Source organism: Staurois parvus, unplaced genomic scaffold, assembly GCF_062004578.1.
Source record: "Staurois parvus isolate SC_StPar_1 unplaced genomic scaffold, SC_StPar_1.0 ptg000814l, whole genome shotgun sequence".
NCBI lineage: Eukaryota > Metazoa > Chordata > Amphibia > Anura > Ranidae > Staurois > Staurois parvus.
In genome coordinates this window covers 1,232,003-1,520,360 of record NW_028318610.1, presented here as the reverse complement: position 1 = coordinate 1,520,360, position 288,358 = coordinate 1,232,003, and the positions used below count along the sequence as shown (strand labels likewise).

The window sequence follows — 288,358 nt, the reverse complement described above, 5'->3', positions numbered from 1 at the left end:
TCATTGGTGTCAGTGGGAGGAATAATGCCCCATCATTAGTATCAGTGACACCAATGATGGGGCACTATTCCTCCCACTGACAGCAATGACACTTAACTAGCCGACCCCTATTCCAGCATGGTGCTGCTGCAGCCAGCATACCTGGTTGCAGCAGTACAATCTGCACGGCACACTTACCGGGCGGTCAGCTGTCCTCCTTCCTTCACTCCAGCCTCTCCCTCCCTTGATTTTCGCGGGGCCGCTCGGCTCCGCCTCCTCGCCGGTGATTGGCCGCCTGTGTGCCTTTCCTGAGCTACAGTACTGGCGCCCAATCACCAGTGAGGAGGCGGAGCCGAGCGGCAGCGCGGACACGAGTGAGGGAGTGGCCAGAGTGAAGGACCAGTGCATCCTGGACTGGATCGTCGTGGGACTGGGACCGGAGCCAGGTAAGAGACAGCAGCCCCCTGCCCGCCCCTGTACTTAGTGTCCCCTGCCGGCGGGCCAGATGAAGGTGGCCCGCGGGCCGTAGTTTGAGGACCCTTGACATGGTGGCTAGTAGCACACAGGAAGAAACACTGGAAAATAAAGAGAAATGTAAATGTACCCAAATTTGTCCGTTTATAACTACATTCTCCACTCAACATAGAGCTATCAATAGAATTATCAACAATAATTGGGGAGTATTTAAAACCGATCCAGTCCTCTCTAAGATACTGCCGGACAAGAAAGAAATCATTTTTTCGCAAGGCCACAGCCTTATGTGAATATTTAGCTCCTAATGTGATTAACCCCCCAAAAAACATTTCTCTCTTTGCTGACCTTAAAGGTTTCTACCCATGTAATAAGTGTATTATATGCACCTGTAACAACAGTAGAAAACACAAAGTGACTTCATTTAACTCACAAAAAACTGGGAAAACGTTCAATATTGACAAATGTATCACCTGTAATAGTAGATACGTAGTATATTTATTGGAATGTCCCTGCCAATTACAGTACATTGGGCGAACTACTAGACGGCTTAGGGACAGGCTACGGGAACATGTGAATAACATTAAACGTGGCTACAAAGAACATTCCCTATCAGATCATTACAGGCGTGTCCACAACAACGATCCTACATCACTAAAATTTGTGGGAATTGATTTAGTCACACCAGATTGGAGAGGAACTCACAAAAGGAGAGCCGTTGCCCAGCTTGAAACAAAATGGATACACTTACTTCGTACTATACATCCTAACGGTCTTAATGTGGAAATAGACATTAATTGCTTTATTGATAACAGTTGATGCTAATTATCTGCACATATCCTTTCTGCACCTTTATACATATTTTATGACCGTTTCATACCTATCTGATTCTATAAATACATTCATTTAGATAGGTCCAATTTTACATGGAATTTCTCATTAGACAGTTTTTAATATATCAATAATGGACTTTTTTCATCCACCACCAGTCATCTGATCCCATTTTTTCTGTTTTTCCCTTTTGCCATATATTTAATATATTTTATTATTTTTATTCTGAATTTTAGTAGATGATTTATCATTTGCTTTTACTTATATGGTCTTGCGAATCAGTAATATTCCTACTACTATTTTATCATATATTATTACATATTCTAATCAATTTTTTGAATATTGAATTTAATTCATTTATTATTATTATAGAATATTATAATATTTACATTATTCATATATTATCCTGAATTGTTTTTTTACCGATTCAGATTTTTATTGTTTTTTTCCCTGAATTTTATAATGTACTTTAACATTTTGTATATATATTATTTTATTTCCACTTATTAATATCTGTATATCCTCAATGGTTTGAGGTTCTAACCGTCCTTTTCCCATGTCCTATTCATTTTTATTTTTACTATAACTAAGATTTTTGAGATTTTATTAATTATATATATATTCGATGTTTTATATATAATCCGTTCCTCATTATTTTACCAACCCTCTGTTTATTAGTGGCCAGGCATATAATATTATTAATTTCCGCTAAGTATTGGTCATTTATTTTTTAGTAAGCGATTAGCATCGATAATTATCCTTTTAATACTGGCTACATGTTGCCATGGGAAAATGGAGCTCGCTCCTATACAGGCACACTCGTTTCTAGCCTCCAACAAAATGGCGCTGACTTCACACGCATGTGCTGTCCCCTATTTAAGTTGACGGCGCGCGACACGGCGGAATTGGCAGTCCCCTCTGAAGACGTGCTGGTGCACGAAATGCGTAAGGAAGAGCCAATTACGCCATGAAGGAAGAGCAACGTGGAGCTCCGGAGGCCATCTTTACTCGTGGATGGTTAGTCCAGCATTTGATACTTTGTACATGTCTCACTATTTGGATGCATCTTTTTAACCCCTAATAAATAATTTAATATACTACACTATGGGCATGTTTCTATCTTGACTCCCTTGTGGATTACTGATTCCCCAGATGCCCTGCGCCAAGCTCAAGCCTCCAGAGAGGGAGCCTCCTGTTATTCCTTGAGAGCTGCACCCACCTATGCCCTAAGGGGAACTCTGGACACCCCTGGATCATCACTTAAAGCCACAGGATCCATCTACCCTGAGGAGGAAGCCATTTCTACACCTGACCTGGCCCTGATGATCCTCTGATGACACCAGGATATATTATATAACGCGCATTATAATTGCGCGTCCGGTGAGTGCGCATTTCTTCCATATATGAAAGCACAAGCACCGACTAGATCAATCAGGATTATACGAGCACAACTAAGTCACCTATATGAACTATATGTGTTATAAGGTTTAATCACCCTTTCTACTCATTTATTATTTGGACTTTGCACTTATTTATTATTATCAATTTTAAGCGCTGCACTTGTTTATACTTAGTGGCCTGAACTCTTGAAGGATCCTGGCCAATCCCCAACAGCAGGCTTGTAAAGGGTCTAGGACAACCTTTAAGAGTATCTGAGCATGCTCATCTGCAAAAGGGTTAGAGAAGCAGGAGGAGGAAGAGAGTTCAGGAGGAAGAGGCAGAGAAGGATGTGATGCTGAAGGCTGGAGCCAATAAGGGGGCCAAGATTGAGAGGGGCTCACCTGCAGGCAGAGGACCTTAGAAGGTGGAAAACGTAGGACTTCCATGACCCCCTGTTGGAGGACCAAATGTGTGGCAGGGAAGGAGTGGCCGAGCTAGAAGGCCTGGTAGCAGCCACAGACCTACCAGCAGCACAGGAGATGGACCAAATTAATAAACCTGTACCCCCTGGGCCAGTAAAGGGAAAGGAGCACTCTAGTGGGAAACTGGATTTGCTATCTCACCCGGGACTGTTTCACACTGCAGTGGCAGACACTGGATCCCCTGCCTAGGGATTCACCCAGTACAGCTAGATGAGGAGAGGAGTCATCTGGGGTCTGGGGTGGTACTACAGGAGATGCTGGCTAGCTCTCCAGAAGAGAAACTTTGCTGTAAAGATTTGTACATAGTTGCTAAGAAGTTTTGTCCTGCCATACACCCCTTACCCCATCCAAGTTCCAAATTGCCTGATAAAACGTCAAAACAAAGCTCAAGGACTGGTTACTGTCTCATATTGCAAGTCTGAGTAAAGGAAATGCTTGTTACCTGGCTGTGCAGGAGTAGAGGGGGTCCCAAAATCTTTGCAACTTCTCAGGGGGTAATGCTACATAAATATTTTGTGCAAAAGTCTACAAACTATAGTATATATACACTGGTATTTATGCAGTTATAGACTCTATACTGTAAGTGCGGTGATCAACGGCTTGTAGTGGGACTGTGATAGGGTGGCAGACAATCTGGCTCTAACAGACACTATCTGGCAGGGTCACTAACTGACACTGACGTCACTGGTGACACTAATACAGTGATCTGTGATAATACTGTACATTGACACTATACTAATGACACTAGCTGGGAAGGGGTTAACATCTGGGGTAATCAAGGGGTTAACTGTGTGCCTAACAATGTGTAATGTGTGTAATATGTGCTGCTTTTACTTTCTGATCTGGCTGTTTTTTATCCCTGCTTTGCAGGGAGAAGAAACAACCAGATCGCCGTTCATTGCACATAGATTTGTGTGTTATTGGACACAGCCGATCAGCTGATTTCAGCCAGAATCATCATCTGCTGCCAAACTCATGCTATGTCTAAAGCATGCACATGCCCCAAACTCGTAAGGCATATCCATGGAGGGACGCACAGACCTCTACAGGCTAGACAATGGCACCCTGACTATCATTAGGTATTGGGAAGAAATCCTTGGACCCTTTGTCAGACCCTACGCTGGTGCAGTGGGTCCTGGGTTCCTCCTGGTGCACAACAATGCCCGGTCTCATGTGGCGAGAGTATGCAGGCAGTTCCTGAAGGATAAAGGAATTGATACCATTGAATGGTACCCACGCTCACCTGACCTACATCCAATAGAACACCTCTGGGATATCATATTTTGGTCCATCCGACGCCACCAGGTTGCACCTCAGACTGTCCAGGAGCTCAGTGATGCCCTGGTCCACATCTGGGAGGAAATACCCCAGGACACCATCTGTCGTCTCATTAGGAGCATGCCCCAACATAGTCAGGCATGCATACAAGCACGTGAGGACCATACAAACGACTGAGTACCATTTTGAGTTGCTGTAATGAAATCTCAGCAAAATGGACTAGCCCAGTGGTCGGCAAGCCGCGGCTCGCGAGCCACATGCGGCTCTTTACACACTTTAATGCGGCTCTTCAGTGTGCCGGGCGCCCGCTCCCCTCCCTCCTCTCGGGCGGCCGCCCCAAAAGTCAGGACTCTGCAGCTAGCCCAGCAATGGGCAAACTACGGCCCGGCGGACCTTTTAATCCGGCCCGCGGAGCGTGATCCAAAAAAAAAACAGCCAGGGCAGCGCGCTCAAATGCAATGATTGGCCAGTCTCGCTGCCACTCACATCCTGATAGCCAGTGATTGGCTGTCAGGATGTGTGTAGGCGGGGCAGCGTGACGAACGTGAGAGGAGCTAGGCTCCTCTCTCAGTCCGCCCTGAAGACCGGAACGGCGCGGGAGCACGGCGAGAAGAACGCGCGGAGCAAAGGTAAGTGAATTGACACAGGGGGGACTTGGCTTACTACTTGCTACTTACTTACTACTACTATATGAGGGATGAATTAATATGGGGGATGAATTACTATAGGGGGGATGAATTACTATATGGGGGATGAATTACTATATGGGGGATGAATTACTATAGGGGGGATGAATTACTATGGGGGATGAATTACTATGGGGGATGAATTACTATATGGGGGATGAATTACTATATGGGGGATGAATTACTATGGGGGATGAATTACTATGGGGGATGAATTACTATATGGGGGATGAATTACTATATGGGGGATGAATTACTATGGGGGATGAATTACTATAAAAACTTATTGAAACTAAAAACAGTGTACCATCCTATGTATTTTCAGTTTTAAAAATGTGGCTCTCAAAATAAATTTCAATCGTGGTTTTGGCGAGATTTGGCTCAGTTGAAAAAAAAGGTTGCCCCCCACTGGACTAGCCTGCTGCATAACTTTTTCACTTTGATTTTCGGGGTGTCTTTGAATTCACTCCTCTGTAGGTTGATAAATTTAATTTCCATCAAACAATGGGGCATCCTTACATTCCTCACACCCAGTCCATATCTGTATACAGTAAATATCCAGCATGATATTTTTCCCCATTGAGATCTGACGTGTTTTCAGTGTTCCTTTAATTTCTTTGAGCAGTGTATTTGGAAATATGGTATATTATTTTCAGCAACTTAAAATAAAAAACCCATAAAAGAAATAAAAACCCCAAAATACTACACCTGAAACACCAACTTTTTTTTTATACAAGGCCTTGCAAACAAAAAAAAATCAGTTTAGCCTGAAATAAAAGATCTATCAACATGAAATAAAAAACAATTTATCCCAAATAAATGAAAACCTCGAAATACAACCCCGAAACAAAAGCCAATTTATTTCTTAAATGGAAGCCTTGCAACAAGAAAAAAAAGTTTGCTATGGACATGCTAACAGCTGGAAGCGACTGCTCGCCTTCAACAAATCACAAAATAAAATGAAACAGAAAGAACAAAAAAGGCAGCAAAGTGGTTGATTGACCAAAGAGCCAGCAATTAGGAGTAACCACTTGAGTACCAGTCTGTAGAAGCCCCATTAGCAGGCCATTTTTTAGTTTTCAGTGCTGTTTGACTGACAGTTACTCAGTTAGGCGACACTGTATCCTAATAATGTTATATCCTTTGTTAGACAGATTTCTTTTGGTGGTATTAGTAACCACTGGGATTTTTTATTTTTCATTATGTATAGGAAACAAGACCAAAAATTTAAAAAATAAACCTGTTTCTCTTGCTTTTTGTTAAAATAAAAATGACTAGGACATTAAAATACCCCCATTAAGCCTGGGTTCACACTGATGCGTTGCGGAATTCACAACAGTTTCTGTGCAATTTCTGCACCGCATTATAATCTCCCTCCTCACTGGCCTGCCTCGCCACAGGCTATGCCCGCTTCAGTCGATCCTGAATACGGCTGCCAGACTCATTCACCTTTCCAGCCGCTCCATCTCCGCCACCCCCCTCTGCCAATCCCTCCACTGGCGTCCAATTGCGCAACAGATCAAATTCAAACACTGACGTACAAAGCTGTCCACCATACTGCCCCGAACTACATCACCGACCTAATATCCAAGTACCGCCCAACACGCACACTCCGCTCCTCACAAGACCTCCTTCTCTCTAGTTCCCTGGTCTCCTCCTCCCATGCCCGCCTCCAGGACTTCTCCAGGGTGTCACCCATCCTCTGGAACTCCCTACCCCAACCCATCAGATTATCACCTACTCTCCTCTCATTTAGGCGCACCCTGAAAACCCATCTCTTCAGGGAAGCCTACCCCACCCCCTGCTAACTTGCCGACGACCCCCACTCTTCCTACCACTCCATCCCCCACAGCTTTCTCCTCCTGTGCCACCATCCCCTCCCTCCTAGATTGTAAGCTCGAAAGAGCAGGGCCCTCGATCCCCTCATGTTTTGCATTGTATTGTTATTGTTCTGTCACATGTTCTGTCCCCCTTTGTAATGTACAGCGCTGAGCGAACTGTTGGCGCTTTATAAATACTGTATAATAATAATAATAATCGCACCCTGTTTTTACGTACCACTGTGGATGTGTATCATAAGTTAACGACACCCCAAAATCAGTTCCCAAACCGTGGTGTGATGTGCAGAATCGGATCGCATGGGTGTGAACACCCATGTGATCTGATTCTGGTGCGGACTAAAATAAAGGGTCCTGTACTTTTTTGGTGTGGATGCGGTGCGATTTGTGCCATGCAAAATGTATGGCTCAAATTGCACCGCACAGAATGCGGTGAGTTTCCTGTGCGAATCACATGCTTTGTGCCGCACTGCATCAGTGTTAACCCAGGCTGAGACCCCTTTTTGAAAAGTAGACACTTCGAGGTGATCTAATGTTTGCCACAATGCTTTAGAACTCAGGAACCACGCTGGTATTGAGGTGGTTAAAGCTTGCTAATAGAGTGTGGAGGATGAAGATGAAAGTGTTAAAGTGCAGATGTGCAGGGTAAGGGAGGTAAAGATTTAAAGCAGTATTAACCGCAAAAACAAAAATATAATATATTGCAGGTTATTAATCCTTAAATGTTTTGGATGCCTTTTCCTTTTTCAGGCTTTTTTCTTTTATCCTACCAGTAGCAGATTTTCTGTGTTAGGGCTCATTCACATTAGGTTGCATTGTGGTGAAGGAGTATTTACAGAGTTAAAACAAGCGGGGAGGCGGCAAAATATCATCTCCTCAACTCTTCTGAAACACCTCTGAGAAGCAATCCACTGCAGATCACTTTCCAGAGAGGCAGCATGGGCTGCTGTACATATGAACAAACCTGTACTGTGTTTTCACTCTGGATGGTGGAGGAAGGGAGACACCTTTGGACAGCAGCAATCTAGAGAGATGGTAGCATTAGATATACTAGCAGATTTAGATGGACTTGACTAACAAATTAAAGTTGATCTCCAGCTAACATTTTTTAGGCAGTTATGGCTCATTTGCTTCAGCTTTAAACACATATTAAAGCACCTACCACTTCAACATGTTATTTGTTGTTTGTGTGTGATGGTGTGTGTATTATCTTCTTTTTTTCTTAACTACCCTCATTCAGCAGATGCCCTGCTCAGTAGTAACCCCCAACTCTGCTGATCCCCCACTCAGCAATACCCCCAGCTCTGCTGATCCCCCACTCAGCAATACCCCCAGCTCTGCTGATCCCCCACTCAGCAATACCCCCAGCTCTGCTGATCCCCCACTCAGTAGTAACCCCCAACTCTGCTGATCCCCCACTCAGCAATACCCCCAACTCTGCTGATCCCCCACTCAGCAATACCCCCCAGCTCTGCTGATCCCCCACTCAGCAAATCCCCCAACTCTGCTGATCCCCCACTCAGTAGTAACCCCCAACTCTGCTGATCCCCCACTCAGCAATACCCCCAGCTCTGCTGATCCCCCACTCAGCAATACCCCCAACTCTGCTGATCCCCCACTCAGAAATACCCCCAACTCTGCTGATCCCACACTCAGCAATACCCCCAGCTCTGCTGATCCCCCACTCAGCAATACCCCCCAGCTCTGCTGATCCCCCACTCAGCAATACCCCCAGCTCTGCTGATCCCCCACTCAGTAGTAACCCCCAACTCTGCTGATCCCCCACTCAGCAATACCCCCAGCTCTGCTGATCCCCCACTCAGCAATACCCCAAGCTCTGCTCATCCCCCACTCAGCAATACCCCCCAGCTCTGCTGATCCCCCACTCAGCAATACCCCCAGCTCTACTGATCCCCCACTCAGTAGTAACCCCCAACTCTGCTGATCCCCCACTCAGCAATACCCCCAACTCTGCTGATCCCCCACTCAGCAATACCCCAAGCTCTGCTCATCCCCCACTCAGCAATACCCCCCAGCTCTGCTGATCCCCCACTCAGCAATACCCCCAGCTCTGCTGATCCCCCACTCAGCAATACCCCCCAGCTCTGCTGATCCCCCACTCAGCAATACCCCCAGCTCTGCAGATCCCCCACTCAGTAGTAACCCCCAACTCTGCTGATCCCCCACTCAGCAATACCCCCAGCTCTGCTGATCCCCCACTCAGCAATACCCCCATCTCTGCTGATCCCCCACTGAGCAATACCCCCCAGCTCTGCTGATCCCCCACTCAGCAATACCCCCAGCTCTGCTGATCCCCCACTCAGCAATACCCCCAGCTCTGCTGATCCCCCATTCAGTAGTAAGCTCCAGCTCTGCTGATCTCCCACTCAGCAATACCCCCAGCTCTGCTGATCCCCCACTAAGTAGTAAGCTCCAGCTCTGCTGATCCTCTGGTTTGCTGATTCTCCTCTCTCTCTGGTCCCCATTCAAATCCAACTATATTTTTCTCATGCTGCACATGTGATGTTGCTAGTTTCTCCTGCTCAGGCCTGCCAGCTCTGATGATCCTTCACTGCTCAGTCCTCTTTTTTATGTCCCTGCTCACATTCTGCTATAGATTTCCCATTTTGCACACCATGTGTGCTATCTGCTATTTGCGCCACTCCAGTCCGGACCCTAATCACCTTCCTGCTGCTCCACGCTGCACACCAGATGTGATGTCTGCATCAGACACTACCAGAGTATATACACATGAACCGGAAGTGACTGCTGATTACGTCTTTCTGGTTTGCCTGTTGGTTTCCCAGTGCATCCTAGGATATCTCATACCTACACCTCCAAAACAAAACTAATGCTGCAAGTTCAGTAAGGGAGCTTTGTCAGAGACTTCTATGGAGACTTTGAGGACGCTTTAAAGTCCCATAAAAGCGGCATGGGGTATAATTTTTGAAGCAAAGCAAAGTAAAGCAAACACAACGTGTGAACAGGACTGAAAGCTAACCATTTTATTTAGTGACAGTGGCTTTGATTGGCAATCAGAGTGCTTTAATAAAAAACCATATCCAATGCCACATTTCAAAGCAAGTGTAAACCAGCCCTTGCAGCCACAGTTTTTAAATAATTGGATAAAATCTTACCACTGTAAGAACGCCTATTATTATTATACAGTATTTATATAGCGCCAAAGGGTGTGCTCAGCGCTGTACAATAGCAGGGGGACAGATCAAGAGACAAAACAGTAACAATACAATACACGAGGGGTTCGAGGGCCCTGCTCTTTCGAGCTTACAATCTAGGAGGGAGGGGATAGTGGTACAGGAGGAAGTGGCTGTAGGGGATGGAGTGGTGGGAGGAGTGGAGGAGATCGGTTGTTAGGTGAGGGTGGGGTAGGCTTCCCTGAAGAGATGGGTTTTCAGGGTGCGCCTGAAGGTGAGGAGGGTAGGTGACAGTCTGATGGATTGGGGTAGGGAGTTCCAGAGGATGGGGGAAGTCCTGGAGAAGTCCTGGAGTCGGGCGTGGGAGGAGGAGACCAGGGAGCTAGAGAGTAGGAGGTCCTGTGAGGAACGAAGGGCACAAGTAGGGTGGTATTTGGGTATCAGGTCAGTTAGGTAGTTTGGGGCGGCATTGTGAATGGCTTTGTAGGTCAGAGTTAGTAATTTGAATTTGATGCGTTGGGCAATCGGGAGCCAGTGAAGGGATTGGCAGAGGGGGGTGGCAGATGTGGAGCAGTTGGTGAGTCTCGCCGCTGAGTTCAGGATAGACTGGAGTGGGGATAGCGTTTGTTTGGGTAGGCCAGTGAGGAGGGAGTTGCAGTAGTCCAGGCGTGAGATGATGAGGGAGTGTACGAGTTGTTTAGTAGTGTCTGGGGTGAGGAATGTACGTATCTTGAAGATGTTGCGGAGGTGGAGCCTGCATGACTTTGATAGTGATTGGACATGAGGTTGGAAGGAAAGGTTTGAGTCCAGGGTGACACCCAGGACTGGCGGGTGGGGTGGGAATGATGGTGGCATTGCTAGTAGTGATGGAGAGGATGGGGGGGGGCACAGGCTGGGGGGAAAACCAGGAGCTCGGTTTTGGACAGGTTTAACTTGAGGAAATGGAGCGACATCCAGTCTGATATGTCGTTCAGGAGGTGGGCGATGCGGGCGGAGAGTGAGGGGGTGAGGTGGGGGGTGGAGAGGTAAATTTGTGTGTCGTCGGCATAGAGGTGGTAATTGAAGCCGTGGGAGTGTATTAGTTTGCCAAGGGAGGAGGTGTAGATGGAGAAGAGGAGGGGTCCGAGGACAGAGGCTTGGGGGACCCCTACAGAGAGAGGGAGGGAGGGGGAGGTGGCAGTGTTATAGGTGACGCTGAAGGAGCGTTGGGATAGGTAGGAGGAGAACCAGGAGAGAGCAGCGTCCCTGATGCCAAGGGAGTGCAGTTTAGTAAGGAGGAGGAGGTGGTCGACTGTGTCGAAGGCCGCGGAGAGGTCAAGGAGCAGGAGGACTGAGTAATGGCCATTACCTTTGGCGGTTAGCAGGTCGTTAGTGATACAACAGAACTAGATCTGTCAATTTAACAGTTTTAAATAAAGTTAAATTTCTGGCACATGACAGGAATGTAATGGTCACATTTGCTTGTGCTCTCAACCAAGCTGTCAAACCATCAAATGGCTGGTGTCATAACTGATCACATATACAGCACCAAGGCATGAAGATCGGCTAAGATGGCAACTTCCTTGGCTGAAAACGATAGGAGGGTTTAGTTTCACTTTAAATGCTTTAACTCTACCATGTAACTGCCACTTTTACCAGACAGCTTGATCTGTTAAAAATCAACTCTGGGAAATGTAGAAACAACCCTTTCAGGGGGACTGCACCTGCTCTGCAAAGGTTCAACTGCTTGCTTCTGTCCAGGACAGGGGCGGACTGACCATTTGGAAACTCGGGCACTGCCCGAGGGCCCGGGGTCAGTAGGGGGCCCCATGAGATGTCCCTGGTACCTTTTTCATAGGCTTTTTTTGAGTTTGGGCAAGGACACAGGGGCCCCATGATCCCCTATTGCCCGGGGGCCCCATGAGTTGTCAGTCCGCCCCTGGTCCAGGATATGCATAAAACACTTTAACTTACCTGATCCTTGCTCCCCTGGCAGACAGCACTCCCCTATGTGCTTCTAATGGGTTGTTTCTCTGCATCTTTAAATCCAATGCTGGTATATGGTCCCTGCAACAGTCCTGATGATGTCAAGGGAAACAGTTGTTCATTGTTTCTTTTGACCATATAAATGTGTCTCTTTCCTTCTGTTTTTGGGAGTGTGTGAAAAATCTTCACTGAAAACAAGTACTCAGCTGGTAGAATACACACACAGGCTCTCTTGCTTTTCTCCTATTTGCAGCGATGACTGCTATTACGAAATCAGTTCTATTAGTATTTACATATACACATAAATGTTGAAACAACAGATGTCTGGACTTGGTAGATTCAACTACTAATATTGTGAAAATAAATTACAGACCGCTATGTGACTTAAAGTGTACTATGTTCTGTATTTTTATTTTAGTTTTCTGGTTCATCCCCAGATGAAGCCCACAAAATATCCTGCCCTATAGATGGTGACTTTGTGTTCATTTCCATCCCTTACCAGTTATAACAGTGTGCTTCTTATATGTCACTCCCCCTAGTGGTCAACTGCTTTCATACATTATATGGTTGGTCCTTAACCCCTTCCTGTCCGGACACTTTTACCCCCTTCCTGTCCGGACACTTTCCCCCCCTTCCAGTCCGGACACTTTCCCCCCCTTCCAGTCCGGACACTTTTACCCCCTTCCTGTCCAGGGCAATTTTCAGCTTTCAGCGCTATCACACTTTGAATGACAATTGCGCGGTCATGCAACAATGTACTTAAATTAATTTTTTACCATTTTTTTGAGACAGATAAAGCTTTATTTTGGTGGTATTTATTCACCGCTGGGATTTTTATTTTTTTTGCTATGTAAATGAAAATGTCCAAAAATTTTGAACAAAAGTGTTTTTTTTATAAAATTTTGCAAATAAATAATATTTCATCATAAATCTTTGCCAAAATATATTCCGTTATCTTTTTAGTACAAAAAAAAAAATTAGTTTATAACCAAAAATTATAATTTTTAAACATTTTTTTTACATTTTTATTTTTTTTTTATATTACTATTTTTTATTTATTTTATTTTTTTTACATACTGTCACCCTAGCAGTACAGTGTCACCATGGTGACACTGTACTACTTGTGGGGGGTGATGAAGATTTTTTTTTTTTTTTTTTTTTTTTTTTACAATGATTGCTTTTACACCCATATAGGGTGTAAAAGCAATCATTTCTCTTTCTCTCTGTCTGCATTCTTGCACTCATTGAGAAGTACTGAGTGAGCTGTGATTGGTCACAGCTTGTCACATGGTACAAGGCTGTTATGAATAGCCTTGTACCATGTGACCTCTGTGATCATTCACAGATTTCACACGTAGTAAGCAATGATGTCACAAGTGACATCTTGCTTACTACTTTGCATGTGATCACTGATTGGCCAATCAGTGATCACATGATCAGGACCTCGTACAGAGGTCCCGTCCGACGATCGGTGTTTCACTGTGTCCGGAGGACACAGCGGGCACCAGATCGCGGTGCTGCGCGCTCCGAGGGAGTGCGCACAAGCAGGGTGCGGGGAGGCTGTTCATAAACGGCCACCCGACCCTGCACTGCCACCGTCCGGCCGTTTATATGCAACGGCCGGTCGGGAAGTGGTCAAAGGATAAGTTCACCATTGGAATATGTTACATGTTCCACCTGTTTTTATAGTAGAACATGTAACATATTCCCATAGCTGCAATTGCACCCGCCACGCCCCCGCCCCCCTCCCTGTGATAGTACGGGGAGAATTTTCCCTGTACTATCTGTCCCACATGGCCGCGTCATTTATTTACAGACTTCTGTGAATGAATAAGCTGCAAGTCCCGACAGCCTTAGCGGCTGTGGGCTTGTAGTTTTCAATACTGTGGAGTGCCATGGTAGTTAATTGAAGCTTCCTGTTAGAATATCGGCTTGCTTGTATATTCCGTACGGCTATCAGATATTCTGACAGGTCTGCAGGAGACGTGCATGGCACCAGCAACCAGTGACCATGAGCTTATAGCAGAATTGTTCAGCAGACTCTGCTAACAAAACAATGGCTCTGATCAGCGGATGACAATCTGCTGATCAGTGCATTCACCCAAAATGTGAACCCCCCTCAGCTGCTGCCGCTTCTTGCCTCTCACCTACTGCTCTTTGTCCCTGCACATCCCCTGCTACTGGCCACTAAGGAGCCCCCAACCCTTCTCATGGCCCCTGCCTCTGACACTGGTCCCCTCTCCCAGCACCTTTTTCACCCTCAGTACCAGCCCCCCCCCACCAGCACTGATCGCCGACTCCCTGTGGCTTGATGTGATTGTCGGCTTCCCACGCTGCCTCTCCCGCCAGCAGTTGCATCCAGCCACAGTGCACAATCACTGAAAATAATACCCCCACTGGCACTCTCTCCTCTTCAGTCCTCACCAGTCCCCTGCAGTCCCGTCCATGCAGCTCTGCTGGCCAGCTTTCCCTCCACCCCCTCCGACTGCAGCTGATGCCTGGGAGATCTGTGACTGTCAGGTTGGAGATGTTTACCAGCCCTATTTCTTTCCAGAATGAGCACAGCGATTGGTACAGATTTTTTCTGTTTATTCATCACAGTGTATTTACTATACTGCAGTTTTGTGAATGAGTAGGAGTCTCTATACAACCTTTATTCCTCTTCTTCTTCATCCTCTTCTTCTTCTTCTTCTTCTTCATCCTCTTCTTCTTCTTTCTCTTCTTCAGCTTCTTCATCCTCTTCTTCATCCTCTTCTTCATCCTCTTCTTCTTCTTCCTCTTCTTCATCCTCTTCTTCTTCTTCTTCCTCTTCTTCCTCTTCTTCTTCATCCTCTTCTTCTTCATCCTCTTCTTCTTCTTCTTCATCCTCTTCTTCTTTTTGTCTTCCTCTTGCAGGTCACTGCTCATGCGCAGATTTTTTGATCGGTAAAAAGATTGGCCGATTTGCCCATAATTGCCGCGAAAATCGGCCGTTCGGCAAAATCGGCCGATTTTTTTCCAACTTTACCGATAAAAAAAATCTGCCAAAATACCAAAAAACGGCCGAACAATTAGCCCACTAACGATCCGAAAATCAGCCGATTTTATTTTAGGCCAATAAATCAGCCGATTTGCGACCCATCTATGGCCTGCATTACCTTGCCTGCATTAACAAAATACATTTACTGACTTATTAATGAATGTATTTTATGAATATCTGGAATTTTACTTTATGAAACCTGTACTGTATATATAAGCTATAAAATAACTGGAAATGAACTGTATCTGAGCACCATAAACTGAAAACGCTATTAAATTCATTTTTAATATTCAAAGCAAAATCAACCATCCACCCATGTCGCTGTGTTTTATTTTGATGAGAAACCACTTTGAACCCCCCCCCCCCAGCATTTCTAGCCATTGCCATCTTAACTTCTTGCCAACCGCAGATAGCCGAATGATGGCTACACTGCGGCCGGCCAGTTCTGGGAGGGCATCATATGACGTCCTCCCAGAACGCGCTCTCCTGCGCACCCCCGGGGGCGCGAACCCGGCGATCTCCCAGCTGATCACGTGATGTGGTAAAAGGCCAATCACAGCGGCCTTTTACCACGTGATCAGCCGTGTCCAATGACACGCTGATCACCGGGAAATGCAATTGCCGGTTCTCGGCTGCACTTTCCTCATGCTGTAAGAGCGCGAGGAAAGTACTGCCGAGAATCGGCAGTTGTCAGAGCGGGGATCGGCACCGATCATCAGGGCACTGATGATCAGTGCCCTGATGATCGGTGCCCAGCAGTGCCACCCACCAGTTCCGCCCACCTGTGCCCAGCAGTGCCACCCACCAGTGCCCAGCATAGCCACCCACCAGTGCCCAGCAGTGCCACACATCAGTGCACCTACCTGTGCCCAGCAGTGCCACCTACTTGTGCCCAGAAGTGCCACCCACATGTGCCCACCCACCTGTGCCCACCAGTGCCACCCACTTGTGCTCACCAGTGCCACCCACCAGTGCCCATCAATGCAGTGCTGCCAGTCAGTGCCACCAGTCAGTGCCCAACGGTTGTGCCAGTCAGTGTCCAGCAGTTGCGCCAGTCAATGTCTAGCAGTGCTGTCAGTCAGTGCCTAGCAGTGATGCCAATCAGTGCCGCCTATGAGTGCTGTCTATGAGTACCCATCATCATTGCCACCTATTAGTGCCACCTATCAGTGCCGCCTATCCATGACACCTAATTAGTGCTGCCTATCAGTGCTGCCTATCCGTGCCACCTCATTAGTGCTGCCTATCAGTGCCTCCTATCAGTGCCCTTCAGTGCTGCCTAGCAGTGTCCATCAGTGCTGCCTATCAGTGCCCATCAGTGCTGCCTCATCAACGCACATCAGTGAAGGAGAAACATTACCTGTTTGAAAAATTTTATATAGAAACAAAGAAAAAAAATTTTTTTTCAAATTTTTTTGCAATTTTTTGGTTTATAGCGCAAAAAGTAAAGCACCCAGCGGTGATTAAATACCACCAAAAGAAAGCTCTATTTCTGAGAAAAAAATGATAAAAATTTCATATGGGTACAAACTTGCATGACCGTGCAATTGTCAATCAAAGTGCGACAGCGCTGAAAGCTGACAATTGGCCCGGTAAAGAAGGGGGTATAAGTGCCCGGTAGGCAAGTGGTTAAGTAAGGGAAGATGATTTATGTAGTATTTACTCTCTGGAATCCATCTGACTTTAGCTCAAGCATGGAGGCAAGAATGTGTACTTAGCTGAGAAAACTCCTCCTCCCCTGCTCCCCCAGGACGTTTGTTACACTTTTAGAAAACACGCCAAAAATCCCCAAACTAATAGAAGTCTATGGGAAAATACAAGTAACTAACATGAAAACCGTAGGTACGCTTTGCAGCACTGGTTTGGCCACAGCATACCAGTGTGAAAGTGGCCCATGAGTGCAGTGATTATTATATTATTATTATACATGATTTATATATACAATATAAGGGAGACAGTACAATCACAATACATTTCAGTACAGAAGGAATAGGAGGGCTCGGCTCGTGGAGCTTACAATCTAAAGGAAGGGGGAGGTGATACAAAAGGTGATAGCTGCGGAGGATGATCTGGTGAAAGTGATTCAAGTACAGTTCTTAGGTGGAGGTCGCACTTGTGTTCCATTAATAAATCTTTAAATGCTCCTTCTTCTAAAAGCTTGTAAAAGCATACATGGGCACATAGGGGTTGATTTACTAACTTTGGATCATGCAAAATCTGGTGCAGCTTCCATTTTTTGGTTTTGCCAAAGCTTAATTGAACAAGCTGGATTGGCTACCATGCGCAGCTGCACCAGATTTTGCACTCTTCAATTTTAGTAAATCAATCCCATAGGCTAACATGGAGGGGTGTTTAGAGGCAGAGAAAAAAAAATCAAGAGCTTGTGAAACAGATGATTTTGAGTTGCGATATGCATGAGGCCTAAAAGTAAAACAACAAGCTTTCAGGAGGTGGCAGCAGACCCTCCTGAACACTTGTCAGCTGCTGCCCTGCCAGCCTTTGAAAAGTAATTTGCCGCAATACTGCTACGTGAAAGAGCTGTAACTGTGTTGGAAAAAAGCATGCAACAATTGAAGCCTAAGTGCATCCAAAATTAAAAACAGAAAAAGCATCATAAAAGGACTTAATATACAGTCAGTAGGATGCAGGGGCGGACTGACCATTTGGAAACTCGGGCACTGCCAGAGGGGCCAGGGTCAGTAGGGGGCCCCATGAGATGCCCCTGGTACCTTTTTCATAGGCTTTTTTGAGTTTGGGCAAGGACACAGGGGCCCATGATCCCCTATTGCCCGGGGGCCCCATGAGTTGTCAGTCCGCCCCTGGTAGGATGTGTCCCTCATGCTGATGCTTCTTCTTTTAGATGAAATCCTCCTCTGTCCATGCCCCCACACCACGTCCGTAATCTTCCGGTACAGCGGGGGTTAAAACAACTAAGGGGCTGTCACAGGCTCTCATCGGGATAGCCCAGCTATACCTGCCCTTTTTGCCCAGCTACTCCATTCATAGAAGCTGTATTACAGCTTTCGTAGAATATACATGATCTATAAATGGAGCCTCAATCATCTGTCTACCCACATTCATAGATGGGACAAAATGTATGTGAAATGCATTGAAACAGCAATTTAAAAATTTCAAATTTCCCGCCGGTTCCTGAACACGGAAGCCGGATGCCGGCATCGGCCGGAGGAGATAGCCGGGGACACTGCAGGGGACACATTGCGGGAGCGAAGGACAAGGTAAGCGCTGCAGGGACCCCCTGAGCAGCGCCGCATGGAAAGCCCGAGTGTAGCTCGGGGTTACCGCTCTTGGTATAGAAATTTTACCACGAGCTACACTCGGGAACACCGCTAAGGAGGTTAATAGTGATCTCTGATCAAAAAAAAAGAGGATCACAACCAGGGAACTAGGATCTGCAGAAGAGGTAAGTAATGACTGCTCTATATTTTCTTAAGGACAGGTCTCCTTTAACTAGCACATTATTGGGAGGAACAGGAACAAAGCATTTTGTACCAGGTCAACTGAGGAACATAGGCTTTGTGAGTTATCACACTGTGCGGATCAGTACTAAATGTAACAAAGGTAGTTTTCAGCTGTCAAAATACACAACCTTACAAAGAAAATAAATTAACAAGCAAACAGACCAAAATAAACAAAACGCTACTGCAGTATTAGTTTAAAAGCTTTATAGCAAACAGAGCGTAATTCTTTCTGATATCTATAATATTAAAACCCCATCTGTGTAGCTCAAAAGTTTTTCCCACACCTTTTGTGTGACTAGTCATGTCCATGTAAAAAGCCTACTTATAGAATCCATATAAACACATATTTGTAAACTTTACTGTAAGATGTAGATTAATTGATTTGCAATTGTAATATTTCTAAAATGTACAACTTGATGAATGATTGTTAATGTAAAACTAGATAAATTAAAGTGATATTAAGGCCTAAAGAGTACGCCTGTGGAGGGCCGTGTTTACCCGCACAGGTGTTCCATGCATCCCCATGAAGGCAGTCCCATTGATGTCATTTGGGACATAGCAATTTGACATTTGTGTGGGTGCGGGTGCCTGTACCTGTATGCACCTTGTGGAGGGCATTTGTGTGCACTTCACACATGCATACACTGCTACACATTGCAGTAAAAGCCTAAAGTGGCAAACCTCTCATCCACCCCCATAGTCCAGTGTGCATGACTCTCTGATGGAATCTGAGGTATGCAAATAATTGCCTGTGTAAAGACTTTTTTCTTTAAATATAAACCTTGCTTCTATACTTCAATGTCTCTTCAAGTCTTTCTTTAGCCTAGGTTCAAATACTGTATATGCAGGTCGGGAACAAATGTATAAATAAAGTTCAGGAGGGCAGTATTTTCAATATGAAGCCATGATCAAGAACAAAGGGACATGACTTCAAACTAGCAGGAGGAAAGTTCAAAACTAATCTTAGAAAGTATTTACCAAAAGGGTAATTGATGCTTGGAATAGACTTCCAGTAGAGGTTAGTGAGTTGGTCAAAAGTAAGTGGATTCAATTTGATAAATAAATTATGTTGTGCTACTTATTTGCATACATCAACTTATTTAACCATTTGCCACCCGCAAATGTCATCAGCGTTCTGGGTGGATGCCATATGGCGTCCTCCCGCACATGTGCAGATTGCGCTCCTGCAGAGCGGCGCAGCGGCGCGATCTGTCACAGGCCGTGTACCTCGGACACGGCCGATGACAGATCTGACAGATCGGCCCCGTTGCTGTACCATGTGACCTGCTGTGACCAATCACAGCAGGTCACATGACAGTTGTATACAATGCATGGCATCCATTGTATACTAGTGTCTAGCTGTGAATGGTCACAGCTAATCACATGCACATGTCATGTGATTAGCATTGGCCAAATCACAGCTAAGCACAAAAAAAAAAAAAACCCTGAATGAATCGATGTCATTCAGGTAAATGCTTGCTTATAGCAAAGTAATTCTTTGCTATAAGCAAATTGTGTAAAAAGCAAAAAAACAAATACTGATCACTTCCCCAAAGTAGTACAATGTTACTATGGTAACATTGTACTACTTTGGTCATAGTGAAATATGAAAAAAAATCTTAAAAAAAGAAAATAAATTTAATAAAAAATAAAAAAAATAAAAATAAATAAAAAAAAAATATATATATTTTTTTCATACTGTCACCAGTCAGTGTCTGACTGATCACTGCCATGCCAGTTATATGATGACGCTGTACTGCACTGTTGACAATATGTAAAAAAAAATAGTGAAACTAATTTTTTTAATTTATTCATTTTCTGAAAAATTATGACAAAAAAAATACAACTTCAAAAAACTCGCCATGCCTCTTATGAAGTACGTCGGACTGTCTACTTTGCAAAAAGGGGTCATTTGGGGGATATCTGTACTGTTCTGACATTCTTGGACCTCAAGAAATTAGATTGGCCGTCAGTACTTCAGGATTGATCAATATTCAGATCTATACCATAGTTTGTGAACTCTATAACTTTCCTACAAACTAAAAAATACATCCTAATTTGGGTTATTTTCACCAAAGACATGTAGCAGAATACATCTCGGCCTAAATTTATGAAGAACAATTATTTATTTGCAAACTTTTATAACAGAAACAAAGAAAAACTTTTTTTTTTCAAAATTTGTGGTCTTTTTTTTGTTAATTTAGCAAAAAATAAAAACCCCAGCGGTGATTAAATACCACCAAAAGAAAGCTCTAGTTATGTGAAGAAAATTATAAAATTTTAGTTTGGGTACAATGTTGTATGACCGCGCAATTGTCATTCAAAGTGTGAGAGCGCTGAAACGTGAAAAATGGCCTGGGCAGGAAGGTGTAAAATTGCACGGTATTGAACTGGTTAATACATAGGAAGCAAAAAAAATATGTATATGAAATACAAGCAGAAACAACCTCTTGATTAAATCAATAACTAGTACCATTCAGTGTAAACCATACCTTTTGTGAATATCAACCACAAAAATCCCAAAAAGCATATTTTATAATGTATGAAAACAGAAAACTGTCCCTTGTGGTTAAACGTTTAGTGCTCCATGTGAAAATGAATATTTGGAATAGTGCTCCATATGAAAAATGATATTTGGATTTGTGCTCCACCACCAATAGGATTGGACCTATATAAATTAATATACAGGTCATAGAGCACTCTCACTGATCATCTGCGGGTACATCCATCCATCAGCTCCCAAGGGCAATACTGCAACAAGTACTCTTGAATAGAAGCAGCAGGTCCCCTTTAAATAAAAGGTATCATTCCATCCACTCTGCAGATAACTTATAAAAGGAAGAAGAGGAGGCCTCCCACAGTGTAGTAATCTTTAATAATGTTACAAGCGCACAAACCACAGTTTAAAACATACTCATAATCAGGGGCGGACTGACCATTTGGAAACTCGGGCACTGCCCGAGGGCCCGGGGCCAGTAGGGGGCCCCATGAGATGCCCCTGGTACCTTTTTCATAGGCTTTTTTGAGTTTGGGCAAGGACACAGGGGCCCCATGATCCCCTATTGCCCGGGGGCCCCATGAGTTGTCAGTCCGCCCCTGCTCATAATATGTATATGAGTCACAGACTGTTTACCAGCATTGAAAACATGAACTTTGGGTTTTTGGCTCTGGACTGGAAGTGAAAAAACGTTTGCTCTGCTCTAATTGTTACGCCAATAACCCATGTGGTTTCATCAGGGTTTTAATTAGGGATGAACCGATATCTGTTTTTTTACTGGCAAGTAAGAGTACCAATATTTGGTACTGCACTACAAAGAATAGCATACGATTTGAACAGGAATGTGGTCTATTCCTGTCCAAATCGCATGCAGTTTCTCTTACCGCTCCTGTGTGAACCCAGGCTGAAGTTACAATGACAAGCCTCAGTTCACACAGGAGCGGTGCAGAAAACTGCATGCGATTTGGATAGGAATTGCACCTCATTCCTGTTCAAATCGCATGCTATTCTTTGCAGTGTCATTTGAGCCCAATCATTTTGTATGGGCACAAATTCCACAGAAAAGGTATTGGTTTTATGTATCAGAGCATTTGCATGAGTACAAGTATTTGTGCAAATGCTTGGCATACCGGTATCGATAACGGTGCAATCCTAGATTTAAGATGTTATAAAGTATACTTTTTGGAACTTTTTTAGTTTCTATTCACAAAAGGTTTGGCTTACACTGAACTGTACTAGTTATTGATTTAATCAAGAGGTCATATTCTGCTTACAGTATATTTTATTTACAACTATATTTCCTGCCACCAGAGATGTACTTCTGGTCCAACAAAGCCGCTCTAGTGTCCCCATCTTCCTCCACTCTCACCCTCTAGGGAGCATGGATCTTGCCATATTATACCTTCTGGTCAGGTTGTTTGTGAGAGTGAACCTCAGACAAGAGTCCCACCGTGGTTTAGTTATGCTTTTCATCCACTCCATATCATGGAAACCAGTGTAAGCACTATTTATGATTGTTGTTTTCATATGGATATCACTTACTCACTGTGGACTTTGTTTTTAACCTCTTATTGACACAATAAAGTGTCTATTGGATTTTATATGAATTTGGTATCTGGACTCATTAACCACTTGAGCTCCAGAGGATTTACCCCCCTTAATGACCAGGCCTCTTTTTGCTACTCAGCGCTGCACTAATTCAACTGATAATTGCGCGGTCATGCAATGCTGCACCCAAACGAAATCTACGTCCTTTTTTTCACACAAATAGAGCTTTCTTTTGGTGTAATTTGATCACCCGTGCGCTTTTTATTTTTCACGCTATAAACAAAAAAAGGCCAAACATTTTGAAGAAAAACAATATTTTTTAATTTCAGCTATAAAAAATATATAGTAAACTCAAAGTTGGTTATAAATTTAGGCCAAAATGTATTCTACTCCATGTTTTTGGTAAAAAAAATCCCAATAAGTGTATATTGATTGCTTTGTGTGGAAGTTATAGCGTCTACAAACTATGGTATAAATACTGCAATTTATGCCATTTTTCTGCTATACAGTGCTGCGCTAGTTTAATGGACAATTGCGCGGTCATGCAATACGGTACATAAATGAAATTTACATCCTTTTTTTTCCCACAAATTGAGCTTTCTTTCGGTGGTATTTGATCGCCTGTGCGGTTTTTATTTTTTGCGCTATAAAAAAAAAGTCTGACAATTTTGAGGAAAAAAAAACAATATTTTGGACTTTTTGCTATAAAACATGTCCAGTAAAAAAAAAAAATGCAAAAATCAAATTTAGTCATAAATTTCTGCCAAAATGCATTCTGCGACATGTCTTTGCTAAAAACAAAACCCAATACGTGTAAATGAACTGGTTTACGTGAAAGTTATAGCGTTTACAAATGGCGGGAAAGATACTGGGAGTTTTTTTTATACTAATAATGGCGGCGATCAGCGAATTATGGCAGCGATCAGGGACTTCTGGCAGTGACCAGCGACTTATAACGGGACTGCGGTGGACATTCTGACATTGGGGGGTACTGACTTGGGGTCAGTGACATCCCCAAAAACACTAATACAGTGATCAGTGCATAAAAAAACACTGACACTGTACTAATGGCAATGGGGAGGAAGGGGTTAACTTTATTTTGCAGGGAAGGGTTATAGGAGTGAGGGGAGTGTTTTACTAGGGGGCGGGGGTGTGTACTGGGCGGGACAAGGCTGATCGAGAAAGAGAAACTGTTCTTTCTCGATCAGCTCATCCTCGAGCTGACAGGGAAGTGACAGACAGCACAGCTACTGCAGCTGTGCTGTCTGTCACTGTTTGCCGCCGATCGCTGGGAAACAGCCGCTAAGGAACGGCTGTGACCCGGTGACTCACATCTGCGGCGGTGATCCGCAGGACAGATAGGGCGGCGGCGCGTCTCGTGCGCGCCCCCTTTTTGTTTACAAAACACGCGTTTTAAAACGTGGTTTTGCCTGTGAGTACCGCCGTATATATACAGTAGCTGGGCGGAAAGTGGTTAATTCAACACCACCATAAGAGTATCAATTAATTTTAAGGAAGGAACCCTAATGAAAGAAGGTAACTTCTTTCCTCCACCTCCACCCATCATCATTAAAATTTTGACAACGTTGTCAATTTAAAATCAAGACTAAACATGATGTAGGAGCGATGTCTGACCATCAGCAATTCTATGTCTTAAACTTCATAAACCTCGGCTCAAACCTGAGCATAAAAGGTTGAACAATGTATCCACTAGAAAGGAGGTAATTGACCAGACATGATGCTGAAGGTGGCAACTCCTTTGTAACACTGTATTAACCTAAATCTAATTAATGCAAAACAACTTATGTAATGTATCCAAACAACAGTGATAGTGCAAAAGGAAAGTTTGAGAATGGCAGCAGCAGGATTGGAAGCTGAGTGAATGTTCTTGACAAACTGCTGCTTTCTATTTATTAAATAAATTGATGAACTCACATTATTGATGTAATAAATTGATGTACGCCACCCCCCTCTGCCAATCCCTCCACTGGCTTCCGATTGCGCAACGGATCAAATTCAAAATCCTAACACTGACGTACAAAGCTGTCCACCACACTGCCCCGAACTACATCACTGACCTAATATCCAAGTACCGCCCAGCACACACACTCCGCTCCTCACAAGACCTCCTTCTCTCTAGTTCCCTGGTCTCCTCCTCCCATGCCCGCCTCCAGGACTTCTCCAGGGTGTCACCCATCCTCTGGAACTCCCTGCCCCAACCCATCAGATTATCACCTACTCTCCTCTCCTTTAGGCGCACCCTGAAAACCCATCTCTTCAGGGAAGCCTACCCCACCCCCTGCTAACTTGCCGACCTCCTCCACTCTTCCTACCACTCCATCCCCCACAGCTTTCTCCTCCTATGCCACCATCCCCTCCCTCCTAGATTGTAAGATCGAAAGAGCAGGGCCCTCAATCCCCTCATGTTTTGCATTGTATTGGTATTTTTCTGTCACATGTTCTGTCCCCCTTTGTAATGTACAGCGCTGAGCGAACTATTGGCGCTTTATAAATACTGTATAATAATAATAATAATAATTATTGAGTAGCGCAACACAATTGTTTATCATATTGGTGTGGGAACACATTGGAATGGATTTACTAACAGCAAATAGACTGTGCACAAGTGCAGTTGTACTCATTTTCACACAGCTCAGTAAATGAGGTAAAGTTTCACTTTGTGAAGAATACCCAATCATGTGCAAGGAAAATAAAAAAAAAAACAGCATTTTTTCTTGCACGTTTGGATGATGGAAATCAGAAGAACTTTACTAAGCTCTGGGGAAATAAAAGGCAACAGGACAGTAATGGGGTCACTGAGGACAGTAATGGAGGAAGGACTGTGGGCAGTAATGGGGGGGGTTTAATACAGTAATATGGGGGTCCGAGTACAGTAATGTGGAAAGGAGTGAATGTGATGTGAAGGGGGACTGAGAATGCTTCTGTAAGTCCGGGATTGTGATATAAGGCTCGGTTCAGGTTTGTGCATGCGCACTTTCAGCATGCGCACTTGGGTCTGGCAGCCCATTCATTTCAATGGGATGCCCCACCTGCGAGAAACACAGGGAAAGAAGTCACAACCCTTTTTTTAAAAAAATGTGCCACACAAAGCTGCATGTTGCTGCAGCACCATGTGGTTTGGCATGCAAATAAAATGTGCCGTAGGTGCTGATGTGTGGGGGTGATATTAAGAGGTCAATGTGTGACCGCTCCAGGCCACACAGAATCTATGAGTCAGTCAGTCACTCTGTGGAGGGTCACTGATGTAAGGAGGGACACTGATATAAAGGTTCCCCCTTACATCAAAATCCCAAATATCATGCTGCATATCTATACTGATATGTACTGGGTAATGTGTTAGGAACGTAAGAATGCCCCATCATTTGATGGAAATGAAAATTATCAACCTACAGAGGACAGAATTCAAAGACACCCCAAGATTCATAGTGAAAAAAAAAATGCAGGCTAGTACATTTTTCTGAAATTTCATTACAGCGACTCAAAATGTATGACCCCCACATGCTTATAGGCTTGCCTTACAACGTCGGGCATGCTCCTAATGAGACAATGGATGGTGTCCTGGGGTATTTCCTTCCAGATGTGGACCAGGGTATCAATGAGCTCTTGGACAGTCTGAGGTGCAACCTGGCTTCGTTGGATGGACTGAAACATGATATCCCAGAGGTGTGGTTGGATTTAGGTCAGGCGAGCATGGGGGCCATTCAATAGTATCAATCCCTTCATCCTCCAGGAACTACCTGCATACTCTCACCACATGAGGCCAGGCATTGTCGTGCACCAGGAGGAACCCAGGATCCACTGCACCAGCGTAGGGTATGACAATGGGTCCAAGGATTTCATCCCTATACCTAATGGCAGTCAGGGTGCCATTTTCTAGCCTGTAGAGGTCTGTGTGTTCCTCCATGGATATGGCTCCCCAGACCATCACTGACCCACCACCAAAACGTTCATGCTGAATGATGTTACAGGCAGCATAACATTCTCCATGGCTTCTCCAGACCCTTTCACGTCTGTCACATGTTCTCAGGGTGAATCTGCTCTCATCTGTGAAAAGCACAGGGCGCCAGTGGCGGACCTGCCAATTCTGGTGTTCAATGGCAAATGCCAATCGAGCTCTATGGTACTGGGCAGTGAGCACAGGGCCCATTAGAGAACGTTGGGCCCTCAGGCCATCCTCATGAAGTCTGTTTCTGATTGTTTGATCAGAGACATTCACACCAGTGGCCTGCTGGGGGTCATTTTGTAAGGCTCTGGCAGTGCTCATCCTTTTCCTGCTTGCACAAAGGAGCAGATACCGGTCCTGTTGATAGGTTAAGGACCTTCTACGGACCTGTCCAGCTCTCCTAGAGTAACTGCCTTTCTCCTGTAATCTCCTCCATGCTCTTGAGACTGTGCTGGGAGACACAGCAAACCTTCTGGCAATGGCACGTATTGATGTGCCATCCTGGAGGAGTTGGACTACCTGTGCAACCTCTGTAGGGTCCAGGTATCGCCTCATGCTACCAGTAATGGCACTGACCCTAGCCAAAGGCAAAACTAGTGAAAAACAGTCATAAAAGATGAATAGTGAAAAAATATCAGTGGCCTCCACCTGTAAAACCATTCCTGTTTTGGGGTCGTCTCATGGTTGCCCATCTAGTGCACCTGCTGTTAGTTTCATTAACACCAAAGTAGCTGAGACCGATTACCAACCCCCTCTGCTACTTAACTGACCAGATCAATATCACAGGAGTTTAATTGACTTGATGCTATACTCTGATTAAAAAGTGTTCCTTTCATTTTTTTGAGCAGTGTGTATTAACATTGATGAAAGACATTATAAGGGGAAGGGTTAAAATGATGTAAAGCTTAATTTGTTTTTTATAAAAATAATAAAAATGTTGTACTTTACCGGTCTGTGCCATGGTGTTGCAGCCAGTGCTCTGGGCACCTCCCCTTCTTGGTGTGCCACCATAGGAAGCCACTACCTATGGTGGTGCAACTGTGGGCTTGATTCCCGAGCCAGGCTCTGTCCATCTATTGACACACACAGTGTGCCTCAGCCCTGATCTGACCCCCCCCCCCCCCCGCTCTCTGCTCACCGGATTTGACTGATAGCTGCAGAAGCCAATGGTTCCCACTGCTGCTTCTGTGAGCAGAGAAAGAGGAAACACCCTCTACAGTAGGACACAAAGGTTGATCAACATTGGGCTCAGGTAAGTATAAAGGTGCTTAGGTCTGTCTGGTGTTTCATGGACTGCAGTTTTGATTTCTCCTCCTGCCTTCTAGAACTCACTGGATGGTTCTGGAAGATAGGTGTGGAGTAAGGCAAATGAACAGTATGAATATTTATACTGTCTCAGCCAATCATTGTAGAAAGATTGCACAGAGGGCTTCTGGGAAAGTGCATAAATATTTTGAGACCTGGAACAGAATGATCTTGTCTTTGCAAAGGAGAAGACACTAATTGCCCCCCAGGCCACCTGCGACATGTTTGCTGATCATCGCGGTCCCAGCTGGGTGAGCTGGGGGGCTGGGTTTTTGTTAGAAATTCTATATATAGCCCTACACAACAGAAAATGCAAAGTCCACGTGTTTTTCTTCTTCGCTACAACAAGAAAGCAAGAAACTTAATTCAGAGAAAAGACATGAGGTAAATTTACAAAAACTGGTGCACTCAGAAATCTGGTGCAGCTGTGCATGGTATCCAGGTCAGCTTCTAACTTCAGCTTGTTCAATTAAGCTTTGGCAATAAAACCTGGAAGTTGATTGGCTTCTATGCAGAGCTCCACCAAATTTTGCACTCTCTAGTTATAGTAAATAAACTCCAGCGAGTTTCCCATAGTATACCACCAGCTACAAACTTATAATCGCTGCCATTTACTGGTCAAAGAATATATCTCTACTGAACACCAATGTCATTGTTGCACAAAATACACGAACACTGTATTTCAACACCCCCATTCAACAACTATTCCTTATATTAGTCCCATTTCAGATCTCAGTTCTATAACACTGTTCAACAAATTTTTATTTTTTGCCAGTTTTGGAAACAAAAGGATCCATTTCTTAATGAATTTCACATTCTGAGTTCAAATATAACAATGAAATTTGTCAATTGGCTCTAGTTTTTCTGTAAACGGAAAGTTTTCTACTATAGGCGTAATGACTACATAATGCACAATAATTATATAGATAGATGTCTTTCCACAAATATAAAGCAAGTGATATTGACTACATAACAAAGCCTAAATGGCATAATATATTGCATAGGATTACCAAGAAAAATTATAGCCATAAGCTAAGTTGAATCATTTTAATACTTAGGATTCTCACTAGTTTTGTCTTCAGTTTGTGTCGGTTTTGCTTCTCTTGGCTTTTCTCTTGTATTCGAGGAAAGGGCTATCTCTTACAACTGCACGTGACTACACGCTTCAGGTTCTTCCTCACTTGACTCAACCACAAAGGATTCTGGTGCTTTAGGAATTGGTAGCCCCTCTCCATGAGGAACTGGACGTATTGCCGATGGAATATTTGGATAGTGCACAGATAACTTTTTCTTCTTATTTAGCCCTTTTACAATTGGAGGCACCATACAAAAGTAACAATTACTAACATGATCTGTTGGCTCTCTCCAAATCATTGGCACAGCGAAAGGCATAGATGCCTTTTTTCCATTCAACCATTGCTCCAGTGCCGTCCCACAAGAATTGCAGCATATATGTGGTGCCCAGCTCTTGTCCTGGTCTCCTATCTTGCAGCCAAAATACAAGTTGTAGGCTTTCTTAATCATTCCTGTTATCCTCCTTTTTTGTGAGATAAAAGTTATTTCACCGCAGATATAGCAGAAATTATCTGCTTTATTCACACAAGTTCGAGGCATTACTGAGTAACCTATATAAGCATAAAACGAAATGTAAAGACGCTGTCCAACTACAATCAGCTACAGATACTGCAGCTTTTATGGAGTGAAGTGATGCAATTAAAGGCTAATATTGCATCATCTCAGTATACATGCAATTTTCTATTGGTCACCAGTATCAATTGCGCAATATGCAGCTGAAGTTGCATCATAATTTTGAATGGCTTACGTCATTAGATGGGTGAATATATCATGGAAACTAGAGCCAATCAACATTTTTTAGGGTCATTTTCGTTTTCAGCACCCCAAAATTATGTAAGATTAGCTAATTTTATGCCCAAAACTTTTTACCTGTTGAACAGTGTAAATGTTTCTTGTAAGGGGTTTTGTCAAAGCATCTGATCCACTTTTGTTTCTCATGGGTTTACATCTCATCCCATGAATCTGGCTCTGGTTTTAATGCTACGTGAGCAACATAGGACAGATGTTTGGTCGTGTTGCCTTTATTGCTTCTGGTGGGTTTCCTGATTGAAGCCTCTTGTGGGCTGGTTTCCTCTTTTACAGTATTCGGATTATCTGCTTTAATTTCTTTGTGTCACTTTGTTGCTTATCTTCATGTGACACGCATGTGGAATTTCCCTCAGTATGAAGTATTTGTATCAGTTCATGAAATTTTGAACACACTGAAGTTTCAATGACAATTACACTTCTACTACAGGTTACCTTGTTTGTGTCTTGGTGTAGAAATCTGTATCCCTTTTGAAATTCATTGTACCCCACAAGTACACCTTCCTTTGTGTAAATATCTAATTTTGTATGTTTTTCTTTTGGGATGCGCACATAGGCTTTGCTTTAAAATTTTTTTTAGATGGTTCAAATTTGGTGGCTTTTCCATGACACAGTTCATATGGAGTTTTCTCAGTTGATTTTCCTGGTAGTCGATGATGGAATATATCATACAGTTATAATTGCCTCCCCTGGTCTGTGGTTGGTATATCTGCAGAAAACAGCATGGTTCTTCCACTCTCATATAGGAGTACAGTTATGGTACAGTAGATTTCTGAGAATCGCCTGTGTATTATCACCTGAATATTGAGTTCCATGTGCCTGTGCCCAATATACTCGGCATTTTGAAAATGTGGTGCTTACTTGAGCTAAACACTGTTCAAGTTTCTCTGGTATTTCACTTTGCTGTGCAATAGATATAGCATAGTATACCTAGAGTAATCATCTATAAAAGTGAGAAAATACCCGTTCTTTCCTTGAGTTAATTTTTCCATTGGACTGCAGATATCTGAATGAATTAACGCCAGAGTTTTTAGCTCTGCTGTTAGTTTGCTGTTGAAATGCTTTTCTTGTCATTTTTCCTTTTATACAGCTGGTGCATTTCATTGTTTGATCACATGGAATAATTTGTATTCCACTTGCATAGTCATTCTCATTTAATTTCTTTATTATCTCAAGACTTCTGTGCCATGTGTGTGTAACGCCCTCCAGGTTAGCTAGATAGCTGTTTGTTGTTTTCTTTTTAGGCAGAGGCTGAGTGGCAGCCTGGGATGGGTCAGTCTGTGAGTGAGGCAGGAGATCATCTCAAGACAGGCTAGGGAGGTTCTGTTGGTCAGAGCTTCTGGAGCCCTCCCCTCTCTTTCTGGAGGAGTGGCAGAGGAGGGGAAGAGGCTCAGACCTGCATGCTTGAGGGACTTTGGCCAATCCCCTGGCAGAAGGCTTGGCATGGTGACCAAGGCAACCCTTAAGTATCACAGAGCGTGGGAGGAGTGAGGGCAGTGTCGGGTTGAAGATGGACCGAGAGTAAGGCTGGATTGAGGAGCTTGGGAGGGGAGCCCACCTGAAGGCATGACTCTGGAAGGATCTGCTCTGCCCCATCATCTCCTTGGGAGAATGGCCTGTGAAGCAGGGAAGGAGCCAGCCCAGCATAAGGCCTGAAGGCAGCCACCAAGCAAACAGGGAAAGACAGAGTGAGTACTCCTACACCACCTGGGCCAGATAGGGGGAGAGGGTGGTCAAGTGCAATACGCAACTAGTCTTCATCCAGGACTGTTCTCAATCTACAGTTCTTGGGCCCCTTGCCCAGGGAACACCCTCAGGCAGCTGGGTGAAGAAGAGGATTAAATCGGGGGTCTGAAGAGGTACACCAGAGAGCATTGGATGCCCTTAGAGCAGAGACTATTTTTGTCCACATTTTTGTACATAGTTGCTCTAAGTTGTCCTCAAGTTACAGTTTCCTTGGGCATCCCATATACCCCTAGACCCCATCCAAGTTGTGAACCCCTTAATAAAACAAAATCAAGCTCAAGGACTGTTTACTGTCTCCAGTGTGCAAAGTGTGGAAGAAAATGTGTATTGCCAGGCTGTGGAGAGCTTTAGGGGGGACCCGAAACTCAGCGACTCCTAAGGAGGTAGGATAGTGCTACATGTTAATGCAGTTTGAATGTTTTTCCTCCTTGGCAGTATTAACCACATCATTGCAAATCCTAGATTGTAAGCTCGAAAGAGCAGGGCCCTCAATCCCCTCATGTTTTGAATTGTATTGTTATTGTTCTGTCACATGTTCTGTCCCCCTCTGTAATGTACAGCGCTGAGCGAACTATTGGCGCTTTTTAAATACTGTATAATATTAATAATAATAATTGCAGTTCAGATGATACAGTTCATCTATAATTTTAGCCTTTGCAAGTAGGACATCCCCTTTTGTGATGGCACAACTGTCACCTTGGAAGGTCGCTACATTGCCTTGTGTTGTGATCTTCTCACTGACAAAAGATTAGTTTCAAGTCAGGGACATACAGGACATTTTTCACAGGTATCTTTCTTGTGACACTCTCCTATATCTCTGATTACATTATTTGCCCATTAGCTGTGGTGATTCTTTTTGTTTTACTCTGGTCAAGGTGAATAAAGAAATTTCTGTCATTTGTTATGCGACTCCTGAATCAACACACCATGCCTGCAAAGAGGAGGTCAAACTTTTGGATTGAAAAACATATAGTATTCATTATGTGAAGAAAAATCAGTTTCTTCCTTCACACTTTTGGCCGTTTGTAGTTTAGTTAATTTTTGCATTCTAGCTTTCTAGTTTCTGCAGTCTACTTTTAAATGGCCTTGCTTCTTGCACACAAAACATTCATGTGTTTATTGTTGCATGTTATGGTTTTTATTCCTATTTTCGTCTTTAAAGCAGCCTCTGCTTTCTGTTTTACACTTACATTTATCCATAAGCTTGCCCTTTACATAATCCAATGTCAGTTCATCATCTGGACATGCATCAAATTCTGTGACAAGCATTTCATAACTTTCTGGTAAACCACTAAGTAATACTGCTGCGACATGAAAATCTTATTTCTTCTCCTAGACCTCTTAGGCATTCAACCATTTCCAAGGTGTGCCTTATGTTATCCTGCATATCCTGGCCTTTCATCAGCTTGGTTTGGTATAACTTTTTAATCAAATACAGTTTATTGCTGAGATTAACTCTTTCATGCACCTTTTGTAATCCTTCCCACATTTCTTTAGCAGTTTCACACCTACATATATGCATTATTTGATCGTCCTCTATGGTAAGAGACTGTCATGGATCACCGTGACGCATGAGTCTGCACATGCGTAGGTGTCCGACAAGACATGCAGGCAGACGGGCACTAGGACCCAGGCGCACCTGTCACCTATGACGGCGCTGGCAGGCACTAGGACCCAGGCGCACCTGTCAGCGCCAGGCGGGCTATTTAAACCAGCCCTGCACAGACACAAGTTGCCGTTTGGTCTTATTGTCCTGTTCCTGTATTCTGATCCTGTGAAGCTTCCTGTTGCCGACCTCTGAATTTGATCCTGACCCTGCTGATTATCTCCTGCTTGACCCCTGGCTTGACCCGACCATTCTTCTGCCTGATCCTCTGTACCACGCTGCCCGTTAGTTGCTGAACCCGGCTCGTGACCCTGACCATTCTCTGCCTGCTCCTCTGGTACCTCGCTGCCCGCACGTTGCTGACCTGGCCTGCCTGACTACTCCTTACGCTACCCTGACGATCCATCCATCCATCCTGCACGGATCTGTCCCTGTTACCAGGCCTGCCAGCCTCTTCACGTCAGGCTCTATTTCTCACACACCCCTGACGGTGCTCTCTACCACTGCCGGACGTACTCGGGGGTTGCGACCTGGTCTCAGTCTGCTCCAAGTCCATCCCCACCATCAGGGGCCCTGGTGAATAAGCAGATTGGGACTTAGACCCCGCGCCCTGAGGAACCCCGCGTTGTGGGTTGCTACAGACTCCGCCAGGCGGTGCATGACAGAGGCATTGTGGTCTGAGCTTTGTAATCTTTCTCTATCAACTCATCTGAAGGGTGTTCTGACTAGATTCCATTTATGCATTTCCATGTACATTCTTTTATTAACAGCATTTTCATCTTGAATTTCCAAGACTGGTAGTTCTGGTTAGCCAGATTTACAGATGAAAGCTTTGTTGTAGCTGTGTTACTGGCCATTTTCTTTTATTCTGTTGCAGTCTTCTTTCTGTTGATGTATCTTGCACTTATTTGCTGCAGCTGGCTATGACTAGGCCCATAACCTGTTAGGAATTCTATATACTGTATAGCACTACAGAACAGGCAGTGCACAGTCCACATTTGTTTTTCTGCTTTACTGCAACAAGGAAACAGGAAACATATAACGCTACAAACTTATAAACACTGCCATTGCCTGGTTGAAGAATAGCTCTATTGAATACTGATGTAGTTGTTGCACAAAATACATGAACAGTGTATTCTAACACTTTTGCTGGAAGTTGCTGGAGCTGACTGAGGGGCCTGTCATTTGTAGATCTAGTCTGGTATCACAGGGAAAAAGTGTCTTGAAGGCACTGGAAGGAGGCAGCCAATCCTCTGAAGATATTTAAGAGTACAGACAGCTGTGAGAGATTCTAGAGACAAGGGGCAGACTGACAACTCATGGGGCCCCCGGGCAATAGGGGATCATGGGGCCCCTGTGTCCTTGCCCAAACTCAAAAAAGCCTATGAAAAAGGTACCAGGGGCATCTCATGGGGCCCCTACTGACCCTGGGCCTTCGGGCAGTGCCCGAGTTTCCAAATGGTCAGTCCGCCCCTGCTAGAGACTGTGTGCAGTTGCCACCCCCCTGGTGTTAGAGAGTCAGCTGTGTGTTTAAAGGGAACATAGCATCCAGTATCCTGAAGAGCCCAGTCTAATTCATGGTGAAAGGACTTTGCTTGGACTGTCTAGAGAAGATGATTGATCTCCTCAAGCTACCGCTACAATACTTTGTCCTTTTCCTTATTTATGCAAGAACTCATAGTGTCCTCTCATCTGTACATAGTTCTGGAGTATCCCACTCAATTCCCTATCCCCATCCAAGTTACCCAAAAATAAAAACACCAAAAAGAATACCCCTGGACTGTTCATTGAGCCAAAGAGTGGCTGTGACCGCGTGCCTGGTTGCGGGGCATCTAAGAAGAAAACCTTGGGCATCTTTCCAGTGGCTCCTACAAGGGTAGCATTACCATCTCAAACAAATAATCATAATTTTTCTTTTTTATATAAGAAAGTTATCAGTTAACACACTTGACATTGTGAGTCTAGAAATATCAAGTAAAAGGAACCATTGGAAACAAAATTAAAGTAATTATTTTTTTTAAAACATAGAGGTTGTATTTACCTATGGGATCTTCCCATTTATGTCTCACCTTGCATGTATCCAAACGCATTAGACATCTGATGCACTCTTTATTACATCTGTGAAAAAAATCCACGTGTGTTATTCATACTGTTGTAATAATAGTGCGACTGTTGGGCATTTGGGTCAGTCAACTGATGACTCTCCACTTTGTAGACACTTCAGAAATGAATGATCAGACCCCTACAAGACCCGCTGACATCTCACCTGATATGCACATCAATTATTCTACACATGCTGAGTAATTCATTTCTATTATTGCCTATTGGTATTAATGGTTTGCATAAGGTTATATCCAATCAGCTCTACTTAACCTCCCTAGCGGTATGATTATTTCAGATTTTTGGTGCTGAAAGCGGTACCATTATTTTGCATGGAAATATGTCGTTTTTTTATTGTAGGCTGTAATATTTAGGAATAACTCACTGAAATCTGTCTGAACAAGAGTCTATTAAACATCCCAGATATGATAAAACTTGAAACACGAAATCATAAATTATAATTTAATAAATAATCATAAAAAATAATAATATAATAATACATTTAATTCAATAATATAATCAAACCGAAAACACTGAAATTTGAAATATAGCGCCAAGTTCGTACATTGCTGGGCAAAGTCGCAGAATTGTTTTCAGTGTCTGATGAGGAATTTCCCCCACGAATCATTATCACTCAATTCTGCAAGTGGTTCTGATTTACTATCGCTGTTCTCTAGCCGGTCTAAAACCGCTTTTGACCTAAAGGGACGCTTTTTGGACGCCATGGACTTTTCTCAGTTTCCAGGCAGAAAGAACAGACAAAATGCAGGCAGGGCACAGGACAAAGCAGTAGGGACAATATGTATGTGAAATGGGTTGAAACAGCAATGTTTTACTATGAAAAATTTGTTTTGAAAAAAATGAAATTTTTTAAAATTTCCCGCCGCCGCCCGTACGTCCCGACGTCACAGGGACCGAAACACAGAAGCCGGATGCCGGCATCGGCCGGAGGAGATGGCCGGGGACGCTGCAGGGGACACATTGCGGGAACGAAGGACAAGGTAAGCTCTGCAGGAAATCCCTATGCAGCACCGCATGGTATTCCCGAGTGTAGCTCGGGGTTACCGCTTTTGGTACTGAAACTTTACCCCGAGCGACACTCGGGAATACCGCCAGGGAGGTTAATCAGCAGGGGTAACATGGGGTGTTACATGGATTTGTTTGCCTTACATGTGGATATTATCATAACAGAAACAGAAATATCCACGCTGTCTGTGTACAATCTCATCAGTGGATGGTTTGCATTAGAGCCAGAGGAACTCTTGAAAACACTTTCAGGAGAATTGGTGTCAGGGGTTACTTTTCTGAGAGTCAGAAATTGCTCATTGCTCAAGGAAGCCTTGGGGACCTCTGTACAAACCCTCGATGAGAAAGGCTGTTTTAAAAGATCAATAGTCAGATCTTATTCAAGTTAATATCCAGTTTTATAAATCAGACTTTCAAATCTGTTTGCTTTTTTTTTGCGTTTTAAGGATAGAAGGCAATGTGAAATTTCACATTTAAAAATTGTAGTTAGGAGCTCAATGGATGCAACATTAACTACTTCCCGTCTGGCCCGTTGTATATAAACGACCAAAAGGGAGCAGTGCAGGGGCGGGTGGCCCGCCCCCTGCTTGTGCGCGCTCCCTGGGAGCACGCAACACCGCGATCCGGTGCCCGCTGTGTCCTATGGACACAGTGGAACACCAATCATTGTACAGGACCTCTGTGCGAGGCCCTGATCATGTGATCACTGATTGGCCTATTAGTGATCACATGAAGAGTAGTAAGGAAGATGTCACTTCTGACATCATTGCTTACTACGTGTGAAATCTGTGAATGATCACGGAGGCCACATGGTACAAGGCTATTCACAACAGCCTTGTACCATGTGTCAAGCTGTGACCAATCACAGCTCACACAGTATTTCTCAATTGCTGCAAGAATGCAGCCTGAGAGAAGGAGAAATGATTGCTTTTACAGCCTTTATGGGTGTAAAAGCAATCAGTGTAAAAAAAATAAATAAAAAAATCTTCATCACCCCCCACAAGTAGTACAGTGTCACCATGGTTTGTAGATGCTAAAACTTTCACATGAACCAATTACTATACACGTGCTGAGATTTTGTTTTTGCCAAAGACATGTAGCCCAATACATTTTGGCTTAAATTTATGACTAACTTTGAGTTTACTGTATATTTTTTATAACCGAAAGTTGAAAATATCGGGGTTTTTTTCAAAATGTTTGGTCGTTTTTTATTTTTATCACAAAAAACCCAGTGGTGCTAAAATAACACCAAACGAAATCTCGATTTGTGTAAAAAAGGACATACATTTCGTTTTGTACAGCACTGCATGACCGCGTAATTACCAGTTGAAATAGCGCAACGCCGAATAGCAAAAAATGGCCTGGTCATGAAGGGGGGAAATCTTCCAGAGCTGATGTGGTTAACAGATTAAAATAAACAAGTGACATAGGTAAACTCCTTATTTTTCATTTAGTTGCATAACAATTCTGCACACTAATAGTTGCCAAATAATTGTGTACACATAGATATTCTCCTAAGAAAGCCAAAACCTCACTTTTACTTTCCTAACTATTCAGGTTTGAGGTTTATTAACATTTTGGATTGACTGAGAGCACTGTAGTTGTTCAATAATGAAATTAATCCTCAAAAAATCTCAGGGAGCTTTTTTCCCGTCTCCTGGATCACGGTGTTCGGAGCAACTGCATTACATATCTCATAAATATTACAAGCAGGACAACAAATGTGGTCGGATGTTGGCCAAAACTCTTCGGAAGCGGTGTGCTTATACTTACGCGCATAAACTTCAAGCCCCCATTGGGGAAACTGTTTCCCACTCCTCCAAAATCATTTTGCTGTTCCATGATTACTATGCCTATATGTATAAAGCTTGACTCTAAGCGTACCCTGGGCACTAAGGCCTCTAAACTGACCAGAATTCATGACAATCTGACCTCTGCCAGTCTCCCCTCTCTGATTCTTGACCAGCGGATGGACCTGGAGTCTCCCATCACTAACCCCTATGACATACAGGCTACGGTAAAGTCTATCCCCAGTGGAAAAAGTAATGGCCTAGATGGCTATACAAAAGCATACTACGCTAAGTTTCTTCCCCTTTAGCTATGCCCCCTACTTTAATTCCAATGCTAGGGGTAGCCTATTCCCTTAGGAGGCATTGTTGGCCTATATCACTGTGCTCCACAAGGAGGGTAAACATCATACCTTACCACAAAATTATAGCCCGATATCACTGCTTAATGCAGACAAACATTTTTGCTAAGATCCTGGAGAATCGCTTGCAACATCATCTGCCATCTATTGTCCACGAGGACCAAATGGGTTTCATAACTGGCCGAGATAACTCGCTCCAAGCTATTCAGCTTATCCACTGTGCTCATACCCACCGGGAGCCTATGCCTTATCTTATTTTAGCAACCGAGACAGAAAAAGCATTTGACTGTGTAGACCAGTGTTTCACAACCTTTTTTCAGTCAAGGCACCCTTTAAAATTATGGGCAGTCCTGAGGCACCCTTTACAATTATGGACAGTCCCGAGGCACCCTATAAAATTATGGGCAGTCCTGAGGCACCCTTTACAATTATGGACAGTCCTGAGGCACCCTTTAAAATTATGGGCAGTCCTGAGGCACCCTTTACAACTATGGACAGTCCCGAGGCACCCTTTAAAATTATGGGCAGTCCTGAGGCACCCTTTACAACTATGGACAGTCCCGAGGCACCCTTTAAAATTATGAACAATCTTGAGACACCCCATTCTAAAATGTGAAAAACTATTCTAATAGTTTTATATAATGCAGCAAAATTCATCCAACATTAGAGGTGATTTATTCTTCCAAAGAAAATACACTTTTGCACACTGGTACTGAGTAGTATTCCACGGTTTCTCTTCTCCCCCAGTTTTTTCTCCATCAGTGAGCTAATGTGACCCCAGCACTGATGGAGAGGGGCGGGGGAGGGTCAAACTAGGATGCTATGCAGTCAACTGAGATCCTCATCAACTGATGCTGTCATTGGTTGTCAGGACATTGGCGGCTAGAAGGTCGTAATGGTGCACAATGAAAACCTGTGGCTTTGTGTAACTAAAAGGCAGGTTTGTTGCACCCACTGGCTTGTATACAAGTTTTGAGCAATTTTTAGACATTTTGCCAAGGCACCCCTGAAGAAACCTCAAGGCACCCTGGTTGAGAAAGGCTGGTGTAGACTGGTCTAATCTTAGGTTGGTTCTGGAGACTCTATGACTGGGACTAACTGGTATGTTACATTGGATCACAACCCTGTATAATACACCTAGCACCCGAGTCAAGGTCTACTTTTCTCTGGGTTCCCGAAACAGAACAGTATGAGACAGGGTGCACCCTTTCACCCGTTCTCTTTACTCTGGCACTGGAGTAATTTCTCCGGTATGTTAGAGTGAATCCGGATATACAGGGGATAAAGGTGGGGAATACAGAACACAAGCTTACGATGCCTGATCTCGCTGCCCAAAAGGGGAAGTTCAGTTTAAGGACTGCTCCCCCGCTCCCCATTAAGGATTGGTACCTTTGGGTGGCGGGGGGAGCGGGTACCCAAATTTGACAGCTACCCGCTCCCACCTCCGGTCCAATCACCTAGGCGATCGGAAGCAGAAGGTGTCCTCCCTCCCTGTAGTCTTTTGGGACACGTGACAGGTCCCAGAAGACTACAGGACCATTCATGAAGCGCAGCGCTACTCAAGCATGCTTAGTGGGTACCTGGCTGTGAAGTCCCAAGCTATCACAGCCGGATGCCCACACTGAAGATGCCAGCCTCCTGGAATACAGGACAGCCAGTGAAACGGGCTTCAGCGGACACACCGCGGAACCAAGGCACAGGTAAGTGGCTGTTTTTTAAAAGTCAGCAGCTACAGTAGCTGCTGACTTTTATTTTTTACAACAGCATGAGTGGAACTCCGCTTTAAGCTTTTTAGTACAATTTCTAACTTTAAGATCAATTATGCTAAATCTGAAGTTTTGCCCATTACGTTTCCCTCAACTTTAGCAACCAATTTATAGGCGGCCTTTCCCTTCACCTGGGCTAAATCTTCATTAAAGTATCTGGGAATACACCTTATGGATCACTTTGAAACATTGTATACTAGCAATTACCCCTTCCTGTTAAATGCTGTGCACCTGGATTTATCGACCTGGTCTAAGATGGCTTTTACCTGGTTGGACTGAATAAATATTCTTAAGATGAACATTCTCCCATGAGTACTTTTTTTACTGCAGATGGTGCCTGTGCCCTTGCCTAGAGTTTTGCTTTCTGCAGCTCACAATAATGCTTTTTGGGGTTGTGTGAAATGCACAAATAGCTATGAAGGTGCTGAAGTGTTCTAAAAAAGCAGGGGGCTTGGATATTCCTGATATTCAGTGGTATTACAGAGCTATCTCTCTCCAGTGGGTTTTGAACTGGCATTTCCATGCTCAGACCAAGCTTTGGGTCCCCTGGGGAAATGTATGGTGGGGCGTAATTTATCCTATGCCCCATGGCTGCCCCGGGAACACAGAGGTTTGTCAGAAGCAACTTCTCCTTTGACAACTCATGCTCTTTGAGTTTGGGATCATGTTAATCATTTATTCTCCCTGGCTCCCTCTGTGTCCCATGTGGGGGGGGGCTATATGTGTTTCCCCCTGGGGAAAGTATGGCATTTTTTGGACCATGTGCCATCAATGGCAATGCTAGTTGTGACAAATTCCTGGAGAACAGTAAGCTACTTCCACTAGATACCCTCATGGAATTCTTTGGTAGTTTCCCCATGGACTTCTGGCGGTATAAGCAACTTCATCACTTTTTTACTACCCATGATTGCTCATGCAGGGTTGTGTCTACGCTTACCCTAATTGGGCGTCTTTTTTTATAGCTGTGGAGCCTATATCCCACATGGTCTCAGAACTTTATAAACTGTTGAGCTTCACTTCCACCGCTACAAAACCTACCTATATTCAGGAGTGGGAATGAGACTTTGGGCTGAAGTTTCCCACCTATATCAGTTGACTCATTCCAGTTCCATAGACTCCAAAACTCAAGAAACTATAAAATATTGGCATGTTAGTATCTTGTTCCCACATCTTTATTGCGCATTTACCCCTCTACTTCTGACCTCTGTTACTGAGGTTGTGGCCAGCATGGTACGCTCTTACATTTGTGGTGGGAATGCAATTAGACCCTGCTGGGCCAATGTTAAAGCCCATATAAAGGAAATACTTGACTTGGACATTCCTCTCTCCCTGGTCCACTTCCTACTGCATGTACCCACCCTCCACTTAGACAATATAAGTGCTGTGCCCTACCACATCTTTTAAATGCTGCTAGGCAATCACTCCCCGTTTACTGGAAGCAGGCTCAAGTTGCTAGCAGTGAGGAAGGGATTAGGAAGGTGAACAAGATTATGGATGCCGAGGAGTGGGTGGCGACATGCAGGGACACGCGAGAGCACTTCAATAGTATTTGGGCGTTGTGGCAGGATTACTCCACTGACCCTGACCAAGCTCCATCCAGTTTGGACGTGGCTCTGTTAGAGCTTGCAGAACCCTCACTCAGACTGAGCCACCAATTTGCTGTTTTTTATGCTTCCGAACCACCACTCCCCTCCTATTTTTTTTCCAGCACTGCATGCTGGTGTTGGCGATTACAGTCATGGTGACAGTTCAGGTATACGTCCATTTCTCTTTTTATGACAATACTATTGTACTTTTAGTTTATTTTTCTGCACTTTTTCAACAGCTGCTATGTACACTGTTTGGGTATAACATGATGCATGTAGATCATACAGAGCATTTCCCCACTTTCGGTAACACCCATTCATACTTTAAAATGTTGGTACTAACAGATTGTACGTAGTACAAAGTTTTCTAATTGCATAGTAATGTTATTACCTTTAGCCTTCTATTGGCCTTAACCTCCCTAGCGGTCTGATTATGTCCATATTTCTGTGCTCAAAGCGGTACATTTTTTTGCATGGAAATATGTAGTTTTTTTATTGTAGGCCTGTAATTTTTCGGAATAACTCACTGAAATCTGTCCGAACAAGAGTCTAGTAAACATCCCGGGTAGGATAAAGCTTGAAACACCAAATCATAAATTATAATTTAATAAATAATCATAAAAAATAATAATATAATAATAATACATTTAATTTAATAATATAATCAAACCAAAAACACTAAAATTTGAAATATAGCGCCAAGTTCGCACATCGCAGAGCAAAGTCGCAAAATCGTTTTCAGTGTCTGATGAGGAATTTCCCCACAAATCATTATCACTCAATTCTGCAAGTGGTTCTGATTTACTATCGCTGTTCTCTAGCCGGTCTAAAACTGATTTTGACCTAAAGGGACACTTTTTGGACGCCATGGACATTTCTCAGTTTCCAGGCAGAAAGAAGAGTAAAAATGCAGGCAGGGCGCAGGACAAAGCACTCGGGACAAACTGTATGTGAAATGGTTTGATACAGGAATGTTTTACTATGTGATTTTAGTGAATGTCACTTTTTGTCATTTTCAAATTTCCCGCCGTTCCGTCCCCCGTACGTCCCAACGCTCGCAGGGGACGGAACCCAGAAGACAGATGCCGGCATCCGCCTGGGGACACTGCAGGAGGGACATCGCGGGAGCGCAGGACAAGGTAAGTGATCGAGGGATCACGGAGCAGCGCTGCATGGTAAGCCCGAGTGTAGCTCGGGGGGGTTACCGCTTGTGGTACTGAAACTTTACCCCCAGCTCCACTCAGGAATACCATCAGGGAGGTTAATTTGACCTTCTTGGCGTCCCTTCCAACTGATGGGTCAAATAATTATGAAGTACCAGTATGCCACACTTTGGGTGCCCGGGCCTGCCCATATGTCAGCCTTGCTTGGTAAATTTCCTTTTTTTTGGTTACTTATTATATGTACCATGTGGGCAGTGCCTGTCTGTTCCTGGATCTTAGCACTACTACTTTGTCGTTTGTATTTGTTTTTTATTTAGGACAAAATGGCTATATTTCTGCTGGATTGTTTTTTCTTAAATAAAGATTACATTAAAAAAAAAACAGTTTATTGATTATAATTATTTATTTTTGCTCTGTATTCCAAAGGCTTTTTTTTTTCTATTTTGAATATGTGACCAGCTGCAGAGTACTAGAAGCTCCTCCTGCCACTGTTTCCCTGCAGACAGGCTGGGAAAGAGCTGGGTCATGTGACAGCTTTATATGGATTAGGAAAAATGTCCTTTTTTTTATTTATTAAAACGATTACAGTGCAATAATCTACATACAGAGAGATAAGGGATAATGTAAATAATTAAACAGTGTGTGTTTTGTATCACTTTATGATTAAGATGGGGATGGTAACATTCTGAGATGGTATTATTTATAATCATTCTGAGCAGATAGGCTTGTGCTGAGATATAGATACAGTAAGGACTATTTCACAAAAGTGATTTCACTAAGTGATCGACTTTTTGCATCATTTGCAGCTATCCATAGAATCTCCAGGTTCAGTAGCTGCTCATGTTATCAAATGCAGCTACTAATGGGGAAATCACACCATTTATTTATAGCCACATAAAAAGCAATGTAGGCAATACAAATAAACATACAAATAATTAAAAAGATTTGTAGCAGCTGTAAGCCTCTCTTATAACTAGCCTTGTGACTTGACCCTAATCTTCCAATACTGTGCAGAGCTACAAAGCAAGAAGTTAAACATGCATACACGGCTGGCATTTGGGGTGTGCGACACAGCCAGTGCATGTGTACAGTGAGCACGGCACCTACCCATTTCGCACATTTCAACTGTGCAGGGGTTGTAAATTGTGTTGTCCACAGCTCTGTAGGATTGCAGGCACAGAGTTAATATGTTGGGGATTATTGACTTTAGGGGAGGAAGATGAGGTATGTTGTGACTATACAGTGGGGAAGGTGAATATGGTGGTTAAACTGTGATTTTATATATATATATATATATATATATATATATATATATATATATATATATATACATACATACAGTGAGGAACAAAAGTATTTGAACACCCTGCGATTTTGCAAGTTCTCCCACTTAGAAATCATGGAGGGGTCTGGAATTCACATTGTAGGTGCATTCCCACTCAGAGAGACAGAATTAAAAAAAAAATTCAGGAAATCGCATTGTAGGATTTTTAAAGAATGTATTTGTCTTGCACTGCTGAACAGAAGTATTTGAACACCTGAGAAGATCAGTGTTAATATTTGGTACAGAAGCCTTTGTTTGCAATTACAGAGGTCAGACGTTTCCTGTAGTCCTTGGCCAGGTTTGCACTGCAACAGGGATTTTAGCCCACTTCTCCACACAGATCTCCTCTAGATCTGTCAGGTTTCGGGGCTGTCTCTGAGAAACACAGAGTTTCAGCTCCCTCCAAAGATGTTCTATTGGATTTAGGTGTGGAGACTGGCTAGGCCACTCCAGAACCTTGATATGCTTCTTATGGAGCCACTCCTTGGTTATCCTGGCTGTGTGCTTCGGGCCGTTGTCATGTTGGAAGACCCAGCCATGACCCATCTTCAATGCTCTGATTGAGGGAAGAAGGTTGTTGCTCAAAATCTCAAAATAAATAGCCCCATTCATCCTCTCCTTAATACAGTGCAGTCATCCTGTCCCCTTCACAGAAAAGCACCCCCAAAGCATGATGTTACCACCCCCATGCTTCACAGTAGGGATGGTGTTCTTGGGATGCAACTCATCCTTCTTTTTCCTCCAAACACGACGAGTGAAGTTTAGACCAAAAAGTTCTACTTTGGTCTCATCTGACCACATGACTTTCTCCCATGCCTCCTCTGGATCATCTAGATGGTCATTGGCAAACTTCAGACGGGCCTGGACATGTGATGACTTGAGCAGGGGAACCTTCCGTGCAATGCATGATTGGAAACCATGACGGAGTAGTGTTCTACCGACAGTGACCTTTGAAACTGTGTTCCCAGCTCTCTTCATGTCATTGACCAGCTCCTCCCTTGTAGTTCTGGGCTGATTCCTCACCTTTCTTATCATCAGTGATACCCCACGGGGTGAGATCTTGCATGGAGCCCCAGTCCGAGGGAGACTGACAGTCGTCTTTAGCCTCTTCCATTTTCTAACAATTGCTCCAATGGTTGATATATTTTCACCAAGCTGCTTGGAAATTGCCCCGTAGCCCTTTCCAGCCTTGTGGAGGTCCACAATTTTGTCTCTGGTGTCTTTTGACAGCTCTTTGGTCTTGCCCATGGTAGTAGTTGGCGTCTGGCTGACTGTGGGGTGGACAGGTGTCTTTAAAGAGCTCAGACAGGTGCTGATAAATTAGATTAATGAGTGGAGTAGAGGTGGACTTTTTAAAGGCACAGTAACAGGTCTTTGAGAGACAGAATTCTTGCTGTTTCTTAGGTGTTCAAATACTTATGTTCAGCAGTGCAAGACAAATAAATTCTTTAAAAATCATACAATGTGATTTCCTGAATTTTTTTTTAAATTATGTCTCTCAGAGTGGGAATGCACCTACAATGTGAATTTCAGACCCCTCCATGATTTCTAAGTGGGAGAACTTGCAAAATTGCAGGGTGTTCAAATACTTCTATTCCTCACTGTATATATATATATATATATATATATACATACATACATACACAGTGCCTTAAAAAAGTATTCACACCCCTCGAAGTTTTCCACATTTTGTCATGTTACAACCAAAAAACGTAAATGTATTTTACTGGGATTTTATGTGATAGACCAACACAAAGTGGCACATAATTGTGAGATGGAAGGAAATTGATAAACGGTTTTCAAATTTTTTTTTCACAAATAAATATCTGAAAAGTGTGGCGTGCATTTGTATTCAGCCCCCTTTACTCGGATACCCCTAACTAAAATCTAGTGGAACCAATTGCCTTCAGAAGTCACCTAATTAGTAAATAGAGTCCTCCTGTGTGTGTCATTTAACCTCAGTCTAAATACAGCTGTACGGTGAAGCCCGCAGAGGCTTGTTAGAGAACACTGGTGAACAAACAGCATCATAAAGGGTAAGGAACACACCAGACAGGTTACGATGAGACCAGCCCCCCCTTTTACAGCTAGCTGTGGATCTTCTAACCCCCCCCCCAGCTAAAAAACCCGCTTGGCTGCGTCATTCATTCACAGTCCTCTGTGAATGAGAGACTACAAGTCCCAGCAGTGTTAGTGGTGGTCAGCTTGTAGTCCTCAATGAACTACAAGGGTGCTGTGGAGCACTGTGCTAGTTCATTGATTCTTCCTGTCAGTATACATTCTTGTTTGTACATCCTGTATGGACAAGCAGATATACAGAATGATCTGCAGTAAACCTGCATGGCACTAACAATCTGCTGATCGATGGTGCAATGCTTTACAGGCTCCTGCAGAAAAAAATAAATGCACATTTTTTACTTTTAAGAAAATGTGAGTGTATTATTTTTTAGTAAAAGGCGAACTTATAGTTTAAAGCTGAATTCCATGCAAGCAGATAAATACACAGTTAAAATATACATTTACAATTCCCGTTTCCTTTGCAATGGCAGTGAGCTGTACACAGTCTTGCCAGAGAGGTTAGAGACCTCACTTCTCTCTACTGGGTTTGAGCAATGCAGGTGGTTACCTTCTCTGACCCTCGCTGTGACCGGACAGTAAAGGAGCATAGAACACGGATGCGTTTATCTTTCTCTTGCTGACACCAGGTTCATTGTCAACATGCATACAGCCAGGGGTGGACTGACCATTTGGAAACTCGGGCACTGCCTGAGGGCCCGGGGTCAGTAGGGGGCCCCATGAGATGCCCCTGGTACCTACTATGGTAAGAAATCTTATGTTCTGTAAGCACCATCAATTCAGACCTTTGAAAAAACGGGGCAGATATTCCCAACCTTAATCTAGCAAATAGGAAATGAAATACCAGAAGATGTCCCTGCAAGAATGTTACATGCCTGTTGATTATTTCACAGGGAATGACAATGTAAAAGGAAACAAATATGATGTTTACCAAAAGCAAAAAAGATTAGTTATGGGGTCAACCAGAATCTGGTGGGTTTATATAATAATCATATACGTGTTAAATATATGTGGCCACCATTTTTTGCAAACAACACCACCATAAACATACAAAACCAGGGGTGGACTGACCATTTGGAAACTCGGGCACTGCCTGAGGGCCAGGGGACAGTAGGGGGCCCCATGAGATGCCCCTGGTACCTTTTTCATAGGCTTTTTTGAGTTTGGGCAAGGACACAGGGGCCCCATGATCCCCTATTGCCCGGGGGCCCCATGAGTTGTCAGTCCACCCCTGCATACAGCAGAGCTTGACTGGCTAAGAGTGTTGAGCCTTACTCTCCCAGCCACTCTTCACAGGAGACGGATAGATGCAGGTGCTTATTTTTCCATACATTTAAAAACCTTTTTGGCTCTACTTCTCCTATGGACCACAGGAGTATAGTCTGTTCTGCACTCCTGTGACCCGTTTTCAGCTGGCAGCAGGCTTAAGCCCGTTGTTGGCTGATGTCGCTCAGCTGGTCCAGGCTCAGGAAAGATCCCAGACTTCACAGTTGGGATCCACCCAGATGCCTGGACTACTGATGCGAGCTGGTGAGAGCCTGAATTAGAAGCTCCTGAGCCCTCCACTGTCTGGCACTCCAATGAGCACTGGAGGGCAGAGCAGAGAGCGGGAGACTGACAGTCACAACTCTCTGCTTAGACCAATGCTGCATCCACCTAGGTTTTTTCCAGCCCTCCTATACTTCTCTTTTAATATGTTTTAGTGAATATACTGTATGACGTCACTAAATTGAATATTTTCGATATTTGTCTGGCTTTCTGCCTTTTTATTTTATACACATTCTGCCTTTTTTAATTTATACACAGTACATGTCATGTTTCACATGACTGTCATATGCCTTTAAGAGTTTTCTATATCTTGTCTCTGCTCTTCCCTTTCCTTTAGTTTAGTTAATGCTGTATAGATAGCCCTCCCCCTTTCCCAGAGATACATTGCAGCAAGCCTCATGGCAAGAAGCAGAAACATTATGATCTTTTGACTTATGGAATGTTCATTGTTGTAATATTCTCTCAGTTTATGGAATAAACTTCACAAGATCTACAAGATGTCATTCTCATTGAGTCACTGACTTTGGTATCCAACTGAGGTTGAAGTTATCACTATCTCATCACAACCGTAAATTACAGGGATCACACTATCAATGCTTAGATTGGAGAGACAGAACAGTACATCTGTCATGAAAGATTACATGAAACATGCAATTTCCCAAGCATGCTATTAACAGCAGCAATTTCATAGCTTGCTCGATCAGCTGTTTCAGATGTACTACTCCTTTACCCAAGCATGAAGCCCAAGCAAATTAAACACCATTTTCACAGATATGCAGATTTAGACTTCTGTCAAAAATGAGCAGCTAAACCTTCACTTACATCTCAAATCATTCCCTCGGTTGCTGGTGCACGCAGAGATCATCAGTACATGACTGTCACAGGAATACAAGGTGTCTGATATAAGGACTGTAATGGTTTAAAATCACCTTCTCTATGTCATAGAAAAACAAGATGGTGGCACCCAGCAGGGGAAAAAACTGGTCTTGAGAAAGATTACAGCAGAGTTTTTGCACACTGATTATGCACTACTGAGTTGTTCTAAGCTAAAACCTGGCAGATGTTTCACATTTGGTACAAGTTTCTGAAAACATCAGAAAGGGATTCAATTGTAGCCCCCTGGAGGTGTGCTCACATACTTGAAGCAGTCTCCAAATCCTAGCCATTATGATCGAATTCTCTGTAAGTTTGGACAGGCAAAGCTTCTGCAATACTGACGAAAGTGTAATCACCCCTTCCAGTTTGCTGCATATTTCTACTGGTCTCTGAGCCAGCCCATCATAGTGATGGATCAATAGGAATGTGTGAGATGCAAGGGGTAGTGCCAAGCTATGATACTATCCAGAACTTTGTCTCTCAGAACTCATTTAGATATATTCACAATATTTTATATAGAAAGTATAACAATGCAAATTAAAAAAAAAAGTAAAATATTTAATTTGGTTACCATTTATTAATGATCTGTTAAAATAGTCCTGTAAAAGAAAAGGACAATATTCTTATCTTTGCAGCAGTTCAAGTGTTGTACGGCGCTGTTTTGTTACTTCCCAGCAGCTCTATGTATTTTACAGTTTTGGGTATAAGTAATACCCATTCCACCACACATGCTGTAGTTCCTCTAGGCTGCATTCACAATTGAGCGTTTTGTAGCTTGAAGCTCGAAGCTGCAATAACGCTCACACTTAAAAAATCAATTGTTCTCTATGGTGCCTGTTCACATAGAGAGTTGGAGAAGAAAAAGGGAGAGGTTTTCAGTAGAATGGATGAATTACGATATCATGAATTGAAATATTTCTTTGGGAGTCTCCCAAAACCTGTGAGAACTAAAAAAGAGTGGAATGTATTTGAGAGATTATTAGAAACACGGGGAGATGGGAGACACGGAGTTGCAAAAATTTATAGAACATTAACGGGATTAGACACGGGCACAAAATTAATATTTATAGAGAAATGGGAAAAAGATATGGGAAGGGAAATAGATGAGGAGCAGCAGAGGAAAATGTTTAGATTAATTCACGAAAATATTAGTATTTGGGAAATGGAGTTGAACTATAAGTGTTTAGTAAGATGGCACATCACACCAAATGTGGAGCACAAATTGAATGGGGAGATTTCACCATTGTGTTGGAGAGGGTGTGGTGAAGTGGGTACGTTATATCATATATGGTGGAATTGTTTAAAGATACAGGTGTTTTGGAGGAAAATTGTCTATATAGTAAGGAAAATTACTGAGATTGATATTAGATTGGATCCAGAGTTATGTCTTCTCCATGTCACAGAGCTCTCAGGGAGATCATATAAGGATTCAGGAATATGGCATTTCATGAGCGCAGCTAAGAGTCTTATACCTAGGTTCTGGAAAAAAAGGGAGGTGCCAACAGAGGAAGATTGGATAATTAGAATGAATCAGATTTGTGGGACGGAAAGATTGTATTATATGCATACAGATATGATGGAGAAGTATTATATAAAGAGGAAAAAATGGGAAGAATATAGAGAAAAAGTGAAATATATGATGATGATTTATACCCCTTGAAATAAAAACGGTTTTTAGAAATGGTTTTTAGAGAAGAGAAATGCAGAATGGGAGGGGGGGGGGGAGATTGAAGGAGTTGGGGGGGTTGGCGGAAAGGGAGGGCAGGGGAAGTGGGATATAGATAAATTATGTCAATTAGAATATATTGATTTGGTGTCTTTTTTTATATAGAAGACTGTGATTGTCATTTGTATTTGGATGAAAATTAATAAATATTTAAAATAAAAAAAAAAAAAGGAAGGGATTCAATTGTAGCAGTTTCCAAATCCTAGCCATTTCACATTTGGTACAAGTTTCTGAAAACATCAGAAAGGGATTCAATTGTAGCCCCCTGGAGGTGTGCTCACATACTTGAAGCAGTCTCCAAATCCTAGCCATTATGATCGAATTCTCTGTAAGTTTGGACAGGCAAAGCTTCTGCAATACTGACGAAAGTGTAATCACCCCTTCCAGTTTGCTGCATATTTCTACTGGTCTCTGAGCCAGCCCATCATAGTGATGGATCAATAGGAATGTGTGAGATGCAAGGGGTAGTGCCAAGCTATGATACTATCCAGAGCTTTGTCAGAACTCATTTAGATATATTCACAATATTTTATATAGAAAGTATAATAATACAAATTAAAAAAAAAAGTAAAATAATTAATTTGGTTACCGGTTATTAATGATCTGTTAAAATAGTCCTGTAAAAGAAAAGGACAATATTCTTATCTTTGCAGCAGTTCAAGTGTTGTACGGCGCTGTTTTGTTACTTCCCAGCAGCTCTATGTATTTTACAGTTTTGGGTATAAGTAATACCCATTCCACCACACATGCTGTAGTTCCTCTAGGCTGCATTCACACTTGAGCGTTTTGTATCTTGAAGCTCGAAGCTGCAATAACGCTCACACTTAAAAAATCAATTGTTCTCTATGGTGCCTGTTCGCATGATCAAGCACCATAAAGAACAATTGATTTTTTAAGTCAGCAAAAAGAATAATTAACGAGCGCTTGGAGATGGATGGTAAGCAGCTAGCATGAAAGGCACAAACCTCAAACCTTCACACTATAGTAACAACACATGCAGCGCTACAGATAGTCAATGTAAAAATATAAAAATACATACAGTCATGGCCGAAATTGTTGGCACCCTTGATATTTTTCCTGAAAATCAAGTATTTCACACAAAAAAGGTATTGCATTAACACATGTTTTGCTATACACATGTTTATTCCCTTTGTATGTATTGGAACAAATATAAAACAGAGGCAGAAAAGCAAATATGACATAATGTCACACAAAACCCCAAAAATGGGCTGGACAAAAGTATTGGCACCCTTAACTTAATATTTGGTTGCACACCCTTTGGAAAACATAACTGAAATCAGTCGCTTCCTATAACCATCAATAAGCTTCTGACACCTCTCACCCGGAATTTTGGACCACTCTTCCTTTGCAAACAGCTCCAGGTCTCTCTTATTGGAAGGACACCTTTTCCCAACAGCAATTTTAAGATCTCTCCACAGGTGTTCAATGGGATTTAGATCTGGGCTCATTGCTGGCCACTTCAGAACTCTCCAGCGCTTCTTTGCCATCCATTTCTGAGTGCTTTTTGACGTATGTTTGGGGTCATTGTCCTGCTGGAAGACCCAGGATCTTGGACGCAAACCCAGCTTTCTGACACTGGGCCCTACAGTGCGACCCAAAATCCTTTGGTAATCCTCAGATTTCATGATGCCTTGCACACAGTCAAGGCACCCAGTGCCAGAGGCAGCAAAACAACCCCAAAACATCATTGAACCTCCACCATATTTTACCGTAGGTACTGTGTTTTGTTCTTTGTAGGCCTCATTCCGTTTTCGGTAAACAGTAGAATGATGTGCTTTACCGAAAAGCTCTATCTTGGTCTCATCTGTCCACAAGACGTTTTCCCAGAAGGCTTTTGGCTTACTCAAGTACATTTTGGCAAACTGTAGTCTTGCTTTTTTATGTCTCTGTGTCAGCAGTGGGGTCCTCCTGGGTCTCCTGCCATAGCGTTTCATTTCATTTAAATGTCGACGGATAGTTCGCGCTGACACTGATGCTCCCTGAGCCTGCAGGACAGCTTGAATGTCTTTGGAACATGTTTGGGGCTGCTTATCCACCATCCGGACTATTCTGCGTTGCAATCTTTCATCAATTTTCCTCATCCGTCCACGACCAGGGAGATTAGCTACAGTGCCATGGGTTGCAAACTTCTTGATAATGTTGCGCACTGTGGACAAAGGCAAATCTAGTTCTCTGGAGATGGACTTGTAACCTTGAGATTGTTGATATTTTGCCACAATTTTGGTTCTCAGGTCCTCAGACAGTTCTCGTCTCCTCTTTCTGTTGTCCATGCTTAGTGTGGCACAGACAGACACACAATGCAAAGGTTAAGTGAACGTCTCTCCTTTTTATCTGCTTTCAGGTGTGATTTCTATATTGCCCACACCTGTTACTTGCCCCAGGTGAGTTTACAGGAGCATCACATGCTTGTAACATTCTTATTTATCCGCAGTTGTGAAAGGGTGCCAATACTTTTGTCCAGCCCATTTTTGGAGGTTTGTGTGACATTATGTCGAATTTGCTTTCTTTCCTCCCTTTTTTTGTTTTGTCCCAATACACACAAAGGGAATAAACATGTGTATAGCAAAACATGTGTTAATGCAATACGTTTCGTGAGAAATACATGATTTCCTGGAGAAATATCAAGGGTGCCAACAATTTCGGCCATGACTGTATAAAGTGATAAGTGATGGGCTATTGGTGCTTAATAATATTTGATAAGTGTCCTCATATCATGATAAAATAGTCTCAATAAGCCGTGCAAAGGTGGTTGACTCCGTGCTGAAAGGTGTCAAATATTATGCACTCACCAGAAAGCGCATAATATGCGCATTTGAGTTGTCAGACCACTCCTGGTCCTAGAAAGCTGAACCTGTGTGGATCATCTGGCAAGCTGTCACTCTGATGGGGATAAACTTTTCCTTGGCCAGCAGGGGGATTCCAGACATCCAGAGACCCTTTATAGCACTGATCCAGATTCCTCACCCAGGGCACTCATATGAGGTATCCACCTAAAGAGAGGGGGGGGGGCTTAACCAAAAAAAGCCCACCCCAAGAAACACGGATAGTGTAGTACGTTTCAAAAAGAGATCCTTTATTGCAGAGTAAAAACAGACAGGTCACTCACAGGGTTTCCCAGATTCAAAGATGGCCGCCGGCCTCCACGAGGTACGGAACGGCGTGACGTCACCGGCTAGGCTCCATCTGACGCGTTTCGTGCGGACGAGCACGTTATCAAAGGAGTGACAGCTTGCCAGATGATCCACACAGGTTCAGCTTTCTAGGACCAGGAGTGGTCTGACAACTCAAATGCGCATATTATGCGCTTTCTGGTGAGTGCATAATATTTGACACCTTTCAGCACGGAGTCAACCACCTTTGCACGGCTTATTGGGACTATTTTATCATGATATGAGGACACTTATCAAATATTATTAAGCACCAATAGCCCATCACTTATCACTTTATATGTATTTTTATATTTTTACATTGACTATCTGTAGCGCTGCATGTGTTGTTACAATTGATTTTTTAAGTTTGAGCTTTTTTTGGAGCTTCAAGATACAAAAGCTCAAGTGTGAATGCAGCCTTATGCAGGCCATAGATGGTTCGAAAATCGGCTGATTTTTCGGCCGAAAAAAAATCGACCGATTTTCGGATCGTTAGTGGGTTAGTTGTTCGGCCGTTTTTCGGTATTTTGGCAGATTTTTTTTATCGGTAAAGTTGGAAAAAGATCAGCCGATTTTGCTGATCGGCCGATTTTCGTGGCAATTACCGATAAAATATCTGCGCATGAGCAGTGACCTGCAAGAGGAAGACAAAAAGAGGAAGAAGAGGATGATGAAGAAGAAGAGGATGAAGAAGAAGAAGAAAAAGCGGATGAAGAAGAAGAAGAGGATGAAGAAGAAGAAGAGGATGAAGAGGAAGAAGAGGATGATGAAGAAGAAGAGGAAGAAGAAGAAGAGGATGAAGAAGAAGAAGAAAAAGCGGATGAAGAAGAAGAAGAGGATGAAGAATAAGAAGAAGAGGAAGAAGAAGAGGATGATGAAGAAGAGGATGAAGAAGAAGAAGAAGAGGATGAAGAAGAAGAAGAGGATGAAGAAGAAGAAGAAGAGAAAGAAAAAGAGGAAGAAGAGGATGAAGAAGAGGATGAAGAAGATGAAGAAGAGGATGAAGAAGAAGAAGATGAAGAAGAGGAAGAAGAAGAGGATGAAGAAGAGGAAGAAGAAGCAGAAGAAGAAGAAGAAGAAGAGGAAGAGGAGGATGATGAAGAAGAGGAAGAAGAAGAAGAGGATGAAGAGGATGAAGAAGAGAGAAGAAGAAGAAGAAGAAGAGGATGAAGAAGATGAAGAAGAGAGAAGAGGAAGAAGAAGAATTCCAGTCCAGCAAAAAGTGTCCCTGCAGAGAGCTCCACTATTTCTTTGACAGTTCTTTGACATTTATTGCGGTTGCAACAATGTATCTATTTGTTTCTGAATAAAAACATCTGTATTCAAAATGGATACAAATAGATACAATGTTGCAGCCGCTATAAATGTCAAGGAACTGTCAAAGAAATAGCGGAGCTCTCTGCAGGGACACTTTTTGCCGGCTGTAGACGGGATGAAAATCGGCCAATTTTTTTACCATTTCTGGTAACGTCGGCCGTTTGAACGACCGATTTTTTATTTTTTTAAAGAAAAATCAGCCGGTTTTCTCCCCATCTATGGCCTGCATTAGTGAGCTTGTACAACACTACAGGGTATACTATCTGGCAGAACAGAACACAATATGGCTGGGGGAGCAGATATTCATCACACCTGAAAGGTCAAACACCCGCAGAGGCTGGGGAGCAGCGAAGCGGTGGCAGTTTAAGACACAGGCTGCTGAAAAGAAAAGCTGGTTATTGCATACAAGTGACCCTTTGGTGGGTGATTCTAAATGTTCTTTCTTTTATGTCTTACTGCATCCCCTTGTGCACAGAATTGTGGCTTAATGGACCTGGCTTTCTGGTCTGGGATTGCTGCATTTCAGTGCACAACAACATTACTCTAAGATTTGTATGCAAGGGGGAATGCACTAGACACCTTGGGGTTGCTTTCCTAAAACTGGGGTGTGCAAAATCTGGTGCAGCTGTGCATGGTAGCCAATCAGCTTCTAACTTCAGCTTGTCCATTAACCTTTGACAATAAAAACTGGAAGATGCTTGGTTTCTATGCAGAACTGCACCAGATTTTGCACACCCCAGAAATCAACCACAATATGTGAAGTCTAGAAAACAATATATATAGTAACAAGGATCTACTCCGGAAGTTGAATAGGCAAGCTGCTTATGTTGGTTTCTGGAGCAGATACTTGTCACTTTTCATTACAGAAATTACTCTGCAGGACCACTCTACGTTTATCAGTCCAGTACATAGTGACATGTTGTCATCTGCCAAGCCTTAATGAAGATGACCTTTGAGCCCTTGAAATGTGTTGGCTTTAAATGAATGTGATTTTAATAAATAGGACTTCTGGACTTCCTTTCTCCTTGCACATGAGTCTATCCAAAGCACATGCCGTCTTACAGCAGTTACTCTTTTTCCTACCTAAAAAGGAAAATACTCTACTATACCAGATAAGTTCCAAATGAAAAAAAACTACTAGAGCAAACAATCTACTGCCCCACAGTTCCACTGTGGTCACAAAATGTCAACCGATTTGGGGGCAGTCATGTTGTTGTGGTTGAGTTGAACAGCAGCTGGTATTCCTTCTGTTGCAGAGCTGTTAAAGACTACAATCTTTGTACCCAAGATTCCAGCAAAGCTCAGCAATGTCATTTCATGTTCATTATTATTATTTCTATCATTGTCACTCACATCGAGTGCTGACCTCTCTTTGTCCTGCTATCCTGGTTTGTACTTCTCAACTGTCGTTTTTATACAATTTTCATGAAAAAACAATAAAGTTTATATAATGCTGCTTTGTGCGCAAGCATGCCACTATGGCAGTGTTTCTCAACTCCAGTCCTCATGGACCCCCAACAGGTCATGTTTTCAGGATTTCCATTATTTTGCACAGGTGATTTGATCAGTTTCACTGCCTTAGTAATTACCACAGCTGTTTCATCTGAGGGAAATCCTGACAACATGACCTGTTGGGGGTCCATGAGGACTGGAGTTGAGAAACACTGCACTATGGTATCAACACTCAACCCAGGGTGACAACAGTAAACCTTCGCAGTCTCACACAAAGACAGCTTTGCCACACTAGTAAAATACATTTCTGGGAAGGCTGATACTGGCAGGATCACCGAGTAGAAATGGGAAAAAGAAAACCCTTGAATAGATATGTTCAAGACATGTTGAACATTCAGCACTTGTTTACGTACATTTTAACAAAAACAAAAAATAGATAATCGGGGGGATTTACAAGAGTGAATTCTGTTCTTTTTCAGTGTAAATATTGGGGGAAAATCAGCAATGCCAGTTCACAAGCCACTTTTAATGTTGTAGGAAGCACAAATTAAGCAGACAAAAAAATTGGTGCATTTTTTGGCAATCACTGGTCTCTCTTAATCCTCCCAATGTTTCCATGTCATTGCAGGCAGGAATATGGTTATGAATCATTATTAGTTAGTTTCTGAAGTATGCTTTACAACCAGGTGTGCCAAACAGAAAAACTAGCATTAACTCTGAGCTACAGTATGTCAATGTTTTACAATATTTTCGGCAACTACAGGTGAAACTCAAAAAATTTGAATATCGTGCAAAAGTTCATTTATTTCAGTAATGCAACTTAAAAGGTGAAACTAATATATGAGATCAAGAAGAAGATCGACACAATTCGTGATGAGATCTCCAGTGTCAAGCTTCCTCCTCTAACCAACATACCAGGCCCAACAACAAACTCAACACTCTCCTCCTTCGACCCTGTTACCACCAAGGAAGTTACCGATCTCCTTTCCAAGGCCCACTTCACCACCTGTCCCCTGGATCCTGTCCCCTCACGACTGTTGCAGCCTCCTTCCTGCTCTATCCTAAACTCTCTAACCCACATCTTCAACCTCTCACTCTCCATAGGCACCTTTCCCTCCTTACTCAAACATGCACTGGTTACCCCCATTCTCAAAAAACCCTCTCTGGACCCCACCTGTTTGAACAACTTAAGACCCATCTCCCTGCTCCCGTTTTCCACCAAGCTTCTCGAGCGCCTTGTTCACAACCGTATGAACTGCTACCTCACCAACAAAAATCTTCTTAATCCCTGACAGTCTGGCTTCCGCCGACAACATTCCACAGAAACTACCCTACTAAAACTCACTAGTGACCTACTAACTGCTAAAACCAACGGCCCTTACTCCATACTCATACTCCTTGACCTTTCTGCTGCCTTTGACACAGTCGACCACCTGCTCCTCCTCAGTCAACTCCACTCCGTCGGCCTCCATGACTCTGCTCTCTCCTGGTTCTCCTCTTACCTTTCTCAGCGTACTTTCAGTGTCACTTACAACTCCTCCTCCTCTGCTCCGCTTCCCCTTTCTGTTGGGATACCCCAAGGTTCTGTTCTTGGGCCCCTCCTTTTCTCTCTCTATACCCCCTCCCTGGGCCAACTGATAACCTCCCATGTCTTCCAATACCACCTCTATGCTGATGACACCCAGATCTATCTCTCCACTCCCCAGCTCACCCCCTCAATCTCCTCACATATCACAAATCTACTAAGCGACATATCAGCATGGATGTCACTTCACTACCTCAAACTCAATCTTTCAAAAACTGAGCTTGTAATATTTCCTCCCCCCCCGATCCCCCACTCACGACTTTACCATTAAGATCAACAGCACAACCATTGGTCCTTCCCCTCATGCCAGGGTGCTAGGCGTAATCCTAGACTCTGACCTCTCCTTTGGGCCCCACATCCACTCACTGGCTAAATCCTGCTGCCTCAACCTCCGGAACATTTCCAAAATCCGCCCCTTCCTGACCAATGACACCACAAAACAACTTATCCACGCCTTGGTTATATCTCGCCTCGATTACTGCAACTCCCTCCTCACTGGTTTACACAGGCTATCCCCCCTTCAGTCTATTATGAATGCTGCTGCTAGACTCATACACCTTACCAACCGATCAGTGACTGCTGCCCCTCCAAAGCCATCCACAACATTTCCCCTGGCTACATCACCAACCTCATCCACAGATACCGCCCAAATCGCCCACTCCGCTCCTCCTATGATATCCTCCTCTCTAGCTCCTCCCACTCTCGCCTCTGGGACTTCTCCAGAGCCTCTCCCATCCTCTGGAACTCCCTACCACAGCATGTCCGGTCAGCCCCCACCCTGTCTGCCTTTAGGCGATCTTTGAAAACTCACTTCTTCAGGGAAGCCTACCCCACCTCCACCTAAGAACTGTACTTGAATCACCTCCACCAGATCATCCCCCGCAGCTATCCTTTAGATTGTAAGCTCCAAGAGCAGACCTCTCACATTCCTTCTGTACTGAAATGTATTGTAATTGTACTTTCTCCCCTATATTGTAAAGCACTGCGCAAACTGTTGGCGCTATATAAATCCTGTATTATTATAATAATAATAATAATATTATGAGATAGACTCATTACATTCAAAGCAAGATAGTTCAAGCCGTGATTTGTCATCATTGTGATGATTATGGTTTACAGCTCATGAAAACCCCAAATCCACAATCTCAGAAAATTAGAATATTGTGAAAAGGTGCAATATTCTCCGCTCAAAGTGTCCCACTCTAATCAGATAATTAAGCCATAACACCTGCAAAGGGTTCCTGAGCCTTTAAATGGTCTCTCAGTCTGGTTCAGTAGGAATCACAATCATGGGAAAGACTGCTGACCTGACAGTTGTGCAGAAAACCATCATTGACACCCTCCATAAGGAGGGAAAGCCTCAAAAGGTAATTGCAAAAGAAGTTGGATGTTCCCAAAGTGCTGTATCAAAGCACATTGATAGAAAGTTATGTGGAAGGGAAAAGTGTGGAAGAAAAAGGTGTACAAGCAGCAGGGATGACCGCAGCCTGGAGAGGATTGTCAGGAAAAGGCCATTCAAAAGTGTTGGGGACTTTCAAAAGGAGTGGACTGAGGCTGGAGTCAGTGCATCAAGAGCCACCACACACAGACGGATCCTGGACATGGGCTTCAAATGTCGTGTTCCTCTTGTCAAGCCGCTCCTGAACAACAAACAACGTCAGAAGCATCTTACCTGTGCTAAAGAAAAACAGACCTGGTCTGTTGCTCAGTGGTCCAAAGTCCTCTTTTCTGATGAGAGCAACTTTTGCATCTTATTTGGAAACCAAGGACCCCGAGTATGGAGGAAGAATGGAGAGGCCCAAGGACCCCGAGTATGGAGGAAGAATGGAGAGGCCCAAGGACCCCGAGTATGGAGGAAGAATGGAGAGGCCCAAGGACCCCGAGTACGGAGGAAGAATGGAGAGGCACCCACTGCAAGATGCTTGAAGTCCAGTGTGAGGTTTCCACAGTCTGTGTTGATTTGGGGAGCCATGTCATCTGCTGGTGTTGGCCCACTGTGCTTCATTAAGTCCAGGGTCAACGCAACCGTCTACCAGGAGATTTTGGAGCACTTCATGCTTCCTTCCGCAGACAAGCTTTATGGGGATGCTGACTTCATTTTCCAGCAGAACTTGGCACCTGCCCACACTGCCAAAAGCACCAAAACCTGGTTCAATGACCGTGCGATTACTGTGCTTGATTGGCCAGCAAACTCGCCTGACCTGAACCCCATAGAGAATCTATGGGGCATTGCCAAGAGAAAGATGAGAGACATGAGACCAAACAATGCAGAAGAGCTGAAGGCCGCTATTGAAGCATCCTGGTCTTCCTTAACACCTCAGCAGTGCCACAGGCTGATAGCTTCCATGCTACGCCGCATTGAAGCAGTAATTGCTGCAAAAGGGGCCCAAACCAAGTACTGAGTACATATGCATGCTTATACTTTACAGAGGTCCGATATTGTTCTGTGTACAATCCGTGTTGTATTGATTGCATGGAATATTCTAATTTTCTGAGATTGTGGATTTGGGGTTTTCATGAGCTGTAAGCCAGAATCATCACAATGATGACAAATCACTGCTTGAACTATCTTGCTTTGCATGTAATGAGTCTATCTCTCATATTAGTTTTACCTTTTTATGTTGCATTACTGAAATAAATGAACTTTTGCAACATATTCAAATTTTTCGAGTTTCACCTGTACAGTAATAACCCAGACAATTATTATTATACAGTATTTATAAAGCGCCACTAGTTCGCTCAGCGCTGTACATTACAAAATAAAAATAATCTCATATATATACATCTGATTGTTTCAAGTGTCACTAAACGATACTAGTTAAATCAACGTCTCACACTCCAGCATACAGTATCATCTCCTCAGCTCTGCCAAAAACCTTCACATACTGGTTTAACATGAAAGAAATGTAATTTCCCCCAAGAAGGCTCTGTTCCATTCACTTGCTACCTGTGGGTGTGAGCAATGCATGTGCACTGCAATCATGTGCACACTCAAACTACAAATCCCAGATGCCTTTGTGTCTGCAGAATAAAATATGTATGGGTCCCCCTTAATTTACTTCTATCTGGTCACTCCCACCAGGGGCCAGCATAAAATGTGAGTCAGGCTGGAGCCCGTGGATGGTGCTGTGAAGGTAGTGTTGTTCTGGTTTTTATGATTATGAGTTTTCACTGTTTTTTTTAGGCCCACGGTGGGTCAGCAAAAAATAAACACCATGTGAACTAGAAAAGTGTGCTTAGGGTGTGTCTCTGGTCCCTTTCCGAGGAGGAAGAACCCCTCCCTGACCCCAAGGCCCCTGACAAGGGTAAGGCACACTCTGGTCCACCAAGCCAAAATAAGTGCAAAATGACCCACATGCGGAGAGCGAAATAAATAAAAATGCAAAAAAAAAAGTGCCAGTGCAGGTGCATTGGCTAGGCCTTGTAGCCTGGTAACAAGAAATGCTTGGACCTCAGCTTAAACGCCTAGCCCATAGGCCGTACTGCTGAAGGAAAGCAAAAGTGTTTGGGGTCCCAAACCCATAGCACCAATTCCAGGGGGCACTTGACACCACAGGATTCTTTGCTTTCCTATCTCCTGACCAGACCAGGTAGCACCGCTCAAAGCAGAGGGCACTAGGCTCCTCAGGACCCTCCATGCTAGGGAATTACTCCCGAACCACACCTTACTTGGTGCAAGCTTAATTTGGTTTCTTTCCCATTGGAAAATTCCCCAAGACCCCATCATACCCACAGGGGCACTATACAGCCTACCATACCAGCCAAGGCCAGAATAACGATGGTGCACTGCCCTACTCGACACCAATAAGAACAGGTAAAAACCACGTTTTAAAACGTGTGTTTTCAAAACAGGTAGGGGGCGTGCGCGAAGCGCGCCACCGCCCTACCTGTCCCGCTGATCACGGCCGTGGATGTCAGTCGCCGGGTAACAGCCGGTCGTTACTGGCTGTGTCCCGGCGATTAGCGGCAATCACTGACAGAGAGCACAGCTGCAGTAGCTCTGCTCTCTGTCAGTTCTCTGACAGCTCCTGACATGCTGAGCTGGATAGAAGAGTTTATATGTCCCGATCATCTGTCCCCAGTGCAGTACACCCCCCCACCCCCTAGTAAAACTCTCCCCTCACACAGTTAACCCTTTCACTGAATAATAAACTTAACCCCTTCCTCCCCAGTGCCATTAGTACAGTGTCAGTGTTTTTTTTTTTTGCACTGATCACTGTATTGGTGTCACTGGGGATGTCAGTGACCCCAAGTCAGTTCCCCCCCAGTGTCAGAATGTCCGCCGCAGTCCCGCCATAAGTCGCTGATCGCCGCCATTATTAGTATAAAAAAAACCTAAAAATCCCAGTATCTTTCCCGCCATTTGTAAACGCTATAACTTTCACGTAAACCAATTAATTTACACGTATTGGGTTTTTTTTTAGCAAAGACATGTTGCAGAATGCATTTTGGCAGAAATTTATGACTAAATTTGATTTTTACATTTTTTTTTACTGGACATGTTTTATAGCAAAAAGTCCAAAATATTGTTTTTTTTCCTCAAAATTGTCAGCCTTTTTTTTTATAGTGCAAAAAATAAAAAATGTACAGGCGATCAAATACCACCAAAAGAAAGCTCAATTTGTGGGAAAAAAGGATGTAAATTTCATTTATGTACCGTATTGCATGACCGCGCAATTGTCCGTTAAACTAGCGCAGCGCTGTATGGCAAAAAAATGGTGTAAATTGCAGTATCTATACCATAGTTTGTAGACGCTATAACTTCCACACAAAGCAATCAATATACACTTATTGGGATTTTTTTTACCAAAAACATGGAGCAGAATACATTTTGGCCTAAATTTATAACCAACTTTGAGTTTACTAAATATTTTTTATAGCTGAAAGTAAAAAATATTGTTTTTCTTCAACATTTTTGGCCTTTTTTTGTGTATAGCGTGAAAAATAAAAAGCGCACAGGTGATCAAATACCACCGAAAGAAAGCTCTATTTGTGTGAAAAAAAAGGACATAAATTTTGTTTGGGTGCAGCATTGCATGACCGCGCAATTATCAGTTGAATTAGTGCAGCGCCGAGTAGCAAAAAGAGGCGTGGTCATTAAGGGGGGTAAATCCTCAGGAGGGCAACTGGTTAAACGATGCTCAAATGGTACTAAGGGGCCCAAATTGTGCCAATAAATATCCCCCACACCATTATACCTCCACCAGCCTGAACCGGTGATATAGATCCATGCTTTCATGTTGTTTACACCAAATTCTGACCCTACCATCTGAATGTCACAGCTGAAATCAAGGCTCATCAGACCAGGAAATGTTTTTCCAATCTTCTGCTGTCAAATTTTGGTGAGCCTGTGTAGGATTGTAGCCTCCGTTTCCTGTTCTTAGCTGACAGGACAGGCACCTTGTGTAGTCTTCTGCTTCTGTAGCCCATCTGCTTCAAGGTTCAATGTGTTGCATGTTCAGAGATGTATTCTGCATTCCTTGGTTGTAACAAGTGCTTATTAACCATTCCAATACCGGGCAATTTTCCCCCTTCCTGCCCAGGCCATTTTTCAGGTTTCAGCGCTCTCACACTTTGAATGACAATTGCGCGGTCATACAACATTGTACCCAAACTAAAATTTTATAATTTTCTTCACACAACTAGAGCTTTCTTTTGGTGGTATTTAATCACCGCTGGGGTTTTTTATTTTTTGCTAAATTAACAAAAAAAGACCAAAAATTTTGAAAAAAAAAACACATTTTTCTTTGTTTCTGTTATAAAAGTTTACAGGTAAATAATTGTTCTTCATAAATTAGGCCGAGATGTATTCTGCTACATGTCTTTGGTGAAAATAACCCAAATTAGGATGTATTATTTAGTTTGTAGGAAAGTTATAGAGTTCACAAACTATGGTATAGATCTGAATATTGATCAATCCTGAAGTACTGACAGCCAATCTAATTTCTTGAGGTCCAAGAATGTCAGAATAGTACAGATATCCCCCAAATGTCAGGACGGTACAGATATCCCCCAAATGTCAGAACAGTACAGATATCCCCCAAATGTCAGAATAGTACAGATATCCCCCAAATGTCAGGACAGTACAGATATCCCCCAAATGTCAGGACAGTACAGATATCCCCCAAATGTCAGAATAGTACAGATATCCCCCAAATGTCAGGACAGTACAGATATCCCCCAAATGTCAGAACAGTACAGATATCCCCCAAATGACCCCTTTGTGCAGAGTAGACAGTCCGACGTACTTCATAAGAGGCATGGCGAGTTTTTTGAAGTTGTATTTTTTTTGTCATAATTTTTTGGAAATTGAAAAAAATTATTTTCACTATTTTTTTTTTTACATACTGTCACCAGTGCAGTACAGCGTCATCATATAACTGGCATGGCGGTGATCAGGGACACTGACTGGTGACAGTATGAAAAAAAATATATATATATTTTTTTATTATTTTTTATTAAATTTTTTTTAATTTTTAAGATTTTTTTCATATTTTACTATGACCAAAGTAGTACAATGTTACCATAGTAACATTGTACTACTTTGGGGAAGTGATCAGTATTTTTTTTTTTTTTACACAATTTGCTTATAGCAAAGAATTACTTTGCTATAAGCAAGCATTTACCTGAATGAAATCGATTCATTCAGGTTTTTTTTTTTTTTTTTTGTGCTTAGCTGTGATTTGGCTACAGCTAATCACATGACATGTGCATGTGACCTGCTGTGACCATTCACAGCTAGACACTAGTATACAATGGATGGCATGAATGAAGCCATCCATTGTATACAACTGTCATGTGACCTGCTGTGATTGGTCACAGCAGGTCACATGGTACCAGCAACGGGGCCGATACTCAGATCTGTCATCGGCCGTGTCCGAGGTACACGGCCGGTGACAGATCGCGCCGCTGCGCGCCTCTGCAACTGCGCAAACTGCGCATGTGCGGGAGGACGCCAAATGGCGTGCACCCGGAAAGCTGAAGCATTTTTGCAGCCGCCAAACGGCTATAGGCCGGGTGGCTAATAGTTAAGTGTTGTTGCATGGCGACCACTTTCTGTTATCTCACATATACATTCTTATTCTAGCCAAATTTACCACCCTAACTCCTCCCACAGTTTTTACACTACATAGACAGTAATATACCGAAACGTGCGGATTGTTCCCGATTGGTGTGCTATTACTTTGTGGAACATTTCGCCCAATAGTTCACGAAATATCGGCGTTTTTGTGGTGAAATTCGTCCCATAGGAATGAATGGCAGAAAGTTCAAAACTAGAATGGGAGCTGACAAAAGCTAGAGTGTGAGCTGAAAAATCAGGACATGATTTCTAAACTGCCACCTCTCCCTCATTTTCAAGCCCACCTACACAAATCTTATATCAAAACGTTCAGCTATCCCTGCTGCCACTAAAAATGTCCACGGCTAAGCCATAGTCCTGATAGTTTTCACAATATAACCATTTGTTTGCAACTCACGCCACCCATTGACATTCATTGAAACTCCACTCTAGCCACCTCAAATTTGAATGGAAATTTCTAAACTGCGACTGTGCCTTCATTTTTAATATTTCAGAGACATACTATGCATCAAAATGTAGGTCTGGGTCTTGTGATTCTCACAATATAAAGCTCTTCGCTGTAGGATTTATAGTTTTTAAAACTACGACTGTTTGAAGACGCCGGTGAAGTGAGCAAGTTGGAGCAGTATGTTTTTAACCGCTCTTCTCTGCCCTATTTGAAATCTAATTTTGAATTCGTGACAGTTTGGCCGGCTTCTGGTTAAAGGTTTGGAAATAGGTTTTCTACAGTAGAGAGTATTTGAGGTGTTTCAACGCCCACTCCAGTTGTAGACTACTGGTGGAGGCAAGAACACTTCACATAATTTTCCCAGAAATTGTAGCTTTTCTAGTTACTGTTCCCTTTCTATCATCTTGAACCAGCCTGCCCATTCTCCTATGACCTCTGACATCAACAAAGCATTTTTCACACCACAACTGCTGCTCACGGGATATTTTCTCTTTTTCGGACCATTCTTTGTAAATCCTAGAGATGGCTGTGCAAAATCCCAGTAGATCAGCAGTTTTTGAAATACTCAGACCAGCCCATCTGGCACCAACAACCATGCCACGTTCAAAGTCACTAAACTCCCCTTTCTTCCCCACTCTGTTTGGTTTGAACTTCAGCAAGTCATCTTCATCACATCTAGATGCCTAAGGGCCAGTTCACACCACATTGCAGTCCAGTACACTTTTGTTCCTGTATAAAAAAATGCATTGATAATAGTTTACATGGTTTCCAATGGCATAGTTCACACCAGCACCAGAACATGCTGTATTTTTTCTGCACTGAACTGTACTAGAACGCAGTAGAACGCTTAAAAAAATGCACCATAAATGCACCGAAACGCAGCAAAAAACACACAGCGGAATTCATATGTCCTTATTTAAATTGGAGAAGAAGAAAGAGAGGTGAAAAATAATGACCTGGAACCAGGGGCGGACTGACCATTTGGAAACTCAGGCACTGCCCGAGGGCCCGGGGTCAGTAGGGGGCCCCATGAGATGCCTCTGGTACCTTTTTCATAGGCTTTTTTGAGTTTGGGCAAGGACACAGGGGCCCCATGATCCCCTATTGCCCAGGGGCCCCATGAGTTGTCAGTCCGCCCCTGCCTGGAACACATCAAAAACACTCGTACAGAAACGCATGTGTACTGCATTTCTATGGTGTGAACAGGCCCTAAATGCACGGAGTTGCTGCACATGTGATTGGCTGATTAGCAATTTGTGTTACCAAGCAATTGAACAGATGTACTGAATACAGAGGCTGGTGAGTGGAAATCAAAATCAGGAATATTTTTTTTGTCTTAAAGTAGAACTACAGGCAACACTTTTTTTTAAAAATTTTGGATAGAGCAAAGGAGGGTTATGATCCCATCAGATTTATTCGCCATCTGTGTCCCATTGCAGATATTTCCCTTCACTTCCTGTCCCATAGCCAAACAAGAAGTGAGAGGAAATCCCTGCAAATTAAGGGAATTCCTTGGGGCCCCCCGGGGGCACTGGAACTAGTGTCCTTAGTGGGAAATTTCTCATCTATTACTTTTCTGGGGAAAACCCAAAATGTGGGATTGTCTTTTACTTTCAATAATGGTAAACAGGAGAAATAGAATAAATCTCCCAAATGACAGCAATAAAGACTGACGTATTTTAATCACTCTCCAGTCTATCCAAAACTAAAAAAGAAAACATTTTGCCTTTAGTTAACCATTTCAATACCGGGCAATTTTACACCTTCCTGCCCAGGCCAGTTTTCAGGTTTCAGCGCTCTCACACTTTGAATGACAATTGCGCGGTCATACAACATTGTACCCAAACTAAAATTTTATCATTTTCTTCACACAACTAGAGCTTTCTTTTGGTGGTATTTAATCACCGCCGGGGTTTTTATTTTTTGCTAAATTAACTAAAAAAGACCAAAAATTTTGAAAAAAAAACACATTTTTCTTTGTTTCTGTTATAAAAGTTTACAGATAAATAATTGTTCTTCATAAATTTAGGCCGAGATGTATTCTGCTACATGTCTTTGGTGAAAATAACCCAAATTAGGATGTATTATTTAGTTTGTAGGAAAGTTATAGAGTTCACAAACTATGGTATAGATCTGAATATTGATCAATCCTGAAGTACTGACAGCCAATCTAATTTCTTGAGGTCCAAGAATGTCAGAACAGTACAGATATCCCCAAATGTCAGGACAGTACAGATATCCCCCAAATGTCAGAACAGTACAGATATCCCCCAAATGTCAGGACGGTACAGATATCCCCCAAATGTCAGAACAGTACAGATATCCCCCAAATGTCAAGACGGTACAGATATCCCCCAAATGTCAGGACAGGACAGATATCCCCAAATGTCAGGACGGTACAGATATCCCCCAAATGTCAGGATAGTACAGATATCCCCCAAATGTCAGGACAGTACAGATATCCCCAAATGACCCCTTTTTGCAGAGTAGACAGTCCGACGTACTTCATAAGAGGCATGGCGAGTTTTTTGAAGATGTATTTTTTTTGTCATATTTTTCGGAAAATGAAAAAATGAAAAATATTAGTTTCACTATTTTTTTTTTACATACTGCCACCAGTGCAGTACAGCGTCATCATATAACTGGCATGACAGTGATCAGGGACACTGACTGGTGACAGTATGAAAAAAAAAATATATATATATATTTTTTTTATTTTTAATTTTTTATTACATTTTGTTTTATTTTTTTAAAGATTTTTTTTTCATATTTTACTATGACCAAAGTAGTACAATGTTACCATAGTAACATTGTACTACTTTGGGGAAGTGATCTTTATTTTTTTTTTTTTTTCTTACACAATTTGCTTATAGAAAAGAATTACTTTGCTATAAGCAAGCATTTACCTGAATGACATCGATTCATTCAGGTTTTTTTTTTTTTTTTGTGCTTAGCTGTGATTTGGCCACAGCTAATCACATGACATGTGACCTGCTGTGACCATTCACAGCTAGGCAGTAGTATACAATGGATATGAAAGCCATCCATTGTATACAACTGTCATGTGACCTGCTGTGATTGGTCACAGCAGGTCACATGGTATCCGCAACAGGGGCCGATACTCAGATCTGTCATCGGTCGTGTAAGAGGTACACGGCCGGTGACGGCTCTGCAACCGCGCATGTGCGGGAGGACGCCAAATGGCATACACCCTGGAAAGCTACAGCATTTTTGCGGCCGCCAAACGGCTATAGGCCGGGCGGCTAATGGTTAAACTTTAAGATCTACCTTACATCACATTGCTAATTGCATATTGTACTTGTTTGTAGCCTAAATACGGAAATCTGCGCTTAATTGTTTAACTTTTGGAAAAACTTGGCTGTGTCAGTAAAATTTGGGAGCAGTGTCAGTGAATTTCAATCAGATAAATTGTGGACACTGGGGGAGAGACGGATAATAAAGGTAACGGGGGACTTGTCTGTTAATTATTTATTTCAGGTACTTATATAGCGCCGTCAATAGCGCAGCGCTTTACATACTGTATATATTGTACATTCACATCAGTCCCTAACCCTCAAGGGGCGTACAGTCTACACCAGGAGCAGACTGACCATTTGGAAACTCAGGCACCGCCTGAGGGCCCGGGGTCAGTAGGGGGCCCCATGAGATGCCCCTGGTACCTTTTTCATAGGCTTTTTTGAGTTTGGGCAAGGACACAGGGGCCCCATGATCCCCTATTGCCCGGTGGCCCCATGAGTTGTCAGTCCGCCCCTGGTCTACATATTCACGGGAAAATTTAGACCGGAGCCAATTAACCCTACCAGCAGGTCTTTGGAGTGTGGGAGGCAACTGGAGTACCTGCAGGAAACCCATGCAAGCACAGGGAGAACATGCAAACTCCAGGCAGGAGGCGCCATGGTCGGGAATTGAACCCATGACCCATTTACTGCAAGGCAGACGTGCTAGCCACTGTGGGGGGGGGGGGAGAGAGAGACAGACACTTTACTGACATCCTAGCTAAGTAATTAGTTTTAAATAAAACTTTTAAACTATGTTACCTATATTGAATAAATAAATCCGGTGAATTAACAGACAAGTACCCCATAACCTTTATTAGGGGCAGCACAGTGGCTAAATGGTTAGCACATCCTCCTGGCAGTACTAGCGTCGTTGGTTCGAATCCCAGCCATGGCACCACCTGTCTGGAGTTTGCATGTTCTCCCTGTGCCTGCGTGGGTTTCCTCTGGGTACTCCAGTTTCCTCCCGCACTCCAAAGACATGCTGGTAGGTTAATTGGCTCCTGTCTAAATTGTCCCTAGTATGTGTATGTATGAATGTGAGTTAGGGACCTTAGATTGTACGCCCCTTGAGGGTTAGGGACCTTAGATTGTACGCCCCTTGAGGGTTAGGGACCTTAGATTGTACGCCCCTTGAGGGTTAGGGACCTTAGATTGTACACCCCTTGAGGGTTAGGGACCTTAGATTGTACACCCCTTGAGGGTTAGGGACCTTAGATTGTACGCCCCTTGAGGGTTAGGGACTGATGTGAATGTACAATATATATGTAAAGCGCTGCGTAAATTGACGGCGCTATATAAGTACCTGAAATAAATACATTATCCGTCTCTCCCCCAGTGTCGACAATTTATCTGATTAAAATTTACTGCAACAACCAATTAAATATTTTTTATATATATATAGACCCACTTTACTGACATCCTGGCGAAGTAATTAGTTTGAAATAAAACTTTTAAACTCTGTTACCTATGTTGAATAAATAAATGCGGTGAATTAACAGACAAGTACCGGTAAGGGATCTGATTTTATTTTAGACCTGGGTTTCGTGTCACTTTAAATTTTGGGAGTTTTGACCGTTTGAGTTGTCACTGTAGGAGTTGTCACTGATCACTTGTGTTCACTTGTATTGGGTGTCGGGTAACTGTGACACCTCTGTCCCGGTGACGCGCTGCCCATGTGTCAGGCTGTCTGCAGTCCTGGATCCCCCCATGTGTAGTAAGTAGTAGGCTGTGTTCTCCTCGTGCTGGCAGCCCTCTGCCCTTCCTGTCTTGTGCACTCTGACGTGCCCACCCCTTTGCTCGCTCCCGATTTAGTAGTGAGCTGAGAGAGGGGAGGGTTTAAAAGGCCTGGGGCTGAGCGCAGGGGGAGGCAGCGGCATTGCATCCTGAGCACAGGAGTCAGCTGAGTCTCGCAGTGTATGAGGATCCTGCAGCCTGGCACAGCCTTAGGAATCCATAGAACCGCTGAGCCCTCCGGAGACAACTCAGCCTCTCCCTCCCGGCTCTCTGCAGCTTCTCTCCTGGAGGATTTGTTGGCCCCGCGGATGGTTTGTGTGGCTGATTGGAGCTGAGAAGGAAAAGTGCCGAGAAGTAGAGAAGTGGCCGATCGCCTTGTGCTCTCTGGGAATATTGGCCAGCAAGGCCCATTGGACACAGGACACCTTACAGGTACTGGGGGGATGGCAACTTGGAGGGTTGGCTGTGCTGCTGAGTCAGGCAGGATCACCATTGGGGGGGGGGGGTCAGAGAGGAAATGTGGGGGGGGGCTGAGTTGGGGAGAGGAAATGTGGGGGGGGGGGGGGCAGAGGAAGTGTGGAGGGGGGGGGCTGAGTTGGGGAGAGGAAATGTGAGGGGGAGGAAATTTGGGAAGAGGTAGTGGAGGAGAGGAAATGTGGGGGAGAGGAAATGTGTGGAAGGGGGGGGGGGGGGTTGAGTTGGGCAGAGGAAATGTTGGGGAGAGGAAGTGGGGGGGGGGGGGCTGAGTTGGGGAGAGGAAGTGGGGGGGGGGGGGCTGAGTTGGGGAGAGGAAGTGTGTGTGGGGGGGGGGGGCTGAGTTGGGGAGAGGAAGTGTGTGGGGGTGGGGGCTGAGTTGGGGAGAGGAAATGTAGGGGGTCAGAGGAAATGTGTGGGGGGGCTGAGTTGGGGAGAGGAAGTGTGGGGGGGCTGAGTTGGGGGGGGCTGAGTTGGGGAGAGGAAGTGTGAGGGGTCAGAGGAAATGTGTGGGGGGGGGGCTGAGTTGGGGAGAGGAAGTGTGGGGGGGCTGAGTTGGGGGGGCGGGCTGAGTTGGGGCGAGGAAGTGTGGGGGGGCTGAGTTGGGGAGAGGAAGTGTGGGGGGGCTGATTTTGGGGGGTTTGAGTTGGGGGGGGGGAGGACTTTCCAGCCCCTAACTCATCCTCAGGCGTGGGGGGGGGGGGGGGTTCCTTGCGCTCCAGTGATCCCTGCATAGGCCGGTGCAGGCTTTGCAGACGAATGGGACGTGCTGGGCTCACCCTGCCCCCCCCCCCCCTCCCCGGTGCTCCGTCCATTCACACATCGTAGGTCGTCACCCGGACCCAACACTCCTTTCATCGTCCGATCTCCCCGCTCACAATGCGGCCACACACTCCTCCCAGGAGGCTTCCCCTAGACAGCGCCTCGGACCTGCCAACTCATGATCTTTATTTGTGAAGCCGATCGATGCGTGGATGGGGCGGCAGATGGCCGGTCCTGGGCTCATCTCCTCCTCCACGTGTGAGGTCCGGGCGGCAGTCGTAGGAGAAGCCCGGCTCCGGGTCGCAGCGCTCACAGTATTGCGCTCACAGTATTGCGCTCACAGTATTGCGCTCAGGCTGGTGCAGCAACATGTGTTCTCGCTACTTGTAACACAAGCGGTGTTGGTCTAAATTCCCGGAGCTGCCCCCCCCATCTGCAATGTGAGACTGAGGAATGGGGAGGAGGAGGGGGGAGCTCAGGCTTTTGGCTGTGTCACTAGACTTTGGGGGTGGAGGAGAGAGTGAACTTCACTTGTTTACACTCTTCTGGTGGCTCTTGCTGACCCACCAACTCGATGGGGGGATTAGAAGGGCAGAACGGGGGGCTGGTGGGGTGGGGGCCAGACTCCACAGGGGATTTTTTTTGATTTTTTTTAAAGTTTAGCACTTCCTTTTGTAGCTTTGCAAGTTTAGAGGATGGTGCAGGGATGGCCTCTTAAGCCTTCCTTCAGGATTCTAACACTGTAATGAACAATGGGGGGTGCGCACTTTCCTCCTATCTGGGACGCGTTTTCTGCGTTGTCTGCCATCGTTGCGTGCGTAAAATGCAATCCCTTCCTAAGCGCCGATTCAAACTGTGCTCCAAATCCTTCAGGAATGTTTAAAAGGCCCTCGGTCAAGGTGATTGCAGTCGTATTAGTGAACCCTCAACCACACAATTCAGACCGTTCGTGATGTTTATGTAAATTTACAATAATTGTTTCAGCCTTTCAGAGGATATCCTCCTTTTTTTTTTTTTTTTTTTTTGCGTTTTGGACTTTAGAAGAAGGGGATGCACTAAAAACCCCCATGTCAGAAGCCAGCCCAATGCTGCGTACGTTGGCTGTGATGACCACACTAAAATGGGGTAGGGGGGAATGTAGACCGTCCAGAGGCCCATGGTACGATGAATCCACCAACTCCTCTTCATGTTGTTACATTTTCCTCCCAACCTTCAGTTCAGATGTGGGCTGGGACTTGGCGATTGGGCTTTCTGCCCTCATCAAGAATTTTATTTGGGGGGGGAGGAAAACAAATGGGAGTCTCCTTGATCCCACCGACTGGTTTATTTTAAGCAAATTCAATGACTGTGCCAATTTCCAAGTCTTCTCCAGCACCCCTGGAGAGGGGAGGAGTGAGAGGAGGGTACTGGCAGCCGTGAGCTGATACGATAAAAAATACAAACCCACGTGAAAGGAGAGGCTCAAAACAAACGTGGCTTGCTGGTTGCATGGACAGAACCCCCTACGTTTATCTTCGCGTCGCCTGATCAGCTGTACGCTAGCAGTGTTTCTTGGCTCTAGGCCACGTTTTTACCTACTGGGACATGTTTTCCAGAATTCCTTTACCTTTGTACAGGTGATTCAAAGCCTGTGCTTTCCAGGTCTGCGTCCAGCTGACGCTTTCAGGGAGACGTTCCCTAATTACTCCTACTTTTCAGTCCAGGATGGATGCTTTGTAAATGATAGTTTAATAGCAGAAAGTATTGCCCCACGTAGTGGCCATGTATAAGGCATCAAACCTTTTCTGCAATACCCTATTCTTTCTGTAAATGTCCAAAGTGGGCACCTTGGACTAGATTTGTTGTGGGCACCTTGGACTAGATTTGTTGTGGGCACCTTGGACTAGGTTTGTTGTGGGCACCTTGGACTAGATTTGTTGTGGGCACCTTGGACTAGGTTTGTTGTGGGCACCTTGGACTAGGTTTGTTGTGGGCACCTTGGACTAGGTTTGTTGTGGGCACCTTGGACTAGGTTTGTTGTGGGCACCTTGGACTAGGTTTGTTGTGGGCACCTTGGACTAGGTTTGTTGTGGGCACCTTGGACTAGGTTTGTTGTGGGCACCTTGGACTAGGTTTGTTGTGGGCACCTTGGACTAGGTTTGTTGTGGGCACCTTGGACTAGGTTTGTTGTGGGCACCTTGGACTAGGTTTGTTGTGGGCACCTTGGACTAGGTTTGTTGTGGGCACCTTGGACTAGGTTTGTTGTGGGCACCTTGGACTAGGTTTGTTGTGGGCACCTTGGACTAGGTTTGTTGTGGGCACCTTGGACTAGGTTTGTTGTGGGCACCTTGGACTAGGTTTGTTGTGGGCACCTTGGACTAGGTTTGTTGTGGGCACCTTGGACTTAATCTTTCTGTAAATGTCCAAGGTGTCCGCAACCAGTGTAAATGTCCAAGGTGTCAACAACAAATAGTCAAGTGGACACTTTGGACATTTATAGAAAGATTAATAGGGTATTGCATGCAGGTTTTGTAGAAAAGGTTTTTGATGTTTGCACTTTCAAGGGTGAAAGGTTGACTTTTTTCTTTGGGTGATTACACTTCGATTTGTTTGTCGTGTATAAGGTATATACAGTATAAAGGACATGGAGCTGTGGAAAAGTTGATCCTTTTTTGCTCATTTGTGGGCCATGTGGTAGAGGTGGGTCCTTTCCTTTATGTTGGGCTAAATGGGATTGTTTTCTTAGAAAACTGGAAGTATGACACTAGGCCAAGTTTAGAAGCCACCATAAGCTGCCTTGGCTGGAATCCGTTGCCAGTTCTGGGGAATAACCAATACTTTTTTTGTAGGTCAGTGTGCTGGTCCAAGTCCTGTCCCATGAGGCAGGGAAGAACTTGCTGAACCTTGTTCAGAAGGACATTTCTGGGCAATATAGGAGTGAGCAGAAGGTAGGAACAAACTGCCTGCTACCTGCAGTACAAGAAGCCTGCTACTCAGGTTGGCCTGGGGAAAGTACAGGGTTGTTCAACTTGGCTGTACACATTGGGGCAGATGGAATCGGGAGCACCTGTACATGGTAACCAATCAGCTTATATCGTCAGCTTGTTCAGTTAACCACTTCCTTGCCCGGACACTTTCACCCCCCCCCCTCCCTTTCCTGTCCAGGGCAATTTTCAGCTTTCAGCGCTATCACACTTTGCATGACAATTGCGCGGTCATGCAACACTGTACCCATATGAATTTTTTACCTTTTTTTTTGAGACAGTTAAAGCTTTATTTTGTGGTATGTATTCACCGCTGGGATTTTTATTTTTTTTGCTATTTAAATGAAAGTCCAAAAATTTTGAAAAGTGGTGTTCTTATAAAATTTTGCAAATCTTTCATCATAAATCTTGTCCAATGTATTCCGTTATCTTTTTAGTAAAAAAAAGCCAAATTAGCTTATAGCAAAAAATTATAATTTTTAAACGTTTTACTTTTTTTTTTAGATTTATGGGTTTTTACATATTGTCACCCTAGCAGTATAGTGTCACCATGGTGACACTGTACTACTTGTGGGGGGGGGTGATAGTTTTTTTTTTTTACACTGATTGCTTTTACACCCTCAAAGGGTTAAAGGCCTGGATTCTTTCCTAGATATACAGAATATAACTGGATACTAACATTTTATAGGTAAAATTGATCCAGGAAATATCCAATTGCCTCATGGGGGATCAGGAAGGAAACATTTTTTTTTTGCTTTCCCCTGTAGGAACAAATTGCATCATGCTTTGCTGGGGGGGGGGTTGCCTTCCTCTGGATCAACTGTGTGTAGCATTATTGCGTTTTTTTGCTTTCCCCTGTAGGAACAAACTGCATCATGCTTTGCTGGGGGGGTTGCCTTCCTCTGGATCAACTGGGTGTAGCATTATAGCGTTTTTTGCTTTCCCCTGTAGGAACAAATTGCATCATGCTTTGCTGGGCGGGGGGTTGCCTTCCTCTGGATCAACTGGGTGTAGCATTATAGCGTTTTTTGCTTTCCCCTGTAGGAACAAATTGCATCATGCTTTGCTGGGGGGGGGTTGCCTTCCTCTGGATCAACTGTGTGTAGCATTATTGCGTTTTTTTGCTTTCCCCTGTAGGAACAAATTGCATCATGCTTTGCTAAGGGGGGGTTGCCTTCCTCTGGATCAACTGTGTAGCATAGCATTTTTGCTTTCCCCTGTAGGAACAAATTGCATCATGCTTTGCTGGGGGGGTTGCCTTCCTCTGGATCAACTGGGTGTAGCATAGCGTTTTTTGCTTTCCCCTGTAGGAACAAATTGCATCATGCTTTGCTAAGGGGGGGGTTGCCTTCCTCTGGATCAACTGGGTGTAGCATTATAGCGTTTTTTGCTTTCCCCTGTAGGAACAAATTGCATCATGCTTTGCTGGGCGGGGGGTTGCCTTCCTCTGGATCAACTGGGTGTAGCATTATAGCTTTTTTTTTTTTTTTTTTCCCCCCCAGACTATGTATTCTGATCACATAATACAAGTCATTTTTTATTTGGAATCTAGTCCTGTGTGCATTTAGTGGAAGTGACTGATGTGGATAGTGGGAGCTTTGTGTGCTGTAATTAAAGGTCTTTATTCGTGGCTTAATATAGCCACATCCAGCAACTTGCTCTATGCATAACGGGTTTGATTTGTAGAATGTGTTGGAAACCTGCATGGGACTGCGCAGGCCACCCCTCTATCCCACACAACTATACCAGCTCAATACACAATGCCATTCTGCGGCTCTTTATTGGGGATGAAGTAGAAGGAAAGACTAAATCAATATGATGCCTCTCCATTGCTGCATACATTTTAGCACACGTTACAATGTAAACTTTTATTTTTATTTTTCCCCTAATGCAGTCCTATAACTGCAAAGCTCTGACATTTGTGTAAGTCCTGCTTTTACACAGGCAGCAGTAAAAATGAGTAGCTGAGCTGTGATTTATCACTCCTCTTCCCCCCCCCCCCCCCCCCACCACCAAGCAAAAAATGAACATGTATGCGCTGCTGCAGTTGTGATGAAGCAATAGTTGTTCCGGTAGTTTGCAAGCAGCTGCGCAGACATGGCTGTAGGTTGGGGTTTGGGACGGATGAAACGATCTTGGTGTGTCTGAGTGCACTCATTTTTGCACATTCCCACACGGTAAGAAGCCCATTGAAATGTGCAAAAAGTACAGCGGGTGCAACTGTTAAAATTGTGCCTGACACCAACGGCCTGGTACAGCATTTATTAGTTGCTTGTATAGCGCACTCAATTTATGCAGCACTTTACATATATATTGTACAGTCGCATCAGTCCCTAAGGGGTGATGTGAACATATTGGGGTGTACAATTGAAGGTCCCTAACTTACATTCATACATACTAAGACCAATTTAGACACAATCCAATTAACCACTTGCAGTCCGGACACTTTTACCCCCTTCCTGTCCAGGGCAATTTTCAACTTTCAGCGCTATTACAATTTGAATGACTATTGTGCAGTCATGCAACACTGTACCCATATGAATTTTTCCTTTTTTTTGTTAGGCCGATAACTATTTTGGTATTTATTCACCGCTGGAATTATCTTTTTTTGCTATCGAAAATGTCCAAAAATTTTGAAGTGTTTTTTTTTTTTTTATAAAATTTTGCAAATCTTTCATCCAAATCTTGGCCAAAATTTATTTTTATCTTTTTAGTAAAAGCCAAATTAGTTTATAACCAAAAATAATTTAAATTTTTTTTTCAAATTTTATTTTATAGTTATATTTTACATACTGTCACCCTAGCAGTACAGTGTCACTATGGTGACACTGTACTACTTTTGGGGGCTGAAGATTTTTTTTTTTTTACACTGATTGCTTTTACACCCATATAGGATGTAAAAGCAATCACTTTTCTGTCTGCATTCATGCAGCCATTGAGAACTACTGAGTGAGCTGTGATTGGTCACAGCTTGTCACATGGTACAAGGCTGTTGTGAATAGCCTTGTACCATGTGACCTCTGTGATCATTCAGATTTCACACGTAGTAAGCAATGTCACATGACATCTTGCTTACTACTTTGCATGTGATCACTGATTGGCCAATCAGTGATCATATGATCAGGACCTGGTACAGAGGTCCCGTCTGATCTGTTTCACTGTGTCCGGAGGAAACAGCGGGCACCGGATCGCGGTGCTGTGCGCTCCCTGGGAGCGCGCACAAGCAGAGTGCAGGGAGGCAGTTTTTAAACGGCCACTCGACCCTGCAGTGCCACCGTCTGGCCATTTATATACAACGGCCGGTCAGGAAGTGGTTAACCTACCAGCATGTCTTTGGAGTGTAGGAGGAAACCAGAGTACCCAGAGGAAACTCACGCAGGCACAGGGAGAACCTGCAAACTCCAGGCAGGTGGTGCTGTGGTTGGGATTTGAACAGACGGTCCTAGTACTGCCAGGAGGAAATGCTAACCATATAGCGGATATAAAGAAAACAGAGGTGCAGCCTATTGCATTACCTTTAAAAAAAAAAAAAAAAGCAATAAAAATAGGTATTGTACTCACAAGGACTGTCTAAGGCACATGAAAGAACAGCACTGACTAATTCGCACGGTCTGTCCACAATGGGAACCCTGGACTTCCAGCAGGCTAATGCGTTTTGAGGACTTGCCTCTTCTTCAGCCACTAAGCATTTAGCCACTGTGCTGCCCATCACCACACATTTTGGTGCCATGAGTGCGCCCATTTCCAAGATGCGTGGAGGTGCCACGAAGCGTACATGCCTGCAGACTGCGGTGCATTCCTGTGTAGTGCAGGGAGTTGCGTTCTGTATGCGTTCCTGCCCCGTAGTTTGTGTGACGCAGGAGCTGGTGTGGGGGCCGCAAACGCAGACCTTCTATATGCAATTGATGCCACAATGTATGTGGCCAGAAGACTTTTTGAAGTCTGTTTATGGTTTTCCTTCTAATTTACATAAAACTGATAAATAGCCAATTTTAAGGGTGTTTTTTTTTTTTATTTAGAAGCCTAATCCAAAGGCTTGGCCTAAATTCTGAGCCCCCAAACTATTTAAACCGGCATCAAAGTTAAAGTAAAACTATAGGTAACTTATTTTGGATAGAGCAAGGGCAGGTCAGAACACAGATTTGTGGTCCCCCCCCCCCCCCCCCATCTTTGTCCTATTGCAGAGATTTACCTTCACTGCCTGTCCCATAGACAAAACAGGAAGTGGGAAGAAATCCTCGCAAATTAAAGAACCCCTTGGGGGGGGGGGCGCAGGTCACCAGAAATAGTGTCACCATTGGAAGGTTTCCCCTCTAATTACTATTCCGTGGACAACTCAAAATTTTGGGTTTTTACTTTAATGCTGAACAGGACAAATGGAGGATGAATCTCCCTAACGGGCCCAGATGGCAACCAGATGAGGGGCTCTGATCATCTCCACTCTAAAACTAAACGTTTTGCCTTTCGTTCTACTTTAATAAGCCACCTGATTGGCTTACCTTGAATATTACCGGGACCACGTTGGGGGGGCAGTGATGCTCCCCAGAGTGATAGAGCTGAGGTAAAAAGTCTATATAATTGGAGTCCTTTTACCACAAAAACATGGTGACCAATGACAGCTCAGCAGAGTCTGCACTTTTCCTCAGATGGCTTGTCCCTTAGTTCTGCCCAGCAACACTCTGCAGCTGCCAATAGAAACCCAGGTAGAGAAGCCATACACAGCCAGGTACCTCATGGGCAGGCATAGGAGGAGAGGAGTTCCTCCTACTCCACGGGGCCCCCTTGTTCCACACCCCTCACTCAGCGGAGGGTTTGCTTGAATGCAGATTAGAGAAATGGTTTTCTCACCAAATACAGTGACTACTTTGACCGCCTATTCTAAGTGAGTATGTGGACTAAAATCCTCTAAACTATGCCAGTGGTATGCTGAGATATATATTCTATACATCTTCTATTCTATACATATAGCTTCTATTCTCTCTTTGCTTCTGTTCTATACATCTTCTATTCTATACATATCTTTTCTCTAGTCTATGGTGTCCACCGTCTATGGTGTCCACCGTCTATGGTGTCCACCGTCTATGGTGTCCACCGTCTATGGCAGCAATGGGCAAACTACGGCCCGCAGGCCGTATACGGCCCAGCGGACCTTTTAATCCGGCCCGCGGAGCTAGGCTCCTCTCACAGTCCGCCCTGAAGACCGGTGTAGCATGAAAATCTGTCTCCTATGAGGATCTGTCCCCCTCGACGTATCTGCGCATGTGCCGGAGATCGCCGATCGGCTGCTTATGCCTGAAACTGGCACATGCGCAGATACGTCGAGGGGGACAGATCCTCATAGGAGACAGATTTTCATGCTACACCGGAACGGCGCGGGAACACGGCGAGAGGAACGTGCGGAGCAAAGGTAAGTGAATTGACACAGGGGGGACTTGGGGACTTAATATGGGGGATGAATTGCTATAGGGGGGATGAATTGCTATAGGGGGGATGAATTGCTATAGGGGGGATGAATTGCTATAGGGGGGATGAATTGCTATAGGGGGGATTATTACTATGCTTACTATGGGGGAATATTACTATACTTACTATGGATGACACATACACATCATTCATCTACTCTTGGTCCGGCCCCCGGGTCCAATATATGAACCCATTGCGGCCCTCAAGTCAAAGTTTGCCCACCCCTGGTCTATGGTGTCCACCGTCTATGGTGTCCACCGTCTATGGTGTCCACCGTCTATGGTGTCCACCGTCTATGGTGTCCACCGTCTATGGTGTCCACCGTCTATGGTGTCCACCGTCTATGGTGTCCACCGTCTATGGTGTCCACCGTCTATGGTGTCCACCGTCTATGGTGTCCACCGTCTATGGTGTCCACCGTCTATGGTGTCCACCGTCTATGGTGTCCACCGTCTATGGTGTCCACCGTCTATGGTGTCCACCGTCTATGGTGTCCACCGTCTATGGTGTCCACCGTCTATGGTGTCCACCGTCTATGGTGTCCACCGTCTATGGTGTCCACCGTCTATGGTGTCCACCGTCTATGGTGTCCACCGTCTATGGTGTCCACCGTCTATGGTGTCCACCGTCTATGGTGTCCACCGTCTATGGTGTCCACCGTCTATGGTGTCCACCGTCTATGGTGTCCACCGTCTATACATAACACCGGTATATCTTTTAGAATAGCCAGATGACATTTTGCATTCTATGCGGTCACTTTCATTGTGCTTTTCATAAAGCAGGCAAACTGCGAATTACTGTAGGTAGACCTAGTTCTAGAGATGTATCTAATCCTCTACTGCTTCCAGAATTGCCTCACCAACCGTACAGGTGACATCAGGTCATCTGAACAGCCTAAAGATTGGTTCACATCAGTGCGTTTTTGGTGATTTTTGCAGAAACGCACTAGAGTCAATTTAACATGGTTTCCTATAGGACATGTTCACATCTGGGGGGGGGGGGGGGGGTTCTGCCATCTGCTGAGTTTTTGGAAAGGGTCTGGGACTTTGAAATGTTTTTGGTTCCATAGACTTCAGTCTAGACACAGCAGAAAAGCATGTGGTGCATTTTTTTTTTTTTTTTTGAAACAACAAATTGGCCTAAAGTGTGAAATGTATTGCAGCCAGCAGGTGAAAAGTAAACTGCATAGGTGTGAACCAAAGGGCTAATTCGCACCAGAATGTGGTGTAGAAAACCTTTGTTCCCACGCAGTTTAAAATGCAGTGGGTGTGCGATCCGCTGTCTATTCCTAATGGCCCGTACACACTATACAAAAATCGGACGAACGTATTAGTTCGAACAATCGTGTAATTTTCTGACAGTGTGTACGTCATTTTCAACAGACTATTCCGATCCTACGAACGAAAATGAACTATGGTGTCGTTTGTCAACAGAACGAACAATTTTTGTTTAATATGTACACTTATCATACGGAAAGAATTGGATACAAATGACCGCGCATGATCGGAAGCTTCTTCTGTTGCCTGTGTATGGCCATTATTCCTAAACCCATAATGGCAATTGCAGTATGTTTGGAAAATTTGGATACGGTAACCATACTGGTCCAAAAATTTGTCACGAACAATCCCTTGCTGTGGGAAAACCAATATGGCACTGAAAGGCGTGGCTACAGGGTCACATGTACATTATATCCTTTCCGCAGCTACGCTTCGACAGTCGTATGAAATGCCTTTATAGCGTACAATATTCTCATGCATAAAAGCACGTTGCTTTCGACCAGCAGCGAGCGATCGATGATAACCGGACGGTCGTTTGCCGATTTTTGTATAGTGTGTACAGTGCATTACACTCCGAACGCAGATTGCATAGTACCTCAGTATCCTGTAATCTGGTCCAGTGGTTTTTAAAAGTCTGCGCTACTTTTGTTGCAATTTTCAGCCTATTCAAGTGAATTCAATATGGTGACCAACACACAAAGCGTGACGCGGACTGCACGCAAATTGGTGGCCTCACAGAAGTGGCTTTTATTCCATGGGGCTGCTAATTTGCATACCTGTCTTTCACTGGAAGCGCTCAGCACAACGCACTCCCAGCAAGACAAGGGTGTCACTGAGAGCCCTGGGTCCCAGTCTAACAATCGGGACCTGGAACTCCCGATTTCCAGGTCACCTGATCGCTTTGATGGCCTCTGGCTACCGCAGTGATCACACTGTGAACCCCACCCCTTGTTTCCTCCCTGAATGGATACATTGTATCTCTGTCCTTGCAGAAATTAATTGTTTTAAAATAATACCTAGATCAAGGTCTGTGCCGGGTTTAGTGTTTGGGTCAAGCGTCAGGTACTTTCTTGGGTCAGTGGCAGGATAAAAGCAAATTACACACTATTTTGGGCTGTACTATGGGTACAAACTACTCGCACACATGGTATGGCTGCAATTGTAAGGAGCAGGAGAAATTTATATGGGGGGGGGGGGGGGGGGTTCTTAGGTTATGGTAGTAGCAAGACGGTTACACTTTGGTTTTGGGTTGTGTGTTTGGTTTTGGGTTGTGTGTTTGGTTTTGGGTTGTGTGTTTGGTTTTGGGTTGTGTGTTTGGTTTTGGGTTGTGTGTTTGGTTTTGGGTTGTGTGTCTGGTTTTGGGTTGTGTGTCTGGTTTTGGGTTGTGTGTCTGGTTTTGGGTTGTGTGTTTGGTTTTGGGTTGTCCGTCTGGTTTTGGGTTGTCCGTTGTCCGTTGTGTGGTTTTTTTTTTTTTTTTTTTTTTTTTTTTTTTTTTTTGGTTTTCCTTTAGTAATAAAAAAACAAAACTGGAGATCCATTACCATTTACCACCAAATGAGAGCCCAATTTTTGTCCTGGAAAAAGGTATAATCCACTTGGATGTATAAAGTATTTGTGACATGTACGGTTTTGCTAACGTGTCAAAATTGCAAAATCGTGTTTAGGCATTAAGATTTGTTTTACCCTTAGGCACAAAGGGGTTAAAGCAGAACTAAAACTCTCAATCATCAAAGCAGAGCTCCACCCAAAAGGGAAGTTCTGCTTTAAAGACTGGTCCCCTGCTCCCTATTAAAGATTGGCACCTTTAAGGAGCAGGTACCTGAAATTGACAGGTACCCGCTCCCACTTCCACGGTGAGCAGAAGTTGTCCTCCCTCCCCGTAGTCTTCTGGGACACATGACGGGTCCCAGAAGACTATGGGACTATTCAGGAATCGCAGTGCTACTTGCGCATGTGCAGTGGGTGCAACACTGAAGATGCCGGTGCCTGGAACACCAGATGGCTGGTGAAACAGGCTTTGGGGAGGACACTGCTGGATTGTGGGATAGGTGAGTGGCTTTTTTTTTTTTTTTCTTTCAGCCGCTAATATTTGTAGCTGCTGACTTATTTTTTTACAGTGAGACTGAAACTCCCCTTTAAGGATAAGTCCACCTCTAGTACCATGTTACACCCATATCCAGGGTTTAACATGTTGCTAAAGCACCTCCCCATCGCCCTGTGACAGCAGGCAGGGGAACATCCCACAATTTTAAACTGCATGTCTGTGTGGGGCTCCATCCAGAGCCACCTCATTCAGAGATGTGAATGAATTGACTAAAAGTGCCATCTGCCTCTGCGTGCTGCAGACAGCTTCTAGTTTTCAATGAGGTGTGAGGGTGTTGGGTGTTCTTGTAGTTCATTGATTCTTCCTGGACTTCAGTAACTGCCCATATGAGCGGTAGATGCAGACAGCTGTTTTGTTTTACTGCGTCTGCAGGAGCCTGACATGCACCGGTCTGCTGATTGCAGGAGCAATACTCTGCAGGCTCCTTAGAGAATACACTTTTTTACTGGCAAAAGTGCATTTGTTTCAGAAGTGAATTTTTTTTATTTTACTTGTGCGACAAGCTTTAGCAGATCAGAAGCGGTTTGTTTTTTGTTTTTCCCTCTACATTTCACTTTCTGGCCTAGGCCAAATGTCCTACATCCCAGGAATCTTCATGAATAGTTTTTCTTTTGGAGGGTCTTTCTCAGCTAAACGCCCTCCTGCCTGCATGTCTGAACTAAGGGTAGACAGATTCTAGGAAGTAAATCTCTTCCCTTACTCAAGATGGCTATAAATGCTTGGGGCGGGGATCTTCAAATATGATTTGTTAACAAAAAGCATGACATGGGTGAGTTTATTTATATATATATATATATATATATATATATATATATTTTAACCACTTGCTCTCTAGAAAATTTAGCCCCCTTCATGACCAGGCCATTTTATGCTGTTCGGTACTGCACTTTCAACCAGTAATTGCGTGATTGTGCAATGCTGTACCCAAACTAAATTTGTTTCTTTTTTGCACCCAAATAGCTTTCTTTTGGTGGTATTTGATCACCTCTGGTTTACTTTTTGACCTATAAACAAAGTGAAAACAATTTTTCACTTTTGGTAACTAGCAGAATGTATTCTGCTAAATGTCTTTTGGTAAAAAATCCCAATACATGTATATTGGTTTGTGTGAGTTATAGCATCTACAAACTATGGTGTGTACAGTAGCTCTCAGACGTGGGTACACTTCACATTTTTTGTAAATATTTTATCCTTGTGACAACACTGAAGGAATGACACTTTGCTACAATGTAAAGTAGTTGGTGTACAGCTTGTATAACATGTAAATTTTCTGTCCCCTCAAAATAACACCGCTATTAATGTCAAAACCGCTGGCAACAAAAGTGAGTCCGTCCCCCTCTAAGTGAAAATGTTCAAAGTGGGCCCAAAGTGTCAATATTGTGTGGCCACCATTATTTTCCAGCACTGCCTTAACCCTGTTGGGCATGGAGGTCACCAGAGCTTCACAGGTTGCCACTGAAGTCCTCTTCCACTCCCCCATGACGACATCACAGAGCTGGTGGATGTTGGATACCTTGCCCTCCTCCACCTTCCGTTTTTGAAGATGCCTCAGATGCTCAATAGGGTTCAGGTCTGGAGACATGCTTGGCCAGTCCATCACCTTTACCTTCAGCTTCTTTAGCAAGGCAGTGGTCGTCTTGGAGGTGTTTGGGGTCATTATGTTGGAATATTGCCCTGCGGCCCAGTCTCAGAAGAGAGGGGATCATGCTCTGCTTCAGTATGTCACAGTACATGTTGGAATTCATGGTTCCCTCAATGAACTGTAGCCCCCCCAGTGCCGGCAGCACTCATGTAGCCCCAGACCATGACACTCCCACCACCATGCTTGACTGTAGGCAAGACACTTGTCTTTGTACTCCTCACCTGGTTGCCGCCACACACGCTTGACGCCATCTTAACCAAATAAGTTTATCTTGGTCTCATCAGACCACAGGACATGTGAGGCATATAGTCTGAGCACTGATAGGCTGACCCTCCTACCCCCCACCCCTTCAATTTCTGCAGCAATGCCGGCAGCACTCATAGATCGATTTCCCAAAGACAACCTCTGGATATGACGCTGAGCATGTGCAGTCATCTTCTTTGGTCGACTATGGCGAGGTCTGTTCTGAGTAGAACTTGTCCTGTTAAAGCACTGTATGGTCTTTGCCACCATTCTGCAGCTCCGTTTCAGGGTCTTGGCAGTATCACCTAGGCCATCTTTTTTGTAGAGCAACAATTTTTTTTTTTTTCAGATCCTGAGTTCTTTGCCATGAGGTGCCATATTGAACTTCCAGTGACCAGTAAGAGTAGAGCGATAACACCAAATTTAACATACCTGTTACCTATTCACATCTGAGGCCTTGTAACGCTAATGAGTCACATGACACCAGGGAGGGAAAATGGCTATTTGGGCCCAATTTGGACATTTCCACTTAGCGGTGTACTTTTGTTACCAGCAGTTTAGACATTAATGGCTGTTATTTTGAAGAGATAGCAAGTTTATACTGTTATATAAGCTGTCTACATTACATTGTAGCAAAGTGTAATTTCTACAGTTGTCACATGAAGATATAATATTTACAAAAATGTGAGGGGTGTACTCCTGTGATACTGTATATATCAGAATTTCCACAGCTTTTGCTTTGGCTGCTTATCACATTTCTTGAGGTGCTAAAGGGTGTTTTTTTTTTTTTTTGGTTTTTTTTTACACACAAAATTGTCACTTAACCACTTCCTGTCCAGGGCAATTTTCAGCTTTTAGCGCGATCACACTTTGAATGACAATTGCGCGGTCATGCAACACTGTACCCATATGAATTTTTTACCATTTTTTTTGAGACAGATAAAGCTTTATTTTGGTGGTATTTATTCACCGCTGGGATTTTTAATTTTTTTTACTATGTAAATGAAAGTCCAAAAATTTTGAAAAGTGTTTTTTTTTCTTTAAATTTTGCAAATAAATATTTCTTCATAAATCTTGGCCAAAATTTATTCTGTTTTTTTTAGTAAAAAAATCCAAATTAGTTTATAACCAAATTATAATTTTTAAACCATTTTTTGTACATTTTTATTTTATTTTTTTTATTTTTTTTACATACTGTCACCCTAGCAGTACAGTGTCACCATGGTGACACTGTACTACTTGTGGGGGGTGATGAAGATTTTTTTTTTTACACGGATTGCTTTTACACCCATGTAAAAGCAATCATTTCTCTGTCTGCATTCTTGCAGTCATTGAGAAATACTGAGTGAGCTGTGATTGGTCACAGCTTGTCACATGGTACAAGGCTGCTGTGAATAGCCTTGTACCATGTGACCTCTGTGATCATTCACAGATTTCACACGTAGTAAGCAATGATGTCACAAGTGACATCTTGCTTACTACTTTGCATGTGATCACTGATTGGCCAATCAGTGATCACATGATCGGGACCTCGTACAGAGGTCCCGTCCGATGATCGGTGTTTCACTGTGTCCGGAGTGACACCACTACAGTGATCAGTGCAAAAAAAAACTGACACTGTACTAATGGCACTGGGGAGGAAGAGTTTAACTTTTATTAGGTAAAGAGAGGGTAACTGTGAGGGGTGTTTTTACTTGGGGGCGGGGGTGTGTACTTCACAGGAACACGCTGATCCCGAGAGAGTCTTCTCTCAGGTTCAGCGTGCTCTGAACTGACAGCACAGCTGCATTGTTTACATCGCAGCTCTGCTATCTGTCAGCGATTACTTGTAATCGCCGACACCTGATGGGAAATGACCCGCCGGGAGCCGTTGACGGACACCCGCTGCCAAGATCGGTGGGATGGGTAGGGCGGGCACACGCCTCGCCCGCCCACTACCTGTTTTGCACAGCGACGTTAAGACTGCGCTGCGCGCACAGGTGCCGCCCTGCCGCAGTAAAAACACTGCGGCGGGTCGGCAAGTGGTTAGTTACACACAGGGACAACTCCCTGAAACATTGAGGCCCCCCCCACCCTCATATATACGAATGTAAAAGCACGTGCTGGCCCTACTACGTGTTAGAACGTCAATTGTGATACACATGTTGCATATCGCTGCGCACACCTGAGTGATGGCAATAATTCTAGCACCAGACCTCCTCCAGAATGCTAAATTAATGACCTGTAAGGGGCTTAGTGTCACCTATAGAAAATCTAGGGTACTCAAGTCTGTCACCATTTCATGAGCAGACGCAAATTTAATTGACATGTTGGATATCCATTTACTTGGTGCAACCTCATCTTTTAGTTTACCAAAAAAAAATTGGGTAATTTTATTCCTCTTTTGTGCCATAAAGTTTAAGCATCTTTTACTGAAATGCTGCGTTTCAGACCTTTGTGGTAATAAATTTAAACTACTAACATTTTATTTTCTAGGAGCTCTGCTTACAGAAAGTGATTGGGGGTTTCGTGTAATCTTCAGGCTAAAATTATTTTAAACTTTTTTTGGCTCTGGCAGTTAAAGGGATTAAGGATAAGCCCAACATTCCCCTTTCAAATGTTTGTCTGTCAGTGGTACTATACACCAATCCACACATGTGCAGCTTGGCATACTTTTATGGCACTGCTCTGCTGTGGTGTGACATGACTCCCGTGGGAGTGACATGGTCCAACTATTCAAGCAATCTAACAGACCAAACCTAGAAGGAAGACTGAGAAGAGGGATGTCTGTGATCAGTGGGAGTGCAATAAATGGGGTTTAATTCAGCTTTGTATGACAAAGCTGATAACTTCCCAAGAGAATCATTAAATGAAAAAGTGAGTGGTTTATTGGGTTGGGGGGGGGGGGGGGAGAGGAGAGAGAAATAAAAGCTAATGCAGGCCATAGAAGTGGGCAAAATCGGCTTTTTTTTTTTAACAGTTTCAATACCGGGCAATTTTACCCCTTCCTGCCCAGGTCATTTTTCAGGTTTCAGCGCTCTCACACTTTGAATGACAATTGCGCGGTCATACAACATTGTACCCAAACTAAAATTTTATCATTTTCTTCACACAACTAGAGCTTTCTTTTGGTGGTATTTAATCGCCGCTGGGGTTTTTATATTTTGCTAAATTAACAAAAAAAGACCAAAAATTTTGAAAACACATTTTTCTTATAAAAGTTTACAAATAAATAATTGTTCTTCATAAATTTAGGCCGAGATGTATTCTGCTACATGTCTTTGGTGAAAAACCCAAATTAGGATGTATTATTTAGTTTGTAGGAAAGTTATAGAGTTCACAAACTATGGTATAGATCTGAATATTGATCAATCCTGAAGTACTGACGGCCAATCTAATTTCTTGAGGTCCAAGAATGTCAGAATAGTACAGATATCCCCCAAATGACCCCTTTTTGCAGAGTAGACAGTCCGACGTACTTCATAAGAGGCATGGCGAGTTTTTTGAAGTTGTATTTTTTTTGTCATAATTTTTCCGAAAATGAGAAATTATTTTCACTATTTTTTTTTTTACATACTGTCACCAGTGCAGTACAGCGTCATCATATAACTGGCATGGCGGTGATCAGGGACACTGACTGGTGACAGTATGAAAAAAATATATATATATATATTTTTTTTTATTATATTTTATTACTTTAAGATTTTTTTTTCATTTTGGGGAAGTGATCAGTATTTATTTATTTTTTTTTTTTACACAATTTGCTTATAGCAAAGAATTACTTTGCTATAAGCAAGCATTTACCTGAATGAAATCGATTCATTCAGCTTTTTTTTTTTTTTTTTTTTTTTTTGCTTAGCTGTGATTTGGTCACAGCTAATCACATGACATGTGCATGTGATTAGCTGTGACCATTCACAGCTAGGCACTAGTATACAATGGATGGCATCATGAATGAAGCCATCCATGTATACAACTGTCATGTGACCTGCTGTGATTGGAAGAACTGTTTTGTTTACAGACTGCTTTGGATGGCTGTGCAGTCATGTAAAGCAGTGTACTTGCAGTGAAGCGCACCTACAGCCCCAGTAAAACCCTTTGATCGCCCCTCATGTTAACCTTCTCCTGCCCAGTGCCATTAGTGTCAGTGCTTTTTTTTTTTTTTTTTTTTTTTCCCCCCCACACAGAAGATAGCTGGGATAGCTGATAACATGGTTTCTCACCTCAGTACACAGCAGGTACAAGGATACTGGATTTTATATCATAATAAGCATTTTTCTGTTGGAGAATATATACTTGGCCTGAAAGAACTGAATTGGTTGCATCTTAACACTTGTAAGCTTCAATATAAAATTTTTTGTTTGAGTTTAAAAAGCCTTTATAGCAGTGGTGTCCAAACTATGGCTTGAGGGCCAGATGCGGCCCTTTGTTTGCATTTATACGGCCCTTGGGGACTATTCTTCCATCAACAGTAGGGAATAATTCCTGCCACCAACACAAATGATGGGACACTATTCCTCCTACTAATAATGATGCAACAGTATTCCTCCCACTGAAACCAACAATTGGGCAGTATTCCTCCCACTGGCTCCAACAATGCGGCACTAGATCTTCAACTGATACCAATGATTGGGCATTACTCCTCCTACTGACCACCAATCCTAAGGTAATGTTTATTCTTATTGATGCTGGGTCAGGGCCATTTTCTACTCCTGCTGGCCACAATCCGGCCCCCTGAAAGTCTGAAGGACAGTAAACTGGCCCTTTGTTTGAAAAGTTTGGAGACCTCTGCTTTATAGAATACCAGGAATCTTTTGAACAAAATTTAAATGACTTTGTTCCCATGCACCAATCAAAACATGTCACTGTCTAAAACAGCAATGGGCAAACTACGGCCCGGCGGACCTTTTAATCCGGCCCGCGGAGCTAGGCTCCCGCTAGGCTCCTCTCACAGTCCGCCCTGAAGACCGGTGTAGCGTGAAAATCTGTCTCCTATGAGGATCTGTCCCCCTCGACGTATCTGCGCATGTGCCGGAGATCGACGATCGGCTGCTAATGCCTGAAACTGGCACATGCACATATACGTCTAGGGGGACAGATCCTCATAGGAGACAGATTTTCATGCTACACCGGAACGGCGCGGGAACACGGCGAGAGGAACGCGCAGAGCAAAGGTAAGTGAATTGACACAGGGGGGACTTAATATGGGGGATGAATTACTATAGGGGGGGATGAATTACTATAGGGGGGGATGAATTACTATAGGGGGGGATGAATTACTATGCTTACTATGTGGGAATATTACTATACTTACTATGGATGACACATACACATCATTCATCTACTCTTGGTCCAGCCCCCGGGTCCAATATATGAACCCATTGCGGCCCTCAAGTCAAAAAGTTTGCCCACCCCTGGTCTAAAATATACTTAATTTCATATTAACAATGGCAAATGAATTCCAAAATATTGGATAGCTGATCAAATCTCTTCACAAGAAGAAACTAGACTTTAGATTAATGAGCTATGTAAGGCCAAACAAAGGGAAGCCAGCCTCCTGATCTGTGCCTTGTCAGTGTTATTTAAATGTCTGCTTTGATAAAATCCTGCATATAAGGGCTTTCCCTTTTACTGATCAAGAAAATTGGAGGCTGCTTGAACCCGTTCAGCTTCAGCCCCCACTAACACATGATCATTTTAACACGCTTCCCTACTCCTGATAATGCTAGGCATGCAGAATTCAATTCTCTAATTATGCCTGTTGAAGTGGTAGTTAACTCCAAAAATTAAAAAAAAGTGGGCTCCTGGGTTGTTTATACCTGGCGGTATTCCCGAGTGTAGCTCGGGGTAAAATTTCAGTACCACAAGCGGTAACCCCCGAGTTACACTCCGGAATATCTTGCGGCGCGGCTCCGGGATCTGTTCTCTTACCTTGTCCTGCGCTCCCACGATGTCCCCCCTGCAGTGTCCCCGGCAATGTCCTCCAGCTGATGCCGGCATCTGTCATCTGGGTTCCATCCCCTGCGAATGTCGGGACGTACGGGGGATGGAGCGGCGGGAAATTTGAAAATGACAAAGTGACATTTACTAAATACACTAAAATCACATTAAAGCATTCCTGTATCAAACGATTTCACATACATTTTGTCCCGAGTGCTTTGTCCGGCGCCCTGCCTGCATATTTACTGTTCTTTCTGCCTGGAAACTGAGAAACGTCCATGGCGTCCAAAAAGCGTCCCTTTCGTTTTTAGACCGGCTAGAGAACAGCGATAGTAAATCAGAACCACTTGCAGAATTGAGTGATGATTCTTGGGGGAAATTCATCATCAGACACTGAAAATGATTTTGTGACTTTGCTCAGTGATGTGTGAACTTGGCGCTTTTTCAAATTTCAGTGTTTTTTGGTTTGATTATATTGAATTAAATTTATTTTATTTTTTATGATTAAATTATAATTTATGATTTCGTCTTTCAAATTGTAACATACCCGGAATGTTTACTAGACTCTTGTTCTGACAGATTTCAGTGAGTTATTCCTAAAAATTACAGGCCTAAAATAAAAAAAATAAATTTCCATGCAAAAGTACCACTTTGAGCACAGAAATATGGACATAATCAGACAGCTAGGGAGGTTAATCGACAATTAGTATACACTTCATACTAACACATCACAGACTTTCCTTTAAATAAAGAGCCCTCCAGTGGCATGCTGTTGTAGCTTCCATTCTCATATGGTCTTCCTTCCAGGTTTGCGCTCCAGTTGTTCAAATGGCCGGTCTGTGATTACATCACTCACATGCATGTGCGTGGGAGTCGCTCACCGCACACTGAATGGAAAGCGCACTTCTCATGCTGTCAATTCAGAGCACACTGTTGTCACTGGCTGTGAATATCTCCTAAATGACGCAAGTTTAGGAGACCCTGAACCTACAGGTAGGTCTTATATTAAGAAGCCATTTACTACCACTTTGGGCTTCTTGGCTCCCAATTTTGTGTTTACACCCACATTGAACATTATGTGCGTCGTGCTGTATTCCCTCTTGGCTCTTTGCAGGGTTCTGCCTGTCTTGTCAGCAGAACTGGCCGTTTCCTCTACATTTAGAATTACTTTACATCTTATGCAGTACTTTGCTGTCTTGCTTCAGTTTGGCACTCCCACTCCCCTCGCTATCTTTGCAATTATGTACTATTTGTGTCTGTTTGCTTTTCTCATCCTGCGCTAATTGCGTTACTGCATGACCAGCGACTCTTTTTTTTTTTTTTTTTTTTTTTTTTTTTTTTTTTTTTTTTGCGCGGTGTACAGCAAGTAGGAGTGACTCCTTTCCATTTGCTGTACACAGCAAATTGCTGGTCATGCGTTATCAGTGTGGACGTGCAGTTAGAGCGTGAATTCTGCATTTGGGAGTACAATACTTAAGTATCGTAGATGGCTTTTTTTTTTTTTTTTTGCACTCTTGCATTTGACACTATCAGAAAATGTCCACAGACTTCAACCTTGTAGTGTAAATCAAATGTGATTATATCCTGCATTGTCTACTGTAAATCACATTCCTTAACCTCCCTGACGGTATTCCCGAGTGTAGCTCGGGGTAGAGTTTCAGTACCAAAAGCGGTAACCCTGAGCTACACTCGGGCTTACCATGCGGCACTGCATAGGGAGTCCCTGCAGCTCTTACCTTGTCCTTCGCTCCTGCGATGTGTCCCCGGCCATCTCCTCCGGCTTCTGTGTGCTGGTCCCTGTGACGTCGGGACTTATGGGCGCCGGAACCGGCGGAAAATTTTAAATGGCTTTTTTTTTTTTTTTAAACTATTACATAGTAAAACATTGCTGTTTCAAAGCATTTCACATTTTGTCCCTACTGCTTTGTCCTGCGCCCTGCCTGCATTTTTACTGTTCTTTCTGCCTGGAAACTTAGAAAAGTCCATGGTGTCCAAAAAGCGTCCCTTTAGGTCAAAAGCGGTTTTAGACCGGCTAGAGAACAGCGATAGTAAATCAGAACTACTTGCAGAATTGAGTGATAATGATTCGTGGGGGAAATTCGTCATCAGACACTGAAAATGATTCTGCGACTGAGCTCAGCGATGTGCGAACTTGGCGCTATATTTCACATTTCAGTTTTTGGTTTGATTATATTGAATTTTATTTTTTATGATTATTTATTAAATTATAATTTCTGATTTCGTGTTTCAAGTTTTCATATCCGGGATGTTTAACTACCTGCTGACCGCAGATAGCCGAAGGACGGCTAAACTGCGGCCAGCCAGTTCTGGGTGGACGTCATATGACGTTTCCCCCAGAATGCGCTCTCCTGCGCGCCCCAGGGGGCGCGCACCCGGCAATCTCCATGATAGCTGTGTCCTACGGACACAGCTGATCACGAGATGTGGTAAAAGGCCAATCATACCGGCCTTTTAACACGTGATCAGCGGTGTCCAATGACACGCTGATCACAGGGAAATGCAAGTGCCGGTTCTTGGCTGCACTTTCCTCACGCTGTCAGATCGTGAGGAAAGTACTGCCGAGAACCGGCAGTTGTCAGAGCGAGGATCGGCACTGATCATCAGGGCACTGATGATCCGTGCCCTGATCGGTGCCCAGCAGTGCCACCCACAAGTTGCGCCCACGTGTGCCCAGCAGTGCGCCCACGTGTGCCCAGCAGTGCGCCCACGTGTGCCCAGCAGTGCGCCCACGTGTGCCCAGCAGTGCGCCCACGTGTGCCCAGCAGTGCGCCCACGTGTGCCCAGCAGTGCGCCCACGTGTGCCCAGCAGTGCGCCCACGTGTGCCCAGCAGTGCGCCCACGTGTGCCCAGCAGTGCGCCCACGTGTGCCCAGCAGTGCGCCCACGTGTGCCCAGCAGTGCGCCCACGTGTGCCCAGCAGTGCGCCCACGTGTGCCCAGCAGTGCGCCCACGTGTGCCCAGCAGTGCGCCCACGTGTGCCCAGCAGTGCGCCCACGTGTGCCCAGCAGTGCGCCCACGTGTGCCCAGCAGTGCGCCCACGTGTGCCCAGCAGTGCGCCCACGTGTGCCCAGCAGTGCGCCCACGTGTGCCCAGCAGTGCGCCCACGTGTGCCCAGCAGTGCGCCCACGTGTGCCCAGCAGTGCGCCCACGTGTGCCCAGCAGTGCGCCCACGTGTGCCCAGCAGTGTGCCCAGCAGTGCGCCCACGTGCGCCCACGTGTGCCCAGCAGTGCGCCCACGTGTGCCCAGCAGTGTGCCCAGCAGTGCGCCCACGTGTGCCCAGCAGTGTGCCCAGCAGTGCGCCCACGTGTGCCCAGCAGTGCGCGAGAAAAATTACCTGTTTGAAAAATTTTATATTAGAAACCAAACTTTTTTTTTCTTCAAATTTTTTGCAATTTAATTTATAGCGCAAAAAGTAAAGCGCCCAGTGGCGATTAAATACCACCAAAAGAAAGCTCTATTTGTGAGAAAAAAATGATCAAAATTTCATATGGGTACAATGTTGCATGACCGCGCAATTGTCAATCAAAGTGCGGCAGCGCTGAAAGCTGAAAATTGGCCTGGTAAATAAGGGGTATAAGTGCCTGGTAGGCAAGGGGTTAATACTCTTGTTCGGACAGATTTCAGTGAGTTATTCCTAAATTACAGCCTACAATAAAAAAACTACATATTTCCATGCAAAAAATGGTACCGCTTTCAGCACCAAAAATCTGAAATAATCATACCGCCAGGGAGGTTAATATCCTAATACAGGTGCTGGAAAATACCCGATCCTGCCCTAGTCCTACAATGTTTAATACATAAATGTTTCAGCACTACTCTCGCTCTCAACATTTGCTGCCAATACAGTACATGCAATACAATATAAAAATTTGGTTTTAAATCGCACCATGAATAACATGAACACAATAGAAGTAAAGTCCATTAAATAAGTCCCCTCAAATTTCTGTCCAGCTATCTTTGTGAATTGCATAGATGTAAGCCGTCAATATCTTCTAGTGAGCTTTCAAGAGTCTAAGAACACTTTTCCCAGTTGGCTATTTGAGATGGGCAAGATAATCAGTTAGTTGGACTCTGGTAGATTCAGGCTGTTGGCTCTTCAATTTAGAAACCTATTAGACCTCTCCATAGTGTCGATTTATAAATGGGGGGGGGGGGGGGGGGAGACTCGAATTCAAAGCTAACTAATAGCATTATCTTAGAAATCTTTTGTAAAATGTTCTAAACCATACTGAGAGGCTCACCAGATATTGATTCAAAAATGAGTCCATTGCATTTTCCCACCACACACGTGGATGTGACAATCAGTTATTAGACTTATCATCCTCCCAATGGTCATGGAGTACCATACACGGTTTTACTCAAGATTAGTATGGGAAAAAAGATAATTCTGGGTGTATGCCAAGATACTATGTAAAAATATTAAATCACAAAATTCATAAGATCAGTCCAGCTCATGCTAATATCCCTGCTTACCAGACATGTATGAAGTAATGCTGAAATATGTTGATTGGAAATGTCGGCACGCAGTGCACCTGGAAGTGCTTATCTGGTATACAGATTGTAAAGGGGCCTTTTACTATGTTCATATGGGAGTGATATCGGGCACTTCTGGGTGTGCTGTCTGATGTCATGTTGAAGTTTCATCATGACTTGGTGGGTGTAAATGGCTTTCTTGAGGGCAGGGAGTTCCAGAGGATGGGAGACCCCCTTGAGAAGTCCTGGAGGCGGGCATGGGAGGAGGAGACCAGAGAACTAGAGAGGAGGTCTTGTGAGGAGCGGAGTGTGCGTGTTGGGCGGTCCTTGGATATTAGGTCAGTGATGTAGTTCGGGGCAGTATGGTGGACGGCTTTGTACGTCAGTGTTAGGATTTTGAATTTGATCCGTTGCGCAATCGGAAGCCAGTGGAGGAATTGGCAGAGGGGGGTGGCGGAGATGGAGCGGTTGGAAAGGTGAATGAGTCTGGCAGCCGTATTCAGGATGGACTGAAGCGGGGATAGCCAGCAGCGAGGCAGGCCGGTGAGGAGGGAGTTGCAGTAGTCGAGTCGTGATATGATGAGGGAGTGGATGAGCTGTTTAGTGGTTTCTGGGGTTAGGAACGTGCGGATTTTGGCGATGTGGAGGTGGAGTCTGCATGAGTTTGTTAGTGATTGGACTTGGGGCTGGAAGGATAGGTTGGAGTCCAGAATGACACCAAGTACTCTGGCCTGCGGGGTGGGTTTGGTGGCGTTGTTGGACATGATGGAGAAGTCAGTGGGGGGTGGTGTGCGGGCTGGGGGGAAGACTAGGAGCTATGTTTTGGAGAGATTCAGTTTAAGGAAGTGGGAGCGACATCCAGTCTATGTCGCTCAGTAGGTGTGTGATTTGGGCGGAGACTGAGGGGGTGAGGTGGGGGGTTGAGAGATTTGTGGCGTCGGCATAGAGGTGGTAGTTGAAGCTGTGAGTGTATGAGTGACCTCACACAGTGCACCCAGAAGTGCCAATCTGATATTGCTCCCATATAAACACAGGCTCTTTTAAAATCTGTATATTCGATTAACACTTCAGGTGTGCTGCATGATGTAACTTCCAGCCAACATATTTCATCATTATGAGGTCCTTTCTGGAGAAAGCTGTTTACACCCACAGTTTTGGGAAGGGTTATGCATGTCTGGTAAGCAGGGATGTTGGTTTACTTTTTTTGAGTACCATATTTCTGAGTGTATGTGAACATACTACACTATCATTCGTGTCACACTAATCCCGAGTAAACAGATGGTACAGCATGACGATTGGAAGGATAATTGTAGTAGTGGATATAAGTCTACACACCCCTGTTAAAATGTCAGGTTTCTGTGATGAAAAGAAACAAATATATTTTCAGAACTTTTTCCACCTTAATGTGACCTATAAACTGTACAACTCGCTTGAAAAACAAACAAATCTTTTAGGAAGGGGGGGGGAGTAAACACACTAATGTGGTTGCATAAGTGTGCACACTCTTATAACTGGGGATGTAGTTGTGTTCAGAATTAAGCAATCATATTCAAAATCATGTTTAAAATGATGGCAGGTGTGTACTGACTCCTATTTAAGTGCCTCCGATTAACCCCAAAGTTCAGCTGTTCTAGTAGGTCTTTCCTGACATTTTCTTAGTCTCATCCTACAGCAAAAGCCATGAGCCGCAGAGAGCTTCCAAAGCATCAGAGGGATCTCATTGTTAAAAGGTATCAGTCAGGCAAAGGGTACATAAGAATTTCCAAGGCATTGGATATACCAGTGAAGACAGTCATCAAGTGGCAAAAATATGTTGCAACAGTGACATTACCAAGAATTGGACATCCCTCCAAAATGGATGAAAAGATGAGGAGAAACCTGGTCTGGGAGGCTGACAAGAGGCCTACAGCCACATTAAAGGAGCTGCAAGAATATTTGGCAAGTACTGGCTGTGTGGTCCATGGGACAACAATCTCCTGTATTCTTCATATGTCTGGGCTATGGGGTAAAGTGGCAAGACTGAAGCCTTTTCTTACGAAGAAAAACATCCAAGCCTGGCTAAATTTTGCAAACACATGAAGTCTCCCAAAAGCATGTGGGAAAATTTTATGGTCTGATGAAACCAAGGTTGAACATTTTTGGCCAGAATTCCAAAAGATATGTTTTGGTTAAACACTGCACATCACCAAAAGAACACCATACCCACAGTGAAGCATGGTGGTGGCAGCATCATGCTTTAGGGCTTTTTTTTTTTTTTTTTCTCCCTTCAGCTGGAATTGGGTCCTTAGTCAAGGAAAAGAGAATTTATGAAAATTTCCAAATACCAGTCAATATTGGCACAAAACCTTCAGGCTTCTGCTAGAAAGATGTACATGAAGAGGAACTTAATCTTTCAGCATGACAACAACCCAAAGCATACATCCAAATCAACAAAGGAATGGCTTCAGCAGAAGATTAAAGTTTTTTTGGAATGGCCCAGACCTGAATCCAATTAAAAATCTGCAGGGTGATCTGAAGAAGGCTGTGCACAGGAGATGCCTTCTTATCCTGACAGATTTGGAGTGAAATATTTGCCCACTCTTCCTTGCAAAACCAAAGTCAAGATGTGCCATGCTGATACTAATACCCAAAGACTGGTGTAACAGAATGCTGTAGTAAAATCAAAAGGTGCTTCAACAAAGTATTTGAGGCTGTGCACACTTGTGCAACCATAATTTAGTTTTACTTCCACCTAAAGTATTTCAGGTTGTTCAATGGAGTTGTACAGTCTAAAGGTGGCAAAAAATCTGAAATTACATTTTTTTAATGCATCACAAACCTACATTTTAACAGGGGTGTGTAGACTTTTTTTTTTTTTTTATATCCACTGTATGTATGGTGGGAAAATTGTGGTTGTGACGCTTTGAGTCCTTGATTTCTGGTGAACCTTTAAATAAAACATTGCACCATGATTCTACATTGCTGCTAGCTTTGTGAGTGCAATAATTTGAGTTTTTTCCCTATTCAGAATTCTACACAGATGTCTTTCTAACATGTTTCTAAACAGAGGAGAAAATAAGTGAGCCTGGATCTGCCAAGTCCAACTGATCTGTGATGGGCTGATCTACTTCAAAATACTGATTGGGAAAAGTGATCATTGACTCGCCTGTAAGTGGTCAGTCTCTTATGGTGAGCTTGCATATAAATAATGAATTCACAAAGATCAAAGGGAGAAATTGGTGATTGACGTAAAATATTTGTGGACTTGTTTTATGGACTTCACTTGTGTTTTTGTTTGCTTTAGTTGCAGTGCCATTTAATAATGGTGTATCATATGTAGACTTTATTGGTGGTGAAGGTGAGAGTAGTGCTGGAATGTATTTAGCTAAAAGTGTACATGATGGTTCAGAGACTTGTGTTGCATTTCTTTGGATGCCACTTGTTCTATGGAGGTGTTTGACCTGTTTTTGCCTGAAGTTCTAATGCTGCATTTTCCATTGAATGCATGTCTTTGTAGCAGTGCTCTATTTGAATGAGAGGCTGCTAACCGGCACATCAATGAGCCACAATGCTGCTTATTTATATTGTAGGTATTGGTCAAGTGTGATGCAGCCACATGGTGGAATTCGTCTTGTGACGTAGCAGACTTTTTCATGCATATGATGCATTGATGTGATAGATGTCCCTGTTGTACAGTGAAGGAAATAAGTATTTGATCCCCTGCTGATTTTGAATTTTTGCCCACTCAAAAATGATCAAAAATCAAGTAGGTGTACTGTAACACAGTATAGCAAAATTCAAAAATGCATGGCTAACAAATTATGCACTGATTTGCATGTTCATGAGGGAAAAGTATTTGATCCCATATCATTCAGCAGGATTTCTGGCTACCAGGTGTCCTTTTCATACAGGTAACAAGCTGAGATTAGAAGCAGTCTCTTAAAGGGAGTGCTGCTAATCTCATTGTTACCTGTGTTAAAAGTTCCCTGTCCACAGGAGTAATCAGATTCCAAACGCTCCACCATGGCAGACCAGAGCTGTCCAAGAATGTCAGGTACAAGATTGTAGACCTACACAAGGATGGACTGGGCTACCAAACAATCGCCAAGCAGCTTGGTGAGAGTGAAAACAGTTGGTGCAATCATTCGCAGATGGAAGAAACGCAAGTCTCCCTAGGTCTGGTGCACCATGCAGGATCTCACTTCGTGGCGTGTCAGTGATCATGAACAGTGAGGAATCATCCCACAACTACACGTGAGGATCTTGTCAATGATTTCCAGGCAGCTGGGACCAGTCACCAAGAAAACAATTTTTTTTTTTTTTTTTGTTTTTTTTAGACTGATTATTTTTGTGAGGGGCAAACATTCAAAATCAGCTGGGGATCAAATACTGATTTCCTTCATTGTATGTTCTGTATGGTGGTTTAGTTGAAGTACACATGTGGGGTATTAACCTGAAGCAGCTGTGCATGGCAGCCAATCGGCTTCTAGCTCATTTTTTAAAAGCTTAACTGAACGAGCCAAGAAGCTGGTTGCTATGCACAGCTGATCCCCTAACAATGAACAGACAACTGACTCCAGAAGTGGAGTAATGCACGGCTTCTGAGGCTGTGATTTACCCTCCCATTGGCTTCAGTGGAAGGCAGATGAGACATTGGGGGTCTTTTTGATCCGATTTCTACAGTCTAATCCAGGGGTCTCCAACCTGACGCCCAACACGGTTAACTTAAACGTGTGATATTGTAAAAACCGGTTTACTTTTGGAGAATGAATGCGTCTGAAAAAATTGACTGTTGCCCTGGGCTTTAAGTAGTTGTGTGAGGTTGATCAGTCCATCCACTACTCTCCATTCCAGCAATCTGCTTTATCAGGTTGACGTTAACCATTTCCCAACAGGCTGTTGTATATAAACGGCCGGACGGTGGCAGTGCAAGGTCGGGTGGCCGTTTATAAACTGCATGCTCCCTGGGAGCGCACAGCACCATGATCCGGTGCCTGCTGCGTCCTCCGGACACAGTGAAACACTGAGCGTCGGACAGGACCTCTGGCCAATCAGTGATCACATGATCAGGACCTCGTACAATCAGTGATCACATGCAAAGTAGTAAGCAAGATGTCACTAGTGACATTGCTTACTACGTGTGAAATCTGAATGATGAGGTCACATGGTACAAGGCTATTCACAACAGCCTTGTACCATGTGAGATGCTGTGACCAATCACAGCTCACTCAGTAGTTCTCAATGGCTGCAAGAATGCAGACAGAGAAATGTATTGCTTTTTACATCCTTTATGGGTGTAAAAGCAATCGGTGTAAAAAAAAAAAATCACCCCCCCCGGTAGTACAGTGACACCATGGTAACCCTACCGCTAGGGTGACAGTATGTTAAACTTTTTTTACATTTACTTTTTGTTTTATTTTTTTTTATTTTCTTTTTGGTTATAAACTAATTTGGCTTTTTTTTTTTTTTTTTTTTTTACTAAAGAACGGAATACATTTTGGCCAAGATTTGATCAAAAATTTTGAAAAAAGTGTTTTACAAAATTCTGCAAATATTTAGACATTTTTCATTTACATAGCAAAAAAAATAAATCCCAGCAGTGAATAAATACCACCAAAATAAAAAAATACTTTTTTTTTTTTTTTTCTCAAATGGTAAATTCATATGGATAGTGTTGCATGACCGTGCAATTGTCATTCAAAGTGTGATAGCGCTGAAAAATTGCTCTGGACAGGAAAGGGGTAAAGGTGTCTAGACTGGAAGTGGTTAATACAGGTTCTTTGATTGCAAGCTCCAAGGATCAGGGCCCTCCTAACCCTCTTGTATTGAACTGTATTGTTGCTGTATTGTCTCTTTTTATATTGTAAAATGCTGAGCAAACTGGGGCTATATAAATCCTGTGGGATATAATAATTTTTTTTTTTTTACTTTTTCAAGATTTTAAATGCCATTTAAAGGATCTTACCTGGATTCAGCTGGTCTGCCTGCATTGTACTGTGTATCTCCTGTTTCATGCAGTTATCTTCATAAAGATACTCCTAGGAAAGGGGTTGGGGCAACCTGTGGCTCTCCAGCTGTTGAACTAAATTTCCCATGAGGCATTGCAAAGACCATAAATTACAAGCATGATCCTACAGGTCCCAACACAGACAGTTACAGCTATGATGAGAGGCATGATGGGGCTTGTAGTTCTGCAACAGCTGGAGAGCCGCAGGTTGCCTTCCCCTGTCCTAGGACTGGATGTATTGGCTCTTCATGGAGGAAAGGCACAGCAGCAGGATGGCTAATCTGATCAGGGACAAGCCAGGCCTATGGTCTCTCTGGGCCTGGTTGCGATTGCTTTAGTGACCCTGTATTAAAAGTGGCATTGCTGTTTCCATAGGCTACAGAATCAAAGGTGTGCATACAGATGAGATGTTTATCACATCTGGACATGATTGCAAAAATGGTTTAATTTTCCAGATTTTGTCATTCTACGTAGTATACTGATCAACATCCCGGCAAGTGCGGGTTCAGGAATTTTTACCTCTGTTGCTTAACCAGGGAATCCTTTCTAGTACATATTGGGGACAGAATATCTTCATCTTTCATGTTCACTTAGATTTACCTGGCAGTCTAACTTTTCATTGAGTTCAACTTCTGAAAAGCTGTAATGTACAGTATGGTTTTTCCAGCATCTCCCTGATGGTGATGGGTGCTAGAAAACTATGAACATCCAGCTGCATAGGGAGTCTGGAATTGTATTAATGGAGGTGGTACTGGTCCTCCCCGCAACCTTCTACCTTTCTTAGGGCTCGTTCACACTTGACTGTTTTACCAATGCTTGCCAAATGCCCTATACCACTTGGCAAGCGTTGCTCCGGCATTTGCGGAGCGTTTTTTAACACTCGGCAAGCGCTCCGAAAACGCTGCATGTGCGGTTTAGCGGCGGTTGCTAGGCGTTTACTAGGCGTTTGCCGAGCTTTAAAAACGCCCCACAAACTCCTATAAAGAAGTTTAAATGGTGTTACCGCTCTGCAACCGCACACGCCGGGCGTTTGCGGAGCGGCACCATAGACTAGGATAGGAGGCTTCAATGCCTCCTGACTTGACCAGAGGTCAGTTGTGACGCAATGCTAATGCTCCCGTTAGAACAGCACCATGTGCTGCAATGTGCAGAATTGTCAAACGCTTCCCAAATGCCTCTCTGCCGCCTGCACACAACGCTAGTGTCAACGTACCCTAATCTATTTCTTGTACTGGTTGAGGAGGAGGCTGTTCAAAGTCTACACATGATGGTAATTCTTCATGTGTTCGTATAAAACTATATAATCGCTGTGACCTCAACTGTAACTCGTGACGTGTAAAGTCGTGTTTTTTTTTTTTTTTTTTTTTTCAGCCAGACTAACTATGTAACTGTCACATTACATAGTGTGAGGCATATTGTGAGATGTCGGCTTTTATTGCATGATATGTAGGTTATGGCTTTACAGTGTACTGATGTGTTGTCTGTCAGGACTGTCTGATGCGAGTACATGGATGGGCTGTATACCACTTGAGTATTTGTGCATACTGTGAGCATACACACAAGCAGGAAGTGGTATTTACATGTATGTGTGCATATACACAAGGACTGGCAACTCAGATTTTTTTTTTTTTTCCCCCAGACCACTATGCAGCACTTAACTTGTGTACAGCTGCATTGAAAAAAAAAATAAGCTGCATTTTGGATCGGAAAGTGTTTTTTCAGGCAGCCGTGTGCAAGAGGCCTAATAAACCCTTGGGTGCCTGCCTTCAACCTCTTGCTTTGTCTTAAAGTGGCAGTCTCTCCAACTTTTTGTTTTAATTGGGTCCTCAACTTCCCTCTCTGACCTCACTTTAATTGTAACAAATTTGCCTTGCTGCTTTCCTTTTGCAGTAGGCGTTTAGCTCTGACAGCGTACCCTGAAGAAATGCAATGAGGTGAGGAATAGTATGAGCCCTGCTTAACCCCCTGGCGGTATTCCCGAGTGTAGCTCGGGTAAAGTTTCAGTACCACAAGCGGTAACCCCGAGACTACACTCGGGCTTACCATGCGGCGCTGCTCCGCGATCCCTCGATCACTTACCTGGTCCTGCGCTCCCGCGATGTCCCTCCTGCAGTGTCCCCGGCAATGTAATCAGGCAGATGCCGGCATCTGTCATCTGGGTTCCGTCCCCTGCGAGCGTCGGGACGGAACGGCGGGAAATTTGAATGACAAAAAGTGACATTCACTAAATATACTAAAATCACATAGTACAACATTTCTGTATCAAACCATTTCACATACATTTTGTCCCGAGTGCTTTGTCCGGCGCCCTGCCTGCAATTTTACTGTTCTTTCTGCCTGGAAACTGAGAAAAGTCCATGGCGTCCAAAAAGCGTCCCTTTATGTCAAAATCGGTTTTAGACCGGCTAGAGAACAGCGATAGTAAATCAGAACCACTTGCAGAATTGAGTGATAATGATTTGTGGGGGAAATTCGTCATCAGACACTGAAAACGATTTTGCCACTTTGCTCAGTGATGTGCGAACTTGGCGCTATATTTCAAATGTCAGTGTTTTTGGTTTGATTATATTGAATTAAATTTATATAATAAATCATAAAATTATATAATTTTTGATTTCGTGTTTCAAGTTTTATCCTACCTGGGATGTTTACTAGACTCTTGTTCGGACAGATTTCAGTGAGTTATTCCTAAAAATTACAGCCCACAATTAAAAAAATACATATTTCCATGCAAATAAAGTACCGCTTTGAGCACAGAAATATGGACATAATCAGACCTCTAGTGAGGTTAAAGTGGCTGGATGTTGATAGAGAAGCTCATAACTTGCCCTTGGTATCCAGAATTTAGGCCTGTCTGCACACCCAAAGGAATTGTACTTTACAGGCCCGTTATGACTAGCAGGTACATCTGGGTGTTACTAAGGGGCCTTTGGGCTAAATGGCAGATTTGAACTTGTTCCCTTCCTTCTATGTTGAACACAAGTGGTTGTATAAAGCATCTATATCTACAGAGAAGTAAGTTTTTTTTTTTTTTTTTTGGTTTTTTCCAGGCTGATTAAAGAAAACCCACACTCTAAGATGCTTGCTGACATCTCAAAGATTGGCTGTCTGGCTTCTATAGTTTCAGAGTGCTCCAACAACTCTGCATGTGTTATGAGGACACATAAACCTTTTGCCATTTTATGTACTTGTATTTTATGAAGCCCTCTAGTCATGTGGAAATGCACATTGACCTTTTGGCTCTCAAGCCAACCATTGCGTTTTTGGATAATGGTTGACAGGTTAAATGGTCATGTCTTTGTGCCTTTCCCTAGCAGGGACACAAGTGACAATCTTTAATCAGTGCTCTGGTGACCACAGTCTCCTGTGGGAGGGATTCCTCTTTAACCACCGCCCGCCCTATAGTACAATGATGGGCGCAAGGTTGTTCTCTCATTCTGATAGGACGTCATGATGTCCTACCATTCTCACTGCGCATGCGCGGCTCAGGGAACACGCAGCTCGGCGATTGCCGGTGCCCCTCGGACACAGCGGATCACAGAGAGCCGAAGATTTCGGCTCGGTCATGTGATCAGCTGTGTTCAATCACAGCTGATCACATGTAAAGACGGAAATGCCAGCTATTGGCATCTCTTCTCTTGAGCTGTCACGCTGATAGAGGAGAGGAGAGCCGGTAACCGGCTTTCTGCGGAGGGGACATGTACACTGATCATCAGGGCACTGATGATCAGTGTGGCCCCAGAAGTGCCACATGCCAGTGCTCATCAATGCCACATTAGTGCCCATCTGAGCTGCCTGTCAGTGCCGCCTATCAGTGTCATGTATCAGTGCTGCATTTCAGTGCTACCATCAGTGCCCATCACTGCAGCCTCATTAGCGCACATCACTGAAGGAGAAAAATCACTTATTTACAATTGTATAACAAACAAAACTTTTTTCAAAATTTTCAGTGGTGTTTGGTTTAAGAAAAAATAAAAATCCCAGAGGGGATTACCACCAAAAGAAAGCTCTATCTGTCTCAAAAAAAAACATTTCATATGGGTACAGTGTTGCATGACCACGCAATTGTCATTCAAAGTGTGACAGCGCTGAAAGCTGGAAATTGGCTCTGGGCAGGAAGGGGGTATAACTGCCCTGTAGGCTAGTGGTTAAATTCTGAGAGAAGGAAAATATCTCTAGTGACAGATGATAAAATTGTGGCTTTTACATGGACTTTATTCTTGCCATGGTGCAAAATGTATGTGTATATAAATGGGCGCCATCAAAAACCATTGATTTCTGTATAGCCCTGGCAAAAAGTTTTGAGAATGATGCAAATATTAATTTACCTGCAAGGAAACTCATGCAGTCATTGCTTTGCACAAAGGAATCGCTGGCAAGGATATTAACGACACTAAGATTGCACCTAAATCAACCATTTATCGGATCATGAAGAGCTTCAAGGAGAGGTTCATTTTGTGAAGGCTTCAGGGCGCCCAAGGAAGTCCAAGTGCCATGACTGTCTCCTAAAGTTGATTCAGCTACGGGTTCATGGGCACAGCTTGCTCAGGAATGGCAGAAGGCAAGGTATGAGTGCATCTGCATGCACAGTGAGGTGACAAGACTTGGAGGATGGTCTGGTGTCGAGAAGGGCAACATGGTCTGGTGTCGAGAAGGGCAACATGGTCTGGTGTCGAGAAGGGCAACATGGTCTGGTGTCGAGAAGGGCAACATGGTCTGGTGTCGAGAAGGGCAACATGGTCGCCACTTCTCTCCTGGAAAAACATCACAGGCTGGTTCTGCAAAAGGTACAGGGATGGGACTGCTGAGAATTGGGGTAAAGTCATTTTCTCTGAATCTCCTTTCTGATTGGAGCATCTGGAAAAAACATTGTCCAGAGAAGGAGTGCTACTATCAGTCCTGTCATGCCAACAGTAAAGCATCCTGAGACCTTTCATGTGTGGAGTTGCTGCTCAGCCAAGAGTGCTCACAATTTTTGCCTAACACGGCCATGAATAAAGAATGGTACAAAAACATCCTGCGAGAGCAACTTCACCCAACCATCCAAGAACAGTTTGATGGCTAACAATGCCTAAGCTTGCCATAAGGCAAAAGTGATAACGAAGTGGCTTGGAACAAAACATCAGCATTTTGTGTCCATGGCAAGGAAACTCCCCCAGACCTTAATCCCATTGAGAACTTGTGGTCAGTGGAGAGGCAGGTGAACAAAAACACAACAAAATCCTGACAAACTCCTAACATTGATTATGCAAGAATGAGCTGCCATCACAGGATGTGGCCCAGAAGTTGAGAGCATGCCAGGGCAAATGGCAGAAGTCTTGGGAAAGTCGGCACTGCAAATATTGACATTGCATAAACTGAATATTATTGTCAAAGCCTTTGACACTTATAAAATGCCTATAATTCCTGGATACTAGGCGGCACATACTTTATCAAAGATTTCAATCAATATGGTTCTTATCAAATCCAATTCTAAAACGCTACTTCGCTGGTATCTGGTTCCTACGTGTCTTGCTAAAATGTACCCTTCTGTATCACCTGGTTGCTTCAGACGCTGTGGACCAGAGGGAACTGTTTCATATCTGGTGGAAATGCCCGATAGTAAACAGGTTCTGGATCCGAATGTTTAATTTTATCTATTCGGTAACAGGAATTAATATTCGTAGATCTCCGGGAGTGGCGTCATTTCATTTGCTACCCGTTGACGTTCCCAAAAAATCAACTACATTAATTTTATACCTCTTACTGGCGGCACGCATTACCATAGCTAGACGTTGGAGACAATCACTGGTCCCCCTAGACGGGGTTAAACAAACTTAATTGGATAATGATAAACTTACAAGCATTCTCAGTGTCTGTAGATTTGAGGTGACGCGGCAACCGTCAATCAGTTGTTTCTATATCTTAAAAGTGCTGCAGCTGACCCTCCATATCTCCTTCCTTTTTTTTTTTTTTTTTCCCCCCCCCCCCCCCCCCCCCCCCCGATAAGTTTTTGTGTAGGCAAGTTTTTTTGTTCAGTGCTTGGGCCTTCATTTAATTGGCCAGAAAATTTTATTCTGGTCATTGAAATGGGGGGGCTCAAGTGCTTAAAAGGGCTAGTGTTAATGTGCGTTTAGATGAGTTTACACACGTTAGGCACATCATGCATTTTTCTGCTCAGCTGGTTTTTTTTTCTGCCTCAACTCCTGTAAACGCCTATAGTGTGCATGGACGCACAGGTTAACACGGAGGGGGGTTTAGAGGCAGGAAAAGCTGCAATGCTGGTAAAAGCAGAGCTTTTTAAATTCAAGCATGAATGGGGCCTTGGTTTGTAAACTTTAAGATTTCCCCCCCCCCCCCACACCTACTTAAACAGGGAACATACAAATGTTACAGAATTTAATAGGCACTGTTGTCACTTAATTCAGAGCCTGCCTTCTGAACTACAGAGGTGTTTGAGGAGCTTCAGGAGGCAGTCGGTACAGAAATCGCTGTTTGCAAGCATGGTACTGCGAGCAATGTAAGCAACTGAAGGAAAACTGCAGAGAATGAAGGAAGTTGTGGAGAGATGGCCAGCAGATTTAACATGAAGAGGTGTGTGTGGTGTTTTTTTTTTTTTTTTTTTTTTTTTTTTTTTAAAAAGTCCAAACTAGAAAAGCTCCAATTTCTGGGGAAATTGTGTGAAGTGTTCTTGCCTCCACCAGTAGTCTGCAACTGGAGTGGGCGGAGTAACTGAAAAGGTCAATGTCTGGCGTGAGTTGCAAACAAATGTTCATATTGTGAAAACAGGAATATGGCTTAGCCGTGGACATTTTTAGTGGCAGCGGGGATAGCTGAACGCTTTGATATAAGATTTGTGTAGGTGGGCTTGAAAATGAGGGAGTGATGGCAGTTTAGAAATCATGTCCTGATTTTTCAGCTCACACTCTAGCTTTGAACATTCCGCCATTCATTCCTATGGGAGGGATTTCACCACAAAAACGCCAAACCATTCGGCGAATCGTTCCACGAAGTAATAGCACACCAATCGGGAACAATCCGCACGTTTCGGTATTACTGTCTATGTAGTGTAAAAACTGGGAGGAGTTAGGGTGGTAAATTTGGCTATAATATATGTGAGATAACCGGAAGTGGTCGCCATGCAAGAACACTTAAATAGGTTCATAATTTGAATAGCCCAGAACGTTGAACTTTCCTTGATTACAAACCATAGGGGGGTAATATGTCCTGATATATTGGAGAAATGTTTAGTCCTAACTGGTACAGGGAGCAAGCCAGGATTTTATAAATCTTACGGTGACGACAAAATTTGTATGAGAATGAAGAATATACACCCCCAGTCCTTCAGATTACATGAGAAGTGAAACTCTAGCTGAAGGTGAATGTGGCAGTAAAATGGTTTAACTTTTAACGAGCCCTTTAGTATTTTTGGCAGGAGTTGTGCTTTGTGTAGGAATTTCTGTTAGGCTACGTTCACACTAGCCTTGTGCGCAGGCGGCAGAGAGGCGTTTGGGAAGCGTTTTTACCGCTTCCCAAACGCCTCTGCCAATTCTGCACATTGCAGCACATGGTGCTGTTCTAACAGGAGCGTTTGCGTCGCGGCAAAACGGACGCCTCTGGTCGAGTCAGGAGGCTTTGAAGCCTCCTATTCTCGTCTATGGTGCCGCTCCGCAAACGCCCGGCCGGCGTTTGCGGTGCGGTTGCGGGGCGTTTGCGGAGCGGTAACACCACTCAAATACATTATAGGCGTTTGCCGAGCGTTAAAAACGCTCCGCAAACACCGGACCAACTCTTGCCAAACGCTATAGGGGCGTTTGGCAAGCGTTGGCAAAACAGCCAAGTGTGAACGAGCCCTTATGCAGGCCATAGATGGGGAGAAAAACGGCCGATTTTTCGTCCGAAAATAAAACCGGCCGATTATCTTATCGTTAGTGGACGATTTTGTCGGCCGTTTTTCGTGTATTTTGGACTTTCAGATTATCGGTGATGTTGGAAAATTTTCGAAAAACGCCCGACTTTATCCTCATTGATGGTCAAAAACGAACGATCGTTTTCAGAAAAAGGATCACAAAGGTCACAAAATGACATCATTTCCCGTTATAGGTTACTCATTAATCGGCCGATTTTCGTAATAATTGGTGGTCAGGTAAGTTTTTTAGACCGACCAATAGTTCGTTAATCGGCCGAAAATCTGCCGTTTTTCTCCCCATCTATGGCCTGCATAAATGTAGTCTTCAACCCTGCCATCAGGTGGAACTGCTTTTCACATAATTATGGTTCACATTCTGTTAAGTGATATTAAACCCAAAAGCAAACCTTTAGGGCTGGTTCAGACATAGAAATGCTGCATGCATTCTGGTGGTGTTGATGCATTTTACCACATTCCAGTACAGTTCTGTGCAGGAAAAATGCAGCATGCATTTTTTTCTTCTCTGGAACTGGAATGCACTGGTGTAAACCATGTAACCTACTTTGTGTGTTGTGCAGGGGCGGACTGACCATTTGGAAACTCTGGTACTGCCCGAGGGCCCGGAGTCAGTAGGGGGCCCCATGAGATGCCCCTGGTACCTTTTTTCATAGGCTTTTTTGAGTTTGGACAAGGACACAGGGGCCTCATGATCCCCTATTGCCTGGGGGCCCCATAAGTTGTCAGTCCGCCCCTGGTGTTGTGGATGCAGGAAAAAAAATATACACTGGACTGTCATGTGAGCAGTTCAGGAGCTTTTAGAGTTTTTTTTTTTTTTTTTTTTTTTAGGAGCCTTTTTGAGGCAAATTTCTTCTCCTGAACTCAAAAGAATCTTTCAGCAGAGGAGCTTTTGGGCATAAAATGGCCAAATGTGTCTAAGTGGCATGTTTTTAGTGCTTGTGTTCAGAATGAATAAACCCCAAAACTCTGGCCAATGAAAATACCCAAATACACCTGAACACGTGTAAACACGTTTGGAAAAACCATGGCTTGGGTGCATTTAACTTTTCTCCTGTCAGGAGAAACTGTTTAACCACTTAAGGACCGTCTTATAGTAGATGTTTTGCTTTAGGGCGGCCTCTGTGCGCACAATCGTGTGTGTATCTACTTCATTTTGCATTTCTGGGTAGGGGGCACATGCCCTACCCATGCTGCCATTCACAGCCATGGGTGTCAATTACCGGGTCCCAGCCGGTAATTACCGGCGATCACTGACGGAGGAGGGCTGCTTTTGTTTACCAACAGTTGTCCTCCCTGGCAGTTTAAGCACACTGCTCTTGATGGCTGAGCACAGCCATCTAGAGCAGTGTGCTTACAGTGAAGAACACAACCCCTTGCCCCCTAGTAAAACACTCCCATCGCACAGTAACCTTTTTTAGCACTGATCACTGTATTGGTGTCACTGGGGGTGACACTTGGTTCCCCCCAGTCTCAGCCCGCTGCACTCCTGCTATAAGTTGCTGATCGCTGCCATTATTTAAAAAAAAAATTCAGTATCTATTCCATCATTTGTAAACGCTACAACTTTCACGTAAACAAATGAATTTACATGTATTGGGATTTTTTTTAGTGAAGATATGGAGTAGAATACATTTTGCCCTAATTTTTTTTTTTTTTTTTTTTTTTTTTTAATGGCAAATACAATTTTTTTCAATTGTCAGTCATGTGTGTTTTTTTTTTTTTTTTTTTTTTTTTTTTTTCTTGTAGCTCAAAAAATGCACAGGCAATCAAATACCACCAAAAGCAAGCTCAATTCGTGGGGGAAAGACTTAAATTTCATTTGGGTGCACCGTTGCATGACCGCACAATTGTCAAGTAATGCAGCGCTGTAACGCTAACCGCTTCCTGACCACCCTATGGCAGAAATACTGCTACAGGGTGACACGGGTGCGCAAAATCACGTGTTTGTATACGTGATTCGCGCTCCCATGGTTTTCACTCCCCTCCTAGTCAGATTGCCCATCAGTACACCAGTAATCACATTTAACCCCTTGATTGCCAGGAACACTCATACAAACCTCCATTGCTAGTATAGTGTCTGAACGGATCAATATCTTTGATCAGATCAGCACTATACCAGCGTTCACAGTATAGTGTCCCTAAAAACACAGCGTTGGCGGGATCAGCCCTAGCACCTGCGTTTAGCCCCTATGCTTCCCCCCCCTTCTCCCCCAGCAAGTGCAGTGTGTGTGGGTCATGGTCATTTGATACATTGCACACAACCGCAGTGTTCACAGAATCAGGCCTGATCTCTGCTAGCACTTGCCGGTAAATTTTGATGACTCTCATATGCAGCAGAGTGCCAGTACTAGTACCGTTCTACATTTTTGGGGAACAGGTAAGCACCAGCAGCCTAGTACATCCTAGAAAAAAATCTTCCATAGACTCAATATGCCTCTCGGTGGATAGCTTGGGGTTTCTACTTTTCCAAAAAGGGGTCATTTAAGGGTGTTTGTACTATCCTGGTATTTCAGCACCACAAGCAATGTGATGGGCAGTCAAAGTAAAAGCTGTGTGAATTCGTTTATCTATACCATAGTATGTAGATGCTATAACTTTCCCAAGAAGTGTATATTGATTTGTGTTTGGTTTTTTTTTTTTTTTTTTTAACATGCAGCAGAATACATTTTTGGCTAAATTTGACTAATTTTGAGTTTACTAAATATTTTTTATGTAAAGAAAACAAAACCTCAGCGCTCAGGACTTCCTATTTACCACACAAATCCCCGTGGGATGCTGCTGTGCACAGGTACAAAAGACCAAAAAAACTTTTAACAATGAAAACCAGCGCAAACCCACATGGTTAATTACATTACTCGGCTTTAAAAAACATTACTGTGCTGATAAAGATATATATAATAAATTATATATAAATAAATTGATATATAAAAAAATATATAAACATTAGAATCATAAGTCCAGTGACAAAAAATCAAGTGACAAAAAAAATCAAAAAAAAAAAAAAAATATATATATATAATTACAGTCCCGTGACAAAAATAAAACAAATTAAATTATAATTTTCATTTGGTTCTTCCGTGTTACTGATCCCTTCACCATGCACCAGTGTAGAAATCAACATTAGCCACACTCACCAGATATTGGTGAGTCACACGCCTTTCAGGATTATTAAGGGCTCCTGGACCCCCTTTACTTTTTGTGAGACCTCAAAGTGCTGTTTCCTCTTATGTCTAGGTACCTCTTCTGCTTACTCCTCTCACCGAATCCCCCAAGGAAAATCAGGAAGAAGAAAAGACCATAGCGTGATACCGTAGTAATTTCTCCTCAAAATAATCTCTCCAGACCACTCACATTCTTTTGCGGGATATAGCCCGCCTTTTATTCAAAACAGTGATTTTCTTCCAAAATGATCCACTTTTCATGTACACCGATTTTTGTAAGACCCCACAGTTTACATGAAAAGTGGATCATTTTGGAAGAAAATCACTGTTTTGAATAAAAGGCGGGCTATATCCCGCAAAAGAATGTGAGTGGTCTGGAGAGATTATTTTGAGGAGAAATTACTACGGTATCACGCTATGGTCTTTTCTTCTTCCTGATTTTCCTTGGGGGATTCGGTGAGAGGAGTAAGCAGAAGAGGTACCTAGACATAAGAGGAAACAGCACTTTGAGGTCTCACAAAAAGTAAAGGGGGTCCAGGAGCCCTTAATAATCCTGAAAGGCGTGTGACTCACCAATATCTGGTGAGTGCGGCTAATGTTGATTTCTGCACTGGTGCATGGTGAAGGGATCAGTAACACGGAAGAACCAAATGAAAATTATAATTTAATTTGTTTTATTTTTGTCACGGGACTGTAATTATATATATATATATATATATATATATATATATATATATATATATATATATATATATATATATATATATATATATATATATAATATGGGATTTTTTTTGATTTTTTGTCACTTGATTTTTTGTCACTGGACTTATGATTCTAATGTTTATATATTTTTTATATATCAATTTATTATATATATCTTTATCAGCACAGTAATGTTTTTTAAAGCTGAGTAATGTAATTAACCATGTGGGTTTGCGCTGGTTTTCATTGTTAAATATTTTTTATAGCTGAAAATAAATATCGTTCAATTTCTGTGGGTTTTTTATAGCGCTAAAAATAAAGCGCACAGGTGATAAAGTACCACCGATAGCTTTGCGTTGGGAAAAGGGTGTAATTTCGTTTTGGGTGCAGCATTGCATGACCGCACAATTATCAGCTGAAATAGTGCAACGCCAAATAGCCAAGAGGCCTGGTCATTAAGGGGGGTAAATCCTCAGGATGGAAAGTGGTTAAGTGTATTGCATTGCAGTTTTCTAATTCTTGGATATGACATTTTTTTTTTTTTTTTTTTTTCTCCACCTGGTGATCTGGCCAGTGAGTATTTTTTAAACAGCTCGCTGTTCTGCAGATGTAGCGATTTAGGAGGTTGAGAAAAGCCATTTACTTCTGACGGGTGTTTTTAATGGTCATCATTTTTTTTTATGTTTAAGCCTTTAAGCAACGGTTTAGTTTTGTTCCTTTTTGGGATAAAGTGTTATATGGACTACCAGATTTAGATACACCAGTTTTCAGGGCTCGTTCACACTAGGCTATTTTACCAACGCTTGCCAAACGCCCCTATAGCGTTTGGCAAGCGTTGGTCCGGCGTTTGCGGAGCGTTTTTAAACGCTCAGTAAACGCCGCATGCACGGTTTGGCAGCGGTTGCTAGGCGTTTGCCAGCGTTAACGCCCAACAAACGCTTATAATGCAGTTTGAGTGGTGTTACCGCTCCGCAACCGCGTCGCAACTGCACCACAAACGCCGGCCGGGCGTTTGCAGAGCGGCATCATAGACAAGAATAGGAGGCTTCAACGCCTCCTGACTCGACCAGAGGCGTCCGTTTTGCCACGACGCGAACGCTCCCGTTAGAACAGCACCATGTGCAGAATTGGCAGGCGATTGGGAAGCGGTAAAAACTCTTCCCGAACGCCTCTCTGCCGCCTGCACACAGCGCTAGTGTGAACGTAGCCTAAGCCTCACTCCAGCGAACTCTATCCTCCACCCCGATTAACAATGCTGCTGTCCAAAGGTCTCTATCGCTCCTTTATCAAGAGTGCAGACATTCTGGTTAGATCACCAAGTGAAAACTGATGGAAAGCCTTAACGAGTGCAGCCGCATCTGAGCTGCAATATGACTTTTGATTTGTGGGTTTAATGCCACTTTTAACTGGTGAACAATGACAAAATTAATACTCCTGTTCTCCTCTTTCTTGGTGACCATTGTCATCAAGGCTGAAAATGATGGGATCCAAAATTTAGAATGCTCAGCAGAAAAGGTGATGGAAAAATCTTTCAATGGGGACACCTCTGCTCTCTAGAGATTTCCACCTCCTTCCTACAGTGTCTACAAGACATGAGATGGGAAAATGTCACCAATGTTAAGGACTGTTTAAACTTTTTTTTTTTTTTTAACTTCTCTACACCATGCAAACTCTTAAATGACTATGCAAACATTGTTTTTACTACAGGAAGGTTCTTACAGGTCAGGGGCGGACTGACCATTTGGAAATTCTGGCACTGCCTGAGGGCCCGGGGTCAGTAGGGGGCCCCATGAGATGCACCTGGTACTTTTTTTTTTTTTTTTTTTTTTTCCCATTGGCTTTTTGGAGTTTGGGCAAGGACACAGGGGCCCCATGATCCCCTATTGCCAGGGGGCCCCATGAGTTGTCAGTCCGCCCCTGTTACAGGTAACTAAATGATTGTATATCTAAGCATTACACCTTCTATGCTGACTATCTGCTGACCGTTTTATCCACCATAACTGACATATGCTCTGTATAAGGCTGAAGATAAGACGGAAGAATTTTTCTGTAGCTGTCTGATTATTGTACTGATGTAATCGTCGTTCAGTGTCAGAATCCATCGCATGAGAATGTCTCCTTGTATGGTTCCATTTAATGCTCACACTTCTATGAGCTTCTAGGTCTTTTATCCCTGCACTGCCATACATCGCAAGAAGCCAGGAAGACTACAGCACTGAGGCTGGATTGAATAAGATGGCCTTGGCTTGGTCAACCGGCCAAAGATATTTAAGAAAAAGGCTAACCTCTTTTTAGTGTTAGAAACCTACTAATACCCAAGCTGCCAACACCCACAGGTTAGTGTGAGAATTCCCCTGATGCCTAGTGGGTAAACTATGCTCTCTAGCACTCACTCGTAGTTGGTGATATTTAAAGTCCTTTTTTTTTTTTTTTTGTGTTTTTTTGTGTTTTTTTTTTTTTTTTTTTTTCTATGCTTTTATGTCTTTAAAGTGGAGAGTGTCAGGAGCTTATATTTTTGCCTTTACAATATTTTACACTGTATCGGCTTTGCTGAAAATTCAGGGGTCAAAATAACCGCTGAGGTCTCTCGTTTTTAATACCCATACCCTTTTTCTGCAGCCTCAGCTGTGCTGGCCAGTGAATGAATAGAAAGCACTCTGTGCTGAGCAGCTTCCTGGTCATTTACAAGCTAAAAGCAAACTGTTTACTTCAGTTGTGAGTGAACACAGTGAATGATTGGCACTAATCGCTCACTGTGTTCATCTTCAGAAAAGGGAAGAGGCCGGTAAGTGACCAGCCCCTTCCCATTCTGTATCCTGAAACCATCCCCGCAGCAGAAGGAAAGGAAATCTGGGCAGGACGGGCACCAGAGGCAGCATTTACTGAAATCTAGTCCCTGTATTTTCCTCCTACCTCTGAATGCTGGCAGGAAGGAAAGGCGTAGAAGCTGGCTTTCGGCAGCTGCAGGAGGTAAATAGTTATATCGGTTTTTGCTATTGAAGAAACATGAAAAATGTATTTTGTTTGTCAAAAAAAAAAATTCAGAAAAAATATTATTCAGGTCTATTGAAATGTATATGGTCCACTGTCAGTTTTTGCATTGATTTAGTGACTGCTGTCAGCAGGGGAAGAAGTGTGAGGTCCTCCAAATCCATACTAGACCCTTGTCCATGCATGTAGCCTGGCAAGCCAGTAAAGGGGGGTGGCAAGTTTGCAGGGCCCCCCTCCTTAATCATACCTGGCCATTTGCCTTTGCTGGGTGGGATACTTTGCCCAGAAGGGGGGGGGGTCACAAAACACCTTGTTCGAATGTTGACGACAAGGACCTCTCCCCCACAACCCTGGCCCAGTGGTTCTGGGGGTGTAAGAGGGGACTTAGAATCTAAATGCCTGCTTTAACAAGGCACATAGCACTTTTTTTGGTGAATGAGTTGGGGGTTCTAACACCCCCACCACTAAAGTTAAGGTGTGGGGGCACCCAATGTCACCAGTTGCTCCTGACCCCTTGTGTTGCCATTGCTCCATATGTGCCATCAATGAAATCATAAGGGGATGGGCTGACCCTATTCCTTTAATTTAGTACTGGGGGAAGCGCAACGATAACTTAGTGCTGGGAGTGGTTGGGTTTGGCTGGTGACTATATATATATATATATATATATATATATATATATATATATATATATATATATATATATATATATATATATATATATATATATATATATATATATATATATATATATATTTATATATATTAATTTTTTTTTTTTTCTCCTCCGAAGCAACCTCTAGATTAACTCAACACTTTAACATCCTTGAGCAAAAATTTCAAGTCTGTTCAGTATCCCATTTATTTCCAAAATGAGCACTCCATCGACCTATGTCAAAGGCAACCCTATCCTTGTGACTACAGTATATTGGAGGGGGAAATACAGTGGCAAATTAGTGTGTGAACCCTTTTGGGTTTTTGTTTTGTTTTTCTGCAATAAATTGCCATAAGATGTGGCTTGATCCTCATCTAAGTTAAAGCTGATAACAAACTATTCTAATTTCTCAAGTCTTCATTGAACACACACATTAAACATTCACAGTGCTGGTTGAAAAGGCAAACTATCCTTTTTGAATGTCAAACCACCTTGGCAGCAATGTCTTCAAGTAAGCGCTTTTCATACCTCTGGATCAGACAACCACTTTCAGTTTTCTAAAGAGGAATGGTCAAAAAATAGTCCTGAATCAGCTGACATGTAGGATGTCTGGTGTGGACGGCTCTCGAGGTCATTCAAGGGGATCTCTGTGGGGTTAAGGTCTTGGCTCTGACTGGGCCATTTCTAAGCTTCAGCTTGTGGACAGCCACCCTGACATGATCTCCTGGAAGATATTTAAACTTGGGAATTTTCCCCTTGATTGCAAGTTCTCCAGGCCCTGAGACAGTGAGGAAAGGACAAAACCTGTCCCTTCCATAATACTTCTCTTTTTGGAATGTTGGTTTAATGGTTAGCTGTACCCCTTTTTTGCACCATACATGAGGATGAGTATTCCAAGCAATTCAATTTTTGTTTCATCAGTCCATGAAGATGGTACTCAGTGATGTCTTCAGTGGCTATAGCTGCTGACCAGTATTGCATGAAAAATCCAACATGCTGGCTGTACCACAGTCCTACAACAATCGACTAGCTCATAGATAGTGGCTGGTCCCTGCTGAACCGGCCAAGATTCAATCTATGGCCAAGTTTACTCTCCTTTATGCCTGGCACTTCTCTATTCTTGATTAGAATTTTGAAAATACAAATTGGTCCTATTCCCTTTTTTTTATTGTGTGAAACCAATATCACAAGGCTAAAATCCTTTTCACACCATTTTATCACAATTTCATAATCCCATTTGATGCATCCATATACTTGTCCTCTATAGTCCAATTATACTGTTCAACAAATTTTTATTTTTTGCCAGTTTTGGAAACAAAAGGATCCATTTCTTAATGAATTTCACATTCTGAGTTCAAATAGAACAATGAAATTTGTCAATTGGCTCTAGTTTTTCTGTAAACGGAAAGTTTTCTACTATAGGCGTAATGACTACATAATGCACAATAATTATATAGATGTCTTTCCACAAATATAAAGCAAGTGATATTGACTACATAACAAAGCCTAAATGGCATAATATATTGCATAGGATTACCAAGAAAAATTATAGCCATAAGCTAAGTTGAATCATTTTAATACTTAGGATTCTCACTAGTTTTGTCTTCAGTTTGTGTCGGTTTTGCTTCTCTTGGCTTTTCTCTTGTATTCGAGGAAAGGGCTATCTCTTACAACTGTCCAGCAATAGTCGGCAAGCATTGATGGGCTCCATTTACCTTGATATCTTCTTTCCATAGCTGCAATGTCTTGATGGAAGCGCTCTCCGTGTTCATCACTCACTGCTCCACAGTTTGGTGGGAAAAAATCCAGATGCGAATGTAGAAAATGAATTTTTAGAGACATGTTGCAACCCAGATTTCTGTAAGTCTGGATGAGTTTTTCTACCACTTTCTTGTAGTCTGGTGTTTTATTGTTTCCAAGAAAATTTGATGTCACTGATACAAATGCTGTCCAGGCAGCCTTTTCCTTTCCACGCAACAGAGAGAAACTCATCATCATGAATAAGTTTACGAATCTGTGGCCCAACAAAGACTCCATTTATTTTTGCGGCACTGTGCTGGAAATTTGCTAATCAGGTACTTGAAACCTGCTTTATTCTTGTCCATTGCCTTAACAAAGTTTTTCATTAATCCCAACTTGATGTGTAATGGAGGTAATAAGATCTTATTGCTGTCTACAAGTGCTGGATAGTTAACATTTTTTTCTCCAGGCTGCAATGACTGGCGTAACGGCCAGTCTCTTTTGGCATAGTGCATTTCTCTCGCACGACTGTCCCACTCAGAGGAAGCAGCAGTACTTAGTATATCCACCTTGAAGTCCAAGTAGGATAGCAATCACCTTCAGGTCACCACAAATCGACCATTGATGTTCATCATAGTTGATGCACCTTAAAAGCTCTTTCAAGTTTTCATACGTTTCTTTCATTGAAACTGCGTAAGCAACTGGAACTGACGGCAGCTGATTGCCATTATGGAGCAAAACAGCTTTAAGACTCGCCTTTGAAGCCTCAATGAACAGCCTCCACTCATCGGGATCATAGCATACGCCGATGGCTGAGATTAAACCATGAACATTGTTACATACAGCAATATCGCCTTCCTGGACGAAGAATGGGATCAGATCTTTCTGACGATGATGGTAGAAAGACGTACGAACATCACTTGCTAGGAGATTCCACTGTTGTAGTCTTGACCCCAAAAGCTCTGCCTTGTTCTTGGGAAGATCCAGGTCTCTGATAAGATCGCTCAATTCCACTTGTGTAATGAGGTGTGGTTCAGTGGGTGTGGATGGAAGAAAGTCTGGGTCATGTGAGGTTGACGGTTGATGACTACACGCTTCAGGTTCTTCACTTGACTCAACCACGAAGGATTCTGGTGCTTTAGGAATTTGAATTTGAATGGCTTACGTCATTAGATGGGTGAATATATCATGGAAACTAGAGCCAATCAACATTTTTTAGGGTCATTTTCGTTTTCAGCACCCCAAAATTATGTAAGATTAGCTAATTTTATGCCCAAAACTTTTTACCTGTTGAACAGTGTTATTAATACACTAATCTACATTCATTGGTATTCAATCCTTAAATATCCAGTAAAATAAAAGTATCCCAGTATGAATAGTCTTTTCATCCTGTAGGCAACTCTCCACATGTGCGCCTCTTTTGGAAAGTTCTTTCACCAGATCCTATTTCTAAGAAGGGTCAAATTGCATGTTTATCAAGGTGCTCATTTTGTGTCCTTGAACAGTGTTTGGTAGGACAGATATTGCCACTTTTTTTTTATTGACTTTTAGTCAAGGTTCTCATGCCACAAAAAGGCTTTACACTTGTGACTGGTGTTATACTGTGAGATTTCCCTCACTTCTGGTCAGAAAAGTGACTGTTCTGGAGGTTAGAATGTGACACGAAGGATTAGAACTTGACAGTAATTTATTGCTCTATGCCTTCCTGTCCCATTTGGCTGCCTCACCCTCAGGGGCGGACTGACAACTCATGGGGCCCCCGGGCAATAGGGAATCATGGGGCCCCTGTGTCCTTGCCCAAACTCAAAGCTTATGAAAAAGGTACCAGGGGCATCTCATGGGGCCCCCTACTGACCCTGGGCCCTCAGGCAGTGCCCAAGTTTCCAAATGGTCAGTCCGCCCCTGCTCACCCTTATCCTTGTATGGGACGGGAAGTAGGAATCTCTCCGATGAGGGCAGACCAGGGGTAAAAATGCATGACTACCCACTAGCCAATTTTTGTTTTGGCAGTATTGGGATCTTTGCTAAATTTTATAAACCGCAATGCAAGCTCTTAATCTGGTATTGTACTTTCTCTGGGTCTCGTTACATGAGCAGTTAAAGGGAATGTCGGCATCAGAGTGTGAGGGTGTATGGATAGTTGTGTGGTGACTTGGTACTGAATAAGTGGTGTGATGTGGGAAAGGCAGAGCTTTACTATGACCTATTAGATGTGATAAAAATGCATACATTACATTTTGGCACAACCAGTGTTATTTATTACATATAAATACTGTACTGGCTGCAAGGATTGCATCCTGGATGGAAGTATGTATCATGTTAAAGTGGTAGTAAAGTCTGCTTTTGTTTCTTTTTTCGGGACCCCCAGATGGATTATGGCATTATGTTAGTATGCATCACACATTAGCACATTATGGCAGACTTGCCTGTCAAACAGAGCCCTCCTGCGCTATGAATGAACCTGCATGTCCCGGGTGCTTCATCTTTGCCTGGTCTTCCTTCCAGGGGGTCCGTGCCTTTTGGCCACTTGAATGGCCGAGCTGCGATGTCACTCCCGCACATGAGTCGCATCGCAGTGGCTCGGTGTACATGGCTGACAGGAAGGAGGACGCATTTATAACTGAGATCTAATAGGATCTCTTTTGTCATTTAATAGCCTGTCATTTCTTTTTCTTTTTTTTTTTTTTTTTAGTTTACTACCACTTTAATGTTTTGGATTGTAAGCCTGACAGAGCATTTTGAGTTGTCTTTAACTGGTTGCCGACTGCAGATAGCCGAATGATTGCTACACTGTGACCGGCCAGTTCTGGGAGGGCGTCATGACAGTCTCCCAAAATGTGCTCTCCTGCGTGCACCGGGGGCGCGCACCCGGCGATCTCTGTGATCGTTGTGTCCTACGGACACAGCTGATCACGTGATGTGGTAAAAGGCCAATCACAGCAGCCTTTTACCACGTGATCAGCCGTGTCCAATGACACACTGATCACCGGGAAATGCAATTGCCGGTTCTCGGCTGCACTTTCCTCACGCTGTCAGATCAGGGATCGGCACCGATCATTAAGGTACTGATAATCAGTGCCCTGATCGGTGCCCACCTGTTTCCAGCAGTTGTGCCGTCTCAGTGCCCATCAGTGCTGCCTCATCAACGCACATCGGTGAAGGAGAAAAATTTCCTGTTTGCTAAATTTTTATCTTTTTTTTTTTGTTGTTTTTTGCACTTTTTTGTTTATAGCAAAAAATAAAACACCCAGCGACGAGTAAATACCACCAAAAAGCTTTGTGAGAGAAAAAATAAAAATGTCATATGGGTACAATCTTGCATGACCGTGCAATTGACAGTGCTGATAACACTGTTCAACAGGTAAAAAGTTTTGGGCATAAAATTAGCTAATCTTACATAATTTTGGGGTGCTGAAAACGAAAATGACCCTAACAAATGTTGATTGGCTCTAGTTTCCATGATATATTCACCCATCTAATGACGTAAGCCATTCAAAATTATGATGCAACTTCAGCTGCATATTGCGCAATTGATACTGGTGACCAATAGAAAATTGCATGTATACTGAGATGATGCAATATTAGCCTTTAATTGCATCACTTCACTGCATAAAAGCTGCAGTATCTGTAGCTGATTGTAGTTCGACAGCGTCTTTACATTTCGTTTTATGCTTATATAGGCTACTCAGTAATGCCTCGAACTTGTGTGAATAAAGCAGATAATTTCTGCTATATCTGCGGTGAAATAACTTTTATCTCACAAAAAAGGAGGATAACAGGAATGATTAAGAAAGCCTACAACTTGTATTTTGGCTGCAAGATAGGAGACCAGGACAAGAGCTGGGCACCACATATATGCTGCAATTCTTGTGGGACGGCACTGGAGCAATGGTTGAATGGAAAAAAGGCATCTATGCCTTTCGCTGTGCCAATGATTTGGAGAGAGCCAACAGATCATGTTAGTAATTGTTATTTTTGTATGGTGCCTCCAATTGTAAAAGGGCTAAATAAGAAGAAAAAGTTATCTGTGCACTATCCAAATATTCCATCGGCAATACGTCCAGTTCCTCATGGAGAGGGGCTACCAATTCCTAAAGCACCAGAATCCTTCGTGGTTGAGTCAAGTGAGGAAGAACCTGAAGCGTGTAGTCACGTGCAGTTGTAAGAGCCCTTTCCTCGAATACAAGAGAAAAGCCAAGAGAAGCAAAACCGACACAAACTGAAGACAAAACTAGTGAGAATCCTAAGTATTTAAATGATTCAACTTAGCTTATGGCTATAATTTTTCTTGGTAATCCTATGCAATATATTATGCCATTTAGGCTTTATGTAGTCAATATCACTTGCTTTATATTTGTGGAAAGACATATATCTATATAATTATTGTGCATTATGTAGTCATTACGCCTATAGTAGAAAACTTTCCGTTTACAGAAAAACTAGAGCCAATTGACAAATTTCATTGTTATATTTGAACTCAGAATGTGAAATTCATTAAGAAATGGATCCTTTTTGTTTCCAAAACTGGCAAAAAATAAAAATTTGTTGAACAGTGTAATTGGCCTGGTAAAGGGGGTACAAGTGCCCGGTAGGCAAGTGGTTAATTTATGTACATTACTGCACTGAAGCCTTCTGTTCTGTATTCAGATTGTTTTAAGCAGGGAGCCATCTATTGGGCATTCACTGCAATTGCAGTCTATTCTATTCTGAAACGGGAAGTTTCACTTACACATCAGCCTAGTTCCAGTTTAGCTTCCAGCAGGAAACTCCAATGATCTCCTATCTACCTCTAGATCGCATTTAAATGTGTGTGGTAGTGGCTTGTAAAGGTGCTCAGTGGGGAGAGGAGCAAACCAACCCCACCTCCTTTCTGACCACTGGGTCTGGGTGAGTGGATCCAGAGGAGGCCTCCATAGGGAAGTGCTGTGGGAGAAGCGGAATCTGCTTGAAGACAGGTTTCTGCAACTGCCAGGGGTGGACTGACAACTCATGGGGCCCCTGGGAAATAGGAAATCATGGGGCCCCTGTGTCCTTGCCTAAAATCAAAAAAGCCTATGAAAAAGGTACCAGGGGCATCTCATGGGGCCCCCTACCGACCCCGGGCCCTCTGGCAGTGCCCGAGTTTCCAAATGGTCAGTCCGCCCCTGGTAACTGCTAGTCGGTTAAGGGAGCGGGAGACAAAGGTCATGGACAGAGGTGAGCTTATTACAGAGAGCGCACATAAAGGAAGGGTGGTTTTTAGGAGCATGGGGATTGAGATTAAGTCCCCAATCACACTGAATGCAAATTGGCATGTGACTTGCATGCCATGCGACTTGCAAATCGCTTGCCAAGTTGCACCCGATTGTCTGCAATTACAGCGGTTATATTGGTGCGGTTCCGACTTGGTTGGAGCCACATGTAGTACTTTTGGTGCAATTTTGCATAGATGTGTCAAATGTCTAGCAAATCGCACCCCAAATCGGCATGTCATCCGACTTTGACTTCACTGTAAGTTGCACGATTTCAAAATTGGGCTTGGTATGACCGGGGTGAAAATTGGGTGGATTGCGGCTATTCTGGTCCTCTATTGCTAGTCACATGCTCAAAATGGAGGGGCAGCCTTTGAAATGGCGTAAAAATAAAGATCAATGAACTGTTTTTTAAATTGTCATAAAAATATAGTTGAAATCAAAACACTGCCTGGATAACACTTACAAAGGGCACCTCGTCTTGCCAAAATGTAGTTTGAGCAAACAGGACTTTCTCGGTGCTGATAAAAGAATTTTAATGTATTTGTCAAAGCAGTTTAACAAGATTTTAATTTAAAAACACAATCGGACCTTCACAAAGATTCCCATATTCAATTTCAATCTTTTTATTGAAAAGGCCAAACATACAAAAAGATGAGATATTGAACTCAGGACAGCATAGGTAACATTGGTATTGTACTGAAAAATTGAGGAAACAAACATTCATACATATTTGGGACCAAGAAGTCCCTCTAGTGTAACCCACAGATACAAAAGGGTAAACGGTAACAATGAACAGTTCCAGTACATATTTCATTGATAAACCATTAACCACTTCCCGCCTGCAATGTACTGCAGCCAGGTGGCAGCTACAGGCAAGGCAACGTACCCGTACGTCGCTCTGGCTGTATTATTGAAGAGGCACAGAGTGCCCCCCCCCCCCCTTCCATAGTAGAATCAAGATCCCGGTGAGCATGTGATCACTATGTAAGCAAAGCTGTTATGAATCCGTGCCATTCATAACTGCTCTGCTTCTCTTCCTAATGAGCTGTGATTAGCCCACAGCTGTCACATGATACATGGGGCCAATCACCGCCATGTGCCCAGCTACAGCCAATCCGGTCATGAATGAGTTGGGTTCTGACAGCTCAGGATAGTGAACGGTTACTTCCAACCAGTCCTCTGCATCATTCAGATGTTCAGTGGCAAACTTCAGACAGACCTGGACATGTGCTTTCTTGAGCAGAGGGACCTTGCGAGCACTGCAGGATTTCAATCCTTGTCGGCGTAGTGTTACCAATTGGTGACTGTGGTCCCAGCTGCCTGGAGATCATTGATCCTCACGGGTAGTTCTGGGATGATTCCTCACTGTTCTCATGATCATTGACACTCCACGAGGTGAGATTTTGCATGGTACACCAGACCTAGTGAGACTGATAGTTTTGTTTCTTCCATTTGCAAACTATTGCACCAACTGTTGTCACCTTCTCACCAAGCTGCTTGGCGGTAGTTTGGTAGCCCAGTCCAGCCTTGTAGGTCAACAACCTTGTCCCTGAAATCCTTGGACAGCTCTTTGGTCTGCCATGGTGGAGAGTTTGGAATTTGATTGCTCCTGTGGACAGGTCTTTTTAATACAGGTAACAAGAGATTAGCAGCACTCCCTTTAAGAGACTGCTTCTAATCTTAGCTTGTTACCTGTATGAAAGACACCTGGTAACCAGAAATCCTGCTGAATGATAGGGGGATCAAATGCTTATTTCCCTCATGAACTTACAAATCAGTGCATAATTTGTTAGGCATGCATTTATTTTGAATATTTTGTTGCGATTCTCAGTGTTACAATACACCGAACGTTTGATTTTTAGACCGATCATTGCTTTGTGAGTGGGCAAACATTCAAAATCAGCAGGGGATCAAATACTGATTTCCTTCACTGTAGAGTGCCCCCTTGTCCTCTGACCTCAGGGTGAATAGCTCTACACGGAGTTCACTATATGAACCACTGATGTATTTTATACGTGTTGATCATATCCCCCCTTAATCTCAAGAGCATAAATTCAGTTCCTCTAATTTTTTCCTCCATGCCTCTTATCAGTTTGGTTGCCCTTCTCTGTGCTTTCTCCAGTTCCCCAATGTTCTTTTTGTGAATTGGTGGCCAAAACCTGAACTGCATATTCCAGATGAGGTTTTACTAATTTTCTACAGGGGTAAAATTGTATCTCTGGAGTCTTATCTTTTAATACGAGAGGATTTTGCTTGCTTTAGAAACCACAAGCCTAATAATGGCATGCAATGCCAAGCTGCAATGTACCAGAACCCCCAGATTTTTCTCCACCATTGATTCCCCCAGTTTTTTAAATTTGCAGGATTTTTTTTTTGTCAACACATTTCTTTCCACAGTTGACCGTTTGCAACACAACTTTTAATGGTTCTGTGATCACGCCCCAATATCTTTACAATTTGACTTTTCAGAGGGATGCAGCACTCTTGAAATTGCTAAGTCTTTGAGAGTTGGTTCAAATCTTTTTTTGGCCCATTTTTGCTTGAGGAAAAGCTGCCTAATTATGCACACCTTCATATAGGGTGTTGTGTATTTGTGTATGAGGAACTGTGTGGCCTAAGGAGAGCATCACCTGACATGCTTAAATCCCTATAAGCATGCAAGTTTATATAGGCGAGTATATTGACCAAATCATAACTTGTGCGTATTGTCCTACTCTAAGCGAATAGTGCGCACGGTGTAATGTGGAGCTGCCTTTAAAATTGTGATGGGATAGGACCACATAAAGCACTAAAACTGTTTTCCTGTAGATATTTATTTATTTATTTATTTTTCCCTTCTGCTCATGTAGGACTTGGCATCTAATATTTTACCATGCGTGTTCCATGCTGAGGTTACAGAGTGCTGGAAACATTCCAAATTGTACTGTAAATCCTGTGTGCTTTTGCCAAATATTTGGTGACTTGTAGTGTACAGTCAGTCTACCCTCTTCATATTTTGCATGTACTCATTCAGAGCTTTGTAAGGAAAATGGTTCATGGATTAAAGCTTTTTATAAATGGCAAATTGCCGTTCTTTCTGCTGCCAAATATATAATTTACTGGAAAGCAACAGCTCTAAAGTTTGCAATTCAAATGATGCAAAGGCAACAAACTAGAAAAGCTACAATTTCTGGGGAAATTGTGTGAAGTGTTCTTGCCTTCACCAGTAGTCTAGGGCTTGAAAATGAGGGAGTGATGACAGTTTAGAAATCATGTCCTGATTTTTCAGCTCCCACTCTAGTTTTGAACATTCCGCCATTCATTCCTATGGGACCCATTTCAGCACAAAAACGGCGATATTTCGTGAACCATTCGGCGAAACGTTCCACGAAGTAATAGCACACCAATCAGGAACAATCCGCACGTTTCGGTATATTACGGTCTATGTAGTGTAAAAACTGTGGGAGGAGTTAGGGGGGGTAAATCTGGCTATAATATATATGAGATAACAGGAAGTGGTCGCCATGCAAGAACACTTAATGAAGCTTTACCGCCTCAACAGTTTAACATTTTTTTTCCGATCGGACAATAAACACACTTCTACCATAGCAATCCTCCACCTTGAAATTGTGTGCACCCATGAAATGGTGAATAACCACAGTAACCAAAATTGTCCCTGGGTGATGCTTTAAGTCATCGCAGGTTATCTGTTTAGAGTTGACCATGAATTATTGCTTACAGCAATGCCTCACATGGGGCACACTCGTGGTTTACCTGCACTTGCATGCCCAATGTGCGCTTTTGCATGCATGTGTGGGCAGACGAGGATGCGCGTGGGGTTTTTTAATTCCCCCCCCCCCCCCCCAAATCTTAAGACTTCCTGGTGGAAGTTTACAAACTTGCATTTAAAAAAAAAAAAAAAAGTGATGCAAACTTTAGGTTTTGACTGAAATTGCACTCAACTAAGCTTAAATCTGCTCCCACCTCTTTCTAAGCCTATTCTATTTACCCTGCAAAAGGAAAGATCTGTGTACTTGCCTATTTGGAAGTTGATCCAGTCACATTATTGCTCCAACTGCAGCTTCAGTGTAGAGGAGATTGGTGATAACGGCTGCAGAGCTTAGATGATGACTTCACCCATACACTTGGTATGGAGCAGATATCATCGGCTGTCCTTCCTCGACAATGAAGCCAGCACTGGGGCCTAATCATTGACTTGACCAGAGCAATTTCAGAATGGGCAAGTATAGATTTTTTTTTTTTTTTTCCCTTCCCTATAGCTCACAAGATTGGCTGTTTCTTTCCCCGGAGCTGAAAAACTTTCTTTTATCTCAGGAAATAAACTAAAAGGAAACTTTCTTTTAACTGGGGGGAAAGTGACAGCTAATTCTGTGAGCTATAGTGAAAAAAAAACCCAGTAATTAAATTTTAAAAACTGACCGTGACGGCTAGTCACTGTATACACTACTCCTCCTGCCTTAGCCGCCCCCCTCACATCTGCAGTACAGTCTCCTGTACCTGCTAAATTTTTCCTATTGGCATTTATTTTTGGTCAATATGTTTCGGTGCATCTCACTTTTTAAAAAAACACATCAGATCTCAATATCATGCTGGATATCTATACTGATATGGACTGGATAATGTGTAGGGATGCCCCATCGGTCGATTGACATAAAAATAACTTGGCGGACTGAATGCAAAGACACCTTGAAAATCAAAGTGAAAAAATGATGTAGCAGGCTAGTCCATTTAGCTGAGATTTCATTGCAGCAACTCAAAATGGTACTCAGTAGTTTGTATGGCCCCCACATGCTTGTATTTATGCCAAAAAAAAAGTCTGGGCATGCTCCTAATAAGTGTCCTGGGGTATTTCCTCCCAGATCTGGACCAGGGCATCACTAAGCTCCTTGGCAGTCTGAGGTGCAACCTAGCATAGTCGAGTGGACCAAAGCATGATATGCCAGCGATGTTCTATTGGATTTAAGTCAGGAGAGCATGGAGGCCATTCAATGGTATCAGTTCCTTCATGAACTGCCTGCATACTGAGGCCAGGCATTGTCATGCACCAGGAGGAACCCAGGACCCACTGCACCAGCGTAGGGTATGACGATGGGTCCAAGGGGGGTTCATTGCTGCCCATATAGTGTGGATAAAAATGGAGAAACAGGGCGCACCGACCTAGTGCATTATTGTTTAAAATAGGAAGAGGTTGTGTCCTCGAAACGCGTTAGCCAGTTGGTCATCCGGGGTTCCATCGTATGGACTCAGATGTTGTTTGGATCATACAACTTGTTCAGTTTGACATGCCTGTGTTATGTCCATTGTGAGTATGATACCTATTTGTTTCTTTAATAAATTTTAAACGATAATGCACTAGGTCGGTGCGCCCTTTTTTCTGTTTCTCTATTTTTATCCATTGTATTCAGACCACCCCGGTCTGTTGAGGGCAGCAAGCAGTGCATATTCCAGAAAATTCCAGAACATTCCTATTGTGTCTGAGTCCTTTCCTAGCGCAGGAGTAAAGTGTTGTGTTGGATTTGCCCATATAGTGTACCTGTTCATTTCATTACCTCCCTCTGCTACGTAACTGAACAGATCAATATCCCAGGAATTTAATTGACTTGATGCTGTACTCTGCTCAAAAATAAAGGAACACATTTAATCGGTGTATTGACTGACTGTGTACATAATGTTTGACAAGCTTCTAATGGAACTATACATATTGCTGCTTATCCTGTGTCTGCCGTCCACTATAGCGAATAATAAAGCACAGATCCAGCTTTAGATGCCTTCCACCTGCTAAAACTGCTGGGTAATGAGGACTCTGATCTGTGCAATGAACAAACCTCACTTCCAAGTTCAGGGAAATAATGTTCTCCTCCCGCACGGCCTTGCTTTCTGTGAACTTGAAGTTGATGGCTTCAGGTCTGAGCTCAATAGATGGTGCTCTTAAAGGGGTTCAGCCCCCTCATTCATTGAAAAAAGCCTGTGCGTGTATTACACTGCATGTAACATGCTATGACTGTGAATGGGGAAGAGTCTGATAATCCTGATATCCGTCCTATTCAGTCAACCTACCATACAGTGTAAATAATGCACTGGCTTTCATTAGAGGAGAGGAGCCGGTCCCTGCCGAGATGGGTCTGAGTTGAGCTTGAAGACCCAACTGTTAAACCTCAGCGCTGGATCCAGCAGCCTATATGACAGACTTCATTACAGGTAAGTAGGACCTTTTTTACGGCTGTAGGGAAACCCATTTTAGCTAAATGGCAGGTTTTTTTTTTTTTAACATTATTTTATTTTTTTTTTTATTTTTTTTTTTCTGGCTGTGCTGTGTGGTAAGGTTGTGTAAATGTAAAGACTTAACTAGAAATGCACATTTTTTTTTTTTTGGCAGATGAAACGTCTTTTATGCATTTCATCTGTATGCTTTGCCTGAAGTTTTAGCTTTAAATATGATACTTGTTTGTCACTATACTGGGCAAGCAATTGCTTGGAAATGTTTCCTGAAATAGTACAACCATTATGTGTATGTATATTAAAGGCATGTGCCTCGTTCAAATATCTGTTGTATTTTTCATAGGTTTCTGCAGATATTTTGAAACTTAAATCAATGAGCAGATGGCTTTATCTGGATGTCCAGATGCCTTTTTACACCCTTATTACCAGGTATGTTAAAGTATACATTTTAAAAGTAGAACTCCTCCTGGTTGTAAGAGTTCGCTGGAGTGTGCAGGACTTGACTATTGCTTTGCGCTTCAGCAGCTTATTTACCAAAATGTGAGAACAGATCTGGAGTTTTTTGGTGGCTAAATTTTTTTTTTTTTTAACCCCCCCCATATCTGGAGTTTTTTGGTGGTTAAACTTTTTTTAACCCCCCCCATATCTGGAATCTTCAATTAAGCCTATACAGTACCCTGAAAGCTTCAGCTTAGAAGATAGTGAGCGCTCTTATAAATAAAGCAGCTAGAACACTAAAGGCAACCACACTGCCTTCAAAATATCAATATAAACCTAAAACGTCAAAGTGCGGCGCTTAAAGTAAATAAGTGATAAACAGTAGTAAAGAGTCAAAGCATCCACAATGTTTCACTGGAGAAATGCGAACTTCCACGGCCTTTTACTCCTTCAAATAACAGAAATGCGCACTCACCAGAAAACGCATGGATATGCGCATATACAATCGGACATCCCAGGTGATGGGAACATCAAAGGTTAGGCAGCAGGCATTTTCCTCATGATGGGTCATCACAGACTCCTGGGTCAGGTCCAGAGGTTCCCCTAAGGTCAGCCAGGCACTCCACACAAAAGCTCCTCTTAAGATGGCAGTGTGCTCTCTCTGTGGGAATGATAGCTCCACATAGGAGCCCCAGAAAACAGATGCCAGAGATAGTGTAGTACTTCCCAAAAACTTTTTATTCATATAAAACACATAACAGGGCAGTGTGCATAATCAGTTTCATATGTGAATAGAAAAAGCAGCAGTACTGACCCCAATAAAAATGGCCGCCGGGCCTCCTCGTGGCTCCGGCGGTGATATGACGTCACGCTCTGCACAGCTCCTCCTTAGGCCTTTCGTGCTACAGGCACATCATCAGAGGGGAGACTGCACCTGGAGTGTGCAGGACTTGACTATTGCTTTGCGCTTCAGCAGCTTATTTACCAAAATGTGAGAACAGATCTGGAGTTTTTTGGTGGCTAAATTTATTTATTTTTTTTTAACCCCCCCATATCTGGAGTTTTTTGGTGGCTAAACTTTTTTTAACCCCCCCCATATCTGGAATCTTCAATTAAGCCTATACAGTACCCTGAAAGCTACCTGAATTTGTTTTGCTTTCCTCCTGAAAATTTGTCTAGCAATAGCAATCTCCCCCACCAGGACGACACTGTAATTCCGACAGTCTTTGCGGTCGGAAAACTTTTTGTAGAGAAATGTCTGCAGCTGCTGATCAGTGTATTCTAGCATTCTTGATCGACTTCTGTCCAACAGGAGTGGCTACACAAGGGTTGAAGTTCGCTGGTGCCTGCTGAACTAGCCGAATTTTGATCCATCTATGGGCAGTTTAAGGTACTGTTCCTCTGACTGTCAATCTCATATTTGGCAATGTCACTACTGTGCCCTCTGGTCACTGTATCCAAAGACCTACAGTGCAATATTCATATATTCTATGGATCTTTGCTTTTTCAAGCTTTCTGGTTTTTTGACCTTTCCCCCCCCACTTTCATAAGATCACTGTTGGAGGGCCAGTTGTCATGAGGAAGCAAAGTTCTGCTCCTAAGATGGCATTGTTTGCCCCCTCCGGGTTTTTTTTTTTTTTTTTTTTTGCCACAGCTTCCACAGTTCAGTTCCTTTTTGGCTCAGTAGTCTGGAGGACTTGTCAATGGTATTCCTTCATAATAGATAAATACAACTAAGTTTGTTTTTTTTGTTTTTTGTTCTGATTTTTCAGTTTTAATTTTATTACATCTCAAGGCTGCCATCTCCTAAAAACAGAAGTGGCTGATAGGGCAACATGTAAGCGCTTCAGCATCAGCTACGCATTGCTCTGATCACTTTCTTCATAGGAACAATGGTAAATTCCTGCATGTGTGATGGCACACTGGCCTTTACTAAGAGCACATGACAGGGCACAGCTGTAGATGGCGATTCTGCCATGAGGGTCTTGTTCAGACACTTCCCCACTTATTGGGGGTGATAACCATCTATTCTTTGAATGGAAGCCAGATTTAATTGACTCAAACTATAGAAATTACATAAACCAAATTTTTTTTTTTTTTTTTTTGGCACTTTTTTCCCTTTTTACTTTAATCCCTTTTTGCCTGGCCAATATAGATAAGCAGCCAGGCACATGCTCTCTGGTTCTGTGTGCGCAGTGGTATGATATGCAATGGCTGTCCCTGCCAAACATAGCAGATCACAGTACAGGGCCATGAAGTGGCCTTGGTACCATGTGAATGCTGTGACCAATCACAGCAATCAGTTAAGTAATGTGTCATTTCATGATGCTTTGCATACTATTGTGATGTGATTGGCCCTGGTACCATGAAAATGAAGAATGATGCTGCGCTACTCATTAAAAGTCTAAGTACAGTGTCAGTGTCTTTTGTGTTTTTGTTTTTTTTGTTTTAGCACTGATCACTGTATTGGTGTCACTGGGGATGTCAGTGACAGTTCCCCCAGTGTCAGAATGCCCACTGCAGTCCTGCTATAAGTTGCTGATTGCTGCCATAATTGGTATTAAATAGAAATTCCAGTATCTATACCACCATTTGTAAACGCTGTAACTTTCACATAAACCAATTTACATGTATTGGGATTTTTTTTTTTTTTATAGCAGACATGTCGCAGAATAAATGTTGGCCTAAATTTTAGATTTTATTTTTTAAATTTTTTTTTCACTGGACATGTTTAATAGCACGTGGGCTGAATGGGAGAAAAAAAAAAACATAACCTGTATACCCAGCAAGGAGCAGCGATGTACTAGTAAATCACTGGATTTTGGTTATACTAGGAGGATGCCTACAGCTGCTGGTATAGTGTGGCTTTTTTTTTTTTTTTTTGCCAACGATCGGATTTAACTTAAAAGCAATCCTAGTGGCTAATTGGCCGCAGGATTGCTTTTACAAGCAGCTGAAGCCTATGCCCCCCCTCCCCCCCTCCCCCCCCCCCGCTGCCCTCCAGTTTTCTTGGGCAGCCCCATGCCATTGGGGGAACCTGAGCATGCAGCTGGTGTTTCTGCCAGCTGACTATAGAGCTGATTGGAGACTGGAATGGTGCCAATCAGCTCTCTAGTCTAAGATCTGAATCTACGAGCATTTCATCACTTCAGTATCACAGGCTATAAACAGCGCCATTTGTAAATTGGGAAAGCATCTGATCACACCGATCCTGGTGAGATTAAATGTAAGGGCAGAGGAGATATCTAGAGTCTGATAACCCCCAGATTTCTCAAAGAATATATAATACCCAATGAAGTTAGAGGATATTTGCATTTCCTGCGATAGCGTTTAAAAGTGATCAAAGACCAAAAAAGCACCCTTGCCCCCCCCGCGTGTGCACCTGCATGTGCGAGCGTTGACCCTTTTGCCGGTATGTAAACAGCGGTTGCACCATGCATGTATCGCCGCAAATGACATATCAAGGGCAGTAATTCTAGTACTAGACCTCTGTAAATCTAAAATGGTAGCTTGTAAAAGCTTTTAAAGCGTTTCCTATGGGCATTAAAAATGTATGCAGTTTGTCACCATTGCATGGGGCATGCGCAGATAAAGCATGTCATGTTTGGTATCAATTTACTCAGCATACCATTATTTTACCAAATTGGCCAATATATTGTGTTCTTGTGCATTAAGTGTTTGTATTTTTCAAAAGATTTGCATTTGAAAAATCGCTGCGCGAGTACTATGTGACAGTTTCAGCACCCACCATTTTATTCACTAGGGTGTCTGCTAACATGAAAGTGTTTTTTGCTAGGAAATTACTTTGCTTTGAAGCCCTAAACTGTGTTTTTTGTTTTTTTTTATTTTTTTTATTTTTTTATGTGTGTGTGTGTGTCAAAGGCTTGGTCTTCAGGTGGTTAGTGAATGTGTGGCATAAACTTCTAATGCTGCCCCTACCCCCCCAAAACCCCTTTTTGGAAAGTAGACCCCCCCCATTGATTTGCTGAGGCATGTTGAGTCGAAGATTATTTTTTTTTTTTTTACCACAAGTTTTTGGGAATTTAAATCCAATAAGCACCTTCAGGCTTTTAAAGGGCTTTATTTCCTCATTACACTTCCAGACTACCTAATAGTTTTGGAGGCCCTGAAATGCCAGGATAGCACCTTTCCCTCCTCCCACCATCCTGGTAATGGCATGAACAGAATAAAATATGGAGCCTGCAACCCCCTCAAAAGGTGTTAAGGGATTTATGCAAGAAATTCTGTTGCAGACTTAGTGCTTGTGTGTGTGTGTGGGGGGGGGGGGCAGTTTCTGTTGTCCCACATGAGTCGACAACCCAGGGTGGGGAGTTACAGAAAATCCTTGGTCTACTTTCCAAAGGAGTAATTTGGGGGGGGGGGGGTCTTTGTAGTGCCCTGGCACCTCAAGAAATGTGAGTCAGTCAGTAAAAGCTGTATAAATTCATGTGTACAGATAGGTAGGTATATATATGTTCTATTTGGGCACAAGCACAATTTCAGGATTTTACCAAAACATATTCAAGCTATAGTTATATAATGGATATGGGCTGAAAGTGCACTCGGGTTTAATTTGAGGGTATGTGCTTCCAAATTGGAGGAAGGGTTTAGGAATTACAGCTCTTAAAGGGTAGCCATCCCTCCTTTTTCAAGGGACCAAAAATAATTGGACAATTGAATCAACTGTTTCATGGCCAGGAGTGGGCTACTCCATCATTTCTTCATCAATTGGGCAGGTAAAAGGTCTAGAGTTGATACGAAGTGTGGTCTTTGAACGCATGATGTAGGTTCACAGCAATAGATTCCAAATGCAAAGGAGCTGTCCATGCAAGTGAAACAGGCCATTGTAGGGCTTCAAAAACAAAACAAATCAGAGGGCAGCAACGTTAGAATGTACTAAACTGTTGATCTGGCCACTCCTGAGGAAAACGCACTGGTGAGCTCTGTAACCTAAAAAGACATGGACGCCCACGGAAGACAAGTGGTGGATGATCGCAGGATCCTCTATGGTAAAGAACCCATTCACAACATCCAGACAAGTGAAGGACACTCTCTCCGGGAGGTGGGCGTAGCATTGCAGAAGTCTACAATCAAGAGAAATCTTCAAGAGCAAATACAGAGGGTTCACCACAAGGTGCAAACTATTCATAAGCCTGAAGAATAGAAAAGCCAGATTAGACTTTGCCAAAAAATCTAAAAAAAAAAAAAGAAAAAAAAAGCCAGACCAGTTCTGGAAAGCATTCTTTGGATGGATGAATCTAAGATTAATCTGTACCAGAATGATTGGAAGGAAAGTGTGGTGGAGAAGACTTGGAACAGCTCATGATCCAAAGCACATGTCGTCTGTACAACATGGAGGCAGTGTTATGGCATGGGCATGCATGGCTGCTAGTGGCACTGGGTCATTGGTGTTCTGACAGAAGCAGATGAATTCTGCAGTGTTTAGAGATACTGTGAGCCCAGATTCAGCCAAATGCAGCAAAGTTGATTGGACGGCGCTTCACAGTACAGATGGACAATGATCCAAAACACACTGCAAAAGCAACCCAGGAGCTTTTGAAGGAAAGGTGGAATATTCTGCAATGGCAGTCAATCACCTGATCTGACCCCCATTTGAGCATGCATTTCACTTGCTAAAGGCAGACCCACAAACTGAAGACAGCTGCAGTTAGTCTGGCCAAGCATCAGAGTGGAGGAAACCCTTTGGTAATGCCCAGAGGTTCCAGACTTCAGGCAGTCATTGCCAGTAAAGGATTCTCAACAAAATATTACACATTTTATTTGATATTCATTTGTACAATTACTTTTGGCCCCTTGTAAAAGGGGGGGGGGTGGCTACTCTTAAGAGCTGGAATTCCTAAACCCTTCCAATTTGGATGTTCATATCAAATTAAATCTGGAAAGTGTGCACTTTCAGCCCATATCCATTACATAACTGCCAGTAACTGAAATGTACTCTTGGCACATTTGCTTACATATGTATGCAAATATGCAGCTGGGACCCGAGGATTGTCAGCTCTAGTGACAAGAGATCCTACTGACAGCAGGGATATTCCGGTTTATCTTCCTGCAAAGCAGGGAAACTGTCACATCCCCGAGTAAAAACAGTACAGAGTACACACAGTTGGGCACACAGATGATACTTTGCCCCAATGTTAACCCCTTTCTGCCCGTTGTCATGACCAGTGACACTAATACAGAGAATGCATTGACACTGTACTGTACTCTCAGTGTCATAGTATAGCGGGCATTGACACTGGTTGATTTGGTTCTGCTTTAAGTTGGTGATTACTGTCATTACTAGTAAAAAAAAATAATAAATTCCTGTGTATAATCATTTTGCAGATGCTAAACGTTTCACACAAACTTATTGATTTTTTATTTTTACCAAAAACATCTGGCAGAATACATTTTGGCCTAAATTTTTTTATTTTTATGGGATTTTTTTTTATAGCAAATTTTTGAAAATTTTTATTTTTGTGCTATAAAACGAAAATTAAAGCCCAGTGGCCAAATACCAGCAAAAGAGTGCTTTGTACACAAGTGATATTTATTTGATCATGGTATTTCATATCCATAATGTTTAGTAGATAAAGATGCATGCTTGTATATCGCTCCAAAATAAAGAATTGCATCCCAGAACTCAGTTTCGTGGATCATTGTCTACTTCATCAGGTGTAGATGCAAGATAAATGTGCATAGAAATTAACCAGTACAAACAATCCTCTAAATGGGTAGATGGCTCCCAAAAATAAAATGGTGGGTAGCCTTGATACCTACAAATTGTCTTTAAAAGAAAAAAAAAAACCCAGCAGCCTTAGGGGCAGAAGATTGTAGGGGATGTCGAACCCAAGGGCTGTGGCAGCATAACCCACACAGACCAAAGGGACAGATGGAGAGCAGATAAAATACAGATCCATAAAGTGTAGATTTGTAATGGCACCAATGGATGCCTACACTTATCTGTGAAAGATGTTTTCCAAAAATACTTTTAGAAGAAAAAAGGCATATCAAAGCATATACAACTATGGATCAGTCTGAACATACATAGCATGTTGCCTCCCGTTTTGCAGACTGGCCATGGAATTAAACTGCAATACAGATCAAGATGGGATATAACATTTATATCAAGTGTATATTGCAAACCAGCAGATACAGAGTATAAGTCGATATATTTTGTATACTGACCTATATCTTAGCAAGCTCTTATGTTAAGGGAGTGTTGGGTAAGGATAGCGCAGGATGTGTATGTTATGGTTTGTCCATACAGGTGTGACAAACTTCATGTAACTCACACACTTCTGATATGAAGGTAAATGCTCTATTTTGTTGAAGAAATAAGGGCATATAAAAGGTGAGCGGTCAGAAAGAATAGTTAGAGAAAGATATATGTAGGGTGATATGGGGGGGAAGAGAAACAAAAGGGGGGGGGGATGTAGAATGGATAATTGCGGATACAATAGATCACATTTTGTACAAGCCGAGCCAGAAAGATAGTCCTATAGCTTAAGATGCAGTACGTGCAAGATCACTCAATGGGGCAACATGTGGGCTAAAAACCCGGGAAGCCATGTCACGATGTAGAGCCACAGCCTATCCAAACGTGCATAAAGTGCGTCCCCGGTGAACAGGGTGCTCCCTAGTACAGCATTGTGTCCAATCATTCAGTCGGGGGGTATAGGTTGTTCATGTACTAGTAGGTGATAAGTAGAAGTGGTTTTGAAATGACTCCAGCAGGCCCATGTCTTCCTGAATCTCTCGGGATGTTCCTTAGCTACAGAAATCAGTTCCTCAATTTTGTTGATCCTAGCAAACCATTCTCAGATAGTGGGAACGTGTGGAGCACCAGTGGACTGGGATACATCGTTTACCATATGCATGGCAAGTGATTTTTGGTACGTCTGAATTGGAAGTGTGGAGTAGTGAAGCAAGAATTGTGCGGGGGAGAGGTCTAGGGTATACATAGTTACTTGTGCGATTTTGTAGATTGAACGTTCTAGTGGGACTGCCCATTGTTGCAGCCTTTCTGGAAGATGTGCAAGAGTACCCATTGCCTGGTGACATCTCCAACACGGATCTGAGCTGTTGGGGTCAAATTGGTGAAGCAGGGATGGAACTCTGTACCATCTACAATATAGTTTAAAGTTGTTTTCTTGTGTGGAGACACGTATGGACACTTTGTGTATATGTTCAAAAATGTGATCCCAGTCTTCCGGCGATAGTTGAAGTTGTAAGACAGAGCTCCAGGCCTTGCAAGCTTTCCTAGACGGAAGGTCAATAGTGTTTTCGAGGCATGTGTAAAGCTGGGATATAACAGGTCTCTGGGGAGAGTCTGTTGAGCAAAGTTTTTTCAAATTGGGTAATTTGTCTATATTCTCTTAGATGTGAGGAGCTATGTATAAAGTGGTGGAGTTGTCTATACATCCATGGCGTCAAGGTCAGGGATGGCCATTTATTCAGAATAATGTCTCTGGATAAGAATGTCCCGTTTTTGAAAAGTTGGTGCAAACTCAAACTGTCTGTGGGGTTAGATCCTGCAAGGAAGGCATGCAACATACCTGGGGGGGGGGGGGGCGGGCGGGAGTCTGGATTCTTTTTGACAGGAGTGAGTGGGCCAGGGGTGGAAGGGAAATCTGTTTTCTTATCTGATAACAGGATAGAGTAGAGCCTATAAGATGTTCCTTGAACTCAGACTGAATGTTGGAATTTTTCAACCAAGGGGAGGTGGTGAGCGGGGTCCCCAAAAAAAGCAGCTTCCAAATTAACCCAAGCCTTGCGATTGTTGTTCATAGACCAATCTACAATTCTTGCCATGTGACAAGCTTTGTAGTAGCGGGTGATGTCAGTCCAATACCTCCGCTCGTCTAAGCATGGCAAGTTGGGCAAAACTGATTCTGGGGCATTTACACCATAGAAACAAGGTACATAATGTTTTAGAAGACTTAAAGAAGGAATTGGGCAGTTTTGATTGGAATCGTTTGCAGTAGGTACAGAAGTCTAGGAAGCATGTTCATCTTGAGGATAGCTGCTCTGCCAAACCAAGAGAAAGTTTATCCCATGTCTGTAGATCTTTGGTAATGCTACGTAGGATGGGTAGAAAGTTTTTGGCAGAGTATTGACCCCAACCGAGGCGTACTACGCTGTACAACAGGCCACTACCACAGATGTAGGTCGACCTCTGAGTAAGTGAGGCTGTGATAAACCACTGAAGAGGCATCATGAAACTGTGGCCTGTAAAGATCGTGAGCCAAAATAATCTAAATACACGTATTCAAAAAACTAACGCAAACCTTAAAGCGAACCGATAGTATGCATAACATTTTAGGGAAATCGTAGGCCTTGGACATGGTGTGTTATGTCTAAGGGCAGCTAGGAGGTTTGCGTTTGCCTTAGAAACCCAGGTTCCAAGTCATCTTCAATCACACCCAATATTGGGAAGAATGTGAAGGCAGCCAAAATATGAGGGAGGTGATGCATAGGGGATAGTGGGGGGGGGGGGGGGGGGAAAGAGGGTATTAGTGCATTGCATATAATATCTGAAGTGTTTGATGTTTAAATCTGGGTACGTTCATGAACGTGGGGGAGAGCATTATATTCGAGGAAAGGTTCCTATGAGCTCATATGTGGTCAAGAAGCTCATGAGGAGACCTTATGGGCAAGATGTGTTATGGCATGGTCGCATAACAGTACCACAGAACCGGAATATAAACATAAAATAAGATATATAAAGCTCACTGAGGAGCATATTCTATGGTCCATGAGATATTCCAAGCAGGCAATTCAAGAAGGCCTCAAACCTTAATATTGCAAACACAAGATCACAATTACATGAGATTCCCAGTCTGAGGACATCAGTAGCAAAATGCGTTGTTGAGCTTCACTGACTCAGTTGTATGTCAAGGGAAATGAGTGGTCTGTATCCCTGGATCTCAAACAAATACTCGGTCTCTGCCGAGGCCACTAGCCTAGTGCAGTAGGCCATCACTGACCAATCAAACCAACTCTAGAGTCGGTAAAATTATGAACTGCGGCTCTATTGGCACTGCTACCAAGCAGCCTGCGGAGAGCAAGAGCTAATATAATCTCTGTATACTGTTCATTATGTGTACACCGATTTGAATGTAGATACTGAGTTAGGATAGTCTAATGCAATACACATACCTTAGCATCTTGTCCCAAGGTGGATAGGTTTTCCATTGAAGGTGAAGTGGAACGAAGGTTTAGAGAAGCATGTGAAATATTAGATCAGGTGTGAAAGTAGCCATAGAATGGGGAAATGGTAATGCACGGGTGTGGGGAGAAGGTGGTGGAACGGAGGTGTCATTCATGACGTGCCTTGCAATGCGCTGGAGAGGCTGGAAGACTTTCCCTAATGATGAGCCTTCGTCGTGCAGGAGAGGACAGGGTGTGGTGGGATGGTCTGCGTCGCCTTGCTCCTTCATGGTGTCCAGCAGATTGGGCCTCCATTGGGTCTTCATCTGTCTGAGATGGGAGTTGGGATTCGCTGGACCAATTGGGTAATTCCACTATTGGGATATCAAGGGCCTCCCAAAATGGTGCAATATCTTATGGGAATCTCAGGAGAGCTGATCACCCCATGTGTGTTTCTGAGAGTCCAAATGGGAATCTCCAGCGGTAAGCAATACCCCTGGAACACAGTAAATCCAATAAAGGGCGTAAGTCCTTTCTGCGTTGCAAGGTAAGATGGGAGAGATCCTGAAATTTAACTTCTGCTCTATTATATATCACGTGGTTTCGATCTCGTGCTCTGCGCAATATTAACTCGAAAGTCGACTAAGCAGCAAATTATCTCTCGGGGGGGGGGGGGGGGGGGTCTGTATCTCTACCTCTAGGAATAAGAGCCCTATGGAGGCATTCAAACTCAATTGGAGATAACTATTTTCAATGATCTTTTGGAAAGACCACAGGTAAGAGCGTTTTGGGTGAGTTGGCCAGATTCAGTTGCTTCAGGGACACAATGTACCCTTAAATTATGTTGTCTTCCCCTGTTGTCCAGGTCCTCTGTGACGATCAAGCTCTTAGATGCATAGTGTGCATATATACCAGCTTACACGTATCATGGATGGCAAGGTCTTGCATGATAACTTTATCCTCCACTGCTTCAAGCCTTTGGGCCACTGCCTGCATGTTGATATGTAATTCAGCGATTGCAGCAGAGGGTCTCTTTAATATCTGATGCTACCGCTTTCAAATCCCTTTATAGTGAGAGGGGAGGTTTCAGAATGGCAGGTTGTGGTTGTTGCGGATGGACTTCTGTTCCGTGAGTGAGTCTCCTCCACATCCGCTTCATGGAACGTAACAGGGGCGGAGGCCTCAGTGTGTTCTGGGGTCTGGGACCAGAATAACTCTGGAATGCTGCAACTGGCAGGAACGCTCAGCTGGCAAGGAGATCTCAATCGTGGGGCAGTGGTTCTCCTATCCGCTTTTCCCATATCAGCGGTGTCTCTCCTTGTTAATATCAAGTATTCCCACCTCCGTGTGTCAGGACTCCAGGAACTAGGCTGCCATTTTTCTCTAGGCTTAAGCTAAGCCCAGCAAATATAAACTTGTAAACAAGATCTCCAGGGAGGCCAGGGGCCCAAATGTAGGCCTCCGATTGCATGGGGAGGTAAGCGGACATGGGCTGAAAATATGCAGACTTCCCAGATCGCTGGTTCCAAGGCCCTTCAGTGGGGGTGCAGGGGGCACCTCTGTATCCCCCCCAGGTGTCTGAGCACTGTAGATATGATCCCTTCAAGCCTAGTGAGGATTGTGATCTGGCTTGCTGCCGTGGGGGAGCCTCAAGGCCTTTATCATAGGCCGTATCTCTGGGTCCTGGTGGGGGTGCGCCCGATGGGCTGGAGAGGGTGGCTTAATGGTCTGGGTGGGGGGAGCCGATGGTCCACAATCACCCCCTCCCACCGCAGACTGCACTCACTCGGCTCCTGGACAGGTGCGAGTACAGCGGCTTCAGCAGGCCACACTAGGCTGCGATACTCCGCTGCCAAGGAGGGGGGCAAAAGTCACTCGGCACCCCTCCGTTGTGTACCTGCAGGTTCGGCGGGACTTATGGCTGGCTCCTTGAGTCCGCTGCCACCCGGATGGCAGCGGATTGTGATGAAGTCTGCCAGAGATCAGAGCTATGCGGCCGGTCCGGACGCCATCTTGGACATGCCCCCCTGTGAAAGATATTTGATTATGCAAAATAGTGTTAATGTCAATGTCTGTAAAAGATGTATTTTAAAGATGTAATTATTTAAAAAATATAAACACTATAGGAAATGAACAGGGTGTACAGAAAACCAAAAAACTAGAGTGGAAAAAAGTGAAAATGAAACTAAGATCTGGAACGAACCCCAAGGGAAACTATTTGATTTCTCTCTCCGATTGACATGCCATCTGGTAAAGTATCAGAAAAATTAAATTGAAAAATAATTTTGCATGCACACCTATCTTATGAGGGATGATGCACCTTTCTATTCTGCATATTCAAATAACTTTCAGATAAGTGGCATCTGTTGGTGCAATTACAAATGCACACACTTATGGATCGATATTTCATGAAAACTGTCTGTTCTCCATATGTCCCTTTTTTGGTTCATGTGGGTTATGCTGACCCAGGCCCTGGGTTAGACATCCCCTAGCATCTTCTGCCCCTAAGGTTACTGGCTTAATTCTGAGCTTTTCTGAATCCGCTCACTATCTTTAGTTGGAATTTTTGTATTGAAAAATGGAATCTATAATATGAACAAAGGGATTTTATTATGTTGATTTTGATAACTTTTCTATACCAACCTGGTTATGGTTTGTGATTTGCCTCATGTAAAGTAATTGGGGATGGAGGCATTTCAATTATGGTGCTCCAGACCACAACTTTAATTCATATGCCCTTTCATAAATTTGCAAGTATTCAGATTCTTTGCAAAACTTGAAATTTTAGCTTAGGTGCCTCCCATTTCTCGATCATTGCAAAGATGTTTCTACACATTGATTGGAATCCACGTGTGGTAAATTAAGATGATTGCTCAGTTTAGCTGGGTGACTAGCTTTTAGAGTCCTGGTTGTGCCAAACTACTTCCATTTGAGAATTATGGAGGCCACTGTGCTCTTGGGAACCTTCAGTGCAGCAGAAGGTTTTTTCTTTTTAAGCCCTCCCCAGATCTGTGTATTGCAATAATCCTGTCTAAGGCTACGTTCACACTAGCTCTGTCAGCAGGCATTTGGGAAGAGTTTTTAACACTTCTCAAATGCCTCTTAAAATTCTTCACATGACAGCACACAGTGCTGTTCACACGGAAGCATTAGCGTTCAGCAAATCTGACGCCTCTGGTAGTCAGGTGTTGAAGCCTCTCATTCAAGTCTATGGTGCTGCTCCACAAACGCCTTGCCAGTGTTTGCGGTGCGGTTGTGAGGCCTTTGCCAAATGTTAAAACCGCACCACAAACTCCTATAATTAAGTTTAAATGGCATTAACGCTCCGCAAACACCTAACTGCAGAGCAGTAAAAATGCTTCACAAACGCTCCCAAAACACCAAAATGCGCAGTTGTGAGGCAAACGCCTGTCTAATGCTTGTCAAAAGCTATATGGGCATTTGGCAAGAGTTATCCAGGCCATAGACGGGGAGAAAACCGGTCGTTTTTTTTTTTTTTGGGGGGGGGGGGGTTTCTAGAAAAACAAAAAATTGGTCGTTCAATCAGCAGACGTTACCACCATTGGTAAAAAAAAGTCAGCTGATTTTCATCCTGTCTACGGCCGGCAATTAATATAATAGCGGTGTCCCTGCAGAGAGCTCTGCTATATTTGACATTTAAAAGTAGAATATGAATAAGAAGTGGAAGTTGCAACATTGTATCTATTTGTATCCATTTCTGATACAGATGTTTCTATTTGGATACAAATAGATACAATGTTGCAACCCTTATACTTATTAAATGTCAAATATCATAGCAGAGCTCTCTGCAGGGACACCGCTAATAGATTTGACATTTCGAAGTATTGCAGTTGCAAACGTATCTATTTGTATGGATACAAATAGATACAGATGTTCTTCGTTTTTCTTTGGTCACGGCTCATGCACATTTTTTTTTTAATCGGGAAAAAGATCGTCTGATTTGCCCATCATTGCCGTGAAAATCGGCCAAAGGGCAAAATCTGCTTTTTTTTTTTTCCCCCAACATGAACTATTAAAGTGTAAAGAAAACTGGCCAACCAATTCAGCCACTAACTATCCGAAAATCGGCCGATTATTTTTATGGACGAATTTTCGGCCGGTTTTCTCCCAGTCTACGCCCTGCATTTAGAAATAAAGTCAAGTGTGAACGAGCCCTTAAAGCAAAAGCCAATTGGTCAAAGGAAATGCCTGCAGAGCTCAGTATGTATTGTCAGCTCTGAGGCCTGTAGAGGTGTGCCTTTCCAAATCATGTCCAATCAATTTAATTTGCCACAGGTAGACTCAACTTATAAAAGCATCTTGACAATGATCAAGAGAAATGGGAGGAACCTGCGCTAAAATTTCAAGTGTTGCAAAGGGTCTGAATACTTTGTCCAATGTGATATTTCAGTTATTTCCTTTTCATTTTCAAGCCTTTATAAGAAAAATTGTTTTCATTGTCAGAGTACGGAGTATAGATTAACCGCTTCCCAACTGCCCTGTATCAGAAGTACTGCTATAGGGCGGCAGGGATGTGCAAAATCGTGTTCTGCATTTCCGGGTAGGGGGCGCATGCATTGCAGAGCAATACAAAGCAGCTTGTCTACATAGTACACAGCACACTGTTAACACTTTGATCGCCCCAAGTATTAACCCCTTCCTGCCAGTGTCCTTTAAAAAACATTTACACATGTTGTATTTTTGTTTAGCAGAATACATATTGGCCTAAATTTTATGAAGACATTTTTACTGGATATGATTTTTATAGCAGTTTAAGTTTTTTTTTTTCTTTTTTTTTTTTTTCTTGCACTAGTGGTCAAATGCCACCGAGAAAGCTTTTGGGGAAAGGGGGGGTGGGAAGGACATTAAATTTTACAACCTTACGTGACCGTGCTTTTGTAAAAGTAACGCAAAATAATTGCCTGGTCAGGAGGGGGGATGTTAAATCCTCTGGAAGGCAAGTGGTTAATGAGGAAAATTTCCAATTGTATCAGGCTGCAACATGAAGATAAGTGAAGGTCTGAATTCTTTATGAATGTGCTAGGGCTGGACCAACCACTGTGTGTATATATAGATATTCAAGAATAAATTGTGTGGCGATTTTTTTTTTTTTATATATATAATTGGTCAGTTTTGATCCAAAAAAATCATGGGAATGCCCTAGAGGTTTAGGGCTGCAACTAAGCCCTGAAAATTTTGACTTTGTAGGAGCTGCGAATCTGTGCTTGGACCTAGAGAACGCCATTCTGGTAAACTTGCTGCTGCTTTGTATGTAGGGATTAGAACACCTGTCTGTTTTTTTTTTTTTGTGCCCCCCATTAGCCCCTGTTCACACCAATGTGACTTGATGGTTCAAATTGCATAAGTCACACCTAATCAACAATGGAACTGTTCTAATCAGTGCGACTCAAGTCTGAGTATCACCGATTTTTGAAAAGTAGGTCCTGTACTACTGACTGTCTAGTGCTCAGCATTGCCCAATCAATGGTGTTCTCAGTTCTGAGAAATACAGGCATACGTTGGCATATCTAAAACCAAAACCTTTTCAGTTTCACTTTTTTTTTTTTTTAATGGCTAGACCCTCTGAATCCCTTCACTGTGGAAACCAAAACCAGTCTCTAACCTCCTTTTGGGGTACCCGTTCTATTACTTCTCTGGTCATCTCCAATTTAGTAAGGGATGTAAGTACTTGCTCTTGTGTTAACTGTCCCAAGACTGGATTTCCCTCATTTCTGGAATTCTTCCACTACCTCTTGTATCCAAAGTACATGGATGTGCATACCCAGATATTAACCATTCCCTTCATCCAAAATTAGAACTTTTTTGGCTTTAGACCAGAGCCCACATCTTGTATGGCTAATCTGGTCACTTATTTTACTGATGTGGTTTTGGGATTTTTCCATGGATTGTATTTGCTTATTTTGTCACAATTTTCTATACCTGTGTATCCTATATTGGCTCTAGAAGAGGGTAACCCGGACCGCCTGTCCTAAAGTGGTGTTCCACTTTAATTTGATTCTGTGGTGGCTTATGCCATTACATGCTAGTATGCGTTGCATATTGGCACACTGATAGACTTGCCTGTCAATGGAAGCCCTTCAGTGCTGGGCTGTCGCTGCTCCTGCTTGTCAAAGCACTTCCATCTTTGCCTGGTCATTCTTCCAGATTCTGTCTGACTGCTTGACTGGCTGGGCTGTGATGACATCACTGAGTCGCATTATGGCACAGAGGGTTTCTTAAATGTATGTGAAGATGTGGATAGGTAGAGGGAAACTCTTATCCTAAGACTGATGGGATCTTTCGGTCATAAAAACCCGACTTGTCAACAGTTAAAGGATAAATTTACCTTTTAGGGGAAAAAATGCATAGTTTTGCAGGAAAGTACATTTTTGCAGGAAAAACTTTTATTTTGTTTCCCCTTGAGGCACCTGGAAAGCATTGCACCCATGATCAGCGGATCAAGGGTGCAATGCTAGACCCCACAGACAAGCCCTGCAGCTTTCAGCCCATACCTTCATACCTGAAGGGCTTGTGAATGAACGAAGTCCGCTCATCAGCGACCTCAGTTAATTCAAAACTACAAGCAGTCAGCCGAAATGGCTTATGGTGGTTGTAATTTGTGCTTTTGCAGGAAATCTGATGAATAAGGGCTCGTTAACACTTGACTGTTATACCAACGCTTGCCAAACGCACCTATGGCGTTTGGCAAGCGTTGGTCCGGCGTTTGCGGAGTTTAACGCTCGGCAAACGCCGCCTTCGCGGTTTGACGGTTGCTAGGCGTTTGACGAGCGTTAAACGCCCCTCAAACTCCTATAATGAAGTTTGGAAGGTGTTACCGCTCCGCAAACGCCCTGAAACTACGTCGCAAACGCCAGGCGTTTACGGAGCGGCACCATAGACTAGAATAGGAGGCTTCGACGTCTCCTGACTCAACCAGAGGCGTCTATTTTGCCGCGACGCAAACTCTCCCGTTAAAACAGCACCGTGTGCAGAATTGTCCGAGGCGTTAGGGAAGCGGTAAAAACTCTTCCCAAACTCCTCTCTGCCGACTGCACACAACGCTAGTGTGAACGTAGCCTAACGTGGCTGTGTGGACAGAGCTGCTCACGACCATGTTTTCAAATGATCCCCCCCCCCCCCAATGTCGCTTAAAGGGAGAGAGGCTGCAGCTGCTGGAACAGGTTACATGTTCCTCTTCAAATACAGGTGGAACATGTAACTGATTCCAAAAGGTGCACTTATCCTTTAAAATGTGAGTTTATGGGCGCAAACGTTTTAAAAGCTGTATTAAAATATCACGGACAGTATATGAAAATCTGTTGGCTTTAGTTGTAGCCTTCATCAAGCTGCTTGGCTTCTGAGCTGCTCTTGTGGTACTCCTGGAACTTGCAGCCAGGAATTGCAATTTTTGCAGCCTGCTGCTGGATCTGGCTGTGGTGGTAAGTTATTGGTGGTCTGTGGTCATGTGATGCTGCCTCACAATCTACTGTAATAGCTAAACATTCCTCTGTCAGAAGGGAAATGGGAAGAGAATCTGCGCGGTGGAAATTTTTCGTTACCGTTATTTGAACATGCAGATCTCATTGGCTGTGGCCTAAACCTTTTCTAATTTTTGCAAAGTTACATTTTTTTTTTTTTTTTTTACACAAGATGCCCCCTTAAGCCTGGTATGCACAATGAGAATATTGGACGAATTATTGTGCTGTGGTTTTTTTGTTTTTTTTTTAATTTTCATAAGAATGACAATACAACTTTGGAAGTGATGTAATTTATTATTTTGAGCATTTATCCTTGGTTGCTCAGTGTTTTTTGTTTTGACAAACACTGTACAGGTTAAATGAAAATACTTTGTTCTGTTTTCGTGCTTGCTCCTTTGGATCATTTTGCATGAACTGTCACTTCATACACAGCTTTGAAGTGACGGTTCATACAAAATCGTTCGTTCATGCACAGCTTTGGTAACTATCATTTTTTATGAACGATTTTGTATGAACCGTCACTTCACCAAAGCTGTGTATGAAGTGACAGTTCATGCAAAAATGATCATTCATACACAGCTTTGGTGAACTGTCACTTCATGCAAAACCATTCATACACAGCTTTGGTGAACTGTCACTTCATGCAAAATGATCGTACACACAGCTTTGGTGAACTCGCTTCATAAAAAGCTTTGGTGAAGTGACAGTTCATGCAAAATGATCATTCATACACAGCTTTGGTGAACGATCAGATTGACAATGGCTTCAAAATTTTTATTTTATTTTTTTTTTTCCTGTACGAAGCTTTAGCGTGGCTTCCCCTTTAAAAAAAAAAAGAGCATTTTTTCTTTGCATTCACACAACTTGAAGTCCAGCCTAGCTGTCCCTTTCCAAGCTGACTCTTCAGTGAAAATTGCAGGAACGTTTGGCAGGAGTTGGTTTTTGTTCCTGGAAACCGTACTGAGTTCTATGATTTCTCAGAAAATGGGAGGATTTACAACCAGATTCTGTTCTTGTGCAATGAGTTAACAATCGACTTGGATTTTTCACAACTTTTAGGTATTAGTCAGCTTTTCATACTACTGGGCAATATTTTCAGGTTGAAATTTTCCTTGTTTCAAATATAACATGCTTTTCAGCTTAAATTGCAACTAGATATCTGGAGTGTGGCCAAATGTGATGGAACTACAAATACCAGCATTCTTACGATGGGCTGTTACATTGCAACTGTGCCGTAACAATCTGCAAACAACTGCCTGTTTGTGCGTGTGGTTTTTAGCTTGTTGAATTTTTTTTTTGTACTGTATTATGTTGTGCTACAGCATCCTGTGACGTATTATAGGGCATCGGAGCACGCTGCAAAAATGCCGCTTTTGTCCTCTAGAGCACACCAGTAATCTGTAGATATAAACTATATTTATAGGATAGACCAGGGGTGGGCAAACTTTTTGACTTGAGGGCCGCAATGGGTTCATATATTGGACCCGGGGGCCGGACCAAGAGTAGATGAATGATGTGTATGTGTCATCCATAGTAAGTATAGTAATATTCCCCCATAGTAAGCATAGTAATTCATCCCCCATATAGTAATTCATCCCCCATATAGTAATTCATCCCCCATAGTAATTCATCCCCCATAGTAATTCATCCCCCATAGTAATTCATCCCCCCTAGAGTAATTCATCCCCCCTAGAGTAATTCATCCCCTATATTAAGTCCCCAAGTCCCCCCTGTATCAATTCACTTACCTTTGCTCCGCGCGTTCCTCTTGCCGTGTTCCCGCGCCATTCTGGTGTAGCACGAAAATCTGTCTCCTATGAGGATCTGTCCCCCTCGACGTATCTGCGCATGTGCCAGTTTCAGGCATTAGCAGCCGATCGGCGATCTCCGGCACATGCGCAGATACGTCGAGGGGGACAGATCCTCATAGGAGACAGATTTTCATGCTACACCGGTCTTCAGGGCGGACTGTGAGAGGAGCCTAGCTCCGCGGGCCGGATTAAAAGGTCCGCCGGGCCGTATACGGCCCGCAGGCCGTAGTTTGCCCATTGCTGGGATAGAAGGTACATTGTCGTGTCCTGGGGTAGCCCAGACTTGCTGCTCTTAAAATAGTTATGATTGTATGAAGTTTTGAGTTGAGGTCAAAGCATGTAGCTGTAATCCTAATAAGCAACATTCGCCAATTGTAACCCAAGGATGTTTTGAGGTCTTTTACAACTTCCCAATGGTTTTGCTTCTGAGAAGGTCATTCATCCTATGACAGGAGTCAAACGATTAGAAAAAATGCTTGTTTATGTATTAGTGACGCTGATTAAACATTGCAATAGAGCAGTTTCCTCTTGTGTGTTGTGTGGTTTTTTTTTTTTTTTTTTTTTTTTTTACACAATTTGCAACCAGTTTTGTAAACTGAATATTTACTGTCAACGTTTAGGTAAATGCAGTTTTATAATGGATCAGGCTAGAACACAAAATGCTGTCTGCACTGTATGCTTTTAAATTCTTCATACTGGTAAACTCCAAAGCCGAACAATAAAGCTTACATATGGCACATTAATGGATACTATGATCGTTCATTGTCTAAGGACCGCCCTATAGTAGATATACTGGTACAGGGCAGCCCCTGTGCGCAAAATCTGTGTATCAGTTTGCATTTTTGGGTAGGGGGGTGCGTGCCATACGCGTCTGGGGGTGTTATTTACCAGGTCCTAGGCGATGATTACCACGATCAGACGGAGGAGGGCTGCTTGGTTTACCAACAGTCGTTCTCCCTATCAGTTTGAGCACACTGCTCTAGATGGTTGTGCTCAGCCATCCAGAGCAGTGTGCTTACAGTGAAGGACATCCCTGCCCCCTAGTAACACTCCCATCAGTTAACCCTTTGCCCCTCAAGTTAACAGTCTTGCCCAGTGCCGTTAGTACAATGTCTAATATTTTTTTTTAAGCACTGATCACTGTATTGGTGTCACTGGGGATGTCAGTCAGTTGACCAACCCCCTTCACCCCCCCAGTGTCAGAATGCCTGCTGCAGTCCCACCATAAGTCGCTGATCGTCACCATTATTGGTATATAAAAAAAAAAAATCCCAGTATCTATACTGCTATTTGTAAACGCTAGAACTTTCATGTAAACAAATTGATTTAAATATATTGGAATTTTTTTTTTTGTTCGCAACGACTTGTAGCAGAATACATTTTGGCCTAAATTTCATGACTTTTTTTTTTTTCTTTTCCTGGACATGTTTAATAGCAAAAAGTCAAATTTTTTTTTCTTGGCTTTTTTTTTTTTTTTTTTTTTAGTGTAAAAAATAAAATGCACAGGCGATCAAATACCACCAAAAGAGCTTCTCTTGGGAAAAAGGACGTAAATTTCATTTTGGTGTAGTTGCATGACTGCGCAATTGTCGAAGTAATGCGGCGCTGTAACACTGACCACACTATAGCAGAAATACTGCTACAGGGCGGCATGGGTGTGCAAAATCTGGTGTGATTATATGTGATTCGCGCTCCCTTGATATTCACGCCCCTCCCAGATAGTGTCAATTTCCCGTCAGTACACCATAATCACAAAAGGACCAGTGACATACTGGTACATCACTGGTTATACCAGGATGTACCTACAGCTGCAGGCATCATCCTGGTTTATTATTATTTTTTTTTTTTTTTTATTTCAGCAGGCAATCGGCTTTAATGTAAAAGCAATCCTAGTGGCTATTTAGCTGCAGGCAAGCAGTGGGAGAAAATGTCTTCCACGGCCTTCTCGGACAGTCCCGTGCCATCGGGGGAACCTGATAATGCAGTCAGTTTCTGCCAGCTGATCATAAAGGTTTTTGGAGACCGAAATGGTGCCGAGCTCTATAGTCTAAAATTGGAAGCTACGAGCATTTAATCACTTCAGTATTGTAGGATATAAACAGCGCCATTTCTAAATTTAGAAAGCATCTGATCTCACCAAGATCGCTGTGATCAGAGCAGATATCTAGAGTCTGATAGACCCCAGATTTCTCAAAGAATATATGACAATGCCCATTGAAGTTATAGGGGATATTTGCATTCCCTGTGATGGCATTAAGTGATAAAGAGCACCCTCGCGCGCCCCCCCACATGCGTGCGAGTGTTGACCCTGTGCCGGTATGTAAACGGCAGTTGCACCATGCATGTGAGGTATCGCCGCAAACATCAGATCAAGGGCAGTATTTCTAGCACTAGACCTCTGTAAATCTAAAATTGTAAAGGCTTTTAAATTGTCTATGGATATAAAAAGTGTGCAGTTTGTCACCAATTCACGGGGCATGTGCAGTTTTAAAGCATGTCATGTTTGGTCTCTATTTACTCGGCATACCATCTTTTTATATTTTACCAAATTGGCAAATATATTTATGTATTTATGTGCATTAAAAGAAGTGTTTTTAAAAAAATTTGCATTTGAAAAATCGCTATGCGATTGACATAAATATTTTTAGCACCTGACATTATATTTATATATATATATATATATATATATATATATATATATATATATATATTTTTTTTTTTTTTTTGGTTGACCCTGTGCCGGGGGGTTCAAAGTAATTTCTTATGTGGCATAAACTAAAGTACAGCCCAAACTAAGGCATGTTGAGTAAATTTTTGTCATTTTTTCCAAAAACTTATAAAAAATTTTTTATACATGTCGCTTAAATGATTTATTGCTCACACTTGCCATGGGTATATGTGGAATTACTTCCCAAAATACATTCTGCTACTTCTCCCAAGTATGGAGATACCACATATGAGAGAATTGTGCATTCTAGCCAAGTACAGGACCCCAAAATCCAATAAGTACCTTCAGGCTTTTAAAGGGCTTTATTTCCTCATTAGACTTCCTGACTACCTATTCAGTTTCGGAGGCCCTGAAAATGCCAGGATAGCACCAACCCCCCCACTTCCCTATCCCCCATGACCCCTTTTTTGGAATGTGGACACCCCAAGGAATTTGATAAGAAGCATGGTGAGTGTCTTGCAGAGCTCACTTGTTGACGCAAGTATTTGGAAAATGGAGAGAAACTTTTTTTTTTTTTTTTTCTTTGGATTTCAAAACCTTGTGCGACGATCTGCAAAATACAATGCCTTTTTTAAATTCCTAGGGGTCTCTACTTTTCAAAAGGGTAATTTGGGGGGGGGGGGGGGTTGGTGCTTTCCTGGCATTTCAGGGATTCCAAAACAGTGATGGGTAGTAAGGAAGTTGTGCACCTTCAGGTTTTCAAAGTGGTCATTGGATTTTCAGGCTCATGTGGCTAGGCTCCCAAAAAGTCTCATGTGGTATCACCATACTCGGTAGAAGTAGCAGAATGTGTATTTTGGGGTGTAATTCTACAAATGCCCATGGCTTGTGTGAGAAATATGATTTAAATGACAACTTTGTTAGTGTCATTTTCCAAAAACTTGTGGAAAAAATAAATCTTCCATGGACTCAATATGCTTCTCAGCAGATTGCTTAAGTGTCTACTTTCCGAAAAGGGGTCATTTGGAGGTTTGTACTGTCCTGGTATTTTGGCACCTCAAATGTGATGGGCAGTCAACATAAAAGCTGTGTAAATTCCATTATCTATACCATAGTTTGTAGATTCTGTAACTTTCACACAAGGCAATCAATATACACCACCTATTGTGTGTGTGTTTTGTTTGTTTTTTTGTTTGTTTTTATAGCTCCACAAAAAAACACATTTGATCAAATATCACCAAAAGAAAGCTCTACTTGTGTGAAAAATGTGAATTTAATTTATGTACAGTATTGCATTGTCAAACTAGTGCAGCGCTAGTACCAAACCAGAGTACTATACCAGTTTGTAGACACTAACTTTCACACAAAGCAATCAAAACACTTATTTGGTTTTTTTTTTTACATGAAAATACAGCTTTTAGTATCCACAAATATTGTATAATAAAGCTTTAAATAGTATGTGATGCCTATTTTTTTTTTTTTCACTACGCCCCATGACTGCACATATGAGACCCATGCACCTGCAATGGACAGCAAGTATTGAATGCCATAGAGCCTCCGATCCTGCAACGGACAGAACAGTTAGAAGGGAGTTCTGCTGTTGGGATCTCATGTGTGACCCCTCTAGCTCCTGTTGGGTGGACTCTCCCTGCTGTTTCCAACTTTACCATGGTTGGTGGACCTGATTTAGGAGGATCCAATTGGGGTCACAATAGGAAGGGTAATCAGAATTGAGGTCAGTGTGGTACTCTTGCTGGTGTTTGGAGTTAGCAGGCTGCCGGATGCCTTCTCCCCACAGAACTGTCTGGCTTCTCACCAAGAAGATGTTGCAAAAGTAGTTTTCCCTCCTTCAGTCTCCTTGGCTCAGAAGGCAACAAGGAGCCTACACTCGTCCATTATAAATAATAAATGATTACCGTGCTCTAATACTATCTTTCCAATAAAACGTGCATATAAAGTATAACTATTCAATGTGTACAATATAAATATCAACTTATAAATGATATCGCCTTAATGAGTCAAATTATATTCACACAATGTGTCATCAAAAATAAAAAATCCTTATCTAAATAAACATTTAAATCCAATTGTGATAAATTTGCAATATGAATTTAATAACTTTTCAACCAGTTAAAGTCCAATGTGCAAATTGTGCAAAACAAAGTAAAGTTCAGCAGAAAAATGGTGGTAATGATATACTTCTCCTTTCAAGCTGCTTGTGGTTGCGTAGCTGGGATCCTGCGGCTTCTCTGAGCCTGTATAGGTGTAAGGATTTCTCCCTCCTAGAACCTCTCCTCACTCCAATGCTCAGTGTATCCTCGTATGACCCATGAGTCCATTGTTCCATATGGTCCTGGCACTTCAGTTCTGGGGCTGCCAGTAACTGCTTTCTAGTCCTAGGATCTGTTAGTACCTTAGGTAGAGGACCTAGAGGAAACTTGAGACCTGGGTAGAACAAGCTAAATTGATTCTCCCCACCATTGTCTGGTGTGAGGCTTTGGGTGTCCACGCTCCTTCTCGGTGGTTTTGGCCATTTTCAAGGGGCATTGAACAAAAGGTTGTCTTGAGTACAATTGGGGCCGGATATCTGCTGTGGCGACCTTTTCTTTGTCTTTAGCCGTGCACTTTTATTTGTACCCTCATCCAGTGTTCTCCATGTGACACCTGTTGCGTTTTCCTATTGCTGTCATGGGACTTGACCTTGGTTCTTTTGGTTCTCCTAAAAGCTTTCAGTGTGTTCAGATGGTTCTTTTGGTTCTGCTAAAAGCTTTCAGTGTGTTCAGATGTGCCATCTCCATTTTTTTTCTTTTGGTCACCTTCACTTCCACATGGTGGGTGTTGGAACTAGGAACTTTATTCTGTATGAATTTTTTTTTTTTTTTTTCCCCTCTTGGTCTTACATGGGGATAAGGGGGTACTCAATTTGTTTACCCCCTCCTTTCCAAAGGTAGTGCCAGTTTTCCACCTGGTTGAGGAATTTTTCCTGACGTCCCTGTCCATCCCCTATGGACCTTGAGGTTGCACTGCTCTCCTTGCATGTGATCTGAGCGGTTTGTGCATACCTTGCTGTTGAAGCAGTGGCTGCCTGAATACCTAACCGTAACTACATCTGAATGGGTGCAGTCATTGTTTGGTGTTTTTTTTTTTTTTTTTTTTTTTTTTCCCCTCCTCCGGTTTCTTTTGATTTGGAAATAGATTTTTGTTGAGCTGGTTTGTGCTTTTTGGGAACATTCATGGCACAATTTTCAAGTGGTTCCTTCTGAATTGTCCTAAATTTAAGCCATATATAGCCAGCTTAAATCTATAAAACTCAATATAACCACATCTTTTGATCCTCTTGATGTGAGTTTATTCACAAAGCTCAGATTTTTAGAGGATGCAGTATTTTTTTTTATTTATTTATTTTTTTTTGGCTTCAGTGAAAAATCAAGATATCCAAATAAGACAACTTTTTTTTTTTTTTTTTTTTTTTTCTTTAGAAGGGATGCACAGATCCTGGTATCAGAGCAGCTACTGAGTATTTTCATAAGTATTCATGAAAATGCTCCCGATACAGAAACAGATATTTTGCGTCAGTACAAAATGCAAATTGCACTGCAAAGAATAGCGTGAACAGGAATGCGATTTCCTGTCCAAAACGCATGCAGTTTTCCCTACTGCTCTGTGTGAACGTAGGCCATCATTCTGCAAGAAAAGGAGAAAGCGGCTTCACAGGTCTGGGAATTTTGAAATCCCCACCGCTTCCTCTCCTTGTAGGGGTGACAGTACGGGCTAGTGGGCTTTTTGATTAGTCAACACCATCACCTGGATAGTGCTGACCAATCGGAAGGAATCTAGCCTTTACTGTCATCCCTGCAAGGAGAGGAGAGAGCTGCTTCACAGGTCTGGGGATTTGAAATCCCCTCCACTTTCTCGTCTCTCCTTGTAGGAATGACCGTAAAAGCTAGACTGCTTCTGATTTCAAATCCTCAGACCTGTGAAGCAGATTTCTCTCCACTGCTTGCAGGGATGACAGTAGGGGCTAGACTCCTGATTGGTCAGTACTGTCAATTTGAGAGACAAATCAAAACCCCTCTATCCCAAGTTGTCGTCCATGCATGGAGAGGAGAGAAAGTGGAGTTGATTTCAAAAGCCCCGCCGCTTCCTCCTCTCCTACAGCTGAGAATACGGAGCATCTGCCATCGGGTATACATACCCACACACCCTTCTCTCCCACTCCACTGAGGGAGACCTCCCTGCACCGTTCCTGTGTGATCACAGGCTATGACCAGCTTGGGTTCACACAAAAGCAGTGGGGAAACTGCATGCGGTTTTGAACAGGAATCACATTCCTGTTCAAACCGCATGCTATTCTTTTGTGATGTAATTTTGTAATAAGATTTGCGTCAATACCAAATGTATGGATACAAATTATCAGCGATTACTTGACCGAAAGTATTCGGTACTCATACTTACCGATCAAAACTAAGGCTACGAAGGACAAACATGCAATCTTGTGTGTGAAACCTGATCAGTACTTTGATGCAAGTATCTGAAATTGTCAGTGATTTTCAGGTTAAACCTGGGACAAAATGTAGCTATCAAAATTATGGTTTCCCTTACTTGGGGCTTTGTTCCTGTGAAGTAGATTAATCTGAATTAGTGTGCAGCACACATTACATGGAAAAGCTTTAGATGTCGGTCACTGTGTGTACTATTAATTTTTCATTCTAGCCGTAATTTGTGGTGGTCCTAATTCAGATGTCTGGTTAATGCAACCAGTAAAATTTGTCAGCTATAAATGTCTCTGCTTTTTTTTGCGCTTCCTTTTCTTATGTACTGACTATACAGTATGTCTGCTTGCAAGCCATTGACACTTGATAATGTTAACCAGTTTGGTGTTCAGATTAAAATACTGTTTACATTCACTATATGGCTGGAAGTACGTGGACATCCCTTGTAAATTTAGGGATTTGTCACATCCATTGACTGCATAGTGCTCAAATGCATGCACCAGTTTACAATGAAATGCCCATAGTATGAGTGATGAAATGGGTAGATCATGCTTGCGCACAAGGGGTTATGAAGATGAGATCTTTTTTTCTAGTCAATTAAAAATTAGACGGGGTTGATGCCACATACTTGGGAATTCAGAGCTGTGTTGTCATGTCTGAGGAAGGTGTAAGCATAATAGATTTTTGGAACATCCAGTTATTTTACTGTACTTGCAGCTTGTGTAACAGGATAACTTATTTCAGATACTTATACATCATCTCTGGAATACATGCACATTCCCTCATGTGTAATAACATTTGCTTTGACATGCTTAACCGGTTCCCACCCAGCCAATAGCACAAAGGCGGCCGGCAAAACACCTTGTCCCTCCTGGTGGATGCCATATGGCGTCCTTTCAGGCATGCGCAGTGCGCCTGTCCACAGCGCGATCTGTTACCGGCTGTGTACCTCTGACACAGCCGATGACAGATCTGTGTACCGGCCCAGTTTCCAGTACCATGTGACCAATCACAGCAGGTCACATGACAGTTGTATACAATGGATGGCTTCCTTTCATGCCATCCATTGTATACAAGTGCCTAGCTGTGAATGGTCACAGCGATCACATGTACAAGCTGGGCCAATCAGACCAGCTGTGTCATGTGGTTAGCCGTAGCCAAATCACAGCTAAGCACAAAAAAAACCCCCTGAATGAATCTGCTATACGCAAGCATTTACCTGAGTGACAAAGTAATTCTTTGCTATAAGCAAATTGTGGAAGTCAGTATTTTTTTTTTTTTTTATACACAAAGTAGTACAATGTTACTATGGTAACATTATACTACTTTGGTCATTGTGAAATGAAAAAATCTTAAAAAAATGTAATAAAAATGAATAAAAAAAAATTGTCACCAGTCTGTCCCTGATCACGGCACACCAATTATGATGATGCTGTACTGCACTGGTGACAGTATGTAAAAAAAAAGAATTTTTTTCATTTTCCGAAAAATTATGACAATTAAAACTTCAAAAAACTCGCCATGCCTCTTATGAAATAAGTCACTGTCTACTTTACAAAAAGGGGTCATTTGGAGGATATCTGTACTGTCCTGACACTTGGGGGATATCTGTACTGTTCTGACATTCTTGGACCTCAAGAAATTAGATTGGCTGTCAGTACTTCAGGATTGATCAATATTCAGATCTATCCCATAGTTTGTGAACTCTATAAATTTCCTACAAACTAAATACATCCTAATTTGGGTTACTTTCACCAAAGACATGTAGCAGAATACATCTCTGCCTAAATTTTATGAACAATTATTTATTTGCACTTTTTTTATAACAGAAAAACGTGTGGGGTTTTTTTTTCAAAATTTTTGTTTTTTTTTGTTAATTTAGCAAAAAATAAAAGCCCCAGTGGTGATTAAATACCACCAAAAGAAAGCTCTAGTTGTGTGTAGCCAAACTAAAATTTTATCATTTTCTTCAGTGTTGTATGACCGCGCAATTGTCATTCAAAGTGTGAGAGCGCTGAAACTTGAAAATTGGCCTGGGCAGGAAGGGGGTAAAAGTGCCCGGTTTGGAAGCGGTTGAAGTATAGCCAAAGCATTTTGGCTATACTTCTAGGGATCAAAGTAGTGAAGTTTAATTCAATCCTGTGACCCATTTTCAGCCAAATAAAGCCTGCTATCGGTCGATGACAGATCAGATCCAGGCTCTGAAAAGATGGTTGGGATCCACTCAGAAGCCTGGACTGGCTTAGATTCTCAGGAATCCATGGAGAGCCCGAGCCAGTCTCTCCTGCCCCCGCCACAGCCCAGCGCTCCAGAGAGCCCTAAAGGGGCAGAGCAGAGACTTGGTGACAGTCAGTGCTCCGCTCAGAGCGGAGGAGAGAACTGAGCAATCAGTGGTGTTTGCTCAGTTCTAAGTGCAGAGCCAGTGTGGGACAGATGCAGCATAGGATTGATGCTGCATCCACCTAGGTGAGTAGTGTGTTAGTTTTTTTTTTTTTTTTTTTATTTTTTAACAATTTTTTTTTTTTTGTGTTTTTCAGGATTATGTGGAACAGACCACAACTTGGTCACAAAGAGGCTTGATGGAAACCGGTTACTCAGCTAAAAATGTGTCCTTAAATCCAGGTATGTTGTACAGAGAATTTTTTTTTTTTCAGACTATAAATGTCACCCTCTGGCTTCTTAGAAGCAGATTTTATATCTTTAAAATATATCTTTATATATATCCATATTCTCGCTATCTGTATATATCTATATTTCTCTTTAAGCAGAAAAGGTTTCACAATGGCATACGTTCACATACTGTATAATAATCGTCCTAAATCATATGCTTTATTTTGGGACTGTGTAACTTCAACTTATATTTGGAAAAACTTCATTTACCTGCCACTTATTTGAAACCCTCTAGAAATGCTTCTGGATTTTTTTTTTTTTTAATTATGCTAAAATATAGAAGCCTTTACAGCCGGAATGGTCACCTATAATCTTCTGTCTTAACCATTTGCTGCCCGCCCTATGGCTGAACGGCGGGCGGCAAATGTCGTCAGCGCTCCAGGTGGACGCCATATGGTGTCGTCCCGCACATGCGCAGATTGCGCTCCTGCAGAGCGGCGCAGTCTGTCACCAGCCGTGTACCTCTGACATGGCCGATGACCGATCTGAGTATCGGCCCCGTTGCCGGTACCATGTGACCTGCTGTGACCAATCACAGCAGGTCACATGACAGTTGTATACAATGGATGGCTTCATTCATGCCATCCATTGTATACTGGTGCCTAGCTGTGAATGGTCACAGCAGGTCACATGCACATGTCATGTGTTTAGCTGTGGCCAAATCACAGCTAAGCACAAAAAAAAACCCTGAATCGATGTCATTCAGGTAAATGCTTGCTTATAGCAAAGTAATTCTTTGCTATAAGCAAATTGTGTAGAAAAAAAAAACTGATCACTTCCCCAAAGTAGTACAATGTTACTATGTTAACATTGTACTACTTTGGTCAGTGAAATATGAAAAAAATCTTGAAGAAAAATTTAATAAATAAAAAAAAAAATTTTCATACTGTCACCAGTCAGTGTCCCTGATCACCGCCATGCCAGTTATATGACGCTGTACTGCACTGGTGACAATATGTAAAAGAAATTGAAACTAATTTTTTTCATTTTTTTTCATTTTCCGAAAAATTGACAAAAAAAATAAAACTTCAAAAAGCTCGCCATGCCTCTTATGAAGTACGTCGGACTGTCTACTCTGCAAAAATGGGTCATTTGGGGGATATCTGTACTATTCTGACGTTCTTGGACCTCAAATTAGATTGGCTGTTAGTACTTCAGGATTGATCAATTTTCAGATCTATACCATAGTTTGTGAACTCTATAACTTTCCTACAAACTAAAAAATACATCATAATTTGGGTTATTTTCACCAAAGACATGTAGCAGAATACATCTCGGCCTAAATTTATGAACAATTTATTTGCAAACTTTTATAACAGAAACAAACTTTTTTTTTTTTCAAAATTTTTGGCCTTTTTTTTGTTTAGCAAAAAATAAAAACCCCAGCGGTGATTAAATACCACCAAAAGAAAGCTCTAGTTGTGTGAAGAAAATGATAAAATTTTAGTTTGGGTACAATGTTGTATGACCGCGCAATTGTCATTCAAAGTGTGAGAGCGCTGAAAACTGGCCTGGGTAGTAAGGGGTAGAATTGCCCGGTATTGAATTGGTTAAAGGCTTAATCTGAGTTATTTCCTATTGTATGTACTTTACAGAAAACACAGATAAGCTAAATGCGTGATACTGAAAAGTTGTGTTTAACCACACTTGGAATGAACTGAATGAGGCAGAGACGGTGACTGCCAATTAGGCTAGACTTAAAATATTGAAGTCTTTACTGTCAGAATGGAATAAACGCCAAGATGCGCCAATTCGACTCTTTATTACTTGGAAAGATCCATTGCGCCATCTACTGGTTTGTACAGGCAACTGGATTGTCGACTCGACCAGAACTTCTTTGAAGGAATGTATTCTAATATTGCAGCCAAAAGAGACCGTTATCACTGGCTTGCTATTTTTATTTATAGATTTACTTTTTCATCGACTGTTCTGATAGCCAAGGTAGGCATATGTGGGCAGCCAAGGTAGGCATATGTGGGCAGCCAAGGTAGGCATATGTGGGCAGCCAAGGTAGGCATATGTGGGAAGTGGCGTACCTAGCATACTAGACATCTGGGGTTGATTTATTAAACGCCCTACCACTACACACTTCCCCCTTCCTTGTACTTTTTATTTTTATAAATAAATTTGAACTGTAATCTTGAATATGAAATAGGCAGATGCATGCCAACTTAGCAGCATTGTCTGAATTGTTTTAGCCAGATATACAACATTCAAAGTTTAGGACCTCTTGCATATGGGAGCTTAGGCACTTTTTTTTTTTACTGATCTTTATGCAGCTGTGTTGCTCCATAGACAATGCATCTACATTCAGATCAGTAATACAGCGAGTACAGAGCTGTAAGACAAAATTGAAAATGAGTTTCAGTGCAGCTATTTACACGGATACAAGTGTATACTGCAGCACTGCCAAAGAAGTTGATGCCTACACTTGTTTGTTGAATTGAATCAGGATCTGTCGTCAAGATCCAGAGTATCCATGTTCCATAAATTTTTATGTCTGTGTGCAAGTGGCCTATTGGTGTCAATTGATAAATCGATCACACCAAAACATTGGGCGGTGCCAAAACACTGCATGCAATAAAGGTGCCAAAACACTGCATGCAATAAAGGTGCCAAAACACTGCATGCAATAAAGGTGCCAAAACACTGCATGCAATAAAGGTGCCAAAACACTGCATGCAATAAAGGTGCCAAAACACTGCATGCAATAAAGGTGCCAAAACACTGCATGCAATAAAGGTGCCAAAACACTGCATGCAATAAAGGTGCCAAAACACTGCATGCAATAAAGGTAAGTTAGGGACTTAATAGCTGCATTCTTTTAACCACTTTCTGGCTGTCCATCTGCATTGTACTGCAGATGGGTGGCAGCTAAAAAGACCAGCAATGTACCCATGTTTCTGGTCTTTTGCCAACACAGCGGGCACTGCGTGCCTGCGCAGGAGTGCCTCCCCACCCCACATCTGCTGTATCCACCAGACAACGGAATGAGAAACCCAGTAATTGGGATCTGGTGATCACGTGATTGCTATTCAATGACAAAGCATTTATGTATCTGATTCATAAAAGCTTTGCTTCTGTTCCTGGAGAGCTGTGATTACTCACATGACACATGGGGCCAGTCATGGCACCCTGTACCATGTGACCAGATGGAACCAATCACAGATCACTTATCAATGTGTTTGCATTGCATGAGCATGCTTTGAAGGGTCATGAACTTAAAGTTTGGCGGGGAAAAAAAAAATCCCTGGTCACCCCTGTAGTGCAATGTTACTGTGGTAACAATGCACTAAAGAAAAATATGAAAATGGTGTTTGTACCAAATTAAAAAAGAGCGCACATCAAGGTGTGATGTCGGTGTGATGAAACCGGTTGGGCGTGGCCTACTGATGTGGACGTTAGAGAGCCTTGCTGTTCTGTGCTGTATGGGAGAGATCCGCGGGGAGCGGTAACTGTATCTCACCTTTTTTTGCGATTGAAGCTGCTGTCTGTTGGACACCTTGTTTTGTACTGCATGCTCTCATGGAGGTATGAGAGAGTGGAGAGGTTCATCATAAGAGCTTGGGCTGCAAAGTTGTTTGTCTGTGATTATTATTATCTGGAAGTGTCTGAAACATCACCATATCTATTTGGACATCGGGGTCATTGCTCCCAGAGCACAAGCGCTGTTGCTGGTTTATAATCTGACCAGCCATTAGCTCTGGTGAGTTCATTTAATCTCATTTGGTGGTGGATTTTTCACAATTGGTTCAAGTCACTGAAGATCTATATATATTTTTTTGGACACTAATTTAATTTGTTTGGACACTATAATTTAAAACACTAAATGTTTTTTTTGGTGTGTGTGTGTGTGTGTGTGTGTGTCTTTTTAAACCACCTGCCGCTTGCTCATCAACAATGTGCGGGTAAGCGGCAGCTCTGAGCAAAGCAACCTATTCTTTCATCACTTTCTCTTTCCAGGTATGCGTGTGCCCCCTATGCTTTCCAGGGAGAGCAGAACAAACACTACACTGGGTAAAAGCACTATATTTTACACACATTAGATTAGCACATTACCGCTTTGTCCTAGTCAGTGCCATTGGTACAGTGTCGGTTTATAGAATTTTTCACTGATCATGATTACTGCCGCTAGTGACATCAGATAGCATCCGGGTCAGTTAGTGCCCCTCCCAGCCAGGGCTGGCTAGTGTTAGATTGCCCGCACACTGTCGCACTCTTGCTATAGTTTGCTGATCACCGCCATTACTAGTATAGTGTTTATACAAAAAGGAGGCACTAGTATAGTTCTGTTCGTGATCAATATATTGATTTGTACAGTGTCCCCAAAAACAGTGATGGCAGGATCGGCCCCATTCGCTGCCAGCACTAGAGTTTAGCCCCTCTGCTGTTTTTCACGGAGGATTTGTATCGATGGATTGTGGGTCAAAGCAATTTGTATGCACAGCAATACATCACTGCCCACCCATATTCAGCTCTTGACAGTCAATTCGCATAGAAACTTATCAGTTTCTGAATTGAACTTTTTTCTTGGGCCGAACCCTCAACATGGGCATTACAAAAAGGGAGTTGCGGTCATATTCGTCCCCAGACCAGATTCATCATATGCCTGTGTTCTCTGCTGTTACATAAAGACCCAACATGGACCAGCAGCATACTGGTACGTCGCAGGACCTTTGTTATACCGGGATGATGCCTGCAGCCACAAGGCCTCATCCTGGTGTTTTTTTTTTTTTTTTTTTTCCCAGCTCATGTTTGGCTTTCATGTAAAAACGATCCTAGCCGCTAATTAGCTGCTGGATCGCTTTTACAAGCAATGGGAAGGGACTCCCCCCACCCATCCTGCTGCCTTCCAAGATTTTTTGGGCTCTCCCATCCCACAGGGGAATCAAAAAAAATTACAGCCTGCAGTTCTGCTGGCTGACAATACAGGTAATCGTAAGTAAGCTGCGGTCCCATCGCAGTATGTAAACAGATTGCACCATGCATGTGAGGTATCACTGTGAACGCCAGATGGAGGGCGATAATTCTAGCACTAGACCTCCTGTGTAAAGCCTTTACAGGTCACCATTTTAGATTTAAAGTGTCTCCTATGGATATTAAAAAGTATGTAATTTGCCGCCATTGTACAGGCACGTACCATTTTAAAGCATAGCATGTTTGCGTAAAAAATCTTTTATATTTTAACAGAGTAAATGGATATCAAATAATTCGGCAATATATTGTTTTTGTGCATTAAAAATTCTAGTTTGTGGTTTTTTGTTTTGTTTTTTTTTTTTTTTTTTTTAAATCGCTGCGCTAATATTGTATGTTGTAAAAAATTGCAACACCCACAGTTTTATTCTCTAGGGCCTCTGCTAGAAAATTTAAGTTGAACCTCCAAACATATTTCTGTTAGAGGCCCTAGAGAATAAAACTGTGGGTGTTGCATTTATTTACGTAATAGAATATTAGCGCAGCGATTTAAAAAAAGCAAAAAATGGAGTAAATTGCAGTATCTATACCATAGAGTATGGGGATACCACGTGTGTGGGACTTTTTGGGAGCCTAGCCACATACAGGAGTCTAAAATCCAATGACCACTTTGATAGGTATTGAGGAAGTGTAATGAGGAAGTTATGCACCTTCAGACTTTCAGTTTCGAAGGACCTGACATGCCAGGATAGCACCAAACTCCCCCAAATGACACCTTTCTGGAAAGTAGACACCCCAAGGAATTTAAAGAGGCATGGTGAGTATTTTTGCAGATCTCCTTTCCCCCCCCCCCCCCCCTCTCCAGTAAACTGTCAAAGGCTTGGTCTTCAAGTGGTTAGAGTGGGTGATGTCTGGCAAAAGCTTCTAATGTTGGTCTTGAAATGCCAGGATAGTGAAAACACCCCTCAAATTACTTTTTTTTTTTTTTTTTGGAAAGTAGACACTCCAAGGTATTTGCTAAGAGGCATTTTGAGTAATTTTGCAGATCTCATTTGTTGCCACAAGATTTTGGAAAACGAAGACCATTAAAATTTTGTTTGTTTTATTTTTCTAAACCCTGACTTATATCTGCAAAATACTCACCATGCCTCTTCTCAAATTCCTTAATGTCTACTTTCCAAAGTCAGTTGGGGGGTTGTTTGTACTATCCTGGCATTTTAAGGCCCCTTGAAACTGATAGGTAGTGAGGAAGTAATGAGTCAATGTGCCCACTGAAATTTGGGGGCGTTGATGTGGCTAGGCTGCTAAAGTCTCGCGTTGCATTCCCCCTACTCTGGAGAAGCAGCAGAATGTGTTTTGAGGTTAGTCCACATATACCCATGGCATGCGTGAGCAATTTATCACACAACTGACAACTTTGTGTGTAGTAAGAAAAAAAAAAATTGTGGCAAAAAAGGTTCTATGGACTCAACATGCCTCTCAGAAAATTCCTTGCTGTCTACTTTGCAAAGGCATTTTGAAGGGTGGGGGGGGGGGTGTTGTAATGCCCTGGCAATTTAGCACCTCAAGAAATGTCAGGCTAGACAAAGTAAAAGCTACATAAACTCATATCCTATATATGAGACATAAAATCCTCCTGCGCTCAAAATGGGGTCCTAACTCTCAAGCTGCTGGCACTAACCTCTTTACCCAAATGAGTGAAGTGACTAAATATAAAACAGTCCAGCGCTAAAGATAAATATATAACATGAATAAATGCAAAAACCCCCCAGTGCACACTGGGTACAATATAAAACGTGACCTCCCTGCGGGAATAATCGGTGTACATGTGACCAGTGTCCTGTCTGAAACTCGTGAAGACCACTCATATCAACCATTAATGTCAATATTATCCACACAAAAAAAGGGGGGAAAAAAAAAATTGTCCAATCTTAGTACTCAATATAAAATGATCATGCAAGTGCTGATGTGTTCACTCCGTGCAAATCCTTAGTGGCCGAAGTGCCCCCTCACCTCCTTATAACGACCCTACAGGGTCAGCTCGCTCTGAGTGCAACTATCCCGGTACCATTCAGAGGGGTTTAACAAAGTCCACTTCAGCTTACTCCAATCCTTCCATACACAGCCCTGTCAGCAATCTCCTCTCCGGACCATATGTAAACAAAAAGCCTCCATAGTGTGAAACCAATTTTTAATCGGGTATGTAAACAATAAAAATTCCCACTCACATGTTCCTTTGCCTTTGACACTGCTATTCTACCGCATGCTAGAGATGTACTGCATGGGTATTCAATACAGGAGTTTCAAATATGGTTGCCAGCGAAGTAAATAATTTAAAGGACAACTTCCTGTAAAAAAAAAAAAAAAAAAAAAAAAAAAAAATTGTCATTTTCCAGAAACTTGTGGGGAAAAAAAAAATCTTCCATGGACTCAATATGCCTCAGCAGATAGCTTAGGGTGTCTAATTTCTGAAAAGGGTCATTTGAGGGTGTTTGTACTATCCTGGTATTTTAGCACCTCAAGAAATGTGATGAGCAGTCAGAAAGTAAAAGCTTTGTAAATTCCATTATCTATCCCATAGTTTGTAGACTCTATAACTTTCACACAAAGCAATCAATATACACTTATTGGGAATTTAACCAAAAACATGTAGCAGAATACATTTTGGCCTAAATTATGACAATTTTTTTTTGTTTTTTGGATATTTTTTATGACCGAAATGAGAAAATATTATTCAAAATTTCTCTTCAAAAAACTCTGGTTATAGCGCCAAAAAGAGTGCACAGGTGATCAAATATCACCAAAAGAAAGCTCTATTTGTGTGAAAGACATAAATTTCATTTATGTACTGTATTGTATGACCGCGCAATTGTCGTTAAATTAGCACAGCGCTGTATAGCAAAAAATGGCGTAAATTGCAGTATCTATACCATAGAGTATGGGGATACCACGTGTGTGGGACTTTTTGGGAGCCTAGCCACATATAGGTGTCTAAAATCCAATGACCACTTTGAAAGTCTGAAGGTGCATAACTTCCTCAATACCTATCAGTTTCGAAGGCCCTGACATGCCAGGATAGCACCAAACTCCCCCAAATGACACCTTTCTGGAAAGTAGACACCCCAAGGAATTTAAAAAGAGGCATGGTGAGTATTTTTGCAGATCTCCTTTTTTTTTTTTTTTTTTTTTTTTTTTTTTTTTTCCCCATTTTCCAAAAACTTGTGGCAACAAATAAGATCTGCAAAATACTTACCAGGCTTTTGATCAAATTCCTTGGGGTGTCTACTTTCTAAAAAGGGGTCAGTTGGGGGAGTTTGGTGCTATCCTGGCATTTCAGGGCCTCTGAAACTGATAGGTAGTCTGGAAGTGTAATGAGGAAATGAAGTCATTTAAAAGCCTGAAGGTGCCAAAACGTCTCACATGTGGTACCCTCATACTTGGGAGAAGTAGCAGAATGTATTTTGGGGAGTAATTCCACATATATACACATGGCACGTGTGAGCATTAAATCATTTAAGTGACAATTTGTGTAAAAAGTCTTTTTCCAAAAACTTGTGGTAAAAAAATTCTTCTATTCAACATTCCTCTCAGCAAATAGTTTGGGGTGTCTACTTTCCAAAAAGGGGGTCGTTTTGGAGGGTGGGGGTGTTTTTATGCCCAGCTGCTTGTAAAAGCAGTCCTGCAGCTAATTAGCCACTAGGATTGCTTATACATGAAAGCCGATCGCCGGCTGAAAAAAGCGATACCAGGATTATGCCTGCAGCTGTAGGCAGCATCCACATCATCCTGGTATAACCATTCAGAGTGTATTAAAAAAAAAAAAAAAAAAAAAAAAAAACAAAAACAGCCTGTGGACTGACAAATAAGAATACTCTGCCAGAAAGTGTGGTATGCCCACCATTAGAATATACCGCCCTGCATCCACCCACTTCTAATGGTGGGCACATATTGGGTCACACTTTGCCACAATCGCCAGTTCCAAGATTGAACAAATGTCTAAATAGTGGCACGCTTGAATAAAAATTGTCCATGTATAAGCGGTACCCCATATGTAAAAAGGATGACAAAGTCCCAAACTATCTTGCCACTGCTCCCCATGTAGTCTGGGCATCCAGGGGGCTCCACGTGACTATCTTTTCCCTCGTAAAGCCAAAACTTATAAGTATAGCCTGTTGTCCTCTCACAGGTCTTCTACATCTTGACCCCATATCTGCCATGCTTGCTGGGGAGAAATTGTATGAATGCAAGGCGGCCAGAAAAATAAAATTTTTGGTTAAGGTGAATTGCGAGGGGCTGAATTTTGTGGAGGCGGTCAAATTCAGGGTCACACCGAGGATGACAGTGTATTGTCGTTGAAATGCATAAAACACATTATACTCTCATATCTATGCCTGGCCATGGCAGCAGAGAACACGGTCATATATGATGAATTGGGTCTGCGGACCAATACAACCACAATTCATTTCTTTTAGTAATGCCCATGTTGAGGGTTAAAAGTAAATTTGAAAACCGTAATGAGTTTCCATGCGAGGTTTGAATCTGGGTTGGTGGCAATAAATTGTTGTGCATATAAATTGCTTTGATCCACAATCAACGCATACAGATATTCCATGAAAAAGCGCTCCAAAAATCAAGGAGGTATGTGAAAGACCAAGAAAGATACTGGGATTTTTAATTTTTTTTTTTTTTTTATACGAATGGCGATCAGCGACTTATGGCGGGACTGCGGTGGACATTTTGACACTGGGGGAAACTGACTTCCCCAGTGACACCAATACAGTGATCAGTGCAAAAAAACACACTGTACTAATGGCACTGGGGAGGAAAGGGTTAACTTTTTTTATTCACCTCACAGGTTAACTGAGGGGAGTGTTTTACTAGGGGGCGGGGGTGTGTATCTCTCTGGATCAGCATGTTCCCGTGCAGTAAAAGCTTCTCTCCGGACCAGCATGTCAGGAGCGGACAGGGAACTGACAAAGCAGAGGTGCAGTGTAAACACTGCAGCCGTGCTCTCTCTGTGATTGCCGCTAATCGCCAAGGACACGGCAGGTAATGACTGGCTGTGACTCGGCGACTGACACCCGCGGCCCCGATCGGCGGCGCAGGTAGGGCGGTGGTGCGCCTCGCGCGTGCCCCCTACCTGCTTTGCAAAAAGCACGTTTTTAAAACATGGTTTTGCCCAGCCGTGCCGACCTGCCACTGTATTTCTACAGTGGCTGGTCGGCAAGTGGTTAAAGTTGCATGACGGAGCCCCCCATCCCCTGTAAGATGAGTGATCAGTCGGTACTATAAACAAACCAAACCATTAGCGCTGCTTATTCATTCATAGTGGTAACAGATGACTCTTGATAACCAGATACTGCAGAATGTATCTGCTGGTGCTACAATGATTCATCAGCCAGGACTGTGTAAAAGCAGCCGCTGATGCACATGGTCCCACAGGCTGTGTAATTTGCCGGCAGGGGCTGCTCTGCAGATCAGCGACTGTTGATCAGAAATTTTGTCACCTTTCCAACAGCCTGGTTGTATAGGTGGGCGCTGAAGGACAAAGCTAGACCAAATGCTATATGGGGGGGGATAAAATGTAAAAAAATTACATAGGATGGCAATTAATGCACAAAATTTAAGAGCTGCATGTTAACCAATTCAATACCGGGCAATTTTACACCTTCCTGCCCAGGCCAGTTTTCAGGTTTCAGAGCTCACACACTTTGGGTACAATGTTGTATGACCGCGCAATTGTCATTCAAACTAAAAATTTTATCATTTTCTTCACACAACTAGAGCTTTCCTTTGGTGGTATTTAATCACCGCTGGGGTTTTTATTTTTTGCTAAATTAAAAAAAAAAACCCCAAATTTTGAAAAACACACATTTTTCTTTGTTTCTGTTTGAAAAGTTTGCAAATAATTCATAAATTTAGGCAAAGATGTATTCTGCTACATGTCTTTGGTGAAAATAACCCAAATTAGGATGTGTTTAGTTTGTAGGAAAGTTATAGAGTTCACAAACTATGGTATAGATCTGAATATTGATCAATCCTGAAGTAGTGACAGCCAATCTAATTTCTTGAGGTCCAAGAATGTCAGAACAGTACAGATATCCCCCAAATGACCCCTTTTTGCAGAGTAGACAGTCCGACGTACTTCATAAGAGGCATGGCGAGTTTTTTTGAAGCTGTATTTTTTTTTTTGTCATTTTTCGGAAAACGAGAAAATTAAAATAGTTTCACTATTTTTTTTTTTACATACTGTCACCAGTGCAGTACAGCGTCATCGTATAACTGGCATGGCGGTGATCAGGGACACTGGTGACAGTATGGAAAAAATAATTTTTTTTTGGTGCTTAGCTGTGATTTGGCCACAGCTAAATCACATGACATGTGCATGTGATTAGCTGTGATCATTCACAGCTAGGCACTAGTATACAATGGATGGCATGAATGAAGCCATCCATTGTATACAACTGTCATGTGACCTGCTGTGATTGGTCACAGCAGGTCACATGGTACTGGCAACAGGGGCCGATACTCAGATCTGTCATCGGCCGTGTCAGATCGCACCGCTGCGTAGCTCTGCAGGAGAGCAATCTGCGCATGTGTGGGAGGACGCCATTTGGCTTCCACCCGGAACGCTGATGACATTTGCCGGCCACCATTTGGTCATAGGGCGGGCGGCAAATGGTTAAAGATGACATCTCGTTACAATCTAATATTCTCTGTGGAATTTAAAGGCTGTTCAGGGTTTCTCTTCTGTGTCTTGGTAAACATGGCCCTGTCAACTTTTTTGAAATGTTGCCTTTTTCAAAATTTGGCTTTTTCTTAAAATGGAACACTTTCTCAGTTTGCAAATCTCAAGCCAATATTTTATTCACAATAGAAAACATATCAAATTTTTAAATCATTGCATCCTGTTATGTGATTTTACACAGCATCCCAACTTTGTTGGGAATTGGGGTTGTACAACAGATTGGTACATCCCAAAAACGTAGATAGAACTGTAAGGAAATGTCTTAACTGGCATCCATTGTGTATGCTTCCATTTTAGATATGTGAGAAGTTCGTTTTTTTTTTTTTTAATTTGTAAATTCTCTCATTTCTTGACTTTAGTCTTCGAAAACGGAACTACGTTTTTGTATGGTGGTCCTCAGCCATTTGTAGTTTCTATCTTTTGAGCGTAGAATATTTAATTGGTCATTCATTCTGATTTTTGTATAAAACTGCTTGCAAGCATTACATTTTTAGAGATTTAGCTTGTACAGTTCAGTGTCTGGTGCTTTGTTCCTGGGTCCAGAAGGTTGAAATATTCGAGGACATTTTGGGCTACAGACAGGAATTGAGACTTTCAAGGACTATACCTAGCTTATTAAAAGGTATTATCTATATATGGTTGAACTCCAATTATTAGATGCATGTTACAAAACATGGGGGTTTTTTGCCCATTTTTAGACCATTTCAAAGACCAAGATTGGGTATGTATAACATGGACACTCTGTATAGCCTTTACATGTAGTCACCACCTAAGTAGACAAATACAGTTTGCATTCATTCTACTACACCCATTAAAAAGGTTCTCATTATACTATGAACTCTAGTTTTTCCTCAAAGTACAAGTGCTGCAACAAAATTCTTATTAAATCGAGTTTATATAGCGCCAAAGGGTTTGCTCAGCGCTGTACAATAGTGGGGGGGGGGGGGGGACAATACATGGCACAGTACAACAATACCAAACAACGTAAGAGGGCCCTACTCTTTCGAGCTTACAATCTAGGAGGGAGGGGGTAATGGTACAGTAGGAAGTGGCTGAGGGGTGGGAGGAAAGAGGGAGAATGGTCATTAGGTGAGGGTGGGGTAGGCTTCCCTGAAGAGATGGGTTTTGAGGGAGCGCCTGAATGTGGGAGGAGGGAAGGCGACAGTCTGATGGATTGGGGCGATGAGTTCCAGAGGATGGGGGAGGACCTGGAGAAGTCCTGCAGTCGTGCATGGGAGGAGGAAACCAGGGAGCAGGATAGGAGGTCCTATATATAGCTACCCTTTTTGGACTTTGATCAGCGTGACACGCTATAGCCAGTGTACTCTGGTGGCAGGGAAGTCATCCCCATCGGCATACAATAACTCGGTGGGGAGGACTCCAGAGTGTGTGGGTGTCGGAATCTAGTCAATCACTTTTTTTTTTTTTTTTTTTTTTTTCTCCAACCAGTAGGTTGGAAAAAATAAACCTTTCTGTGGACTGCTTTACGCCTCCTACTCCATCCAAAACTAAAAAAATTGCTTAGTTATACTTAATATGCAGGACTGTAAAGCCACAATGCCTTTTCTGTCTAATGCTGATGACCTCTACATTTTTTTTTTTTTTTTTTTTTTTCGTGAGCGAATCACTAAATTTGTTATAGTAATATAATTATAAAATTGTTGGGTCCCTTTGCAAAATTCATACCAGACCCAAACTTTTGTTGGCATTCCCTATAAACAGCAGAGATGAGTCGCTGGTTGTTAGAACGCCAGCGGGTACCAGCTCCTAATAACCTGCACAAATCGCAAGCAAAAACTCAAAGCCTGTAGATATGATCTTGATGCATTTCCACAGAAGTCTATGGACCACTTTTTTATAGTGATAAATATTTTCACCATTTCAATACCGGGCAATTTTACACCTTCCTGCCCAGGCCATTTTTCAGGTTTCAGCACTCACACTTTGGGTACAATGTTGTATGACCGCGTAATTGTCATTCAAACTAAAATTTTATCATTTTCTTCATACAACTAGAGCTTTCTTTTGGTGGTATTTAATCACCGCCGGGGTTTTTATTTTTTGCTAAATTAACAAAAGACCAAAAATTGAGAACACACGTTTTTCTTTGTTTCTGTTATAAAAGTTTGCAGATAAATAATTGTTCGTCATAAATTTAGGCCGAGATGTATTCTGCTACATGTCTTTGGTGAAAATAACCCAAATTAGGATGTATTATTTAGCTTGTAGGATAGTTAGAGTTCAGGATTGATAGTCAGATCTATACCATAGTTTGAAGTACTGACAGCCAATCTAATTTCTTGAGGTCCAAGAATGTCAGAACAGTACAGATATCCCCCAAATGACCCCTATTTGCAGAGTAGACAGTCCGACGTACTTCATAAGAGGCATGGCGAGTTTTTTTTAAGTTAATTTTTTTTATTTTCAATTTTCTGAAAAAATTGACAAAAAAAAAAATTTTCACTATTTTTTTTACTACTTTCACCAGTGTAGTACAGCGTCATCATATAACTGGCATGGCGGTGATCAGGGACACTGACTGGTGACAGTGATAAAAAAAGTTTGTTTTTAAATGCTTTTCTTTAAGATTTTTTTTTTCATATTTCACTGTCCAAAGTAGTGTTACCATAGTAACATTGTACTACTTTGGGGAAGTGATCCCTTTTTTTTTTTTTTTTTACACAATTTGCTTGCTTATAGCAAAGTAACACTTTGCTATAAGCATTTACCTGAATGACATCGATTCATTCAGGGTTTTTTTTGTGCTTTTAGCTGTGATTTGGCCACAGCTAATCACATGACATGTGCATGTGATTAGCTGTGACCATTCACAGCTAGACACTAGTATACAATGGATGGCATGAATGAAGCCATCCACTGTATACAACTGTCATGTGACCTGCTGTGATTGGTCACAGCAGGTCACATGGTACCGGCAACGGGGCCGGTACTCAGATCTGTCATTGGCCATGGCCGAGGTACACAGCCGGTGACAGATCGCGCAGCTCTGCAAGCACGCGAACTGCGCATGTGCGGGAGTACGCCAAATGGTGGCCTCCCGGAAAGCTAGTGCATTTTTCCGGCCGCCATACGGCTATTGGCTGGGCGTCAAATGGTTAATAGACTTTTGTCCAATAAACAGCTCGTATTAGCACATTTCTAATGGGTGCTGTTGAATTTTCAGACATAAGTGCAGGAAAATGAAGGCTGTTGACTAATGTAGCATTTTGTTAGTCACAACTGATCATTCAGCCGGCATGTATTGGCTTTTCTGGCAGCAGATTCTGCAAAAATGTAGACTTGGCTGAGTAAGTTATGTACAACACTCTTATGCTATGTTTATACGCGCCAGGCAAACACAGGCCCCTTTGTGAGGAAAGGTAAATGAGTATATTGTTTAAATTTACCTTTCCTCACAAATAGGATGTGTAGACCACTACTGATGAAGTGATTTCTGGTTTCTTTGGAACCATTGCTAATTCAAAGGTTTAAAAGACTGCATAAATAAGAAGAGGTTTCCCCCATGTGGTCTTCTCACATTTGGTTGAGTGCCAACCCATTTCTTTTTCACTAAATTCACAGGCCATCTACAGTTGAACAAAACACTAATTGTCATGAGGGTAACCTTCACGATAACGGAGATCGTCTTTTCAATTTTTTGGCATAAAGTGGGGTGATGTCATCTTGCGTGTTCAGTCAGAAAGCCAGTTTGTCTGCATTTGTTGGATATGTTCAATTGAAATGTTAGCCTCCTATCCTTAAAGCTGACATTTATTCTGCCTATATTTTACCTACCTTGGTTGCTCCTTCCCCTTTACATTTGAATATATAAAACCCTTTCTATTTCAATTATATACCAGAATTTAGACAGTTATATAATCCGTCTTTGCTTTATGCAGCGCAGGCAAGTCATGGTGGGAAGGCTAGAAGGGTGTTGCTTCCTGATAGCAGACAGCTATGGTAATGCCCACACATGAAGCTGAGCCATGATTGAAAGAACTGACATCAATGAAAGTGTGGTTCAAAGTAAGGAGTGGGCCAAGGTCCGTGCAGCTGTAGTGGAAAGGGCTAGATAATGTCAGAAAATGAGGCACCCTCTGTTAAACACCCCAAGGTATTTAGGAGGCATAGTGAGCTTTTTGAAGATTAATTTTATTTTTTTCCCATCAAGTTTTTGGAAAATGTGGGATTTTTTTTTTTTTTTTAAATCACAAGATTGGCAAGATCACAAATATCTGAAAAGTGTGGCGTGTATTTGTCCTGCAGTAAGCTCACATAGACAAGTATCCCCGTGTTTTTTTTTAAAATAAAGCTGCACTCTGTAGCAGAACAGGGATAGATACAAATGGCGGGGCTGTGGCTCCTGTGTCACTTCCGGCTCTCTGTGCCCTTTTTCCTCCACACGTATCGTCATGTAACTTCCTCAGTACGTGGCCGGGTGCATGCTATATAGCTCTTGTCTGTCTCGCTCGTCTGCGTCTCGCTCTCGCTCGTCTGCGTCTCGCTCTCGCTCGTCTGCGTCTCGCTCTCGCTCGTCTGCGTCTCGCTCTCGCTCGTCTGCGTCTCGCTCTCGCTCGTCTGCGTCTCGCTCTCGCTCGTCTGCGTCTCGCTCGTCTGCGTCTCGCTCTCGCTCGTCTGCGTCTCGCTCTCGCTCGTCTGCGTCTCGCTCTCGCTCGTCTGCGTCTCGCTCTCGCTCGTCTGCGTCTCGCTCTCGCTCGTCTGCGTCTCGCTCTCGCTCGTCTGCCTCTCGCTCTCGCTCGTCTGCCTCTCGCTCTCGCTCGTCTGCCTCTCGCTCTCGCTCGTCTGCGTCTCGCTCTCGCTCGTCTGCCTCTCGCTCTCGCTCGTCTGCCTCTCGCTCTCGCTCGTCTGCGTCTCGCTCTCGCTCGTCTGCCTCTCGCTCTCGCTCGTCTGCCTCTCGCTCTCGCTCGTCTGCCTCTCGCTCTCGCTCGTCTGCCTCTCGCTCTCGCTCGTCTGCCTCTCGCTCTCGCTCGTCTGCCTCTCGCTCTCGCTCGTCTGCCTCTCGCTCTCGCTCGTCTGCGTCTCGCTCGTCTGCCTCTCGCTCGTCTGCCTCTCGCTCGTCTGCCTCTCGCTCGTCTGCCTCTCGCTCGTCTGCCTCTCGCTCGTCTGCCTCTCGCTCGTCTGCCTCTCGCTCGTCTGCCTCTCGCTCGTCTGCCTCTCGCTCGTCTGCCTCTCGCTCGTCTGCCTCTCGCTCGTCTGCCTCTCGCTCGTCTGCCTCTCGCTCGTCTGCCTCTCGCTCGTCTGCCTCTCGCTCGTCTGCCTCTCGCTCGTCTGCCTCTCGCTCGTCTGCCTCTCGCTCGTCTGCCTCTCGCTCGTCTGCCTCTCGCTCGCCCCCAAATGAGCTGAATGTTGAGCCATATTACAGCATAACTGTACATTTAAAATGCAATATGCAAATTGATAACTTGCAGTTGGTAAAGAAATTTAAGGGCTAGTTCACATTAGATGCAATCCAGTGAATGTGGTGTGAGGTGGTTTTTTTTTTTTTTTCTCCCCCAAATATGAATGCACTTTCATGCATTCCAATGGCCCTAGTTCACATCAGTGCAGTCAGTTTCCTGTGCAGAAAATAAGTAGAACATTTTTTTCCTAAGGAGCTGTACTGGAACATGGCAAATTGCATCAAAACTGCACAGGGACAGTGTGGTGTGAACTGTAAGCAAAAACCATATCTGGAATGCATCCGGAGTGCGTTTTTTTTGTGGCGTGAACTGGCCCTTAAACACATGATATAAAATAAATACAATGGAAATGACAATACTAGTGTTGCCGCGCCACCTTGTGGTGAATTCTCTAATATACATCACTAAGCTGAAATCCTTACCCTTTAATTTGAGAATGGTACAATATCATTGCCACCACACCCTTGTGACAACCTGCATAAGGCAGAACCCCCCACCTTTCTCTGCTAAATAGGAATGCCAATATACCCTGCCCCATGAGGAGAATATAAAATATTAAAAATATATCTTGGATTGTAAGCTCTAACTAGCAGGGCCCTCTGAATCCTCCTGTATTAATTTGTATTGTACTGTCTGCCCTTGTGTTGTAAAGCACTGCGCAAACTGGCGCTATATGAGAAGGGGTTATATTGTAATTTATTATTCAGGATTAATAAACTAGAAATCACTACAACATATACTGTACCACTATCCACGTGATGGAGTATTAGTGGGTATTTAAAATGAGTGAGAGGATTGGGAGGGCATATAGATGTATTAAAATGGTCAACCCTTTAGGGGTCATAGCCGTAGAGGGGGAACAGTAGAATTTTTGATAATGTTTCATTAGTGACTTAGAATAAACAAAACTATATATCCATCTGGACCCTTGCTGGCCTAAAATTTGTTTTTTTTTTTTTTGTTTTCCCTCTCCATTGTTTCTGGCATTTTTCCATTCCCCAAAATTGTGGTTTACTTTGGACACACTGATTCTTCTACCCAATCTTTTATATTGTCCACATGGTCATGTAATCGTTTAACCGTTTAACTTCCTTTTTGGTTCTCCCCACATGTTGAAAGCCACACCTAACACTGTAGTACATAGAATACACCTGTGTTGCATGTGATTTAATGCCTTAATCCTGTATTTCCTCCCAGTGGATGTTGAAATAAATGCCAATCTTTCTAGCATTGTTCTTCACATGTTGGCATGCATAACTTCTTCCACATTTATAAAACCCTTCCCACTTAAATGAAGATAAGGTATTGGTTTTCAGTAGGTCCGATATATTTTTTTTTTTCCCCCAATATATTCTTTAGATTTAAGGCTTTGTACACATCTAGGTTGTTCTGAAAGCACTTCCCTCAACTGTATCTGCTCTATAAAATGAACCTTTTTTTTTTTTTTTTTTTCAGTACAGAAGCACAACCCTATAACCTTTAATTTCCCGTCCCAACCTCCCCTCTAGACAACCCCCTCACCCCAGTCCAGGTCACTCCGACAATCCAATTCATATCTATACCCTTTCTCCTCAATTCTTTCTTCCTACTCTTTATCTTCTTCTTTCTTTCCCTCCGACCTTTCTTTTCAGTTTTCTGGATTCTGTTACGGTCATACAAGACATTCCCTTTTTAAAATCTTTAAATCTCCTACCACAGATCAGATCACTGGGCCTCACACTACTTCCGTATATTTTCCGGATGTCTTTGTTAAACCATCTTCCCCATTCCTTTCTAAATTTTTTCTATTACCTTTTTGTCCTATATAGTATAACTCCATCTTGTTTATATAGTCCACCCCTCTAGCCAGTCCTTCATTGTTGGAGGCTCCTGTACCTGCCAAAATTTGGGAATAACCCCATTAGCCACGCCAATTAGATGGTATAATACACTATATTTTTATACTGCTTTACCAGTACATCTGACCTATAAAATACACACATGGATCCTTCTGAATGTTTGTCCCCTATATTTCTTGTGTAAATTGGATTATATCTTGCCAATACCCCTGTATTTTTGGACAATCCCACCATATATGAGCCATTGTTCCCTTAGCTCCACATCCCCTCCAACAAAGCGGTGAGACTTCTACTCATCTGTGCAGCACTCTGTCTCAATACTATCTTGCTAAACATTTATAACTTCAACTCTGTTCATACTAATCACCCCATGTGTTAATTTAAACCTTTTATTCTGTGATTCGTTCATTTTTGTTCCCAAATCCCTTTCCAATTTCTCCCCAAATCCCTTTCCAATTTCTCCCCAAATCCCTTTCCAATTTCTCCCCAAATCCCTTTCCAATTTCTCCCCAAATCCCTTTCCAATTTCTCCCCAAATCCCTTTCCAATTTCTCCCCAAATCCCTTTCCAATTTCTCCCCAAATCCCTTTCCAATTTCTCCCCAAATCCCTTTCCAATTTCTCCCCAAATCCCTTTCCAATTTCTCCCCAAATCCCTTTCCAATTTCTCCCCAAATCCCTTTCCAATTTCTCCCCAAATCCCTTTCCAATTTCTCCCCAAATCCCTTTCCAATTTCTCCCCAAATCCCTTTCCAATTTCTCCCCAAATCCCTTTCCAATTTCTCCCCAAATCCCTTTCCAATTTCTCCCCAAATCCCTTTCCAATTTCTCCCCAAATCCCTTTCCAATTTCTCCCCAAATCCCTTTCCAATTTCTCCCCAAATCCCTTTCCAATTTCTCCCCAAATCCCTTTCCAATTTCTCCCCAAATCCCTTTCCAATTTCTCCCCAAATCCCTTTCCAATTTCTCCCCAAATCCCTTTCCAATTTCTCCCCAAATCCCTTTCCAATTTCTCCCCAAATCCCTTTCCAATTTCTCCCCAAATCCCTTTCCAATTTCTCCCCAAATCCCTTTCCAATTTCTCCCCAAATCCCTTTCCAATTTCTCCCCAAATCCCTTTCCAATTTCTCCCCAAATCCCTTTCCAATTTCTCCCCAAATCCCTTTCCAATTTCTCCCCAAATCCCTTTCCAATTTCTCCCCAAATCCCTTTCCAATTTCTCCCCAAATCCCTTTCCAATTTCTCCCCAAATCCCTTTCCAATTTCTCCCCAAATCCCTTTCCAATTTCTCCCCAAATCCCTTTCCAATTTCTCCCCAAATCCCTTTCCAATTTCTCCCCAAATCCCTTTCCAATTTCTCCCCAAATCCCTTTCCAATTTCTCCCCAAATCCCTTTCCAATTTCTCCCCAAATCCCTTTCCAATTTCTCCCCAAATCCCTTTCCAATTTCTCCCCAAATCCCTTTCCAATTTCTCCAAGGGCCCCCCCCCCCTCAATTCAATAAGGATCTTGTATATCCCAGAAGTGACATGGTTTGAGGCTATACTACCACACAAAGAAAAATAAAAAAAAATACAAAAACTATACTACCACTCAAGATCTTTTTGAATAGGCGCATGTCCTCCACCATCCTCAGGGGTTAGGGCAGCTTCAAAACAAAATGTCTTAATTGGTAATATCTTAATTTAAGTAATGCTACAAATATACTTTTACTCTTTAAATCTTAAAGTGCACAATTCCTTTTAGTACTATATCCCCCAACTGTGCATCTACGTCCTTTAAACCATTTCCCAAAATATTATCCTTTCCCCGGTGAAGAAAAAATCAGTACCCAATAGGGGAATAAACAGTGAGTTATACTTCCAATCCATTTGTGTAATCAATCATATGTGAGTGTACTACTAGTCTCATCCATATTCCGAAACTGTCGTGGTATCCAAATAATCCTCATGTGTTGCTTAAAGTGCTTTCTATTTTAACTGCACTCTTCCCCTGAGTTGTGTCCAGTCTACGATTTGTGACCGTATCACCGCACTGTAATAATCCTTAATATCAGACTAGTTTAAGCCTTTTTTTTTTTTCTTCTCTATAGATGGTGAGGTCCAGGAATTTTTTCCTCATTCATTCACTTCCCAGGTTAATTCGATCTTTTTTTTTTTTTTTTTTTTTTTATTCCTCCAGATCTTCCTTTCCTCTTTCCAGATCATTATAAGGAAATCTATAAATCTTATCTTGAGCTTTTCAGGCCTATTTTTATAAACTATCATCTTCCCACTTGGCCATAAATAAACCACACTTGGGGCAAACTTGGTCCCTGTGCCAACTCCTGTTTGTTTATCATTTTTCTTGGTACCAAAAATAATTGTTCTAGTGAGTACTTCAAACATTCTAGATCTCCTTTTGGACAGTTTTCAACTCCCCATAGGTCTTCATCACCCAATCAGTAGATATTATTGCGTCCTCGTGTTTAATGTATACAGTGACCCAACATCTGAGCGTAGATGGTACTTCTGATCTTTTGATTTCTATTTCTTGTAAAAGTTGCATAAGATGTCTTAGGTATGCCTTTTGTTTAACCATTGGTTGGAGGAACCAATTTATGTATTGGCCTATTCTAGAACCCACCGATTCTATACCATTAACTATGGGTTGTCCTGGAGGGGTTTTCTCATCTTTTTGTATTTTGGGTATGCTATATATAATGGGAGTTCTGAAAGTCATAGGTACAAGATATTTCTCCTCTGGGTTTTTCATATTTTTTTTTTTTTTTTGTTCCCCACGCCCCTCCACAGTACTTGGTATGTATTTGCATCTCCAGTCTCATTTCCCAGTGGTAGTCCTTTGCCAAAATCACTATTCCTCTTCCCTTGTCTGCTGGACGTATCACAATGTCCTTTCTTCAAGTGACGTTATTCCTTGTATCTCCTTCGGATCATCTTTTTGACTTGCAATTTTTCCAGATCTTCCAACACCATTTCATTAAAGACTTCTTCTATATGTTTACGATCTATATTTGTGGGGTTAAACAATGATCTGTTTTTGTGTATTACTATTCTGGGTTTCTTGATACTTCCATATTCCTAATTTCTCCATAAGGGTTGGTAAGCACGTATTTTTTATTTTTTTTTTTTTATAAATATTCAGCCCGCTTTCTGTAGACCAATATGTTATGAACTTGTCCATATTTTTTGTTTGTGCAAACTTGAGTCCATTATCCAATACCGTCATTTCCTTAGTCAATTCCTTTCCACTCAAATTAAATATACCCTCTTTATTTTTCTTTAGTTTTTTTGTTTCTGCCCTACATACTCTTCTTCTCTTCCAGGGCTGCTTCTCCTTTCCTCTTCTGCCATATTCTGTGGGTGATTTGTAATTCCTTCTCTTTAAAAGGGAAAAAAAATGAATAACCACACTTTTGTGATAAATAAATAAAAACCACAAATGGCGCAACCCCCTACACCTCAATAATTAGATGGATTAATAAAGTAAAATAAATTAAATAAATCCACCACCGTGCATGTGCACAAAAATTAAACCATTAAGTAAATTAACTTTCATAAATCCATTCACAAAAGTCCATATATGATCCTCAATAAATGGTGAAGGAAGACATTACAACTTCAATGTGACATCCAGTGCTTTAACACCCCATCAAAATACACACTCACCAGATACTGGTGAAAAACCAGCATATCTGTATATAAACAAACACTCCACCACTGGGTTCCAGCTTATGGATATCCGTAATACTCCACAGTAACCATGTAGATAATTCCATGTGGATTATTACAGATATCCATAAGCTGGAACCCAGTGGGGGAGTGTTGGTTTATATACAGATATGCTGGTTTTTCACCAGTATCTGGTGAGTGTATTTTGATGGGGTGTTTAAAGCACTGGATGTCACATTGGTGAAGAAGACATTACAACTTCATTTATGGAGGATCATATTGGAATATATATGGACTTTTGTGACTGGCCTTTGAGAGTTTATTTACTTAATGGTTTAATTTTTGTGCACGGTGGTGGATTTTTCATTTATTTACTTTATTCCGTCTAATTATTGAGGTGTAGGGGGTTGCGCTATTTGTGGTTTTTATTTATCACAAAGTGTGGTTATTTAGTGAATATATAATAGCAGCACCTATTTTTGAATTCAAATATCAACATTTAAATACCAATATTTATGTACAATACAGGTGCAATGATTTTAATCTGGATGGTGGTTTTGGAAGAATTCAGACACCATTTAAAGGTTGAATTATAAGGTTTATATAAAAAAAATGGTGTATTTTTTTTTTCTCCCATATTTCCTTTTTTTGAGGTACAAATCTGTAGGTGGGCGATGGTATTCATAATACCTCAATTTCTCCTATTGCCATTGTTCCAATATGGCCTCTTCCCACTCCATTGGTCTTATATCATATGCATGTAAAATATTTTTATTTACCATCTGCAAGTTATTCGTTTGCATATTGCATTTTAAATGCACAGTTTTTTTAAGTTGTAATATAGCTCAACATCCGGCTCATTTGGATAAGCAGTGTAGACACTGCTATATATAAATAAAGATTGTGCCCGGCCACGTACTGCTGAGGAAGTCATGTGATGATGCACATCTAGGTGGAGCAAGGGAGCTGGGAGAGCCGGAGCCAGGACCCCGCTGTTTGTATTTATGCCTGTTCTGCTTTTATTCAAATAAAGTTGCATTCACATAGAACACAATTTTTATACATACTATACTACGGGGGGTACTTGTCTAACAATGTGCTCCTAGTCCAGCAGTAAGCTCTCATAAAGGGCCATACACCTAGAAATGGTATACAGGTGTGTGATCCATGGATGGAAAATTACAACTGAGGGGGGGGGGGGGTCCCAGGAGAAGGTTATTATAGGATCCCAGGTGCTTTGGATTGAGACACTATAGAAGGCTATGTTTTCAAATCAGTTTTACAACCACTTTATGTGCAAGGAATGCATGCCAGGTGCCCCATTTGTGGTACTGTGTATAGGGCCTTAGTCATGTGATTCATGATTGCATTTTTATATTGCACATTTGATAATTTTGGTAATTTTTTTTTTCCTTTCTTTTTAGATGATGATGTTGACCTAGAGGCTCTTGTGAATGATATGAATTCTTCTCTGGATAGTTTATATTCTACATGCAGCAGGGTATCGGAATCTGTGCCACTTCTTAAAAATGGACAGCTTAATCGAAGCCAGCTATCAAACTCAGGAACCAACAATCTTCCGTCCGTGCAACAGAGACAGAAGATGCAACGCTCCCAACCAATGCAAATACAAGCAGTCAGGTTGTAAACCTAATGAGCATGTTAATTCATCTCCTAATGTCTTCATAACTAACTTCACCATTATACTTCAGTGTTCAGGTGGCAGGAAGTTCAGCCTAACCTGCCCAGTGAGACCCTTCTGGGGGTTTATTTTACAGATGGCAGTGGGGCGCAGTAAAAATACTTCAAAGTAAAAAAACGATATCTGCGCTGACTGCCAAAATGAAGCAGCTGGCACAATAGGTAGTGTATAGACCCAATATAACTAAAATAAGTGCAGTGCTTAATAAATTAAAGTGAGAAAACATTGATCACGTGAATATTATCATTTTTCCATAGACACAAATCAGTGTTCAGTAACTATTTGTTGATCCACCACCCGCAGTGTTCTTGATAGCAGGCAGAACCTTGAAAATGTCCTATTGGATGAAACGTGTTGGGGAGGAGTTACAGTGCTGACGTCATGCCGCTGCACGATCCTGGGTTGGCAGCGGCCACAAATGTAAGCTGGCATATTTTGTTACCTTTACTAGTACACGTTTTTTACCATAAATACTACACTATGGAAAGCACTTCTTGCTCTTGGTGAGCCTTATTTTGCTAGAGCCTGCACTAGAGGGTGCTCTTTTTACACAGATTGCCATGACAAGCTGCATCTGAGTCTTGCAGGCATTTTATGCTGCTGTAGTGGCAGCTGATGGTTCCGGTGAGTTTGTAATTCACTGGGAGACAGTGGTGGTATTCGTTGTTTTGCTGTCTATCAAGATCACTCTTTGAGGGTGGTGGGTCAACAAATACTGAACACTGAATTGTGTATATGGACACTGATATTCACATGATCATTGTTTTCACTTTAATTTATTAAGCGCTGCACTTATTTAGTAAAAATACTTTGCTTGAGTTGTCTGGAGAGATGTATAATAGGTTAGCTCAGGGCTTAAAATTTCAAGTCCTGAGCTACTAGGCAGACCTTAAGAGTTGTCGCCACCAGTTGCCCCACCCATCCCCTGCCCCGCCCCTAATTTTGCCCTAAACATGCCCTCGTAAATTATCTCCTGAAATGACACTTAAGTTGCCCATATCTGGGTCCCCCCCACATATCTGGGTCCCTCCCGCACTACATCATACTTGGACCATGCACAGCATACAACCTCTGTGTCCTGAGGTTTTTTCTGAGTAGTCACATGATCATTCTGTCGCCTCTTCTACGCTTAACACCAAAGGATTTGGGTGGAGCCATAAAGATGCTCAAGTGTCTATGGAGCTGTTGACTGTCTCCAGGTGGTTGGGGCCAAGTAGGCATGCCTCGGGAGCTTTTGTCATTCTCCAGGTATGGGCAGGTCAAGAAGGATTTCCCCCTCTAACTGGCTGACTTCTGGAGTGTATAAAGTGTAAAGGAACCCTGTATTTGGCTCCATCCATCTGACCAGCTTCCCTGTCCCTGCTGAAGTAAAGCATCCCCACAGCATGATGCTGCCACCACCATGTTCACGTTGGGGATGGTATGTTCAGGGTGATGTGCAGGTAGTTTTCTGCCACTCATAGCGTTTTGATTTTAGCCCAAAAAGTTAAATTTTGGTCTCTTCTGACCAGAGCTGCTTCTTCCACATGTTTTCTGTGTCCCCATGGGTTTTCGCAAACTGTAAACAAGACTTAAGTCTTTCTTTCAACAATGGCTTTCTTCCATGGAGGCCAGATTTGTGGAGTGTATGACTAATAGTTGTCCTGTGGACAGATTCTCCCACCTGACCTGTGGATCTCTACAGCTCCTCCAGAGTTACCATGAGCCTCTTGGCTGCTTTTCTGATTAATGCTCTCCTTGCCGGCCTTTCAGTTTAAGTGGACAGCCATGTCTTGGTAGATTTGTAGTTGTGCCACACTTACCATTTTTGGGTGATTGAACAGTGCTCCATGAGATGTTCAAACCTTGGGATATAACCTAACCCTGTTTTAAACTTCAACTTTATCCCTGACCTGTCTGGTGTTCTCTGGTCTTCATGATGCTGTTCACTAATGTTCTGTAACAAAGCTCTGAGGGCTTCACAGAACGGCTTTATATATACGGAGATTAAATTACACACAGGTGGACATTATTTACTAATTAGGTGACTTCTGAAGGCAATTGGTTCCACTAGATTTTAGTTGGGGGTATGAGTAAAGGGGGTTGAATACAAATGCACACCAGATTTTGAGATTTGTAAAACAATTTGAAAAGCATTTATCATTTTCCTTCCTTCCACTTCACAATTATGTGCCGCTTTGTGTTGGTCTATCCCAGGGGTCTGCAACCTTTAAGACCTAAAGAGCCACTTGGACCCGTTTCCGAAGGGGAAAAAAAAGACTGGGAGCCGCAAAACCATTGCAACATTTAAAACAAATCAGACACTGCATATATTGTTTCTTACCTTAATGCAGTGGTGGGCAACCTTTTTTTTTTTTCAACTGAGCCAAATCTCGCCAAAACCACGATTGAAATTTATTTTGAGAGCCACATTTTTAAAACTGAAAATACATCCCCCATATAGTAATTCATTCCCCATATTGTCAATTCACTTACCTTTGCTCCGCGCGTTCCTCTCGCCGTGTTCCCGCACCGTTCCGGTCTTCAGGGCGGACTGTGAGGAGAGGAGTTCGTCACGCTGCCCCGCCTACATCCTGACAGCCAATGTTTGCCATGCTCCGCGGGCCGGATTAAAAGGTCCGCCAGGCTGTAGTTTGCCCGTTGCTGGGCTAGCTGCAGAGTCCTGACTTTTGGGGCGGCCGCCCGAGAGGAGAGAGGGGAGCGGGCGCCCAGCACACAGAAGAGCCGCATTAAAATGTGTAAAGAGGCCGCATGTGGCTCCCGAGCCGCGGCTTGCCGATCACTGAGCTACGGCAACCCTATTGCCTGTCACCTGGTGGGCAGTGTGCTCCGGAGCCACAGCAAAGGTGAAAGAGCCGCATGCGGCTCTGGAGCCGCGGGTTGCCGACACCCGGTCTATCCCATAAAATCTCAAAATACATTTGTTTTTGGTTGTAACTCAAACAAAATATGGAAAATTTCAAGGGGTATGAATACTTTATTCAAGGCACTGTACATGTCTGAATTCAGAGCATGACATGTTTTCGGTCTGCTGCCTGGTTCCTCTCTGCTTTTAGTCACTTCATATATTTTTTTTTTTTTTTTTCTTAGTGTCAGGAAAACATCAGGAGGGCACAGCCTGTCATTGACACTCTCAACTCTTTTCCGGTTTGAAGGGGGGGTGTGCCCCTTCCCTCCAATCAGCTCTTGGAGCTCTCCTCACTGATGTTACTCCAGCTCCCCACCCCCCTGCTTTTCAGAGCTGAGATATCCTATGTAAATTCTACACTTTGAATGTAGGGGAAAGACTTTGAAATGGGTACAACTTGTGTAGGAGATTTGTTTAAGCTCTGTCACCTGAGGCCAGGCACTTCATTGGGTATACAACCACTTTAAATATCTGAAAAATGTTATGGGTTTAATGCCTATCTGCATTAGATGTAGCAAACTGTCTGCTCATCCAGCACAATAACAGTGCTGTTTACTTCAGGAGGCCATAAACTGCTTGAGTTTGGTCCGATTCCTGCTGAAATTCAAGCTTTGGGTTGCACTGTTCACATCACCCAATTCAACAAAGTTTGATATTTCGATCAACTTTTGTCAGATCAGGATGGGAAATAGTGGTGGGCTGTTCAGCAACCGAACCGGATATCGTATGTGTACTCCAGCGCCTTAGGATATGCACAGCCAAAAGGGAAGCCAAGGGTACCAGGACAGCGACAACCAAAGGAAATGCTCCAGGGGTGCAGCGCTCCTCAGACGGGGATATCAGCCACTGGATAGAGAGAACAGGTGGAGCACACACCTAGTGCATTATCCAAGGTTTATTGTAGGAGTGAAAGAATAATAAAAACATACTCAGACGAAGCATGTATCTAAAAAGCATAGAAAAATGACAATGGCCACAACGGCAGGGAAGGTGTTCTCACTGTCAGTGCGGTCAAATGGCTGACGCGTTTCGGGGACGAATCCCTTTCCTCAGAGCTGATGACCAACCTCTGATGCTGATATATGATGAATGGAAAGTAAGAGCCTTGCTGTTGATGCCTTGGGCTGTTCAGCAGCTATAGATCCTGTTGACTATAGATTGTACGTAGTAACTGTTGACTGAGTACAATAGCTGAGAAGATAATTTATCCAGGCTGTGTAGAGTGGATAGAGAATCTAATACATATATTGCTAGCCTTAATGTTTACAGATTTACTTGCGTTCCATCCCTGGTGCATTAAGAACTTCAGGTACACGGTCAATCGCTCTCTACACGGAGCAATAGAAGTCATGAAACGGCTTATTTTCTAGTATTCTGGCTTTAGCAAGACTATAGTACTGTACACTGTCATAAGAAGGGTTTGTTGATCGGTTGAGACTGACGGGTCAGGTACACTCTCAGCGGGATTCATTGTGCTGATAGTTGTACCAGCAGCTGAGAAACTCCTTTTTATTTGCTCACTCCAACCCCCTGGGTCTATTGGAAGGTATTTAAAGGTCTGACTGCCGATGGTCTCATCAGGCAGGGCCCCGGTCCACTGAAGAATCCCAGTTTTTTGGTGGGTTAGTTGTGGCCCTGATTAGAGTTAGTGCTTTAATTCTGCATTTTGCTTTCTGGTCCGCCTCCCATATCTCCACAGCCAATAGACATGACTTGGACAAACAAAATACACCAAGAAAACTCTGTGCTGCTGTAAATGTATAGTTAAAACAGAGCTGCCGTATAGCTGGTAAATACAAGAGAATATTTCAAAGTGCGTGACACTAGAATGAAGAATGTTTAAAACAATACAATGCAAATAGACACCCTATAAATGATTAAAAGCGCACAATTCCCCAAATGTCATAACCTCCAGTTCCTGAATACCATATTCCATGGCTTTCCAGGCTTTCTAAACAATGGACCGATGTTACAGTCCTTCAGAATTTAAGGGGTCAGAACTGTGATCGTTGGGAATAGAAGATGCCCCGGTGTCGGTGGTATAAAACGGTCTTAGGCTGGGTGGTCAGTGGAAGTAAAAAATGACCTAATGCATGTGGTCTGTAGGATGAGGAAGTAGTTCCCCGTTTATTGTTAGTGGTAGGACTAGTGCCCCTTTGTATCGGTGGGAGAAATGGTGTCCCTTGGTATCACTGCAAGGAATAGTGTTCCAATGGTGTTTATCAATGGAAGCAATAGTGTCCTATGTTGTGGTGGTTTATGTAAGGATATATATTATTTATAAAGGGCGTGTCCCTTTCCCTTAGATGAAATATTACAGTGCCTCCAGCCGTTAAAATACGGCAAATATTTAGTAAACCAATAATTTGGACACCTTGATAATTTGATCACCACTTATTATTGTACCTTGAATTCTTTTAGCCAATATGATTTCGTACCATACACACAAAATTTGCCTTATAATAGATAAATATAAAAATTTATTTATGTACAAAAATTATATATATATTAACACAAAACACAAAAGACTGGTGATAAATGAATATTGGTACACACAATCAAAAGTATATCTTACCAATGTAAGACACACTAATAATGTCTCTAACTAATTACATCAATCACAAATTTAAATGATATGATATTTATTAAATTTATTAATAATTAATAATTTCGAATATCTCAAAGGTTATATTCTTACATGCCGTGGCCATAGGCTTGCAAGAAGTAAGCCCTTGATATATGATACTCTGGTTATTAATATTCAATAAATTATGAAATATGGAAAAATTTATAATATGGCAATAAACAATTTTTTTTAACAGTAACACAGTATCTGACTACATATATCTAACTATCCAATATTGTTGTAATACACTAAGGTAATTTTATGATTCTACACAACAGAGAAAGTAATTAATACAAATCAAATAAACATCTCACCACACCCGGACGTCAGACTAGGCAACTCTCCCGTGGATTTAGCTGGCAGTGGAACGCCTTTAGACTGATATATAGGCAAGTGAGAGATTCAATAGGGGAGAATGTAGGAAGTTATAAGTTTAGAGGTTTAAAGTTTTAGGAAGTTTGAAAAGATGGAAGAGTAGTTATTTCAGCAGAGATCTTCTTCAGATGTCAGGTCTTTCCATGAGGTCTTATGAGGGTTCTTCTTTTTCATGAGGTTTTTTCTTTAACTAGAATTCTTGAAGGTTTAACCAAGACAAAATTAACTCTTAACATCCGGTTCTGCTGAGCTGTTTGCTATATAACATTATGTCTTGATAAAAGTCATATTCTTGAGACATGATTCAAAAGCCCACAACAAAATCCCCCTTTGTTTGGGGTACAGGCACGTGTATAGGGGTGTCTGTATCGAAAAACATGAGTGAGGCTTTTGGCTAGAGTGATTGTTCGTCTTCTCCGGTGAAGGGAATGAAATAATAAAAAAAAAAAAAAAAAAAAAAAAAATTTCCGATAATAAAATGGCAGCGGTCATGCTGGTTGTTCCTCAACTTGACTCGGCGTCTTTAGATGGACACTTCCGATGACGATCCTGGTCTTGTGATGAGGCCGGCCTGGCCTGACACATCCACCTTGGGGTCCATGGGTCCTCCGCACGACAGGTCTCTTAGACGGTCTCCTAGGCGGGTCTTTTCCTCTGGACTGGCCCTTGGTGGCCTGGGACATCAGGTTATCGTCTCCGGATCGATCTCTGGCATCTGGTCTTTCCCACAGGACATTATAGCTTCCTTTTAGGGTCCGGTCATTGACACCTCCGATCGCCGGTCTGGTCATAGTCTGGGCCTTCCTTTCTAAATTATTAAAATGAACAGTTTGAGTAATGGATATACATAAAATTATGTTACTGGATCCTGTAAGGCAAAAGATGAATTATATGTTTAAAGGAAATTTAATAATGATCTCAATATCTCCAGATAGGAATTGGTGGGTTCAGTCTTCCAACAACTGCAATTGAGACTTCGGATGGCAAGCACGTAATTGGTTGATGTGCACCCATCTATCACTGATTTCACCATACCGGGTAACCTGCAATTTATATGCGACCGGAGAGATTTTATCAATGATAGAGAACGGACCTTTCCAAGATGGAAGGAATTTCCGTTCCTTGATCTGGTCTCTTGCAAAGTTGTATAGATAGACCTTGTCACCAATCTCATATTCCTTCTTGGAGGTTTTGAGATCATAGTATGTCTTAGCACTAGTTGCAGCTCTTTCCAAATTTCGCTGGGCAAAGGCAAAAGCATATTGCAGATGTTTACGTAAATCCTCTATGTACTGGTGTGTGGTGGTAGCATTGATCAAATTTTGATCTGTAGTGCGATACAATAAGTGCTGGGGCAGTACCATCCGTCTACCTGTCATCAGTTCAAAAGATGACATTTTTGTAACTGTATTCGGAGTAGCCCTCAACGCCATCAGGACCAGCGGGAGTTTGACATCCCAATCTTTACCTGTTTCCTTAACAAATTTCTTAAGGACATTAACGATGGTCTGATTGTATCGTTCTACACCACCACTAGAGGCTGGCCGATAGGCGATATGCAATTTCCTTTTAACCCCCAAAATTTTCCACAATTTGGCCATCACTTCGCTAGTGAAGTGCGATCCTCTATCAGACTCTATCCTCTGAGGTAAACCAAAACGTGAAAATACATGATTTATTAGTAATGCAGCACATGTCTCGGAGCTATTATTTGGTGCTGGTATACATTCGACATACTTGGTGAATAAACATGTAACTGTTAACATATACCGATTTCCTCGTGAAGATTTTGTTACTGGCCCAATAAAATCCATCTGAAGGTCTGACCAAGGCATACATATCCCCCTCTTCTGGAGAGGTGCTCTGTGAGTTGGCTTGGTAGGTTGAAATTGGGGACATATTAGGCAACCTTGGCAGTACTCCTTCACATCACGTAACATATGAGGCCAGTAGGCATAATCCCGCAGGATCTCATACGTGATCTTCTCTCCACGATGACCGGAAGTGGGAGCATCATGGGCATGCTGTAGCATCAAACCTCTAAATTTAAGTGGGACGACCCATTGTTGTACGCCACCCTTTGAGGTTCGTATCAACAATCCCTGGTATAAAGAGAATTGGGATTTGGATTTCATTAAGATACGTAAATCCTCCTTCCCACTACATACTTCCTTATTTATGGGATTTTGGTTGGGATCTTCTATATGACTATAAAACAAGCCAATTATTGGGTCTTCTTTTTGGGCAGTAATTAAATCCTCACTAGGAGAATCGTGACTCCACTGTAATGCATTTGGATCACCAGCTGTTCTGGCCTGTTGCCTGGTGACAGCTTCAATCTGTACGGTACCTAAAAATTGGTCAATGTCTAACAGTTCACCGGTGATTGCCCCTTCCTTGGCTAGAGAATCGGCCAGATCGTTCCCTTCTTTCTCGGCACCTAGAACCTTGGAGTGGCCTTTGGTCTTCTTGAAGTGCAGGGTGAGATCATTGAACCTTACCAGTTCATCGATGTGACAAAAGAGCTTACCATGTTTCACGGGTTTGTGATTACTCTTGTTCATGTTGTTTCGCTTCCACCTAGGAAAATACTCCACAAAACTATTCCTGACATAATTGGAATCGGTTATGATGGCACACTCTCTGATGTTGAACTCTATAGCCATCTCAACTGCTCTAAGAATTGCAGTAAGTTCAGCAACCTGACTGCTTTTTGGTCCAAGTTTGTATCCCACAGAAATTGGGGTGACACCTTGGGTCCAAACGATTCCAATACCTGCCACTAGTTGGAGCTGTTCCCCATCCTTGTGATGAAAAGCACAACCATCCACATATACACACGGCAGCTGTTTACAGTATTCTTCATCATAAACCTTGTAGGGAGAGAACAGTTGTTCTTCCAGAAAGTCAGTGTCCGGGGCCTCCATAGCAGGCGTAGTTGCGGAACAATCATGGAGCTCGGCTAGGCCCTGGGCTACTGGACTTTCCTTGTTCTGTTTGTACCGAATTTCAAGAGGCCACCCTTGCAAAGACAAAGTCCAAGCAGTGATGCGGCTATTAGACACATTTCCTCCCTTGATACGTTCACTCTTTAAATACTGTAAAGGCTGGTGTGCCGTTTCAACAATGATTCTCTCTCCCTGAATGTAACTGCGAAAATTCTGTAATGCCCACACGGTGGACAATAGAGCTTTTTCACAGTCACTGAACTTTACTTCAACCGGGGACAAAGTTTTACTGGCATAGGCAATCACCTTACTGACATCATCACGTTTCTGGTAAAGAACAGAACTCATACTTACCTGCGTAAACCCTGTCTCTAGATAGAAATTTTTACCCCCTTCGGGATATCCGAGACACGGCGCTTGTGTGAGACGTTCCTTTAATTCCTTCATGGCGTCCTCCTGTTTCTTACCCCACGACCATTCGACATCCTTCTTCAGTAGGTGAAGCAGTGGCTTGCTTATCTCAGCGTAATTGTCAATAAACTTACGCGAGTAGTTTACCATACCTAGGAATGATCTCAATTCTTTAAGGTTAGTAGGGACTTTACAGTTCAGAACCGCCTCAACTTTCTTCTTTTGTGGGTTCAAACCTTCAGCAGTAACTTCATGGCCTAGGAAGTTTACCTTCGTGCGACACCACTGGGCTTTTTGTAAGGACAGTTTAACTCCTGCTGCTTTTAATTGGCCCAGGACATGCCGAAGTTCTGTAATATGTTTGGTCATATCTGTACTTTTGATCAGGATATCGTCCACATATGCCAACGTCCCCCTTTCGAAGGCGTCTGGCATGGCCTTGTGCATGAACACAGCAAATTCATGTCCGGAATTTATGAATCCGAAAGGCATTCGTACCCAACAATATTGTCGATTCCCAAAACTGAAGGCCAGTTTGTATTGGTCTTCCTCACTCACCTTTATGGTCCAATACCCCTGTGCACCATCTAAAGCTGTGAAAACTTGGGATCCTTGGAGCTGGGCGAGACACTGGTCTATGTATGGGACAGGCCATCCTGACATGTACACACGTTTGTTTAGCTGACGGAGATCAGCGCACAAACGCCATTGTCCATTGGGTTTTAAGATACCCAGGATCGGGTGGTTGTAGGAGCTGTGGATGGGCCTAATTATACCCCTTTCATGTAACTTCCTGATAATCTCAGCTAGAGATTCATAGGAAGCTAATGGTAACCTATACTGTCTTACGAATACTGGTGGGGCATCTGGATCTGTTTGGATCCTAGCGATGTGTAGGTCAGTAGTCCCACAATCGTAAGAATCCTTGGCAAAGATCTCTTGGAATTCAAGGAGAAGCTCTCGGAGCAATTGTCGGTCGAGATCACTGGCACACGCGTCGGCGAGGGCCACCATCTCTTCCACTAACTCCTTGAATCCAGGAAAGCTTTCCGGCTGACCTATCTCATATGCCTCTTCAAGTTTCGTGGTGAGGTCATTGGGTATGTGATGTGTGTGTGTGTTCTCCTGCCATCCAGGTTCTTTGGGGTACTCTTGTTCTTTGATTGGGTGATCAAAGACAATTGATGTCTCTTCGATTCGACAGGTGCCATCTTTAGAATCGAATGGATAAATGGACTCTATGGTGAAAATACCCTCTGGTAATGAATGGAATGTTTGTTCAATTAATTGTTCCTCCGACAAATATTCATCGGGGATGAGTCCAATCACCTGGTTAGTAACCCCAAAGGTATAATATTCAGTCTCTACCGCTAGACCAATAAGGGTCTCTTTGGGTAAGACGATGTCCTGATTGGACAGATTATGTACGTAAATGTACATCGGGGATTGATGTGTGTTGACTAGGGGCGTGTGTGTAATGTTCAGTCCCTCCCCCTGCATTTTATGGGAGAGGCATACTAATGCATCTGACCCCTTCAGTCTATGTCCCTTTTTAACTTGGATGGGGAGTATGAAATTATTTATGCCCTTAGGAATTGTAATCTTTTGGGCTACCTGGACTTCAACAGCATAAGGCATCTGTTGCTGGGATTTTAAAGCTAAGTCCAGATTTTGGTATTTTTCGGGGTCCCCCTTTAGTCGACTCCATAAACAGTCATTAATTAGGTCGACTTGCATTGCAAAGCGATGTAATACATCGTTGCCAAAATAAATTTTAGTTTGGGAATTATCCAAGACTAGGAACACATGGGCGGCTGTTTTGTTTCCTACAGTGACGTTTAAGAGACACCTAGCCATTGAATTGTGATCATCAGAGTCATCAAGGGAGTCTGAAATCCAATGACGCTGAGGTGTGGAGAAACGGATCATTTCCATTTCGGTCAGGTGTTTTATCAACCCATGGCTTACAAAGCTGTGTTCCTGTCTCAAATCTAGTTTGGCATATTTTGACCTATTAAGACCATTTATCCGGATGGGGATAAACAAGTCGCTGTTAACCCTTTCAATACCTGTCAAGAATTGGGTGTGATCTCCCCCTTTTCTTGGTTTATCCTCCTGATGAAAAGATATCGTAAGGATGTCATCTTGGAGGGAAATATCTTTGATTTTATCTTGGGGAATTCTAAAAATGTGTTCCTCATCTCTTCTGATAGGGTTATGGTCATCAGGTTTGATAACCGTTACATCAGGAAGTTGGCTGTTCCTGAAATGGATTTCTAATGATCCAGGCCTTTCTTCCACCAGGTGGCAGTGTTGTCGGGAATGGGGAGTTTTAAGTTTCCCATATTTAATTGGGGTATTTACCTGTGACCACAGGACTTGGTTCACACAATCAACTATGGTGTTCAGCCTTTTTAGGAAGTCCATCCCAATTATCATGTGGTGCTGTGATATGCTAGCAATGATGATGGGGTGTCTCAGTTCCTTATTACCCAGTTTCAGTTTAAGCCAGGCGGTACCCATGATTTGTAAAGGGTCTCCACCTACACCAATCAATGAGCTGTCAAAACTTTTAAGTCTCGGCTTGGTGGGCATGACATTCGCCACTTTGTCAAAATGCTCCTGTGACATGATGGTTGCTTGGGATCCAGTGTCTATTAAGCCGACAATCGAAAGATCACTGGCATCCTGCACCTGCACCGTGGCATAATATCTCCCATCAGATTCAGTCAGCTCACACATGAAATTAGTGTGGTTGAAGATCTGTGGGCCCTTCAATAACATATGACTGGCTCTTATCTCACCGCATGTGGTGGACACATTACCCTTATCCTCCCTGGTGGGATTCTTGGACTGTCTCAAGACAGAAGCACAACTAGAAGTTGGTGCTCCGTCTGGCTTGTCAATCCCGACGACTTCCGATGCCGCGACTATATTAGGGGCAATAGATGGACACTGAAAAACAGGAGAATCATTAATAACCAATAACTGGTCCCCCTTTGCCTGAGAACTAGATTCTCTATTAGTAGGCGTGTCAGGGACGGGGCACACATCTCCTGTCATTTGACTCAGTGTCCTCCCCTGTTGGTTTAAGGCTTGGTTGCCTGTTAATTCTGTGACCCTTGGTTGGTCACAGGAGCTGCTCCTAAAAAAGGATTGGATGGAAATTGAGTGACAAGCCTGTCCATTTGTTCAGCCATTTTGCTGACCTGTGCCTCTATTTGTCCAATACGCTCAGAGGAGTCATTCTGTTGATTCTCCCTTTTCCTATACTTACGCTTGTATTTTGGACGGGACTGGTAATGAGACTCAGAGTCAGAACTACTGCTCTGGTCCCGACGCCATTGTTCTCTCTGAGGTTTTGGGGTCTCCCTGTTATTAAAGGGAGCCTGGGGTACTGTATCCCCCCTTTGAGCTTGAGGGTGTTCTTGGCGTGGAGGAAATCTTTGGAAGTCGGAGTTTTTATTAAAATTGGGATTCTTATTGTAATTATGGTTCCTGTTGAAATTGGGGTTCCCATAAAAATTCCCATGTTGGTTTTGGCGAGGATAATAGAACCTCTGAGGATACCATTGCCTCCTTTGATTTTCATCACTGTACTGGCCCTTACCATACTTTTTATTCTTCTCACTTCCACTACCGTAGTTCCCTGGCTTTTGCCTATCCTTTCTCACCCACTGGTTTTGGGGTGCAAAGTTATGGACCTCCTTCACTTGCTGGGTTTGAGGTGCAAATCTAGGGGAACCATTGGTTTTACCCCCACGGACTACTTCCGCATATGATTTCTTCTCTGCCTGCACATTTGGATTTGGAGGGGAAACGGTAGTGGCTGCTACTATCTTGGGGCTATTTTTAGGTTCTCTTTTTATCCCGCCCTCACTGGACTGTTGGATCGAGAATAAATAGTCACTCTCTCTCACCAACCAATCAAGAGAGCATCCCTTTCTGTAATCCTTTGCAAGTCCCAATTTTATGTAAGCAGGTAATGCTTCATAGAATAGTGTCTTGAATTCTGGCTGGTTAGGATTGGGATCCTTTTCAGCCAGGAAATAGGCATTTCTGAGGACAGCCAGAAATTCTGCAGGGCTTTGGTGAGGACCACACTTTAAATTGTAGGCCGCAGCCTTGGCAGAGGTTACAGTTTTATAAGGCCCAAATTCCATGTGGCACTTATGTTTAACCTCTCTCCAAGACTGATTGGAATAGGCCCTCAAGGTCTCAAAGAATTGCCGGTATTTCTCCTCGAACACCCATGGCAGCAATTCTATTTTGGTGTGGTCATCTCTAATGCCCAGAATCTCTAACGTCTGTTCATATGTTTTCATGTGTTCGGTGATTTCAAGGGACCCTTTCTTAGAAAACATAGGAACAGTGTCCTTCAGGAACTTAATGACCTTTGGGGTGTCATATCTCCTGAATGACCCCTGGGATTTCCCTTCCTGCCTATATGAAACCTCATATTTTTCTTCAGAGCGCTCTGGAGTGTATCTTGATAGCTTAGGAGGTGACCTATATTCTGACCCTGCCTCACTATCAGATACTTCGCTGTGATGCGGGTATCTCCGCTCATCAGCCTCCTGCTTGCCTGGGTTGGTCCGGTTTCGGACCCCAGAATTTATTTGGGCCGTCAACCTTATAATCTGCTCCTCCAGAGTTTTCTGCTCAGATTTTATCAAGGTAAGTTCTGACTGGTCATGCTTATCCCCTGGGTGAACTTTAATTTTGACAGGAGATAACCTCTCTGATCTGAAGTATTCCACCTCATCTTTTAAGTCCTGATACTTCTCTTGAAGTTGTTTTAACTCCTGAAAGTTTCTTTCATACAGGTCCTGAGCACTTCGAAAGTCTCCGACCAATCTATCATAATGTTTCTCGGATTCGTCTAAACGAATACCGGCATGACCAAGCTTCCCTTTCAAAGACTCAATGTCCTGATTTTTGCTTTCTAACAAGAGGCGGGCCTCTGACAACTCTTCCCTTATAGTCATGGTCCGCTGGGCAGCTCCAGCGGTCATGAACCATAACATGGGCCAAGCTTCTAGGAGAAGTCTGTCACGGCCTCTATCACTTTCTGTTCCAGCAAATGCCATTAAAAACCCAACAACCTGGCCCTTTTGGTTAAACAGGTCCTCAAAGGTGCTCATGGCCTGCTCTTTTTCTTCATCCACAAATTCATTATTACTATCCCCCAAATTCAATCTCTTGCGGAGATAATTTATTACTTCATTTTCAACATACTTCTGCCAAGCACCGGCAGCTTTCCGAGCTGGCTTCATAACTTCCTGCTCAATGCCTTGAGCCGCCATATTTTCCTCGTTATGCTTGGAAGAGGTGGATCCGTGATTACTGGATGCCATTTTGATACAAAATATATGTTTGATAACGTGTACAAATATACAATCACCAGTGCGTTTTGTGTTATGGTACGATTTCTATGGATCTCAGCAGTGCCTCCAAATTTATGTTGTGGTGGTTTATGTAAGGATATATATTATTTATAAAGGGCGTGTCCCTTTCCCTTAGATGAAATATTACAGTGCCTCCAGCCGTTAAAATACGGCAAATATTTAGTAAACCAATAATTTGGACACCTTGATAATTTGATCACCACTTATTATTGTACCTTGAATTCTTTTAGCCAATATGATTTCGTACCATACACACAAAATTTGCCTTATAATAGATAAATATAAAAATTTATTTATGTACAAAAATTATATATATATTAACACAAAACACAAAAGACTGGTGATAAATGAATATTGGTACACACAATCAAAAGTATATCTTACCAATGTAAGACACACTAATAATGTCTCTAACTAATTACATCAATCACAAATTTAAATGATATGATATTTATTAAATTTATTAATAATTAATAATTTCGAATATCTCAAAGGTTATATTCTTACATGCCGTGGCCATAGGCTTGCAAGAAGTAAGCCCTTGATATATGATACTCTGGTTATTAATATTCAATAAATTATGAAATATGGAAAAATTTATAATATGGCAATAAACAATTTTTTTTAACAGTAACACAGTATCTGACTACATATATCTAACTATCCAATATTGTTGTAATACACTAAGGTAATTTTATGATTCTACACAACAGAGAAAGTAATTAATACAAATCAAATAAACATCTCACCACACCCGGACGTCAGACTAGGCAACTCTCCCGTGGATTTAGCTGGCAGTGGAACGCCTTTAGACTGATATATAGGCAAGTGAGAGATTCAATAGGGGAGAATGTAGGAAGTTATAAGTTTAGAGGTTTAAAGTTTTAGGAAGTTTGAAAAGATGGAAGAGTAGTTATTTCAGCAGAGATCTTCTTCAGATGTCAGGTCTTTCCATGAGGTCTTATGAGGGTTCTTCTTTTTCATGAGGTTTTTTCTTTAACTAGAATTCTTGAAGGTTTAACCAAGACAAAATTAACTCTTAACATCCGGTTCTGCTGAGCTGTTTGCTATATAACATTATGTCTTGATAAAAGTCATATTCTTGAGACATGATTCAAAAGCCCACAACACCTATTGGTATCAGTGGGAAGAATGCTTCTTCATTGTTTGTATCAGTGGCAGTGATGGTGTCCCATCCTTGTCAGTGTGGGGGAATAGTGCCCCATCACTGGTGTTGGTGAAAGGAATGGTGTATTTTTTGGTTTCAGTGGGAGGAATAGTGCCCCAAGGGCTGGATATAGGCAAACGAGACCACGTCTGACCCTCGGTCTACAGTTTGGAGACCACTGCTGTTTACCAAAAAATGAAAGGAAACCTAGCACCTTGATCTGATGGGACCTGGTCATAAATATTAAAAATCATTGTGTGTAAACCTCAACAATAAATTACCATTTTTGATCCATTTTGGTCGACTAATTAGATCATTGAATGTGTTTTGTTAAATGTTTGCTAAGTGCAAAAATGCCCAGTTTTGTATGATCTTGCAAAATGCCCTAAGCAACTTGCAATGCATTAGAAATGGCAGTCAGAAGCAGGGACAAGCCCATGCGTTTCGTAGCAAAGCTAAACAAAGGAAACGCCACTCTACTCCTAACATAGAAGTGTTGGGATAATTTCTAGTAGTAAACACTACAAAGGATATACTGTCTATTTACAGTGCCCAAACCTAGGTTTGTGGTTTAGGCGATGGTCAGCACACATGGACCCAAACCACTCTGCTAGTGTAGCTCACTTCTCCATCCATCCAGGCAAAATGGACTGTACAGGAAAAAATATACAAAAATTGCCAAAACACCAGATAATGGATATGCAAAACAGTTATGCAAAACAGTTATGCTAACTGCATTAGAGTAAGTAACAGTATATTTAAAAAAAAAAAAAAAAAATTCTAGCGTATCCAGCCTTCAATCAGGTAAGTTGTCAGATGCTTTTCCATCCAGAGATAGACAGAAGTTATGTACCAATGATATCTATCTGATCGCTCTACATGTGAAATTTCTGGAAATAGGTTGCATACAGCAATACATTATTCATCCAGCCCACCTATATTGACAAAGTATATATATATTTTTTATAAACTTAATTCTTTTTTTTTACTGTACATTTTCAAGACCTCTTAATTATCATTTCTTGAGGACCATTTTTTTTTCTTCCATGCAGACGTCTACAAGAGGAACAACTGCGCACATCATCTTTGCCAGCAATTCCAAATCCATTTCCAGAGCTTTGCACACCTGCAGGTTCTCCAGTGCTTGCACCAGGATCATTACCTCAAAATCAGCCTGCCAGCAAAAAAAGTGTAAGTATCACCAAAACTAAAGAGACCTAAGCTCTGATTATTTTTGATTATATACCTTTGTGTGTAAGGAGTCCCTTGTGGGAAATGTAACATTTTATACCTTTTTGGTATCATTGTGTGCTTGGAATAATATTCTAGGTCACTTGGAGAACAATTTGGCATTTTATTTTAAGTACGTCCTAGCTTCACAATATAGAATCTATCCTTTTATACAGTACTGTGTAAACGTTTTAGGCAGGTGTGGAGAAATGCTGTAAAGTAAAATGCTTTCAAAAATATCATGGTTTATTTTTTACCAATTCACAATCAATTTTTGGTGTGACTACCCCTTGCCTTCAAAACGCCATCAGTTCTTCTAGGTACACTTGAATACAGTTTTTGACGTAACTTGGCAGATAGGTTTTTGAAAACATGTAGGCTGCCTCCAATCTGGTCTCCTAAACACTGTTGAGATCAGAGTAATGTGGGGGCCATGCCATCACTTCCAGCACTCCTTGTTCTTTACACTCAAGATGGTTCTTAAGGACATTGGCTGTATTTTGGCGTTCTTGTCCTGCTGCAGAATACATTTTGAGGCCAATGACGCACCTTCCTGATGGTATGGCATGATGGATAATTATCTGCCTGTATTTCTCAGCATTGCTGGCAACATTGATTGGGATGGACTGTAGAGGCACAGGTCAGCCATGGAAACTTAATGCAGCAGATGAGACACATGCTTCCATCAACAATGGCATCTGTCCCGCACTGCCATCAGCACAGAACTGGCAAACAGTGGGATCCAGGTACACCCATCTACTGTCCAGAAAAGTCTGGTAGGATTCACCTCCATGGAAGAATTGCGGCCAAAAAGCCATATCTGCGATGTGGAAACAAGGCTAAGCAACTCAACAATGCATGAGAAGATAGGAACTGTGGTGAAAATGACAACAGGTGCTCTGGATGTTGTCAAAATTTTAAATATTTGGCTGTAGCAGCAGGAAGTTTGTTCGTGAAGGGCTGGAGAGCTTTGCAAGGAGTGTCTACAGGCAACAGTGAGGCATGGTGGATGTTCCTTTCAAAGTTTGGAGGTTGCCTTTTCTGCACATGGAAACCATAAATAAAATGTAAATCTAGGTTTTAGTAAATCCGTCTACATACCACCAGCACCAACTGGCAGATGGATTGGGTTATCCAGTGATATCAGTCATCTGCGGCTATCTTCTGATCGGCTGTTCGCCGTTGTGTTTTGAGCTCTCATTCATGCGCTTATGACCAGTGCCAAAATTTATAATCAATTATTAACCTTTCAATTGAAAAAAAACCTATTCCACAACTTTGAATTGCTGTATAAGCTAATACTTATGCTGGTTGGTGGTATATGGACTCTCTAAAGGACTTGCTAAAAACTGGATTTTTTGTTTTTGTTTTTTTATTGCTCTGCACTTGATTTGAGGTATTGTGGATTTTACTTTGCGTGTTCAGTTGAGTGTCCATGTTGACATTGACTTATGGATATTTGGCTGCGCTCATTGGTTTTGTCCATTATATTTTCTGCAAATGGAGTTGGAGATTCAGTCAGGATAAATGATGCAGGCAGATATTTATTCATATACCAAAAGGGAGGCATGTGATCGGTCCTAAATGTGTTCTGTAGCAGGGCAATGACCCAAAGCATGGAGCCAATGTCATTAAGAACTACAGTCAGGTCCATAAATATTGGGACATCGACACAATTCTAACATTTTTGGCTCTATATACCACCACAATGGATTTGAAATGCAACAAACAAGATGTGCTTTAACTGCAGACTGTCAGCTTTAATTTGAGGGTATTTACATCCAAATCAGGTGAACGGTGTAGGAATTACAACAGTTTGCATATGTGCCTACCACTTGTTAAGGGACCAAAAGTAATGGGACAGAATAATAATCGTAAATAAAACTTTCACTTTTTAATACTTGGTTGCAAATCCTTTGCAGTCAATTACAGCCTGAAGTCTGGAACGCATAGACATCACCAGACTCTGGGTTTCATCCCTGGTGATGCTCTGCCAGGCCTCTACTGCAACTGTCTTCAGTTCCTGCTTGTTCTTGGGGCATTTTCCCTTCAGTTTTGTCTTCAGCAAGTGAAATGCATGCTCAATCGGATTCAGGTCAGGTGATTGACTTGGCCATTGCATAACATTCCACTTCTTTCCCTTAAACTCTGGTTGCTTTTGCAGTATGCTTTGGGTCATTGTCCATCTGCACTGTGAAGCGTCCAATGAGTTGTGAAGCATTTGGCTGAATATGAGCAGATAATATTGCCAGAAACACTTCAGAATTCATCCGGCTGCTTTTGTCAGCAGTCACATCATCAATAAATACAAGAGAACCAGTTCCATTGGCAGCCATACATGCCCACGCCATGACACTACCACCACCATGCTTCACTGATGAGGTGGTATGCTTAGGATCATGAGCAGTTCCTTTCCTTCTCCATACTCTTCTCTTCCCATCACTCTGGTACAAGTTGATCTTGGTCTCATCTGTCCATAGGATGTTGTTCCAGAACTGTGAAGGCTTTTTTAGATGTTGTTTGGCAAACTCTAATCTGGCCTTCCTGTTATTGAGGCTCACCAATGGTTCACCACAATCTTGTGGTGAACACTCTATTCACTCTGGTGAAGTCTTCTCTTGATTGTTGACTTTGACACACATACACCTACCTCCTGGAGAGTGTTCTTGATCTGGCCAACTGTTGTGAAGGGTGTTTTCTTCACCAGGGAAAGAATTCTTCGGTCATCCACCACAGTTGTTTTCCATGGTCTTCCGGGTATTTTGGTGTTGCTGAGCTCACCGGTGCGTTCCTTCTTTTTTAAGAATGTTCCAAACAGTTGTTTTGGCCACGCCTAATGTTTTTGCTATCTCTCTGATGGGTTTGTTTTGTTTTTTCAGCCTAATGATGGCTTGCTTTACTGATAGTGACAGCTCTTTGGATCTCATCTTGAGAGTTGACAGCAACAGATTCCAAATGCAAATAGCACACTTGAAATGAACTCTGGACCTTTTATCTGCTCATTGTAATTGGGATAATGAGGGAATAACACTCACCTGGCCATGGAACAGCTGAGAAACCAATTGTCCCATTACTTTTGGTCCCTTAACAAGTGGGAGGCACATATGCAAACTGTTGTAATTCCTACACCGTTCACCTGATTTGGATGTAAATACCCTCAAATTAAAGCTGACAGTCTGCAGTTAAAGCACATCTTGTTCACTTCATTTCAAATCCATTGTGGTGGTGTATAGAGCCAAAAATGTTAGAATTGTGTCGATGTCCCAATATTTATGGACCTGACTGTATCTTCAGCGTACAAAGAGTCCTGGAAGTGATTGGCCCCCGCAGAGCTCTGACCGCCATAGTCTGGAATTACATGGGCAGTATTTGAGGCAGCCTACATCTACAGAAGATTTCTGGTTAGTACTCCAAGATGTAAGAACCTACCTGCTGAGTTTCTTCAAAAACTCTGTTCAAGTGTACCTAGAAGAATTGATGTGGTTTTGAAGGCAAAGGGTGGTCACTCAAATATTTTGTATTTTTTCTTTTCTTTACTGTTCACTTTACCCTCTTGCCGACCGCGCATAGCCGAATGACGGCTTCACCGCGGCCGGGCCAGTTCTGAGTGGACGTCATATGACGTCCTCCCAGAACGCGCTCTCCTCCGCGCCCCAGGGGGCACGCACCCGCTGATCTCCGTGATCCCTGTGTCCTACGGATACAGCTGATCACGTGATGTGGTGAAAGGCCGATCCCACCGGCCTTTTACCACGTGATCAGCGGTGTCCAATGACACGCTGATCACAGGGAAATGCAAGTGCCGGTTCTCGGCTGCACTTTCCTCACGCTGTCAGATCGTGAGGAAAGTACTGCCGAGAACCGGCAGTTGTCAGAGCGGGGATCGGCACCGATCATCAGTGCCCTGATGATCGGTGCCCAGCAGTGACACCCGCAAGTTCCGCCCAGCAGTGCGCCCACTAGCCCCGCCCACCCGTTCCCAGCAGTGCACCCACCTGTGCCACTCTGCAGTGCCACCTACATGTGCCCAGCAGTGCCACCTACATGTGCCCAGCAGTGCCACCCACCTGTGCCTGCCCACCCACCAGTGCAGCCCACCAGTGCAGCCCACCAGTGCAGCCCAACAGTGCTGCCAGTCAGTGCCACCAGTCAGTGCCCAGGGGTTGTGCCAGTCAGTGCCGTCTATCAGTACCCATCATCAGTGTCACCTATCAGTGCCGCCTATCAGTGCTGCATATCAGTGCCGCCTATCCGTGACCCCTAATTAGTGCTGTCTATCAGTGCCGCCTATCCGTGCCACCTCATTAGTGCTGCCTATCAGTGCCCTTTAGTGCTGCCTATCAGTGCCCATCAGTGCCGCCTCATCAACGCAAATCAGTGAAGGAGAAAAAATACCTGTTTGAAAAATTTTATAAAAGAAACTAAACTTTTTTTTTTTTCAAATTTTTTGCACTTTTTTTAATTTATAGCGCAAAAAGTAAAGTGCCCAGTGGCGATTAAATACCACCAAGAGAAAGCTCTATTTGTGAGAAAAAAAATGATCAAAATTTCATATGGGTACAATGTTGCATGACCGCAATTGTCAATCAAAGTGCGGCAGCGCTGAAAGCTGAAAATTGGCCTGGTAAGGAAGGGGGTATAAGTGCCTGGTAGGCAAGTGGTTAATTGATAAACACTTCTCTGAAAGCATTCTTAATTTACACCCGCCTAAAGCTTTTGCACAGTACTGTACAGGCAGTCAGTAGCAGATGGCTGCACAAAGTGATCGCAGCAAGGTGACTGGTAGATCAGTCTGGGCTTTCTGGCCCGCCATGCGATAGCATCAGTGTGCAATGCAGAGGGACTCCTTGTAAAGTTGGAGCTGTAGTAGGGAGCAAGAGGTACATAAGCTGATTCCTCCTCTTTGGTGTTGGATTCTGTCCCATGCAGAGTGATACCAACTGCAATTCCTCCTCTTATCCCAGCTAGTGGTCTCCAGAGTGGCATCAGCTGCAGGAAAAAGCCCTTTAGGTCAGTGTGAAGCAATACACTGGGCGTAATGTGAAGCAATACACTGGGCATAATGGTATAGGGCTGTTTTCACACTGATGCACTGCAGTTACACATACTGGGGGTGCCGTGCAGTGTACCTGCAGCTTTTCTGCGGGTTTGCTGCGCTTAGCCATAGACTTCTATTCTATACTGTGGATTTGGTGCGCTTTCAGAAAGTGTACACCACCTGCAGGATATAATAAAAACCTATGGCAAAGCTGCAGGTGCACTGCACTGCACCCCCAGTGTGGGTAAACTGCAGTGCATCAGTGTGAAAACAGCCCTATACAGGGGCTGACTGACAATTTGGAAACTCGGGCACTGCCTGAGGTCCCGGGGTCAGTAGGGGGCCCCATGAGATGCCCCTGGTACCTTTCATAGGCTTTTTTGAGTTTGGGCAAGGACACAGGGGCCCCTTGATCCCCTATTGCCCGGGGGCCCCATGAGTTGTCAGTCCGCCCCTGGTCCCAGTACAATCTTAAAATGGTATCAAACCCAAAATGTAATAGTTTAATTTACAAATTAGATGTGGGGGCTGCATGAGGCTTTTGTTTTCACCTGATGATCTGCCTAGTAACACATCTCCTTTATTGGAGTGCCCCCACTCTGGATGAAGGCGCACAGGGTGCACCTTGGACAGAAGCATTGTCTAGGAGTGTTGTACTAGAAGATTTAAATACGCTAACAAATTGAAGCCAAACCCCAGCTAATACTTTATAAGCTTTGGCAGCAGAGGTTTTTTCCCTTTTTGGGATGCTTTTGCATAAATGAAAACTGATTATTATTTGTAAGTATCCCTGATTAAGTTAAATGGTTTGTCTCATCCCTGTAACTGATACATTCTGCTGGAGAGCTTCTTTTGATACAGACTTACTGGTTGGATCACCAGATGAAAATGGAAGAGAGCCTAAAAATGAATGCAGCCATTGCAACTAAGAATTGGTGTTTGAGAAGTTGTAAGAGAATTTTTTGAGTTTGGTGCAAGATACCATTCTTGTTCTACTTTTGGTATTTGGTGTTCCCATTCCCAATGATGGTGCATTGGTGGCTTTATTAGGTATATTGACTGTTCTCAATTTTTGTTATCAATAGTTTTACCAAGGTCATGTTCCCACTTCAGCATTTTGGAGGTTTTCGAGAAATGAGATTTTCTAGTTGTAGAAAGGATATACCCTTGTCTGTATCCATTTGCTACATCTGTTGTATTTGGTGCTGGAAAAGATGCAAAATTTGAATAAAGCTATATTCCTTCTGGGTGATTTTCCTAGTGGAGCTCCTGAATTGTTTTAATTAATTAGGTCAGGACTTGTATGGATGCCCATCTTTTTTCAGGGATGTAGAACTTTATTCTCCAACTAAATCGAATTGTTCTAGTGCAGGCATCACTAAATGGCGAACTGCAGTCCAGATACAGACCGTGTGGCAGTCCTGTCCGGACCGCGGCTACACCACTTAGCAGCCTAAATGTGGACTCCTCTCCTCCTGCAGCTGTTAGAAATCAGAAGGAATGGTAGTGTGGACTCCTGTATGTATGCGCCGGCCACCAGTGCTGTTGAAGTCCACAGTAGGGAAGAGGCCGGAAGGACGGACTCTTCTTCTGAATGTACCAGCTTGCCACTGAGCTCAGAGCAAGGAGGAGGGAGGGTGACACTGCAGGTCTACAGGGTGAGCGGGCAAGGGGAGCTAACCTTTCATGTGGGTCACTCTCACCTTTTTAACAAGTTGGGCAGCTTCTGCCCTCAATGGAGACCTTCTGTGCCTCCTGCCCTCCTCCCTGCTTTAAATGCGATGGCAAGCCGGCACATTCAGAAGAGTCGTCCTTCCTTCCATTCCTCCCACCCTCTTCACGGTGACAGTGGCAGGCGAGTACATACAGGAGTCCACCCTGCAATTCCTCCCGCCCCCCCACAATGCGAAGTTAAGGTGTGGGGGGAGCTCCGATGGTGGGCTCTGAATGCAAGCAAGACTAATGGGGGGGGCTCTGAATGCAAGTGAGACGGTGATTGGGGGGGATAGAGACAGGCAAAGGGCTGCATTTGGCCCACGGGCAGTTCGGAGACCACTGCTTTTAAAAGCACAGGAACACCATCTAAGCCCAGCAAGTGCACAGCATGACATCTAAAGGCATCCAGTTTCTCTTTTCCAATTCCAGTGAGTATAGGTTGTGCAATGTGCTTTGTATGAATTTTTTAGTCAGTGCTCAGTTTTAATAGAAGATGTAAATTGTGGGGGTTGCAAGAGGTAGTGAATGTACTGAAATCTATGTACCTCTTTGCTGGCAGCATTTGTGTGGTGTGGAGTCCTGACTTGGAGGGGATTCCACCGGGAGAGATCCTTTTGTTGAAAGTAAAATGAGCGACAGTATGTAGACTGACTTGGGGTCATTTCTGAAAGAGGAAAGGTAATGGAAACTAACAATTTAAAAAAAAAAAAAAAAAAAAAAAAAAAAAATTCCAGAAGAAATGGGTAGCTTAGTCTGCTGCTATGGAGTGGGGACAGAGTTCAGACATTTGAACCAAGTAAACTCTGGATAGCGTTGGAGGATGGGCTGTTTAAGCCTGTGCCAGTGTTTGGGTTTGTTTTTTTTGGGGGGGGGGGGGGGGGGGGTTTCCTGATGTAGCATAGGCATGGAGGCTTTATCATTGTATTCGGTTTGGAGCTGATGGGAGATGTGCTAATCTTTTAGTGGTTTAAGGTCTGCTTCAAGTTGCCCTGTTTTGGATACCAATAATTTTTGCCAGGTATTCCTATCTGTAGACTATATTATGATTTGAGTGCTTGTATACAGATTTAACACTGAAACTGAATAAGAGTGATTCTTTCAAATTTCACTGACACTGATGGGTTTTTAGTGGCTGTCGTTTCATTAAAGTGTATTCTGGTGAGGACATCATGAGGGATTTATTTGGGTAGAAACTCTGGTTTTGCAATTCAGTGCTTTGTTGATTGAGCTCATATTCTCTTGCGTCTGGTGCCAAATTGGCCATCAGCTGATGCAGAAATCGTAATATTGCAGCTCTGTTAGTGGCGGATATCCTGACCTCGTTAAGCTTCTGTATGGATCAGTCTTCTGGGTCATCTAAACTGGATTTGAACCTGTGTAGGTCTGATGCATGTTTGTTGTGCGAGTCCATCAGTTCGTTATGTGCAGTGTAGTTTTTGCTAATTTTGGTCTCAATAGGGGAGACTCTGGAGCTGCTACAGTACGGAGCTAGGAGCTATGTGCGTACAGGCAGGATGGCCATCATTCTCTGACTATGCCTGGCGCGTGTGCACTAGATGGGATGCAGGGTGTGGGTGCTGCAAGGTGGGATGCAGGGTGTGGGTGCTGCAAGGTGGGATGCAGGGTGTGGGTGCTGCAAGGTGGGATGCAGGGTGTGGGTGCTGCAAGGTGGGATGCAGGGTGTGGGTGCTGCAAGGTGGGATGCAGGGTGTGGGTGCTGCAAGGTGGGATGCAGGGTGTGGGTGCTGCAAGGTGGGATGCAGGGTGTGGGTGCTGCAAGGTGGGATGCAGGGTGTGGGTGCTGCAAGGTGGGATGCAGGGTGTGGGTGCTGCAAGGTGGGATGCAGGGTGTGGGTGCTGCAAGGTGGGATGCAGGGTGTGGGTGCTGCAAGGTGGGATGCAGGGTGTGGGTGCTGCAAGGTGGGATGCAGGGTGTGGGCGCTGCAAGGTGGGATGCAGGGTGTGGGCGCTGCAAGGTGGGATGCAGGGTGTGGGCGCTGCAAGGTGGGATGCAGGGTGTGGGCGCTGCAAGGTGGGATGCAGGGTGTGGGCGCTGCAAGGTGGGATGCAGGGTGTGGGCGCTGCAAGGTGGGATGCAGGGTGTGGGCGCTGCAAGGTGGGATGCAGGGTGTGGGCGCTGCAAGGTGGGATGCAGGGTGTGGGCGCTGCAAGGTGGGATGCAGGGTGTGGGTGCTGCAAGGTGGGAATAGATGCCAGTCTATGTAGGCTAGGGAACGCAAACTTTTTTTGCATCCAAGCCTGACTACTGTACGTGTAGAATGTAACATATTACATTACATATGGAGAGGGGGAGAGGGAGATTTCTGTATAACTATTAATGTGGTTCCAAAGCTGGGGGTTTTTTTTTTGTTTTGCTTTTTCCCCCTAATGCATTCCCTGCATTAAGGTAAAAACACCCCACCATTTCCCTCCCTCCCTAAACACATTAGCCTGTCAGGGATTCAGGGCTGTTGCCCGGCTGTTGCCTTTGCTTCCTCTTCTCACAGGGACTTGGGCAGCAGCCATTGGCTCCTGCTGCTGTCAATCAAATGCTATGAGGGACTGGGGGGTGCCGCTGGGCAGCACGGTCTATGGAGCGCTGTATACACAGTCCAGGAACAAGCATGCACGTGTGGCTCCATAGCAAGGTGCTTGCTATGGGGGAAGACAGAAGAGAAGCCTGGAACCCAGGTGGGGGATCCTAGAACAGGATGTTAGGGGCTGCTCTATGTAAAACAATTGCACAAAGAAGGTAACTATAACATGTTTATAGATGTTTTTATTTTATTAAAATCACTTAACTTCATTAAGAGCCCTCTCTGACCACAGATCTTAACAGTAGAACTGGATTTCTACTGGTTTTTTTTTTTTTTTTTTTTGGGGGGGGGGGGGTTTGCAAATCAGAAATTTTTAACCACTTCAATACAGGGCACTTATACCCCCTTTCTGTCCAGGCCAATTTTTAACTTTCAGCACTGTCGCCCTTTGCATGACAATTGCACGGTTATGCAACACTGTACCCATATGAAATTTTTATCATTTTTTACACCAATAGAGCTTTCTTTTGGTGGTATTTGATCACCACTGAGTAAATTTTTTTTGCTAAATAAACACCTGAAACTTTTGAAACACGCACTTTTTATAAGATTTTGCAAATCTCTTCATAAAGTTAGGTCATAATGTATTCTGCTACATTCCTTTGGTGAAAATTGAAACATTTGGAAAAAACAAATTCAATTTTATTTATTTTTTTTATTTTTTCTTGTTTCCTGATTTTTATTTTTCAGCACACTATGATCAAAGCAATACAATGTTACCATAGTAACATTGGACTACTCTGGCCAAGTGATTAGGATATTTATCTTTTTTAGCACATTATGATTGCTAATGCCAATGTATTTCATTGATATTTGCAATCATTACTGAATGAAGCTGATTCATTCAGTCTTGTTGTGATTAGCAAAGCTGATCACATGATAGATGGGCTATGATTGGCGCTGTCTGTATCATGTGACTGCCTTGACCAGTCACAGCTAACGTATACAATGGATGGTATGACAGGAAGCCATCCATTGTGTACAATTGACATGTGATCTGCTGTGATTGATCACATGACACTGGCAACGGGCCAGTGTAGTGATGTTATCGGCTGTGTCCCAGCCGGTGACAGATCACGCAGCTCATTTTGACAGAACATCATATGACGCCCAGTCACAACGGCGAGTGGCCCGTCCAGCCTATAGCAGATTGACCGCTGCGGGGAAGGTGTTAAAGTACCTATGATTTCTAACTCTTAATTACACAATTAAATTGCACTTTTTTTTGCCAAGCTTTATATTCATTCATTTCTTCAGTGTTGCTGTCACCATATTGATTATTGCTCCCAGAGTAACAAGTACTATATGCTGGTTTTGTCAACAATCAGCATATTACTTTGGTGAGTTCTATTTAACCATGGTGGTGGATTCACTTGGTGATTAATTATATTGGACATTATAGATTATTTGAACTTTTGAACTTTTCTTTTTTTTTTTGCTGGATTTCACTTTGATTTAAAAATTTTTATTGTGTTGTCACATTTTGTGTTCTACTTTTGTATGTATTTAAGCGCAACCTATTTTTTTGAAGTTTTGTATATCCTATGAGTTTATAGGCTAGGTTCTGCAGCTTACTTTTGTCTTATACATTTTCCGTGGCGCTGGTTCTATACTTGTATAATTGGTCTGTCCACACCCCCTTGATGTCGGGAAAGAGTGCAAGCAGTTTGACAGCTCATTTTAACATCAACCAGGGAGCACCTAACCAGACTTGTACTGTTTTTACTTGATTAACTGGACTCTACAAAAAAAAGTCACAAAATCAACTACTTGCAAAGTCCTTGGTTTTAGCAGAGATTTCATTTGCACCCTTTTTTTTTTTTTTTTTTTTTTTACCCATTTCATTATTAAACCCTAATTTGGTAAAACTGTCCCTAAGACTTTTATTGCACTTTTCAAAACTAAGGAATCCCTTTCTCTTGAGTGCTACTGTATGAGAAATCCCTGAAGATACTGGTCTGTGGTGAGTGTACAGACAGATCTTTTTCATATTTGTTCTTGCTAATATTGTGAAGGGTTGATGAGCTCAAAGCCATCAACGCTTCACTATCTAGGGACAGTATGGGGTTTAAAGTTAATTGCTTAGGTAACTTAACCCATTGACTAGCTCTTAGGCTGCTGGCACCTAGATTGTGGTCCCAGAAGCTGAAAAAGCTTTGTGCAGCTGAGTGGCATTATATACGTGACAATGTGAGATTGGCCAGTCCTTTGTCAGAAGTTGGTTGGAAGGGCAGAGGTCGGGCACCGCGTTTGTCACATTGCCCACTCTCCACACCCTGATGACTGGATCTCCTTAAACAGATTGTGGCACTGGCCATCAGTGGCAGCTCAGCCCTGTACATGCAGCCAGCTGATTTTTATTCGCAGCCGCTCTGGTCACGAATGTTTTAGAAGTTTAATAGGTTTTAGATTTTTGCCTGGAGTTTGACATTAGGTTCAATGTAACAAGACTGAAAACTGTTAAACATGCTGAGCTGTTTTTAAATTTTAACTTTTTTGTGAGGTTATCAAAAAAAAAAAATTGCACAGACCTGTTTAAAACTTTCACTTTTTAAGATTTTATTTAGCTCTGGGGCACATTTTATTCAGGCTTTTCTTGCTAATGAACAGTGACAGGTTTTGGAACAATTGGCAAGAAGTGCACCTCTGACTTTCATCCTGCCAGTTCTGCCCACATGGAGATCCAATCTGGGTGGCTGTGCTGACCTAGATTTTCCTGGAAAGCCCTCTAGTGCCATCGTTCTATCCCTCAGCAATGCAAAACTCTGCAATGGCTCACTGGAGTTTAACAGACAATACAGATGCTGAGGTCATTCTTGAGATCTTAGTGCTTAAAACGTGGTAGTTCAGAACTTGCCATAGAAACCTTTCTGACGTATAATCTTGTAGAAAGGAACTTTGTTATACTTTTTGCACTCCCAGTCTTTTGTATCTGGGCAGAATTGCATTTTATATTGATTTTGGCTAATAAATATGGGGGCCTGTTAATGTAGAATATTACTATAGTTCTTTTGATATGTTAATTTCATCCCCATGATTGACACTTGCAATGTACCATAATTCAGTGAATGATGCGAGTGGAGCATTCTTATCTACCAGAGGACATAATGGTACATACTGATGCATTTGAGAGGGTATGAGTGATCAACTTGATTTTGTAATAGATTTTATTTTCCTAGTCCATTCCTGTTTTATGAGTAAACATGTAGAGGTGCCCCCACTCCTCCAAGTTGTGCTTTCAGGTGCTCCACATGCAGGATGTAGTGAAGCTCCAGGAGTCAGAGTTTAGCCAGTGAAATAAATGTTCGCTAATGTGAAGTGTGTGTACACCTATCAGTGCAGGAGATGACCGGAGACTGCGGACACGGTGCAGGAGATGACCGGAGACTGCGGACACGGTGCAGGAGATGACCGGAGACTGCGGACACGGTGCAGGAGATGACCGGAGACTGCGGACACGGTGCAGGAGATGACCGGAGACTGCGGACACGGTGCAGGAGATGACCGGAGACTGCGGACACGGTGCAGGAGATGACCGGAGACTGCGGACACGGTGCAGGAGATGACCGGAGACTGCGGACACGGTGCAGGAGATGACCGGAGACTGCGGACACGGTGCAGGAGATGACCGGAGACTGCGGACACGGTGCAGGAGATGACCGGAGACTGCGGACACGGTGCAGGAGATGACCGGAGACTGCGGACACGGTGCAGGAGATGACCGGAGACTGCGGACACGGTGCAGGAGATGACCGGAGACTGCGGACACGGTGCAGGAGATGACCGGAGACTGCGGACACGGTGCAGGAGATGACCGGAGACTGCGGACACGGTGCAGGAGATGACCGGAGACTGCGGACACCAGCCGCGCGCTGTCTTCCCGGCTTCTGTAGTGTGGGCGCTCGGCTTGACAGCCGGGTGCCCAGTGCGCATGAGCGAGAAGCGCTGCACTTTGTGATTGGTCTGGCGGCTTCTGGGACCTGTCATGTGTCCCAGGTGCCGCCTTACCATTCACAAACAGAACCGCTTCTTGCGCATGCGCACTTGGCAACCGGCTGTCAAGCCGAGCGCCCACACTACAGAAGCTGGGAAGACAGCGCGCCGCTGGATAGAGGAACAGGTAAGGTCCCGCTGCAGAGCTGAGCGGCCGGCCCGGTATTCTGACACGGCGGCGGTGGAAATACCGGACCGGCCGCTCCATATTTGCGCCATAAGATGCACGGACATTTCCCCCCCTTTTTATGGGGGGAAAAGTGTCTTATGGAGCGAAAAATACAGTAATATAATTGATTATCGTGTTATAATGGCATCTGACAGTTGGTGAGATATATTTGGCATCAAGTAAACCTGTTGACCCTGAAGTTGATCTACTGAAAGCAGAAAAAAAATGGGCATTGTGGTTTTATGGGATAGTGAAGCCCCAGACTGGTCAGGATGCCAATGTTGACCAGTATCCATATCCAAAAGCACCCACGATGAGCATGTGGGCATCAGAACTGGACCACGGAGCAATGAAAGGTGGCCTGTTTTAATGAATCCATGTTTTCTTTACATAATGTAGATAAGCGAGTACATGTGATTCACTTATCTGAGGGAGAGATGGCACCAAGGGAGGTGGAAAAGCAATGTTGGGCTATGTTCTGTTGGGAAACCTTGAGAATACGGACATTGGTCACACACATAAATGGCAAGCGCACCACACATGGTGTCACTGTGAACGTCAAAGTGAAAACAATTCTAGCAGTAGATCTTCTGTGTAATTCTAGAATATTAATCTGTACAGGCTTTAACCGTTTGCCTACAGGGCACTTATACCCCATTCTTTACCAGGCCAATTTTCAGCTTTCAGTGCTGTCACACTTTGACAATTGTGCGGTCATGCAAGATTGTACCCATATGAAATTTTTATCATTTTTTATTTCTCACAAATAGATCTTTCTTTAGGTGGTATTTAATCACCGCTGGGCGCTTTTACTTTTTGTGCTATAAACAAAAGTGCAAAAAATTTGAAAAGTTTTTGTTTCTATTATGGCACTGGTGGGCGGCACTGGTCATCACTGCCGATCCCCGCTCCAACAACTGCCGGTTCTCGGCAGTACTTTCCTCACGCTCTGACAGCGTGAGGAAAGTGCAGCCGAGAACCGGCAATTGCATTTCCCGGTGATCAGCGTGTCATTGGACACGGCTGATCACGTGGTAAAAGGCCACTGTGATTGGCCATTTACCACATCACGTGATCAGCTGTGTCCGTAGGACACAGCGATCACTGAGACCGCCGGGTGTGCGCCCCCAAGGGCGCGCAGGAGAGTGCATTCTGGGAGGACCTCGTATGACGCCCACCCAGAACTTGAAAATGCCTTTTATATTGTTAGTCAGCATAGGTGTTGGAGGCGGCATTTTTAACTTCTTGGGGTGCCTTACAGTGGTGGTAAACTTTTTTTTTTTTTTTTTTTTTTTTTTTTTTTTTGGGTACCTACAGGTAAGCCTATATTAAGGCTTACCTGTTGGTACCGTAAATATCTCCTAAACGCGCACAGTTTAGAAAATTACCTGTGTAGCTGCTGGTGATGTCGCACACATGCTCTGCGGCACAGAACCCCGTGTGGTAAATAGACTACCGGTTGGTCTTATGGGCCTTTCTAATCAAGATCTAAAATGTAAGGGTGTAAAGCGAATGCTGCAGTCTGTCTGATGGGGTTTCATATGGTCATCTATATTGTTGCTGATTCTGGGTATGAAATAGCAGGACCCTTTAAACTTGCAGGATTGTCACTTTGATCTTCGAGGATAAAACTGCAAAAAGTTTTTGCAGTTAAGATGGGGTAAAATGCTATGTTTGTAGTTTTTATGAGAGCTTTCACACCTCTGTTTATATACCCTTTTTTTTTATCCTTTTGAGGCGTGTTGCATTACAACAGACTATTTCTTTTTTTTTAATTAGCTTCGAACTCACAAAGAGCACCTGCACAGCTTTTAGCACCCTTTTTACCTATAAATTTGTTCTTGGCTGAGTGCAATGGAGTATTTAGGTGGTCCATCTGAAGGGGAAAAAGTTGCAAAGTTTAAATTTTTGGTGATTTTACACTGCTCAAACTACAATTGCAACTCTTAACACTGCCACCCAGCAAACTAAACCCACTCCGATGTACTCGCTGAGTGAGATCGTCTGACTGTCCTTTAAGAGCCAGAATCAAATGTGTGTGTGAATTTTTTATTTTTTTTTTTTTTTGTCCTTCAGACTTTAGGAGGGCTGGAGGAAGTAGAAAATGTCCCAGTGTCATTAGGAGTGAAAAAAATGACACTGCTTGTAGTCAGTGGAAGGTGGGGAATAGGAGGAATAGTGTCCAGTCATTGGTATTGGAGGAATAGTGCCCCATCATTGGTGTCAGTGGGAGGAATAGTGCCCCATCATTGGTATTGGAGGAATAGTGCCCCATCATTGGCATTAGTGGGAGGAATAGTGCCCCATCATTGGTGTCAGTGGGAGGAATGGTGCCCCATCATTGGTGTCAGTGGGAGGAATGGTGCCCCATCATTGGTGTCAGTGGGAGGAATGGTGCCCCATCATTGGTGTCAGTGGGAGGAATGGTGCCCCATCATTGGTGTCAGTGGGAGGAATGGTGCCCCATCATTGGTGTCAGTGGGAGGAATGGTGCCCCATCATTGGTGTCAGTGGGAGGAATGGTGCCCCATCATTGGTGTCAGTGGGAGGAATGGTGCCCCATCATTGGTGTCAGTGGGAGGAATGGTGCCCCATCATTGGTGTCAGTGGGAGGAATGGTGCCCCATCATTGGTGTCAGTGGGAGGAATGGTGCCCCATCATTGGTGTCAGTGGGAGGAATGGTGCCCCATCATTGGTGTCAGTGGGAGGAATGGTGCCCCATCATTGGTGTCAGTGGGAGGAGTGGTGCCCCATCATTGGTGTCAGTGGGAGGAGTGGTGCCCCATCATTGGTGTCAGTGGGAGGAGTGGTGCCCCATCATTGGTGTCAGTGGGAGGAGTGGTGCCCCATCATTGGTGTCAGTGGGAGGAGTGGTGCCCCATCATTGGTGTCAGTGGGAGGAGTGGTGCCCCATCATTGGTGTCAGTGGGAGGAGTGGTGCCCCATCATTGGTGTCAGTGGGAGGAGTGGTGCCCCATCATTGGTGTCAGTGGGAGGAGTGGTGCCCCATCATTGGTGTCAGTGGGAGGAGTGGTGCCCCATCATTGGTGTCAGTGGGAGGAGTGGTGCCCCATCATTGGTGTCAGTGGGAGGAGTGGTGCCCCATCATTGGTGTCAGTGGGAGGAGTGGTGCCCCATCATTGGTGTCAGTGGGAGGAGTGGTGCCCCATCATTGGTGTCAGTGGGAGGAGTGGTGCCCCATCATTGGTGTCAGTGGGAGGAGTGGTGCCCCATCATTGGTGTCAGTGGGAGGAGTGGTGCCCCATCATTGGTGTCAGTGGGAGGAGTGGTGCCCCATCATTGGTGTCAGTGGGAGGAGTGGTGCCCCATCATTGGTGTCAGTGGGAGGAGTGGTGCCCCATCATTGGTGTCAGTGGGAGGAGTGGTGCCCCATCATTGGTGTCAGTGGGAGGAGTGGTGCCCCATCATTGGTGTCAGTGGGAGGAGTGGTGCCCCATCATTGGTGTCAGTGGGAGGAGTGGTGCCCCATCATTGGTGTCAGTGGGAGGAGTGGTGCCCCATCATTGGTGTCAGTGGGAGGAGTGGTGCCCCATCATTGGTGTCAGTGGGAGGAGTGGTGCCCCATCATTGGTGTCAGTGGGAGGAGTGGTGCCCCATCATTGGTGTCAGTGGGAGGAGTGGTGCCCCATCATTGGTGTCAGTGGGAGGAGTGGTGCCCCATCATTGGTGTCAGTGGGAGGAGTGGTGCCCCATCATTGGTGTCAGTGGGAGGAGTGGTGCCCCATCATTGGTGTCAGTGGGAGGAGTGGTGCCCCATCATTGGTGTCTGTGGAAGGAAAAATGCCCAATGGTGCCAGTGAAAGAAATGGTGCCTCCTTGTTGGTATCAGTGGGAGAAATGGCGCCTAAAGGGCGGGATTCGGCCCACAGGCTGCAGTTTGGAGACTACTGCTGTAAAGCATTGAACCGGCAATCATCAGATCAGGCTCCTGCTGATCTGTGTAGCTTTCTGCCCATACATCCAATACAGGGGTAGGGCAAGGACCAGGCAGTTAATGGATGATAGATCAATGAACTACTAGAACGCTCAGCAGTACTGCTAACACTTCCCTCCTCCCGATTTAACAATGCTACTGTCCAAATATGTCTGTGTTCCTTCAAAGTGTAGGCACTCTAATACAGTAGGTGTTACTGGCCAGGCCACCAGGTGAAAACGGCCAGAAACAAAAATGCAGCCACAACTTCTGGTAGCCTGCAATATTATATTTTTGTTTAACACTGCTATAATCCTGACCCATGCACTATATGCTTTACACTGTCTACCACCAAAGCAGCATAGGCTCAGGATTTGGAAGCATACCCCTTTAAAGTGGTTGTAAAGGTAAAAAAAAAAGCCTTGGCTGCCCTGGGTCTCGGCCTCATTGACGGAGACAGCAAGCGGAAGCCATTGACTCCCACTGCTGTAAATCACAGCCAGTCAGCCAATGAGTGGGGGGGTTTAAACCGTGGCTCAGTGTGTGAATGGCTGGTGCCCCTATTGCAAGCTGCCTGGAGGAGAAGCCAGGAGAGCCTGCAGGGGGAACCAGGCTGCTCTGTGCAAATTACTACACACAGTATACAAGTATAGACATGTTTTACAAACGAATATGAACCTGTAGAATCACTTTAAGTCCTGCAAACTGTTCCTGCAGTATGGCCACGTACACAATTACTATGCATGCCACATCATCCCCCTTCCCATGGCACCGAAGGTGTAAAAAGCAGAATTCATTGGTCAGGGCGATGTAATATCATATATAGTAAAGGAATATCTAACACTGGGTGGATTTGTTTTCCTTAACCCCCCCCCCCCAGTGATTTTCAGTAATCATGAAAATGTCATGCATGCTGGGGGTGGGATTAGAAAGGCCAGTGGACAGCAGCTAGTAGCTGCTGTTAATATAGCTTCACCTTTTATCCAGAGAGTAGACTTGGCATTGGCAAATCAAACTGGCTGACATGCATTTTCAAATATCAAGGTGACAAACTACAGGACACTAAGGGGCCTGGCCCATATAGTATGTGATGGTACATGACTTGCAGTGTGGGAGTAAAGTTCCATTGCTGGTGCCAGTGGTAGTAATAACCACCCGCATTGCTGACAATGGAAGTGAAAATGTAACCCTTTATGGTTAGTAGGAACAAATATTATACAGTATTTATAAAGCACCGATAGTTCGCTCAGCGCTGTACATTACAAAGGGGGACAGAACATGTGACAGAATAATACCAATACAATGCAAAACATGAGGGGATCGAGGGCCCTGCTCTTTTGAACTTGCAATCTAGGAGGGAGGGGATGGTGGTACAGGAGGAGATGGCTGTGGGGGATGGAGTGGTAGGAAGAGTGGAGGAGGTTGGCAAGTTGGCAGGGGGTGGGGTAGGCTTCCCTGAAGAGATGGGTTTTCAGGGTGCGCCTAAAGGAGAGGAGAGTAGGTGATAATCTGATGGGTTGGGGCAGGGAGTTCCAGAGGATGAGTGACACCCTGGAGAAGTCCTGGAGGCGGGCATGGGAGGAGGAGACCAGGGAACTAGGGAGGAGGAGGTCTTGTGAGTAGCGGAGAGTGCGTGCTGGGCGGTACTTGGATATTAGGTCAGTGATGTAGTTCGGGTCAGTATGATGGACAGCTTTGTACGTCAGTGTTAGGATTTTGAATTTTGATCCGTTGCGCAATCGGAAGCCAGTGGAGGGATTGGCAGAGGGGGGTGGTGGAGATGGAGCGGTTGGAAAGGTGAATGAGTCTGGCTGCCATATTCAGGATCAACTGAAGCGGGGATAGCCAGCGGTGAGGCCGGCCAGTGAGGAGGGAGTTGCAGTAGTCGAGTCGTGATATGATGAGGGAGTGGATGAGCTGTTTAGTGGTTTCTGGGGTTAGGAACGTGCGGATTTTGGCGATGTTGCGGAGGTGGAGTCTGCACGAGTTTGTTAAAGATTGGACTTGGGGCTGAAAGGATAGGTTGGAGTCCAGAATGACACCAAGTACTCTGGCCTGCGGGGCGGGTTTGATGGCGTTGTTGGATGTGATAGAGAAGTCAATGGGGGGTGGTGTCCGGGCTGGGGGGAAGACAAACTGTTTTGGAGAGGTTCAGTTTTTATGGAAGTGGAGCGACATCCAGTCTGTCGCTCAGGTGTGTGATTCGTAACCCCTTCTTTCACTGGTGGTCTGTGGCAGTGATATTAGTGGTAATGGTAATATGTGGTCAGTTGAATGTAATGTTAAAACCCTAGCCATTGGTGTGGAGCAGTTTACTTGAGCACACACTCTCACACTGCTGCCTCTTCCTACCTGCCAGGGACTATACTTCTACTGTTGGGGTGAAGATTGCTCTGCTTGATGGTTCTGCGTTTGTCCTTGGTGCTGTAATGCGCATTTTCAGCACTTTTCAGCCTTCTGCCACATTAAAGGTGATGCCATCACTGGCAAAGTGGCGATACCCATAAACCCCCGCCCTACTGACTATGCAGCATATAGTGCACAAAGTGCAGCAGACAGTTACTTTACATAGTGTCCATTACATTACAAATTAGTGGGGGGGGGAAACCTTTGGCAGTAAAAGTCAGGCAAAAGAATACCACACCAGCCAGTGGGAGCAAAACTGTGTATGTACACACTGTATAAAAGCATGCATTTGATGGGGACACCAGGACAGTCCAGACTTGCCAATGCTACTTCATGCTAAATTCATGTTGATTCCAGACAGGATAAGGCATGAGTTTTCAACCCTAAATTTACCTGTCGATACTTGAGAGTATGGATCCAGTATATAGCTTTGATTCTCTTGATGGTAGAAGTATTTCCTTATTTAAATCAGTTGTGGTAGATGTTTGGAGAGGAAGAAAATAAAACTGGATAAAAATTTGAAACCGCAGTAAAGGGTGTGGGTGGGAACAGACTGTATCGCGCTCCAAAGTATTGCCTGTTTATGGGTGCAAGAATGAGATGTAAATTAGTGACCTACCTAGGTTGTAATCCACTTAGTGGTTGCAAAGGCTGAAGGTTTTTCTTTTTACCTTCATGCGCTCTATGCGTGAAGGTATCCTGTGTGCTCCCTCCCCCCCATACTCACCTGAGCCCCCTATCGATCCAGCGATGTGCATGAGAACCTCTGATGTCCTGGGTCTCTCCTCATTAACTGAGACAGACGCGGGAGCCATAGGCTCCCACTGCTGTCAATCACAGCCAGTGAGCTAATGAGGAGCGAGTAGGGGGGCACTGAGCTGAATCATGGCTCTTTAGGATACATAGAGCAGGGCTTGGTATCGGGCACGCACCAGTTCCCCCATAGCAAGCCGCTTGCTATTGGGGAGTACTGGTCAAGGGGAGAGACCCGAACCACTGCACAGAGAAGGCAAATGACATTGTGTGGTTTTTTGTTTTTATTAAAATCTCCAGGTTTTTTTATCACTTTAATTGACTCAAAAAGATTAGAGGAGACGTGGTGGTGATTGGAGGAGAAAGATAAATACACTTTAAAAACCTGATTCTGTCTTGAGCAGAACTTTCTGCTCTTACCAGGCACATTCCAGCTGTTGAAAATTAGCAAGTGGACTTCCCCAGTTGACGACATCTGCACTAAGGAGAATTCTCATTTTATCTCCCAGTCCAGGGATCTTTTAGCCATGCAGTGGATGTTCTATGCTTTTCTCCTCTGTTGCTGCTTCCTCACCTACTCTACAGGATTGACATTCAAGGCATTCCAGTGATACTGCGTCAAATAAGTGGATACGGTGTTCAGACCCTTATCAAGCTCCTGGCAGACTCTTCTTGGGCTGTTCCAGAGCACCTGAATCTTCTGTTCTGTGAACTGGATTACTATCCAGTTTCATGTTTGTTTTCATAGCCATACCAGTAAAGCCAAAGGGTCCCAAAAACATGGAAATTCACCTTTGCAAGGTGTAACATTGCATGTGGAGAACATTTTGTGAGGTAATTTCCTAGGTAGTGGAAGTAGGATATATAGTACCTGTGCTCAAATACCAAAAGCTTATACATATGTATATAAACCATCAGGTGCTAAATGGACGTGATCCCATTTATCCCAGGTAGTAGTCCTGTGGGATGTTGCCAAATCTCAGCCCTAGCCACTTTCTTCCATTGGCTGCTTGCCTCTTGTTCTGATCAAAGCCTTTGTTCACGGAGTTACTCATAATTGCCCCTCTATGCATTCTTGTAACTCCATGAACAAAGGCTTTGATTAGAACAAGGGGCAAGCAGCCAATGGAAGAAAGTTGCTAGGGCTGAGATTTGGCCACATCCCACATACCAAAATTTTTGGTGCGTTTTTGTAAAATTTTGGGTGTCCTGCCCGTAAATTTAACTTCAGCAAATTGGCAACACTGGGTCCCGGGGAGTCAGAAGAATGCACAGAGGGGCAATTATGAGTGACTCCCCGGGACAGAGCTGGCGACTCACTGACCTTCTCGGGTGCACCAGGCAGGTCTCAATTGGCGGCTATGGTTTCGGCTTATATTCTCCACTCCATTATCCACACACCATCTGACTTGTCTGCAGTCTGAGGAGTCAAGAACGGGAATGCCACCAGATAAGACAAGGTATGGTCAAATTGCAGACATGATGCAAGAGATGGTCAGAGGCTGTGGACAAGGTACAGGAGATGGTCAGAGGCTGTGGACAAGGTACAGGAGATGGTCAGAGGCTGTGGACAAGGTACAGGAGATGGTCAGAGGCTGTGGACAAGGTACAGGAGATGGTCAGAGGCTGTGGACAAGGTACGGGAGATGGTCAGAGGCTGTGGACAAGGTACGGGAGATGGTCAGAGGCTGTGGACAAGGTACGGGAGATGGTCAGAGGCTGTGGACAAGGTACGGGAGATGGTCAGAGGCTGTGGACAAGGTACGGGAGATGGTCAGAGGCTGTGGACAAGGTACGGGAGATGGTCAGAGGCTGTGGACAAGGTACGGGAGATGGTCAGAGGCTGTGGACAAGGTACGGGAGATGGTCAGAGGCTGTGGACAAGGTACGGGAGATGGTCAGAGGCTGTGGAAAAGGTGCGGGAGATGGTCAGAGGCTGTGGACATGGTACAGTTAAAATATCAACACTAGTCACCACTCACCACTGCCTGGTCTCCTCTCCTCTGCAGCAGCAATGTAGTTCCTGTCTTGAGTGACAGTCCTCTTCACTCCCAGACTTCCAGGGTCAGCACCCAGCTCTCCTGCTTTCCAATCCAGTCCTGAGTCCTGGCTGTTACATATTCATAAATAGGACTAAGAGGTACCATGTCTGTGCACTTCTGCAACCCCCCGCCGGGCTGAGCTTGCCCAATCCAGTGTCACACATGTGCAGTTGGTAAGTCGAAGTGCAGTTTTCTTTAACGGGCAGTTGCAGTCTGTGAATGGACATCCTGTAGTAAATGGTTACCAGTTGGCAACCCTGCCAGGACTTCAGCCTAGTTTTGTCAGCCCTCCAAAAATTGCTGTTTGATCAGATTGGCCTTTTTCTACTTTCAGCCTAGGTGATCTTCCTCTTTGCTGGATGTGTGCTTGATTTGACAACCTTATCCTGTAAGAAATCCTTCCTTATCCTGTGTAGGGATGAGGTTACCTTGAGGCCTTTCATTTATAAGGTGGTCTCTTTTCACCTTAACCAGAACATTGTGCTTCCTTCTCCTTCCTGCCCCCCCCAGGCATCCTAGGAGATCTCCCTTCATTGCCTAGATATGTGAGGAGTCTTGGGTGAACGCTTAAGCATTCTAAAAGGTCCTCAATTCAGATTCAGAATTTATTAACCCCTGAGGGAAATTAAACTGTTATACTCAATGAAAAGAGAAAAAATCACTAACAAACTAAATATAGATAACCAATAGCAGCAAATATATACAAGAACCATAAATTGAAATACTAATTAAAAAAACTGCAATAAATACTGTCCTTTAAGAAACCATATCCTATTAAAACACTGCATGGAATAAATAACACTGGTTCAAGCAGCCTAAGAATCAAACTACAAAAGTGCACTACTTCCTCTAAATATTCAACTCAAAAATTATTACACGTGAACCTAATCACAAATACAGGCGTACCTCAGTTTACGAATTTAATGCGTTCTCCAGGACATTTTGTATTGCGAAAAATTCTTAAACGAAATGCGGTTTCCCGTAGGAATGCATTGAAAACCAATTAATCCGTTTCGAAAAAGTTTAAAAAAAAAATTGCTGTTTACTATAGGTCAGTGCTGGTTTTTAAATGTAATTACCGGCTTTTTTCTCTCCTTCACTATAGCTGAGAATCAGCTGTCACTTCCCCCCAGCTAAAAAGCTTTTCCTTTTTAGTTTATTTCCCCAAGATAAAAGACAAAGTATCCTTAGGCTCCAGGGAAAGTGACAGCTAATTCTGTGAGTTATAGTGAAGAAAGAAAAGCCGGCAATTGCATTTAAAAATCAGCACCGACATACACTTCGTATTGCGGAAAAAAAAAAATTTTGTAAACTGAGGCATTATTTTCAATGGATTTTAATTCGTAAACCGAAAATTACGTTAACCGACGCGTTCGTAAACTGAGGTACACCTGTACAGCATACATTTGAATCCTAAGTTCAGACTACCCCTGCATGCAGCACTTGGAGAGGAAATATATAATTTGAACACAGACCAAAATAATTTCCCATGTCACTCAGTGGGGCATCATGGTTGTATGAAGGTATTCAAAGGTTATCCAAGATTGAGCGCACTGACGGCATCCTCCTCTCTGATGCGGTTAAAGAATCCAAAAAAGTGGATGATAGGCCTCAGCTAATGTTGGCTTTAGATGCAAGCTGTGAACTGCAACAAGCCTGTGTGTTTTTTTGCTTTTTGCCTGTTGGCAGTTGCCCACCCCTTTTTGTTGGACTGATCTTGGACATCCCATCAGATCCTGTATCCCATACTGACTTGGTGTAGAAAATCTTTTCTTGGCTTTCATTAAGGGGTACCGGTCCCTCACCTCTCTCATTATCCAATCAAAGCTATTCCCCCTTTAAGAGTCACATAACCCAATTGTCTCTGAATATCTGATCAGATGTCCCTTAACCCCCCTGGCGGTATTCCCGAGTGTAGCTCGGGGTAAAGTTTCAGTACCACAAGCGGTAACCCCGAGCTACACTCGGGCTTACCATGCGGCGCTGCTCCGCGATCCCTCGATCACTTACCTTGTCCTGCGCTCCCGCGATGTCCCTCCTGCAGTGTCCCCGGCAATGTAATCCGGCGGATGCTGGAATCTGTCTTCTGGGTTCCGTCCTCTGCGAGCGTCGGGACGTACGGGGGACGGAACGGCGGGAAATTTGAAAATGACAAAAAGTGACATTCACTAAAATCACATAGTATAACATTGCTGTATCAAACCATTTCACATACATTTTGTCCCGAGTGCTTTGTCCGGCGCCCTGCCTGCATTTTTACTGTTTCTGCCTGGAAACTGAGAAAAGTCCATGGCGTCCAAAAAGTGTCCCTTTAGGTCAAAATCGGTTTTAGACCGGCTAGAGAACAGCGATAGTAAATCAGAACCACTTGCAGAATTGAGTGATAATGATTCGTGGGGGAAATTCCTCATCAGACACTGAAAACGATTTTGCAACTTTACTCAGCGATGTGCAAACTTGGCGCTATATTTCAAATTTCAGTGTTTTTCGTTTGATTATATTATTGAATTAAATTTATTATATTATGATTATTAAATTATGATTTTGTGTTTCAAGTTTTGTCCTACCCGGGATGTTTACTAGACTCTGGTTTGGACAGATTTAAGTGAGTTATTCCTAAGAATTACAGGCCTACTATATAAAACGCCAAATTTCCATTCAAAATAATGTTACCGCTTTCAGCACCAAAAATCTGAAATGATCATACCGCCAGGGAGGTTAATGAACTTCAGGAAGGGATTGTATATCAAGCTGATCTTGCCCATAATTTTGTATTTGATAGTAGAAAAGGAACTCTGCAAGGTAACCGTCAATGCTGAACCTCCAAAGCAATGAAGAAAGGGTGTTGCATTGTCTGACACCCTGAATGTTGTCTATTAAAGGTGAATGTGTTCAGACCAATGTACAAGATGATTGTAAGAACAAAAGAAAATAAAGCACAACACAATAGATTACAGCTGTCATTCTTCCATTGTTCAGAGCAATCAGATATCCTCACTTTTTTCCAAAAGTTTTTTTTTTTCAGTCCAGACATCTTTTTATTCTGTATAATGGGCTTCCTGGCATGAAAAAAGCAAACTGCCGTGCTATAAATCATGGTTCTGCTTCAATGCAACTTGGAGTATTGAAATTTGCAGTGATCAAGCTGTACTTAGATTTGTTTTGCTACACTAGAAACATTAATAAAACCTTGAAGTATACATCTTGGCTATTGACACATGCATAGATGTGGGCTTACGTCATGCAGGCACACGTATGTAAAGTGCTGTAACCCATCACAGCCAATCGCATGTTAACTTCTGCTCAATTACCCTGGTCTCCTCCTCCCATGCCCGCCTCCAGGACTTCTCCAGGGTGTCACCCATCCTCTGGAACTCCCTGCCCCAACCCATCAGATTATCACCTACTCTCCTCTCCTTTAGGCGTACCCTGAAAACCCATCTCTTCAGGGAAGCCTACCCCACCCCCTGCTAACTTGCCGACCTCCTCCACTCTTCCTACCACTCCATCCCCCACAGCCATCTCCTCCTGTGCCACCATCCCCTCCCTCCTAGATTGCAAGTTCCAAAGAGCAGGGCCCTCGATCCCCTCATGTTTTGCATTGTATTGGTATTGTTCTGTCACATGTTCTGTCCCCCTCTGTAATGTACAGCGCTGAGCGAACTATTGGCGCTTTATAAATACTGTACAATAATTACCTACTTTAAATTGAATTATTAGTTGAAAGTTGCATCTTGTTAATGTTTGCTTTTTGTACAGCTTTCTAAAATGGTTCTGTGAAATATCTCAATCTATTTGAGGGGAAAGCCTTCCTTGCATGCTTCTGTGTAGTAAACTTTTTTTATAGGAGTGTGGCTTGAGAGGTTAATGCAAATCAATCTACCTGCAATTGTTCACTGGAGCTTAAACTGCAGGTTTTTTTTTTTGTTTTTTTTTAAGATTAGTGTAAATCTAAATCTGTAGCACAGCAGGCAACCTTTTAATGTCTTCTGACCCCATCTGCAAAGGAAAATAAAGCATTCACAAGCACGCCAGAAGTTTAGATGCTTAAGTTGCATGTGGATGACATCAGCTGCTTCCAAGCAAGGCTATTGTGTGTGCAGTTTGGCACAGCAATCAGGATTCAGAGTACACGCATGCTTTTGGCAGAGATTCGTCCCCCCTCCTTTTTTTTTTTTTTTTTTTTTTTCTTTTAATTCTCCTTTTGAACTTTTTATTATCTTGGGGTTTGGATATTAACATGTGGGTGGTCATAAAATATTTTTTTTTTTTTTTTCTGGGTTGGGATTTTTTTTTATTTATTTATTTATAAAGGCTTACAAAAAAAAAAAAAATCTGGGAAGTCTGCAAGAGTGTGTGGGAAATGATTACATCAGTCAGAGGAGAACTACGATTGGTCTGCAAAATGTGGTTTGATTCACAACCTAAAAGATTGACTATGTAACCCTTTGAGAGGAGGTCTGGAAGAGTTGCCTGCCTTTCCCCAGGAACAGTGCCATGTAAGACTGGCTACGTGACAGGTACAGTAATCCGTTGACACTGTGTATTCTACCCTGAGTGTGCAGCTTTTAGTCTGCAAAAGGGGCCTGGAAGGCAAAAAAAGGAAATATAAATATTTCAAGAGGCAATCTAGACTTAAAATGCCATCTTGTTCTCCTGATTGCTGCCTTTTACATGCGGTAGAGGTAAGATTTTTCATATTAAAATGATGATATCTTTATTAGTTTGTTTCACTCGCTACATTGAGTGCATTAGTTTGATATATATGCACTTGTATATTCACCAAGATATTTGTATATGTAGTAGACTTATCTGTTTAAATCCATTTTGAGATCATCCTTGTGCAAAAGTTTAAATCCTTTAAAAATATATAAAAATGTAACATTTAATGTATGTGTTTCACATAGCTTAGGCAACCTTCTTATATACATATGTGAATGTATGATCATTTTTAATCTAGATGTAGAATTCTGCAAAGGTGCAAGACTTTCCTGGGTGCCAGTTGTCATTCATGTCATAAACATGATCTTGCAAAGGGGAAAATTATAGAACACAGATAAAGAATTACATTTCAGCATAAGCAGACCAGTATACGTGCTGTGCAAGGGAATACCTAATTGCAAGTCTAAAATTTTGTACGGAAAGAATATTGTAGCAATGTTGCAAAAAACATTCACTGAAGCATAATTTACAGGTTGCAGTTTCTATGATATAGTAATACAATGGATGTTCTCTTAAACCTTTCTTACAAAAAACACTAGTATTATACAAATGTTGATTTATAGCGTCCGCTATGTACCTACATTTTTTTTTTTTTTTTTTCTTTTTCAGTCTTTTTTTTTTTTTTTTTTTAAAGCTTAAAGTTATAACCGGTTTTTAAACTTCGCCTTTTTTGAAAGTTGAAAAAGTAACAAAAGATTCACTTATTACTGCAGCGCAAAGTGATAGTACAGCTTAATTAGTTCACAGGATTCTAAAGTTTCACCCATAGTGGTAGCATGATATGTTCTTAGCACAATGACCTCAGTGAGGCAAAAGACAAGGCGAGGTTATTGTTAATGCATTGTGATAGAACATCCAGCTATTAAGTGTGTCCTTTATGTTACAGGTTGTTAAAGTCTATAGTGAAGATGGGACAAGCAAAATGGTGGAGATTCTAGCAGACATGACAGCCAGGGACTTCTGCCAGCTGCTGATTTACAAAAGTCATTGTGTGGATGATAACAGCTGGACGCTGGTGGAGCACCACCCTCACCTAGGATTAGGTAGGGAATGGTAAAGGAAGGTGATAAAGATGTATGGAATTGTTGTTGGTTTTTTTCGTTTTACTGGACTTCTACAAAGCATACATGCTAGGCCTACTCTTATGCAGGTTCCATATTTTGTGTTATTTTTCACATATATAGCATGCTTACAAGAGTATAAAAAAGTAACAATTACACTTTACCCAAAGAATATTTTCCATGGCAATTATATGATCAAGTTTATAGTAATGAATTGGCACAGCCTGCATTTCTAAAGGCTTTCAACATTTTAAAATGAGTCAGGGGGGTAGATTTGCTAAAGACACAGGTCGTTCACTTTGCCTTTAGTAAATCAACCCCCTTACAAAGTGAACGACCTGTTTGCCTTTAGTAAATCAACCCCCTTACAAAGTGAACGACCTGTTTGCCTTTAGTAAATCAACCCCCTTACAAAGTGAACGACCTGTTTGCCTTTAGTAAATCAACCCCCTTACAAAGTGAACGACCTGTTTGCCTTTAGTAAATCAACCCCCTTACAAAGTGAACGACCTGTTTGCCTTTAGTAAATCAACCCCCTTACAAAGTGAACGACCTGTTTGCCTTTAGTAAATCAATCCCCTTACAAGCAGGTTGTTCACTTTGTAAGGGGGTTGATTTACTAAAGGCAAACAGGTTAACTTTGTAAGGGAATCTCCCCCAAAGCTTAGTGAACGTGTTGCACTTTTCATTTTACCAAGAATACCCAATAACATGCAAAAAAAATAGGGGGGAATGCTTTTTTTTTTTTTTTTTTTTCTCTCCTCCTGCACATGACTGGATGATGGAAGTCAGTGGAGCTTTACCTCATTTTCTAATCTATGGTGAAAATTGCTTTGCAAAGTGCAACTTTCACTGCAAATAAGTCAGTTTGCCTTGTGGAACTCAGCCCTACTGTGTTCATGTAGTGTCCATTCAATATGCAGCAACTACCTTGATGTATAGTTTCTCATTCCCATCAAGTAGATACACACAATATATCTTTCAATACAGAGTTCTATTAAAGAGGAATATATTGGCTTAGATATACCTACATACTGTTCTGTATCTTTACTTTTTTGTCACCTGTTGTGAAAATGCGAATGCCAAATTAAGACTTGGATTAAACTAATTTTAAATCTAATTAGCAAGCTTTAAAGGCTATTAAAACATCTTGCGAGGGATTGGGGACATCGCCAAGGCTTGTTTTTTCTTTAAACATTCTTTAGTGGTAAAAGCGATCAAAAAGCAAAACATGGCTTCTGAAACACAATGGGAATTGAACTGCCTTTCTGATGCATTTTTAGCTGTAATGAAAATATAAAACCTTTCAAAAAAAATTGTTACTAAAGAATATATCATAACTACAGAGTAGCTTTAACTTTTAACTATTTGAAAGTGTTTACTTTGGAGTTGCATTTAGTTTGACTGGACAGGAGAAAGCAACAGCTCTAGCAAACATGCTTTTTGATAGGTATTTTTTTTTTTTTTCCCCCACTCTTGCCTTTTCCTTTTTTTTTTTTTTTCTCTACTCAAAGTATGTTTCTAAATGACACACACTGCAGTGCCAAATTTCAAAATATAAAAACTACACATTAGCTGCATTTGACACTGATTGCCCATTGCTGCCCTAGGCAGTGGTCCAACTACGGCCCGCGGGCCGTATACGGCCCGGCGGACCTTTTAATCCGACCCGTGGAGCGTGATACTGTCAGGATGGCTGTCAGGATGTGTGTAGGCGGGGCAGCGTGACGAACGTGAGGGGAGCTAGGCTCCTCACAGTCCGCCCTGAAGACCGGAACGGCGCAGGAACACGGCGAGAGGAACGCGTGGAATAAAGGTAAGTGAATTGACACAGGGGGGACTTGGCTTACTACTTGGGGGATGAATTGCTATAGGGGGGATGAATTGCTATAGGGGGGATGAATTGCTATAGGGGGGATGAATTGCTATATGGGGGAATATTACTATACTTACTATGGATGACACATACACATCATTCATCTACTCTTGGTCCGGCCCCCGGGTCCAATATATGAACCCATTGCGGCCCTCAAGTCAGAAAATTTGCCCACCCCTGGCCTAGGGCATGAGCTAGGCACCAAGCCTTAGTGTACACAGTGATTGTTGCGGCCAAATTCAGCAAGAATAATGTAGGGGAAATGGTTTATGGTACATTATAAGGAAGGAAACCTGAAACAATTTTTTTTCTCTGGCTTTCTGATCTGCACAGTTTAAATGTAGCTCAGCATATATAAGAAATTGCTTAGTTTCCGGTTGCCTATTCTAGCAGTGGTTTTTATTAAAATAATCACGACTCGAGGGGTGAAATGGGTATAAAGGGCATCAGTTTAAAGATGTTCCTGCAGCAGAGTACAACCGTAGCTACACACAAATATCGTAAAATGGAAAAATACACACAATTGTTTGCAAAGTGTGAACTGACATTTCTAGTGCTGTAAATATTACTGACAGCATTGCACTGTAGTGTTTAGAGACCAACCAATCATTTACATCAGTGGTAAAAGGCACTAGACTAAAGTCAAGTTCCAGGCATAGTGTTATCTGGCCATAAGTCATAACTTTAACATAAGTTGGCAAACTGAACAAAAAACTATTCTTCCATCCACAAGCATGTTGGATGAAGGAATCTCTTATGAGAAATTGTATTCTGACAGCAGGTCACTGACGTCTGCAGCCACTGACAAGTTTTCCAACTTTCCATTCAACAAAGGTCGAGCTAATAGTCAAACAGATGCCAACACATGTAATGATAGACTTAAGTTTTAAAAGTGAGAACAAAACAGGCAGTGGTCCTGCAGCCCTTCAGAAAGACCAGTGCTTGGTACAGCAATAGACTCAAGAATCCCACCCTCCAGGGGAAAAATGGATGCATGTAGTGAAAAGGACTTGTTCCCTAAGAACCGAAGCCCTAATTATTAAATTGGTGTTTCTGCTGGTTGGAAAGAGACAAAATCTCCTAGAGGCACTGCTCTGTCAGAAATGGAAAGAGGACAGTTGCCAAGATAATACATGGCAGGTAGCTATAGATGAGTCCTAACTCTATCCAAAAACGTTTAATAGTTGAACATGTCCTCGAGGGGGGGGGGGGGGGTCTACGGTTAGGGGCTTTTCAGAATTTGGAAGCCCCCTTTAGTGGGGGGTCCGCCAGACACATTTGCCCTATGTGAATGAGTATAGCATACATAGTACCCCTACTCATTCACAAAGTCACCTAGAAATAGACAGACGTATGTTTTTTGACAGGTTCATTTAAAAAAAAAAATAAATCTGAGTCTATAATTGTAAATCCATAGTCAATCACTATCTGCCAGTGGGAAAGCTTGACCTGTCCCACACAACCAATCCCTAGCCGAACGACCGCTCCCAGAGCTGTCATTGGTTCCATAAAAGGGGCAGGGATAGTTGACTTTGCCCAAGGATGTCTGTGGCCGCTTCTGGCCAATGTTGCCCAACTATGACCATAATTTCCAATAGTGACATGAAAGAAAAGACCGCCAGCTTTTTAAATGGGTAGACTTTTTTTTTTTTTTTTTTTCTTCTTCTAGAGTAGTAATGTTGACCTAGAAGGCTAAGGAAAATTATATAAATCAGGAAAAACATGCAGGCGTAGATTACCCCATAACCTGTGCTCTCCAAACAGCTTGGGAGCTTGGCACTGCTGTCTTGTAGTCTAAAAGTTTTATATAGTATGTATATGTGTGTGTATATACAGTTAGGTCCATATATATGTGGACACGAGCACAATTTTCATACTTTTTTTAATTTTATTCTGGTGGCATACAGAGCCAAAACAATCCAAATGAATTTGAAGTGCAGACTTTCAGCTTTAATTCCATTGACTGAACATAAATATAAAGTACAAATTTTAGGAACTGTAACCATTTTTTAATACAGTCCCTCCATTTTCAGGGGCTCAAATGTAATTTGACAAATGAATATAATCACAAATAAAAGTTCATTTTTAATATTGAGAATCCTTTACTAGCAATGACTGCCTGAAGTCTGGAACCCATGGACATTACCAAAGACTGGGTTTCCTCCTTTCTGATGCTTTGCCAGGCTCTAACTGCAGCTGTCTTCACTTGTTTTTGGGTCTTTCTACCTTTAGTTATGCCTTAAGCAAGTGAAATGCATGCTCAATAGGGTTGAGATCAGGTGATTGACCCAACCATTGCAGAATATTCCACTTTTCCTTAAAAAGCTCCTGGGTTGCTTTGCAGTGTTTTGGATCATTGTCCATCTGTACTGTGAAGTGCCGTCCAATCAACTTTGCTGCATTTGGCTGAATCTGGGCTGACAGTATCTCTAAACACTACAATCCGGGTGCTTTTGTCTTCTGTCACATCAACCACCAACGATCCAGTGCCACTGGAAGCCATGCATGCCCATGCCATCACACTGCCTCAACTAGGAGAGTGTCCTTCACTTGTCTGGATGTTGTGAATGGGTTTTTCATCTCCATAGGGAGGATCTTGCGATCATCCACCACTGTTGTCTTCCATGGACATCCATGCCTTTTTTTTATGTTGCTGAGCTCACCAGTGCGTTCTTGCCTCAGAATGTACCAAGCTGTTGATTTGGCCACTCCTAATGTTGCTGCTCTCTGGATTTTTCCTTTTTGAAGCCTTACAATGGCCTGTTTCATTTGCATGGACAGCTGCTGTTGGGGCAATTCCCTAAAGCTGAACACATGCTGAATTTAGTATACTATGGGAGAGATTTACTAAAACTGGAGAGTGCACCCATATGGAAGAAAAATATATTTGAAATATATTTTAAAAATATTCTTCCCAAATATATTGCCATAGATTTGAAATACTACAATTTTGGCCATATTCAATATATTTCAATAAATATTTACTGCATGTTGAAATGCCTTTTTATTACAAAATATAAAAAATATTTTAAAAATACATTTCAAATATACTGTTTTAAAAATACAATCTGTTTTTGGAATGCATTTACAGATATTTGTAAAAATGTTAATTTTTTTTTTTAACAAAAAAGGTAATTTAATATATTCTATGCAAAAGTTAATTGACACAGATTTGCTCAAGATATTGCTTTCAATAATACCACAAACTACTGACTAACTTGGGATATAATGGCAACTCATGGGAAATGCATGCTTTCAAGGGGTCAAAAAACTCCACCCCATTTTTAATTAATGTATAACTGCAGCTACTTGGATTAAAAACAAATGTAAGGAATACATTAAGGGTCTATTTATAGATGTTCCCACACAAGTCACCCAAGCTTTACTCTAGATCAGTGGTTCTCAACCTTTCTAACGCCGCGACCCCTTAATACAGTTCATGTTGTTGTGACCCCCAACCATAAAATTATTTTCGTTGCTACTTCAGAACTGTAATTTTGCAGGGGGAGGAATAGCGCCCCATCGTTGGTGTCAGTGGGGGGAGGAATAGCGCCCCATCGTTGGTGTCAGTGGGGGGAGGAATAGCGCCCCATCGTTGGTGTCAGTAGGGGGAGGAATAGCGCCCCATCGTTGGTGTCAGTGGGGGGAGGAATAGCGCCCCATCGTTGGTGTCAGTGGGGGGAGGAATAGCGCCCCATCGTTGGTGTCAGTAGGGGGAGGAATAGCGCCCCATCGTTGGTGTCAGTGGGGGGAGGAATAGCGCCCCATCGTTGGTGTCAGTGGGGGGAGGAATAGCGCCCCATCGTTGGTGTCAGTGGGGGGAGGAATAGCGCCCCATCGTTGGTGTCAGTGGGGGGAGGAATAGCGCCCCATCGTTGGTGTCAGTGGGGGGAGGAATAGCGCCCCATCGTTGGTGTCGGGGGGGGGGGGGAGGAATAGCGCCCCATCGTTGGTGTCGGGGGGGGGGGGGGGAGGAATAGCGCCCCATCGTTTGTGTCAGTGGGGGGAGGAATAGCGCCCCATCGTTGGTATTAGTGACACAAATGATGGGGCACTATTCCTCCCACTGACACCAATGATACTTACCTTGCTGACCCCTGCTCCAGCCTGGGCTCGCTCTCTCACTTACCTGTCAGCTGTCTTCCTTCTCTGGCCGCTCTCCTCTTCACTCGGTCCTGCAGCTCCCTCGATCTTCTTCGATCTGCGCGCTCTGCCGCTCGGCTCCTCCTCCAAGCTCCACCTCCTCGCCGGTGATTGGCCGCCTGTGTGCCTCTCCTGAGCTACAGTTCTTTTGGCCAATCAGCGGCGAGGAGGCGGAGCTGTTGAGTGATCCCGGAGGTGTGGCCAGGTTACAGGGGCAGCATATCATCCCACCCACAGATCGCGAGACGGAGCAGCGGTGTCTCGGTTCCTAAGACCATCGGAAATATGTGTTTTCCGATGGTCTTAGGCGACCCCTGGGAAATGGTCGTTCGACCCCCAAAGGGGTTGCGACCCCCAGGTTGAGAACCGCTGCTCTAGATTATCTTATTACATGCAATTTTTATACCTTTTTCCAATGGAATCCAATAAGTACTTATACTGTAAATAGACCTGTTAGCGTTCATGCACAAAGACTTGGAAGCAAGTAGTAAAGTCTGGATTTTTTTTTTTTTGTAACATGTACCTACAGGTAAGCCTGTAAGGCGCACCTACAGGTACCGTAAATATATAATATATTTACTTGTGTAGCAGTGCTGGCGCATATGCTCTGAAGGAACTGCATGCACGTGCCGTTCCTTCAGGGCTGTGTACCGTAAAAAGCAACTCCTGCGCATGTGAGTGACGTCGTGGCTCGGCCATTCAAGCCGCCGAAGCCCACGAACCCGGACAAGGGTCCGGATCAGGGGTGGACTGACCACTTGGAAACTCGGGCACTGCCTGAGGCCCCGGGGTCAGTAGGGGCCCCATGAGATGCCCCTGGTACTTTTTTTTTTTTTTTTTTTTTTCATAGGCTTTTTTGAGTTTGGGCAAGGACACAGGGGCCCCATGATCCCCTATTGCCTGGGGGCCCCATGAGTTGTCAGTCCACCCCTGGTCCGGATAAAGATGCAAGACCTGTCAGCGGTGACAGCACACCACTGGAGGCTTCTGTTTAAAGCGATACTAAAGGCTTACATTTTTTTTTGTCTAAAAACATGTCTATACATATCTGCTGCTGTGTGCAGTGGCTTTGCACAGAGCAGCCTAGATCCTCTTCTCGGGTCCCCTGCAGGCCCTCCTAGCCCCTCCCTTCTGTCATGTGACCCCACAGCAAGCAGCTTGCTATGGGGGCACCTGCTCTGTGTGCATTCACACACGCAGCCGCAGCTCGGCCCTGCCTTTTCTTCAGTGGCTCACTGGCTGCAATTGACAGCAGTGGGAGCCGCTGCGGTTTCAGCCAGTGTGTAGAGGGAGTCCCAGGATAGCCGAGACTCCAGTGCACATCGCTGGATTGGGAGGGGGGCTGGGGGTGCTGCTGCACAGAGGTTTTTAACCTTCATGCATAAAGGTAAAAAACCTTGCACCTTTACAACCACTTTAAGGCAAATTCCACATACATGCTAGCACAGTGCAGTGTCTGGGAGCAGGGAGGTGGCCTGTCTCTCACCATTGAGAATTGTCCCATAGCTTAGAGGTGCAACATGTTTTGGGGTGGAACCCTTTTTGTCAAGCCTATTCCAAACCATGTGAATTAAACATTTCAAATATATGTGTAATATGTGGTGGGTTTAATTAGCATTGCATTAAACTCCATATTAATTGTCCAGTTGCTGTGGGAGAGTAGCAATTTTTTTAAATCTAAACTAAAATATGGTTAATTCTAGCTACGCATTTGAATTTTATTACTTTTTAAAAATGGAAAACAATGTTTTCAAAATGCCCTGGGCTGAAAAAAGTGTGGTGAGGGGCAAGGGGAGGGTATTAGAAACTAAATGATTGATTTTATTGGTGTCCTACTAAATTGTGGTCTGAACAGTGCCTTGAAAAAGTATTCATACCCCTTGTAATTTTCCATATTGGCCTTTCACAAAATATTTACGTTTTTGGTTGTAACATGACGACACAATGTGGCACATAATTGTAAAGTGGAAGGAAAATGATAAATGGTTAAATTTTTTTTTTTTTTTTTTTTTCTCTCAAATATCTGAAAAGTGTGGCGTGCATTTGTATTCAGCCCCCTTTACTCTGATACCTCGAACTAAAATCTAGTGGAACAATTTGCCTTCACTCAATTTGAAAATAGTTCACGTGTGTGTAATTTAATCTCCGTATAAATACAGCTGTTCTGTAAAGCCCTCAAGTTTGTTAGTGAACAGACAGCATCATGAAGGTCAAGGAACACACCAGAAAAGTCAGATAAAGTTATGGAGAAGTTTAAAGCGGGGTTGGGTTATTTAAAAAAAAAAATAACAAAATCCCAAGCTTTGAAAATCTCAGAGCTGTTCAATCCACCATCTGAAAATGGAAAGCGTATGGCACAACTGCAAACCTACCAAGACCTTGCCATCCACCTAAATTGGCAGGCCGGTTAAGGAGAGCCTTAGTCAAAGAAGCAGCCAAGAGGCCCATGGGAACTCTGGAGGAGCTGGAGATCCACAGCTCAGGTGGGAGAATCTGTCCACAGGACAACTATTAGTCATGCACTGGACAATTGTAGCCTTTTATGGAAGAGTAGCAAGAAGAGAGCCATTGTTGAAAGCCATAGGTCCTGTTTGCGAGAAGCCATGTGGGGTGGGTGGGGGAGACTCGGCAAACGTGGAAGAAGGTGCGCTGGTCAGATGAGGCCAAAATTAAACCTTTTGGCCTAAAAGTAAAACTCTGTGTGGCAGAAAACAAACACTACACATCACCCTTAACACACCATTCCACCATGCAACATGGTGGCAGCATCATGTGGGGATGCTTTTCTTTAGCAGGGACGGGGAAGCTTGTCAGAGTTGATGGGAAGATGGATGGAGCCAAATACAGAAATTTTTAGAAGTGTTTTACAGCCTCAGGTGTCTAGCCAATAGAAGGCTAAACTACATTTAGCTAAAATGGTGTAAATACTATTTTTCTAATATCTATTCCATTGTTAATAGACTGTTTACTGACTTGAATAGTACCAGCGGATGGCGAAAAGCAAGCGTGGCACCGATATTCCAAAAAGGACAGGATATATACTATATACCTGCAAACCACTCACTTTGTTCTTTATTTCTACGTGGGAGCCTAATGGTTCTCACTACAGTAATTTGAGGCTACAGGGGAAGACCAAACAGTAAATTTCAGCTCATAGCACAATTAACCACTTGCCCTCCTGAGGATTTACCACCCTTCCTGACCAGGCCATTTTGTGCGTTATGGCGCTGTATTACCTTAACTGACAATTGCGCGGTCATGCAGCACTGCACCCACATTTTTTTTGGTTTCCCACATAATGAGCTTTCTTTTGGTGGTATTTGATCACCTGTGCGTTTCTTTTTGTGGGGTTTTTTTTTTTTGCGCTATAAACGACAATTTTGAGAAATATCTTTTTTTTTTTTTTTTTTTTTTTTACTCTACATGTTTAATAGCAAAAAGTTAAACATTTTGAACAAATTTCTTCATAAATTTAGGCCAAAATGTATTCTGCTTCATGTGTTTTGTAAACTTTCACACAAACCAATTTACACGTATTGGGATTTTTTTTTTAGCAAATGTTGTGCATATATACTGGGATTTTTATTTTTACTAGTAATGCTGGTGATCAGTGACTTATAGCGGGACTGCGGTGCGCATTCTGACACTGGGGGGGGGGGGGAAACTGACTTGGTGACACCAATACAGTGATCAGTACTAAAAAAAAAAACACTGTACTAATGGCACTGAGCAGGAAGGGGTTAACATGAGGGGCGATCAAAGGGTTAACTGTGTGCTGTTTTACACTGCAAAACAGTGTGCACGAGCTGAAAGGGAGAACTGTTTTGTTTACAAAGAGTTCTCCTCCCCGATGGAGATGCTCAGCAATCACCAGGTGCCGGCGAGTAATCACCGGCTGTGACCTGGTTATTGACCGCCACGGGTAGGGCACGCGCACACCCCCTACCCGGAAGTGCAAAATCGTGTGTGTAGGAAAGAAGTATTTGATCCCCTGCTGATTTTTGAATGTTTGCCCACTCACAAATGATCAGTCTAAAAATCGAATGGTAGGTGTATTGTAACACTGATTTTTTTCCTAATAGATTATTGGTCTGCTTGAATTTATCATTTTTTAAACATTTAAATCTCCCAGTTGTCCTTAAGCCACTTCTGTTTTGACTGTGTGCCTAGGATTGTAGTCAAGTTGGTGGTGAACCTTTTGGCTTAGTCTGAGAGCTGTGGAACAGGTTTTCATTGAGTTTATATCTGTACTTTGGTCAGGGTTGAGAGAAAGCTAAATGGAGCAGTCTCAGTCCTTGCTGCTGAAAAACACCCTTACATCATGATGGTGTCATCACCATGCTTAACTGTTGGGATGGTATTGGACAGGTGAAGAGCCTTGCCTGGTTTCCACCAGACCTAATGTTTAGAATTGAGGCAAGGCTTTTTTCAATCTGTTTCATCAGACCAGAGAATCCTTTTCCCCAGTCTGAGTCCTTTTAGGTGCTTTTTGTACATTCCAAGCAGGCTTTCATTTTGTTTTGCACTGATGAGAGCCCTCTGTCTAGCCATGCTGCCATACAGCCCAGATCTGTGGAGTTCTTCACTGATTTGTCATTTGGAACTTTGTGCCATCTCCACACAAGCTCTCTGGAGCTCAGGCAGTGACCATCAGGTTCTTGGTTACCTCTTACTGAGGCCCTTCTCCACCAATTGCTCAGCTTGGCTGGGCAACCAGCTCTTAGAGTGTTGGTTGTGCCAAACTTCTTCCATTTGAGAATTACGGAGGCCACTGTGCTCTTGGGAACCTTTAGTGCAGCAGAAATGTTTTTGTAGTCTTCCCCAGATCTGTGCCTTGAAATCCTGCCTCTGAGCTCTGCAGGCAGTTCCTTTTTGACCTCATGGCTTTTGCTCTGCTATGGTATGCATTGTCAGCTGTGAGGCCTTTTTATAGACAGGTGTGTGTGCCTTCCAAATCAGGTAAAATTTAATTTACCACAGGTTGACTCCAGTCAAGGTGTAGAAACAATGGTCAAGAAAATTGGGAGGCACCTGAGCTAAATTTCAATGTGATTTTCAGTTTTCCCTTTTTCATATATTTGAAAATAAACATTTTTTAAAAATGTTTGCATTTTGGGGCACAGTGTAGATTAATGAGGAAAAATATTAATTTAACCAGTTGGCTTTACTGCTTCAGGGCAGCCACTGTGTGTGTATGTATGTGACGCTGCACTTCCTGGTTGGGTGCATGCGCCGCTTCTGCAGTGATTTGGCCAGCATGTGCTGATCCGATTCTGCTGTAACTAATGGATTACTGCTGGCACCTGCTGAGGAGAGACGCAGAACACAGTCTGGTGATGTGCTGGATTTTGCTTTCCTGCTTAGCGGGGAACAAAATCCAGCACATTCTTGGTAAAAGCACACATTTATTTATTACAGGTCCTTGTATAGTGCTGTCAATTTACGCAGTGCTTTATTTATATATATATATATATATATATATATATATATATATATATATATTCTACATTTACATCAGTCCCTAACCCTCGAGGGGTGTACAATCTAAGGTCCCTAACTCGCATTCATACATACACCAACTAGGACCAATTTAGACAGGAGACAATTAACCTGCCAGCATGTCTTTGGAGTGTGGGAAGAAACCAGAGTACCCAGAGGAAACCCACGCAGGCACAGAGAGAACATGCAAACTCCAGGCATAAAGCGCTGCATAAATTGACGGTGCTGTAAAAGTACCTGAAATAAATAAATGTGCACAATTCCTGCATGCACGAGAAGGAACATTAGCCTGTGAGGGTGCACAGAAGACCGTCCAGAGGAGCCATCTCGTTTACTGGCATGCCCTTCCTGACACTTGCCTTCCCCCAGTCATAGCCGTGTGTGGAGATCAGTGGGAAGAGAAGGCTGAGAAGAAATGCTAGCGCGTGTGCCTGACCAGCCCCTCCTATACAGGCACAGAGAATCCAATTCATGGAACTTGTTTCTTGTTGAAGCTATGAGCTCATTTTTTTAAAGTGACTCTGGAGAAATTGCTTAGCCCCGTGTTCTCGATATCATTCTCTAACAATTAGATTTGTAGTGCTGAATGTCAACTTGCATATTAAACTGGGTTGTAAACTTGATCTCAGTTTGGGTAATATCTCAATAATTTTTTGGGATTGCATTAGGAGGATCTAGATCTTTACAGAAAGCTCTATCCACTAAAGTTAGGTCCATATATATTTGGACACGTGCACAATTTAGTTTTTTTCAGGTATTTACTAAAACATATTCAAGCTATATTTATAGAATGAATATGGGCTGGAAGTGCACAGTCTCAGATTTAATTTGAGGGTATGTTCATCTAAATTGGAGGAAGGGTTTAGGAATTACAGCTCTTTAAGAGTAGCCACCCCCCTTTTTTTTTACAAGGGACCAAAAGTAATTGGACAATTGAATTAAAAGCTGTTTCATGGCCAGGTGTGGGTTACTCCGTTATTTCAGTTAAGCCGGTACAAGGTCTGGAGTTGGTGGTACATTCTGAGGAAAGAACGCACTGGGGAGCTTGGCAACATAAAAAGGTATAGACGTCCACAGAAGACTGCAATGGTGGATGATCACAGGATCCTCCTATGGTAAACAAAAACCCATTCACAACGTCCAGATAAGTGAAGGACTCTCTCCAGGAGGTGGGGTGTATTATTTGTCAAAGTCTACAATCAAGAGAAGACTTCATGAGAGCAAATACAGAGGGGTCACCGCAAGGTGCAAACCATTCATAAGCCTGAAGCATAGAAAAGCCAGATTAAACTTTGCTAAAAAAAATCTAAAAAAAAAAAAAAAGAGCCAGACCAGTTCTGGAACAGCATTCTTTGGATAGATGAAACTAAGATTAATCTGTACCAGAATGACGGGAAGGAAAAAGTGTGGAGAAGGCTTGGAACGGCTAATGATCCAAAGCAGTGTCATCTGTAAACATGGTGGAAGCTGTGTGATGGCATGGGAATGCATGACTTCCAGTGGCACTGGGTCATTGGTGTTTTATTGATGTGACTGCAGAATTCATCCGGCTGCTTCTGTCTTCAGTGTTTAGAAATATACTATTAGCCAAATGCAGCAGAGTTGATTGGACGGCGCTTCACAGTACAGATGGGCAATGATCCAAAACACTTTCAAATGCAACACAGGGGGTTTTGAAGGAAAAGTGGAATATTCTGCAATGGCTGAGTCAATCAGCTGATCTCAACCAACTGAGCATGCATTTCACTTGCTGAAGGCAAAACTAAAGGCAGAAAGACCCACAAAGAACTTTTTTTTTTTTTTTTTTTTTTCCTTGGAAAAATGTTCCCTGCTAAAGTTTTTATATGCAACGAATAGGAATTTAGTTTTGTAAAATTTTAACAAGTACTAATCAAAGGCAATCTTCATAATTTATCCATCTTTTTACCCTAGAGAGATGCCTTGAAGACCACGAACTTGTAGTACAAATCCAGTCTATGATGTCAAGTGAAAGCAAATTTCTGTTCAGGAAGAATTATGCAAAATATGAATTTTTCAAGAATCCTGTGGTAAGTGGGTATAAATACTGCTATAAGTATTCTATATATATATATATATATATATATATATATATATATATATATATATATATATATATATATATGTATGTATATGTGTGTGTATATGTTCACTGTTTTTGTTTCTGTACTAGCTATGCAAGATTAGTGTGTTGATCTTCCCCGCTGAGCTATTGTGTTCTGACGGGGGGGGGGGGGGGGGGGGGCGCTGCGCTGCCTGTTGAACCAGACGATATTAGGCCCATGTGTACCAGCTTTCTGGGTGTGATTAGCTAAAGTACAATCAATTCTGTAGATGCTTAGCCGGTTTGTAAACATTTTAGGTATTTCTAATAGTATGCATAGTGCCCCAACCAATGGTCAGAGTTGCAACTTGGAGAATCTTCCTAAAGGGTTATGGTTCAGAACGCATCAAATTGCTACACTGTTGCTGGGCAGGTATAGCAGCAGGCCTCCGTTTCTTTGAAGATGGGCAGATCATTATTGCCTATTGCAGAATTTTCATAAAGCAACTTGGAACTGCCTGTCAGTGGCCATCATTCCAAAGAACTAGTACACATGAATGGTAGTATAAGTTGGATGGAAAGTAGTGTCACAAACTGATAAAGGCTGTATGAAAAATTAAACAACCATGTTAAAAAAAAAAAAAAAAAATCATTTAAATGAGTGATAACTTGTTGAACCATTATTTAGATGTCTGCTTTATCTACCTGCACTAGAAAAAACACTTGACTGCAATATAAGCACTTTTCCACTTTAGGTATTTCAGTGGCTAGAGCCCATTATTTGCAGAGTTCACCCCAGATGCAGAGTCTGGTGGATCCAAGTGTCAACGGATAACATTTTCACTGTAATGAACACACCAAGAGAATTGTAATGTTTCCATTGGCACACCAGCACACACATGCAAATGTTCTTATACTGGTGCAATGAAGAGCTGCACCATTGGCTCAAGGGGCTATAAAGTATAATTTCTTTTTTTTTTTTTTTGCGCCATTTTTTTTTCTTGGAAAACCATTAAATCTATTGGAAGGACAACTCTGTATTTGGGAGTACATGCACTCTTGGATTGACAAGTATGGACTGAAACCCCCTGCATCTAACAGGAAATTGTGGAAGTTTTCACTCCTACAAAGGGTAGCCCCCCTATGGTGTGCATGCTGCTCCATGCAGAGGATAATCCTCATAGTATAACTTTGAAAACCTGAGTTTTACGATTTTGAGACTGTACTTGGGATCAATAGTCTGTTCATATTTTTGTTTTTTTCACTCATCCTGATCTGCTTGCCCCTTACCGCAAATTATTTTCAGGCTTGTAACATGTTTGGAACTATGAAAAGAAAAAACAAGTTCCCTTCCCTTGGCACATACCTAGAGTTTTAACGTTGGATAAAGGCACATGTCCATGCAGTTCTTGTATGTCCATATCCCTGTATATCTTGTTCATTGAGAAACGCATCTAATTTTTAAAAATGTTATCTACACTGGTTGCTAATTCCAGTAGCTGTGGAAGGTAGTGCGTCATTTTTACCGCTTGAATAGTTTACTTCAAAGGGTTGTCAGTATTTAACCACTTCCCGACCGGCCGTTGCATATAAACGGCCGGACGGACGGTGGCAGTACAGGGTTGGGTGGCAGTTTGTGAACGGCCTCCCCGCACCCTGCTTGTGCGCGCTCCCTGGGAGCGCGCAGCACCGCGATCCGGTGCCCGCTGTGTCCTCCGGACACAGTGAAACACCGATCGTCGGACGGGACCTCTGTACGAGGTCCCGATCATGTGATCACTGATTGGCCAATCAGTGATCACATGCAAAGTAGTAAGCAAGATGCCACTTGTGACATCATTGCTTACTACGTGTGAAATCTGATCAGAGGTCACATTTTACAAGGCTATTCACAAAAGCCTTGTACCATGTGACAAGCTGTGACCAATCACAGCTCACTCAGTACTTCTCAATGAGTGCAAGAATGCAGACAGAGAAATGATTGCTTTTACATCCTATATGGGTGTAAAAGCAATCATTGTAAAAAAAAAAAAAGAAATCTTCATCACCCCCCACAAGTAGTACAGTGTCACCATGGTGACACTGTACTGCTAGGGTGACAGTATGTAAAAAAATTAATAAAAAATAAAAATGTAAAAAAAGTTTAAAAATTATTTTTGGTTATAAACTAATTTTTTTTTTTTTTTTTTTTTTTTTTTTTTTTTTTTTTTTTTTTTTTTTTACTAAAGACGGAATACATTTTGGCAAAGATTTATGATGAAATATTTATTTGCAAAATTTTATAAAAAAAAACACTTCAAAATTTTTGGACTTTTTCATTTGCATAGCAAAAAAATAAAAATCCCAGTAGTGAATAAATACCACCAAAATAAAGAAAATAAAAAATTTATTTGGGTACAGTGTTGCATGACTGCGCAATTGTCATTCAAAGTGTGATAGCGCTGAAAATTGCCCTGGTCAGGAAGGGGGGGAAAGTTGTCCGCACTGGAGGTGGTTAACCATACAGTACACAAAACAGGCTTGTGTCAGACTGGTACTTTCAGGTGATTGGATTCTGGCAAATCCTTTGTGGGGAAAAAATCCGCCTGGACATCCCCCCTTTAACCTTACCTCACTCCACGAGACCTTAAACCGGTTTCCCCCAATACTATAGTCACCATTGAAAGATTTGTATGTTGCAGTCCTATTGATTCTTAATGCCTCTTGTATGAGAATGTATTTGTGGTTTGCATGCATTTTTCTATGGTGTAGACCATTATAACAAATTAATCCCTTCTTTCAGAATTTCTTTCCAGAACAGATGGTTGCTTGGTGTCAACAATCAAATGGTAGCATTCCCCAATCTGATTTATTGCAGGTAATAGTTGATGCATGCTGGAGGTTAAAGTGGCATTAAACCTAAAATCAAACCTTTATTATATTGCAGCTTACCAGTTCTTAAATGCAATGGCTGGATAATTTTTCTTTAAGGCTTTTTCTTTAATTTCACCTGGTGATCTAGCCAGTAAGTTTGTTGTATTTTTTTCAACAGAACAAGCTGTCTTGATGTAGCAGAGGGTTAACACAATCTATCTAACGCTTGACAGGAGTGCTTACAATGAACAGCTTTTATTTATGTAAAACATTTACAGAAAAAGGTTGCTCATCTAACACTCCCCTCCCAGATTTACAATGCAGCTGTCCAGAGGTGTCGATCCTTCACCCAGAGTGTAGGCACCCTAAGGCAGGAATTGCCTAAGGATTGGTATGCTACAATAGGTGAAAACTTTGGTTTTTGGTTTAACACTTTTTTACTGCCAGGTCCATTCATACTGACTTGATGGGTAAGGGTGGGGGGAGGGCAGATTTACACACACCTTGTGGTTGCAGTGTGTATATCTGAAAAGCCAGCTGTCAGACGAAAGCAATCTGGCAGCAATGCATTGGCTCGATTCATCCTGTTTAGTCCTATAGACTTGTGAACAAGAGCTCATACCTGGGAAGTCCATAGAAATGATTCGGAATTGCATGGGAAGGTTGTTTTTGAAAAAAAACTACTGAACAATAAATGATCAGCTGGTCAAAGGGTGTGCACAGTAAATGTTTAGTTTGATCTAGGTGCCCCTTTAACTTCTCCCATTTTTAATTTAGAAAAGAGCCATAGTTATGTCTGGTCCTGTAATGGTTGCCCATACCTTTTTTTTGTAGACTTTAAGACACTTAAAGGACTGACTTTACTATAGGACACATCTGGTTGACGCCAGTTTTTTTGTTTTTTTTTTTTTGTTTTTTTTTTTTAAATACAGAATTTTTTGAATGCCAACAGTTGTCCAGAGATACAAGGCTTCTTGTATGTTAAAGATGTAGGAAAGAAATCATGGAAGAAGCTGTTCATTTGTCTGAGAAGATCTGGACTTTATTGCTCTACTAAAGGAACCTCAAAGGTATAACTTTTTATGCAGCACTTGTAAACTTGCAGAGCTGCATTTTGAGGCAATTAAAATATATATTTGTAATACGCATTAGGTCATTTTAAACTGCTTTGTCGGTAGGAATTTTTGTCTTCTGTACAAGACTTATAGTAGTAAACTTAAAGAATAAGTTTACTTTCTAGAAAAAAAAGCACATTTTTTTGCAGGTAAAACAGCACATTTTTTTTTGCAGGTAAAAAAATGTGCATTTACTTTTACCTCGAATGGGCAAGTAGGTAAAAGACCGGAAGAATCCATGAACTACCACATTGCTCAACAGTGCCGTTCATTGAGAACAACAAGGCTATCAGGACTTTTAGTTCATTCATTCACAGAACTCTGAATGAATGACGTGGCCTTGTGGGCGGAGCCCCCTACGGCCATGCTGGTTTCAAAAAGTGACAGCTAGTACAGGGAGAGAGGACCGCAGGCTGCTGCAGCAGTTGATAAACTGTTCCCAAAGGTGAACTTATCCTTTTAACATCACTGTCACATCAGTCACCCTGCAGGTTTACACCATAATGGCCTGCATACTAGCACATTGTCACATGCCTGTAGAATAGACCCCTTCTGCGGCGCAGAGTCACCGCTGACATGGATTTAATCTTCACCTGGTCTTCCTTCCGAGTTCGCAGGCTCCAGCCAATTGAATGGCCTAGCCATGATGGCGTCACTCCTGCACATGTGCACGACGGGAGTCACAGCCACAGCGCAGCTCTCTGAAGGGATAGCTCCTCTTCAGAGCGCATTCACTGGTGAAATCACCGGCTGCTGCTCACCTGAATATCTTCCAAACTGTGCACGTTTAGGAGAAATTTAATTTTATATACAGGTAAGCTTTATTAGAAGTTTACCTGTAGATAAGTGTTACAAAGTGGATTTTACTACCGCTTTAAAGGACACATTCTCCATAGCCCCATTTTCTATTCTAGCCTAGAACATCTTTCATCCTGGTGCATACCATTTACTGCACAACTTGTGTAGTAAATTGTCCAAAATTTCTTCATCCGGGTCCCTTTACATGGCTGAAACATTGGGGGAGATTTACAAAAACTGGAGCACTCAGAATCTGGTACAGCTACGCATGGTAGCCAATCGGCTTCTAACATCAGCTTGTTCAGTTAAACTTTGGCTATACAACCTGGAAGCTGATTGGTTTCTATGCAAAACTGCACCAGGTTGTGCACGCTTCAGGTTTAGTAAATAACCCCCATAATGTCAAAGGTTGGCAGATGTCAAAAGGAAAAGCTTTAAAACACGAGCTGCAAATTTGGTGACACTAAACTACTTAATCATATAGTACAGGACACGGGCAACTTATTCATACACTGTGAGCATAGCTCTGGAACAGCTCTTCTTACCATTTCATTATATCAAAATGCAGCTAACTGGAATAGGACCATGAGTAACCAACATGACCTTGTAGTTCAGGATCATGCGGGTGCAGAACATTACACCTGCCTTCTGCTCTTTTCTGTGTAGGTACCCTGGAGCACCTCATGCAACAAATGTCCAGAATGGCTCTAATCTCCATTCGTATGCACAGAATCCTCTAATGGCTTGGTCAGCAGAATCTGCCTGCAAAGTGTGCGTCACACATGCTTTTTCAAGTTGGAGATCCATTTAGTAGAGGCACGTGATAAATTCATCAAAGGCTGTAACATTTTGCTTCCTCAGATGACAAATCCTTCCTCAAGAGTTCCCAGTTTCTCAAAATACAGGGTATCTCCTCTCTCTACATAATTTCCAGAGTCAAATCCTATTTTTAGCCTTTTCCTTTCTGAATAAGGCTTGGCCAACAAACGCACCAAGCCCTCTTCACAGTGAAGGAGCACCCACAGGCTTGGGTAGGGGATGTCTGGTGCAGTTTGCATCTTTGGGTAACAGATGTCAGGCATGTGGGTTGAGTCTTTAAAAAAAAAAAAAAAAAAAAAAAAAAGGTACAAGGTAGATTTCAATAGTCTGCCACCTCCTTGGTACTTTAAAATCAGCCAAAAACTGCCCAAGGGCAGTAAGATGTGCAAAAGACCCAGAGCCATCTCTTGTCTCGGAGTTGTAACCATACCACCACTAGACAGGGATTCTACTCAGACCTGGTTACAGTACCAAAACCCAACAAGAGGTATCCTTCCTATCCTAGACTGGAAATCCCTCAGCAAATTCACATTCCAAAATTTCAGATGGAATCTGACAAGACCAGGGAACACTTGACATCTGTGGACATCCAAGATGCCCATCTGCATGGCCCACTTTACCCACCTCATGCGGTTTCTATGCTTTGCAGTGTTAACAAAGCTCTTGGCACTCTTGCTTGCCCTTCTCAGTACTCAAGGCAACTTGGTGACAGGCTAACCAGACTACCTTCTGAAGTATCCATCTCCCTCAACTTTCACAAATGTCCAAAAAAAAAAAAAATATGTTCAGCTGCTTCAAGCCTTGGCTGGCTGATAAACTTATTGCGAGATTTAGCATGAGATTTCTAGGTCTAATGGTCGCCTCTTCTGAGGCAGTACACTTCACCCAATTCAACTGAGGAACTCCAACTAAACATTATCAGCATAAAAAAATAGCAGGCTTTTTCCCTGGATCTATCCATACTTCTATCCTCCCGCACAAGAAAGCACTTGCCCTGGTGTATTACAACTTCAACTTGAACAGTGGCAAAATGTTTTTCGATCTCTACAACTGGAAAGTTCTTACACATGTCTGTCAGACGGGGGAGGAGTCTTCAATCCTTGACAGTTCAGGGAACATGATCACAAGAGGCCAAACTCCCCATCAGATCTTGGATCTCAGAGCTGCCTGGCAGTCCCTCCAACATTAAACCCCCTTTGTAAAGACCCCCAATTTGGGTACAATTAGACAATGCCACCACAGTGGCCTGACTGCCTTGATGGAAGCAAACCAGATTCTCTCTCAAGAAGCTCAGTGTCTGGAAATTTCTGTGGTCCACATCCCAGGAGTGAAAAATTGTCCAGATTATTTTAGTTGTTACTGCTTGGACCAGGAGGAATGGTCTCTTCATCCAGATGTGTTTAACGATATGCCACAAAATGGGAGGAGGAGATCAAGATGTAGACATCCTAGCCTCCAGATACAACAAACTACCTCTGTGTCTAGAACCAGGAACTCTTCAGCTTTTGGCCTTGGATGCTCTAGTTATCACCTGGTCTATGTTGAGGCTAATTTATGCCGCCTCTTCCTGCAAAAGACCTCTGGCCTCTTCCCTACAGGTAAAATCTATCTAAAGGCCCTCTACTCCACCCTATTTCAGTCTCTGGCATTAACTGCATAGCTGTTGAAACCAGAGTCTTAAATGATGATAGTGTTTGAGTTTGATTCATACCTTTACAAGAAAATGAATAATGTCCAAGAAGATTTATTCTCATACCTGTTTGTACGAAAGCCAAAATGCCAGGCAAACTATAACCTTTTGACAAGTAATTGTGCAAACAGGTCTTGGCCAGGATCTGTCTCAAAGTACCCTCAAACGGCAGCTTTTGGCCTTATCAAATCCTTTCCAAAGGCATTGGCTTTGTATTCTTTATATAAAATTTTATTCAAGGGGTTTCTTGTATCGGGCTCCCTTTGCAGCACCATGTGCTTCCCTGGGACACTACTGCTTCAATTAGATAAAGATTCTTTGTTTTTTCCTTGGGAACTCGCAATTGGAACCCTGCTTCTAAACGGTGGAGAATTAATTTACTTACATGAACATATGCTTCACATCAAAAACCACCACCAGCATTGCTTGAGCCCACTCCACCACATCTGTTGGCGTATCCCAGGCCTTTAGGCATCAAGCCTGTCACCCCACTCTGTAAGGCTACCACCTGGTCTTTTTTCATAGTTTTTTTTTTTTTTTTTTTTCCCAAGTTTTACTAAAACTATCTAATCTTCTGCAGATGCATCTTTCAGCCACAAGGTTCTTGGGCCTGTTGACACAGTTCAGTTTGCTGAGTTGCTGCTTGCCCTTGTATTCATTGCTTGGAGACATCTGGTGTATAAGTTGCCTGTGTACTGTATGATTAAGATCAAAGGAATTTGGACTTGCCTGTAATTTAGTCTCATACAAGTACAGTACAGGGCATCCTCCATAAAAGCTTCTGGTTACTCTGCATTTCTTGCTACAAAGTGGGGGACTTAGTGTGGTAATGTTACGGGGAGGTGCCCCGAGGTGGGGGAGGGGTGTGTTCTCAAAAGCTTTTCAGTGTCCAGTCACGTGCCTATAACCCATAGTGTATGAATGACTTGCTTATGTTCTGTACTCAATGGAATTTGCAAGCAAGTCAAAATTCCCCTTTTTTTAAAAAAAAAAATTAATCTATTTATAGCCACTGCTTTTTTTTTGGACCTGTAATTAGTTTTTCAGCTTCTTTATAACCTCATCCGTGCGCTTCTGACAGCTGTGGGATCTTCTGTCTAAACACAATGCCCCCGTGGGAAGATTTTCGTCATCTAGCTTTTTTTTTTCTTCAAATAAGATTCCTGCACCCTCTCAAAAAAGACAGTTTAGACTTGGAGTCTTGTGCTTGCCAAAAAAGGTGGAATTAAAGTCTAAAACCCAACCTATCCTACCTACCCTGTGTAAAAATTACAAAAAAACTGTATATTTGGTCTGATCATGTCATTCTGCAGCTCTGGGAATTCTAGGAGCCCCTATAGGTTCCCGTGGCCTAGCCATTGTTGGCACTCCCTCCTCTCTCCTGCAGCTGCTGCTTGCTGGCACAGGAGCACATGACTGGACCAGAGCAGACCACAAAATGTAATTGGTGCTGGGCTTGAACACCACCTTACCTTGGGCACTATTCATCTTCCACATCTCTGGAAAGCTTCAGCAGATTCTTTGGCTCAGATTATCATCCACATTGCATGAACTCAGACCTCAGTCATGTCCAGCAAGGTGTTAAGGCCATATGAAGAGATTCATGCATGCAAAATCTTGATATACGGCTTCCTGGCTGTTTACTCTGTTCTTTGGTGTTGCTAGTTAACTCCTATCCATTGGCTGCACACATATATGCAGCCTCTCGGCGGGTGGGCCTTAAACACAAAGAATAACTGAACTGTGCTGAGTGTGCACCATGTGTGCTCCTGGCACAGTTACAGTGGCTAATAGAATGTTCCCGGTCTCTACTTGCAATTGGGAGCTTTCTGATCATGTGACAGCCAATCACTGCAGTCACATGATCACAAACTCCAGCCAGTCTCCCAGCAGCTGAAACCCCTTAAACAGCCAAGGGCTTAAAGAGGAACATCCGTTAAGTTTTTGATAAATTTAAGAAAAAATTCACCATGGGGCATCATACTTGTGAAGTAAAGGCACAGTGGTTCAAGACCACACCCATCTCCTCCCATCTCTGCACTCATCTAGCCCTCCTCCAGTCTCCTCCGCTTGGTCTCACAAGACGAAAAAAAACCCAGATCACTCCTGGGATTGACAATGACCCAGGAGTCCAGGGAACTAGACCTGGCTACATCAATCGCCTAGATGAATGACATGGATGTAAACTGCAACTCTAATATGGTTTAAAAAAATAAAAAATACAAATTTATCTACCTCTAAAACAATTATTTCTTAAAGGAGGGGTAGATAAGCCAAATAGAACAAATTTCATAAACTGGCTGAAGGTCTGCTTTAAGCTTTTGCCATTTCTTGAAAATAGTGAGCATCATGATCTCTTGTTTCAGTATAGGCTATTTATTTTTTTACAGGAACCAAGACATTTACAGGGAATATCAGACTTGGAAGATAGCAATATTTATTCGCTGATTTCCTGTAAGAAGCTGTATAACTCTCCAACAGATTTTGGATTCTGTGTCAAGGTAAAACTCATGCTTATCCAGAGCTTAATTGCATTTGAATGTGGACTAGAAAGAATAGATAATAGACCTCATTTTCAATTTCTATGTTCATAAAGAGCAGATAAATTATTGGTAGTTTACCAGAATTTCTCTTCCAGTAACTGTACCTAGAGCTGAAACTTATCTAAGTTGTCATAGACTTATGCACAAAGTACTCTTCTAAAGAAAATGGTTAATGTGCAGCTTTCATGTGAGCTACTGAGTCCATTTATAGCTCTTAACTATAGGCATATTCTTACCCTGTTAACTCCACAGCCATGCATAGGAAATTATCTTGAATTTTTTTTTTTTTTTTTTTAGTCAGTGGCTACATTATACTATATTGCCTTGCGGCTACACTATGTAGATTGTGAACTGGCTGTGTTTTTCTGCTATCTAAATGTTCTAATGTGCATCAAGATATTCTGTTCTCTAAACTTACCTTTTTGTGGAGACCTTTGAATTTTGGTTATGGTAGGGTTTTCAAGTATTGTAAGGTATCTGCTGTGTCAGAAGAAACTGAATGACGTTTGGTTTGCTAAAGCTCTGTGTATTGAAAACAAATGCATTATATATATATATATATATATATATATATATATATATATAAATATATAAATAATATCTTTATAAAGCCTGCAGAAATTCAGCAGTTACAGCATGCAGCAGTCACTTGCACACGAGCCACCGCTGTGATTTTTCAGGATGGGTTTCCTGATGGTGACAACAGTGGCGTGTACCCATGTAATGTGTGTTAGTTCAGTCATTTGAAGTCTTCTACAGTTGGCGTTTGTGACGGTGGTGGGCAGGGACAGACTGTTGTCACCGTATAACAGGATGTACCTCTAACCTGTTAGTCATTTTAAATATTTGTAAATATTTAACAAAAATCTGGGGATCTTTTCATGAAGGTAAAGCTGGTGAAATTTTGGTAATCTCTTTATACTGCATATACATTAACTGATCCGAAGTAATATATTCGGAAGATGAGCTGCTTATCAGTCATCTTTTTGATGTTTCATGTTGAGATGAGATCATTTTAAGGATATCTGTAGGTTCAGGTAGATCTGTATTCGGTTATATCCCCCAAAATGCTGCTGCTCCTATTACTAGACCTAGTTGTGTCAGCAAACTGCAGGCAAGTGGTTGTTGTCTACCTCTGGCTGTCTATCTTGTAGAAGCCACCTCAAAGCAAACATAATTCACTTCTCAAGAGCTTGTGGACATTCATAGATGCAGCAGGATCAGAAATTGGTAGACAAAGTACATACAATGCACTGTGTACTAGTACTGTTGTGGGATATAACTGTATAGTTTTAATGCTCTGAGGGTGGCCCACTTCTTCCTAATCGGTGCTTGGCATTTTGTTACCGGAGCATACAGCTATCCTTTAGGGTCCCCTAGACCAGTGGTTCTCAACCTGTGGGTCGCGACCCCTTTGGGGGTCGAACGACCCTTTCACAGGGGTCCCCTAAGACCATCAGAAAACACATTTCCGATGTGAAAAGAGCAGCTGCTGTGTAGAAAGCAGCTGCTGTGTTGAAAGCAGCTACTCTGTTAAAAGCAGCTACTGTGTTGAAAGCAGCAGTATTGGAGGTAAAACGACACTCATGAATTATAATTACTGGGTAAATAATTTTATGGTTGGGGGTCACCACAACATGAGGAACTGTATTAAAGGGTCACGGCATTAGGAAGGTTGAGAACCACTGCCCTAGACCATTTTGCTGTGCTGTCAATTATCACTGATCATTGTGGTCAGAATTCCACAATACACTACATGCGCTTTTTAACTTTTTTGTAATGTTCTCTCTAACTTATAAACCTCATGACGACACAAAGGGGGCAAGTGGCCTGCCCGAATAACCTATACAAGGCTAGTTAGAGAGGTATTGAATGTAATCAATGCCTATCTTTAGATAAGGAGTAATTGGGAACAAACCTCTTGGAGGGGATAGGGTTATGTGGAAATGACTAGCATGAAGTTGTAAAAGTACCCTCTTGTTCAAATGGTGCCTTGACATTTTGTAATATAGCCCAACAGAGTCCGAACTGATATTAAAGACCTGCGATTTCTGTGTGCAGAAGACGAACAAAGTAGGACATGTTGGATGACTGCATTCAGACTTTTGAAGGTAAAATTTCATTAAATACCTTGGATAAAGCAGGTAATGGTTGCATAGTTGGTAAGGTTGAATAAAGACACCAGTCCATCTACTTCAACCTGTGTAGGTGTCTATCAAGGTGCCCATCTAAGAGGTGGTTGTTTTTGTTGACACTTCCCACGGACACACCACTGATTGTGGAAGGGCGTTCCACATCCTTACTGCTCTAACAAAGAGCCCCTTATACAATGTAAAGTTAAACCTATTCTCAAATTTCATTGAGTGGCTTCAAGTCGTCTTAAGCTCCCTGAAACTATTTTCCTCACTATGCTACAATCACCATTGAGGTATTTGTATATCGCTATCATAGCGCCTCTCAAGCATCTCTTCTCCAGAATAAGTTTAATGCTTGTCATTCCTTGAACTCAAGTCTTCCAGTCCCCTTATTAGCTTTTGTTGTCCTTCTCTGGACTCTCTAGTTCCAGTATATCCTTCCTGAGGAATGGTGACCAGAACAAGAACCATATTCAAGTTGTGGCTAGACCAGAGTTTTGTAAAGTGGTAGAATCTCTTGAGTAAATACCATTTTTAATGCATGCTAATCTGTTTGCAGCAGCTTTGCGAAGACTGATCTACTAGGATCCCCAGATCTTTCTATCCTGGATTCCCCCAAAGGTTCTCCCTGTAGCAAGTAACTTGCGTTCATGTTTTTGGCCCCCAAGTGCATTACTTTACATTTCTCAACATTAAACCTAATTTGCCATGTAGTTGCCAATCCAATTTTTTAATTGAGGTCTTCTTGTAAGGTTTCTATATCTTGCTGTGAAGTATTTTTCCTACTTTGCTTTTAGTCAGCAAATGTGGAGATTGAGCTATGTATACAAACCTCTCATTTATGAAAAAATTAAACTAATAGTCCCAGGACAGCGCCTTGAGGTGACCCACTTACCACACCATTCGGAGTGCACACGAGTTATCACCACACTTTGGACGTGCTCCTGCAACCAGTTTTCTATCGCGGTACATACCCTATGGTCCAAGCCAACAGACCTCTGTTTTGTGAATTAAGCATTTATGTATCGAATGCTTTCGTGAAATCCAGATACACTACATCCACAGGCCTTCCTTTAGATGGCAGCTCATTTCTTCATAAAATATTAGCAGATTTGTCTGGCCAGAATGGTCTTTCTTAAATCCACACTGTTTACTACTTATGATGATGGGTTTGATTTACTAAAACTAGAGTGCAAAATCTGTTCAAGGTTTCCAGAATTTGATACCATTAATATCTTTTAGTATGGTGTGCAGTTTAGAGAAATTGGCTCTATTGAAATTTAGTTTTTGCACTACCCTCATGCCTCCTTTTTACTAGTAATTACATTGAATGTTATTACTCTGTGATCGCTGTTTCCGAAGTTGTCCTGTAATTTCACATCAGCGATCAGATCTGAGTTTGTAATTAGTAGGTCAAGCAATGCATTATTTTTAGCTGAGGCATCCACTCATCGACCCATGAAGTTGTCCCGCAATGAATGGTCTTAAATGAGTGAGCCGTTCCTTCTGCCCAGTCAATATCTGGATGATTGAAATCCCCCAATATAGCATTGCCCTGCCTTGCCGCCATTCCTAACTGTGACAGGAAGTCAGACTCCTCCTCTTTCAAGTTAGGGGGCCTTTAACATACGCCCACTAAATTTTCCATTTGTTCCATTTTAAGCTCCAGCTGCAATGTTTCTACCTCCCTCCCTTACCCCATTAGCTATGTTGCCCCCCTCATGTTCACTGTCAAATCATTCTTGATATAGTCATACCCCTCTTCTACCCTCCCTGTCCCTTGATACAAGGAGTACCCCTGGACAGTGGCAAGCTAGTCATGTGAGCTGTCAAAGGTTTGACATTCCTAAAGTCAAAATCCTCCTAGTAGATCGGCAACTCCAGTTCCATTTTATTAGCTAGGCTTTTAGCATTTGTGTACATGCCTTTTTAGTTTCATACGAGTGCATATGTTGTCCTCATTTCTGAGGTTGCAATTTTGTTCTGCCAACCTACTTACTTTTTGGTTTCAGTATCCTGGTTATTCTTCCACTAATGCACCCAGTAGTACATGTTGACCTTTGCTTACATCCAGCTATCTCCTCTGATTTTTGACCATCCCCCCCCAATAGAGATGAACCCTCCCCTTTTAGGTGCAGGCTGTCCCTGCTATAGTTGTAACCAACTGAAAATTCAGCCCAGTTCTCCAGGAACCCCAAACTCTCCTTATGCACCAGGTCCTCAGCCACTTGTTAGGTTCTCTAATATCCTGCTGCATCTTTGGCTCTGCACAGGCAGCATTTCTGAAACTTCCACTATGGAGGCCCATTTCTTCAATATAGCTTAAGTCCCTGAACCCCTTTTTTAGGATGCTCCACCTTCCTCTAACTTTGACAATGGTTCCAATATGTACCATGACCGCTGAGTCCTCCCCAGCCCCACCTAACAATCTGTCAATCCAGACTGTAATGTTCCAAACCTGTGAGTCCCTGGCAACCAACATACTGTTAGGGCAATCTGTCATAAAGACCACAATTTCCAGTCTGTCCCTCTAATAACTGAATCCCCTACTAGCAGAATCTGTCTATACTTTCCTTTATCCTTGCCCCCATCCTCACTGGAGAAGTTGTTCCTCTGGCAGCTAGGGGAGTCGCTCTGCTCTAGCACTGCCACTCCTAGACTGATATCCCCAATATCACGCAACCAGGCCTATTTGAGATGTGGCTCAGGACTGGCCTCCCTAATGCTTTTCCCTCTACCCCGTTTAACTGTCCAACTGCTCTGCTCTGGTGCCTGTACCACCTTATCTCCACCCACCTCTGATGGCACCTGCCAGCAACTGATTGGTACAGTCCAAGCTTGCTTTCAGGTTGGCAATGCTTTGCAGTGTTGCCAGCTGCCTCCTTAGTTTAGGACTTGCGTTTCCAAGGAAACGCCTTGCGCACATTTTATGCAGCAGTATTCGTGCTTCAACAGATGCTCAAGGAATGTATACATGTCACATGATTGCTCAGAATCGTGCTACCAAACCATTAAACAAGGTGCCCACTTTAATGGGGATAATTCTAGAGAATTAGGAATCTTTTTTTCACTAATTTAGCTTTGATTTCTCTTCCTGACTTCTTTTCTGAACCCTGGTTATTCCCTACCTGGTTGACATGTCCCAAACACTGATCACACGGCCCGTGGCATACTCTCCTCCTCCCTAATCACATGGCCTCTGGCATCCTCTTCTCCTCTTCTCTTGCTCCATAGTCCTCTCCTTTTTCCTGTTCCCTGATCCTTTCTCCCTGCTTCTGCTTTCTGACCACACAGTATCTGGTATCCTCTACTCCTTTGTTGCTGGTCCTTGGTGGGGTGTGTACTCTTCCTACTCTCCTCTGCTTTTCACCCAGTCCTACTCTGTCCTTGGCTCACACGATGCTTCCGGTTTCACAGTCCTCAGCTCGCACGATGCTCCCAGTTCCGCCCAGCCCTGGGGGCTCCCAGTTCCGCCCAGCCCTGGGGGCTCCCAGTTCCGCCCAGCCCTGGGGGCTCCCAGTTCCGCCCAGCCCTGGGGGCTCCCAGTTCCGCCCAGCCCTGGGGGCTCCCAGTTCCGCCCAGCCCTGGGGGCTCCCAGTTCCGCCCAGCCCTGGGGGCTCCCAGTTCCGCCCAGCCCTGGGGGCTCCCAGTTCCGCCCAGCCCTGGGGGCTCCCAGTTCCGCCCAGCCCTGGGGGCTCCCAGTTCCGCCCAGCCCTGGGGGCTCCCAGTTCCGCCCAGCCCTGGGGGCTCCCAGTTCCGCCCAGCCCTGGGGGCTCCCAGTTCCGCCCAGCCCTCACAAAACTGTAATGGTGTTTATATCAATAACATGGTAAGGGTTAGTGTACGCATGTCTTTGTTCTGACAGTTATTTTTCCAATTTTAGACACCACGATCATACAATACATAACTATTTCCTAATTGTTTACTTAGACTCCAGCTTGGTCAAGGCTGTGATTGGATGAAGGAGGACCTGCTCTCTGGTCATCTATCCACTTCAGACTTCAAACTACCCCATCGTTTTACAGTCTGAATAGTAATAGTAGTACATGAGATTGCAGGAAACGAATACAAATATGGCTTGTTGTACAATTTAAAAATTCAAGTTTTTGTAATGAATACAACTGAAATAGAAACCTTATCTGCCAAAACATTTCAAAGTACAATTACATAATTTAAATATTTAAGTGAATACAGTTATGAAAGTCAGTATGCCATTACCAGTATTCTCATATAGGAAAGATTCAAGCAACTGAGACAATGGCAGCCCTTTAAACCGTATATATTTAAAAATCCTGACACATGCTGATTCTGCTAATACATTGAAATACGTTTTTCCCCGGACAGGTACCATAAGCACATTTTGTAGCAAAGTCTTGCCTGTTGACCCCCTAATCTCTTGCACTCCTGCAGAGGCTTTAGAAGTATTAGTGTTTTGGGTTTGTGTAAATCTTTGTTTCTGTTCTTTAATTCCATAACCTGCAACAGTCCTTTTTATATGCCAAAGCAGCCATTATTTAGTAATGACCGCTGAGAATGGCTGGTTAACTCATTTAGTGAGCTAAGCCAAGACCAATATGTGGACTCCTGCAATTCTGTGGAAATGTCAATGTAGTTTTCTGATGCATTAACGTCTTTCAGTGTTGGGTGAAAGTAAATTGCAGTAGGGGCAGTGTGTGTTACAGTTGTGTATGTAGTGTGTGTGTGTGTATGTATGTAGTGTATGTAGTGTATGTATGTAACAGTAGAGTTATGGCAGGTTCCATTTTCCACTTTTTCGTATAAATAAATTGTATTTCTCCTTTTTACAGTACGGTGTGCTGCTCTATCAGAACTACAGAATTCCTCAACAGAAAAGTCTGCAAACAAACTTCGCAGCACCTGTAGGTTCATGCTGTTTTGTTGAACTATTTTTAGGATGCCTAATGTTTGCAACAGATTGAAATGGGTTCTGTTTCCTGTGGTTTATTACATGGTAATAAGTTACTTCAGTTTGAATAGGGCAAAATCATTTTAAAAATATAAATAGTTTCTTTAACCCCTACACGTCCAAAGATATATCTGAAACCTCAGCACACAATTTTCTTTTTTTTTTTTTTTTTTTTTGGCCAGTTCAACCTTGGCTGGCTTATTGAATTCATCACATTAATAGCCAATACCATTTCTGATCTTTTAGCAAATATTTTTTTCTCTGATTTACAGGGAACCCGTATAGTTGAATGCTTTGCTGCATATATTTATGGTATAGTCAAAAAAAAAGTGGCATTTATTTGTGGAGGATTAGGAATTTACAACATTCAATATCCCAAGGTAAATTATTATTATTTTTTTTTTAATCAGGGGCAGACTGACCATTTGGAAACTCGGGCACGGCCCGGGGTCAATAGGGGGCCCCATGAGATGCCCCTGGTACTTTTTTTTTTTTTTTTTTTTAATAGGTTTTTTTGAGTTTGGCCAAGGACACAGGGGGCCCATGATCCCCTATTGCCTTGGGGATGTTCACATCTTTTTGGCAAGTTCCCTGTGTTAAAATCCAGACAGGAGGAGGTTAAAAAAGTTGTCTAGGACATGCATGTGACAGTCCTCTAAAGGAAACTAAAAAATTAAACCGGACAAAATTTACTGCAACAGGTGCTCACACAAGTAAATCTGTTTTAACAAAGCTAATAATATGATAAACTCTTAAATAGCATTATGTAAAAGAGCAGGGCCCTTGAACCCCTCGTGTATTGTATTGTCCCATGTACTGTCCCCCACTATAATGTACAGCGCTGAGCAAACCTTTTGGCGCTATATAAATACTGAATAATAATAATGTAACAAGCTATATAATCAAAAGTTAGTCTGTGTAACCAAAAATGTATTTTCTTTGTTTTTGTTTCGTTTCAGAGAAGTGTATCAGAAAATTGCTTAGTTGCTATGGATTTCTCTGGGCAGACAGGGAGGGTTATTGAAAATCCTTTAGAAGCACAAAGTGCTGCAATCGAAGAAGGTCACGCATGGAGGGTAAATGTCGCCCTGCATCATTGTGCTATGAATCTCGAGATTGAAAAACTAATATTTTATGTGAAGTACACAAATGATTGCAAAACGGCAAGCCAGCAGTTAACTGCCACGGGATATTAAGGAATTCAGCGGCTTTCCTTCCTCACTGCTTTAAAGCAATTTTGCAGCTTTTGGTCTAAATTATCATTGCTGGTGACCGGTTGCAGCCAATTGTCTTGAACCCATAAATGATTTGTCCAAAACGGAGGGAAAAAAGGTGAACTATAACAAATTATTGCCATAAAGTGTATTTCCACTATTGCAGCTAACTTTTATATTGGTTACATGTTTTCGTTCACATAGCTCAAAAGTATTGCTTAAATTGTAATTGCTCTTTTCTGAAAACTCCAAAACTGATGTTTTCCTCTGTGGAGGAATGGAAGTTCATGTCTGTATCCTGCTGGCAGATCTCATCAGTTGTAACTAGTTTTGTACACTGCAGATAACAATGGGATAAGGATCTAGAAGTGGGACTCTGCATTCTGTAAACAAAAGGGAAACTTAATGTGTTCCTCTGTCACTGGTACAGACTGATATTTGATATTAACCACTTGCCCTCCTGAGGATTTACCCCCCTTAATGACCAGGCCTCTTTTTGCTACTCGGCGCTGCACTAATTCAACTAATAATTGCGCGGTCATGCAACGCTGCACCCAAATAAAATTTACGTCCTTTTTTTCACACAAATAGAGCTTTCTTTCGGTGTAATTTGATCACCTGTGCGCTTTTTATTTTTCACGCTGTAAACAAAAGGCCAAAAATTTTGAAGAAAAACAATATTTTTTACTTTCAGTTATAAAAAATATATAGTAAACTCCAAAGTTGGTTATAAATTTAGGCCAAAATATATTCTGCTACATATTTGTGGTAAAAAAAAATCCCAATAAGTGTATATTGATTGCTTTGTGTGGAAGTTATAGCGTCTACAAACTATGGTATAAATACTGCAATTTACGCCATCTTTCTGCTATACAGCGCTGCGCTAGTTTAACGGACAATTGCGCGGTCATGCAATACGGTACATAAATGAAATTTACATCCTTTTTTTGGACTTTTTGCTATAAAACATGTCCAGTAAAAAAAAATGCAAAAATCAAATTTAGTCATAAATTTCTGCCAAAATGCATTCTGCGACATGTTTTTGCTAAAAAAAAAAAAACCCCCAATACGTGTAAATTAATTGGTTTACATGAAAGTTAAAGCGTTTCCAAATGGCAGGAAAGATACTGGGATTTTTAGTTTTTTTATATACTAATGGCGACTATCAGCAAATTATGGCGGCGATCAGGGACTTATGGCAGCAACCGGTGATTTATGGCGGGACTGCGGCGGACATTCTGACATTGGGGGGTACTGACTTGGGGTCACTGACATCCCCAAAAACACTAATACAGTGATCAGTGCAAAAAAAACACACTGTACTAATGGCACTGGGGAGGAAGGGGTTAACTTTATTTTGCAGGGAAGGGTTATAGGAGTGAGGGGAGTGTTTTACTAGGGGGCGGGGGTCTGTACTGGGCGGGACAAGGCTGATCGAGAGAGAACTGTTCTTTCTTGATCAGCTCATCCTCGAGCTGGCAGGGAAGTGACAGACAGTACAGCTACTGCAGCTGTGCTGTCTGTCACTGTTTGCCGCCGATCGCCGGGAAACAGCCGCTAAGGAGCAGCTGTGACCCGGCCACTCACATCTGCGGTGGTGATCGGCAGGACAGATAGGGCGGTGGCACGTGCTCCCTATTTACAAAACACACGTTTTAAAACATGGTTTTGCCTGCGAGTGCCGCCGTATATGTGCAGTGGCTTGGTGGCAAGTGGTTAAAGTGGTAGTAAATTCATTTTTATTTTTACCTACAACTAAACCTTTAATTGGGCTTACCAGTAGGTACTGTAAATATCTCCTAAATGTGCACAGTTTAGGAGATATTTACTTCAGAAGCGCTGGTATGTCACTGGCGCATGCACACTGCGTTCTCAATGGACGGCGTGTCGTCCATTGAGAGCCGTGCCACGGCCTGAGACTCCCGTGATAGCGCTCTGCTGGAGGGCTTTGTTTTCAGGTAAGCCTTTCATAATGTGCTAGTCCCTGCTGGACCGAAGATTGAGGCCCACCCGGAATGTTACCTTAGGACACTGGGCTCTGCTTGTGGCATTTCCCAAACTTTTAGGTACTGTTAACCTATAGAGCGATTTGCAGGTCCATAGTCATACACAACTTCCTGCCTGACCCAGTCTGATGACTCTTCAGTGAATATGCAGTGTGGGCATTGGGCGCTGATACATTTATTGCTACTATTGAATGCTCCATCACGATCTAGTGTCACGTGTATGCATTCAATGCCCTGTTAATGGTCTATTCAGGAAGCATCATGCTGCCACTGCTCCTATCGGCAAGAGATTACCCGGTTTTTGCCTTGGTTAGTCCCTGTTTTTGCTTAGTGACCTAGTCCCCTTCGTTCATTAAGGCCCCTTTCACACGGATGATCTGATCAGGTCTGCTTTTCAGAAAGACCTGATGGGAAGGTCCATGCATTCCTATAAACATGCAGGTGTAAATAGATTTGTCCATTTAAGCACTTGCCTACCGGGAACGTATACCCCCTTGCCTAGGGCAATTTTCAGTTTTCAGTGCTGCCGCACTTTGACAATTGAGCAGTCATGCAACATTGTACCCATATGAAATGTTTATCATTTTTCACACATTGCTTTCTTTTAGTAGTATTTAATCGCCGCTGGGTGTTTTTTTGCTATAAACAATAGAGCAAAACATTTGGGGAAAAAAGTTTTTTGTTTTTATTATAACATTTTGCGAACAGGCAATTTTTCTCCTTCACTAATGTGCGTTGATGGGGTGACGCTAATCGGTGTCTATTCATCCTCTGACCATTGCTGGTTATGGACAGTCCTTTGCTCAGGCTGTCATAGCATGAGCAAAGTGCAGCCAATAACCGACAACTGCATTTACCGGTGCACTGCTGAGTGATTGGCCTTTTACCACATCACGTGATCTGCTGTGTCCTACGGACACAGCAATCATGGAGATAGCTGGGGGTGTGGCAGGAGGGCGTGTTCTGGGAGGATGTCATATGAAGCCCTCCCAGAACTGGACAACCGCTCTGTAGCCATCATTCGGCTATAGCGTGGTTGGCAAGTGGTTAAACCACCTACCTCCTAGGTCTGATCTGGTCCAAAAAGAAGGGGGGGTGGGTTCTGTCCTCTTTTTAGGCAGATCAGAGAGTAGTTGAGTATAAATGGACAGGGGAGTCGGTTTACTCCCATCCGCTCATAGATCAGAGCGGGCCCTGTCCCACTTTGCTCCAGTCAGGCAATTCCATGGCTTTTAAAGGTAGTTCAAATGAATGGAACCATCAGTAGATGCCTTCTGTGTTCTAGTAATGCCATTTTACTTAAAAAATCTTCAAAGCTATTTGCTACACAAGAGACGGACAAGAGTAGGCATGTGGTCTGTAAAGCATATAGTATGTATTAGCAAGCTAGATGAGGATAGCCAACAGAGCTAGTAGAAATTATCAGCATGATGTAGGTAAAAGATTAAATTTCTATCAGTACAGTCCACACATGGATAGCTATACATCAGTCCCATCAAAACTGTTAAATCATCATATTGCCGCCAGATACTCAGCACTGTTGCATTTCTCACCACTCTTTGCACTGTATGGTTCCAAAGACACCATTGCGCTACTTGGTTTCCTTCATATTCCGTTTCCAGCAAGATCCAATGTTTTGCTTTGTATAACTGCATGTTAAACCACTGTCAGCACACCTACTACCTGAAGTTGGCAAGACAATGTGTGCTGACATAAGTTTCATTTACTAGCGTACCACGCTTCAGGACAAGGGAGCCACAGAGCTCTCCATTTACGGATTACAGTCCACTCCATTTTATTGCATCCCTCCAGTCCTGAAGGGACCACAGTCTGCTTGCTTGTTCTAATACAGCCTTTTCCAACCAGGGTGACCTGGCACCCTGGGGTGGTACCTTCAGGTTTCTGCAGGAGTGCCTTGGCAAAATGCCTAAAAATTGCCCAAAAATTTAACAAAAAGGCTGGCTTCATCCATCCACTGGCTTGTGAAGTTTCATTAAGCACCATTACAACCTTCCAGTCACCAGCATCCTAACAACCAATGACCTAATTGCTTGACGAGGAAGATGTAGGATTCCTGCACAGCATCATTGTTCGCCCTCCATCTGCACTGGGGTCACATTAGCTGAATAGGGGGGGAAGAGAAACAAGGGAGTAGAAGTCAGTACCAGTGTGAAGAGGTGTATTGGCTTTGGAAGAATAAATCACTTCTAATGTTGGGTGTCCAACATGTGTGAATGTTGCTGCGTTATGTAAACCTTTAGTGTTTTTTTTTTTTTTTTTTTTTTTTTTTTTTTTTTAATTTCAGAATGGGGTGCCTTGAGATTGTACATACATTTAAAGAGTGCTCTGACTGCAAAAGTGAAAAACACTAGTCTAATAAATGCCTACCGGCTGGTAGTCATCGGTCTAGATTTAAGATGAAAGAGCGCTTTCTGCTAATAGCTGAATACGTACGCATTTCACAGTGTGTATAACTGATTAACTCCTTTATAATCGAGGGTCAAACAAACCTTAACACCCACATCCAACTTTGGCATGTTAGTAACTGTATGTATCATCACAACAATCCAAGTGGATTATACCTTGGTGTTTTTTGTTTTTTTTGTTTTTTTTGTTTTTTTCAGGACGAATTGGTGGTAAACTAACGGATATCTCCTGTTTTTTTTTTTTTGGGTTTTGGTTTTTTTTTGTTTTTTTTTTTTTCCCTAAGGAAAACTGGCCCAAAATAAAAAAAAAAAAAAAAATTTAAATTTAGCTATATTTCCTGATGCTACTATAACCTACCACAAAAAAAAACCCAAAATAAATTCTCCTGCTCCTGATGATCACAGCGATATAACGTGCATGTTATATTTATGTACCTGTAGTAGGGCCCAGAAACTATAGTGCGCATAAATTTTTTTTTTTTTTTTTATGAATTCAGAATGTATTAGCATATTAACAATTTTCATGAGTACTGGACATGGAGTTAACACTTTCAAATGTCTAGATATCTAGTACTTCCTCCTACTGTTCCCAAAATACTTCTGTCACATTGAAGTGCTCTCATTTGGCTTATGGAAATACCCCCTTTCTGGGAATCTTGCATATAGTTGTTGCGCCTCAATCTTGGTCAGCCGTTTTTGTACAGTTATGCTGAATGCGCAAAAGTTACCCGGTGGGTATTCCTTTTGCGTGAAATAGGATGGTGACTAGTTGCTCATAGTAAAGTATCTGATTACAAAGACATTTCTTAAAAACAAAGCAGCAAAGTACCCTTCTCTGAATCAGAAGGTCCAAGAAAGGGATTTGCTTTTTATCTAGAGTAAATATGTATGTGTATGTGTCTCAAATACCACTGAAAGAAAGCTCTATTTGTGGGAAAAAAAGGACTTAAATTTAATTTGGGTGCAGTGTTGCATGATCACGCAATTTGTCAGTTAAAGTAACACAGCACTATATCGCAAACAAATGGCCTGGTCAGGATGGGGGGTAAATCCTCTGGAGGGCAGGTGGTTAATGAAGTCTGTGCTAGTGGTCCCTGACCGTTACAATCCTTTACATGTATAACAGCATTGCTGATGTGTTTTTGTTTTTTTTTTTTGGTTTTTTTTGTTTTTCTTTTCCCCACTGTAATTTCAGTCTCATGGGAATATGTGGCTTTTGTTTTTTTTTTAGAAACGCAGTTCACGGATGAATGTTTTAGGAAGCCAAAGCCCACTTCATCCTTCTATGCTTAGCACAGGTAACTGGTCTGGACTTTTGATTTTTTTAAAAAATTGTATAATTGCTCTGCTTTGTTGGAGTAACATTTTTGTTTCTCTTGTAGTTATTCATAGGACACAGCCTTGGTTCCATGGCAGAATATCTCGAGAAGAGTCCCAAACAATCATTAAACAACAGGGGCTTGTCGATGGGTAAGTACTTTAATTCAAAATTTAAATGAGAGTACGATTAACAAAAATGTTCTTCCTTCAGCCACATGAAATGTATATTGGGAAACAAAAGGCCTACAAATTCTTTTGTACAAATGTTTTGCAAATTTTAGGCCAGTAGACCACATGATCTTTACTGGGTATTAAATTAGGATAACTGCAAAGTTTGAGCTGCTGTTCATGTACATCAGGATATGGTTGATGGTGGTCATGGGCATTAACCGCAAAAGATTTTTTTTTTTTGTCAATTAAAACAATTTTCAATATTTCGGTCCATGAAACATGGGCCACCTGTGGGGGTAATATTTTATTTGATATTTGGTAACTGTTTTTGGTGCCACTACCTTGGAACAGATGTGCCTTTTTAGAATAGGACTGTATGAAAACTAAAACAAAATCAAATATTTATATTTTCCTAAATAGGAAATAAAAATCGACAGTTGCTTGCCTCTTTAGCAACCGGCATTGCGGAGTAATTCCCTTTTTCAGATTTGCAGTTGAAGTCTTTGATTTCACTTTCTCACCTTAGCTCAGCTCCTCCTATCAGCAGTGAGTTGCCAGCCTTCTAATCTGTAATGTAAACAGAACTAGGTGCGCGGGAAGAGGGGGGCAGAAAATGCGTGGGAAGAGGGGGGCAGAAAATGCGTGGGAAGAGGGGGGCAGAAAATGCGCGGGAAGAGGGGGGGCAGAAAATGCGCGGGAAGAGGGGGGGCAGAAAATGCGCGGGAAGAGGGGGGCAGAAAATGCGCGGGAAGAGGGGGGCAGAAAATGCGCAGACTTGTTTTTTCAACAACTTGACTGCATGTGTTAACTTTGAGGTTGGATTGGCCTACGGAAGCTTTAGCTACTCTGGTCTGTGAGCTTATTTTTAAAGCCCAGCTCTGGGTGGTGATTTAAAAAATAATTTTGCACTCTTCCCAGTTGAAGAATATATTGCTTATTTTTCTATAGGGTGATCTAGAATTGCTTTAATCTTCTTTGTCAGTCTTCCTCCTCACCAGTTTTTTTTTTTTTTTTATTTATTTGGTATGACCAGTTCTCCAAAGCCATTCTTCTTGCCGGTCACCAAACTGGCTCTCCCCACCTCACTTGCCGTCATACCATACAATGCAAGTCCTATGATCACATCCCATCCTGATGACATGACCGCTGATCCTTCATGGTTTGTGATGGAGTAGGATTGCCCACTTAAGTTCCAGTGTTGAAGAAGCAATGTATTAATGGTCAGCTTTTTTTTTTTGGGGGGGCGGGGGCTGACTTAATTGTTAATATTTCCTATTGCATTTAGACTTTAAAAGCATATTTACTGGCTGTTAAAGTAATTTTGTATTGATTTCCTCCTGAAAAATAGCCACTTCTGCATGTAACTGCTAGTTTCAGAATATTTGGAGTGAGATGTGGTGATCTCACTATTCTCCTTGCTGGAGGCTGAGTATGTAGAGGCAGAGTTTTGCTTCCACATGTTAGAGGAATTTTCTGTAGAAACGGTCGTCTTGGTAAATTTAAGACTAGCAACAGTTCTAATTTAATGCCTATTTATGCATCCTGGTAACTGTCATTGTAACTTGGTATATGCCAAGTATGATGTAGAATGTAACCTTTTAGTTGAACATGACAAGTTACAACCTACATTGCCTAGATATTCTACCAACTTAGCGGAATCCTAAGTGCAGTTCACTGCACGCTGACATGCCTGCTGGGCCCATCTTTATTATGTATGCTTTACCCCCTTTTGTATTCAATTTCCTTTTTCACCTTAGTTTAGCAACACTGAGGCTATGCAATTTACTGTGCAACAAAGTACATATTTAAAATATATCTAAAACCAAAATGATTTTTAGCACTATTTACAGTCTAATTTCAATAAGATCATCTTTAGGCGGAAAGAAATTGGCCCGAGGACAAGGACTAATTACAGTGACCAACAAACTCAATTTGTTCCAGGGTTCCTCTTAATTGCATCCCAGTGACTAGTTATGTAACAATCAACCAGATAAATTTCAAAGCAACACTGTTTAGGCAAGTATAAGAACATGTTTCTGGGTTATTAGCCTATCTGGGGAGACTGCCTGGGAGTCTCTGTAAAAGCAGCCCATAAATGAGTAAATTTATTTATTTATTTTCATTCAACCAATGGATTAAACGAAAGACTAGTTTCCACCATCCACACAGTGTGTGGAAGCCTCCCCACCTAGCTATTGTATCCTGACGACGAAGAAATGTCCCTATCAGAATACACTGATTGGTGATGCTGGCTGTAGCTGACAGTGTTGATCAAGCAGGAAAAATTGGACAGATTAGTTGTACAGAAGTCAATCGGGATCAAAATTTGGCTGATCCCTGTTGAACCGGCCAAATTTCGATCCATGTATGACTGGCTTAAATCTGCTTCTGTGTGTTTGAGGACAGTTGTATGATTGTTTAGGACATGTGTGCTGGGAGCATGCAGGGCACGCACTCTCAGCACATGTTTTTCTTAAATGCACACATGTGGCCGCTCGGCGTCTAGCCCCAGACACTGGGAGGCCACACATTTTGTGTGCAGCCAGCGTGAAGAGGTTAAGTTTCTGGGTACTTATGACTGGATGAGTGTGAAAATGAGATGAAGAGATAGATATTGGGTCCACCTGTTCAATTGCTTGGCAAAACAAATTGCTCATCCCCTTTTCACATGGCAGCAACTCAATGCATTTAGGCATCTAGACGTGGTGAAGACAACTTGCTGAAGTTCAAACCGTGCACCAGAAAGGGGAAGAAAGCGGATTTAAGTGACTTTGAGCATGGCATGGTTGTTGGTGCCAGACAGGCTGGTCTGAGTATTTTACTTGGATTTTCACGCACAACCATCTCTAGAGTTTACAGAGAATGGTACAAAAAAGAGAATCTGGTGAGGAGCAGCTGTGTGGACAAAAATGGCCTGTTGTCAGAGGAGGATGGGCAGGCTGGTTCGAGATGATAGAACGGCAACAGTAAGTCAAATAACCACTTGTTACAACCAAGGTATGCAGAATACCATCTTTTAATGCACAACACGTCAGACCTTGAAGCAGATGGCTACAGCAGCAGAAGACCACATGGGGTGCCACTCATATCAGCTAAGAACAGGAAACGGAGGCTACAATTCGCACAGGCTCAACAAAATTAAACAATAGAAGGCTGGAAAAATGTTGCCCAATCTGAGTCTTTCAGCTGCGACATTCAAATGGTAGGGTCAGAATTTGGTGAAAACATGAAAGCATGCCTTGTATCAACGGTTCAGACTGGTAGTGTAATGGTGTGAGGGATATGTTCTTGGCACAGTTTAAGCCCCTTAGTACCAGTTGAGCATCGTGTAAATGCTACAGCCTACATGAGTTTTGTTGCTTACCATGTCCATGCCTTTAATACTACAGTGTACCTATTTTCTTATGGCTACTTCCAGCAGGATAATGCATAATGTCACAAAGCTCAAATCATCTCAAACTGGTTTCTTGAACATGGCAAGGAGTTCACTGTACCCCATTGGCCTCCACAGTCCCCAGATCTCAATCCAATGGAGCACCTTTGGGATGTGGTGGAACAGGAGAATCACATCATGGATGTGCAGCTCACAAATCTGAAACATTCCTCCAGATTTTGGTCCATATTGACAAGATAGTATCAGTTGTTGCAAACACCTTGTTGAATCTATGGAATTGGGCAATTACAAGCAGGGTGTACCTAATATAGAGGTGTGTGTGTTTTTTAGATTTCAATGAAGCAGCTGAAAGCTGAAGGGGGGGAGAGAAGCGGCTTCCAATTACTTCACTGAAAGACATATAGGAGATAGCTGCTTATTGCCCCTTTCCCCCCCCCCCCATTCTCCGCACCAATAGAAGAAAAGGGGACAGTGGCTGAATCTATTCCTTCTCCTGTCCCTGCCCACACTCCAGTCCATTTAGCTTCCCAGAGGATGTGTGGGTGGGAAATTGTACACAGAGCAGCCGACAGCTCTGCTGCTTCTGACTGAGCATGTGAGTCCCCCCTTCTTCCACCCCCCCCTTCCTTCCTTCCCTCCCACCCCACCCCCCTTCCTTCCTTCCCTCCCACCCCACCCCCCTTCCTTCCTTCCCTCCCACCCCACCCCCCTTCCTTCCTTCCCTCCCACCCCACCCCCCTTCCTTCCTTCCCTCCCACCCCACCCCCCTTCCTTCCTTCCCTCCCACCCCACCCCCCTTCCTTCCTTCCCTCCCACCCCACCCCCCTTCCTTCCTTCCCTCCCACCCCACCCCCCTTCCTTCCTTCCCTCCCACCCCACCCCCCTTCCTTCCTTCCCTCCCACCCCACCCCCCTTCCTTCCTTCCCTCCCACCCCACCCCCCTTCCTTCCTTCCCTCCCACCCCACCCCCCTTCCTTCCTTCCCTCCCACCCCACACCCCTTCCTTCCCCCCCACCCCCACCCCTTCCTTCCCTTCCCCCCCCCACCCCCACCCCTTCCTTCCCTTCCCCCCCCCCACCCCCACCCCTTCCTTCCCTTCCCCCCCCACCCCCACCCCTTCCTTCCCTTCCCCCCCCCACCCCCACCCCTTCCTTCCCTTCCCCCCCCCACCCCCACCCCTTCCTTCCCTTCCCCCCCCACCCCCACCCCTTCCTTCCCTTCCCCCCCCACCCCCACCCCTTCCTTCCCTTCCCCCCCCCCCACCCCTTCCTTCCCTTCCCCCCCCCCCACCCCTTCCTTCCCTTCCCCCCCCCCCCCACCCCTTCCTTCCCTTCCCCCCCCCCCCCCACCCCTTCCTTCCCTTCCCCCCCCCCCCCACCCCTTCCTTCCCTTCCCCCCCCCCCCCCCACCCCGCCTCCCCCCCCCCACCCCTTCCTTCCTTCCCTCCCCCCGCCTTGCCTCCCCCACCCCACCCCTTCCTTCCTTCCCTCCCCCCGCCTTGCCTCCCACCCCACCCCTTCCTTCCTTCCCTCCCCCCGCCTTGCCTCCCACCCCACCCCTTCCTTCCTTCCCTCCCCCCGCCTTGCCCCCCACCCCTTCCTTCCTTCCCTCCCCCCGCCTTGCCTCCCATCCCACCCCACCCCTTCCTTGCCTTGCCTCCCATCCCACCCCACCCCTTCCTTGCCTTGCCTCCCACCCCACCCCACCCCTTCCTTCCTTGCCTTCCTTCCTTGCCTTCCTTCATTCTGCATAGAACATTTAACAGTGCCATCTCATGAGACAGTTTACAAGGGCGTAAAGAGTGGATATCCTCTCTGGACAGTTGTCAGTGACGCAATTGTGACTACTGGAATATTTCCCCTCCCCACCTTATAGATGACAGTGAATGACTCTCCTTGAGTAGGACTGGCAGATGGTATAACCTTCTACCACTTTATTCAAAAGAAATAGATTAATACTTTTAAAGGATCAGTAAAATAGAAATGTTATTCTGCAACTAAAACCAGTTCTAATAGTTGTCTGCTATAAGCTGAAATGTAAACTGCTGCTTAGAGTGATTCACCTTACACTAAAGTCTCAAAATGGTTTTAAATACTATGGGGTTTTTTTTTTAAACAAATGTACATGATTTATAATCTGTAATAATTCTGAGAGGTTTGAACACTCAAGTTTATGTATAGCCAAAACATTTTGAATAGAGAAGAAAAGGGTTAAACCCTGTAAATGTATTTTTCCTGTGCCCTGTTGAGGAAATTTTCCTTCAGTTTTTGTCCAGAAGCATAACGGGAGGAGTGAAAATTCTCCCTACAGGGTAAAGGGAATTTCCCTCTTAAGCTGGCCATACATACATGGTTCAAAATTTGTTTGACTAATTCAGCAGGAATCAGTGTTGTGGATGGCACTACCTGGCTCGACAAGCCTGTTTCAAAATCAAAGGAGCCAGGTGGAAAATTGTCAGCCGAACAGATACTGCAGCCAATCAGATGCAGGTATTCAGGCAGCCATGGATATGCTGCAGGTGTCTGTGTACAGTAACTGGTGGGGCCACCCATGGCTTGAATGTTGGCCATTTCAGCATGCTAGACTTGGTTGTCATCAGAACAGCATGGTATACTTAGTTGTCACCAGAACAGAAGCGTTTGTTGAATTTAACCTTTTGCTCTGGTAGTACCTCACGTCTTTAGTGACCGTGGTCACCATGAGGGCTAAATCTCCCCAGTGGGAAACAGACTGCATTAAAATTTTTCTTAGCTCTTTACAAATCCACAAAAACTGGTTTGCCTACACTGTAATTGTTGTGTTGTAATTGCATTTTTAATTTATTTCTAAACAATTATTGGACCAAATTCTTTTCAGCCTCTATCTCATTCGCGATAGTCAGAGTAATCCAAAGGCGTTTGCGCTTACACTGTGTCATCACCAGAAAATAAAGCATTTCCAGATTTTACCTGTAAGTATTGCTTGTCCATGGTATGCTTTTACCCTCTGATTTGATTTTTTTTAATATGTATGGTATTGTGTGAAAATAAGGAACGAACTAGTTATATAGTGAAAATCTTGCATTCCATAACCTGACATTGCAGACTGTGCCAGCCTCTTCTAGATTATGCTTGACAGCAAAACTTGCACGTTCTAAAATTTCAGTGTTCAAAATGTGCACTGTAGCTGTCGCAGTACAACGTCCTATTGCTCGTTTCTAGAGTTTTCTCTTGCATTCATTGACAGGCACAGCTTCTCCGATTCCTGATCACAGGGCTATAATGCCACCTACATGAATTAAACACTAGGCAGAAAAAATACACAGCACCGCCTATAGGTAGTCCTAGCTGGCATAAAAAACCCCCTCGGCTATAGGCAATCCAAACTTTTCTGCCTAGTGTTAGGGGTAAGAACTAGCTCTCTGTTCCATGTGTTTTTTTTTTGTTTTTTTTTTTTTCTTTCCTGGGATTTTTTTTCCTGTAGAGATCTTTAATCAGCAGCTGGGCTGGGTGATGGGCTGGATAATCTAGATCCAGAGGTTACCCCAGTCTGACCAACAAGTGCATGCAGACCTTTAGCTAAGCGTTGAGTAGGCCGCGACACAGCCCCATCCAGGACCGGGGGCAGCCAGCGATTTAGTTAAATGTCTTGTGGGGACATACATGACCAGGTGCCTAGAGTTCACGTTAGTGTTGCCCTGGCCGACAGCCCCCACTTCAGTGGAGAGAGATTTGTCTCAGGAGTGTTGCTCGCTTTCTTGGCTAGACCAGTAAGTAAATGCCCCCCTCCTCTTCAGGCATAGTGGCAGGCTGCTGGTACTTCTCGGGTGGTCAGCCCTGTGGGGTCCCCTCCACCCCTACCTGCCTGAGTTACTGACCAAGGCCCCCCCTTTAGGATGTGGGGTTCACCTGACTGCTGTGTACCTCTTCCTGTCCAGTATGTGCTCCTTGGTGGCCATGTAGCTTTTTTTTTTTTTTTTTTTTTTTTTTTTTGTGCCCTGCAGAGGCCCACTGTTGCTGTGATTGCACTGCCTTCATGGCCCCCCACCCCCATGCATGGTTGGTAAGTGTCCAGCAGCTGTTAGGGGTACTTGGTGAACACTGGATATGCTCTGGTTTGTCCCTCCTAGATCAGTGTTTTCTCCTGCTAGGTCTTCCTGTTGTGAGCTCACCACACGGTTGGGCTGCCTGTCACTGGCCTACTGGGCGGCCTAGGGGGTGGGCTGTGGTGCCACCTTTTGCTTTAGGGAATTCACCCTATTTGTGTTTCCTAAAGCACGGTAATGCTGCACTAGGGGCAGTTATGTATGCCCCGGAGATCTCCTGGCTGAGCTTCCAGGGTGGATGCAGTGTGACAGATTAACCTTTGGCAATTTTTACCTGAGCGTGTGTGCCCCCTGGCACTAGATCAGAACCTGGGTATGGTGAGTGCAGATGGCCCTACCTATTGGCTGTTTGTGGCAATCTGGTGATGTCGTCCTCTTCCCAACCCCCCCCCCCCCTTGTTTGCTCTGGACTTGCCCTTGGGGTCCTGTGTCTCACAGTATGTTCCATCTGGAAGCTGGAGAAGACTGTTCCTTTCCCGTCCTGGAAATAGTGCGGTGAATCTGCAGACCTCTGCTTTGCTCCCACGCAAAAGCTGGGCCTGTGACTGCACTATTCCCTCCTATGTGGGGAACGTTCATGTGTGAGGCTCCCTTTGGGGCTCCCAGTGCAGTAGCTTTCCCCTTTGGTGTGCATCAGCCAGCCAAGCAGGGAACATGTGTAGCGTCTTTGTTTTCAAACATGCTTGCTGTATGTTGCCTTTTTGGGGAGGCCCTTCTGGAGAAGTGGGCCTTCCTTCCTGTGGGGTTCTACCCTTTTCAAGGTTGAATATGCCAACTGTGATACTGATAAAGGGGTCTTCCCTGTCCCCCTCCTTTACGGATCCCGAGACCTGCGGGGCAGTATAGGTTACCCACTCTGTTTACCCTTAAGGGTGTGGCATTGTGGCTGTGTTGGCCCATACATCCAAAACACCAGACCATGGCTAAGGATCTGCCACACTGCCCCAAACAAGTGGAATTAGGTGTACAGGATCTTGCTGTCTGGTTGGGCCAGGGCCTGAGATGGTGTAGATGTATTACCCAGATGCTGTCTATCTTGACGGTGGTGCCTTGATCCATAGGCTGGTCTGCTGATCAGATCTCTACCACAGCTTTATTTAGTTTATGCCCTTCCAGGGTATAACCGGGTTCTGATATCACATCAGAACCTCACAGGAGGCATGACTTCCTCCCTCCTCCATAGCAAAAGGGGGAAGGAACCACATGGAAACTCCCAGTCTTCCTTTACTGCCCATAGGAGTTCCCATGGCTTCTCTGTCAAGGGCTTTAAGCCCTTCATGGCCCCCATGGGTAGGGCCAGGTGCTCCTGGACCCACAAGTCTACTGAGCCCACAGACTAATCCTCCTCGGCATGAAGGCTTACCCCTACCCGTTGCCAGGGTGGAGTAACACCTTTGAAACTAGTAAGGCCCAAAGCCCAAGAGCAACAGACAATTGAGCCCGCAAAATCGTTCCCTCTAATCTACGCCTGCCATCATTGAGTCCTCGGGTCTTGTACACTATCTGATATGTCAGGGAATGATTCTGTCTGAGCCAGATAGCTCCGGAGGTTTTACTCACACCTGGTCACGGTTCCATGATGGAAGGGGTTCACCCTATTCTGGCCCACAGGCTGTACGCCTGCACATTCTCATTCAACGAGGGACATCAGTAGTTCCTACACCCTGCAGTAAGGCAGGAAAATTATCAGTGGGGTGCCTGCCTTTAGGCTGGCCTGTGCCCCCCTGGGTGTTCTCCATGGTGTGGGCTCCTGTTCTGGTTTTGCTGAGACTACAGGGCATTTCTGTGACGGGTTATTAGGACAACATACTCCTCCGGGTAGGCTCACAGGCCATGCTGTTAACTGAGGGTCACGTTGTGCTCCTGGCAAGCCTTCAAGGGTCTTGACCCTCTAGAAGTGTGCCCTGATCCCTGATGAATAGTCTGGAGTACCTGGGCCTGGTTCTCTACTTGAAGCAGGCCATGGTGTTTCCCCAGGTGGACAAATCCAGGAGCTTTGGACTGTGGCTCAGTTGCTCTTTCTCCAGCCAATTCCTTTTGGGATCTTGCATGCTGCATCTGGGTCTGATTTTGTATCCATCTGCACGGCAGTCCCATGCGTGAATCCTGCATAGTGACATCCCTCCATTGAGTCAGGTCAACAGGAGTGTCTCATGGTGGATCTGAGCTTGGATGCTTAGACAGTTGTCTCGACGGATGCCAACCTGTTCAGCTGGGAAGAAGTTCTGGGCCTCAGGTCCACATAGGGCCATTGGATGGTAGAGGAGGCTCGACTACCCATGGATGCCCGAGGGCTGCAAGCATTCAGGATGTTTCTGGAGTATTAGATGGATCTTCTCCAGGGAAAACGCAGGATCAGGAACCATCTCTGCCTTAGTGGACTCAATCAGGGCAGAGCAGGATATGCAGCTGCGACACTGGAGGCATCCCTCATTCCACAGTGGGTGATGCGCCACGTTCCAGATTTTTGGTCATGCACATCCCCAGCATCTACCTTTTTAGCAGGTAGAGTACCTCTGCATGCAAGGGCCACTCCCCCAGAGCCAGCATGGGAAAACAGACCTTTTTCATTAGCTCTGTATGTGCTGGGGGGAGGAGGCCCTGATGTGAATCCTGGCATCCTGTCTGCACAGGAAACTGCCATGGTTTTTGGTGATTACACAGGGTCATTTTTTGAGGATGCAACAGCTGCATTGGTGTCTCCGTGGGATCAGTATCGCCTTTCAGCTGCTCACTTGCAGGCTAAGGCTCGAGGGGGTTCTAGTCATCCTGGTGGCCTTGTCGTCCAGGGTGCGCCGCCATGGCCAGCTGATCGCAGATCGTTCCTGGGGTTTTGCCTGTTTTGGGCTGTTTGGGTGGTTGACACGCTTGCTTTGTTGCTGCAATTTGTGTTTTGCCCACCCCTTGTTGCGGTACTGCTTTGGAATGTCCCTGTGGTCAAGAATCAAAAGAGCTGTGTCCGTCAATGAACGTAAGAAAAAAACTGGATTCTCTAACTTTTGAGGTACTTGATGGACACAGAACCCACCCTCTAATAAAAATCATTCTGACACTGCTATAGGCAATAAAGTTATTTACAAAGCAGAGAGGGGGTTTACACCAGCTAAAACTGACCATAGGCGGTGCTGTTGTTGTTTTCTGCTTAGTGTCGTACTCCTGTAGGTGGTGATATAACCATGTGGTCAAGAATCAGAAGAGCTATGTCCGTAATTTAACTCAGATTTTACAGTGAGCAACAAAATTCTGTTAGCATTTCTGCTGCATGTTGTCTTCTAGCAGGTGGGGTTTTTTTCCTGTACATATCCAAATTTTTTGGCCAGGACAAAACCTACAGATAAACCTGTGGTCCATGCTGGAATATTTTAACTACTTGCACTCCTGAGGATTTACCCCCCTTAATGGCCACGCCTTTTTTTGCTACTCGGCGATATACTACAACTGATAATTGCGCGGTCATGCAATGCTGCACCCAAACGAAATTTACGTCCTTTTTTCACACAAATAGACCTTTCTTTCGGTGGTATTTGATCACCTGTGCGCTTTATTTTTCACGCTATAAACAAAAAAAAACTAATTTTGAAGAGTATTTTTTACTTTCAGCTATAAAAAATATATAGTAAACTCAGATATAAATTTAGGCCAAAATGTATTCTGTTACATGTTTTTAGTAAAACAAATCCCAATAAGTGTATATTGATTGCTTTGTGTGGAAGTTATAGCGTCTACAAACTATGGTATAAATACTGCAATTTATGCCATTTTTTTGCTATACAGCGCTGCGCTAGTTTAACGGACAATTGCGCGGTCATGCAATACGGTACATAAATGAAATTTACATCCTTTTTTTCACACAAATAGCTTTCTTTTGGTGGTATTTGATCACCTGTGCACTTTATTTTTGGCGCTATAAACAAAAAAAATTATGACGAAAAAGTTCTCATTTCGGTCATAAATATCCCCAAAAAAACTAAAATTTAATCATAAATTTAGGCCAAAATGTATTCTGCTGCATGTTTTTGGTTAAAAAAAAAATCCCAGTAAGTGTATATTTGCTTTGTGTGACAGTTATAGCGTCTACAAACTATGGTATAGATAATGGAATTTACACAGCTTTTACTTTGTACTATCCTGGTATTTTAGCACCTCAAGAAATGTGATGGGCAGTCACATCCTCAAATGACCCCTTTTTGGAATGTAGACACCCTAAGCTATCTGAAGCATATTGAGTCCATGTAAGGTTTATTTTTTTTCCACAAGCTTCTGGGAAATGACAAACTTTTTTTTTTTTTTTTTTCTACACAGTTGTCACTTAAATGATTTATTTCTTGCACAAGCTATAGGTATATGTAGAAGTAGCAGAATGTATTTTGGGGTGTAATTCCACAGAGTATGGGGATACCACATGTGAGACCTTTTGGGAGCCTAGCCACATACAGGAGCCTGAAATCCAATGACCACTTTGAAAGCCCGAAGGTGCGTAACTTCCTCATTACACTTCCTTATTACCTATCACCATTTTGAAGGCCTTGACATGCCAGGATAGCACCAAACCCCCCCAAATTACCCCTTTCTGGAAAGTAGACACCCCAAGGAATTTAAAAAGAGGCATGGTGAGCATTTTGCAGATCTTTTTTTCTCACAAATATAAAATGAAACAAAAACAAACAGTTTTTCTATTTTTTTTTTCCAAAAACTTGTGGCAACAAATGAGATCTGCAAAATACTTACCATGCTTCTTATAAAATTCCTTGCGATGTCTACTTTCCAAAAAAAGGTCATTTGGGGGAATTAGGTGCTATCCTGGCATTCCAGGGCCTCCGAAACTGTGATGGGTAGTCTGGAAGTGTAATGAGGGAATAAAGTCCTTTAAAAGCCTGAAGGTGCTTATTGGATTTTGGGGTCCTGTGCTTGGCTAGACCACTTTTTTTTTTTTTTTTTTTTTTTTATTGAATGCACAAAAACACAATATATTGGCCAATTATTTGGTAAGATATAAAAGATGATGGTATGCCAAACATGACATGCTTTAAAACTGTGCATGCCCCGTGCAATGGCGGCAAACTGCATACATTTTTAGTATCCATAGGCAACACTTTAAAAGCTTAGAAGCTACCATTTTAGGTCTAGTGTTAGAATTACTGCCCTTGATCTGACATTCACGGCGATACCTCACATGTATGGTGCAACCGCTACTTACCGGCACAGGGTCAATGCTTGTGCACACAGGTCTGCGTGCATGGGAGGGGCGAGGAGTGTTTTGTAAAAACAAAAAACAAAAAAAATCACACTTAATGCTATCACAGGGAATGCAAATATCCCATATAACTTCAATGGGCATTGTCATATATTTTTTGAGAAATCTGGGGTCTATCAGGCTCTAGAGATCTCCTCTGCCCTTACATTAATCAAATCAAAATCGGTGTGATCAGATGCTTTCCCAGTTTACAAATGGCGCTGTTTATATCCTGCTAAACTGAAGTGATGAAATGCTCGTAGCTTCCGAATTCTTAGACTATAGAGTTGATTGACCATAGAGCTGATTGGAGACCAGAGTGGTGCCAATCTGGCAGAAACACGGGCTGCATTCTCAGGTTCCCCCGATGGCATGGGACTGCCTGAGAAGGCCGTGGAAGGCAGCGGGAGAGGGGGGGCATTCTATCCAGCTGCTTGTAAAAGCAATTCTGCAGCTAATTGGCCACTAGGATTGCTTTTACATAAAAGCCGATCGCCGGCTGACAAAAACGATACCAGGATGATGCCTCCAGCTGTAGGCATCATCCTGGTATAACCATTCAAAATCCAGTGATGTACCAGTACATTGCTGGCCCTTGTTGGGTGTATATGCTATGTTTTTTTTTTTTTTTTTTTGGGGGGGGGGGGGGGGGTTTCCCCCGTTCAGTCCACAGGCTGCATACAAAAAAAATCTCTGCCAGAAAGTGTGGTATGCCCACCATTAGAAGTGGGTGGATGCAGGGCGGTATATTCTATACCGCCCTGCATCCACCCACTTCTAATGGTGGGCACACATTAGGGCACACTTTGCCACATGCGCCAGTTCCAAGATTGTACAAATGTCTAAATAGTGGCACACTTGAATACAAATTGTTCACATATAAGTGGTACCCCATATGGAAATAGGATGACATCAAGTCCCAAGCTATCTTGCCACTACTCCCCATGTAGTCTGGGCATCTGGGGGACTCCACGTGACTATCTATTCCCTCATAAATCCAAAACTTATAAGTATAGCCTGTTGTCCTCTCACATGTCTTCTACATCTTGACCCCATATCTGCCATGCTTGCTGGGGAGAAATTGTTTGAATGCAAGGTGGCCAGAAAAATTTATGAGGGACTCAACGCAGATGTTTTGCTGGGGAGTATAGACATCTGCAAATTTTTGGTTACGGTGATTTTGCGAGGTGCTGAATTTTGTGGAGCCCATCAAATTCAGGGTCACCCCGAGGATGACAGTGTATTGTTGAAATGCATAAAACACATTACACTCTCATATCTATGCCTGGCCATGGCAGCAGAGAACACGGCATATGATGAATCGGGTCTGCGGACCAATACAACCGCAATTCATTTCTTTTAGTAATGCCCATGTTGAGGGTTAGGCCCCAAAAAAAGTTAGTTCGGAAATCGTAATGAGTTTCCATGCGACTGGTCTGGCAAGGTTTGAATTTGGGTTGGCGGTGAAAAATTGTGGATCAAAGCAATTTATATGCACAACAATCAACGCATACAGATATTCCGTGAAAAACTGCTCCCAAAATCAAGGAGGTATGTGAAAGACCAGGATGTACTAGACCACTGGTACTTGCCAGTACCAAAAGGTAATGTGGCACTAGTACTGGCACTCTGCAGAATCAGGCCTGCTCTCTGCTGCATGTGAGAATCATCAAAATTTACCAGCAAGTGCTAACAAACACTGTGGTTTTGTGTGCAATGTATCAAGTGACTGTGACCTACTGACACTGCACTTGCTGTGGGAGAAGGGGTTAAGCGTAGGGGCTAAACGCAGGTGTCGGGGCTGATCCCGCTAACACTGCGTTTTTGGGGACACTATACTAATGTGAACGCTGGTATAGTGCTGATCTGATCAAAGATATTGACCCGTTCAGACACTATACTAGCAATGGAGGTTTATTGTGCATGAGCGTGCTCCTGGCAATCAAGGGGTTAAATGTGATGAGTGGTGTACTGACGGGCAATCTGACGCTATCTGGGAGGGGCGTGAAAACCACGGGAGCGCAAATCATGTGTATATATGTAGTGATTTTGCGCACCCATGCCGCCATGTAGCAGTATTTCTGCTATAGGGCGGTCAGGAAGCGGTTACAGAAGCGGTTTGTGTTACATCGATCTGTTACTTTATCTGACAGATGCGCGGTCATGCAACACTGCACCCAAATTAAATTTACATCCTTTGTTTTCCCACAAATTGAGCTTTCTTTCGGTGGTATTTGATCGCCAGTGCATTTTTATTTTTTGCGCTATAAAAAAAGGCTGCCAATTTTGAGAACAATATTTTGGACTAAGATTTTTAAATTTGTTTTACTGGACATATTTTATAGCAAATTTCTGCCAAAATGTATTCTGCGACATGTCTTTGCTTAAAAAAAAAATCCCAATACGTGTAAATTGGTTTACGTGAAAGTTTTATAGCGTCTACAAATGGCGGAAAAGATACTGGGATTTTTTTTTTATACTAATGGCGGTGATCAGCGATTTTTGGCGGGACTGCGGCGGACATTTTGACATGGGGGGACTGACTTGGGGTCACTGACACCAATACAGTGATCAGTGCAAAAAAAAACACTGACACTGTACTAATTGCACTGGGGAGGAAGGGGTTAAAATTTTTAGGCAATGAAAGGGTTAACTGAGTGGAGCGTTTTTACTAGGGGGCGGGGGTGTGTACTTCACAGGAACACGCTGATCCGGAGAGAAACTCCTCTCAGGATCAGCATGTTAGGAGCTGACACGGAGCAGAGCTGCATTGTAAACAATGCAGCTGTGCTCTCACTGTTTGCCGGCAATTGCCAGGACCCGGCGGGTAATGACCAGCCGAGACCCTGTGATTGACACCTGTTGCCGTGATCGGCGGGATGGGTAGGGCGGGCGCGCGCCTCGTGGGCGCCCCCTACCTGTTTTGCAAAATGATGTTTTAAAACGTGTTTTTGCCCAGTGGTGCCACCTTGGGGCAGTTTTTCTACAGTGGCTGGACGGCAAGCAGTTAAGCAACAAAATAAATTATAGTGGGTATAAAAAGAATCTCCTTTCTTTTACAGCCTGAAATGAAGACCGTTTTTGTTTTATCCAGCTGTATTTACTCAGTTCAACTTAAAACATCCAAGTGAAAGCTATAACACCAACATATCAAAAACAGAATTGTGGAGTTGGAAAAAGGATCACCCCATTGTGTCTTCTTTGCAGAGCTGCTCAAGTGCAGTTAAATTTGGTGACCATTTTGTGGACTGCAGTCTTCAAGTCAAACCCCATTGGAAATTTGTGGAATAAGTCTGGGTTCTGACTAGGCCATGCAAGGACATTCGCCTTTTTCTCCTTCAACCGCTGTGTGTGGTCATTTTTGCTGTGTGCTTTGGGCCATTGTCATTTTGGAAGGTAAACCATCTTCCCATTGACCACTTTCTAACAGATGTCAGGATAGTAGGAAAAATGGATGGGGCCAAATACCATCAAATTCTTGAGGAAAATCTGCTGCCAAGTGCTCCAGTACCTTCTGCAGAGAAACTCCATCATAGCAGGATATTACCACCTCCATGCTTTACTGTAGGAATGGTGGTGTTTGGTGAAAATCCAATACAGCTCACCATCCAGACATTTCGTTTAGTGTTGAGGCCAGATAATTAAGTTTTAGTCTCATCAGACCATAGGACATTTTTCCCATGTGGCTTCAGAATCTTTAAGGTACGCTTTTTGACAAAGCTCAGTCATGACTGCATGTAGACTTTCTTGAGGAGTGGGTTTTTTCTTGCAACCCTCCTATACAAGCAATCTGTGTGCATGTGACAGCAGTATCACAAATTCTCCACACAATGCTCACTCATAAGATCCTGCAAATGCTTCAAAGAGTTGCTGTAGACCTCTTGGTAGCCTCTTTGACAGGTTCCTCCTGGCCCTCTTATCCAGTTTGGTACAACACAGACCCTCCCTGAATCAGGACGTCTCTCCAAATACCTTCCACTTATTAAAAGGCTTTATGAATGCCTAAAAGCACAGTGAAGTCTATTAAGGTTTTGTCCATCTCCAGACTTGTGCCTGTCCACAACTTTATCCCAGAAATCTTTTGACAGTGCCTTACCACCCATAGTTTGCTTTAGTTGCACTACCAGGGGCTGAATAGCTCGGCATGAAAAGCTTCCCTGGAACATATCAAAATGACCACAGCTGTTGAGCTGTAATAAGGCCGGCAACGTGGAGGTACTGTATATGCTAGCATTATATGGTGCAAATGATAAATTTTACTCATGAAGGGCAACATTTTGTACAGCGCTATAAAAAGTTGAAAACTTAAATATGATGTACAAAATGTATTGTATTCAGTTATCAATTCCTTGTGAGATGTAGAGTATCAATGCAAAAGCTGTAATCAGAAAAAAATACCCAGCAGGAATACATAAATTAAGAATTTTTTTTTTAAAATGCAATTTTAAAGATGTTCATTTTTAAATGTTGCTGAGAATTTATCTCAAGACAAACCTAAATTGGCCAAATATGTCATATGCATTAGAAGTTACCTTCGGGGACATGCATGGCAAAATAATGAATAGAAAAAGCAGCCAAGCTGTTTAAATTTGTATGCAGATGTCAGCTTTTCCTGTAAACCTTTGGCTTAGCCCTTCCCTTTCCCAACACATGAATGAGACCATTTAAGTACTAAAAGGTGGGCAGGACAGGCATGGGGTACATAAAGAGGGCGCACAGGCCTAGTGCATTACCATAAAACATGTTTAAGAAATAAAGTATGTGTTGTACTCACAAAGGACAATATAGTCAAGGCACATCATAAAGAACAGCTGGGTCAACACCGCGCTGAGTAACAGTCCGCAATAGGGAGTGTAGACATCCAATAGGCCGACGTGTTTCGAGGACTGGCCTCTTCCTCAGAGCCAACTGACAAAATGTCTGCTCCCTCTTTTTATATGCTCACTACTAGTTGAACCAAAGGTCACATGGGCCGTCCTGGACACTCCTCTATGCAGATGGAGGTGTCACAGATCTTTTGTGTTTACTTATACTATGTCAATTGCCCCTATTTATATATATATATATATATATATATATATATATATATATATATATATATATATATAATTTTTTTTTTTTTTTTCTTCAAACTAGTGACAATCGTAAAATCATATGAACCATAAGAAGTGTGCAAATGAAAAATAGGGGAGTGTCCAGGACAGCCCATGTGACCTGTGTTGAGGGGAATTAGTTTAGTCAAAGTTTTTACTGTTGTCCCAGGTCTCCTTTACTGAGATTTCCTCCCCCTTGTGGTCATGGTGACAATTTTCACCAGACAGGTCATGGATGGCAGTAAAATGTGGCAGAGGTTCATACCAGGGGCGGACTGACCATTTGGAAACTCGGGCACTGCCCGAGGGCCCGGGGTCAGTAGGGGGCCCCATGAGATGCCCCTGGTACCTTTTCCATAGGCTTTTTTGAGTTTTGGCAAGGACACAGGGGCCCCATGATCCCCTATTGCCCTGTGGGCCCCATGAGATGCCCCTGGTACCTTTTTCCATAGGCTTTTTTGAGTTTGGGCAAGGACACAGGGGCCCCATGATCCCTTATTGCCCTGGGGCCCCATGAGTTGTCAGTCCGCCCCTGGTTCTTACTATCTACTAATTAAAAGTGTTATTTTGGTTTGTGCTGCTTTTTGTTTTGGTTTTTTTGTTCTTTTCCCCCCCTGCCGATCTTATGAAACCATTGTCACAAGGGACGGCAAGCGGGGGTGGGGAGGGGGTATCTCTGTTGATGCCTGCAAAGCACTAAAACTTTAAGGACTGGTTCACAACTATGTAGTTCTTATTTCCCTCTCTAATAAAGATAAGATAAAAAGTAATAACTGGACATAAGAGTGTAACCACAGATGAGGACAGGGGTCTGTTGGTGTCCAAATGGTGCCTGCCTCACTGACACTTCAAATTATTTTGCTTCAAAATTGAGTCGTTTTGCATATTTCCAATACTAGAAATCTGTTGGAATTTTGAGCAGAAATGTTCCTTTAGCATATCTGTACAAACTGTTAAAAAAAACCTTTTACATCTTAAACTTTGTGTTTGCAGTGTGAAGATGACGGGCAGTTGTTCTTTAGCCTTGATGATGGCAATACCAAATTCACAGATTTAATTCAGCTTGTTGAGTTTTATCAGCTAAACAAAGGAGTCCTGCCTTGCAAGCTCAAGCACCACTGCATCATAGTGGCCTTATGACCTTCAAGAAAAGACTGTTTGGAAACAGTAAAGCTGGGATGGCCCTGTGTTTTGAGGGGGGTATAAATTTTGTGTTTTAAACGTGCACCTTCAGACTCTGGATTAATCAACTGGTGCCAGTTTATCACAATAGGTTGGTTTCTTGCAGATCAGCCAAGCACAGCCATGCTCTTGCTTCCCTCAAAAAATGGGTGGTATGTAGACTGGGAAATTTTTTTAAATGCAAAAAGCTGAAAATATCATAAGGCTGGGCTGCTCATCAGAATGAAAGCCTTGAACAATATTTTTGATTGGCTACAAATGGAAGATAGTTGAGCAAGACAAACGTGGGAATAAGAACGATTGCCCTGGATTAATCTTGACAATAAAGACTGGTGCGTTTACTTTTTTAATTGAAATACATTTTTGCACTCCTTTTTTTGTTTTGTTTTTTGATTTTCTTGTTCAATTTTTTTTTTTCTTGATTCATGATCTGCAGCATTTTAAAAGGAGCAAGTGTGGCATTCAAATCACCCAGCAGTCCATAAACTATCATATATGCTACGACCTAAAATTATTTGGAGATGATACAATCAAGAACTTCGACAAGCTTGTGCTCCTTTTCGCCTGCATGCATCCCTTTTTTTTTTTTTTTTTTTTTTTAGAAAGCTTACTCTGAAACTAAAGCAAACCAGTCCCACCCCACCCAGCCCTCCCTCCCCCCTTTTTTTTTTTTTTTTTCTTTCTTTTTTTTTTTTCTTCTATTCACCAAAAGCAAAATGGCTGTTAAATGTCTGTCCTAATAAGCTTGAGTCTGTAAGTGATAACTATGCATAAATGTCTGAACTACCGTTTGTCTAGCCATCTATCTTGTTTATCAGGAAGTCATTGTTATCATACAGTAGAGGACACGATGGCCGAGGTCATTCAGAATATGCCAGGTATTGTGACAAGGTCTACCTAGAATAACAAAATTTTAGTAATTGTGTGTTTTTTTGTTTTTTTTGTTTTCTAATTCATGTTTTTTACTTGCATTTTTCTGCAGTGTTTCAGTCACCCCTAAATATACCACTGCTAAAGGGGATGACAACAATGCTCTTTTGGGATTTCATTGTAACATAACACGTTTATAGAATCTTGAACTTAATTCTGACATTTTTAAATCTTAACAGAAGAGCAACAGATGAATACAATTCAAGGCTGCGATATTTACTTGGAAATCACTCACGACCGTAAACGTTTCCTTGAAACATATCAGCTGTACTATACAACGATGGTTTAGAAACACTGTATTTTAGATTGTGGAGCACATTGTCATTACTTTATTCCATGTATTTGCCTCATATAAAATGAAGAAACTTGATTTATGTATGTTTTTCTTTTCTAGTGTACAGTATTTTATATTTGACAAGGAATGCCATGTTGCACACTGGCAGAACTTTGCAATGAATAATTTTTGATCACCGCATTGACAACCGTGCACTCGGCTGATTAAAAAGCAAAAGCCTGCAATCCTGTGTGCCATTTCATATTGACTTGGAACAATTACAGCTTTTATTACATTAGACTTATTGGTTTCAGTTATCAAGCAATGCCTCATTAAGTCTGATACAAGAATTAAATAAAATAAATCATGTGACTAGTGTAACTTTTACCAGCGTTTTCCGTCTCTATTCTGTATTGGTACATTTTATTTGTTGGCTATTAACAGTTTTTCTTGTTTTTGAGGTTTTTTAAAGCTCCCAAACATCTGAGAATTCTAAACTTTTCTGGCAAAGTCCGGGCAAACGGTTTTTTTTTTCTCTTCCTAAAATATGCTGTGTAAAAAAAAAAAAAAATTAAAAAATAAAAAAAAA

At 43.0% G+C, this 288,358-nt stretch overlaps 1 protein-coding gene across 3 annotated transcripts; it reads left to right on the top strand.

The window, feature by feature from the left end:
• The first annotated feature begins 70,655 nt into the window (after window positions 1-70,655).
• GRB10 (growth factor receptor bound protein 10) lies at window positions 70,656-288,156 on the top strand. 3 transcript variants are annotated; one of them, XM_089654933.1, is made up of 17 exons: window positions 70,656-70,968; window positions 130,818-130,903; window positions 160,052-160,136; window positions 184,199-184,415; window positions 201,373-201,511; window positions 229,808-229,964; window positions 243,433-243,548; window positions 246,345-246,419; window positions 247,348-247,485; window positions 253,228-253,338; window positions 255,393-255,491; window positions 260,324-260,395; window positions 261,402-261,518; window positions 267,320-267,386; window positions 267,471-267,558; window positions 273,830-273,923; window positions 286,377-288,156. In XM_089654933.1, the coding sequence occupies exons 2-17, from the start codon at window positions 130,856-130,858 to the stop codon at window positions 286,521-286,523; spliced, it is 1,770 nt and encodes a 589-aa protein (XP_089511059.1). In that variant the 5' UTR covers window positions 70,656-70,968; window positions 130,818-130,855; the 3' UTR covers window positions 286,524-288,156. The 3 variants fall into 3 exon arrangements, with proteins under 3 accessions (XP_089511059.1, XP_089511060.1, XP_089511061.1); XM_089654934.1 differs by lacking the exon at window positions 130,818-130,903; XM_089654935.1 differs by lacking the exon at window positions 247,348-247,485 and having other exon boundaries at window positions 70,657-70,968.
• Window positions 288,157-288,358: the final 202 nt, after the last annotated feature.

Excerpts from the sequence above, each read along its gene's own strand:
- GRB10 (XM_089654933.1), top strand. The coding sequence starts at position 130,856 with ATGGCTTTATCTGGATGTCCAGATGCCTTTTTACACCCTTATTACCAG. Across the intron at positions 160,137-184,198 it reads AAATGTGTCCTTAAATCCAG|ATGATGATGTTGACCTAGAG; the intron begins GTATGTTGTACA and ends CTTTCTTTTTAG. Across the intron at positions 267,559-273,829 it reads CAACAGGGGCTTGTCGATGG|CCTCTATCTCATTCGCGATA; the intron begins GTAAGTACTTTA and ends AATTCTTTTCAG.